Source organism: Perca flavescens, chromosome 4, assembly GCF_004354835.1.
Source record: "Perca flavescens isolate YP-PL-M2 chromosome 4, PFLA_1.0, whole genome shotgun sequence".
In the NCBI taxonomy this organism is placed as follows: Eukaryota; Metazoa; Chordata; class Actinopteri; order Perciformes; family Percidae; genus Perca; species Perca flavescens.
In genome coordinates, this window is record NC_041334.1 from 24,908,039 (window position 1) to 25,190,479 (window position 282,441).

At 39.8% G+C, this 282,441-nt stretch overlaps 23 protein-coding genes and 1 pseudogene across 44 annotated transcripts in view; 12 read left to right on the plus strand and 12 right to left on the minus strand.

Moving 5' to 3' along the window:
- The window catches only part of dstyk (dual serine/threonine and tyrosine protein kinase), a 22,874-nt gene extending 16,518 nt beyond the window's left edge, over window positions 1-6,356 (minus strand). The window contains exons 1-2 of the mRNA XM_028575264.1: window positions 5,036-6,356; window positions 2,874-3,283 (exon numbers count right to left, since the gene is read on the minus strand). Of these exons, the coding sequence (XP_028431065.1) occupies window positions 2,874-3,283; window positions 5,036-5,270 (645 nt within the window). The 5' untranslated portion in view covers window positions 5,271-6,356. The remainder of the gene's footprint in view (window positions 1-2,873; window positions 3,284-5,035) is intronic.
- Window positions 6,357-10,687: 4,331 nt separating this feature from the next.
- Window positions 10,688-21,157, plus strand: nuak2 (NUAK family, SNF1-like kinase, 2). Its single transcript, XM_028575280.1, has 6 exons — window positions 10,688-11,211; window positions 15,203-15,323; window positions 15,862-16,013; window positions 17,159-17,224; window positions 17,612-17,864; window positions 18,001-21,157. Exons 1-6 carry the CDS (start codon window positions 10,975-10,977, stop codon window positions 19,047-19,049), a joined length of 1,878 nt encoding a protein of 625 aa, XP_028431081.1. The 5' UTR covers window positions 10,688-10,974; the 3' UTR covers window positions 19,050-21,157.
- A 60-nt stretch (window positions 21,158-21,217) lies between these two features.
- ccnd3 (cyclin D3) lies at window positions 21,218-25,977 on the minus strand. The gene is made up of 5 exons (XM_028575298.1): window positions 25,344-25,977; window positions 25,057-25,272; window positions 23,106-23,268; window positions 22,154-22,296; window positions 21,218-21,910 (listed from the first exon to the last, which is right to left on the minus strand). Exons 1-5 carry the CDS (start codon window positions 25,560-25,562, stop codon window positions 21,713-21,715), a joined length of 939 nt encoding a protein of 312 aa, XP_028431099.1. The 5' UTR covers window positions 25,563-25,977; the 3' UTR covers window positions 21,218-21,712.
- A 389-nt stretch (window positions 25,978-26,366) lies between these two features.
- Window positions 26,367-31,592, minus strand: bysl (bystin-like). The gene is made up of 7 exons (XM_028575283.1): window positions 31,005-31,592; window positions 30,371-30,527; window positions 30,104-30,242; window positions 29,863-29,996; window positions 29,617-29,777; window positions 27,151-27,253; window positions 26,367-26,970 (listed from the first exon to the last, which is right to left on the minus strand). Exons 1-7 carry the CDS (start codon window positions 31,273-31,275, stop codon window positions 26,616-26,618), a joined length of 1,320 nt encoding a protein of 439 aa, XP_028431084.1. The 5' UTR covers window positions 31,276-31,592; the 3' UTR covers window positions 26,367-26,615.
- Window positions 30,980-35,008, plus strand: med20 (mediator complex subunit 20). 2 transcript variants are annotated; one of them, XM_028575306.1, is made up of 4 exons: window positions 30,980-31,680; window positions 31,986-32,131; window positions 33,857-34,110; window positions 34,196-35,008. In XM_028575306.1, the coding sequence occupies exons 1-4, from the start codon at window positions 31,601-31,603 to the stop codon at window positions 34,415-34,417; spliced, it is 702 nt and encodes a 233-aa protein (XP_028431107.1). In that variant the 5' UTR covers window positions 30,980-31,600; the 3' UTR covers window positions 34,418-35,008. The 2 variants fall into 2 exon arrangements, with proteins under 2 accessions (XP_028431107.1, XP_028431108.1); XM_028575307.1 differs by lacking the exon at window positions 30,980-31,680 and adding an exon at window positions 31,684-31,720.
- A 377-nt stretch (window positions 35,009-35,385) lies between these two features.
- On the plus strand, window positions 35,386-43,375 carry usp49 (ubiquitin specific peptidase 49). The gene is made up of 7 exons (XM_028575276.1): window positions 35,386-35,801; window positions 37,695-37,808; window positions 37,936-39,407; window positions 39,885-40,092; window positions 41,113-41,221; window positions 41,414-41,619; window positions 41,706-43,375. The coding sequence occupies exons 3-7, from the start codon at window positions 38,001-38,003 to the stop codon at window positions 41,807-41,809; spliced, it is 2,034 nt and encodes a 677-aa protein (XP_028431077.1). The 5' UTR covers window positions 35,386-35,801; window positions 37,695-37,808; window positions 37,936-38,000; the 3' UTR covers window positions 41,810-43,375.
- Window positions 43,376-45,716: 2,341 nt separating this feature from the next.
- tmcc2 (transmembrane and coiled-coil domain family 2) lies at window positions 45,717-48,806 on the minus strand. The gene is made up of 5 exons (XM_028575061.1): window positions 48,798-48,806; window positions 48,049-48,465; window positions 47,103-47,725; window positions 46,337-46,472; window positions 45,717-46,016 (listed from the first exon to the last, which is right to left on the minus strand). Exons 1-5 carry the CDS (start codon window positions 48,804-48,806, stop codon window positions 45,717-45,719), a joined length of 1,485 nt encoding a protein of 494 aa, XP_028430862.1.
- A 4,476-nt stretch (window positions 48,807-53,282) lies between these two features.
- On the minus strand, window positions 53,283-63,109 carry cdkn1a (cyclin dependent kinase inhibitor 1A). Of its 3 annotated transcripts, XM_028576323.1 has the most exons (4): window positions 62,857-63,109; window positions 57,038-57,087; window positions 54,257-54,716; window positions 53,283-54,161 (listed from the first exon to the last, which is right to left on the minus strand). In XM_028576323.1, exons 2-4 carry the CDS (start codon window positions 57,077-57,079, stop codon window positions 54,106-54,108), a joined length of 558 nt encoding a protein of 185 aa, XP_028432124.1. In that variant the 5' UTR covers window positions 57,080-57,087; window positions 62,857-63,109; the 3' UTR covers window positions 53,283-54,105. The 3 variants fall into 3 exon arrangements, with proteins under 3 accessions (XP_028432124.1, XP_028432126.1, XP_028432125.1); XM_028576325.1 differs by lacking the exon at window positions 57,038-57,087; XM_028576324.1 differs by lacking the exons at window positions 57,038-57,087; window positions 62,857-63,109 and adding an exon at window positions 55,106-55,374.
- Window positions 63,110-64,323: 1,214 nt separating this feature from the next.
- Window positions 64,324-69,740, minus strand: srsf3b (serine and arginine rich splicing factor 3b). The gene is made up of 6 exons (XM_028576836.1): window positions 69,390-69,740; window positions 67,897-68,107; window positions 67,654-67,794; window positions 65,867-65,905; window positions 65,505-65,591; window positions 64,324-64,969 (listed from the first exon to the last, which is right to left on the minus strand). The coding sequence occupies exons 2-6, from the start codon at window positions 68,097-68,099 to the stop codon at window positions 64,942-64,944; spliced, it is 498 nt and encodes a 165-aa protein (XP_028432637.1). The 5' UTR covers window positions 68,100-68,107; window positions 69,390-69,740; the 3' UTR covers window positions 64,324-64,941.
- A 5,360-nt stretch (window positions 69,741-75,100) lies between these two features.
- On the plus strand, window positions 75,101-88,936 carry LOC114554126 (S-adenosylhomocysteine hydrolase-like protein 1). Of its 3 annotated transcripts, XM_028575758.1 has the most exons (17): window positions 75,101-75,583; window positions 78,432-78,543; window positions 79,073-79,216; window positions 79,647-79,747; window positions 80,952-81,054; window positions 81,986-82,080; window positions 82,974-83,080; window positions 83,173-83,289; window positions 84,327-84,390; window positions 84,754-84,842; window positions 85,694-85,764; window positions 86,073-86,167; window positions 86,324-86,422; window positions 87,919-87,987; window positions 88,159-88,237; window positions 88,440-88,560; window positions 88,680-88,936. In XM_028575758.1, exons 1-17 carry the CDS (start codon window positions 75,404-75,406, stop codon window positions 88,684-88,686), a joined length of 1,653 nt encoding a protein of 550 aa, XP_028431559.1. In that variant the 5' UTR covers window positions 75,101-75,403; the 3' UTR covers window positions 88,687-88,936. The 3 variants fall into 3 exon arrangements, 2 of the variants coding, with proteins under 2 accessions (XP_028431559.1, XP_028431560.1); XR_003692391.1 differs by lacking the exons at window positions 88,440-88,560; window positions 88,680-88,936 and adding an exon at window positions 87,516-87,621; XM_028575759.1 differs by lacking the exons at window positions 87,919-87,987; window positions 88,159-88,237; window positions 88,440-88,560; window positions 88,680-88,936 and adding an exon at window positions 87,516-87,770.
- Window positions 88,937-93,720: 4,784 nt separating this feature from the next.
- strip1 (striatin interacting protein 1) lies at window positions 93,721-103,039 on the plus strand. Its single transcript, XM_028575477.1, has 20 exons — window positions 93,721-93,898; window positions 95,028-95,097; window positions 95,225-95,299; window positions 95,433-95,567; window positions 95,713-95,833; window positions 96,098-96,273; window positions 96,370-96,497; window positions 96,582-96,764; window positions 97,049-97,269; window positions 97,361-97,426; window positions 97,534-97,597; window positions 97,715-97,786; window positions 98,235-98,309; window positions 99,185-99,282; window positions 99,695-99,821; window positions 100,035-100,135; window positions 100,222-100,288; window positions 100,385-100,489; window positions 100,598-100,802; window positions 102,561-103,039. Exons 1-20 carry the CDS (start codon window positions 93,791-93,793, stop codon window positions 102,806-102,808), a joined length of 2,445 nt encoding a protein of 814 aa, XP_028431278.1. The 5' UTR covers window positions 93,721-93,790; the 3' UTR covers window positions 102,809-103,039.
- Window positions 103,040-104,913: 1,874 nt separating this feature from the next.
- On the plus strand, window positions 104,914-112,700 carry LOC114553979 (tripartite motif-containing protein 16-like protein). Of its 2 annotated transcripts, XM_028575478.1 has the most exons (6): window positions 104,914-105,583; window positions 107,339-107,428; window positions 107,546-107,779; window positions 107,870-108,038; window positions 109,860-109,928; window positions 111,925-112,700. In XM_028575478.1, exons 1-6 carry the CDS (start codon window positions 105,098-105,100, stop codon window positions 112,470-112,472), a joined length of 1,596 nt encoding a protein of 531 aa, XP_028431279.1. In that variant the 5' UTR covers window positions 104,914-105,097; the 3' UTR covers window positions 112,473-112,700. The 2 variants fall into 2 exon arrangements, with proteins under 2 accessions (XP_028431279.1, XP_028431281.1); XM_028575480.1 differs by lacking the exon at window positions 107,339-107,428.
- A 4,242-nt stretch (window positions 112,701-116,942) lies between these two features.
- Window positions 116,943-132,293, minus strand: LOC114554285 (sodium-dependent neutral amino acid transporter SLC6A17). 4 transcript variants are annotated; one of them, XM_028576021.1, is made up of 12 exons: window positions 132,241-132,293; window positions 127,313-127,773; window positions 125,215-125,372; window positions 124,157-124,283; window positions 122,401-122,582; window positions 122,201-122,311; window positions 121,876-122,117; window positions 120,608-120,800; window positions 120,297-120,489; window positions 119,894-120,053; window positions 119,579-119,741; window positions 116,943-118,842 (listed from the first exon to the last, which is right to left on the minus strand). In XM_028576021.1, exons 2-12 carry the CDS (start codon window positions 127,593-127,595, stop codon window positions 118,435-118,437), a joined length of 2,220 nt encoding a protein of 739 aa, XP_028431822.1. In that variant the 5' UTR covers window positions 127,596-127,773; window positions 132,241-132,293; the 3' UTR covers window positions 116,943-118,434. The 4 variants fall into 4 exon arrangements, with proteins under 4 accessions (XP_028431822.1, XP_028431824.1, XP_028431821.1 ...); XM_028576023.1 differs by lacking the exon at window positions 132,241-132,293 and adding an exon at window positions 131,978-132,162 and having other exon boundaries at window positions 127,313-127,603; XM_028576020.1 differs by lacking the exon at window positions 132,241-132,293 and adding an exon at window positions 131,978-132,162.
- Window positions 132,294-140,567: 8,274 nt separating this feature from the next.
- Window positions 140,568-145,250, plus strand: LOC114554602 (RNA-binding protein 15 pseudogene; annotated as a pseudogene).
- Window positions 145,251-147,183: 1,933 nt separating this feature from the next.
- On the plus strand, window positions 147,184-154,643 carry LOC114554504 (pepsin A). Its single transcript, XM_028576394.1, has 9 exons — window positions 147,184-149,992; window positions 150,758-150,908; window positions 150,993-151,110; window positions 151,541-151,659; window positions 152,272-152,468; window positions 152,593-152,709; window positions 152,877-153,021; window positions 153,107-153,205; window positions 154,381-154,643. Exons 1-9 carry the CDS (start codon window positions 149,937-149,939, stop codon window positions 154,504-154,506), a joined length of 1,128 nt encoding a protein of 375 aa, XP_028432195.1. The 5' UTR covers window positions 147,184-149,936; the 3' UTR covers window positions 154,507-154,643.
- Window positions 154,644-155,164: 521 nt separating this feature from the next.
- On the minus strand, window positions 155,165-161,205 carry LOC114554974 (amphoterin-induced protein 1-like). Of its 2 annotated transcripts, XM_028577088.1 has the most exons (3): window positions 160,998-161,205; window positions 159,031-160,630; window positions 155,165-155,386 (listed from the first exon to the last, which is right to left on the minus strand). In XM_028577088.1, the coding sequence occupies exon 2, from the start codon at window positions 160,562-160,564 to the stop codon at window positions 159,035-159,037; it is 1,530 nt and encodes a 509-aa protein (XP_028432889.1). In that variant the 5' UTR covers window positions 160,565-160,630; window positions 160,998-161,205; the 3' UTR covers window positions 155,165-155,386; window positions 159,031-159,034. The 2 variants fall into 2 exon arrangements, with proteins under 2 accessions (XP_028432889.1, XP_028432888.1); XM_028577087.1 differs by lacking the exon at window positions 155,165-155,386 and having other exon boundaries at window positions 157,016-160,630.
- A 12,062-nt stretch (window positions 161,206-173,267) lies between these two features.
- Window positions 173,268-174,656, plus strand: LOC114553722 (G-protein coupled receptor 61). Its single transcript, XM_028575062.1, has one exon. It carries the CDS (start codon window positions 173,268-173,270, stop codon window positions 174,654-174,656), a length of 1,389 nt encoding a protein of 462 aa, XP_028430863.1.
- A 6,697-nt stretch (window positions 174,657-181,353) lies between these two features.
- Window positions 181,354-217,834, plus strand: LOC114554049 (AMP deaminase 2). 8 transcript variants are annotated; one of them, XR_003692383.1, is made up of 20 exons: window positions 181,355-181,475; window positions 182,018-182,072; window positions 206,299-206,429; window positions 206,929-207,059; window positions 207,839-207,907; window positions 208,963-209,074; window positions 209,311-209,497; window positions 210,019-210,157; window positions 210,233-210,322; window positions 210,425-210,554; window positions 210,704-210,898; window positions 211,039-211,170; window positions 211,276-211,439; window positions 211,766-211,892; window positions 212,004-212,167; window positions 212,300-212,420; window positions 212,788-212,961; window positions 213,061-213,171; window positions 213,461-213,755; window positions 217,733-217,834. XR_003692383.1 is itself a non-coding variant. In XM_028575615.1 (20 exons), the coding sequence occupies exons 4-20, from the start codon at window positions 206,400-206,402 to the stop codon at window positions 213,674-213,676; spliced, it is 2,292 nt and encodes a 763-aa protein (XP_028431416.1). In that variant the 5' UTR covers window positions 181,355-181,475; window positions 182,018-182,072; window positions 187,885-187,991; window positions 206,299-206,399; the 3' UTR covers window positions 213,677-217,338. The 8 variants fall into 8 exon arrangements, 7 of the variants coding, with proteins under 7 accessions (XP_028431414.1, XP_028431416.1, XP_028431412.1 ...); XM_028575615.1 differs by lacking the exon at window positions 217,733-217,834 and adding an exon at window positions 187,885-187,991 and having other exon boundaries at window positions 213,461-217,338; XM_028575616.1 differs by lacking the exon at window positions 217,733-217,834 and adding an exon at window positions 187,885-187,991 and having other exon boundaries at window positions 181,358-181,456; window positions 213,461-217,338.
- On the minus strand, window positions 217,593-224,098 carry eps8l3a (EPS8 signaling adaptor L3a). The gene is made up of 16 exons (XM_028575063.1): window positions 224,025-224,098; window positions 223,837-223,910; window positions 223,678-223,742; window positions 223,431-223,589; window positions 222,671-222,820; window positions 222,435-222,499; window positions 222,229-222,353; window positions 220,854-220,927; window positions 220,062-220,207; window positions 219,447-219,591; window positions 219,315-219,361; window positions 219,135-219,231; window positions 218,888-218,995; window positions 218,600-218,685; window positions 217,772-217,904; window positions 217,593-217,676 (listed from the first exon to the last, which is right to left on the minus strand). The coding sequence occupies exons 1-16, from the start codon at window positions 224,096-224,098 to the stop codon at window positions 217,665-217,667; spliced, it is 1,560 nt and encodes a 519-aa protein (XP_028430864.1). The 3' UTR covers window positions 217,593-217,664.
- Window positions 224,099-226,813: 2,715 nt separating this feature from the next.
- On the minus strand, window positions 226,814-231,993 carry irf6 (interferon regulatory factor 6). 3 transcript variants are annotated; one of them, XM_028575379.1, is made up of 9 exons: window positions 231,936-231,993; window positions 231,712-231,821; window positions 231,220-231,398; window positions 230,505-230,700; window positions 230,312-230,410; window positions 229,922-230,188; window positions 228,870-229,262; window positions 228,604-228,722; window positions 226,814-227,911 (listed from the first exon to the last, which is right to left on the minus strand). In XM_028575379.1, the coding sequence occupies exons 3-9, from the start codon at window positions 231,391-231,393 to the stop codon at window positions 227,681-227,683; spliced, it is 1,479 nt and encodes a 492-aa protein (XP_028431180.1). In that variant the 5' UTR covers window positions 231,394-231,398; window positions 231,712-231,821; window positions 231,936-231,993; the 3' UTR covers window positions 226,814-227,680. The 3 variants fall into 3 exon arrangements, with proteins under 3 accessions (XP_028431180.1, XP_028431179.1, XP_028431178.1); XM_028575378.1 differs by having other exon boundaries at window positions 231,908-231,992; XM_028575377.1 differs by having other exon boundaries at window positions 231,712-231,989.
- Window positions 231,994-237,197: 5,204 nt separating this feature from the next.
- guca1ab.2 (guanylate cyclase activator 1Ab.2) lies at window positions 237,198-238,946 on the minus strand. The gene is made up of 4 exons (XM_028575065.1): window positions 238,749-238,946; window positions 237,954-238,103; window positions 237,591-237,681; window positions 237,198-237,328 (listed from the first exon to the last, which is right to left on the minus strand). The coding sequence occupies exons 1-4, from the start codon at window positions 238,944-238,946 to the stop codon at window positions 237,198-237,200; spliced, it is 570 nt and encodes a 189-aa protein (XP_028430866.1).
- A 14,313-nt stretch (window positions 238,947-253,259) lies between these two features.
- On the minus strand, window positions 253,260-256,456 carry wdr77 (WD repeat domain 77). The gene is made up of 10 exons (XM_028576036.1): window positions 255,999-256,456; window positions 255,431-255,616; window positions 255,196-255,337; window positions 255,015-255,064; window positions 254,785-254,855; window positions 254,470-254,527; window positions 254,190-254,261; window positions 253,997-254,105; window positions 253,848-253,916; window positions 253,260-253,760 (listed from the first exon to the last, which is right to left on the minus strand). The coding sequence occupies exons 1-10, from the start codon at window positions 256,105-256,107 to the stop codon at window positions 253,613-253,615; spliced, it is 1,014 nt and encodes a 337-aa protein (XP_028431837.1). The 5' UTR covers window positions 256,108-256,456; the 3' UTR covers window positions 253,260-253,612.
- Window positions 256,457-258,492: 2,036 nt separating this feature from the next.
- On the plus strand, window positions 258,493-273,724 carry LOC114554666 (protein polybromo-1). Of its 2 annotated transcripts, none has more exons than XM_028576637.1 (30): window positions 258,493-258,595; window positions 260,680-260,829; window positions 261,254-261,351; window positions 261,479-261,626; window positions 261,720-261,869; window positions 262,139-262,255; window positions 262,342-262,410; window positions 262,502-262,600; window positions 262,685-262,770; window positions 262,844-262,929; window positions 263,044-263,260; window positions 263,993-264,134; window positions 264,227-264,321; window positions 264,416-264,695; window positions 264,812-264,917; window positions 265,037-265,676; window positions 265,810-266,021; window positions 266,121-266,306; window positions 266,439-266,596; window positions 266,705-266,956; window positions 267,047-267,192; window positions 267,352-267,509; window positions 267,641-267,824; window positions 268,353-268,554; window positions 268,666-268,867; window positions 268,959-269,111; window positions 269,796-269,957; window positions 270,353-270,399; window positions 272,740-272,953; window positions 273,313-273,724. In XM_028576637.1, the coding sequence occupies exons 2-30, from the start codon at window positions 260,689-260,691 to the stop codon at window positions 273,474-273,476; spliced, it is 4,914 nt and encodes a 1,637-aa protein (XP_028432438.1). In that variant the 5' UTR covers window positions 258,493-258,595; window positions 260,680-260,688; the 3' UTR covers window positions 273,477-273,724. The 2 variants fall into 2 exon arrangements, with proteins under 2 accessions (XP_028432438.1, XP_028432439.1); XM_028576638.1 differs by having other exon boundaries at window positions 260,680-260,730.
- Window positions 273,725-274,027: 303 nt separating this feature from the next.
- cse1l (CSE1 chromosome segregation 1-like (yeast)) overlaps window positions 274,028-282,441 on the plus strand; it is a 13,056-nt gene continuing 4,642 nt past the window's right edge. Inside the window, exons 1-18 of one of the 2 annotated variants that reach the window (XM_028576640.1) lie at window positions 274,028-274,191; window positions 274,977-275,069; window positions 275,222-275,364; window positions 275,588-275,689; window positions 275,789-275,934; window positions 276,029-276,119; window positions 276,244-276,351; window positions 277,420-277,512; window positions 277,623-277,790; window positions 277,876-278,005; window positions 278,156-278,221; window positions 278,458-278,660; window positions 278,793-278,877; window positions 279,042-279,103; window positions 279,195-279,331; window positions 281,448-281,551; window positions 281,670-281,767; window positions 281,877-282,027. In XM_028576640.1, the coding sequence (XP_028432441.1) occupies window positions 274,985-275,069; window positions 275,222-275,364; window positions 275,588-275,689; window positions 275,789-275,934; window positions 276,029-276,119; window positions 276,244-276,351; window positions 277,420-277,512; window positions 277,623-277,790; window positions 277,876-278,005; window positions 278,156-278,221; window positions 278,458-278,660; window positions 278,793-278,877; window positions 279,042-279,103; window positions 279,195-279,331; window positions 281,448-281,551; window positions 281,670-281,767; window positions 281,877-282,027 (1,972 nt within the window). In that variant the 5' untranslated portion in view covers window positions 274,028-274,191; window positions 274,977-274,984. The remainder of the gene's footprint in view (window positions 274,192-274,976; window positions 275,070-275,221; window positions 275,365-275,587; window positions 275,690-275,788; window positions 275,935-276,028; window positions 276,120-276,243; window positions 276,352-277,419; window positions 277,513-277,622; window positions 277,791-277,875; window positions 278,006-278,155; window positions 278,222-278,457; window positions 278,661-278,792; window positions 278,878-279,041; window positions 279,104-279,194; window positions 279,332-281,447; window positions 281,552-281,669; window positions 281,768-281,876; window positions 282,028-282,441) is intronic. The other variant, XM_028576639.1, reaches the window with a different exon arrangement.

Genomic DNA, 282,441 nt, shown 5'->3' on the forward strand with positions numbered 1-282,441 from the left:
GTGGGCTATTCTTGAAGTTACCATTTCGTTTTTGTTTTTCATATGTCCTTAAGAAGTGTCAGTGTGAGTTAGCATCAATGCTTACATCTGAGCCAGTTCTACAAAGCAACATAACATGGTCAAGACAAATGGCCATGTAAGAAATTATAATGTTCTTCTTTTTGCATATTTTAAGGGTGACTGCTAATGTGCTAATATCACAGGCCTTTGTTAGCAAGCAGACTTGCTTATGTGAATTCACGGAACAATGAACATAAAAGAATTTTAGAAACGTGGCGATAGCACCCTTTTGCCCTCTGGGTGTTTAAGTTACAGTAAGTGGGAAAGCATGGGTTAACTCTGGGATGAAGAGATAATAGAGGATAATTAGCAAGTTGGCCTCTAAAGCAGGTTGCTGTGATTATGGCAGGACTGTGTGAATACCACAGTGAGCAGAGAGATTCTGTGCCTGCGTTTACTCCAACTTAAAACATGTTAATCTCTTATTCATTCAGCAGAAACCTGAAGAGGAGAGGCACACAGCTTTAGTTTGGGACAAACCTACGTATGTTCACAACTATCAAAATAATATTGCAAATATTAATTTAAATTGTAGATTATTTAATTGAATTTGAGCATGGAAATGCAATAGGTCATTCTGTCTCTCATCTGTGATAAAGTTTGTATTATTAGCCTCTGAGGGTCCTCTCAAGAGTGACAAACTTTTTGACTCAAATAAGGTACGGCAGATCCCACGCCTGAGCCTCTCAGTCACATGTGAAAACAGGGGGGGTGAAATAAATGGTTTTACTTCCAGCACACTATTTTATTTCCATCTGTTACGCTTTTCTGTTTTTAAGATAAGACTGGTGGCTCTTGTATAGCCATATTTTACCAACACATTACTTATAAACAGATAATGGAGAGAGTCATGGAAACTCCATACCATGGGTTTTACCAAACAAAACAAGAAATAAAATCAGAAATGCAACTCATTAAAATATAACAGTCAAACAGAAAATCTAATAAAAAGGTTCTCACAAATTAAGTTATTACACAACACTAATGAGACACACTTATTTTGTCTCAAACACATTTTTAAGATGCAATCAATGTTTGTGTGCTTCAATATTAGTACAAATTGATTTTCTTAGCAGAAATGTTTGATGTGAATAGATCTTTTCTATTAGCACAGCTCAAACTAAACCCTAACTAAAATAATTACTTTTATTACTAATAAAAAACAACTACGTTTTTTGTAACGACATGAACAAACAGTCTCCCATAATTCAGTTGTAACCGTGGCAACTTCAGTACAGCAAAGGGTTTGGGATTTTTAACATAACCTAGTCATGTGAATTGCACCAGACCTGTTGCATTACGTAAGGGCTGGTGGGCTGTCCTGAGCAAGAGCTAGGCCTAGTTTCTGGGGCTTTATGATGCTTCCTAAGGGGCCTTGGTCTAAAGGATTAGAGACCAATTTCCACGTGTCACACATGATAAGGAACGACTACAATCCTTACACCATGCTAAATCAATTCACTCTCAAGATATTGAGATTTTCAGGTCACACTGACTGTTCAGATCTTTCCTTTTTCCATGTAACCTCACAGTAACCTGTGAATCTGTTTTTAAGAAGTGCTCAATTCCTTAACTGGAGAAGAGCAACTAGAAAAGAATGTATTTCTGAACAGTAGCACAAATCAGGTAAAGTAATATACTGAACAACACGGGAAATGATCCGCTCTGCTCAGCAATGTGTGAGCTAAACCATGTGTGAATACAAAGGCTAGTTCAAGCCAGAACAAGGATGGAAAAAAAATCAATCCATCTTTCTTTTTGAAAAAAGTCTACAGGAGGAAATGCCACCACACAAAAAAAACAGTTATGACTAGGCCATATGATCGAAATCAATGACATAGCTAAAGGACTGTTTTTCATATCAATGTCCACTACACCACAAGTTGAAAATCAAATTTTTTTTTCTTTTTCCCACATAAAACTGCAAAGATTATATAAACCTAGCAGTAATTTAAGTGCACTGTGAGTACAATGACTTTTCTCAATTAGTGTCCATTAAACTGTTCCAAAACTAATTTAAAAAAGCTGTCGTATGACGAAAGAATACTATATTAGAATTGCACGTTATATCTAGTCTGGCTATCACCAGACCAAGCTCAATCTTTTAAGATTGAACATTAGTCTGGGGAGTCTGCTCTGTATTTCATCCGGGTGACGTACTTTGCAGAGCAGCGACAGCGGCATCAATGGGTTGCTGCGCTTCAGTGGCCGTCACGTTGAATGTAAACAAAAAGTTTGCTTGCCGTTACTTCTCTATCGTCATCGTGTTAAACCCGCCAATAGCGCGCCAGGTGGATAAGCCAGTTTGTGATTGGTCCACGCAGATTTGTAACGGAAGCAGGATAGAAAAACTGGTTTTTACAGGTTTCCAGCCAGAGGTGCAGGGCGAAATCAAATCGCCAGCAGATCGGGCTGGGTTTACCCAGTCTACATTAGATCATCACAATATGAATTTTCTAAAGGATGACTTAATTATTCTGTCAGTTATTCTGTTCTTGTTTAGAGATGTTCACAGACATGTTCAAAGAAAATGGAGGACCACGCAGAGAGCTTTCTGCCAAAAACCACCTATTTTTATCCAAGCATACATGTCTGTGACAGTTCTGTCATCCAGGTCATAGTTATACAAGGGCAACTGGACTTACTGTATGTATCTGGAAACTGAGTTAAAGTGTCGGTTCATGAAAAGCAAACTAAGTAATGCAAGTAAGGACTACCATGTAAATGGTTTCTTATCAAACTCCTTATTTAGGCTATGAGTGGACACTGTACTGAGAGAGTAGATCCAGCAGGTTTCTGTGATTTAAAGCTACCTGTAGCAGTTGGTGATACAGCGTGATCTCCAGCTCTGCTAGCCTGTGAGCCGGGTCCTCACATTCCTCATGGATCTCCAGGTCTTCCCGAGGCACCGTGTCCCAGCGGCCACAGTTAGCTGCCAGCTGATGCACCAGCTCATACTGGCCAGGCAGCGCCAAGCTAAGCCGTGTCTGTCTCCCATGGGTGAAACACAGCTTCCTCCTCTTGCAGACAGTGCCCTGGACTCCTTCACAAGCCTCTCCTGCCTCAGGGCCCAGTGGCAGCAGCCTTTCCCCCAGAAGGCAGTTGAGTAGGTGGTAGCGGGCAGCACAGTCCTGGCCCAGTACCAGGATGTATGGGGAAGCGCCCACAGTGCTGCGCAGGAACTCTTCCTCATGACTGGGGAAAGAGATGCAGCTGAGCTGGGCTGGGGGAACAGAAAAAAACAAAAGGAGGAATAGGATTTTGAGAAGTGGACCTTATCAGTAGTAACCTAAAGCAACCCTGTCGACTCCTGGAATTAGTGAGCTTTTTAGGAACTCTTGTTCAATTTTGTAAGCAGAGCTACAGTACTCAATGACACATTATCCATTGTATGAGATCGTTATTTCCGGAAAATACAAAAAGATCCCTGTTCAAAGATAGAGATTTAAAATCTTTTAAATCTGATATTATTCCTTAGGCTACCATGTCCTGATTCAGCCCTAAAATGTAGAGCACACACAGAAGAACCAATTCAGAGGGTTGAGGGTATCAGACATAATCCTTAGCAATGCTGAGTCACAGTCTAAAACAGTTGTATAACAAAAGGGAGGATAGAGCAGCAATGGCCTACTTTATATTCATATACAAGTGTATTCCTGAATTTAACCTCTGGGGATCAATAAAGCATTATCTTATCCAACTTTCTAACATACATGTGGTTTTACTGTAACTCTAATCTAGCCTTCCCCTTCTAGTAGTCATCCCTTGCCCTAACATGATGCATTAAAACCTTTTGTTTCAGACAGACCTGTGCTGAGCACTTGACCGCATGACCCCTGCAGTGGAAAGACTAAACAGGCATACAGTGCAGACCTACGCTTAACCTCCACCAAAATATCAGATCAAGGACTATTGAATGATCCTTCTGTATCATGTAAAGCACATTTTTTATCGGATGAATAAGTGTAAACAAGACATTTGCAAGATGAATCTAGTTTAGCAGGTGAAGACGTGTTTAGCTATGCCCATGAAAGGCAGCATTATGGTCCCATTTTTTTCTGTTGATTATGACTAATCTTCAGCTTAACATTCATTCAACATTGAGGAAAATTATTTGACCCTCTCTGTGTAAAGGACACCAGCTCTGATCGAGTAAGCTACTCCTGCAGATGTGGCACATTACATTTGGTATGTGATCATTTTTAAGTTGGACAAATACAAAATATGTCCATGACCTAAAAGTAAACCTAACCAGTCTCACTCTCAAACACACACACACACACACAGGGCTGTCCCTACCATAATAACGCTTTATTAACCACCTAAGCTGAATGAATGTAAAATCAATTAAATTACATCAATACCAACTAAATTACTTTTCTCAGATCTAATGATTGTAGTTGGTCCCAGTGGACTTCTTTAGTAAGTGTTGTCTTTAAGCTTTTTGATTGTTATTTATTTATTATCGGCACTAGCTTTTCCAATGATTTAGACGCAGATTTGGAAATAATATTGGTCCAAAGCGATGGGAAATTGCACTTTTTTTTTTATTGAAAAACGTAACTGTTTCCTTGAGGGAGGACCCCAACGCCCCACCACCACCAAATATGTGCACCAAATTTTTCCACAAACCTAGGGAAAACACTGTAATGCAAAATAGAAGAATGGGCGTCTAATATCCCAGGCTCTCAGCAAGCTAGTGAGTGCCGAAATCTCAGCATATTTGGCGCACTTAGTCTATTCATGCTTTTCAGAGGGGGCTTAATCTCTTTAGTTTTCCCTAACACCTAATTAATGCATTTCAGTCTACTTGTTGGTGGAGAAATTACTTGGGAGCAGAAACTTGTTAGTTCTTTCTTTGTGATACAGGATACAGAAGTATAACATAGGATGCTTTAAACATGGTTAAATGCTGTGACATGTAGGGGCGCCACATGGATGTTCAGATGGTGCTGCTTCATGTGTTCCAACCTACCTGCCTCAAAAGAAGCTGATTCCGAGCTCATGGTCGATGCACAAGCATTGCTGTAATTTTGCCTAATTTCCCGGAAGAACGCATTAGTCTCTTTCAGGTTCTTCTTCAGTTGTATGGTGTGTTTGTTGTAGCTGTTAAATGTCCTTGTCAGTTCCCGAGCTAAAGGAGTTGTTTTCTGCTGCTGCTGTTGTTGTTGTTGTTGTTGTTGTTGTTGTTGTTGTGCCTTTCCCTCCATGGTCAACAGTTTGAGCGGCCGTGTTCTCCTTGTTGTGATTTACAAGGTTAAGCAGGTGTCAAACCCTCAAATTGGACGTGTTAGTTGAGCTTCTCCTTTTGTCGTTCCGTGCTAGTTAGTAGTCATGTTTGTCCACCCACTTGCTATGCTTTGTAAATATCGTTAATGGATGCACTTGTGGTCCGTTTTAACATATCAATAACATTAGTGTATTAGTGCTGGACAGACAACAGTCCCTGCAGTGTTTGTGTCAGTGAATAAAGGCTAGGCATTTGGATTGTTTTGTTATGATGTTGAAGCTGACTAACACTGCTAGCTAGCTTAACGTCGTGCCTCGCGTACAAGATAACTTTAAGGTTGTTGGTTCGAGGACTGATTCTAACGGTTAGCTAACGTTAACCGAGTAACCGCTATTTCGGCATCTTTCTAGTGAACACCGACTGAGCAGCGTCTTAAAAACAAAGGATACCAACACGAGTCACGACAATGATGTGTTGCCGATTAATGTGTTAGCTATATAATGCGTGTTTTGCGACCTAGCCGTGGTCCAGATAACGTTAGCGCTGCTAGCCAGAAGGCATATCATGCCCGTCCTCGTCTTGGCCTGGCACAACAGACATAGCCTTTAACTCCACGTAAGTAGTCCAGGGCACAGCTTCACAGCCATACAGCTCCGTGTTAAAAAGAGGGGGCCCAACTTTAAGAGTTGCCTCTTATTGACAACCTAAGCACGGCAAAAACGTTGGCGTTTTCTGGTTGAGGCTACGTGGGAAAAGATCTTCCTAAACTGGCTCTGTACCAGAGAAGCCAACGGACATCTTCCACCCTGTAGAGCGACGGCGACACAACCAAACGAACTGTTTCCTCTTTCGGTGATGATGAAGGTGAAGAGGAGAGTCAGTGGTGGTGCAGGGCGAGGTGTGTCACCGTCCGAAACAACTCGCATAGCTGAGCCCAAGAAATCAAATCAATGCAAAACAGAAAGTCGACACAACCAAACTTTGGGAGAGGAAAGGGCGGGATTCGGGATGACGCACTGCAGTCTGGGAAATGTAGGAGTTTTGGTATACGGCTAACTGTCTAGTTGAGAACTACATCCATGGTTTGTGGTTAATACTGTGTATGTGCTTTAAGAGCAATGTCACTGGTTGCAATCATGAATGTATTAAGGGTTGCAATGGCAAAATAAATGCCCAAACTATACAAGGAGCTAATATGGAAACCCAGTTCCGCCAGGAAAAGGCAACACATATGTTAGGATGACCATGGTAGGGGCAACATTAAGAGATAGCCTATATAACATTTATGAGACAGTAATATATTAATATAAATCAAAATGCTATAATAATAATTAAGTAAAAAATTTAACTTAGTATGTCATTTTTATATTTTCCGACAACTGTGGTTTATTGTTATATATAAAGAAATAGTTGCTTGCTTTCTAGTTTGTTTGATTCGTTCTTTGGAATAACCTGATAAGTTGCCTGTAGAAGATACAAACTATTGCTGCTCTGTCTGATTTTTGTTTGTATTTGTAAAATAAAATAAAAATAAAAAAACAGATATGCATTATATGAACGGAACGTAATATGTAGTGTGTGTAGAACGGTCTGGTTATGTTACAGTATAAATAATAAGCAGTTATGTAATATGTACAGTTTAAAAGAGACAATATATAGCCTACAGTTGAACATTGTCAGAATTAAATACAATCAAAATACAAAGTTAAATATAGAGGGAATGCATACAGCAGGCAATGAGCCAGCAGCATCAGATTTTTAGTATATTTCATTTAGTATATATCTGATTTAGAAAGTTAAAGAGGCACTCCACCGATTTTACAGATGAAGATCAGTTTACATGTCACAAAGAGAGTAGGCTACTCAGGTTGTGAAAACCCTAGTAATGTCTTCTGTAGCTCTGAAGGGTCGAACAAAAGACACTGTGTGGCCTAATAGGGATTAAAAGTGAGTATATGCCCCTTTAAGATTTGGACTTAGTATCCCTTAACTCTAATTTACTATCTCAGTAATTGGCCTCCATTACCGCTCGCAGTAAATCTTAGGGTACTGCTTACACTCTTTACACTGTTTAGTGGCTATATTAGCCCATATGCTCCCCTCCCTCCCTCCTTCCCCCAGCCTGGACTGAGGTCTAACTTAATACTTGAACAATGGCTGTAGCTTCAAACATCTAACTTTGACTGTTGATTGGTGTCTATCCTACTGTCTACTTTATTCCCTTATAATGCCCATATTTAATGCTGCCTTTCTTTTCAGTTATATATACGTGCGCATGTATATATAACTGCTGTGGCTAATTGTGGCCCCGTGCAGTGTAAGAACTCTAGTGCTCTGTTTTCCCACAGACTATACAGTCAGTTGTTAATTTTGCACATTTTATGTATACACATTGAATGTACAATTTTTTTTTATTAGATTTTTATTAGTATGTAGTAAACTTGGCAAAGAGCCACTTGCAATTTAAGGCTTAAACCAACTGGTTCAAACCAGTCAACCCACAGTATTATAATTGGTGACTGCATGCTGCTCTCTAGTGGTCAACATCTGTCATGACACTACTAATCCAACCTCTTGAGCTTTTCTATAATTTATTTCTCTCAGTTCACCTGCTTATTTAGGTCAAGTTAACCAAATGGTTGAATAACCAAACACATGTTCTAGCTCCAGGAAGTCAGCTAGGATTTAAAATGCATTTTCTCTGCAACCATTATGTAATAATCTAATCATTTTTTTTCCACAAACTTTATCAGTGGATTATAAAACATGTGGATAATACTGTGTTTTTTAACAGGGTGTTAGTCCTCTGTGTAAACTACATTAAAATTAGGCTATATAATAGTTTTTTCACATGATGATACCAATGATCTCTTCGAAGGACTGGGAGAGTCATTGCATGCAACTGTAACTGTGCTCTTAATCATTTAAAAGTAGATATTTAAGTTGGAAAAGGAAGCACTGGCTCATTAATCAGTGTTTGTTGGATTAAAAAAAGTGATTAAATAAATTTAAATTGGAATAAAATTAATTACAAAATGATAAACAAGTTAATATACTAGATTGCAGCAGTATTGTCTCTTATTCAGTTTACTGTTATAATTAGTACTAGTGCAATGTAAAAATACTCCGTTACAAGTAAAAGCATCGAAAATGTAATTTAAGTAAAAGTACCTAAGCAAAATGTACACTACTGGTCAAAAGTTTTAGAACACCCCAATTTTTCCAGGTTTTTATTGAAATTCATGTGGTTCAATGTCTTATTGTACTCTGAAATGAAAGAATAGAACAAATGAACAATTTAAGTTAAAAAATAAATCACGGAATCAATTTATAAACCAAAATGTATTCTAAACTCATCAAAGTAGCCCCCTTTGGCAGATATAACAGCTGGCATTCTTTCTACAATGGAAATCAAATACTCTTCAGAAAATTCTTCCCAACTCTGTTGCAGAAGTTCCCATGAATGTGTGGCACTTGTAGGTTGCTTTGTTTTCACTTTTCTGTCCAGTTCATCCCAAACCAGCTCAATGGGGTTTAAGTCTGGTGACTGTGCTGGCCACTCCATGTTTTTAAGCTTACCATCTTGTTATTTTTTCCTAAGGTAGTTCTGGCATAGCTTGGACTTATGTTTTGGGTCATTATCTTTCTGTAGGATGAACCCCTGACCAACTAGGCGTATACCAGAGGGTACTGCATGGCGCTGCAAAATGCTGTGGTAGCCGTTTTGGTTCAGGCTGCCTTTCACTCTGTACAAATCACCGACCCTGGATCCAGCAAAACAGCCCCAGACCATCACGCTTCCTCCTCCATGTCTGACAGTTGATGTCACACACTGAGGAACCATCCTTTCTCCTACTCAACGGCGTACAAAAATCCTGCCTGATGAACCAAAGATTTCAAATTTTGATTCATCAGTCCATAACACCTTCTTCCAGTATTCAGTTGTTCATTGGCAGTGTTTCTTGGCCCAGGCAAGCCTCTTTTTCTTATTCTAATGTCTTAGCAATGGCTTTCTTGCTGCAACTGGACCTATCAAACCTGCAGCTCGAAGTCTTCTCTTTACAGTTGAAACTGAGACTGCTTATTACGACCACTATTAAGCTGTGCTTGAAGCTGTTGTCCTGTGAGCCGCCTATCACGCAAGCTGTTGACTCTCAGAAACTTGTCTTCTGATTCTGTTGTGGCTTTGGGTCTGCCAATTTCTCTGTAGGAAAGACCAACATTCTTAAGTGTTATGATGGTCTGTCTTTCCTCCATTGTTAATTGCCTTTTCCTTGCCATTTTTATGGCAACACACTACTTTCTGCAGTACAATACTGTTCAAATAATGGTCACGAGGGTACGGTACCACAGTGTGTTTCAACAATACTTGTATACAAACAGAGGGGGTTGTAAGTAATCCAGACAAGTTGGAACACCTCTGGGAATTGGTAGCACCAACTTTCAAAGCTTGATCAACCTCCATTGCTGCAGAACAGCTTTACGTTGTTAACCCATTTCTTGTTCCCTGAAAAAGGCCTTTTTGTAAAATACTGAAATGTACATTATTTACATATATTATTATTTACAATATTTTAACCTCAGGCAGTTCACCACTTACCTTTGTACAATTTCAAGCTATTCATTGGACTTGAACTGCTAACATTTCAATAAAAAACAAAAAAAATTGGGGTGTTCTAAAACTTTTGACCAGTAGTGTAGTTAAAGTTAAAAAATAAAAGTAGGCCTACTCACAAAGCACATTAATTGCCCCTGTGGGTGTTATACTATTATATTACTAATGAATCAATGTGTAAACAGCATATTACTGTTGTAGTTGGTCAAGGTGAAGCAATTTTAATTATTTCATATTGGCCACTGTTGTTGGGTAGTTAAATGTTTATTAATGTATTATTTACTAACTTATTTTAATTCATAGCATCATATTTTATAAACTCATCATACGTTTTGTAAGTAAAATCTTAACCTGTACGGCATAGCAGCCTTACTAAAGCTGTCAAATTAATGTAGTGGATTAAAAGATACAATATCTCCTTCTGAATCGTAGTGGAGTACTAGAAGTAGAAAGTTTAATGAAATAGAAGTACAAGTACCTCAAATCTCGAAGTACAGAAGGCTACATGAGTGTACTATAAATTACCACTGGTTATATATATATATATATATATATATATATATATATATATATATATATATATATATATATATATATATATATATATATATATATACACACACACACACACACACACTTTTATATAATAAAAAACACACACACTGCAAGGCTGTAGGCTATATAATATTTTGCCCCACTTGATTTAATTTCTTACCGGCACCGCCTGGTGTAACTAATCAAACGTCCCCCTGTGTACCTGAAACGCCCCTCGACTATTTGACGTGTCCGGCTCCTGGCGGAGCTCCGCTCGTGTTGCAGAAGCACGCTGTTATTAGTAGGTCTCTGCGCTACAGAGGAGACAGACACTTTTTTGTGTCTGCAACATTTAGTTCTAGTAATCTGCTGCACAGTCGGAGGTGGAGAAGTTCATTACACGTTTATCTGAATTGTACCTGAGCGTCTTTGGGAGCAACTATTGCTCCGACAACGACAGAGCTCCGCACAGAGGAATGCAAGTTAACAACGATAACTTACCTTCCTCCGAAAAAGACAACTGTGTTGTGTCAGGATGGAGGGCTTACATTTTGCCCGTCTTTCGTCAAACCGAAGGCCGTCTGTGGGGTCATTTTCACCCGGTGAAAATGCTCCTGTTGGAAAAGCTCTGTCCCAGGTGACCGTGAAAAGACAAGCCGTGAAGAGACACCACCACAAACACAACCTGAAGCACAGGTACGAGTTTCTGGAGACCCTCGGGAAAGGAACATATGGCAAAGTAAAGAAAGCCAAGGAAAGATCCGGTAGACTGGTAAGGACTGATATTTCTTCTTTTATCACTATATCTTACTATGTTAGCCAGTTGTAATGCCTCTATCAACGATGCCCACATCTGCAGACAGTATTAGGCCTGTGTTTGCTCTACTATCCCATCGGCCACTTGTTGTTTCGAGATAGAGAGCTATTTTTAAAAGACGTAGCGTTACTGTCTGCACACAGGTAGTCAACATGGATTTTATCTCCATCTCAATCAGTGGTGTAGTCTACGTGATACGCAGGTATACGCATACCCACTAAGAAAGCTCCAGGATTTCCATATACCCACTTAAAAATGACCAATGACACGTGACGCAACAACATACTTTCCATTATATGTTTGATATATTTTGAATTGTCATCTGTGTTCTTCTTCACATAGGCTAAATAAAAGGTATTTCCACCGTAAATTGGGGCATTAAAGTGTATAGAATACAGGAAATGAAGTCGTTGATGCTCAAAACACCCATACCCCCTACTATGATATGCCCCCCCTCCCAAAATGCAGATTCTGGCTAATATTTAAATATAGTAAAGTATACCCACTACAATACATTAGACTACACCATGGCTACATTTACTATTCAGCATTGGCTTTAAGTTTCTCCCTGTAAAGAATTGGCAAGCCTGAGTTGTAAACTAATAAATGTGTTCTTGTGTCTGCTGCTGGTCTTTGTTAGTTGACAAACCATCTTCTATTTGCCTCAGGCTTCATTGTGTTTGTTTTAGGGGGTTGCTCTTAGTTTTCTCTGTGTATTCTGAACACTGCATCCAGTCTGTGCATTTAAAGATCTCTGCATAAGCTGTTTTAATGTATTGTGAATTGCAAACCATACATAACAATCTTAGCATTTATTCTGACACTCTGTTTGCTAACAGGGTTGGAAAGTACAGTGTTTTAGTCCTCTCTGTGAACTAAATTAATAGGGTATGGCACTCTATAATTATTACTCTTTTCACATCATGATACCAGTTACCACATAGCTGCGCTGTTTCTGATGTAAACCTAATATCTTAAGTTATTTGTGGTGTATTAAAGTAGTTCATTTAACAACAAAAGCAGTACTTCTGTTTGAGGTCACCCAACGAAGACTAAAGCCAAAATTGATTCCTGTAAATCTGTCACAACACAAGATGTTTTTGACACAGTCGCCTCCTATTGGCATTAAGAGAATAAAGGAAAGGCGTTTTGTTGGAAAGACTGAGTGACTTTCTCAGCAGGAAATTTCAAACAGGAAAGTTAGGTAACTTTCTTTCTGTGATAAAGAAAGAGGGGAGGGGGGGGGAACCGCAACTAGCCTTCCAGGTGGATTCCAGTTCCCTGTGACCTAATTTCCTAAGGGGAAATAGGAGGTATTTACAACAGACTGGACCGAGATAAACCTTTTAAAAGAGACAGACATAGGAGTTGGCAAACAAATGTCTTTTGTTGAAAGATATTATTCTCTATTGTGTATCCCAGTAAGAATCTTTAGAGTTTTACGCGTTTTTTATTTTATTAAAACGTCCACAAATAGATGGTATATCCCTTTGAATGATAGTGGTATCAGTATAATGCAATACAATTTAACTGCACCACAAAAACTACAGCCTATAAAATGGCCATAAAGTTGGATCAAAACCTTTCTAAAGCAGTTTCAACAAAATGAAACTAAGTAACCTTCATGGAGGTTTACTGCATGGCTCTTGTATTAGACTGCATTCGGTCTAACTAGGTGTACCTAATAAACTGGCAACTGATTGTATGTTTGTGTAACTTTTTCCAAACTGTTATACACTTTGATAATTTGCGTTCTGCTAGATAATTTATTTTTGTTTCCATAACCTAATGTATCCTACATTTAATCAGGCAATGCAAAATATAGGCACATTATCACAAACAAAAAGCACACTTAGAATGAAAATACATTTGTTTTGGAATCTGATACCTGCAGATATAGTGACACATCAACAATCAAAAACAGAAAAACAGATACCTGACCTAGAGTGAGCTTTTTTTTGCCGGTAAGTCTGACTCAGCAGCCAAGTCACGGTATTCAGAAATGCTCTTTGTTAAAAGGTCATAGTTGTTATTAGTGAAATCGATTAGAAGTCAAGGAAGTAAGAGTCAGGAATCCCCCTTCTGTACCTGCACTAAACAAGTAGTGATACCTTATCTCAATACCTTAGTATTTACAACACAATGGACAAAGATATGTAATTTGACACGGGGAGTGACACAACACAAAGCATGGCTTCATCTTGCATGTGATGTGGCACTACATCGGTTCCCATTATCTCCATGCGTATGTTTGATTACATAACCCATTTAGGTGGGTGGTTTCAGCACACATCGATTGTAAGGTTGACCTCACACTCGGTGCATTACATGTATGTATCCTCAATTAAACACTTTGATTCAGCTATTGAGAAATCCATTGTTAAATCCATTATTACTAAGTTTGTGGGGTAAGACCTTAAGTTCTTATCAAAACATACATAAAACATAAATGCCAATTCATGGACAAAATGTGTACGTTTCAAAGTTGGCTAGTAGTATTCATGAAGTTTAGAAGGAGTGGGAAACATCCAATTGAGGTCATTTAGGTTAACGTTATTGACATGTTGTTTTTTTTTTATGCAATGTGTCAGGTCAGATGCCAGTTTTGCTCATCACTCCAAACGGGTCACAAATATTATAAGCTAACGTTAGATTCGTCAGTTGGCTCAGTTACGCAACAGTTACACCTGAAACTGTTTTGAAGTGCAAAAGTATGGTTTTGTTGGTAGAGGAATTCAGGGTTAAATATCAAATATTTTAACCTCAGTGACCATTGCGTTGAACAAACTGACAGTAACAAAAACCGCACACACACAGGGGTGTGAACTCATCATGGGTGCGAGTTCAGCCCGTCTGAAAGCTATGCAAACAAATGCATAAAACCAGTTTCCCAGAATAGAGAAAAAGGTCTTTGTGTTGTGAATACAGTGCTGACCCGGAGGAGCAGCGAGGTCAGACAGTGACTCATGATGGGAGACAGTTGTGTTTTGAAAGATATGACAAGTCGCTGCTTTACTCACTTCCCCTGCGTCTGTAACCTTGATGGTTAGAAAGGAGAGGAAACGAGGACACCCCACCACAGTGCCCCTCTGGTGCCTCATGACACCCTTCAACATTGGGGTGGACTGATGACGCACTCGGAGCACAGAGGAATCTCAGGCATCTGAGTTTCAAATAGACAAACATAAAGACAGACTTTTCAAAAGCTCGCATGTGATATGTCCCCAACAGATCCTATTCAGATTTAAATTCCCTTATTCTTTGAGTCTCAGGGACAATAGATTTCTTTACTTGACCCGGCGTTCCCTCTGCCTCGTTAGAAACAACATAGCAGAGTTTTTGCTGCCCGTTGTTCCTCTCCGAAAAGGACAAGCTTCAGATGGAAGGCAATTCTTAATAAATAACTTATTTGTTAAGGTCTTTTTTTTTTTTTTTTTTTTTTTTGTTCTGCTAAATAGATGGGCCTAATTTATTGCATTAATTTACTGACCTGTATTGCAATAGTAGTGCATCTGCTGACCATTGAATGAATGTTTTCTTTGAGCAAGATTATGTAACTCTTGAAACTATAAAATACACATTATTCTTCTTAAAAAATTAAAAGTTGGATTAATTAGCAATAAAACACACCTTTTGTACATTTCAATACCTTTTTTAAGGGGTTTGCTGCTGCAGCCTTACTTGGTCTGGTATGACTAGTAGCCTATGTTGGCTAATGTGGTCCTTTTACACAGTTTTAATATGAACCATTTTCATGTAGCCACAGTCTGCTGTTCATTAAATGTTACACTACTGCTTTTAAAGTAACTATTTGACTCTCCTAACATCTGTAAAACTGTATTTTTATTGATTTGTCTCTGGAATCAATCTCACTTGGATCTTACTTTTCTAATAATTATGCAAAGTGAAATTTCTCAAAGTCAAATATTATTTTTCTTTTTTTAAGGTTGCCATAAAGTCGATCAGAAAGGAAAAGATCAAGGACGAGCAAGACCTGGTTCATATTCGCAGGGAAATTGAGATCATGTCCTCACTCTGCCAACCGCACATCATCACCATATATGAAGGTACAGTTTTAAAAAATGTTGTGCTCTTTTTCATGTGTTTGGGTTTAGTTTCATCGTTCACCTTTCAGAGCAGGTGACTGAAATCTCCCACATGCAGTGTGAAACGTGAAACCTGGAAAAAGGCATCCCTCAATCACTCTCTGTTTAAGATTTAGAGTTTGGTCACGCAAGCCTTTTGTGCTGAAGACTGATTCTATGTTACATAATCGGCGATAACCCGTGTCTTCCAGTTTCCCTCACGCCTGATGAGATGGCCATCGTTCAGTGTTTGTCCACCTCAGTGCGTATTTGTTTGCAATACAGTCATCATGGGGCCCCGTTTTATCCTAATCAGTGAACTAGGGGTTGTACATGAAGATCTGTAATCTGTTTTAAATGCAGGCACGTCCTTATTTAAAACATGATACATATGTGTTCGTACTGTAAAAGGCTCGGCACAGTCCTGATAATCTAATTTCAGTTCCATTTGGGTGATGAGTTGGATATGAAACCTTTTAATAGCCTAAAATGAGTTTTTATGCATTTTTTATCTTTTCAGTATTTGAAAACAAAGACAAAATTGTGATTGTGATGGAGTACGCCAGCCGAGGAGACCTGTACGACTACATCTGTGACAAGAGGAACATCTCTGAACAGGAGGCCAGGCACTTCTTCAGACAAATTGTATCCGCTGTACACTACTGCCATCAGGTAAGGCAGCCTGTCTCAATCCAATGCTTTCATACAGAACATGTAAAGTTGTTTATAAACAAACAGTTTTTTTTTTTATAATCATGGGAAGCTTATCAATATGTGTGCATTCATAAGTCTAGAAGAATAACTAAAGCTGTAGCTATGGTAGAGTATCGCAGCCCTCATCAAGCATGGCAGAGCTCCAATCAGACTAGCTGCTCCGCCTGTTTTTTTTTGTCCAGGGCACCAGCACCCCCAAAGTTACATAATGGGCATTACTCACTGTGAGCCTGCCGATCTGAACAGGGAGGCTGTGAGAACGATGCAGAAAAGCTAGCATCAGGGCCAGCCGTCCCAACACACACAAGCCTGGTCTCACACTGGTAATGAGGGTGTGATGGTGAAACAGAAGGGCTCTATACACACACACACACACACACACACACACACACACACACACACACACACACACACACACACACACACAATCAGTTGTTGCTGTGTAATCACAAACATTTGCAGCACACTATATTTTAGTGTAGCTGTTCAGCACTTTGCAGAGCTTTTATACGTGTTTGCTGGGCAGTATTTACAGAGTGAATGTCATATTCTGTGTTAACCATCTGTCTTATTCCACTTTTATTGAGTGCTGATGTCTGGTTAAATATTTAATTTTCCACATTGGAAGCAGTCAGGAAAAGGCCATCTAAACATTTTTTTTTTTTTTTTTTTATCTGTTATGTGAAGTACAGTGAGGAATTCTAAAGTACTGCACGCAATAGTTTCTTCATGACTGCATCTTAACAATAACTGATAGCTACATAACCCAACCTACAAACAATGCATCCATTGGTACAAGCAGGGTCCATACGTAAGAAGTAGTTGACCTGCATGTTTGAAAGCAAAACACATTCGAACTGTGCTTGAGCCAAAGGCATGCCCCCCTACAGAGTGCAGGACAATGAGGCATAGCTGACGTACCAGAAACAAATCTTCACTCTGAAAAGAATGTGTTCTGACCCAGTAAAGACTAATCCTTTTTTATATAATATAGACAACCTCCAGTGACGTGCCTGGGTGGAGAGACATTATAGTTGTTAAAAAAAAAAAATAATGTTATGCAAAAAAAAAAAAAACTGATTCTATTTTTTTCTCTCTCTTAGAATGGAATAGTGCACCGGGACCTGAAACTGGAAAATATTTTACTAGATGGCAACGGCAATGTTAAGGTATGCATATGGAACATGTGCGCACACACACACACACACACACATATTCACACACACACACACACACACACATATTCACACACACACATATTCACACACAGGGCTCATGGGCATAAAAATCTGCAGTTTTAGGGTATTTGATTTTTGTAAGGGTTCGGATTATAAATAACAGGAGATGGTGGTAATATGAAAAAACTGTCATCACTTCTTGCACAAGTTCTTGTGAAGGAAGAGATTCACTATGCAATCTTTAAAATCATGCGTTACGAATAATCAATGACTTTTAGTGATGCGTATGGAAGAGGTTCTTCTCTACAGTAATCTGATGATGATGATATAACGGATATGAGTGTTGCTCAGCTTCATGGTTACTTCTTGTTCTTGCAGATTGCAGACTTTGGGCTGTCAAACCTCTACCATGGTGATGAGTATCTTCAAACCTTTTGCGGCAGCCCTCTGTATGCTTCCCCAGAGATTGTCAATGGACGGCCATACCGTGGGCCAGAGGTTGACACTTGGTCTCTTGGTGTGCTGTTGTACACTATGGTTCATGGCACCATGCCATTTGATGGGAACAACCACAAGGCATTGGTCCAACAGATAAGCACTGGAAACTATCGTAAACCCAAAAAACCCTCTGGTGAGACTTTCAGCTTAACTTTTTGTTGAAACATTACTTTGGTGTATATACTTTTTGCACTTTAGTTTATAACGTTATGGATTTTTGTAGTGTAACACAAAAATAAACTTCTTTTTTCTTTATTTCTTACTCTCAGATGCATGTGGGCTTATCCGTTGGATGCTGATGGTAAATCCTGAGCGCAGAGCCACAATAGAGGAGATTGCAGGACACTGGTGGCTAAACTGGGGCTACAAGCAGCCATTACTGGCTGAGACAAAGAGCAGTCCAATAGAGCAGACCACTTCACTAGTCTCTCCATCAACACCACACCCTGCTGGGCTGGCTAGCGTGGCTAGTTGGCTGCGCCGTACATCCAGACCGTTACTGGAGAACGGCTCCAAGGTGCGCTGCCTGCTCCGCTCGCAGGGCAGTGGAGGGGATGTGGTCCGGCAGCGCTCACTGCGACGGTCACAAAAGGAAAACAATGTCTCCCAGACCGTTCATGAAGTAAGCACAGACAGTCGCCCCTCTAAGGGTATTTTAAAGAGACGCAACAGTGTGAAACAGAAGGCAATGACTGAAACCCCTGCTGTAGGTTCAGTGGAGCCCCAGAACGTTTTGGGTTTGTCCGCCGCACCAGCTAATGTTCCCACAGCTGCACTGCTGCCTCGCAAAGGTATCCTAAAGAAGCCCGCAGAGCAAGAGTCAGGGTACTACTCCTCTCCTGACAACAGTGACTCTGGCTGGGCACCACAAACTAAAGAGTGCCCTTCAGCACCAACCCATAGGAAAGGCATCTTGAAGCGCAACGGAAAGTTCTCCACCGGTGGCCTGCAGGAGTTTGGCTCTCTGGACCAGCTGGCGGCTTCTTTACCCCACGGCGGCGCAAGGTCGAGACCGAATGGGGCCATCAGCGAGGACAGCATTCTGTCTTCGGAGTCCTTTGACCAGCTGGATCTGCCAGACTGCGTAGGTCATCCAACACATATGAATAAACCAGCCAAAGGTATCATGAGAGGATGTGTGTCTGCTGACAACCTGCTGGACATTAAAGAAGACGGGATCCTTCAGAACGGGTCGCTGAGACCCTGGAACTGCTACGAGTCTGGAGTGGCCGACAGTGCCTTTTCTATCACCGACTGTGATAATGTAACAGAGGCTTACAAACAGGCCATGGTTATACGAGGCTCTGCAGCAAGCTGAAGCCCGGTAATTGGTAAAGGACACTGACTAAAGACTTGTTTATCATTCAGATTGTTTAACTGACCGCAAACTACTGAATAATACATGGTAGCCAAAGTGCATGAAGTAAAATTACCAGCACACTGTAGTGATAACCATTTTGGCTAACTTTATGAATTGCACAGTACCAAAAAGGCAGGAGGCTTCTTGTTAAACATCAGATTGTACTTTTAGATGGTGATTAGTCAATGTGTTTTATAAATAGCTTGTAATTTTGAATTTGAGTAAAACAGTATTTTACAAAAAAATTAAGCTGCAGTTAATAGTTAAATGTCATTTCAAAGATCCTCAGGAGAAGAGAGCTGCGGTTGGTCAATCGGAAGCTGTAATTTTCAACATGAGGGCTTACTATCAAAGTGTAGTTAATGCAGAAAGTCCAACCAAAACACTGGTCTTCAATGTCAAAAATTAAGTTTGTTGAACATTTTGCTCAATGATAATAAACTAAGAAACTGACATTTACAGTGACAATAGGACTGCTGCTCGATGATTATTTAAGCCACAAAGTCAGTGTCTTTTAGTGTCGACAGGACATTTTGAGGAATTGTTCGATTTAGCTCTGTTGGATTCTAGCTGTCTGATTTAGATGATCATCTCTGAATCTTATGTGTATCTAAGAGAACAGTAATAACACACAGGTTCAATGTTAGGATGGGTATAGGGTATACTATAGATTTTACTGTGCTTGAGGATATGGGGGGAATGACATTTCATGGATACCAAAGAGCAAATTTGCTAATGTCATTGGACTTTTTAGTTTCTTTATTTAAAGCACCAGCAAAAAGTGCCAAGAGGATGTCGGTTTGTAACAGGGACTTCTGATCTGAGAGCTTTCTTTTTTTTTTTTATTGTTGTGTCTTGCTCTTGAAATGACTCTAATTTTGGATAATGACTTGAAAAATAATCATGACATGACTAACCAGTAGAACCTGGTGCACAGGTGGCCATTCACTCTGTGTGAAGGTGGCAGTTTGACGGGAAAGGTGTGGCTCATTCAGTCACACCTTTGTTTTTTTCAAGGTCACAAATTTAGGAAAACGGTAATGTGTGTTTAAAAAGTGAAACCTTAAGCCCTAGCTAACTACTATATGCTGTGTAAAATGGGTAACCTTGCAACTGAAGTTTCAAGATCAGTCATGGAGCTCAGGTGTACTGAATTTAGCATTTTAATTTAAAATATCTGAACACCTGGGGTGGTACAGTATTTAGAACTAGAAGTTCATCCGTTTAACTGTAAAAAAAAAAAAGAAGAGTTTTATCCTGGTGACTCAAATGGTAAAACTAACTTGAATACCAGGTTTAAAAGTAAAATCATGAATTATGCATGCTGATGATGAAAATGTATTAGGCTTGACAGGATATCTGGTTCCTACTTCTGCTTTATTAAATACCTCCTGGTAGTCCACCGGTAGAGGAATGTCCACCGTTGCATTTGTTTCTGTAGGAAATGTCATGCTGCACACTGGAGTTACTTAATTGGATTGCCATGCTGGCATTAAATTATTGGAACATCAAGCCAGCGCCTGGAACGGCACTTTATCAGATCATCGCAACCTGATTGACCATACAATTTATCAGCTATCGTTGAAGTATTGAGCTCTGGTAATACAAATTGCACAAGGCAGTACCCAGAGGCTGCAAAACCATGCTATTGTTCAGAAACTGGAATTGTAAAAACTGTTTTGTCAGTTATTTATGGTTAATCTTTCTCAACACTACTAGGCTCATCTGGAATTTAAAGCCTTACAATAGTCAACCAGGCATTGCCTAATTTCAACTGGAAGTTCTTGTTATTCATTTCTAATCTGTCACAGGCAACTGATCACTTGTTATTGCTGTGTGACAGAGGAAGACAAGCCTAAGATGGCGCGTTTCATTTTTTGTACATTTAAGTGCATTTCATCACATCATGGTCATGTTTTTCTCTCCCCTTTTCCAAGATGTTGCAGGCTCTGCTTATATATTCAACAAAAACCATGTTTGCCAAAGTTACTGGGCTTATGTATATGACTGTGTGATCTGCCATGCTGTTATGACCGGGATGAGAAAATAAATTTAAAAAAACAGAACTCAAGTGCTGGTTAATGTCGTTAGTGACCTACATACAAATGTTTTGTATTTGTCTTTTATGTCATTACAGTATTTATTTATAGCCACAAAGGAATTCATTACTCTTTTGAAACCATGCAGAAACATCTATTTAAACTTCTAGAAACTGTCCAGATAAAAACCTTATATTAAAATATCAATGGATCCAGGTAAGTGCTAATATATACTAATACATATGAATAGAGGATATTACATTTAAAATGTGCAAACATTGCTATTAGGATTCAGTGCAATTCAACTGTCAATATCACAACGTTAATGTATCATGAATCTGAAATATTCCATCTTTCAAAGCTGCTTTGGCAATTGCAAAATATTTTAAAACAAGCAGCAACAGGTTGGACAAACAAATCTTAAACAGTGACAGCTCTTCACGTCACAGGGGAATCTCCAAAACAATCAACTTGCAAAGAACAATTAAGATTAAGGAGAAATGGCCTTAAGACACATTTCGCCTGGTATTTAGGCTTCTTGTTGTGCTTCATGGCAGTGAATTTACAATTCATTCTAGCCATTCATGTCAGGGAGGAGTGCTTTAGCTTTATTTCCTGGGGTGATGCCACTGGTGTCAATACAACATCCTGAAAGTCAGCAGGGGTGTAGCTGATCTCTGAGCTGTGAGGTCCTGATCTGCAAACACTAGCCTGGAAACAAGAGGGCAGGCTGAGCTCCAACACACTCCCTAGCTGGTCATAGCAGAGAATGACTGTGCTCTGTTCAGGGTTAAATTAAAAGAAAAACAACCATAAGTTCATCAGTGGGTCATGGGCAGACTTTTTCTATTGGATCTTGACCAATGCTACATGTGCATGGTTGTACATCTAACAGTGTGTTTGTACTTTTTCTCAAGATGGCTGTACTTTCTAAAATGATCACAAACATACCAGTCAATGTTGTCAATAGGGCAAAGTCAAAAGAGAAATTATCTAAAAATGGTAGTTAAACATTACCCTTACCAGATCAATGACCAAAAGGTTGGCCAAAAACGTCATCACTGAATCAGAGGAGACAGCAGCGTCCACTAACTTCAGCCTCTGCGTGGCAATGCTCACGCAGGCACATGCAACAGTGGAGGGCAAGAACACTGAAAACCTGCAGTCTGACGATAAGAAAGAAAGATTACTTACTCTAAAACATTAATTTCCTAATTAAGATGGACACTTGGAGAAGTAGTTTGCTTAAAGTTCTTGTAGACTATTGCAACAGTGAGAAAGTCAGTAAAGGCTAGATGTAAAAGGCTAGATGGAGACAATTAAACGGATGCCACCATTATAGACACACCCTGATAGACAAAAGCAAGTACTCAAAAGCAGACATTTCCCAAAACCATATCATCTGATACAATATCCTAATTGCTACAGGCAGGAGAGACACGCTGAGACAAAAAGACAGACATTCAATCCACACTCAGACGCCTTTTTGAATGGGATACAATGTCGGAAGCCAGGAATTGTCTTAATTTTATTGGCTGTAATGTCATAGTCTGACTAAAACAACACTGACTGACTGTAACCCTATGCCCTTTGGCCTCAGGCAGCACCACAGAGATTCGTGGGAAATCAGCCAGCTGAATAGTCTGACGCAGGTCTTTCACAGCAGACAATACAGGATTACACAAACTCAGCTCTCTGTTTCCAAAATGAACTGCTGACACGTCGTAATCAAAGTTATGGCTGCTTTGTGTCCATTGTTCACCACATGTAAAGTCAATTAATTCCACTGTTACATTTACCACATAATTAAATTAAATCACAAGGAATATAAAGCAGCTGATTTTAATTGCACTGGAGTGATACAATTGCTTTGCAAGTCTTTTTACATACTTTTATCAACTGCTGATGCATATTTTCTGCTGTATTTTATTTGGGGAAACATTTTGTGTGTTGTTAATTCAGTTATGTAACTTACCAGTGGCTGCCACAGCAATGTAAGAGTGAACATGCCTGCGCATGTTAGGAAGGTGGTGGGGCCGAACAAAGGGGAGAGCATGAAGAACTGGCTCCAGGAAGTCAGAGGGTACCACAGACGCCAGACACCAGTCTAACCTGGACACCACTGCCACCTCCCACTGCTGCAACACACAAACACACACATTCCTCTAACCAATCCACCATCAAAATGCCACTGGATGAAAACTTTTAATTATGAACCCTTAAAAGGTCCCATGGCATGAAAATTTCACTTTATGAGGTTTTTTTAACATTAATATGAGTTCCCCCAGCCTGCCTAAAGAGACATCGTGGCTTTCAAACGAGCAAAGTGGCAGTTGGTCAAGGCCACACCCCCACCCTCCACCTTGCGTTAAAAAATAACGTTAACTCAAACTAAACACCGGGGAAAGCAGGCTACAGCTGATGTAACAGCCGTTATATATTTTAACGGTTATTTTCAGGTTTTATTTTGAGGGTCTGTTAAAGTTATTACATGCTGTCTCAACTAGCGGTTAGCCAAATTAGCTAAACTAACGTAGCTTCCTTTATTCAGTGGTGCGCGGGGGTTTATGGGATGAGTAGTTCCTTCGCTCTGAAATGCGGGACTGTTGAGCTCTATAGAGCTCAACAGTCCCGCCCCTCCTCTGAGAGACCTTGGGTTCCGGAAGTAAATTTCCCGTTCATTTCTCCCATTGACATCTGGAAAAAATCTGTATATAAAGAGTTTTAGACCATGCCTTAGGCTAACCAGATGGTACATGGTACACATATGCATACAACGTACCATTTTGAGTGAAAAAACGAACAGAAAATCCCAAAAAAAGTCAAAGGTACAAGACTGTGTACATATCGTAATTTCAGAGGGAAGGAACTACTCATCCCATAAACCACTGCGCACCACTGAATAAAGGAAGCTACGTTAGTTTAGCTAACAGCTAATTGGGCTAACCGCTAGTTGAGACAGCATGTAATAACTTTAAAAGATCCTCCATATAAAACCTGAAAATAACCGTTAAAATGTATAACGGCTGTTACATCAGCTGTAGCCTGGTTTCCCCAGTGTTTAGTTTGAGTTAACGCTATTTTAGACTGAATCAAGCTGTCAGCTAGCGGTTAGCCCAATTAGCTGTTAGCTAAACTGATGTTAGCTTCCTGGCGGAGGCTAACGGCAGAAGCATGGGACAGATCGTGATTCGTGTCGTAAATCCTCGTGATGATTCATGCAGGCAGCTCCCCCTCCCCACCAGCATGAGTTACACCAATCAGAGGCATCACTGTGGGATTGTTCAGGATTGTGGGTAATGAAGTACTTATCCAAGACATTGCGAATAAAAGACGTTTATCTCATAACAAGGTTGGCGCTCCATGATTTTTGGCGGCTATATGAACATATAGAATCGCTTAATCACATCAGCATGCTGGTTTTAAGTCTACCATCGACGGTTACCATTTTATGGGTTATACTTTATAGCTACAGACACAGAAATGAAACATCCTAAGGAAAGCTCATTGTGGGACTGGCTCTAGTGGCTGTAATTCTGCACCAAGACTGAATTTCGGGAAAGAGACTTCAGATACAGTATTAGGGGACCACTAAGGTCTATATAAAAGCATCCAAAGAGCACCATGTCATGGGACCTTTAAAATGAAGCTATGTCTACCATCTGAGGCAACTGTCCTTCCTGGACAGTGAAATTAATTGTACATTTGTGTATGATCCAATGTTTTTGGGATACCAGGTGACTGGTAGGTTTGAACATTTATTAAAGCCCCATATTATTGCTCAATGGTGGTTAAATTAGTTGCGAGTGGGAGATGTACAGCACCAATCTATACAGATCGTCTTTAACTCCACTTCCTGAATATCTGCACTTCTAACAATCCCAAATACAATGTAGGCCTATAGTTTCTATAAAAAATAAAGTTACCAGAATGTCTGAGACTGAAATTGAGTTGTCTGTGTAGATGCAAAGCTTGCTGGCAGTCAGATGGACGGTCTCTCTCATTTTGGAGGCCAGGAACATGCAAACACAACCTAAAAGCTGCAGGTTGAACTTTTCAATGGCGAAATGGCTCAGGTAGCAGTCCAGGTAATGCGCTGCCAGTGGAAACACCTCCTCCTCACATTTCTGCTCCTCACACACCTGCAAAAGAGTCATATGTTATATTTTAAGTCAGCTAACGGTATTTATATACGTTTGACTGATTTGAATACCTGAAACATCCATACAGCCAGTATTCTCCGCATGTGTGGCTCGATGTCTGTCTGGACTATGCCAAAGTAAGGAGACACCCGGCAGGTCTTCTCCAGGGCCGTCAGGTTGTGTAGTGTTCGGAGGTCGCTGGTCACGGGATGGTCGCTGCCCGCCCGGAGAACCACACCGTGCCCCGTTTCACCGGCATTTATATCTCCGGATGCACTAAAGCCGTCCATCCTCACAAAGATCCATTCGACGAAGTTATAGAGAGTAGTATTCAGTATGGCTTCGACTAATCATTAAGATATCAATATACCATATTTATAACGTTATGCAGTTAAGCTAGCTAGCTAGTTCGCGGTTAACCGTGATTTTAGTTAGCTAATGTTGGCTAGCTATGCTAGTTACCTCTTCTGTAACGTTCACAAACCGCCACCTTGTTTTAAGGCGTCCTTATAAACTGCTCACCTGGGCGTCAGATTAGCATTTTACAGAAAATTGCATCAATTCCATCCTGGTCTATCAGAAAAATCTCAAATTGTCAAAACTGTGAAACTAATGGTGTAGGATCCGCAGCTATGTAGCTAGCTAGCCTCAGGTCATTGAAGCCTGAATCAGTCAATGTAACATTAGCCTAAAAATGTATTTTCAGATTGTCAACTAGCTTGGACAATGAAAATTGCCATTCTCTTGCAATTTTGGTAAAGTTTTTTTTTTTTTTATATATATATATATATATATATATATATATTTTAACGTAACAGTAATTTATTAGCTTTTATTACCATACTTTTTAAGGGTAAATTTCACATTAAACGTTACAATTATGTAATAGTTTAGTTTCTTTTTTAGAAATCGACTATTTGCTAAATATTTTTGCCATTATTGTTTAATAGTACAAATGTTATTACTAATTTAAAAATGTTTGTGTGTTCAATGAATGAATGAATGATTCTGTAATGAGTCTGTATGTTTGCGGATACAATTTAACACAGAAACTCAACACAAAAAAATTAAATAATTTACAGGTCAGAGACGGCTAAATATGTCTCAACAGTATCCAATTTTATTTCCTGTTTGAAGATACTAAGGCAGGTAAAGCAAATATCAGATTCCTGATATGAAATAACAACATCTACATCACTACTGATGTGCATTTTTAAATGTGCAAACTCATCCACTCAGGGACCAGAATTGTGGCTCCGACGACACTGTAATGAGACATCCATTTTTAATCTGTCCTTAATGAAGTTAGATTTAACACAATTTTCTTCATGCTGAAGAAATCCTCAGTCCATTTCAACTGTAACAGGGAGCCCAATTTCAAGATCCCTGGACTCTGAGTTTTGCAGTTCTCTGCGAATCTCTGCAGAGATCTGAGGGTGTGTTTGTATCTTGAGCAGCTCCAGCAGTGCTGTCTTCTGTTCGGAGGCCAGGTCAGCCTTGTAGCGCTGAGCCATGGTGAGTAAACTCTGATGCCACAGCACAGGAAGCACACGTTTTTCACTGCGGAAGGACAGGAAGTGGGCCACCAAGGCATCTAGGACACGGAAAGGCAGGGCGTATTTCTTGTCAAGCAAGAGCCGCAGAAAAATGCTGTTAGCACCATTGTACTCCATCTCTGCCAACTTCAGCATTGCAGCGCTGAAAGACAAGAACGATTTTGAGTGTTATACAACCTTCCATGTTATGCAACCATGACCTCACTTATCTTGCCAACATCACACAATAAAAAGTATTCAAGGACACCTTGCTGAATCCTACATCTAACGATAAAATGCTGACATGTGTCTGCAGGTGTGTGTCAGTGAAGGGAAACATTACCTAGAATGGAGCACAGGGATTGAGCACTTTGTGAGTATGCTTCCGATGATGATGGCTTCCCTCAGAGTACACGTACCAGATTCACACAGAGGAATCAGTATACCTGTGTGACAAAAGAGGCACAAGATATTGAAAGATTACTCCAGCACTTCCATAAGGTGGGAAACCTGCAAGAGACAGATGCAGACGAGGCTGCGATAAACCTGACTGTGCTAGCTGTCAGTTTAGGCTAACGTTACCTAATGTTACATGCGCTAGGGCTGGGCGATATGGAGAAAATCAAATATCACGATGTTTTTGACCAAATACCTCGATATCGATACCGCAGCAATATTGTAGTGTCGACTATTGGTGCTTTCACAACATATGTACACAATGAGATTTTTGATAAATAATCATCAGTAATGTGGATATAATAACTCAGTGGGTAAAGGCAAATAATAGAACAGTTACAACAGTCTGGTAAGTTCAGAAAATGACATCACTTTACTGTAATGCAGCCTTTAAAACCAGGAAAAGACAATACTTATGCCATATCACGATATTACGATATCCAAAATCTAAGACGATATCTAGTCTCATATCGCGATACTGATATAATATCGATATATTGCCCAGCTCTACCCTGCGCTACGTTCCATAGCAAACGCTTTGGTATGTGCAGGCAGCCAGCAGAGGGCCTATGTAATTGTGAACAACGCGTCAGTCCAAATGCCTTTATCCATTAAATATGGGTTTAATCACCTTATTGACAGGCTTTGACCCATGTGAAGGCATCCATGTTTGTTTCATTTTCAGGTACTTCTGTAATTCTATGCACCAAGTAAGATATATTGCAGCTTTCACATATATACTATGACAGACTGCTCCTTTAATATAAACCTTTACAGGTACTTTAATTCACATATCAACAGCTGTTTGGCTTTCAATAAGCTATTCTGATTCAAAAGCACAGAGTCAAGACTGTGTCACTAGTGGTCATTAGTTCTCTAATTTACACTGTGTGGTATACAGTTTAGTGTATTTTTTAGCAACACTGCCACTTAGTGGTAGTGTCTCATACTGGTGGTTTTGTAAATGTAGGTCACGTGATGTTTGGGGGTAAATAGTCACATTAAACTGGGACAGTTTGTGAACACACAGGACCGACAGGATTAAAGAAGAAGAAGAAAAAAAAAAAAAAAAAGACATCAACAATCATTGACCAAACAAATTCTAGACATATGAAGGATGATTTGACCCAATTAATATTTAAGTGCGTTAATTACAAAGCTTCCAGAACTAATGGTGTTATTTACCCCCGTGGACACAAACTAATCCTCCAACAGTGTCCTCAGAATAACATTTCTAAATTTAGTGCAGAAATTAGAAATGGGACACCAGAAAGCTTTTCTTCTTTGCAACAAGCTGTCAAATCCTCTCTTTCACTCACTTTACCCTCTTTTCATTTTCAAGGGTCACAAATGACCAGAGCTTAGTGCAGCATTCACTAGGCATTTCATGAAACAGTAACTAGTAATGATGGCTACGGTTTATGCAAAACATATCAGGAACTAATTTACTTTAACACTATTTTGATTTTACTCTCAGCTTGCCCGATACTATATCATTATGTATCTAACAGCCACATTTTGACTTTTGGTAATAGATAGAAGAGTGGCACTAATGAATTCAGTCTTTAACAATTTAATACAAATGTTAAATAGAGTAAATTGTGAATTGTCAACACACTTTGTAGCTTTCAGGCACCTTCACATCGCTGTTGATCAACAAAATCTATCTGGTAATAATCAAAATTTGCACCCCGACTGGGAGATGCTAAAAATAGGTTACATAACAGAGAATCAGGTCAGAGAATTGCCTTAGCATAACACTGGCATATCCTGTAAACCTTATTGTAAACTAAGATACTTTTCAGTCAGCAGTGATGTTAAAGTGATGGTTAACTTACCGTTTAACAGACGAGGAAATAATATCAATTAGGGCTGCAACTAACGATTTTAGTCACTATCGATTAATCTGTTGATTACTTTCTTGATTCATCGATTGGTCTATAAAACATCAGGAAATTAAAAAAATGTCCATTACAATATCTTAGAGCCCATGGTGGCCGTCAAGTGTTACCCAGTTCAAAACCTAAAAGATATTCAGTTTATTATAATGTAGGACAAGTAAAAATAAATGATCATGTTTAAGAACCTGGAGCCAAAACATTTGGGGCTTGACAAATAGAAATAGTTGTCGATAATTTTGGCATTTCTGCTTTATTTTTTAAATGAGGGAGAAAGACACAACAGGCCAGGTAGAAAGAGGGGATGACATGCATGCCCTGTGCCGGACTCAAACCTGGGCCGCCGCAGAAATGTACAGTTAATGGTACATACTTTACCTGGTGAGCTACCAGGGTGCCCCTTGTCTTCTCACTCTTAAAAAAAGAAAAAAGAAATATCCATAAAATGGTCTCACCTTTAAACCATGCTCCCGGTTTGAACAAGGCCTTCTTCAGAGCACTGTAGAGATGAAAGTTAAGTCGCTTGTACTCTGCAATATCATCCCGTACTCGGGGCAGCAGCACCAAGTTGTAAAACCTCTGGGCCATTCGCTCTTTCAGATTGGACGAGAAGATTCTATAACAAAAGCATGAAAAATAAAAATCATTGTACCATGTTAAAATATCTGCGGTACATACAGTACATAACTCTGGGGACTCACCTTGTTGCTTGGTACATGGCAGCTGCTGTCCAGGTCTCAGGCTCAGTCAAATAAAGAATCTGCTCCCAGTTTGAAAGTGCTGGGACTATTTTAAAAGCCTTTGGCAATTTACCGCTGCGATATTTTGACAGAACCTGAAGCAAAAGAACAGAAATGACATATCATTTAACTGCTTACGAGGAGATCTTCACATTTACAATCGGGACACCTGCCTCGCTTTAATAGAACTGACGTAACTCACCTTATTGACACCTTTGTACACTTCGGTTACCCTCGGGTCAAGTTGGGGCATTGGACGCCCTGACACCTCTGACATCACTGTCCCTACCTCAGTCTGCTTCTCTGTAATCTTCTCCATGATAATATCAGCTAAGGTCCGTCTACAAAGAACACAAAGAGAAAACACAGCTAAGCATTTGAAGTAGAAATTTAGCTCATGGTGTGTGCAATTTAAATGAAATCTCTACAGCTTGTTTCAAGATAAAGCCAGCATTATGTTGCATCTTGCCTCATCGGAGGGTTTTTATTCATGAACATTTCCATGGCCTTCTCGTCGTCAGGGTCCACAACGACTTCCGTGTCACACACAACATCGCCATCATCAGCACCAGCTTGTCCCAGCGCTGGCCACTCCTCGTCGGAGTCTGCATCCTGAGTGTCAGGCCCTAAGATGTGATTACAAGACAAATATGGTTAATAAGATCTCGTACTGTACTGTTTAGGATGTGCACTTCATATTTAAGTGATGTTCCTTGATTAAGTCAATCATCTGAAGGAGCTTTACACTATCAAAAATATTCAACATGTACACTACAAATGATTTGTGTGATGTGTCAAGGTTTTTCCTTTGATCAAATATTACTGATTTATACATTTCCTTCACATAATATTTATGTAATGTTAAAATATAATTAATGCTGAACATTTTAACAACATATAACTCACAAGAGTGTAAACTTTCCAATTAACTAAATTCTTAAGAAGTGGGCCTTATATGGACACTTATACTATACTAGTCTAGTCCGGTCACACCAGACTCCATTCAAATACCCGTCAATTGAATGCATTTCATGTAAAACATTAAGAGATTTTCAACAATGCGGATGCAGTTCATCCTGAAGAGGACAGAGCTCCAACGTTACCGAGAACAGTGACTGGAGTTTTCTTCTTTTCTGGTGCCAGTCCATATTCGGTCTGAAGCTCCTCTTGCTGAATTCGTGCCTGGTGTAAGATCTTCCGCGACAGACGCTCGTCTACGTACTTGTCTTCGTTTTCTGCCCGACTGTCTCTGCTCTTCACCCGGCCTCGGGCTCGCACCGTGTCCGCCTGCATGATCTGGTCAGCCAGCGCCACCGCTGCTCCGCTCGTCTCTCCTCCTCCTCCTCCGCCTTTGGATCGCTTCACTTTCGGCATCGCTGTAGTTTGACAGAAGTTGTTACGATATTGGCGCGTCTGTTGTTGGCGTGTGCTACCTAAAGTCTAGAATTAACAAGTACTGTAAACAGTCACTTGTTCAACACGTGCGGATGTCCATTACATGGGGGAAGTGACGTCATTTACGTCACGTAGCATCGAAACGTCTTTAACTAACCCTTAACCTAGCAAGAATGCGGTCATCTTAGCTGTTTTTGTTGGCACCACTGTTTATTGTCGACGTTATATGACTATCCAGCCGAATGAATTGTCAGGAATGCTTCTTGGCTGTAAAATCTTAAATACTCTTATTTAACTTTACCGGATGGATAACTTTTCACCCGGAAGTATTCAACCGAAAGCCGAGAAAACATTTGGAGGCAAAACATCAATGGGGGTCACTTGGTGAGATGATTACATTATGGTTTTAGCTATATGAAAAATGGTAACGATGTTTGAAATACTATGTCCTTAATTCACACATATATATTAGCTACATCTTTAGTTTCTCGCCTCAGCTGTCGCACATACCTTTTGTCACTTGGCAGCGCTGCATCGCTCACTCTCATTCACACCGAGGGAGCAGTTCTTGTTTAGTTCTTACATGAACATGACAACTAAAAGACAGGTGTTACTTGACTACTCAGTCCTCCCTTACAGATTACGCTGGTGTTTTATAACGTGATGTGGTGCTTGTTTTCCCCCTGCAGTGTGTGCCAGGTGCCTGTGTCAGAGGGGAAGAGTGTGCAGCAGACAGTGGATACCATGCACAAGAAACTGGAGCAGCTGGGTGCTGTGAAGCAGGGCAGCTTCTGGGTAGACTGCGAGACATACCATCCAACAGGAAATGTCAGCGGTAATATTTAATTCTATACTTTTTCTTTGAGTATCAGATTTAACCTAATTGATCTGCTAGATTGTCTAAGAACATTAGAAGACAGTAAATCTTGATATGACTGCAGCATTACCCTCACTCTCATTGTACTTAGGAGCGATAGGGGATATTCCTGCGGTTTAGTATAGCACTTCTATGAAGTCCAAGCAGCTGAAGCCAAGAGATCCTGACTTTTAGTCCATAATATTGCTAAAAAAACAAACAGAAGCCAGATCCACTTCAACATATGCCATAGGACATATTGGACTCCTCAGAAGAGATACGTCTCTAAAGCCATTCCTACTCCCTATTGCACGTTCTGTCAACCTGAACAAACTGGAACTTTCCTGCACATGGTCTGGGAGTGTGAACAGGTGCATGAGTTCTGGAATAAAACAACATCAATAATATCTGATGTGATAGGATGTTGACTTCCTACTGACCAGATTGTTTTGTTACTTAATGATGACTCTAAATTACACCTGCTTGAGAGACAGAAGAAAGTTTGGCTAGCTGGATCAACCGTGACCAAGAAAATGAAAGCTCAGCGCTGGCTTCCCCCCCCCACACTCACTTTGTATAAAACAGTGGTTGGCGTATTTTCTGGACATAGTTATGCTGGAGCTCTCTACAGCAAGGATCAACAAAGCCAAGTCATCGACTATAGACCTATGGAAAAATGCAGCAGCGCAAGTAACCGTCCTAATGACCTCCACAAGAATTAGAGGAGAGTGACTAGGCAAGGTGTGATTTTTGTTTTCTGGTATTTTGTTTTGTTTTCCTCGAGACCGTGGGGGGTGGGTGAGGGTTTTGGTTCCTGTTCGATTTGTATTTGTTTGTTCTGTATGTTGTGTGTTCAAAATATAAAAATAATAAAACGCTGATCATAAAAAAAAAAACAGAAGCCTGTGGCCGGGTTGCCTCAGTGGGTAGAGCAGGAGCACATATATTTATCCAGGGTTCAACTCCGACCTGTGACGATTTCCTGCACGTCTTCTCCCTCTCTCACCTATCCTGTCCATTAAAGGCGGAAAAGCCCCAAAAAATAATCGTTAGCAAAAGAAAACAACAGAATCCTACATTCCCCACAATGCCACTCAATAGCGACATTCTTTTGACCCTCCCTGTCTGATAAAGCCTCACATCTTTCAAAGTCCTTTCTTTAATGCCATCAATTTGTAACGCAGGGTTTCCGTTACAAAAATGTACGTCTGAAGCCCAAGGTGGGTTGGTTATTTTCTCTTTAAAAAGGCCCGCCAGAGCTGCACAGAGGATGTTATGGTTAAAATAGATGGAGTGCTAATATCTATACCAAAATGAAACAATTATCCCTTAAATAAAAAGACCCTGCATTCAAGAATAATATTTACAGCATATATGTGTAAGAAATAGTGAAAGAATATTTCACTTTCTTATAGTACTAGTATATAGTATTATTGTTACACGTTTTAAACTGTAACATTAAATCATATAATAGTTTGTTGTATTTTTGCATGGACAGCCTTATCTTGTAAGTAACTGCTCTAAGGTAATCCGATACATGTAATGGCATAGAAATAACATATTACAAAATGTACAAATTGCATTGTGATAAAGTAAAGGTATCTCACAAAGTGAAAACATTTACTGTAGTGCCAATACGTCTACATACTGAATAAACTTCTTTACTTGACACCTCTGACAGCCAGTCTCTTCCGTCTGTTACAGGTCAGCCCTCCAAGCTCTTATACGTGATGCACAATTCTGAAACTCCCCTGAGCTGCATTGCTCTGTTTGAAGGCGGGCCGTGCCTGGTAGCTGACACAAACTTTGACGTTCTCATGGTGAAACTAAAAAGTCACTTCCAGAATGCCAAGGCGCACAAGGTGGAGTGCCGTGGTTCTAGATACCGCTACTGTGACTTCTTAATAAAAGTTGGTACTGTGACAATGAGCTCCAGTGCCAGAGGGATATCAGTAGAGGTATGTAGTTAAATACATATTATTTTAAGTGGAAACATGACAGTTTCCCAATGTGACTTCATTAACTCTCTGTGCGTTTCCTCAGGTGGAGTACTGCCCTTGTGTGGTTCCAGGGGACTGCTGGAATCTCACAAAGGAATTCATGCAGTCCTTTCTTGGCCCCAGCGTCCCCGAACTGCCGTCTGTCTTTGCTGCCAAGCCTGAAGGACTCTTTGCACCATCAGACTGCGTTGACACGATGACTCAATACTTGGAGTTGTTCAACAAACTTCGTAAAATGCAAATGCCAGGAAGTAACGTGCGTTGAGTTGTCAACGGCAATGGAGAGACATTTTCTTTGTTTGTATTGATGTTGCTTTAATTCTGGTCCAGTGGATCAACATGTTATCCAGGACTTTGTCAGAGCCTGGGGTTTTATATTTCCATTTCTGAAGCCTCAACATTGCATTACACCTGTTTGATGAAAGCATCTTTTATTAAAGATACTTACTGAAAGGCTAGAGTAGCTAGGACCTGTGTTTCTGACTAATTACTTCTAATTTTCTATTGCTGGGGTTGTAACTTTCTCTAGAGACTTTTTTTCTTTTTTTGCTGAAAGTAAAATGACACATAATTGATTGTTTTTCTATTGGTTTATCTTATTAGATTTCCTGTAATGGGCTATTACTTTTCTATTTGGTTATCTTATTAGATTTCTTGCAATGGGTGATGGCTATATGCTTATGTTTAGTAAGTTAATAATGTTTTAAACAGGAAAAACCTTATTGAAGTATGAACAAGGACATCTGCATATGTTCAGAGAACTGCAGATCTCAGTTCAATGATGTATATTCAATAGACATTTTTTTGTGGTAGAGATTTTGACTTGGAGATATAAAATACAGGTAACATGAATTAAGTCACTGTTCAGTTTAAACTGCTTAGTAATAATACTATTAAATTGTGATCAGCATGCACAACACATAGGTGATACTAATAACCTACCATGACATTTCAAAGTGTCATATGTGAAAAAGAATGAATAAGCTGTCAATCATGTCAAGTCTGTGCACAACCACATAGTCCTGAGAATTTGTCTAATTGGGCAAAAATAAAAAGTACCTGTGGGGCAGATTCGTGGATGTTCAGGGTATTTAAAATGCTGCTTTGATTTTAATACATTAATAATAAGACTAACTTTTACATAAAGTATGTTTACAATGTATTGCTACTTCAACCCGTTTAACACTGTTAACTTGCATCACAATCATTTGCAGGGTGAAGTCAAAATTTTTAATCAGGTCCCTTCCTAATGCCTCAACACCAGATTCCGCTAATACTAACGTTAACAGCTACACATCCTCTAATGCATTTAAAAAAAAAAAATCAGATTAGCACAAACCAGCTGACCCATGGCAAACACAGGGCTTTCGTGTAACATTGGGCTCAGTGGCAGTTGTCCTCTTTGCCTGGTGTGCGGTCTAGCCTCGGTTATTGTTCCATGTGGCCTCGGTGGGTGGACGGACGGACGGACGGTCCATCCTGCTGCTTGTTGTTCAGCCATTCCGCCAATGAGAGCCCGGCTGCCGCTCGGTCCCAGTCCAATGAGAGCAGCGGGGTCCGGGATCAGATCGAGAGTTGGGTTGTTCAATCTGTGAGGAGCAGGACAACAACCACCTCTGAGTGTACCGGATGGATGGATGTTGGTGATGGTAATGTTACCCAGCTTTTCCGTTATCAGATGTAAAATGTAGTAACGAACACAGATGAGGCCCAGTGTTAATGTGCACTCCATTAACCGGCGTTCTGTGATAAAAGTCACCGGGGAGTTCTTTAACGGTTAACGGCGCAGTTCGTTAGCGAGCTAAGCCGCACAGTGTTAATACTTAGTTAACGTTAGCGACCAACAACAACCGTGAGGTTAACTTCGATTGTCCTCAGCAAACGCGCTAGCCGTTCGGCTAACGGTAGCTACTATGGCAAGCTAATTACATAAATGTTAGCTACTCGGTGCCAAGCGAATCATCTGTTTTTAACAAAGTACATAATTAGATAGATAGCAAAAGGCTAGACAACGCTAACCCTGTGCAGAGCTGCAGTAGCTAGCGGTTAGCGGTGTTGCTAACTTATGGCTGGCTGAGCTGCCTCAGACCCACAAAGTTGTTGGATGTTCCTGGAGAGTGGCTCTCTGACTGCTCTTTGTTCTGGTTGAACATGGTGATGGTGGGGTAGCTTAGCATGGCGTTAAGAGCCAGCCAGGCTCAGCCAGACGTTAGGCTTTAAAACACGGACAGATTACGTTACAGTTGGGGTGTTGTAACATTTGTGAATATCAGCGTCACATGCGTTAATAGGCACTTCCAATAGCACAGCACAACATAGCACGATTTGGGTACTCAACCAACTAGAAACCAGTTGCACCGACTTGCAAGTAAATCTTAAGTCTTTTGGTTACAGTTGGAGTTATAAAAGTAGGGGAATGATTTACACAAAATGAAAAGCAAGGAGAATGGTGAAGCACAGCGCTGAGGTAACGTTACAGAAATACATGGATTAACACTATTTAAATGGACAGACAGCCATTCTCCTTCATGTCAGTATTTCTACCTGTAAATCTGGCCGTTTAGGAGCTTTAAATATTGTCTCTATGTAAATGAGACCCATATATTGTGTTTTTAATAAACATCAGACTTAACATTAATCATTACCAGCACATGTACAACAAATAACAATACATATACTGTATTTTTTTTTATTTCAACTCCAATGATCTGACTAATAACCCTAGTTAATTCCAGGTCACGTTTATTTGTATAGCTCAATATTACATATCATGTCTCAATGGGTGTTACAGGCCCACAATATTAATGGTGTAACACTCAGCACAAGCTCTCTGTGAAGTCAAGGAAAAAACTTAAGCACTTAAGAGAAGAAAGGTATTTTATAAAACTGTCTGTTCCAAGTCCCGCATTCATCAAGTGGTTTTTACACATAGTGTTTATCCTGTTTTGCATGTCACTGCAAAATCTGTTTTGTGTAGGAGTTTTTCAGTAGTAATCACTTCTCAGTGTCTGGTATCGTTTTTAATAAATTGTTCAGATTATGAAATGTTTGTAAATAGATTTTCAAACCGTGTTGGAGAAGATTCTATTTGAAAACCACATTTTAATAGATGTTGTAAATTTAAACCATTCTATATACGCACTACTGCAAATTACAGTTGTGCTCATAAGTTTTATACCCATGCTAATTGTTGACTAAAAAGAAGAATAAAAAAACATCTTTTGGAAATTGAACTTAATGCCTTAATTTAAAAAATACAGGGGCCACAAGTATACACACCCCTATGTTAAATTCGCATAGAGGCAGGCAGATTTTTATTTTTAAAGGCCAGTTATTTCATGGATCCAGGATACTATGCATCCCGATAAAGTTCCCTTGGCCTTTGGAATTAAAATACCCCCCATCATCGCATACCCTTCACCGTACCTAGAGATTGGCATGGGGTACTTTCCATAAGATCATCTCTCAATGCAAATCAAACCAACTATTAGGCCAACTATGCAACTATGCACTACTAATTTGATTTCATCCCGGTTTCTCAGAATGCTCCTGTTGGTGACCATGGACATGGGTGATTGAGCTGAACGTTGCTGTTGAGTTCTCTGCAGATGTTGTGATGTATTGTCCCAAACCTGATCAAGCAAACTACTTTTACAGTAAGTAATCCTTTTCATTTTCTCATTAATGTGAATGATTCAGACTGGATATGTCCTTTTACTGGATTGTATGGCCAGATGACCTTAATCTCACTTTATTTATTTTTTCTGTAAATCTTACCTCCAGAATGAGGTGCTGCTTGGTTACAGGACGTGTGTCCTATCACTGAGGCCACATGTGCATCGTGAGAGATGGATCGTTGTAAGCACGTGGGACGCCTGCGTCTGGGTCACGACCATTCCATCCTCAATCCACAAAAATGGCACTGTGTGGACTGCAGCACCACCGATTCAGTGTGGGCCTGCCTCAAGTGCTCCCACGTGGCCTGTGGACGTTTCATAGAGGAGCACTCACTCAAACACTTTCAGGAGTCACACCACCCACTGGCTATGGAGGTGCGTGAGCTGGATGTGTTCTGTTTTGCCTGTGGAGACTATGTACTCAATGATAACGCAGAGGGAGACCTCAAACTCCTCAGAGGGGCACTCTCTACTGTTCGCACCCCAGGTAGACGCTCACTACGCTCCTCGACTGGGGGAGAGTGCACCCCCTGGGTTGGGGACTGTGGGCCACAGCCCCCCATGCAGCTGGCCTCGCGTCACAGGAGGAAAGCACTTCTGGGGAAGATGCTTCAAATGTGGATCTGTAAACATCAAGAGCTGCAGAATCGGCGTAAAGAGAAACTTGAGGAAGCCAGAAGACAAAAAAAAGAGGTGAAAAGGAGACTCATGGAAGAGCTTGGCAATGTCCCGCCCAGAAAGAGTGCTAGGCTTCTTACTCAGGCGCCACGTTCAACCATCACACTCATTCCTCGCAAATTTCGCGACCCTCCAGAACGCCTACCTCCTCCCCCCAAGAAGCCTTCCCTTCTCCCCTTGTCCCGTAAGGCTCCTCCGAATGGCAGAGCTGCTAAACTGAGGAGGTACTACTCCACACACACGGTAACCCGCCGGAGACTTGCTCCAGGTGTCACTGGTCTGCGCAATTTGGGGAACACATGCTACATGAACTCAATATTGCAAGTGCTAAGCCACCTGCAGAAATTCAGGGAGTGTTTTCTCACTTTGGACCTTTGTGAGACTGAGGAGCTGCTGGCCAAGACCAATCACTCCCAGGGGATGAAGGGTGTGACAGGAAGTGTCGTCAGCAGTAGTACCACAGCACTGTCGGGAGGCCCTCTTGAACCCATAGGCAAGGCAGGCAGTTGGAATTTGCCCGTGGGCAAAAAAGAAAGTGCCCTGCCTTCCCCACAGGCTTCGGAGTTGGTCCAGCCCAAGGAGTCTCGCTGCTCCACCCGCCAGCAGATGTCTCTGTGCCATGAGTTGCATACACTTTTCAGGGTCATGTGGTCAGGCCGGTGGTCTTTAGTGTCTCCATTCGCCATGCTGCACTCTGTGTGGAACCTCATCCCAGCTTTCCGTGGGTACGACCAGCAGGACGCCCAGGAGTTCTTGTGTGAGCTGCTGGACAAGGTGCAGCAGGAGCTGGACACAGAGGGGTCCAAACGCAGGATAGTTATCCCCATCACAAAGAGGAAACTATCCAAGCAAGTGCTCAAGGTTCTCAACACCATCTTTCATGGGCAGCTACTCAGCCAGGTGAGACATCAGATATGTGTCCACTTTACAGTATGAGTACCTTGTCCCAAACCTGCCTTCAAACTCATAAAAGAAACGCTGAAAGAGTGAGGCCAAGTCATTTGAAAAGGAATGCACGACCACTCGTCCTTATAAATGAGATATGATTGTTAAAAAAATGTCATTTCTTTTTTTCATTTTGAATATCACTCAAAAAAAGACTTTCAGGGTCCTTCATATAAAACTACGGCAGTTTGAATATCAAGCAGTGTGTTCAACTGACATATATGGGCTAATAACACTGATACATAAACAGATTTTTAAGACATTCTTAGATTCTACTATTTTGTGATGCTTTTTAAAAACTCATTGCATTTTATTTTTATTTTTTTTAGAGGTCCACTTAATTTCTAAAATGTAAGACTTAATCACAACTACTTACCACTGGAGTCTTCACCTGTTTTTGTTCTCTTCTTGCTGTATGTTTTTCTTTTTTAGGTGACGTGTCTGTCCTGTAAGCACAAGTCTAACACAGTTGAGCCGTTCTGGGATTTGTCTTTGGAGTTTCCAGAGCGATACCACAGCATAGACAAAGGCTCAGGCTCTACAGCTTACCAGCGCAGCTGCACCCTCACTGAGATGCTGTCCAAGTTTACGGAAATGGAGGCTCTTGAAGGCAGCATCTATGCCTGCAACCACTGCAACAGTTAGTACAATGCAAACAATTTTTTTTATTTCTTATCTGTAAAGATTTTTTTCCATCTACCGCGCTGGAGTTGGACACATCTGAATTTATCAGGATGCCTGCCTACTACTTAACATAATCTAATGCAATGGTTCCCAAACTGGGGGACGTGCCCCCTAGGGGGTGCCTAGAGTTATAATACGGTGACACTAAATTTAAATATTGCATGGCTCTGCTGCACTGCTAGCAAAGCATGGACAAATTTCCTAGGACTGCCGGGTAAGGGTAAAGCAGACGAATCTACACCACAACTACTAAAACAAAGACAAGAAAATAAGTAGTGGTGACCAAATTCGATCTAAGGAGCCTGATTCAACTCATCGCAGTGTGGTCTAGTTGACTCTGCCTTTGCGGAGAAACGGCTGATTGCAGCGCATTGTGTGTTCTGTCTGTCCATCTGTCTCTGCTCCATTTCAATACAAAGGGATGGCTTGAAAATATTTTTATCTTTTTAAAAAAAAATAATAAAAAATAATAAAAATAAATTGCTTTGTTAATGCAGTGTTTCACATACCGGTACCTGTACAAATAACATTGCATCACAAAAGGAAATTGGACTTTGAATGCAGAGGACATTAGTGCTGAGATAAATGTAGTTTTAATGACAGGAGTTACAACTTTAAAAACTGACTTGAATAAGTAAATGTACAAAATAGTTTTGAGTTCAGAGTTAAAAATAATTCAGTTTTGACTGAGATGCAGCGCCTCCAGCAGTGGGCCAACACACACTCTGAGTGACCGAGCAGAGAGCGAGGACACTGACTTGTCGGAGGAGTGTTAGCTCGCTGTTGACAGCCTTGGAGGAGGCAGTGACTTGAAAACAAGGCCGGCAGCCTTTAGGAAAGCTGCACAAATGTTTGTCTGTTCGCAAAGCCTGATATGGGAAGTGTGTCACCTCTGCGCTAAAATAAAGCGCAATGATATGCGTTTTGAATTGATTTGCAGAGTAACTTACCATCTCGTTGTTTCATGGTTTGTCAGAAAGAAGACGGAAATCATCCCACAAACCCTTAGTTCTGTCAGAGGCACGTAAGCAGCTTCTGATCTACCGTTTACCTCAGGTTCTACGGCTGCACCTCAAACGCTTCAGGCAAGTTTCTCTACAGGCTATTTTTCACATAATGTTTACTGTTAAATCACTTTTAAAACGGTTTGAAAAACCCAGTTTTATTTTTTATTTTTTTTTGTAGCTAAAATGAGAGCGCTAAAGTACAGGAGCAATGTATGTTTATCACGGTGCTTGTGAGTCCTTGTGAGCTAACCGGTTGCTGTTGTATGGCAGATGGTCAGGGCGGAACCATAGGGAGAAAATCGGCGTCCATGTGGCCTTTGACCAGGTTCTGAACATCAAACCATACTGCTGCACAGGCTCAGGTCACTCTGTCCACAGAGGAGGCTACACCTACGATCTGTCTGCTGTTGTTATGCATCATGGTAAAGGCTTTGGCTCAGGGCACTACACCGCATACTGCTACAATACAGAAGGAGGTGAGGAAGAGACCGGACTTGATTCAGACCAACCTACAAAGTCCTGTTGCTCTGCTGTTAACCTGTTTTTGTCTTTGTATCCTCAGGTTTCTGGGTCCACTGTAATGACTCTGAGATGAAGGTTTGCAGTGTGGAGGAAGTGTGCAACACTCAGGCCTATATTCTCTTCTATACCCAGAGGTCTGCCTAGGTACCTCTCGCTGTGATGTCGATCTGTACGTGGCAACTAAAGGCTGCATTTATGAAAACGTTCTGATATTTTCCCCAGATGTCATTAAACAATCATTTTGAAATGATTTACCAAAAAAAAAAAAAAAAAGATAGCAAGGGGCCAGTAGGACAGCCACAATCATAAGTCAAAGTGAAAATTTTAGGAGCATAATCCTGATGAGAAAGATTATGATAATTGTATACATGCTGTAGTAGTAGTATGTAATAGAAGGAAAAATAATTGGAATTTAAATGTTCTAATAGGCGGCTTTGGATTGCGTTGGATTTTAAATGAAAATAATAAATCAAAAACCTTTTCATAAATGAGGCCACCGGTTTCTCGGCCTGTGGGACCAGCATACCGGTTAACGGCCCGAAGACTGTGGGAGCAGGTCCGACTCTGTCCTGCTGAACACCAAGTTGTGTGTCCGTGTTTTTAAAAAAAGAAAATACAATCAGGCTCGTGTCTGAGTCTGGAACCAACCAGGTGCTCTCCTGTAACAGCATTTCACATTCAAAGGCAACATGGATTCTGGATTTTAGAGCATTTTAATCACAATAGTGTTGTTAATGTGCCTTTTATATATAACTGTACATTTAATAGCCAATGCACTAAATGTTATAAGAGGTACTACTTTCAACATTATTGTGTCGTTCCACTTGAATTAAATGAATCTGGTGAATAAAGTCCAGAGTCTTTGTCGCCGTCTGTTCAGCTTTTTTTAATTATCGTGAAATGTCAGTTCTGAAAACTTTTAATACTCATCCCTGTGTCGTTTGTACTTCATGTCCTCTCCTCAATTGTACTGCTGTGACTGGATACTGTGTCTCAGGCTTGAGGCCTTTACCCTTTGCTCTCAGTGAACAGGACTAGTTTATGTTTTAGTTTTTATTTTGTAGTCATTCTATGTTTCACTTTCATAAAAAGAAGCAAAAAGTTTGAGTTTCAGACACTTGATTGATGATGAGTGGTGGAAAGCTGCACTTTTGAGGAGGGGCTAATATTGTTGGTCCTATCTTTGTGATTGTTCATCTTTTTGCTCCTGTATCTTGTTTAAATGGCAGCTCCCCCCTGTTGCGTAACGGTGAGACTAGTCTGAGCCCGGGTCGGCAGGAGATGGAAAAAAACGAGTTAAAGGGCAGACTGCGATACAGAAGAATGTGTTGGGGTACCCATTTTGAGTTGAGCACCTGAAAGCAATATATTGTACATCTTGCATCTTGACAGGACATTAAGATAAAATCAGGAATTCTTCTGCTTGTTATACAATGTTTTTTTTCTACTCTGCTGTTTCTATCAAGGTCTTTAGAATTTGCTAGGTAATCAAGAAAAAAACGTGTTTGATACGAGTCAAACGAACTCTATGTAAAAGTCGGAACAATCTAATGACGATGAATGTCTTACTTTTTAGCGGTCAGGTGTGGCCATGCCACTGGCTCTGATCCCTTTGAGTTCTGTCTTGTACTGTAAGAATACCTGTCATAAATGTAATGGTCACATGGGTTTTGCCTGATGGTAATTATTAAAAAGACAAAACAAATGTGAAACGTTTCTTGGGTCGTCGCAGTGCCTGCAACATCTACTGTATGTTAACAGCATTATAGGAGGGTACTTAACAAAGCGATACAGGAAAGTAGAACTGAAATAATCCACAGAAGGATCTGATACACATTAGATATATTAGACACGCATCCGATCTGAAATCTCCTATACATTCTGTTTCTCTAATGCTTTAAAGCTTAAAGATTTGTAACCTAGAATAAATGTTATCTTGTCCAGACAAAGATGCATCTGATGGACAGGTCCCCTATCCTATTTATTTCACTACGTTTTTTTTGTTTTGTTTTTTTATCCATCAAAAAATTTTTTGTTTTTCAGTAACAAAACTAACGTAAAACACAATGTTTTGTTTGTAATCTTTTATTTATTCTGTTGGTGAACTATGAGACTGCTTTTGTCTTTAAAGCTGGACTATCACTTTTGAGAGAAGACCTAACACTTTGTTCCTCTTACAAATTAAACATTTCATAGCTTTCATTAGCTATAAAATGCACCATTGCTCATTTGAATCCACACAGGGGATTCGCTGCTAACAGCCTCACTTGGTCTGCCGTGATCAGCAGGTTATGGTGGCTAATGTTAGATCATTTTAGCAAAAGTAAATATCCTTAGCCTCTGCTGACTTAATGACTTCTCTGCTACTGTTCCAATAGCTAAGCATTTTAGCTAAATGCTAATTAGAAGTTTAGCATTTAGCTTACCTACATAAATAATTACTTGTTTCTATTTCAGTGAGCTCTTCCTGAACTGCCGATCACACTAAAGTCAGCCGTCTCATGCTGATGTAATTACTAACATAACGTAGTCCTTATTGTATTCATTAGCAGTTATTTGTTTTATTAAGTGAATATGCTAAGTATTTCAACTTTTAAACTTATTTCAGTCCCACTGTCTAATATCTCCTTTATTAAGGGGTTTATATGTTGAGACATTAATAAAAAGAATGTTGGGTTGCCATGTTGTGAAAAATCCCTCTGGCTGGTGTTTATCCTTTCTATTAGGTAATAATACAGTTACAGATGTTGCTAATCCTTTAATAAATGCTTAATAAGTTTATTAAATGTTTTTTTGGTTATCCCTTTTTCAAAATGTAAGTTGCCATACTGCATAATCAGTCAAAGGGATTTTTCACAAACTTTTATTAAAGGCTCAAAACGGATTTATATAGCTTTAGAAAATATTTTATCAACTATTAATAGAACCCTTAGTTACAAAAGATGCCTAATTAGAAAGTGGTACCATTATATCTATATCTTAAGTGATGGAAGAGTTCTAAGAACATTTCAGTCAAAAAGTTCTGTCTCTGCAAAAGGATGATAAGAATATAGTCAAGGTCAGCCTAATATATGAAAATCATGTATTTCTTACGTTGTTTATTAAAACAGCAATAACTATTTTTTGCAAACTGGATATAAACTTTAATACAATTTGACATGCCAGTTAATTTGACACTGTGGATTAGTAGCAGTCCTATAATAGTGGTTATGAAATAGCATTTAAGAACAGAACAGATTTTACATAGTTGAAATATTAAGGTGAATTTGTTGCAGATATCAGTGTAAAAAACCCCAGTTGATTTGACTTCAAGAAAAAGACAAAAAGAGAGAAATGCGTCTAAAAGCCCCACCAGAACAGGATGTGAAACAAACCAGGAGTGACACTGAGTTGAGATACAACATATCTACACTGTATTTCTGACAACAAAACGGCAGTTATAGAAGATTAATGTGGTCATTAATGAAATGTTAACTCATGCCAGCTAGATGCATCTTAGTGCACATATAAACACATGCATGAGCACATAACATTCATGAAAAAAAACCTTTTTCCTCTCAAATATACTATAGCTTCAACATGAAGGTTACGGCAAACATGATCAGCATTTTAAAGTCATTATTAAGTTTCTCTAGTCTTTGTAGTTCATGTATCATAAATCATTAGAAAAAAGACGATCCAAAGATTTCTTGGAAGAAACTCAGTTTTTGGTGACAGCAATGCAATCGATGATTGGTCATCAACACCAACAGATTTGATGAGATGATGTCTTTTCTCGCTTGGCAGGCAGACACTTTCTGTTCTTTTTCACTGTAAACACCCCCCAACACTCTCTGCAGGCCAGATCTGGTCACACTCCTTCGTCTTAAAAGTGCCATGTTTTGTCCTCAGATGCTCCACCTTCACACTCAAAGTGGCCCTGATTTCATTTCAGCCTCTGAATCCTTCAGTGGTGGTGACTGAGTTTGTGATTCTCTGCTCTGGCCCCCACTGGACTCTCTCTCTCTCTCTCTCTCTCTCTCTCTCTCTCTCTCTCTCTCTCTCAGGGAGCTCAGCTGGGCAGCAGCCACGGCTCCACAAAGTCCCACTGCTTCCACAGGACGAACAGCAGCAAGGTCAGCAGGACGGTGGCGGCCACCCGGGCTCGGGTCTTCATCAGCGGGGTGATGAAGTTGGCCATGGTGGAGACAAAGACCAGCAGCACGGCCATGAGCGCCAGGATGATGTTGATGAGTTTGCCCAGCAGAGCTCGAGCATTGGCGTTCTCCACTCCCTCCAACTGGACCACCTGCTGCTGTTGCTGCTGCAGCTCCAGCTTGGTGATGCGGGTCAGGCACGACTCCACCGCCTCCTGTATGTACACACAGAGTAACCACAGAGTTTTTTTGGTATGAAAGGCCCTGAAAACGTATTTCTCAATCAGCTTTTTTACTATGAAATACATACACAAGAGGTCTTTATTTTTTTCCCTTGGGGGCTCAGTTGAAACAGTGTGATGTCTTGTACAGTTGACATTGCACCAACCAGGATTTAGCGAAATTTGAATCAAAATCTAGTGACAGTTGGTCACTGAGCTTTTCAGTGTTTTACTCTTAATTAAGAACAACTGAGAATATTTGATATGATAGAAAAAAACGGAAGATTTGAAGCCAAGTTTCAAGAGGTGAAGACCTGAATGTCTCGTGCTCTCTCGTAGGACTGGTAGGCGACTTTTTCCTCCATGCTGGCGAGCTCCTGTTTAAGGTTAGTCATCTCATTCTGGTGCAGCTCTGTTAAGTCATTCAGCTGTTCCTCAAGTCGCTCATACCTGAAGTACAAAACACACACAAGAATCTTCAAAATAATACAAAAGATTGTGATTGTCCTGCTGTAGTAAATACCAGCTAGTGCATCAAATGTGTATTAATCCACAAATGAAAATAGCCCCCCAACAAATTCACTATTTACTCCTGTTTGAGTAACGTTTGCTAAAAATGACTATCCAGATGTGACAGGAAATGATTGTCTTTTTTTTTTTTTTTTTTTTTTAAATGAAAGAATATATTTGTGACTTTTTTTTTAAAGATGTATATCTTTAGTAGAAACAAATGGGCTTAGAGGGTATAGGTGGTGATGGCGCAGTGGATATGACACATGCCTTTGGTGTGGGAGGTCTGGGTTCAATTCCTACTGTGATACATCAACCAATGTGTCTCTGAGCAAGACACTAAACCCATAGTTGCTCCAGAGGCATGCAGCCTCTGACATATAATGGATAAAAAGCCTCAGTTAAATGTAATGTAATGTAACAGGGTACCGAAGTGCTGTTGGTTTTGGTCTTTTCATGGGACTCGTTGACAATAACAACAATACAGAATATTGCCAGCCTTATCCTTCCAGTGAACTACATTGTAAAGACTGTAGTGAAAACACCAGCGTTCCTTAGTGTGACTTGTACCTGTATCTTTCTTCTTGCAGGCACTGAGTCATGTAGGAGTAGTCACTCTGCAGCTGGCCCTTCATGTCCTCGATGGCATCCTCCATGTGCGCCTGACTGGCTTTGATCTCCTGCAGGCCCTCAAGTAGAGAGTCCCAAGAGCTGTGCATGTGATGGTGGTGGTGGTGGTGCCCGTCCAGTCTGGGGCTCCCCATGGTTGGTCCTAACAGTCCTCCTCCTCCTCCTCCCCCTGCCCCACCAGAATTACTGCCCACTCCGGAGCCCGACGTGGCGCTGGAGCACTCGTCGTCGCTGCCGTATTTTGGGCTGGAGACCAGAGTGGCACTTCCACTCAGTGCACGAGGTGTCGGGGTGTCCTCAGAGTGGCCCCCGACTCCGTCCTCGAGTGAGTCCTTTAGGTGAGCAATGTTATCGGCGCTGCCAAACTTGTTCCTGATAAGACTGGCAAACTCTCTCGGCTTGGAGACCACGGCTGTGTGAGTGAAGGCGGATACTCCACCTTTGACCCCTTCAACTACTCCACCTCCAAAACCACTTATCCCAGCACGAACATTGGCCCCAACATCCTTTAATCCCTGCTGCATGTCCCGCAGGACATCTTTGGGCTGCCGGGCCGGTCCATTCTGTAGAGAGGGAAGAGAAATGAGGAAGCAGAGAAGTGGAGGATCTCAAAGGTAGGAGAGATTAGGTTAAGGGAGAGAACTGCAGGAAGATAGATGAGGAAAGCAGGCCCTGTAGAGAATTAGGTGAGACACAGGATGATGCATTGGTTTAGGAGATGAGAATCATCAGTCTATATTTGGACACAACTGTCCTCACAAAGATAGTTCAACACTTGTTTGAGTCAGCCACGAGATACAGTAATTATACAAAACAGCCACAGTACAAAAAACAGCTGCACATCAACATGTTCATGCACTAACTGCACACACGCTTCCTCACCCACCTGTTCTATCTCCTTAAGCTTCTTGTGATAGTGCTCTAGTTTCTTGTGCAAATGTGCGATGGTCTGTGCTGACTTCTGGTTCTTCTTCTCAAACACCTGCTTGATCCTGGATGCCTGCTGTTTGTCTGCGTTGTGGGCCAACTTCAGGTACTCTGCAACGTTGTCGTCTCGGGCCTCCTGTTCCACACGAATCTGCTCGGTGACCTTCAGGATCTTCTGCTGCAGATGCTCCAAGGCAGCACGTGTCCGCTGTGGCTCGACGACCCCAAAACCCTCTGCACCCCCGCAGGCCATGACCCCCGATGCTGATGCTGCTGCTGCTGCTGCCGCCGCTCCGTCCGCACTGATGTTACTGTCAGAGCCTCCATGGCTGGTGGTGGAGGGTAGGCCTAGAGTTGTCACTTCGCTCTTGTCCAGCTGAGGGGACGAGAGGGCAGGGGGGAGGTAATCAGGGGTGGAGAGAGTACTACAACTACTACAGATGAAGTACGATTGACATGACTTTCCTCAAGTCCAGGGAACATAACATGTACTGAAATCTACTCAAGTCAAAGTACAAAAGGAAGATTGTATCCATTGTTGCATCCTGATTTTAATTATTTGTCCTTTCTTTTTGAAAAAGTTTTCCCGCGCGGGGAAAAAAAAGTCAAAATTAAACTTAAATGGAAAAGTATCCATCTGATGGTGCCATAACAGACAAACTGTTGTGCGTTCCCTATTAGGTTTTGACTTTCCAAAAATAGTCATACGGCTTTCATTTACGGCTCTGTAATTTCTCAATAATATCCTTGAAGTGTCCTTGAACTAATCATAATCCAGAGTCTTTTAGTCAAGCACTGAACCTTAAACTACAGATCAACATACATTTTAACATATATGAGGGTAAAAGTTTCAGTAAATTAACAAATATTCACTTGGGCTCAATAAGAGCTTCCAATGTTTCTTCCAATTAGATGCATTTGGAGTATTACCAAATGCTTATAAACTCAGCTGACAAACTGCCATTGTCTTTCTTGTTCAGTGAAAAAAGTAAAGAAATAATAATTTTAAGAAAACTGACAAATAAAATTCAGCTAACTTTGTCCCTATTTTATTTATAATTATCACCAAATTACAAAGCTTGTTGGAGGAAACGTCTTGGAAATAATTAGGGAATTACAGACTTTTAAAATAAATATCTCCTAATCACTTTGGCTTCTGAAACGAGAGTCAGTCAGTTATGTCCATAATTGATTTAGTGGAGGCATCAGAGAGTACACAGAAAGGCCATGATGCATTAATTAGATGAAACATAATTAGTCTGTTTCCTGCTCTGCACAGCCTCAGAAACTCAGCTTCGCCACAAACAAGTTACAGTCAAACACCTTTCGTTTAAAAATGCATCAGGTCTGTATGAGGCAATAGGAAGGTAAAAGCATGCTGCATGGTGTAGGCTATTTAAAATCATGATGGTGACAGACAGATAATAGATGATGAAATGTAGGCTATGGGATGGTCTATATTTAAATGTTCTATAGGTCAATATATGTAAATCTAAATATGTCCTGGATCATTCTGATTGATCTCAATGATCTAGGAGGGAATGCCCTGTTATAGCCTGTATCTTAGCGGAATTGTTGATGAATCTCTTCCTGACGTCAAAACAGTGTAGCCTAATCAGACCCTGCAAACATGAGCTCAGTAGGCTAGAAACATCTCATATCGCTAAACTCATTTCTCCAGACGAGTTTGTATTCTATTTGCGTGACACTGGGATATGAGCACACGCTGCTCGTGCTATTATAAATCGGAGCGAAGCGAGGCAATTTTTCTTTTTTATTAGATTTTTTTTTTTTATAGACAAAGTAGGTTACAGTCACATTGTAGGCTAATGGAGAGAAGGAAAAAAAACAGATGACTGCAATCCCTGGTGGTTAATCATTTCCTGATCTTGTCACAGAGAGTGAGATGCTTATGCGGCAACTATAAGCAATGGCTCAGGCGAGGAAGGGGGGGGGGGGGTGGGGGTGCAGTGTCCGGCGTCACATAGGCTATGGGTTAAAACAATACAAGAAAAAAAATAAACAACAACACGGACCCGAGCAGATGCCTAAACCTAACGGGGATGAATCCGGCGATGGGTCAAAAAGGCTCCCGGTGGGTCGGGAGAGAAGGCTGCGATGAGGATGGAGATGGCAGATGTCTATGGCACAATCAAAAGAACTAGAGCATGGGGCATGCCCATGCCTTCTCCACTCGGCAGGAGGACACACTGTGACATGACAGACGGCTGATGGATGTCAACGAGCGTGGATGCGGGACACATGAGGATGAGACACAAGTAGCACAGCAATAAATTAAATTAGAAACGTTACCATACTGCTTTAATCCAATTTTTGCAGTGCCATTGCAAGTCTGTGTTCGAGGCCCATCCTCCTCCCACCTCCTCCTCCTCCCCCTGTGCTCACCGAGGAGGAGCCCCCCTCCTCAAAATATCTTAACCCCCAGCCGCTGTATGGCTGACTACAACACCTCACTGGATCCTAACGCTCCATTGTTAATGCCATCGATAACTGCAGCCTCCCACTACCTCCCTCTCTCTCTCTCTAATGCTCTGGTCTCTCTCCCTCTCTCTCTCTCTCTCTCTCTCTCTCTCCCTCTCTCTCTTTCTCTCTCTCTCCCTCTCTCTCTCTCTCTCTCTCTCTCTCTCTCTCTCTCTCTCTCTCTCTCTCTCCTTTGTGTCATAAGCTCCCTCCGCCTCCCTCTGGCTCTCTTACCTCTCGCCGTCTCTCTCTTTTAGTCTAAATGCAAATGCTTGCTGTCCTGCCCTATAAAGGATGTTGTAACTAAGGGACAGATGATGGAGGGAAATGGGCGGGGGGGATGGGAGAGCTTAGCGCAGGCGTGCAGGTGCCTCTGTGCCGCTGCGCTGAGGCAGGGAGGGGAAGGGAAAGGGAGGAGGGAGCACAGCAGAGCCTGCTCCGGGCCCTTCATCCCCTATAAACCCTTAATACAAACACTTGTGTGCGCTGATGTGGGGCTGCAGTGATGCAGTGCCAAAGTACACATTGTCTGCCTGAGCGGTGACTCACTCTCTTAATTTACCTCCTTCACAAAGGAGGGAAAAGTGTGTTACAACAACAGAAGCCTGTTTGAGCTACTCGAGGCTGCTTCAAGTTCTACTCACCCAACTTCAAGCCTCACTCTGTGCTCGCCCGTGTGTCTGTGGAGGGATACCCACCATACAATCAAAGGTAAACAAGATGTCATCACCATCTTAGAAACAAAACTGAAATAGGCCTACATTTTAAAGAGGAAAAAAACGTCATCCATAGACAAGGTGTGGCATCAAATCCAGACACACTCAAGTGCAGTGGTTTAGATGTTTTACTTGTGGCAATACCACAGTGTAAACATAGTAGTAAACGTTATGGATTCAAATGTAAGAAAATATATATATATATATATATATATATATATATATATATATATATATATATATATATATATATATATATATATATAATCATGAACATGTAAAGTATCAAAAGTAAAAGTGCTTGGGCCCTATTAATACGGATGCATACATGTGAATGTATGTTGCATTTTACTGATGCTGATGGTTGAGCTAATTTTGAGTGCATTCCATTTAACGGGTGGTGATGGCGCAGTGGATATGACACATGCCTTTGGTATAGGAGCTTGGAGTTCAATTCCCACTGTGGTACATCAACCAATGTGTCTATGAGCAAGAAATGTAACCCCTAGTTGCTCCAGAGGTGTGTGACCTCTGACATATATAGCAATTGTAAGTCACTTTGAATAAAAACATTAGCTAAATGACATGTAATGTTTAATCTATAATACTGTCATATTTTATAAAATGATCATACATTTTGTATGTTCATCAGCAGAGTAACTTGTACCTGCAGCTGTCAAAGAAATGTAGTGAAATTAAACGTGCAACCATTTAAGTTAAGTTCAAGTACTTCATACACGGGCTATGCAACCCCCCAGAAAGGGACTGTGATCACAACAATCATAAATAATATGTTTGAATGTGTTGGATGTGAAACGTACGTGTGTGTGTGTGTGTGTGCACATGACGAGGGACATAAAAGCACAACATTCACAAGAAAGTTTCATCTGAACAATTGTATTATAATTCTCATAATTAAACAAAAACTAAATCAACACAAGGCATAATATCTCACAATAAATAAAGATAGATATTTCATTTGTAGTTTTTAACACAAAACAATATGTAGGACCTGTGCACAAGCATCTACAAACAGAAGTGCATTCATTGTGTGGGGTAATGCTGTTCTTTGCTTAGCTCTGTATTTGCAGCGGCGAACATGTTTAAGCTGTCAGTTGGTAAGGATTAGCATTACAGTGACCTTGTTTGACACCCATTCTGATTAACCCTACCAGAAGATTTGCGGACATGGACCGAAATAAGTATCAAGAAGTATCGTTTGTTTTGAGGCAGATCACAACACATTGTCAGTCAAAATTGCACTATGCTTCCAAATAGAAAAGAATAAAGCATGTTAGCTTTAGCTTAGTAAATTAATTTGCTTCTGAGAGGACGTTCTTCTGAATGTCCTTTACGAAGTTTCAAATACCGGAACAAATACTGTAAAGGCACTTGATCCTGGGTGCTTTGGACACACCATCAGATGTATGTGCAACACTGCAATGTTTTTATATATATATATATATATATATATATATATATATAAATAATTGTGCTACATAACCATACTGTATATAAACTCTATGTATGTGTGTGTGTGTGTATATATATATATATATACACACACATACATACAGACAGAATACCAGCTGAGATCGGTTGCATTGTTTTTTTAACCAGGGCAGCAGTTTTCCGATTACATTATGTGCTTACATAATTGCAAAAGGGTTCTTGACTGTTGTAGAAAGGAGTGGCTGATCTTTAATGCATTATCTACATTGCCTATTATCAGCAAACATTCATCCAATGGTCCAAAGGCACATTCTGTTTACTAATCTGATATCATTTTAAAAGGCTAACGGAGAAAACATTGGAGAACTCTTTTGCAATTATGTAAGCACATAAATGTAATCTGAAAACTGTTGCCCTTGTTAAAAAAACAATGCAGCTGGTATTCTGTCTGTAATGGAGTGGAATGGAAATTTCTAAGTGACCCCAAACTTTTGACTGGTATATATATATATATATATATATATATATATATATATATATACCAGTCAACATGTATATATGTTTATGTAAACCCTAATATAAATGTTTTTAAGTGTTCCTAAGACATGGTGCTACGCTCCTAACCTGCAATGTCAGAGTCCAGACAGGGCACTTGTGGAGATCTGCTTTGATAAATCTATCGACATACAGCAGATGGAAAAAAAATGAAAGAGGACATGATGGCACGTTAAAAATCTAAAGCAAAGCAACTGCATGTACAGGATATCAAACATCTTTCAAGCATTTTTTCAACACACAAAATAACTGCTAGCCCCCATGATTCACTTAAAGAAAAAACATTGTAAAAAAAAAAAAAAGAGTGGATTTGAACAGAGAAACCAAAGGGCTTAAGATTATTCTGCAATTTGTCACAATGATTAGAACCAACATGACATCTGTTTCAAGTCTCTGCAGTAATGTGTCCATCATCATATCTCCATACTGCTAAAAGTACAGAGGTGACATACATTTTCAGACCTGTGGAATGTACAGTAGGAAATGTCACTCAACTCTTTGGCATCTCCATGATCCAAATCAGTATAAATCCACTGATTCGAGAGATTACCGTTAATCTTCTCTGCTCAAATGTCCCCTTCTTATCACTGGGTAAACACCAACCCCCCCTTGAGTGAATACAGTACCCTAATTTACCTTACAGTAATATATAATAATGATGTATAGCTGAGGTCTCTTCTGTTGTCAGATAATTCACTGGGTCCAGTACCTCCTGGCGAGTGGCTGTGCAGACTGTAGATTTCCCGAGTGTAGCACTGTTTGTGTGGTTCTCTTGGGATATTGGCAACTTTTGCAGGATACTGCACCGCAAATCACTCGCCGGATTTGAGTGGCATCCAAACTACTCTTCTTTTAGCCTGATAGAAATCTGTTGGGATAAAGAACAGGAAATTCAGCTCATGCAAAGTAAACATGAAATCACAACTCTACTCACATTCACATTTAAAATATCTAAATATGTACCTGTAATGTTTGTCTGCTTCCTCTTCAGCCCTGTGTTCTCTCTTCTCTCTGGTGTTTTCTCCATGTTGAGTGCACATCTCTCTGGCGAACATGGGATGTTCTCCTTGTCACTCTGTGGTGGCTCCACCCTTCCTTGTCCCTTGGGCTTAACTGCTGCCTCTGCTGTCCTCTGACCTTCTGTACGTCCCGGACCAAGCATACAGGATCTGTAGAGCAGCGGCACCTTGTTGGCTGGGATGGCATGCCACTGGAAATCGCTTCTCTCCAGAGGCTTGTCTGAGATGAAGTCGAAGCCCCATCGCTGGCAAGCTTCCTCCAGGTCTTCCTGCAGGGCAGCCTGGTACTCCACCTGCAGCTGCTCTCTGTCGACTGGGCCAAACAGGTTTCGTCGAGCAGGGCCTTTCCCGATCCGATGCCCGATCCGATGCCCGATCCGCTTGCGAGTATCCATCGTTCCACACTGCAGGAAACAGAGAAAAGACCACTGGTTAGATGGAAAAGCCCCGCTGCTGGACATCACCAACAAACGCTTTAGACAGTGGTGATGAGCTGTATGATTATCACTCAAAACTTTTCTCTTCATTATCAATGAACCTGCTAATATGCCAAACCAATTTATTGATTAATCAATTCATGGCTGCAGCTCTAATTCTCAGACAGACACTTGACTGTAAAGTATACATTTTCAGAGATAAAAGATGCATTGGTTTCACCCAAGTGAATAAAAAGCTTAATTTAGAAACCAATCTAATTCTAAAATTTGGAGAGAAAAAATAATTCCAATCCATGCTAGAAATCCACCCTGGGTGACTGCTTCAATTTAAAAAAAAAAGTGGAAATCGGCCTTACCATGGCTCTAACCAGTTAAAGTATCCTCAATGTGAACTACAGTGCATCTCAGACTGCCGTGTTACTGGGCAGCTCTTTATAGGATCATGAGCAGCCAGTGACTCATTGAGCCCTCCTGTGTGAATCACTGGTACATGCCTGGACATAATCTCAGACAGACATGTAAAGGCAAGTCCTCAGCAGCTCTAGACTGTGATCACTGCAGACACACAGAGTCACCGCTAGGAGGCAACGTCAGACCTTCTACAGACAGTCAGCTCAACAAGTTGCAAACCTCAATGAGCAGCTAAGCATTGATGAGGATAATAGAAGAGGTTAGATTAAAGAATCGTATTATTAATTCAGTGATTTCCACATCTGTATATTTACACAACACTCATATACAAACTATTCCAAGAATGTGGGTTAAATGGCCACTTTCCTGGAAGAGCTCCAGGAAGGAATCAGATGTGTCTGAGGAGAATGATAAGTGATAATGGTCATCCGGGAAGGGCTGGCTCACCCTAATTATCCAGCTAAAGCACTTGTGGGGAGGAGTCATTGTAATTAGAATAATATTAATTTGGGAGCCACTCCGCTCATTAAATGGATTACATTTTATCTAATAGTACAGAAACTGCACCGGTTTCATACGGACGATTGGTTGAGATGTAAGAACCACACAGACACTGTTAACCAACCACATTAACAGTCAGACACACTAACTTCAGTTTGACTTGGAAAAATGATCCCTGCCAATTTGTTTAATAAAAATATATAAATATGAGTAGAAGTCTGGTAGAACATGTCCTGTCCTGTCATCTGACTTGGCTGTAGCTACACAGCACAGCACAGCAGACTACTCTGATGTTTGGAATGTGGCATTTTTCCCATGAACTTGATATTGATGATATTGAAATTCATATTTTTCAAATGTCAGAAGTTAGTTTGATAAAAAAAAAAAAGCTATTGATTTAAGATCACATCTTTTATCTGTTTCTGATCATAACATGTCATGACCATAGACTAAAAAAAAAAAAAAAAAAGACAGACACACCGTAAATGGCACATTAATATTATTCGTATGGGGTTGTTACTATTTATTAAATGAATAAATAAATGAAAGGAGTGTTTTCTTGCAAAGGTTTAGTTAAAATGTGAGTCAAAATTGTAATGACGTAAGTATGAATTATATATTGCTTGGGCAAGTTGGGCACAGTCGAGGAAAAAAGAAAGTTTCTAGTTTCCTTGGGCACATTATTATACAGCACAGTGGAAGCAGTGCTGATCATCCGGGTCATTTTATACGCGGTTTTCGCGCCACTGAGCAACTCTCCTAGAAATGAACGGGGGCCCCGCCCTCGCTCCGCCTATCCATCTATCCCGTTCTTATTACAGCCGACACCCATGAACTCGACGCTCCAAAAACAGTAGTCCACAGACGTCACTGCCGTTACGTCCATTATTTTTACGGTCTGTGACAGACAGAGACCAGAGACCCAGCCCAGTTACTACACTGCTCCACGTGAGGCTGGAGCTCGTGCATTCCAGTCAAACTGGGCTGTCACTGCAGCCTGAGTCACCGAGCGATCTCTCTCACCAACCATACATATTAAAATCACTCTGATAAAATGCCTGTATGGGTTTAGAAGATTGTTGGTCACGTTTTGAGTGATAAACTGACCCCTGAAAACGTATGTCAACATAAAACAATAGAACTTGAGTTCTATGAGTAGCGGGAAGCTGTTGCAAACATATAATTTGTAAGACTGAACATATGAAAAAAAGACAATATAGGCTACTGTAAATAAATAGACTATATAGCTATATAGGCTATATATTACAGACATATAACCAAGACGTTTCTAGAGTTGCTTGCAAACGAACAAATCACCAGCAATGCTATAAAAAAAACCAAAAACAAACATTTAAGTTCACAGTAATTTTACTTACATTATCAGTCGACGGCAGTCTAGTCCAGCTTAAATCCTTCATATTCAACCCTGTTGAATAAATCTAGTCTGTTTATTTGCCTCCTTGTTTTTTTTATTTTTATCTTTTTACAACAGCAGCTCTGGTGTAAAAAAAAAAAATGCCCGAGGCTTATGTTCTCCAACACACCCTCTCAAATAAATGATATACAACTTAAGCGACCAAATAGTTACGTTAGCCTAACGTTACTCCTTGATAAGTTCTCCAAGTATTCTCACAGACACTGGACCTGGGCTAAACTTTTACGAACTCCGGTGGGTGGGGACCGTGGGTCTACTATAAGGAGGACTTCTTTTCCCATGCAGGGGCGGGGACTGCTGGCACACACGTGGAATTTTTCCCGGTGAAACACATGAGCACACGTGAGAGTTTGGCTGCTCCGTAGTAGGCTAATATATGCATGCTGTCGGGAGGAAATTCCAGCACAGGGTGACCCAGCCTTCTTATATATGGACCCAGCACGGCCCCTTTCTCTCTGTTCCTCAGTGCGCATCGGCACAGGCAATTTTCAGTTTCAGATCACACAAATAAGTGGTGGAAAACCATAAACCAAGACAGCAGTGATTGGAGAAGTATTCACATCTGTTACTTGATTTAAAGTAGAAATATCACAATTAACAAATAGGCCTACCATTAGTAGGCCTATTTGTTAATGTTACATAAATACAAACTGAGGGACTTTTTATGCTGCTTTCTTCTTGACTATGGTTAAATGGCAAACTTTACTAACTACACTACATTTGTTAGCTTTATACTTTATATATATATATATATATATATATATATATATATATATATATATATATATATATATATATATATATATATCAACTAATAAATTATTTATTATTATAGGTTAATCAATATATTACAATACATGCTTGTTGCAAGTCTGTGCTTTCACATTGGTTACATATTGTCCTCTGTCCTCTTGTTGAAGCCAGGCTTGTTTATCTGGCATCAGGTCAGCCAAGAGACTCCTCACGCTTCCCAACAGCATCAGCCTAGTTCCCAGCATGTCAACAACAAGAGCTCTAACTGTAGGATGCGGAGTATAAAGGCCCAACTGATCACAGTGAGTCCTTTGTTAAGTAGGAGACTGACAGGACACAAAACAAACAAACTCAGACTTAAAGCCAGAGTCCAGCTATATTCAGGGGTGATTTAGTTATTTTTTTATTATGACTTTTACTATTTTAAAAGCAATTGGACCATCAGCCTTGAACAGCTCCTTTTCATGTTTGTTTCATCTGTGTATGTCCATTTCCTGTATGTTTTTACTTAATGTTCTTTTTATGTTCTTTACTTTACTAATAAAGTATAGGAAACTAATAATAGTAAATACTTTATTAATAAAGTTGTATTAAATTGAATTGATGTGGACTGAAATTAATAAAGTTTACTAGACAAACTAAATGGAAAGATACAATGAGACGAGTGCATAGCCTACTGTTTGTTGCTGAGCAGCAGCGGTGTGATTTGTACAGCTGAGTGGACACTTCATTATCTCTCAGCTCAAAGGCAGCTGCACGGTGCAGAGGGTCTGCGAGCCCATCAAATTATCTTTACTCATTATCTTCTTTGTTTTATTCAGGCCTTTGTTCTGCACTGTGAAAAGTTTGATGCAATAAATGGCGCCATATAAAGCACATACTATTCATGGCCGCTTACCTCAATTATTGAGTTTCACAAGGTTTTCAACCTTATCACCTGCCACTATGATTACGGTATATAACGTATATGTAACCTTAACACTTGACTTTTTACACTCAAGTTACCTGATGTTTTTGTGAACAAAAGCCTTTACACTATCCTTTATCGTAAAGGCTTTTGTTCACAAAAGCTTGTTTTTTTATGAAAATTTAGGCAAAAAAAAAGGCAGCAAAAAAAAAGGCAGCAAGAAAAATGGCGAGTAATATTAGCTGAGTTGTAGTCATTGACATATGTAGTCTATATCGACAACGTTTTACTTCCGGGATTGTTCAGGTGCCGCCAGAAATTCCGCTGGATGTCCCTCTTTTTAGACCGGATGTCCGTCACCCTCCGCTTTCTTTGTGTTGGCATTTTATGAGGACTATGGTTAACTGCTCCTCAGATCTCTGCAGGGTAAATCCAGACAGCTAGCTAGACTATCTGTCCAATCAGAGTTTTCTCTTGCGCGACATAAACAACTTTTGAATGAACACAAAACAAGTTTCTTCAAGAGGCTATTTTGCAGAGGCACTGTCATTGTGTCCGGGGCTTAGTGCTGCCCAAGACGATAGTGATTGGTTTAAAGAAATGCCAATAAACCAGAGCACGTTTTTCTCCCATGCCAGAAGTGTGGACCAGAGCCGTATGTTAGAGAGAGTGTGGCCAACTAGGGAATCAAATGTTCTGAGGTATCCTGTTATGCGATTGGTTCCGAGGTGGTCACGTGTTTCGTGCTTCATGTTGGATACCAACATTCATCTGATTATCATTGACATAGTGCAGGGAATAGTGGAAAAATGTAATAAATTATTTTAAAAATGAAATAAATCACTGAAAAAATGCCCCACTGTTGCGCGTTTGGCTGCAATGAAAGACAGGGAAGCAGCAAAAGATTTCACAAGTCCCCCCGTGAACCAAAAAGGCGAAAAGTATGGGAGCTGAAGGTGAAAAGCGCCACCTGAAGGCTAAGTAACTACTCATTATTGTGTGAGTTAAATGTCAATTTCTCTCTTCAATATGATAACAAATTACATAGGACAAATATAGTAATACCATCGTTAATGTGTACCATACCAAAGTTCTAACACTGCTTTAGAAATGAATGAAGTTTGAAGTTAGCCTTATGCTAGGGTTAGCTTTTTCGCTAGCACTCCATGTACCTAAATGCTTGTGATCTAGCCATAGTCATATGGCTTTTGGTCTCGACCGAGTCCAGGTGTCTTTATTATGTTTATAATAATACTGGCGGGAAAGTGAAACACAGCTTGGACGGGGATGTTGTTCGGCTTTTCACAAGTTTAGACAGCTAGCTAACGCTATGCCGACGTTTGCTAACGTTAGCGCAACAGTGTTAATCTAGCCTGCTAGGTAAATATAGACCTTTTTCATGACAGACATGTTGACATGTCATAGTAGAAAAAGCACAGGTGTGTTCAAACCCATTACTGATGGCTGCATTCCACTTAGGAGAGGTCCTGGTATTAAACCATTACTGATGGCTGCATTCCACTTAGGAGAGGCCCTGGTATTGTGCGTGCTGACTCACTGAGATATCTTACTAGGACACTTGATGGAATTGAGCCATCATTAAGGTTATCAATCTCAGCTGTGCTTTTCCTACTACGACAAGTCAACATGTCTGCTGTGAAAAAGGTCCATTATGACTGCCTTCGGAGTTTCCTATATCTGCGTCCACATTGTCAACATAAGACCTGCGTTAGTGCTCCTTTTGTACCATAATTTTATTGAATGAAATATAAAGCCTTAAGCTCCTACGAGATGGGTGGGTTTTTGTTATGTTACACACAAAGCTAACTGGCTATAGTTAGCCTGTACGTATGCTAGCGGACATTAGAAAGGTAAACACTACTCAGAGACTTATTAGGAGACGTGGTCACTCACTACAATGGGCATTTTTTTATAGGCCCATTTACGATATAGAAGGTAAATATACAATGAAATATTTCCATAAGGGCCTTTTACATATTGACCAATGTTGATAATAACATGTATATGCCTGTTTATGGTGAAAATAAGCAATTTATTTCAAGATAGCATATTCGTCCCATATAGGGTTAGACTGTAGAGTCATCTGACAATGGTATCCAATATGGCACCCATGTTTTGAGTTGGCCAAACTCTCTCTAATATACGGCTCTGGTGTGGACTAGCCAGACCCTCTTCCACAGGCTGTGGAGGTAGGTCTGGCAATGTGAGACTAGCTGTAGCTGGCTTGCTTTATCTTGTGTTGTTGCACCTGCTTGATGTTTGTCTGTGTTATAAAGTTGTGGACTCGCTAGTTTTTGATAAGTAATTATAACAAATTCGGTGGCACCACAATGGAACCTTAATTTGGAAAAAAATATGTACGGTAGTGAATGGGGAATGTCCAAGGGGGTAAGCTTCGCTTCAGAACGCGAACCTCCGATGGCGCCATTTTGTTGCTACGAAGCGATCACCTCTTGTTAGCATTACACTGACCGCCATTTTTTTTTTACGTCACTTGACTGCGAATAACTTTACATCTGAAGCGTTTAAAGACTCTATTTGTCCATTGTTTATTTATAAAGAAACACGACAATGTATAAAAGGCTCCATTACCTTGTACCTCATGTTAGAGCTCCGTAGCAGACGTTTTTGTAAAAATAAGCTAACGATTGTGTCATAACCAAGTGACTTACTGTCGCACAGTAGAGGAATTACCGTACAGTACAGGAGAAGCTCGCAGGCAGTTTCGACTTACATTAGCTGTTTAGGTTTAATTACTAATGTTAACTAGCATGTTAGTTAGCAATAATTAGCCTGTGCTTATGTTATCTCCTTACATATACCTACACTCTCCATCTCTGTAACATTGGAAATGATTGAGATTTCTCTTGTCACAGCTACCAGAAGACTTACAACTTTCAGACACGTTGCTCACGTCACATTTACGTTGTCTCTGTCAGTTGGAGGCTGCGCAGTAAAGCAAGTGATCACCGGAAAAGTGCTTCTAATAGCCTTCACTGGTCTCCGTCCAGAGCAACGGGGTCTATTGGTCCATTGTATATATGTCAATGGGAATGTCCATGTACAGCTGTCCATATTCAGGCTACAATAGAGAGCCGAAGTCCCGCCCCTTCCGGTGGACATCATGGGACCTTAAGTCAGAAAAAATATGAACGGTAGTGAACGGGGAGAGGCAAATCATTTTTTGATCCCGTTTGAATTGAGCCATGGATTACAAATATGATGTTCGTCAATTTAAAAGATGATTTTTCAACCATAGAAAGTCTCAGTTACCCGTAGGTTTGTCGTAGTACCACTTAGTTTTGTGTGAAACAGCTCAGTGGACTAGCGATACATCTCCCGTTTCACACAATCTACGTCACCTAGCTAGCTTGATGCTTGGTTCGCTAGCTAGCTAGCTTAGCTCCGTTCCACAACACATGTAACGTTATCTTAACTGCTGTGTTTTATCCAGTCAAGTGTTTTCGGCAGAGAAGCAAAAGAACAAGCAAGGGCTGAACAGGGAGCATTGGTGTGACCGAAAAAACGTTATGGGCAGTGGGAGAGAAGCTGCAATGTTTGTGGGAATCAGAAAAGGCCCCACAGTTTGAAATTCATATATAGCCAACACCTTTTTGACCACAATGAACAATGAAAACGTATAAAGTCTCACCACCAGACAGCCCACATTACAAGATTTAGACACACGTACTTAGAGCTGTCCACTTGTGATCAGATCACTCAGGACTGATGTTAAAATCAAGTCAATCAGGCCCTGGACTTTGTACTAGGGAGCTGGCAGGGTAAAGACTGATGTCCGAACCAACTGATTTGGACATTTATATTCGCACATACAGCTCCACTGGGTAATGTCTAGGTAAATTTCAGTTTTGCAGCGCATGTGTGAAAGATGCTTCTGAGTGTTATTCTCAGTGGTGCAGTGTCTCAAGAGAAAACCCATCTACAGACATCTACAGTAGTTGGAGAAAATAAAAAAATAAAACCTGTCATATTACTACACTTACATCAACAACTGCTATGAATATCTGCTATGACACAAGACAGAAATGATCTCAAGAGAGCTCAAAAGCTATCAGTACCTCCTTGATCGTGAGAAGGACCTGGAAGGTTTGTGGTTCCTGTCCCGGGATAGGGACCTCTCCCTCCTCCTGTCTGTTTTTCAGACCAGTACTGTGCAATGTAGGCGACAGACTTTGCTATCAGTATTACATTATTAGTTTTACTTTCAGCATTCAACCATTCTGAGTGTATTCCATGAATAGATCTGTTTATTCCATGAAGGTGGATTCCCGCGGGTTCAGTTCATTCCTATGGTTCATTCACTGTGAGGCCCGTCTCCGTGGATACCGTGAGTCATCGATGATGTCATCAGGGTTTAAGTTCAACCACGTGGAAAAGCGCGCGTAGAAGAGGAACTTGTTGCCTGGCTGAACCATGGGCTGAACAGGGAACATTGCTGTGACCGAAAAAAAGTTATGGGCAATGGGAGAGAAGCTGCAATGTTTGTGGGAATCAGAAAAGGCCCCACAGTTTGAAATTCATATATAGCCAACACCTTTTTGACCACAATGAACAATGAAAACGTATAAAGTCTCACCACCAGACAGCCCGCATTACAATGTCAAACTCTTTATGGTGTAATAATAATAATGTAATATGTCTCTCTCGACTCAATCTCACTACTGAAAAAAGTTCAGGACTTCACTCCTCAGTAACTGCAGGCTATACAGCACACATACACCACATATACAGTGACTTTTTCAGCAGCACAGTCCACTGACTTGCACCCTGTATTTTTTTTTATGTATCTCAAATGAGTCAAAACTCATAAGACATCTATATTACATTTTCGCTTGTTACTTTTGATGTCGAGTTGTATGATATGGAGCCTCCAATAGGATAGATCTACAATCTATCTGAAATGCCACATTAACATCTCCATCTGCTACTTTACTGTGGAAAGACTTTCAACATCCACATTTCATTTAGGTAAAAAGTTTATAAAATAGGTCTTCAATTTAGTTTTAACTATCTGAAATGTGATTAGGCTATATGTCTCAACCTTTGTATTCTAGTATATCTTAACTATTTTAGCATATCTATATGCTTAAGATATTTTATAGAAAATGCAATTACAGATAATGAAATTTGGAGTCAAATCAAAATTCACTACTACTTCATTTGTATTGGATTATGAAAATGTCACTTTATAATAAGAGGATATCAATGGTGAAATGCCTAATTGTTAATTACACCAGTATACAAAGCAAAATCTCAACTGCAGCGAGTGATGTCGACACAGATCATTGACAAGAAAGAACTATACTGAAGAAAGCAGTTGTAAAACTTTAAACAATAGAAGTTAGCATATAAATAAGAAAGCAGTGCAGCTCAAACCAAATACGTTGCAGCCTACACCAATGGGCAACACAAGAATCAACTAACCCCACTTATTAAAGTGACTGATGCTGTAGGAGTGCCCTCTTGTGGATGGAAAAGAATACAATATATTGAGGAAAGGCAAGAAGGAAATAAATAAATATAAATTCAGGTCTTTTGTAATCAACTGGTATCTTTAATTCAGAAACCATTTCACATTGTATCAAACAAAAGAAAAATAATGGAAAACTTCAAAGCCAAAAATCTGTTTTGTTCATTACACATTTTTTCTTAAATCAATGCCATAGTTTTGCATTTTGAAAAATGTGGGGGTGGGTTCACTACAAACAACCATTAACAGATGGAAACCTTCAGTGTGAAGTAAGAAAGTAGCACGCTGTAAATAGGTTGGCTTTACAGACAATCAGAAGGAGGGACTCTCTTATGATCATCCCAATCCTTACAAAAAAAATGGTGGCGTTGAAAAAGAGAAACTACTCACTATGTCAAACTACACATTACATTCATTGACAAAAAACAAAACTAACTGGTGAACTGGAATGCTGGGTGGCACGACTGTTTCAGGCCGACCAAGTGAGGCATCACACCTGTACACACCCACTCAATGTATGTGAAAATTACCATTACAAGGGGGACACTAAAATGCTTGATTGTTTAAAAAAAAACTCAAGAATGGCCACATGGCCACGTTGATTTCCATTTGAAACGGACAAGCCTGTACAACCGTTTATCTTCAGCTCCCTTTACACTTGACAGACGTGCTTCTACTTTCTGTCGTTCGACCTGGAGCGGCTGGAAGAAAAAAGAAAGAAAGAAAGTTAATGCTAGCAAGATTTACTGATCAAACTGTTAGCAATCGCAGGAACACAAACAAAGATCACAAGTGGTCACTCAAGACGCATTTGAAGACATTTTACAGCCAGATTTAGACACACGTACTTAGAGCTGTCCACTTGTGATCAGATCACTCAGGACTGATGTTAAAATCAAGTCAATCAGGCCCTGGACTTTGTACTAGGGAGCTGGCAGGGTAAAGACTGATGTCCGAACCAACTGATTTGGACATTTACATTCGCACATACAGCTCCACTGGGTAATGTCTAGGTAAATTTCAGTTTTGCAGCGCATGTGTGAAAGATGCTTCTGAGTGTTATTCTCAGTGGTGCAGTGTCTCAAGAGAAAACCCATCTACAGACATCTACAGTAGTTGGAGAAAATAAAAAAATAAAACCTGTCATATTACTACACTTACATCAACAACTGCTATGAATATCTGCTATGACACAAGACAGAAATGATCTCAAGAGAGCTCAAAAGCTATCAGTACCTCCTTGATCGTGAGAAGGACCTGGAAGGTTTGTGGTTCCTGTCCCGGGATAGGGACCTCTCCCTCCTCCTGTCTCTGGAGAAAGACCTGCAAAAGCCAAACCATCCCATTATGTCAACATTACTCACATTTTCTACATACTAATCTTGTTCGCCGGTTATGTTAAGTGCATGACTAGTATGGTTGGGTTCCATTCTGGATCCGGTTTGCAGTTGCATATCAAATCAATGCGTTGAGTTCATCTTTATAGTTATGAAACGCAAACTCTCAAATCTAAATTACATTCAAGTTTTGATGATTCATATAACATTCAGGCTTTTGGATTGAACTCTGAATACAAGACATCCTGAAAGCTGACGTACCTGCTTCGACTGCGGCTGAAGCTCCTCCTGCGTGGGGATCTGCACAGGGAAAATACAAGCGTTAACAAACACAGACGGACGCATCAATCCCGTTGAGGTCCACACTACTCCTAGCCTTTTCTTACATGGGCCTCCTTCAACACAGCCCTTTGCCTATCTCAGTAACTTAAAATGGAAATAAAAGACTTGGGTGTTTTTCCAGGAACACAATGCTCTCAATCAAAAAAGTATAACTCGCTGACAATGGACCACATGCATAAAGATGGCAGGTGCTTAAAAAATGATCTCTCCTATCCCACAGTGCATTGTGCTTCCTTAAATTAAGTCACCTGTGTGAATTATATTCCCGTTTAATTTGGAGAAGGTTGTGCTCCTTCCTGGTCCACTGTACTTAAAGGAGAACATTAGGAATTGAAAGCTACAACAAGCTGTAACAAAAACAAACTGGTCACTGGGAATAAGTCTGGAGAAGAAACCAGGCTAAGATCTGCTAAAACCAACCATACAGCACAAAAAAAACAAAAAAACAAAAACAAAAAAAAAACTTTTTATATTGATTGGGGGGTTGAGGAGACTTTTGATTTGTGTCACTTCATAATTCTGCTCAGAGCCCCAAGACATACCAGATGTTTGTCTCTAATCGAAATCTCTGGAAATATGAAGTTCCAGACTTATGATTCAAATAATTAAAAAAAGAACAACCTTTTCAACCTTGTCTTTTAAAAACTGTAATCAGCAGTGTACTGAATGAAGCAGGAAAACTTACTAGTATTTTTGGTTTTCAACAAGCTAGATATGACGAAAGGGAGGCAGACTGCCGGCTGGGTAGGTAGAATTGGCTGAATGGGACTGGCCAGATGCTGCAAGGTGATTAGGTGGCAGGCAGATGGGGGCTGGCTGTGGCTTTTTTCCTGCTTTAATTGGTTAGCCGAAGGCTGCTGTTGGTAGGTTGTAGACATTTGGGAACGTAATACGCTGATTGGTCGGGAATGTGAGGTGGGCCGCTGCCGTTTGGATTAAGGTTGAAGGAGGAGGAGGTTGAGAACGGCATGCTGAGGAACCAATGGGTTGGTGCAACTTGACGACCGGCCATGCCTGGGTCATATGACAGCACCAGCCAAGCTGATTGGTGCACGATGGTCAGCAGTCACATGATGCTGAAAGAGGACTAGTTGATTGACTCAGAGGATGGTGAGAGGAGGCATGGTGACGTCTCTGCAACGGGTTTCATTCTTATTAATATAAATGAAAAATAAAAAGCATCCTCAAACAAAAGGAAAAAAATGCATCACATTTGGCACTTTTATCCCCCCCCCAAAATTTTAAACATATTATACTTTTAGACATAGGAATTGCCTAATCCTATTTCACAGACCTATTTTTCCATTTTAAAGCAGTAAAAATGCAATAACTTTTTGAGAGTGCACAAAATATTGTACACTTCAAATTAGTACCTAAAGCAGAACTAGAAGTTTTGAAGGCCAGATTTTTTTGGGAATATAACGACTTTAATACATAACCTAGTATGATATCAAATTCCCATGCCATATTTCATTATTTGGTTATGAATGTCTGTTCGGCTCCCTACATAAAACGACCAACAATATCAATGAAGATGAAACTATCACAAATGTATAATCAGCAGAAAAGCTTACAAACGTAAGCAATTACCAGGATTTATACTGTGGGTAAGAAAGTGGAATCAGTAATTCACAGAGCCCGATTTAAGTATAAGATAGACCATATACAGTGTCTGCCTGTCACTGTCAAATAACAACATATGTTACCTTCGTCTGGGTGGTGGGCTACGCCGCCTGTAGTCGTCTCGGTCTCGAGGACGCCTACTCCACGGAGGGGGAGCGCCACGGGTGCGGCTGCGCTTCTCACCATTGGACAGCTCTACTCGCACCCGGCAACCACACAATGTTCTATAAAACAACCAGCCATTAACCACTGAGCTGTTTCAAGATGAATCCTGTTTTTCCAATGTTGGCCATTGCATCTCAAAATTAGTTCAATTCGCTGCCTACCTTCCGTCAAGCTCACGCACTGCATCAGTTGCATCTCTGGGATCTTCAAATTCTACAAAGGCGAAGCCTGGAGGGTTCCTGGCCACCCACACACTGCGGAGAGGACCATAGTAGCCAAATGACCTCTCTAACTCTGTCTTGTTTCCATTGTTGCCCAAATTTCCAACATAGACCTTGCAGTCAAGAGGACAGTCACGATGCATGACTGGATCTGAAAAATAATCAAAAGATAAGAAATTGGTTAGAAATGCAGCAGACACATTGCTTCTCCTTTCAACGGACCCATGCTAAAAGTAAGGTAACGTTACTGTCTCTTTACATCTTTATAACATTAGTTCACAATCTGGGGTGAGACAAAGACAACTAACGTTATCCTCCTGCTTCACACAGGACACATAAGGACCTGGTGTTTCTGCAGCAGATATAGCTAAATAATAATAATTAAATAATGTATACTTTATTAATCCTGCAAGGGGAAATTACAATGTTTTCACTCTGTTATTACACACAGGCCTGAATTACACACACACACATGCTTAGTACCTATACATGCACTAATGGAGAGATTTCAGAGTGAGGGAGCTGCCCATGGCAAGGCACCCCGAGTAGTTGGGGTTTCGGTGCCTTGCTCAAGAGCACCTTGGCAGTGCCCAGGAGGTGAACTGGCACCTCATCAGCTACCAGTCCACCACCATACTTTGGTCCGTATGGTGGTGGACTAGTATCTCACACCACAATTTTGTTATCTTATTGGAAAAATGTAGACCAGTAGGATTAAACCGGATTAAATTTAACCGAAGGTGTGATGTGAAATTAAAGTTAATGCTCCAATTTCCGTAGTTTACATGCGCTAGGCTGATTTGCTTTGTGCAACAAATCTTGAGAATAACGCCTACTATTGCATGTAGAAAATGTGTTTAACGTTTTCTGTTGACGTTACTGACTTAACGTGACATGAAAAACACTATTTATTCAAGAACCACACCTACAATATAGTCTTAAACATTTAGCAAACGAAAAGAAGCCTGGCCTAAGGTCCAACGTTGTGATAACTTTAGCTTAACGTTAACTAATGCTAACCTTTCAATAAGTTGAAGTAGCTAGCTAATTCGATTAACTGGACCTTACACGGTTACCAAGCTACGTTCCGCCTTTAAAAAACGGTGTTTCACATTTGACATTAGCTAGATGATGTTCGACGCTCTGAAGCTAGCTAGCTAATGCTACATGATGGCTATATGAAGATAGCTAAAATGGCTGTCGCCTTTCTGAGGCCTAGCCATTGACATATATATATATATATATATATATAAGGGCCTAGCCCTAGCGTGAGTGCTAAGGAGCAGCAATCAGCTAACAACCACATAGCTCGTGCAAACAATAACATTAGAAACAAATGATGCGGCAGTTCGATTAATCACCCCAAACATGTTATTCTTAAACAGTTTCAGTACGGCACAATTAAGCATTTCGTTCAAATTGTAGCTAGCTACCGTTTTCGTTGCAATTCACAGCTCCGACTCTCCGCGCTTCTCCGCTGACTTGTTCCTCTCGGTGGTCGATGGAAAATGGCGTACGTTTGTCAGTAGGGCGACCTGCTCCAGGGAGGGCGGGGTAAATTGTGTGACCTCCCTTCTCACTCACGTAACCTTAACAGTCTCCTAACGCAAATACTTCATATTATTTGATTCACGATGCATTTCTAAAACAATTTAGGCATGAACCTTCTTTTCGCACAGACCATAGCTTATAGGGTTGTGGAGCGCCCCAAAGAAACCCTTTAGCTAGCTAGCTAGATAATGTAATTTCTGAAGAAATTGCGGTGTGAATGCTGTATGTTAAAAGGCTGACGACGCTACACTCGATTGCTGGCTTGAATTGTTTAAGAAGAAGGTGAAGTAGTGAGGATAGGCTAGTTGAAAAAGTGGGAATGGGTTTAATTAGTATGAATGGCATTAAAACATTGAATTAACACCCACAATGTTTGAAAGATGTGGGATAATGATATCATATTTGTAGTTCATTTTAAAATTATGATAAACAGGATTGCTGGCTTCAATTTGGATAGAGAAGCAGCTGAAGGAGTATGAATGAGTCTGAAAAAATGTGTCAGATTAGGGAATCTCAATCAGCTGTGTTGAATATTCATAATCATAATGACCATAAGAATAGGAGAGAAAGAGAAGAGGGGAGGAGGAGAGGAGGAGAGGAGGAGGAGAAGAGGAGAGGAGTTATTTGTCAGTTAACATGATTTAATGATGGACTAATTGACTGTCTGACTCCTAACTGACTTCAGGCCTCAACCCCAACAGGTCATCATGTCAGGGATCAGATTAAATGGTACCCGGCTCACATCACCAACTGCAGTTAAAGGTTGCCATAATGACAACTGTCTCAGAGTTCTTCTCAATGAGACGAGGGTCTGGTGCATCTTTGATAGTCCTGCTTCTAGCTCAAAAACCCTAACTCCCATCGCTTAATGTTTAATACTGTGAGACATATGACACCCTGCTGAACATCCTGTGCAAGAATGGTGTGTAGGGTAAAAAATGTGAGGACAGTTGTAGCTGTCCGAAAAGAGCCTGTTTCTGATCTCCTCCTGGTATTTCTGGTATGATTTAATACTAGTCTATATCCTTCGCGTTTCACTTCTGGGGTTTTGCTCCGCCGGATGCATGTATTTTCCGCTTTCTTTGTGTTGGAATTTTAAATTTGGGGGATTTATGAGGACTATAATTGTTGACTGCTCCTCAGATCTCTGCATGGTAAATTGAGACAGCTAGCTAGACTGTCTGTCCAATTTGAGTTTTCTCTCACATGACAATTTTGCAGCGGCTCTGTGCAGAGTTTAGCACCGCCCATGCTGATTCTGATTTTAAAGAAATGCCATTAAACCAGATCACATTTTCCTCCCGTTTTCCTCCTCCTTCAGCGCATTTTGGAGGAGGGTCTGGCAAAGCAAGACTAATACTACCCTGAATGTATGAAAGATGTGAAACATTTTAAAGTTTGAATTGAGTTTCTCGGTGAATGTATGAATGAGTAAATAGCAGTTGAACATGTATGAACCATAGACTGTATGAAAATGTATGCATTCTGAATCAAGCTGAAGGTTTTGATGTTTGAATGAAGTTTATATGTTGAAAAATGTGGAAGGAGTTGAAGTTTGAAAAAAGGGGTACAGAAAAATAAGAATAAAATATGTAGAAGAACATAGGTTGTGATAAAATGTTTGCAATGTAACGTTACCTAGAACCAGCACCCTTGGTTCTAGGTTCTAAAGGGCACTGCCTAGAACGAATGATATAAGTAGGCTAAAATGAATACATGATAAAATAACACAACTAAAAATAAACAAAAACTAAACTGTAAAAGCAAAATACTCTACTTTAATATCCAGCTTTCACATTAACGTTAAGTGCAAGTAGGCTATAGGCTAATTGTCTTAACTAGTGCAGAAAATGTGCCTGTTTGGAACGGGCTGATTGCTTGGCCTGTGGTATTGCTGCTTGTAGAAGTCATCATTGACAGCTAACGTTGAAGTAGGGGATTTGATTCGCGGGGGTATTTTGGCGACGGTAATGTTATTAGTTAGCAGTAGACTTAATTAACCCGGGGTGAGTCTGATGAAAAGTGCTGTGTCTGTCCGGTTCAGCTCTGAGATTTTCTTGCATTGCACAGCGCTGTGAAGTAATAATCTCCGAGATTACTTTATATTCTGCCTCGGTTTAGAAGTGGTGAATGTAGGCTAGAGCTCACAACAACTTAATGCTATATAGTGTCTGGCTTTTGTTTGATATTTAGTGTTGGCAAATGGCTTTTTGTTGAGTTTCCTCTTAGCGAAAAAAATAGACACCGCCAACTTTATTCCACACTTATTATTCCACTTATTCCTTATTCCACTTATTCCTTTCAGCTAAAAGAATGAATAGTCTCTTGCTAGTGATATAGGCCTACATTTATGTAGGCTATATTAAACTCAGCTAAGGGTAATTATAAGATTGATTATGCGTGTTTTTCCACTTTTCTGTTACTCACAACCCCAAACAGTTGCCATGAGTGGCAGGGGCGTAGCACAGCATTCTGGGCCCTGTATGTAGGCATTCTCTATAGGGGCCCTGTCCCCATCCACAGCTATTCATTCTAGCATCTTTTTGAGTACAGTTCACCTTTCCACCCACAGTCCAACACCACAGAAGAGTAGTGGAAGAAGTAGCCTACTCTAGCAATACCACAGTGTAGAAATGTACAAAAAAGTAAAAGTAGGCTACCCTACTAATTGTGCAGAATGGCCCATTTTAGAATAATGTATATTATATTATTATATTATAATTGTTAATTATTTATTTGTACATCACCTTAATTTTGCAACTGTTAAAGGTGGGGCTAATTTTGATTTGATTTCTACAACTTTTACCTTGATCATCTTTATTGTCCTTGTTTTTAGCTGATGTCTATTTATGTGTATTTACATTGAGAGCAACAAAAAGGCAGAGTCAAATTCCTTTAATGTGTACCATAGGGATGTGCACACTCTTACTTTGCCATTAAAGCTGATTCTGTTAATATGATTCTGTTATGTGTATTCTTTGCTCTTGCTGTAAGTATATCCCTGAAATCTGACTATGCATGTGTAGAATAAAGTTATGTAATGTTACAGCTAAATCCTGGTTTTGCATGCCACTGCTGTATCTGCTTTGGATATAAACAAAACAGGCACACCAATTCATTGTTTGCTAATGCAAATTTACCTGTCCTCACCTCACTCCATGAGTAAGGGCTTCTTGTTCTGAGTAAATTGAGTGCATCCCAGAGGCATTATTACGGAACCCACGTCACTTCTAGGCAAGTCCTGCCCTACGAAGCAGATCGATTGGTGACCTCGAGTGGTTAAGGTTAGGATAGCCGATTGGTCAGGGGCTAGGACCTGAACAAATGCGTGTGTGTGTGAATGCTATTGAAGGGTGGTTCTTGCCTAGAAGTTGCGTGGGTTCCATAATAACGCATCCCAGAGTTGAGTGGTTTTGCCAATTGAGTAGGATAAAGGATGAGCTGTGTAATTTCTACTCATCCTATCATACCCTGAATTTCATTTGCAAGCTTATCTTGGTCAGCCTAACTAACTCCAACTCTCTTTCACTTTTGGGTTTGCTACAGATTGCTGCACCATGCAACATTCGTGCAACACATTTTTACTTCATGCACCTCAGAAACAACTGATGTTGCTCAATAAACATGTCTGCATTGTTTTCAGTTTGGTTTGAGGTATTTACTTCAATTCATCCATGGGGATGTGGAGTTTTCCTTGGCATGCATTATGCTCCTTTCAGTCAGGTATTATACAATGGCGCACCATGCTGTTTGTTCCTTCCAAGGTGTGCATAGCTTTTGAGGCTCAGTAAGGACCAGTGTGTATGAAAAAATGAATCTACTTCCACAGTTACAGAGTGATAGTAGTTTTGATTTTCCAATCTCAAGTGAGCATGCGTAGTGAACTATAGTAGTAAATGACAATTCCTATGAAATTAATGCTGCATTTAGAACAACTGAGAACTGTCTGTTCCTGTGTCCCAGCCATGGTCCCAGCCCACAACGTGATATCATGACTTTGTGTAAACATACACAGCACTTTCCTAAAGCCAAGTGGCATGTTATCTGTATGAATTTTGAGCTATCTGCGTGTATGTCTACGCTGTATACAGCGGACGGCAGTCTGCAACGTGACAGCGTAAACATACACGCCACTTTCTAAAGCCACGTGACGTGTTATCACGAGGCTACGTGTTATTGCGAGGCTATGGTTGGGTTTAGGAAACGTCCCACGCAGATTGGGTTTAGGAAAAGAAAAAACGGTTGGGATTAGGAAAAGGGTTTCTCAATATTTTTTTGTGTACTGTCATGTGCTTTTCATTTCGTTTTCTTTCTTCTTTGGCCTTTTGCAGTTGGACTACTGTTCTACAAGTGCTTAATGCTGTAAACAGACATTTAATATTGTATTACTCTTCTACTTACACCAAAGATATTCACTGTACAAGTGATATACTTTTTTTTTCATTTTTAAAATGTGTTTACTGTATAAATAAACATGTTTACTGTAACATGCCCTGGACACTGTGTTCTTGAATTTTTGAGGTAATGTCTAATGAATGCTCTGTAGGCCTAGTGTATAGTTATTGACTGTCTGTGTGTCTGATCTGAAAGCATTGTTTGATTTTGCCAGCAGAGTCAGGTGTTTTGTGAATATAGTTTGAGAATTTGGTTTTGTGTTTACAGTTTTGAGAAAATGGGTGAGGGTTTCAAGAAATGTGTCTTAGCAAGAGAAAAACAGTATTACCACGAGTTTCCAGACACGTCTGCTGATTGGGTATCACCTGTGACCATGCAGGGGCGTAGCACACAATTCTGGGCCCTGTAGAAAGGCATTTTCTATGGGCCCCTCCCCGCATCCACAGCTATTCATTGCAGCATCTTTCTGGGTTCTCAGTCCCCTTTTCCCCCCCAGTCCGGTGCCCCTGCCTGTGACACAGCCATTAAACGAGAGACACACCCATCAAACTACAGAAAACATATCTCAAAGCAGTTGCACACCATTTCACACTGTTCCGAGGAAACATGTCGTTCAACCAGGAACCCGTAGCGAAACGGTGCACACTGTTTTGAGATTGAACGTGGTGACCCAGGTTAGCCATTATTAGCAATAGTTGGTGACAAAAGTCGGAAATCCCGACTTCAGGGGGGCAAGTTTCCGACTTAGAACCTTAATATTAACAGTCTATGCTTAGAACCATTGATTGTAAATATTAATTCATTAACGTCCAAGTACAAATGGAACGTAGGCTACTCAGTAGATATATAATGACATGATCAGCTAACATGATCTTTTTATTCAGTCTAGTAGGTAGACTGACTGCCAAAACAGCATATTATGCAAGTGAGATTGTATGTAGAATTTCCTGATTAGATTGCAAGTGGATAAAGCAATTAAAAGAAAGTTTCATATGTATGGCTGCTTTTAGAACAGTTCACATTAATCGAGATACGGTGCTAGAGTGAAAATGTGCATGTTAAATTTAGCCGAAACAGAAACATTATATTCAATAAATTACATAAAATGTCTTTCTTGTCCCACTCCCACTGAACGCAGCTGTATATACATATATAACGCCCCCCTCAGTCTGTTGGCTACATGAGAACGGTTACCGCCCTCATCACAGCAAAGTTACTCAGCCAGGTGACAGCTGAGCCAGCAGGAACTCGCTACGCCTGCACTCTACGCAACATAACGTACAACACAAGGACATCAGTCAGCACCAAATCATTGCGAAGGACACACATTCATTTTCTGTTTTTATATGTACGTAATTTGAAAGCCTCTCTTACGCTCGTTGTTGCACAGTAGTTAGCTAGCAGCGCGATATCATCAACGTTAGCTTCTCTGACGCTACTACCAGAGAGGACTCTACGGTTGTATTTGTGACCGGTCACGTTTTAGACAGACATTGTCAACATGTCGGATCCGGCCGGGGAGGTGAAGCTGGAAGTCAAACAGGCGAGCAAAGAGGTGAAAGAGAGCGAAAACGTAGCGGAAAAATATTCAGCCATGACCGTAAGCAAGAATAGCGAAATGAACATGGGAGAGCTGTCATCCGCCTTCAGCGCTGTGCCCACTCACAAACCAGTTAAAAAGGTAAGACCGTTCAGCCATTCCCCTTTATACAGTTTGGCAAAAATGTATACAGTTTTGTCAAAATATTGTAGCTAGTGTAGCTACCTCATTTGTCTGGTAATCATTTGGGTGCACGGGGTCAGTTGTACCTTAAGAAATTGGGTTCACACACAACAGGTCATACTGCCTGCCTGCCAACTGAATAAATGTAGTTGGGTAAATAAAAGGAATATCCTATATCTTAACCCTCCACTTGCAAGGTTAATGCATTTTACATTACATGTTTAACACAAGAAATGTTACATTAAAGCAAAAAATACACCAATTGTGATTCACACATGGATTGTCTCTCAATCTGTGTTGCAGAATAAATCCTATACCTACACAAGAAAGTGGTGCACTGCAGAAACAGGCAGATTAATATTTTATGTAATTTACATGTGGTACATCATTAGACATTATGGGATGTTAAAAGTTGGATTTTCTTACCCCAGATTGTGAAGTAGTAAGAAGAGATAGTTTTGGCAGATTGTTTGTGCTTAAAGGTATTCTAAAGTAAAAGGAGATCACCACTGAAAAGTCACCTCTGTCATATTACCACTGTCAACATGTATACTATAAATTTGTTTTAATCCTCATAATGGTGCTTCTTAAACAAAAGGACCAGATAAAGTCATCTTCTTGGTCTTCGCAGTTTTCTTACGTTTCACTTAAATTGCTTGACTTCCTTACCACGGCCAACTCAAGGAAACAACGGAATGATTTGCTCATTGTAACACTCACAAAAGAAGAATGTTAACTGCCACTTTCATGGAACAAAGAAAAGGTGCACCGTGAATTCCTGGGTGCTTTAGCGTGGAAAGTATTTGCACACCTTATTTAAATTGGAGTGGACAAATGAATACCAGTTATGGACAAAATGCAGACTATAATGTATGTTTTTACATTGAGCTAAGGCATAACTCTGTCAAATGCAAAAACTCAACGCTGAAGATTGACTAGTCTGCCTGGCAGCCTCATTATAGAATAGTTTCATATCCTCATTCTCTTTCTGGGAGGAACCTAATGTTTCAGCAATTGGCTTGCACATCTAAAATGGAACAGTTGAGATTAGTTAAACTGTTGGAATGTAATCAGTCGTGCTCACTTGGTAGATAGGGTATGGAAACATTAACATGAGGTCAAGTAATAACAGGTATGACCCAGTGTCGAATAATAAAAAAAATCAAGTCATGGTAATACAGTTAATGTAATTCACATGTTATTTTATATGAACCCTTTGTTAATGTTCTGTAGTTAATATTTAGGTATTGATGGTTAAGTTAAGTTGCAAGCTTACAGATGATTATGCAAGGAAATAAGATTGAAGATTAGTCACCTTCAACTCTTTCAGCCAGGTGACATAAAACATACATAAACATAAAATACACATCAACTTAAACATTGGATACATTGAGCATAATGTAAATACATAAAACATAATATTTTTTTTTTTAATAAACATAAAATATGTTAAATGCTTAAACCAGCTCACATAAAAGAATGTACATCAAGTGACAGCATAACATTAAATGTATAGTACATCCAGCCAATTCAACCCAATCATCAGTAGTTATAACAACATCACCACCATCCCTTGGCATTAGTTCTGGAGCCTAGAAGAAGCACTTTGTAATGCAGTGAATACAGACAATCTTTAATGTGGCTCTTAAATAATTAGATCTGAGAGAGCCACAATCAATCAGTCAGTATCAGTAAGGCTTTGGGACCCTGTAACCAACACCATCCTGTCCGGGGGGAAATATTTAGTGTCTTGTCGCCTTGTTGCCATGTTATTTTCACTGGTATGTGGAGGCTTTTCAGTACCAGGCCTAAACCTAGAAACTAGAGGCCGACCGTATCAGGATGAAAACCTGATTCTCATTCAATGATAAGAGTGAGGCTGGGACACACTGTACTCTCTATTAACGGTATTTTCCCTATGCTCTGATTCTTTGTAACTCAGACTTTTTTTTTTTTTTTTTTTTTGCTGAGACCAAAAAAAAAAAAAAAAAGTTAACAATTTCACCTCGCATGGCTCGCTTCTCCATACCTGGACTCAATAATGTTACCGAGTGGATGTTTTTCTCACTATCTGATGTTGCTTCGATGCATGCAAAATCCCTGTCAACAAAAAAAAAAAAATCTGGTTAGAGCTGTGGAAAAAAGTTAGCTGACCAGACATAAAGCTAGAAACACACAACAAAAACACCAATTTCACACACACACACACACACACACACACACACACGAACACACACACGAACACACACTCTGCTTTGCCTGAGCATGGATTAACTCCTCGTATGGATGCAGAAAAATAAAGAATAACCAGCAGATGAGACTGCAACAAGCTGGATATAAATAGGGTAGTAGGCCAGTCTAATAATTGTTGTAATTAATTGACAGTTACAATTCAGATGCGCACGCCAATCACTTTCAAACCACAACATTCACAATGATTACACAAGCATGAGTCAGATGTGGCCATCATCTTGTTGGTGCAATGACTGTTGGTCTGCAGCCAGACATCTATTTTTGGCAGTACAACAAAATAAGCTCACTAGTTTTTGAGTAGGATTATCCTATTGCCATGAATTATTTTTTATTTATTTTTTTTAGGGAAGAACTTCATTTTACTTAATTCCACTCCATACACAAAGGCTATAAACAAGACCTAAAGCAAGGCAACAAACAGAAACAGTTCAACTCTCATTTCTATTGGTTTTAAGACTAGATTTGTATCCATTTGAAAAAGCTTCAGTTCAAACATCTATGAAAGCATACAGTGTGTAACATGACTTTTATTTATTTATTTTTTGTATATCAGCAAATCCAGTTTGTGGAGGACAAGCAGGAGTTCAGCAGGTTCCCCACCAAGGCAGGGCGTCGCTCCCTGTCCCGCTCCATCTCTCAGTCATCCACAGACAGCTACAGCTCCGGTAAGAAAGAGAGGCAGCCAGATACACGTGTGCACCAATGTTCAATTTGTCTGCAGTATATTATTTTGCAGAGTTTATGAATGTCATTCAGTGTTATTATATTCAAGTATTGTCAAATAAAACGGAGGCTAGCTCGCCCCTCCCTCCTCATCCCGTCCCCTTCCGTGCCAACCCCCAAATCCTTCTTATCAGTTATTGGCTGGAACACGGTTTGTTATGTTTCGTGGTGCAGGTTGGCGCAGTTTGTTTTTGTTGGCGTTTGTGGAGCCTGGGCTGTCTACAGAGACTTTTTTTTTTTTTTTTTTTACAGTGTTTTCAGTGGACAGGCAGCTAGCAAATAGTGAGGAGATGTTTGCTGTATGTGACAAAAAATGTTGTAGCCTGAAAAACGCTTAGAGCAACTTTTTAACTGAACTTTAGCATGGTAAAGGGATATGGTGAATATGGAGCTCTAAATTCATGGAACGATTTTTACTCCTTCTGTGGCTTTAATTTAGCGAGTTCTTTAAAAGGCTTCTTTCCTTTACAGCTGCGTCCTATACGGATAGCTCTGACGACGAGTCCTCACCGCGGGACAAAACTCAGGTCAACTCCAAAGGCAGCAGCGACTTCTGTGTGAAGAACATCAAACAGGCTGAATTTGGCCGACGTGAGATTGAGATCGCAGAACAAGGTAAGTCACCGCAGGGACAAAGTCACTTCACCATTTTTATTCTTAAATGTTGTTTTTATTCTTGAATGTTGTCTAATTTATCTAAAAGACATCTGTCATGATATGGTATGTTAAACCAATCATTATTCAGATTTTAGAAATGTCATTTGTGATGTTGTCTATTGATTAGTAGTTAGTGTCCCGATTTTCTGATCTGACTGATTTCAATTGATCTATTTAAAGACATAAAACCTGACTACTAATTACACCACATCACCACACATTTAGGAAAATGAACAATTTAAGATTACGTTATACAGTAATAAACTCCCTTTTCTATAAAGACTGTTTTATCCAGCTATATTTTCTATGGATAGAGAGTGGGAATTTAAGTTTTGGGAGATCATCTGCTGTTCCCACTTATCCTTCTTTTATGTTCTCTCGTTTTCAGATATGTCAGCGCTGATCTCACTCAGGAAAAGAGCACAGAGTGAGAAACCGTTGGCAGGTGCCAAAATTGTGGGCTGCACTCACATCACTGCCCAGACTGCGGTAAGATTTCTCTCTGACTTTGAGCTTCAATGCCCAAGCAAAGGCTGTGTGTGTGTGTGTGTGTGTGATGCCTCTTAATCCGGATAGCGTTCTGTGTCAATTTTATTCGCAGTTTCTGCACTACTTAACTGTCTAGAAATCACATGCCAACTCTTGTATTACCTGAGTCTTGAATGAGTTTTCTGTATTTTAATAAAGTACACAATTGGCTGGGTTTCATGGACGACTCATCAGCTATCAACAACCAGCTGACCCACTGAGCCAAATAAAGTATGCAGCGAGGTCGCAGACATATTAATATTATTGCACAAAAGCAGAATTTATAAATTCAGGATAACTGATAAAGCGAGGCTTGATCTTGTCTAATCTGTGCAGCCTGGCTTGGTGTGTTTCACGAAGGCCAAGCCAGGCTGAGGAGGAGCGACTAGGTCGAGCCAGGATAGTAATTCAGATAGATGCACGTTCACGGCTTTCTTAAACAGACCGCAAGGTCGATCACAGATTTACTGATGCTAAAATGGAGAATACGCATTGTGAAAATGAACAGTTGTAGTCATTGCCTTTAAAAGTGAGCGGAAGACATCCAAATGTTACTCAGGAAATTGACCATTAAGATCAATTACAACCACTAATATACAATGCTAGAATAGGCCTGTGATGCGTAAATATCTCTCTCACTCTGTCTCTCCCTCTCTCTTGTATGGGCTAAAATATAAATTCCCTAAGTAACATTAACTTCCGCTGCTCGCTTTTCAAGCAAAGTGTACAATAGTTAGTTTGTGGAAATAATTAGCCTAACTTCTTGAATGGTTTAATTTGAGAGCAGTTGTTCGAAAATGTATATTTTTAGATGATTCAGTCGGTCTGCTTCTGCCACTACTATGAGGATAATTAAGTAATAAACCCAATGCACACTGGTCAGGAGCAGGCTAGCCGCACAGAATAAATCTCCATGCTAATTTAGGTGCCTCTGCTTTTGTGCAACCAAGTCAAGCCTAAATTCTTCCAGGATAACTGGAATATCCCGGCTTAATCCCTTATCCTGGTTTTGTGCAACAGCCCCCTGGTTCATTGTAACCTTCATTGTTATGAAGTAATACACAAAATAAACTAATAAAAGGATTTATTTGCCATCTGTTGTGTTTGTGACCAGTATAGTAGTAATAGTTTGTCTCATTTGACCATTTTCTTCCTCTGTTTTTAGGTCCTGATCGAGACTCTGGTGGCTCTTGGCGCTCAGTGCCGCTGGACTGCATGCAACATTTACTCTACACAGAATGAAGTGGCTGCTGCTCTGTCAGAGACTGGTAAGCAGTAGAGAAGGTGAAGAACATTTTGTTTTGGAGCTCAAACACCCCGACTCACTTTTACCCGTAATCAGTGTTGGTGATAAAGTTGCCAACACAGAGGTGTGAAAATCATACATGTTTAAATTGCACTCGATTACAAACAATAAGGTGTTTTCTTATGAGCACAGGTGTGCTTTGCCACCTTTTATAACCAAGGATACTGTTTGGAATTGTTTAATTAACTCTTGAAATATCAGCCCTGCAGAGATAATGGGAACACTTAAGATTTGCCATTTGGTAAAGCCCTTTATCTGCAGTTGCTATGTGATGGTTTAAGTAGTTTAAGTGTGTGTGTGTGTGTGTGTGTGTGTGTGTGTGTGTGTGTGTGTGTGTGTGTGTGTGTGTGTGTGTGTGTGTGTGTGTGTGTGTGTGTGTGTGTGTGTGTGTGTGTGTGTGTGGGGGGGGGGGGTTACAGCAGATTTACGAGGCACTCAGTGGAGATCATGCAGGATCATGGGGGTTGAGTATGTGTTCATTGAGTTATTGCTGTACATTGCTACCGCATGCTGAGCTGTTTTATGTGGGGAAAAAAACCCTACATTTTCATTCAGCCATAGGGCAATTAGAAAGCGTAAAGGTCTGCCTCTGTTGAACAGTTCTTCAGCTTGCTCTTACACCCAATAATGATATTCACATTGTCTCTTGGGAGCTATAAGAAATGACATGTTAACCAATATGTAATGCAGAATTATTAGGTGCTGATCATTTTGAACCAAATTGTTCTGGTTTTCTAAATAATTCACCCTCACAGAGTCAATACTGTAACTTTGCCCTCATTCACTGCCATATGTGCAGCTTGAGAAAATGTTTCTTTGATGGCAGCTTATAGCCACACACAGGATCGTTGATGTAAGATTCTTCAAGATGTGCCCCATCTGTTATGTTTCAGGTGTGGCTGTGTTTGCCTGGAAAGGGGAGTCTGAGGATGACTTCTGGTGGTGCATTGACCACTGTGTCAACAGTGAGGGTTGGCAGCCTAACATGGTACAAGGAAAAGCTTGTTTTCTACCTTTTGTGAACGGGATAGTTTATGTAGCAATAGACTGTTATGTGAATGATCTATACAAACAAATGCCTCAAATGGCCATTAAAACCCAAGGGGGTAAGCGAGCATCTGCAAAGCGTACTTCCTATGGAGCCATATTGATGCTAACAAGCCATCACCTGCCGTTAGCATTCCATTGACTGCCATTCATTTTGGCGTCACTTTGACAGCGAATAACTTTACATCTGAAGCATTTAAAGACTCTATTTGTCCATTGTTTATTTCTAAAGAAACACGACAATGTATTAAAGGCTCCATTACCTTGTTTCTCACGTCATGGCCCCGTAGCAGACGTTTTTGTAAAAATAGGCTAACGATTGTGTCATAACCAAGTGACTTACTGTCGCATAGTAGACAAATTACCGTATAGTCCGGAAAAGCTTGCAGGCAGTTTCGACTCACATTAGCTGTTTAAGTTTAATTACTAATGGTAACTAGCATTTTAGTTAGCAATAATTAGCCTGTGCCCATTTTATCTCCTAACATATACCTACGCTCTCCGTCTCTGCAAGATTTGGAATGATTGAGATTTCTCTCGGCACAGCTACCAGAAGACCTACAACTTTCAGACAGGTTGCTCACGTCACATTTACGTCGTCAAGCTCAGTTGGAGGCTGGGCAGTAATGCTCAGCCATCCCCGGAAAACTGCTTCTAATAGACTTCACTGGTTTCCGTGGAAGTCTAGCAACATTGCTTTGTCCATTAATTTTACTGAATATGTTAAAACTGCCACAGGAGTAGCTATTATTTTCACATTATTTCAATTAATAGCTATTTATGTGTAAATATTTGCCTCGCAATTCATTTATTCAGCTTTTTCTTATCCGTTAGATCCTTGATGATGGAGGAGACTTGACACACTGGATGTACAAGAAATACCCCAATGTATTCAAGAAGATCAGGGGCATTGTAGAGGAGAGTGTTACTGGGGTTCACAGGTGATTTAGTGCTTAATAGATAGGTTTCCTTTAAAATATTTCGTGACACACCCACAGCAACACACAACTACCTTACTCTTGCCTCTCTCTAGGTTGTATCAGCTGTCTAAAGCTGGGAAGCTGTGTGTACCGGCTATGAATGTAAATGACTCTGTGACGAAGCAGAAGTTCGACAACCTGTACTGCTGCAGAGAGTCAATCCTAGATGGGTGAGTAAGCTTGACTTTGAGGTATTTGGTTGTTGCAAGACTGAACAATGAGTCGAACTGTTGTTGAAACACTAGTACAGTTTGTTCATTGGATAGCTTGATTTTGAGTTGGAAAGAAATACATCACAACGAAGGCCCTTGTTTGTATAGTGAAAACAATCTGGAGTTTAATACACTCAAAAATCGATCAAATGAGGGTTCAAATCAAACAATGCCTGCCTACTCCCTCCGACTGGGAAACATCGGCTCAGCTGTGAACTCACCAACACATAAAGTGATAAATGAGAAAAGCTCATCAGTTTGCATCAATTACTTTATGTCATTACAGTAAATTCTTTCAGCATGCAAAACAAAGAGGTTTTGCAATCCACAGTCTAGTTCAGCTGTTCAAAGAAAACGGCACATTACTTTTCCTTCACTCGTGAGTGTGTCGTCAGCTGCCACATCAGACCTTTCATTACTGTAACACTGGAGTGACGTAAAGGTTTGGAAACATTGCTGCCATCACCCGGTCCATAGAGAACAAATTTGCACATCACCTTAATAGCTTTTTTTGATAAGCTGTTGCCCTTGTAATGCTCTTCTGATGACTCTGCTCAACACTGGGCAAAACAGCCTGAGAACAAAACTAATGCCTTGATTACCCTCCTGTTAATTATCACCACGGCAGCATATAAATAGTCTAGCACTCTTCAACAATGTCTCTGTGTCGGTTCACCGCTTTTCTGGTTCCTTCTGATTAATAATCTACAAGGTACACTGATGTCTTGGAGCAGGTGTTTCATTTCCAGTTGTGACACTGAATATCGGCATCATCAGACCTTTAGATTTATTGCACTGGGATGGAAACCAATGATCTGTTTTGTAAAGAGCTTTTATTCAAAAAAACTTCATATTATCCAGAACTGTAGAAAGTTAAACTGTCACACAACTTTTAACTGTATATCAGTATAAAGATTTTGGAGTCGTGCAAATACAGATTGGCAGTTTCTCAATTCCACATAAAAGTGCTAATTGTATGCCTCAAACCTCTCTAGCTTGAAGAGAACCACAGATGTCATGTTTGGAGGCAAACAGATGGTCGTATGTGGGTACGGTGAGGTGAGATACTTCCGTTAACATTAACATACCACATACTAATCTTTATCATGTAGCGGTGAAAACATTCATGATGATACATTGTAATACTAAAACCTCAGATAGCGCAGGCCATGGACTCATCACACAACAGCTCATCACATTTCATTGGACAGTGTTTACGTGTCTGACAGAGTCGAGATGATGTTAGAGAATCAAAGTCTGCAAGACTAGGAGATTAGTTAAATATCTAGAGCCTGGTTTTGTACTAAGATGGCTTGTGTTTAAATACTGATACATGCAAGTGTAATTTCTTTATTAAGGTCATGGTAATAATTGGCATATGTAACTCTGCTGGTCACACTGTATAACCTCTTGTCTTTGCAGGTTGGAAAAGGTTGTTGTGCTGCTCTGAAAGCTCTGGGAGCCGTCGTCTCTATCACAGAGATTGATCCCATCTGTGCCCTGCAGGCCTGGTGAGGAAAACAAGTGGAATGATTATGCAAACTGAATGTGTTGAATGTCAAAAATATATGTATAGAGCAGACAGCGGTATGGATAACATAACATAGCATAGCGAGCCAACCCCTTGCCGTTCCCACAGCCTGCCAGAAAGCCCTAGCCGACTTTTTGTCTTCTGGAGGCTGTAGCAGGCTCAGATTTGGAGCTAGTGTGAAGATATTGGTATCATATGAAACAAGACGATCTCTAAAGAATCCAGTGGTACCAACCATGCTGGCTATGTCAGGAAGGTGGCAAAATAATGCTCCAAAGTTAGGCTTAGGGGTCTTAATATGGTATTTTTGACAATTTGTAACAATTCTTAAGTGGTCGAAAATGGGTAAATTGTGCTACAAATCTTTTTAACAAATAGTATCGAACCAAAAACTGCTGCAACCACTTATGAGACATAAGTAAGCATGAGAATGGCCATCATAAACTCATGTCATAATGTACTAAAGTCCTATACACTAGACACAATTTATTTTAAATATTTAATTAATTAGTCAAGTAATTTTTATTTGCAGGGTCCCAACTTTCAAATGCTGTATACCACTTCTATGTGGAATCTACTGTCGACCTGCTATCAGCCCGTAAACATCCCCTATCCACCACCCCTACCCCTCTAGAAAAAGGGGACGGAATGATGATGTTTTGTTATTTATTTAACAAACATATTGTGAGATGACTAATGTTTAGCTTTAATTAAACACTACTTTGACCTAACAGGGACTCCAGCCCTTCAGCTGAATTGAATTGTTTTTCAGTAAATAATAGATAGTTTCCTCACTGAGGCTGAATGCTGAAGCTCTTCTTTCTTTATCAGCATGGATGGATTCAGGGTGGTTAAGCTGAATGAGGTCATTCGCCAGGTTGATGTCATCATTACATGCACTGGTAACTCCTTCATTTTTATAGCCTTTCAATCTATACCTGTCTGATGACATAATAAATGCCTTTTGTTTCATGGTTCTTTTGCACTGTTCGTGTGCTAATTTTGTCCTGTGGGGCAGACGATGTACTCTGATTAAAGGTGAATGTGTGCCACCTACTGTAACAGAGGTAGAGTTACTCTCGTAATTCTTCCCATTCTTTCCCGCTCATGTGTACGGGGAAAACTGGCATTACCCGGTTATTCCATAATAACTGGGTAATACCCCAATTACTGCTTTGAAAGTAAACACACTTATTGTGTTTTTCTGTAGGGAACAAGAATGTGGTGACCAGAGACCAGCTGGACCGAATGAAAAATGGCTCTATTGTCTGCAACATGGGCCACTCCAATACTGAGATTGATGTGGTAAACTAGTGCTTATGATAAAAGTTTAAATCTATCCTACAGTCTGGGTTAAATGTATATTTGCATAAATCTAAGTGTCCTAAGAGGTGGGTCAGTCACATCGTGTTGAACTATCATAAAGAACTTAAGGGTGACTGATATTCTCATCCCTTGCAGGCAAGTCTTCGGACCCCTGAGCTGACCTGGGAGAGAGTGCGCTCTCAGGTGGATCACGTCATTTGGCCTGATGGCAAGAGAGTCATTCTTTTGGCTGAGGTAATTGGCTATACCTGGACGTCTTGCAACCATATGTGATAAATACAGACACACATCCAAACATAAATGTGATTTCATGTTTTAAACTTCCTCATTAATCTGTGTTAGTCTCATTTGTGGAGAACATACTGTATATTATTTTACTTGATGTGATGGCAATTCTAAGCAACTGAAACACAAAAACAACAATGAATATAGCACATAATATATAATGTATTATGATATAGACAGAGACACTATTTATACAACATACAGTGACTCCCAATTTGTAGAAAAAGTTCCAAGGACCCATCCATATTAACCACTACAGACCTATTGAAGTCTTTTGCAGTGACTGATCAGTCTCAATTTCTGGCTTGTCAAGAACACAGCAACATGTTGATTTGGAATTGAAAAGCTGTTGAAATTAGCTTTGGTTTTTTATCTATTGAAATCAAAGGTAGGATTGGCAATTCCCCCAGTATTTTTTTCTCTCTTCACTTCTGCCTACTTACGCTCGTTTGAAGAAAAATACAACAGACAGTGTAGTTTACCAGCTGGTAGCAGCTAAAGACATGTGTAACGTTATCTTACCGGTAGTCTTGCGTTGCCATCTATCTCCCTAGCGCTGTGGAGTAAGGTCTGGCTACATAACACATACATTCTGGGATAGGAGAAAAAAACGCTCTGGGTTATTAGCATTTCTTAAAACCAATCACAATCGTCATGAGCGGCGCTAAGATCTGGACGCAGCAACAATGGCTCTGCAAAATGGTCTCTGGAAAAGGACCTTGTTTTGGTGGAACATTTGCACCCCACAAAAAAAATGCCACATATGTTATTAAATTAAGTTAACTGTTCACACAATACAGTAACATGGGCTATTTAAATTAGCTGGATACATGGTTAAACCTCATTTGCTTTTACCAGTGTATTGTGTGTACTTTGTCCACAGCAATCCCTAGCAATCTTGCCATTTTCAGCGTGTAGCCTGCTAGCTCGAAGATTTGTTGTTTCCTGAAGCGAACAGAATTTGAGAACGGCAACACAGAGAGCGGAGGGGGGGCATCAGATGTCAGGCAATTATCCAGGAAATGTAATTCTGTTGATCCAGACTAGTTTACCGGTAGCCTGCAGCATGACCTTTCCAGACACCATGGCCACTGCCGGAGTTGGAGAAGCCATCGGTGTGGCAATATTTTGCCTTCCCTGTGAGCGAGGTATGTAACAAACAACAATGGTAAAGCATGTTGGCTCCCAGGGGACTCCATTGTGCATTCAAGTTCACCTTGTTAAACTAATGGTGCATTCAATTGCACCTTGTAAACTGAGAAACTCCAACTATTGTTGGAAAGTACCCTTCCTTAAATCGAATGTCAAAAAAAAATCGTGGATTTGGAGAATGGTGACACCCCTAGTTGATATGGAAGGTTTCATGATGTTGGCGCGGCAATATTCTTAAACCTAATTGTTTTGTAAAAACTATGTTCTTGATCACATGGTGTTTTCTTCCACAGGGACGTCTCCTTAACCTCAGCTGCTCTACTGTCCCTACCTTTGTCTTGTCCATCACAGCCACCACTCAGGTAACATGTTGATAATACCAGACAGCCTGCAATAAGCTATAAATCAGCTGAAGACACACCTTAGTTATTGCTGCCGTCCACTCAAAAGTTAATGGTTACATTTATTGCTCTTCATTCAATTCACAATTGCATCCATTTTCAACAGTATTATTAATCCATGTTTGTGTTCAGGCACTGGCCCTTATAGAGTTGTACAACGCTCCTGAGGGACGATACAAGCAGGATGTTTACTTGCTTCCCAAGAAGATGGGTGAGAATATATAGATACATAACTCTGACCTGCAGTATCGAAGTGTTTAAAGCTTACAAGTAACATTACTTGTGGCTGGGCTGTAGCCCTGGAGTGAATTAATCTATGTCAATCTGCTTTGAATTTCAATTGTGAGAGTACATGTGAGTCTTGTTCATGTGTATGTATCTCTTTCTTACCGAACCATTTTCGTGTATTTCAGATGAATATGTTGCGAGTCTGCATCTGACCACTTTTGATGCCCACCTGACAGAGCTTTCTGATGAGCAGGCAAAATACCTGGGCCTGAATAAGAATGGCCCTTTTAAACCCAACTACTACAGGTACAATTCTGTAATATGTTGTAACTATGAAACTAAAATCTATAAAATAAGTATAGCAATCGCTGTTGAAATTTTGCTATTAAGCATTTCCTAACTAAACCTGTTCTTGGTATCCACAGGTATTAGCCTGCCGGGGAACCACACCTCAGCACACCTAAACGTGAACGCTACCAAACATCACCTATTCCTAAGACAAAAGAAAGACTGATGTACTGTATATATTATGGCTATATTGTATTTTATACTCTTCAGAGCAGGGGTGTCAAACTCAATTTCGCTAAGGGCCACACTGTAAAACGAGAATCGCATCAAGGGCCAGACATGTATAGTTTATTGACATGCTTTTATTTCATCAAAAAAGTAAAATATCTTTGACTCAATTGTTGCATGGCTCATATAGTCTTCTCACGCACAGTTTGGTCCACATAAAGCCCTGAAAAAGTGAGCAAAAAAGTTCCAAAGCCATCCTAGAATTGAGCAAATTAAGAAAAAACAATGATTACATTTTCGAAGTAGGCTACCACACAGCTGACTCACAACAAGCTCTTTCACAGCCGGAATATACAAACTCTGGTTCCGTGGGAATTTCTGACTATCAAAGTCGGTAAATTTGCCAAATTCTGCTTTGAGTGTTGCGTAATTGCAAGTTGAAAAACAGTTTCCCATGTTTTTAGTTTGGCGCACAACTAGAATGGGCCAAAATATATTGTGAACCTAGATTGATATGCGGACCGGATCAGAATTAGCGAGGGGCCCGATTTGGCCCGCGGGCCTTGAGTTTGACACGTGTGCTTCAGAAGATACACAGCTTATATTTAGTTCACTGACCACAGCTAGTTTAGCTTTACTTGCTGCTTTCTACAGAACTGCACATGGCACCCAGCTGGCTATGAAACGTCAGCGTGACCACAGCACCTATATCTGCTGTTCTGTGAGATTATTTTCTGGTTCATCTGTTTCCATACCTGCTGGCTCATAGGTTATTTCAGAGTTCTGATAGAAAAATTTAATATTTCAAAATATTGTGCCAAATGTCTGTGATGGGATAGGGTTACAGTTGTTGTGAAATGTTAATGGTTAGTTGTGAAATCAGTTAAACCTGCACTAAGCAAAACATTTTATATAAAAACTAGGGCTGTCAATCGATTAAAAAAAATTAACTAATTAGTTGCACAATTTGCTGTAATTAATCGCGATTAATCGCTTTTTTAAATTGAGACTGAAGCTTATAATAATGGATATTTAAATGCTAAATCATTTAACTTTGCAAATATGAAGAAAAAAACCAAACAAGGAAAGGTTCTGCTAAGTTCAGAATGTTTAATATCTTTCAGAACAACAGCAGCAACAATTTGGCTTATTTAGTCCTGCTGAAGGCTGCTGGAAACGGCTAGAAACTGTCTGACTTGAGAGCAGATTTTTGTCACCGTCCCCGGCTGCTGTCGCCTGCTCTCGTCTACTTTACAGGCGAGGCGCAGTTCACCTCCAACGAGCCGAGAGTTCAGTCGGCGGCAGGGCAGTCGGGACTCACCCGGAAATGGCGAGCAGGATGAGGTGACTAGTCTCTCAAAATCTGACGAAAATCTTCTAAACTGACCTTTGTTGAGCTGAAATGAAGACGGATTCAGCAACTGCACGGCCTATTTCTCGCTTAAAATGTTTTCAGAAACACGTTTCAGTGAACTATTTTAGTACAATATGAGATCGTATTCTGAACGGCCGCCATGACAGTCTGGCTCTCAATATCCGGAGAAAACAAACCCATGTGACGCGTTCGTCCAATCAGCTGCCGGTTTTCATTACTTGGACAACAATACAGAGTAGCGCCGCCTGCTGTTATGGAGACGTATTACGTTTCTCAGCCGCCACATGAAGTAAACAAACACAGCTGCGTTAATTTCGTTAATTTTTTTTAACGAATTAAATATTAAAAAATTAACGCAAAAATTAACGCGTTAATTTTGACAGTCCTAATAAAAACGTATTCAATTCCTTCAGTTAATGCTTGAAATTCCAAACTCATAAAACTAAAGCTCACTGAACTATTTAGCTGCTGTTAGCTCCTTGTTGTGGCTCTCTCATCAACTCCTGTATGAAACAGTTGGAAGCCATTTCCAGAAAAAAATGCTTAGACAAGCCTAGCCTTACATAAAACGTCAGAGAGCTGATGTAAACTCCTGGCTGGTGAAGAAAGTCAAGTTCCAAATATTTCTCTCTGGAGTATTTGAACTAAATCGGCTTAAATTTACGAGGTGGCCAGAAATTTGATTCCCATTTAGGTGTTACTGTGTGTCTGCTGGATGTTTAAGTAGGCAATTATTTTTATGACAAATGAGCCATAACAACGTGATAATCTGATTGTAAATCAGGCTGTTGCTACATTCCATTTACCTCGGAAGTCGGAGCTGGGAATGACGTCTCACCCAAGTTGACCGCGTTCCAGTAACAAGTCGGAAAACCATTATGTTTAATGGGGTGGGGTGACTCAAACCAGGTTAGCCATTGTTAGCAATACCAGTTGATAACACAGTATGTGGTATTTGGGTTGTACAAACATGGTAGCAATATGTCCACAGATAGAAGATGGACAGTACTCTGTGAATGACATATATTGTATATTCCTACAGCTTTCACTGCTGATGATGCACAGAGCAGCCATGTTGAATTGTGATGTCGGGGTTGTCGGGGTTGTTGAGGTTCTCTCGACTTTCCGAGTCTGAAATCTGACTTCAGGGAGCGTTCCAGTTGAAATTTTCGACTGGGAACTTGGAAATTCCGACTTCCCAGTACAACTGGAACGCACCACCAAGTTTTTTTTATTTGTTTTTGCCCACCAGTGGTCAAAAAACACTTAATGCAGCTTTAAAGTTTTCTCTCTGTTTCGATGTGGCAGCGCTTGCTTACTTCATACATTCCATCCACAACATACAAAAGAAATGTCCTGTTCTCTGTAGTGTTAACCACATTACTGCTAACCCTCAGCAAAGTACTTTTGACTATAGCAAACGTAGGATGAGAGCTTGGCATTTATTATCTTGAAAAAAAAAAAAAAGCCAATTAATGAGTTGTTGGTGTCTGATAAGAATAGTATCTGCACCTCAGGGCATTCGAATATCTGAAATTATTTGTAAATGTATTTTTACCAGATCAGCACTGTTTGACCTTAGTGTCCACGTCTAGTCTCACTGTCCTTCTCATGAAATTATTACTTACAGTAGAACTGTAAAATAGATTTAGAGATTTTGATACTCAATGTTCAGAGTTAATTTACTATTGCAGCTATGTATGTTCTGTGTAAAGCTAACACAAGTCACAGACTACATGTTGTACAGTTTTCCATAAAGTATGTTTATGCTGTAAACGCAACAGCAAGCCTCTGATCAGCCAATCTCATTATGGTATTTGCTAATGTGCAACATTGAGTTTACTGTTTGATTTGTCACAGGACTTTGATCTTGTGTTAACTAGAGCATGTCTTTTTCAACAGAAAAGTAAACTTAAATCCACAAATGCTCTGGGCTCAGGCATGGATAAGCTTTGTTGTCAACACATTTGCCTCGACACGTGTTTTAACTTCTTTATTATTGCCATTATTATAGCTATTCTAATAACACAATGTTGTGTTTTGTTTCGCTTTTCATTGCTCAAAAGGTTTTAGCACAGTTTTGTGAGGCTAAATGCACAACTTATTATGCCACCTTTACTTACTTACTCTATATTCTTGTGTAATACAAACTATATAATGTGCAGTTAGTAGTTGTATCTTGCTGAATTTAAGGCTTATCAACACATTTTAACATGCTGTATATCATGCTGGTGGTCTATGGGCTGATCTTACTCCAAACATTTGACAGTGTTACTGTCCCTGCAGAGGTTTCAGCACCTTTTTACCTTGTTAAAGTGTTGCTCCACATGTATTTACTCAGTATCCTGTTGCATCACCCTAAACAAAACATCACACTTAATCTGCAGAGCCACAGGTAATTCCTGTATTTCATTTTCACAGTAATTTCAATTTATATTTTTTAGATTTGTGTCACTTACTCCTGCTGTTTAATTGTATAGTAGTCTACAGGATGCTACTATGAAGTGCTTTCATATTTGCACTGCACCGATTCAGTGAGGGCATCATTGTCAGCAAAAAGTGCGCTGTAACCATGGTTACTGGTCAATGGACAGTGCCTTGTGACTCACTTAGTTATTTATATTCACATGTACAACTGTGTTTCTCCCATTATGGTTTTTGAAACATGGTTATTCTGCAATATCCAGTGATAGCTATGCAGTAAAACACACTCAGTTTTCTTCTGTATTTTATTTCTGCAATGGTGGAGAGTTGTAAAATCAGTGCTTTTTACATTACTCAAAAAATATGCATTACTGTGTGATGACATAACATGATGAATAACTAACTAATTAGTGGGTAACGTTTTACATTCTGTTGTACTTTTTGCATGGATTTTAATGTATATGTTTCATCCCAGTTTAATTTCTTGTAACAATCAGACATTTAAATTACTTACAGTGGTCCTTTTTATAATAGCACTTTTGAATTTCTTTTGTTTTAAGAGATAAGTCATTTTACCCTTATTTTAACTCTAATATAGAGACAAATGAATGTGTTATTACTGGAGCAAACAGTTTTACTTATGTCAAATTGAAATAAATAAGAATACCACTGTGATTTGACAGTTGTACACTGTTGCTGGTTTTATGTTTTTGATGTGGAGACAAAGTTCTGTAAATGATTAGCTATAAAGTAGGCCTATTTTCTACACTATCTGTAGTTTAGTTTGAAGAACATGATTTCAGCAGTATACCACCCTGTTACATTTCTGTGCACAGTTCCCCTAATAAACTGCTGTTTAAATTTGAAAATGGTTCTGATACATCGTTTCACAGACACATTACACATGTCATAGGGATAGATAAGTATTTTACTATCTATTATCTTTATTATCCACTATCTATTATTTTTATTATCTACCAACCGGGCAATGAGGGCAACTGCTCCAGGGCCTCAGACCTCCAGGGGCCCCAAAAACCTCAATTCACATTGAATTGAATTGAATACCAAATAAAATAGAGGGCATATATCACGTTTCCATCCTTTTTAAAGCAGTAGTTACATTGTGATGAAGTATGACAGAATACCGACAGTATACGATGCAGTATACAGTCCAACTCTCGTAGATCAACTGGTCTCGCGAGAGGACACTGCGCCCAAAAAATGGAAGTCGGTGGGAACAGTGGGATTCCTGTAAACAATAAACAGAGAGCTATGTTGCCTAACAAAAGCAGGGTTGAATTTACCCGAAACCCAAGAAAAGATTCAGAGGTACGTAAACAGAAGTTTGTTATTACTTTTCAGCCGACCAGTCATACATTGACGAGGCCTTTTCTGCTGCTGCTGTACGTTAACACATAACGTTAGCTAGCTCTGTCGGGCTAGCTTAACTATTATTTCTGACATTACTCGGCGACGTTAACTAACAGCAGCAGCTGAGGTTCTTAAAAAGGGTTAAAGTGATACCTATATTTCTTTCTTTCCTATAGCTGTGCTGATGTAATGTAATTACTTGTTGAAAAGCAGTGTAGCTTAGCAGGGGCTAGCTAGCTGATATTAGCTAGTCACAGGCCAGGCTGAACTGTCTGGCGACCTGTTGAAACGGAATCTCACAGGCCTTCTCCTTTGTAATGTATTGGTCTGGTGTGTTTATGTAATTTTATTATATAGTTATATGTACACCAGGGAGCCCCTATACACCTATAACGAAAGCAAAGTGAGCCAGACCTCTCTAGCATGATTGTGGGAGGTTTCTGCTAAATTCATATGAAAGAACATCACTTCCAGAATTCATGTTTCCATGCTTTGCTCTCTTGTAATCTTTTGAATAATCAGACAATAACACACAAACAGAAGACTTAGAAGGATTACAGCTAAAACCACTGTAAATTTAATTTGGAGGAATTTCTCTATTTGCCACAAACTGATGCTTGATCAACAGTCTGTTCTTGTAAATGACAGACTTTCTTACAGTGTTGAAAGCTTGGAAGAAGTAGCTCATTTACTAAGTTAAAGTAGAAATACTACAATGTAAAATACACTCCATTACAAGTAAAAGTTTTGCATGATACTTACGTAGAAGTACATATTTTTTATCAGCAAAACTAATAGCAATAGTAAAAGTAGTCATAATGCCTTCGACTGGCGCCTTTCGTTGTGTTTTATTATTATCCATATAATAGTATGGATTATTATTATTATTATTATTATTATTATTATTATTATTATTATTCATACTTTATGGTGCAGCTGGTCCTGGTGGATTTGATTTAAATACTTTATATTCTGTTGGAAAGTCAACTTAATGCAATTTGTAGTCAGTTGGACAGTTACTGAGTTAGTCTAAAGTAATTATTTCTTTAATCACAAGGGCATAAAGTGTGTCATGTGTTGTTCACAGGGACTGTCGGAGTCTCCAGACCTTGAGTTTGAATATGCTGATACGGACAAGTGGGCTGCAGAGCTGTCAGGTTTGTGTGTGCTCCTCATGGACATTGAGATTTCCTGACTCCTTTTTGCTCCCCTGATTTTTGATTCTTGCAACATATAGTGTGTTCAGATTATCTATATATATTTTCAGTTTTATGTATGTTTCAGAGCTCTACAGTTATACTGAAGGACCAGAGTTTGCTGTCAATAGGAAGTGCTTTGAGGTGGAATTCAGAACACATGGTATGTAGTTAAACTTACATACACTCAGTCAAATCCTAATTAATTCATCGTAAACAACTAATTACTTCTAAGATGAAGTGGGTATATATATATGTGTATTTAGTTTATTATCTCCACCTCGTTTGTGTCTTAGTTTGTGATAGGAAGTGGACGGAGCTTGATGCAGCTCAGCACAGAGCTCATGCCATGCGCCTGTTGGATGGTCTGGAGGTGATAGCCCGAGAGAAGAGGCTGAAGGCTGCCAGAGCCATTCTTTACATGGCTCAGGGTCAGTCCACATTACTTAAAACTGGTTTAGCATGAATTAATTATGTAGAAAGGGAAATCTTGCCATGATGGCAATTGATCAAGGAGACTAGTTTTGGTTTTCTCACAGTATATATTTCACAGTGGGTCATTTTCTATCTCTCTAGGAACCTTTGCAGAGTGTAGCTCTGAGGCTGAGGTGCAGTACTGGATGAGATACAACATCTTTCTGCTGCTGGATGTGGGGACCTTCTCTGCTCTGGTGGAGCTGCTCAACATGGAAATTGAGTATGTTCTCCATCAGTTTTCTAGCCATGCAGAAGCCATCCTAAATGGCTTATTCCTGTTTTTTTTCTACAAGATGTTAGTCTGGAAAACATTCAAAAGTGATAAAGCTTGTCGATGAGAAAAATCAGCTTTAGTGTTACCAGACCACAGTGAGCAAAACAAAAATTGTGGGTTTGCTTTTCAAGAACTACAAATTAATACATTTTTGTTGTACAATGATCAGTCTGGAGAGGAGTATAAGACATTTTATATTCTCCCTTTCAGCAACAGTGCTGCCTGTAGTAGTGCTGTCAGGAAACCAGCCATCTCCCTTGCTGACAGCACAGATCTCAGAGTGCTGCTCAACATAATGTACCTGATGGTGGAAACGATACAACAGGATGACCCAGCCGACAAGCCTGAATGGAAAATCATCAGAGAAACCTTCAGAGCAGAACTGGGTAAGTTTCATCAGTATCAAAAGCTGCAGTCATGTCAAAAATATTATAAGCAAAACTTTCCAGCTGAACTATTTCCACTCCACCTCTCCAACTCAGGATCTCCTCTGTTCAACAATGAGCCAATGTCCGTCATGCTCTTCGGTATGGTTACCAAGTTCTGTAGTGGTCATGCCCCTCACTTCCCAATGAAGAAGGTGTTGTTGCTGTTGTGGAAGAGCATACTGGTGAGTCACATTAACTGCTCCCACACGCCAAAAAAGTAACATCTGAAGTTAAGAGACATATTAAAATCCTCTCTTCTGTTTCAGTTCACACTCGGAGGGTTTGAGCAGCTCCAAAGCATAAAGGTTCATAAGCGTGTGGAGCTGGGTCTGGCCCCTCTCCCAGAGGACAGCATTCGAGTCATTCGCAGTATGAGGGCCGCTTCTCCTCCTGCGTCTGCATCCGACCTCATAGAGCAGCAGCAGAAACGGGCGCGCCGCGAACACAAGGTAGCCATTACTGCTGCTCTCAAACCAAACATATCGTAGGTAGCAACACGACCCAAAAATAGCTTCTTCGATCAGTATTTTGTATTAATATAATAACCTGTACACCATGCACATCTTACCTGCTGTTACTGGTTATGCCTTCATGCTGCCAGTCCAAGCCATTAAGTGCCTATGTTTGTGCACAAATTGAGCATCTCACTTTTACAGTGTGGTATTATATTTTCTGCCTGTTGCCCCACTCACAATATGTCCACTTCTTCACTGTCTACTTGTTTCTCACACAGGCGTTAATCAAACAGGACAACCTTGACGCATTCAACGAAAAGGATCCTTACAAGGCTGACGACTCTCGTGAGGATGAGGACGACAACGATGACAATGACAACTCTATAGAGGCAGAAACGTTCCCTCTAGAGAGGGACGAGGTGATGCCTCCGCCTATTCCTCACCCTCCATCAGATAGGGTGTCCTTACCCAAAGGACTGCCGTGGGCTCCTAAAGTCAGGTATGTATTGATTCCTTCCTCGTGTACACAATCTAGAAAGAAACACGTGATCAGATGTTTTGTGTTGACATTATTGTTTTTGCTCCAACAGGGAAAAGGACATTGAAAATTTCCTGGAATCAAGTAGAAGTAAATTTATTGGTTACACACTTGGAAAGTAAGTTTTCTCCTCGCTTAATTTAAATGAAAAGTAACGCAAGACTAATATTTTTTACTCTTAACTGTATTGTGTGTGCTGAGGTTATTCTTTTGCATGTCTTGCAGTGATACAAATACAGTTGTTGGCTTGCCTAGGCCAATTCATGAGAGCATAAAGACCTTAAAGCAGGTATTGCATTGCTACTCGCTATATTTCATTGGCACTTAGTATTGAGTGAATACTAAAAATTCCAAATAGCAATAGTGCTGCCAGAGTTTTAAATTTCAAGTTTTCATCTTTTTTTAGCACAAGTACGTCTCCATTGCTGAGATACAGATTGCAAAGGAGGAGGAGTTTCAGAAAACCCCTCTGTCTGGGGTAAGTTACGTTAATAATTCACATATATAACCTATTTACCTGGACAGAATTATTATTATTATTATTATTACATCTGAAGTTGATGTCTTCCCTATCAATATCTTAATTTATTCCTCCAGGTGCAGAGGGTCAACCAGTATATAACAAATTAATATAAAATGTTATACGTTCGACATCATGCTCTTACAAGTAGTGTTTTGAACTAGAAAGTGCAGTCTACTCTTGCTCTCCAAAATCTTGGCAGTATGAAGTTTCTAGCATCCTTTCCTATGTTTTATGAATAAGCCATACAATGCACTGAATTCACATATTAGAGGATGAGGCGAAGTCTTTACTCTTTCTTCTGGTTAAGAATAGCAGATGTTTTAAGACCAAACTGTCTTGAGGTGCTATGGTGATGATATTTTGTGTTTTTTATGTCTCTTGTTTTCTCCCTCCTCCTCATCAGGGTGAAGAGGAGGTGGAGATGTCCTCCATTGAGCTGCTCTATCAGGGAATTCTGCCCAGTTTGCCTCAATACATGGTTAGTGCTGTTTGGTGTCAGGTATACATTGTGGTAGAAAATCAAATATCACAATATTTTTGACCAAATACCTCGATTTCGATACCGACACGATATTGTAGTGTTGAATATTGGTGCTTTCACAAAATTTTTACACAAGGATATTTTTGATAAATAATCATCACTATTGTGGATATAATGACTAAGTGGGGAAAGGCAAATAATAGAAAAGTCACAACAGTCTGCATTACACTTTACTGTAATGCAGCCTTTAAAACCAGAAATACTTGTGGCATATTACGATATTCAAAATCTAAGACGATATCTAGTCTCATATTACGGTATCAATAAAATATCAATATGTTGCCCAGCTCTACATTGTGGTACTGTGGATATGACTCATCATACAATTCGTTTGACACAGCATTTATTATTTACACTTTCAGATGGTTTACATGGATTAATGTTTCCTAATAGTTTTGCATTGTGGCATATACTGTAATAATCCTGCACAGAAAAGACTGGGCTATAGCATATTTCAGTGTGTTTCAGTTCCTTGTATTTAGGCAAATTAAGAGACAGAAAATAGATTGAACAATGCTCTCTGAAATAAAGCAATAGGACAGTATGTTCATATTACACACTGAAAGTATTTTTTTGTGCGATAGGAAGTTAAATTTCCATAGAAGCAGCACAAATGTTAGAACTCTAATGCAGAATGTGGTAGTTTTAAGGCAATAAGACAATTTGAGCATTAGATTTATATCCCCTGCAATATCATCACTTTATATGTGTTAATAGTCACTGTTTTTTATAGCACAAATATCGACCGAAGCAGCCATTAGCTTCCATGTCAGATTGTAACTGACTCCATGGTGTCTCTCTCTGAATGTCAGATTGCTCTGCTGAAGATCCTGCTCGCAGCAGCGCCGACTTCCAAAGCCAAGACAGACTCCATCAACATCCTGGCAGACGTACTGCCGGAGGAGATGCCGTAAGTGATGCAGTGCCTCTAAAAGGGTTTTAACAGCGTTACACATTATGTTCTAAACAAGGACATTATCCTAACTTTTCTTTCCTAACACTTTTACAATTATATTTATTTCTGAAGTGGAAATTACTGCTGTCTGCTTTTGAAGAAACAGCAGCAGGAGTGACTCTTATCAGAACATTTTCACAGTAAGGGCATGTAACAACATCAAGGAATAATTCAGCATTGTACAGCCAAGGGTCTGGTTAGCATGCTTGGAAATATTTTGAATTCAATCGGAACATAAAAGAATTGAAAGGTTGTCTGACCTGAATAAACCACACACATCAAAGTAAACGACTTTGTAGATTTTTTCTCACAGAGGATCACAGGGATACTTAAATAGGTGATTGATGTATTATTTCTGACTCTGCAGGACCACAGTGTTGCAAAGCATGAAACTTGGTGTTGATGTCAATCGACACAAAGAGATCATCGTGAAGGCTATCTCTGCCATCCTGCTGCTTCTACTAAAACACTTTAAACTCAACCACATCTACCAGGTACGACACACACACACACACACACACACACACACACACACACACACACACACACACACACACACACACACACACACACACACACACACACACACACACACACACACACACACACACACACACACACACACAAACACACACACACAAAAACAACTCTTGATCTCATTCAAAAATATCCTTCACCGAACCTGTCTTTGTGTGCTTATCTCATAGTTTGAGTACATGGCTCAACACCTGGTGTTTGCCAACTGCATCCCCCTCATTCTGAAGTTCTTTAACCAGAACATCATGTCTTACATCACCGCTAAAAACAGGTACTTTCAGAGACCTCTTTGAATAACTAAAATCACGACTTTCATTTGCCTTTATTTCACTGCTCTCAATTTTCTTTCCCCAATAGCATTTCAGTACTTGACTTTCCTCACTGTGTGGTGCATGAGCTCCCGGAGTTAACTGCAGAGAGTTTGGTGAGTTTTCAGTTGTTTTATAGTTGTCGCAATCTGATCAAGAATTTCTTTTTTTTTTTTTTTTTTTTTTTATGTGGACATTTTTGTCGTTCACAGGAAGCAGGAGACAACAATCAGTTTTGCTGGAGGAATCTGTTCTCTTGTATTAACCTGCTGAGGATCCTCAACAAACTAACCAAGTGGAAGCACTCCAGAACAATGGTGAGCACAATACTCATCAAATAGCATCTATCATGACAGATCGTGTCATGTTTCCACGCATGAAAAATATAATGTTAAAGCTCTCAACGCTAATTTTTTCCCTCCCAGATGCTAGTGGTGTTTAAGTCCGCTCCCATCCTGAAGAGGGCGCTGAAGGTCAAGCAGGCCATGATGCAGCTGTACGTCCTCAAGCTGCTTAAAGTGCAGACCAAATACCTGGGACGTCAGTGGAGGAAGAGCAACATGAAGACCATGTCTGCCATCTACCAAAAGGTCCGACATCGGCTCAACGACGACTGGGCCTACGGGAACGGTGAGTGGAAACACAAAGAAATAGTCAGTATGTATTCATTCAATGGTATTGAAAATTAGTGAGCAACTATTCTGATAATAAAGTAATTGTTTAGTTTTTTTTAAACAAAGATGGCAAAGAGTCACAGGTTAAAGCCTGTTAAATGGGAACATTTGCCTTTGGACTGTTAATCAAATAAAACAAGCTGTTAAAAGATAGATAGATGGATAGATAGATAGGGAGATATATATATATATATATATATATATATATATAACAGCTTGTTTTGTTTGATTAACAGTCCAAAGCCCATAGAAAACCGGCAAATGTTCCCATTTAAGAGGCTTTAACCTGTGACTCTTTGCCATCTTTGTTTAAAAAAAAAAACTATATATATATATATATATTTCTTTATATATATATATATAAAATATATGTATTATTTATATATATATATATATATATATATATATATATATATATATATATATATTTGGGTTTCCGGATAGCTCAGTTGGTAGAGTGGGCGCCCATATATAGAGATTTACAACTCGACGCAGTGGGCCTAGGTTCGATTCCGACCTGCGGCCCTTTGCTGCATGTCATTCCCTCTCTCTCTCCCCTTTCATTTCTTCAGCTGTCCTGTCAATAAAGGCCCAAAAATGTCCCCAAGGGAAATTTGTAGTCGACTATCACTCATCTGATTTAGTCGACTGATCGATTAGTTGATTTAACAACAATTCTGTCGGGGGATCCACATGACACAAGCCTTCCGTGACCGCGCTTCACCCCCACCCCTCCTCCATACCGTTGCTATGTAGTCAAGGAGGACACGGAGGATTTTAAAAAACATGATGAACTCTTTAGAAGAGGTAATTATCTTTACTTGAGTTTCTGCGCGAGTAAGTAGCCGGGAGACACCAATTTCTAAACAGCCGTGCTGAAAAATACATTGAGAGTTTTGTGGAGCCGATAGTCTTAATTAGCTTTGTATCAACTCATTTGGCAATGGCTTGAATGGACGTTCATCATTATAAAAAAGTTACGCACTAAAGCTTTAATCATAGATCTGTGACAAAAAAACTTTTGTTGTTGCAAAAGCACCACTTTAAATATTCTGTAAACCAGATATGTGCTCATAAGTTAGTAAGGAAATAAGTGATTCAGCATGACTAAAAAAAAAATGTGTTTAGTTGACTAAAGGCCCAGACACACTGACCAGACGGCCGACCCTCGGCAGAAAAGGCAGGTGGGCTGATCAGTCTCCCCGAGTTGGTCAAAAAAGTGCCTCGGAAGCGACGAGACCTAATAAGTCTTCATAGCAGCAGTTGGCGATAATCTGTATTGTCGGCCAAAAATGAAAACTGGTAGCTGATTGGACGAACGCGTCACGTGGGTGTGGTTTCTCCGGAAATTCAAAGACAGACTGTCATGGCAGCTTGTTCAGAATACGATCTCATATTGTACTAAAATAGTTCACCGAAACGACTGTCCGACGGCCGATTATCGGCTTGGTGTGTCTCGGCTTTAAGAGGGGACCGCCCTATATATTTTAGCTTGGGTTTAGGAAATTATTACGGAATATTTCACTATTTTCTAACATTTTAAAGAACAAACAATTGAGAAGATATAAACATCAAATGAATCGGTAATGAAAATATTGGTTAGTTGCAGCCCAAATTAAGGTCCGTATTGTTGGGACACCCAGTGAGTTGTGTTTCCACTCGGAGCAGACCAAAGTGTCCTAAACATGAGCTGCTCTTTGTTCTCCTGGAGCAGATCTGGACGCTCGTCCCTGGGACTTCCAGGCCGAGGAGTGTGCTCTGCGGGCCAACATCGAGCGCTTCAATAGTCGCCGCTACGACAAGAGCCACAGCAACCCGGACTTCCTGCCTGTGGACAACTGTCTGCAAAGTGTCCTGGGACAGCGGGTGGACCTGCCCGAGGACTTCCAAATGAATTACGACCTTTGGCTGGAGCGGGAGGTCTTCTCCAAACCCATTTCCTGGGAAGAACTGCTACAGTGAGAATCTAAACGACTTTCATCAACAACAAAAGTTGCAATCAGGACCAACAGACCAGCAGTATGTTATATGTTCTGTCCAGACTGAAGCTGGAGGATGGATTTAGCTCTCTAAAGTTGCCCAGGTGTAGATTTTCAATCATCGTGTTACAGTTACGTTTACGTGACGAACTATTGAGACTTCCCCACACTAATGCCACTCAGTTTTTTTTTTAATGAAACAGCTGACGAATGATTCAGTGCTAAATCTTGCTCCACATGTGGACCTAAACTCAACCCCTACCTTTACATATACAGGTATTTGCTCCGTGTGCCTCTTACCTGCTAAAGACGTCCTGTAAGTTTTACCTTGAAGCACTACATGACAGTTTGTTCTTTTTAAAGAGATTTATTTGGAATACATTGTATGTATTTACTGTTAAGAATAACGGAGGTGTTGAGGCAGCACATTTGGGATGTTAATAAATATAAGATTCCCTAGTGTATCTTCAGAGAGATGAAAAGGAATGAGGTTGAGGCTTTTTAGTCATAATTACTGTGTGTACAAATAAAAACAGGTTTTACTTTTTAATAGTAATCACCTGAAGGGGGACAAACTTCTGTTCACTTGACTTACTCTTGTTGTTGTTCTGCTGCATTTGCAAATGATTTAAATTGCATTTGCATTCTGAGTTTCTCCCCTAAGTGCTGCCTACACACCTTTACTCTGGGACCATGGAGGCAACCATTCAGACCTTCACTGACCACCAGGCTGGCTGACTGGACATGACAATACAGCCTTGATCTTATTTTTTAACCTAGAGTAACACATTAGTATCTTAATTAGTTGTTTTGTGTGCGGAAGAACTGGTTGCACATGTTCACATGATTTCATTGCGTGAAAGAAAAGAAAAACATTTGATTTTTAAATCGGTGCTTTCTTTCTTCAATCATCAGACAGTTCATTTCCAGTTACAGAACCAGTTTCCTGTCTTTTTTTTTTTTACATTTTGTTTTGTTTTTATTATAAAGGTTAAGGAAATAAGAATACATGTAAATTGTGAAACTTATTTATCATGGCTTTGTCTTTGTTTTACATGGACTTAAATACTGTAATAAAATTATACTGTCATTCATGTGGCTTTGCTTTTTCAAAAGATTATTCTTTTGACATTTTTGCCATTTTTTTGATAGCGGTAGTGGAGATACAGACAGGAAATCTGGAGGATTTCCAGTCTGTTAAAATGAGTCTCTTGGCTTTTATCGACGTCAAACATTGCTGTATGAGCGTAGGTAGATGTAGCATAGTGTAGATTCTGAACTGTCTGCCAGTGTGTGACCGAACCAAAATGTTTGTGATAGAGCACTCTCCGCAACTTAGCAGCTGTCATATTAGGGTGAAATATTTTATATAATCTGGACTTGGAATAGTGTAACTGATGAACGACTTTGAACTGACTCAGCTGGTGTTTTCTATATAGCCTACAGGTTGTTTTTTTTCAAACCAAATTTAATGGTCGCAGCAGTTTTTAATGTTTTAACACATGCAGTCCTATAAGAACTGCAGATGCAAAATAGGCAGTTAAAAAAAATTTTTTTATTATTATGGTAGAGAGAGAGAGGGGAAGGACCTGCAGCAAAGCACCCTCAAAGAACATGTTAACAAGATCCCACAGAGCATTTAATGCTAACTTCAAGTACTTCTCAGTTTTGATGCTGTCAATGTATATTGGTTGGTACTCAGCTCTACCTGAGAGATGATGTGAAAAGTATAAGAGTATCTGGGGGGACCTCTAGCTCACCCAGTAAGAGCGTGCGCCCCATGTAGGCCCGGGTTCGAATCCGACCTGCGGCGCTTTGCTGCGTGTCATCCCCTTTCTTTCTCTCCCCCTTTCCTGTCTATCCACGGTCACTGTCGATTAAAGGGAAAAGCCCCAAAAATTATCTTTAAAAAAAAGGTATAAGTATAAGAGATACTCTTACACCAAAAATATAAGAGTATCAGTAGCCTACAGAATGTAATGTATAAAAGCGTATCAACTTTTTACTCAAAACAAAACTTAGGCTACTTAAAAAATGCACCATCACGGCAGGGATAAAGGACTGTCTGCCTCACATTACATTTCAAAAGCACTACAACACCACCATTGTTGCTCTTCCTTTGTCCTTCCCTTCTAGTTCTACAAACAATTCAAACGTTAGTCACACCCATCTCCACTCTGACATCAGGAAACCATACAAACAGTTCAAGGCTGCATCACTTGAGGAAGAAGTGAAACCTAACTTGTGACCGCGCGCCTTTCTCCACTCAGACATGGCAGAGCCTCGCATCCCTGGGAGGATGAACCGCCTCTGCTGTCCAATATGCGACGAGGTTCTCCGGAACCCCACGACTATTACCTGCGGACACAAGTTCTGCATGCAGTGCATCCAGGACCACTTTGCTTGTGACGAGAGGGCGAACCGTCTCTGCAGCTGTCCTGAATGTGGTCAAAAGTTTCCCTCCAGACCACAGCTGATCAGGAACGCACCTCTAGTTGACTCGGTGAGGGTCTGGGACACAGCGAACACTGCCAGTGAGAAGAGGAAGCATTTAGAAGCGTCAAAGGAGGCCCCGAAGAGAGCCCGAAGCTGTTCTGAAACACGAACATCATCAGGAAGCACTTTGTGTGTGAGGCACAGCAGCCCTCTGGATATTTACTGCTGCACGGACGAGCAGATCATATGTGCAGTGTGTGCTCAAGCTGAGCACAGTGGACACACCATAGGGTCGGTGAGGGAGGAAAGGAGGAGGAAACAGGTAACGTTTTAGTAAAACAAACAGAAGCACAGGCAATAGTCTTTCTGACTCTTTTTTTAAAAAGTTAGGAATCCAGCAGGGAGACTTAACCATCTGTTAAAAAAAAAAAAAAAACAGTTTTTTTAGTTAGTTGTAGGTGCTTTTGGAATGGTTTTGTGATCCGATTTCTCACTGTGTGACCAGACAGTGTGGACGCCCATTGGGGGCTTTATTAACATGATAATGTAAACTTGAAAATGCAATTCCACAATAGCATTATAATTTTCCACACATTATTTGAGTAAGAACTACACTTTAAATGCAATATTCAAATTAGCATTTTCATTTTCACATACTTGTATGGGTGTTCTATGACCATATTCAAATAAAAATGGAAAAGCTGTATTTTTCCAAAGTTGTAGGCTACCCTGCTGTACAGTGGATAATGCAAAAATGAAAACAGCATTTCACTTGTCGTTTTCAAAGACTTAATCTGCTGTACAGTGGAAAATGTTCAAATATAATAAGCAAAACAGCACCCCCAGTCTATTGCATTTACATTTACATGTCAAAATCAAAATGCAGTCAGTTCAGTATAAATGCTGCGTACATACCATACCACCTCGAAAAATAACAGGCACCGCCCCCCTGGTTACGTTGTTTTCCGACTGGCAGCGTTCACATGGTCGGCATGCAAAATTACCATAGACGAAAATTACGAATGCGTGTTCTTCTTCTTCTGTTATATTGGCGTTTGGCATAACAACTTTTGCATGACTGCCACCAACGGTTGGCCGTAGCCTAGATCGTCAGGTGTGTGAAAACAGGGAGGCCACAATATCAGAAGATTTTCTGCTGTTTTCTTATGCAAGCATCCAAACAGCACATCGCCAGGTGTTTGTTTGTTGTTATCTGCAGGACAACGAACGGATAATGTGTTGTTTTTTTTTATACATAGGCCTATTTATGAATAATTTTAAACATATTATGTCTGTGTATGTTTATTGGCAGAGGAATTTGTCCACAATAAACAGTTTATTATCATTGAAATATGTTCAGTGAACCAAAGTCGCCTCCATCAAACGTCAGTTGTCAACAACGAGTCACCAACTGGGGAACTCGGTTATCAAAATCCAGCCCGAGTTTCCCACCTCTGATTCCCACAGGACGTTACGTGAATCGTGACGTTTTCCGATGTCTATGAACGCACGGAAACCTCATTGACATATATATGGGAAAGGTAGCCCAGGTCGGTAGGTGAAGGAGGAAGTGACGTCCAAACTGAAGACCCGCCTTGATGAGAGTACTGATAGATTGCATTTAAATGTTAATAGTCTCCTATGGGCTTCCTTGAAACAGGGAGCTGCCATGTATACTGTCTGATCTATGTCACTGCAGTTCATCCTGTGCCACACCATCTAGAAAAAAACAATTGCATCAGCTGTAATTATACATTTCCTAATGAATTTGGTTGAAAAAAATTAATTTATATCTGATTTAGTGTCGCTTCAGTTCAACCACTTACACCCAATACACTCTGGAAGATGGTGGTAATCAGTTACCTCTGAATACACCTTCACGGCCAGTTTGCAGAAAAACCTGAATGAATCAAATGTTTAATATGGTGGAGAAAAGGTCCCCAAACTGACCAGGTTACACAACATTGTGCACTTAAAAACAATGCCATACTGACAAAGCTTTATCATACTGACAAGGCCAAAACCATTTTCACAAACTAAACAAATAATGCGTATTTCTATCCAACACACACTGAAGGAGGAGCTGAAGAACATACAAACAAAATCCAAGCAGATTCTCCAGAAACAAGAAAAGAAATGGGATAACATGGGGAAGATTCAGATTCAGGTGAGGAGAACACATGTCTTTATACTGCATTGACTCATGTGTCCCTGAGTGCAAATGTAGACGTCTGACATAAGGACACAGGACCCAACTGATCCCACACACTTGTGTATAAAACAGGAGGAGGCAAGAGAAACACAGGACTACTGTGGGAGCGTCTTGGCCGGCGTCATTGACTCCCTCCAGAGACATTACATGTCAGTGAGGGAGCTGATCAGAGGTCACGAGGAGGAGGCAGCAGCTCAGGTTGAGAGCTCCCTACAGACCCTGCAGGTGAAGATGGAGGAAATGAGGAAGAGGGATGCTGAGCTGAATCGTCTGACACAGACTGACAGCGATGTCCATTTCTTGCAGGTGATCCTATCACTATAAAACTTCACTTGGATGTGGTGATGGATGATGTCTTCATTTTTTTGTCTCTTTCCCAATCCTGTCTCTTCACAGAAATGCCCCTCCCTGCAGCACCTCCGTGAAAAAGAACCTCGCCATCTTGTCCACGAGGTCTCAGAGGATCCACTCCTCCCCTTTAAGTGTATAAAGAGAGCTGTCGACCAGCTTGGGAAGCAACTGGAGGAATTTTGCGACAAAGAATTTGCCTCAATCTCTCAAACCGGTATGTATCTTTGTTGACATGTAGAAATATTTTGACATCAATCATATTTTTCTTTAAAAAAAACATGTTTTATGGTATTTTGGCTCTATTCTATGCAGCAAAGATGGGAAGCCAGTACCTCACAGTCCCATGGTTTGTACTTAAAACTGCTAGACATAGAAATATATTTTATTTTAACTTCAGAGCAAGTCTTTCAATCTCCTCTGTGGATTAGCCTAAAACAATTGACCACCATATGAAACACTGCCTGTTGAAGAATTATTGGAGAGCAGATGGAAGGAGAACGGTTTTGGAGACTTTGATGACTTAAGCATTTAATGAAGTATTAGGAATAAGATATACAATTCAACCACAGTGACAGTGTAGTCTTGTGTAATGACCCCCCCCAAACTCTCTCTAGTATTCCGTATTTCCGAAGAAACCTTTATCTCATGTTGGGCTGCAAGTGTTAGCTAGTGGTGAAGCTTTGTACCAAAAAAGAGCTTCCTTTACCCTTCAACGCATGCGAAGATATGACTGGCGCTGTAATCCAATCACAATCATTTTTGGCGGCGCTAAGCTCCAGTTGCAGCGACAGTGTATCTGCAAAATTGGTCTCGGGAAAGAACTTGTTTTGGTGTAACATTTGCACTCCGCAAAAGAAAACGCCACATAAAATAATAAATTAACTCAACTGTTCACACAATACAGTAACACGGCCTATTTAAATTAGCTGGATACATGGTTAAACATGATTTGCTCTTATCAGTGTATTGCCATGTGTATTTTGTCCATAACAAATCCCTGCCAATTGGTCCCAAAAATGTCCCAGTTAGATAGTAAATGCTGTGAACATATTCATTGTAAATCTTTACAATCATTCCCCCAAAGAACCAAGCAGGCCTGCCTTCTTGCACGATCCAAATTTTCTTCAATACCTGCCATTTTCAGCGAATAGCTTGCTAGCTCCCTAGTTTCCCGAAACCAACAGAGTTTTGCAAGGCGAGGGACATCTGGTGGAAGATCCGGCGGCGACGGATGTCCCGGCGATTGTCCGGTACATGAATTGTTGTTAATCCAGACTAGTGGGGAAGTGATGCCATATTGGACTTGTTGTGCCTTAACCCGTGACCAGTCAGTGACCTAAATGTGACCTAGGTCTCAACTTGTCTCAACTGGAAATTCTACCACACTTGGTAAATTCAGTAAAATGGTTGAATATAGAAAATCTTCCAGAGAGTTAAACCTTTAAATACCCAAACTGAAGTGCAACAACTTGTGTGCAAAAATACTCTTGTATTACTAAAAGGGCTCACTGTGTTTGATCCTGATTGGCTGATTAGCTTCAGGTGTGCAGCACCATGTACCAAGACTCCCAACCACAATTGTATAAAACAGCACAATTTATTACACAAAAACAATTCTCTATACCATACATTACAAAATTAATAAATTACATGTATTCCAAAGGTTTTAAGTAGTATTATTGTGGAAATGATAATGTCAACTTCAGCTTGAGTATACAGTATGTGTCTTTGGTTACCCATAACATTAATAGTATGTGTGCTAACTTACAGAGTTATTTTACTCATAAGATCTGGGATATCTGAGTTATTGCACAGTCTTTGTGTATATTAAGCGCTTCTCAACACCTGGTGCCGATCAGCCAATCAGTGATGGAGGGTAGTTTGACTACGGTATATAACTTAAGGCAAATATTTTGACGTATCGTAGTAGTTAAAAGGGTGGTTTTTAATAACATGAATAAAGGCTTTTCCTGCTATGACAAGGCTAAAGTTTTACAGTAGTGACATTTAATGATTCTCTAAAATGATCTCATAGGTCTCTCTGGAGTTAACACTCTGACTGAACAGAACGTGGAGCCTAAAACCAGAGCAGAGTTCCTGGAGTGTAAGTTTGTCTTCTTATGTACTTGACTAACAGCTCACTAACTTGTAACCCCTTATAAAAAAAAGCAGTATGTGGGGCACCTGGGTAGCACACCTGGTTGAGCGTGCGCCCCATGTACAAAGGCTTAGTCCTTACTGCAGTGGCTGCAGGTTTGATTCAAACCTGCAGCTATGCATGCCATTCTTCCTTTCTCTCCCCTTTCCTGTCTTAAGCTGTCCTGTCAATAAAGGCCTAAAAATGCCCCCCAAAAATCAAAAAATAAATAAATAAAAGCAGTATGTAGTTTCAGAGGTCTTTGTGTTGTTAGCTGTTCTACCAATGAGTGAGTTTTCTCTTAACTTATCTTTTTTTTTTGAGGGGAAATTATCCAATATTTCACAAAAAAAGCAAAGATTCCAGAAAACTCCCAAAATGCATACACATTGCATGTTGCATAACTTTGCAGAAATTTTGTATTACTTCATCTCCCATCAATCATCTCACGGCCCCCTCAGATTTACCCTTTAGAGGGGCCTAACCCATATGTTGGGAACTAGTAGACTAAACTGCCTAACAGTATATAAAGTAGTTTTAAACAAGTTCCACTTTGAGCAGCTACACTAGGAAAATTTATTTTACTTACACATTGCTGCATCAGTATTGTAGAAATATTTCTATAATCTAGATGTGTTATTCTCAGTATTAAAGTTGTATTCCCTGTATAATGTATAGAGGGGACACATAGTTAGCACAAGCTTTGATTACCTTATAGTTCAGGAATGTTAGGAACTGTTTTTCTGTACCAGACAGAGAGGAGATAGATAGATAGATAGATAGATAGATAGATAGATAGATAGATTTTTATATTGATCCCAAAAATGGGAAATTACAGTGTTACAGCAGCAAAATATCAGACACGCAGCACACATACAGAATATACATGAAATAATAGGATACAATATATATGAAATAATATTAGGATAGAATACAAGAACAAATATTTATTTAAATTATATACAAGTTGGGAATAAAAATGTACAACTACTTAACTAGTAACTTAACGTAAAGATGAAGATAAACCTATTGTGCAAGTTGCACTTAGTGCAGTTGTGATTGTGATGTCTCTGAGTCTTATCTAACGCTCAGTGATGAAGTGTTAAAAAGTTTTATTGCCTGTAGTAGGAATTCTTTTTTGTAGCGGTCCGTGCGACATCAAAGCTGTCGGAGCCTCTTAGAGAAGGTACTCCTCTGTTGGACCAGTGTGGGGTGGAACGGCAGGGGGTGGCGTGTGTGTGTGTGTGTGTGTGTGTGTGAGCTGGAGGGGGACGCCTTTGTAATTTATTGTTTTAAACAGGAACAGTGCACAAAAAAAACATTCCGCCCATAGTCCCTTGGCAGGTAGATGGTGAAATAAAATACAGACAAAGTATTTACAGTATACAATACAGATACATAAAGTCATAAAAATCTACAGACATTATTGTCCCCCTATCCCACCCCATAAACACACAGTAATTTAGCACATCAATTCACTGGTGGGAGCAAGTCTGCTTTGTTAACAACCAAAGCATTGCCAAGCGTGAGAATGAGTGCAAGTTAATTTTGATCCCTGACTTCTGGTGTCATTAGTCTGATTAACCTACGCGCGGGAATTAGAGTGTATAGATAATTGGAGTCAGATCTTCCTCTGTCCTTCGGGCCAGTATTTTTTAATTGTATTCTCTTCAGTATCAACAATCTTATAATGTCATATAGACCTATTATAAATACATCAGTCGCAGGGGACATTTTCTGCGAAACAAGTACTTTTTAAGTACATTTAGCAGATAATACCTCTTTACTTTTACTTAAGTAGGCTAAACGCTTACTTGCAATGGACTATTTCTACATTGTAGTATTGATACTTTTACTGAAGTAAAGGAATACTTCCTCCACCACTGCATATAGATGGGGCCTACCACAACTGTGTTTTCAAAGTGCGAATTCTACCTTCACATGTTTTCCTTCATCATCTCAGATGCATGTGGCCTCAGCCTGGACCCCACCACAGCTCATGAGGACCTGGTTATTCATGAGGGAAACAAAGAGGTGAGAATGAGCCCTCTCCAATGTAAGAGCCAAGCTATTCGTCACCCGGAGAGGTTCATCCACCGACGGCAGGTGCTGTGCAGAGAGGGGCTGCAGGCAGAGCGCTGCTACTATGAGATAGAGGTGGAAGGAGAAAAGGCTGAGATCGCCCTCACCTACAAAGGAATAGACAGGAAATCTCGCACTGCACTGTCAGCTTTTGGGGGCAATGCAAAATCCTGGAGTCTTGATCGCTCCACAAACTACTCTGTGAGCCACAGAGCTGACAGCATTCAACTGACAACATACCCCAGTCAGCGCAGGCTTGGCGTTTATCTGAAGTTTAAGGAGGGAACTCTGTCATTCTACGAGGTGTCAGACAGTATGACGTTTCTTTACAAGGTTGAAGCTAAATTCACAGAGCCTCTGTATCCAGGCTTCTGGCTTGGAGAGAAATGTTGCATCAGGATCTGTGATTTGAAACAGGACAGACTGTAAAACTACCTGTGAGGTTCATAGACCGGGCCATGACTGAATCTCCTCATTTGTAGTCTTTTGATTGTTTTGTTGTCTTCTATATGTGGGGTTGCTCAATATAAAGTAGCCCCAAAATAAAATGCATTACACAGTAGAGCCCTCTGGAGCCACATCTCAATAGATTTTTTGGTTATATGAATGAAATGTCAAAATGATATATTTGTTCCTTTCTCAAAGGAACATAAATATGCAGAAAGAGGACGCATTTAACAGCATAACCATCCTCATACAAAATCTCATTTTACTTTTTGTTATTGTGAAATAACTTTGAATTTAAACTACTATATATATATATATTTAATCAGTTTAAGGGGGGCCTCCTTGGATTACCTCAAGGACCTCTGCAGATGCCTGGACCACATTTTGGGAACCACTGTTTTAAAGTTTCTAACCAGAACCAGCTTGTTCTCGTAAAATCAAAATCAAACTCAACTGAACAGATTAATTAATTAAATTATTGTGTGGCCGGGTTGGCTCAGTGGTAGAGCAGGCACACATATACTGAGAGGTTTATGCCTCAGGTCCAGGATTCCAATCCGACCTGTGACGATTTCCTGCATGTCTTCCCTCTCTCTCTTTCACCTAGCTGTCCTGTCAAAAATGAAAAAGGTGGAAAAGCCCAAAAAAAAAATAAACAAAATAAAAGAATTGTTTTTTAACCTGGTATTATTTTCATGTCATAGTCTGCCTGCTGTTTTTATGTTACTGTAATACTTCAGTTTATGTAAAACCTCATTACACAGAAGCTACACATGCAGGTGTTTTTATTCTGAAACCAAGCAGTAGCTACAGAGAATGCAGGAAAACCATCACAGGTTGACTCAAACCCTGGACCTTCTCCATCAAGGATCAAACCTCCTCTGCATGTGTGCACCCGCTCTACCAACTGAGCTAAACAGCCACAACCTGTGTTTATTTTAATCATAGAACATATATTAGGCAGCTTGCATAACCATATGTGCGTTCATTTTAATGATATAAAATATGGAGCAGAGAGAATCAGAAAGGTTTGGACACAAAGGAAGGTAAGAAGTCATCTTGACCTCTGCAGTGTAGGAGTCTCTAGCTTGTTAGTGAAAAAACTTTAGAGTGAGTCTCTGTATAATAAAGTACCTGGCCCTCCCGTACTGATAACAAGCTTGCATATATGAGGTAAAAGTTGGCATATGTTTTAGTTATATATTGTTGTTTCCTTGTGTAATAGCACCTCCACCTGAGCAAAACTAATATCACACAATCTCAAATTTCAATTCATAACCAATCAGAAGAATCTCAGTGACTTCCATGTTTTGATTATTGACCAATGAGGGATATCCCCATGGGACACCTCAGACATGTTGTACTTTTTGATAACTACAGTAAACCTACATCACATTGAATTGTGCTTTGAGCTAACTGCTAATGACAGCATGCTAACTTGCTTAATCTTAGTTTAACTCACTAGTTCAATAACATTACTGTCTATGTCATGATCACATTTCAAATGTAAACTTATAAATTTACTTTTTTACCATGACAGAGTTGACTCAATTTCGAGAAAGGTAGAGAAAAAAAAAAAATCCAGAAATCCGACAGCTGCTTGTCCACTCTTTATTATTCATATTTTTGGTGATGTTCACTTTTTTTACAATAATTGTCAGTATGATACAATCATAATATGACTGAGGAAAGAGAAAGAGGAAGAGAAAGACGCAGTAAAGGGACATTTATAATTGGTCTCCTGTACAGTGTTTGAAACATGTGCTCAGTAAGGCCCTGCACATAGGTAATAAGAAGGAATCTACACACCCTTATATAGTACACACACACACACACACACACACACACACACACACACACACGATCCAGCACTTGTTAGGCAGAGACGTAGCAGTTCCTAATCATTGCTATTAACTGACACTAATGTGTCAAGCTTTATTATTTATTTAATTATTCTCCAGTTTAATAAGTTTATTATTATATTGCTTTTACACTATGAGGACAACAAAAACAAATGCTTACTTTTTTTGTAGTCCTAGTGAAAAAAAAGTGCATTTATCACATTCATTATTACTTTATGTTGCATTTCCTGCTAAAACAGTTACTTTTTAAGACATTGATATACTTAAAGACATAGGTAAAAATCTATCTTCAGATTAGTTTGTTTACACAAGAATACTTTACAGACTTGAACAACAGAGAGATCTCTACATGACAAACTCTCAGCAGCAACTAAGTGACTGGCTCACACAGACTAAAACGGGATAAAACAAGTTTAGAGCCACACTAGTGGTCCTGCAAGACAGCGATGCTCTTTACATACAAATCGATGAATGGATGAAAAATAAACCGACAAATCTACCACCAGAGGGGGAAAATCATTCAGAATTTGTAAGTTGTGTGATTGCATACAAAGTTAATGAAAGACGTAAGCGTGTTGTGTGCTCATGTCTTTGTGCACTAGTTTAACAAGACACAGGTCTGCAGGTTAATAACAGAAAAACTGGGGTTCCATTAAGACTTAGTCAAGGTCTGAGCTGGAACAAAAACACAGAACACAATGGCTGTTCTGTCAAATAAACGCAAAGTGCAAAAACACTCAACATTCAAATTTGTAATTGGTGAATATGAGCTTCATGTTCAGTCTGAATGTGTTTCCTCCAGTTTTGTGCTCAACTTTTTAGTCTAAGCTCCAGCTCATCATATATTGATATATTAACTCCTACATTGACCGATATTGCACTATTCCTTTCTTCTCTTTTGTATATTTTTTGTACAGTTGTAAATTCTATTGTATTGTTATACTGTACACAATTTTATATTCTTACCGTCAACTCTGTTTTTATTCTTAATATGTTAAGTGTTGTACTTTGAGAGCAAACATTACCAGAGTCAAATTCCTTAAAATAAAGCTGTTTCAGATTCTGATCAGTCTCAGCTGTAGTTAAGCTCAGCTGTGCTTTAGCCAGGTTTATGTCATATCATTTAGACTGTAATAACGAGCGACAGGATTGGGAAATAAACTTCATGTCATCCCCCGAATTTTAATTCCAAGTCTGAGATGTTGGGAATAGTGACAATATCTCCCCCCTTGGGTTAGGGTTAAGTATTAACAAAAACAGAAAAACAAAAAACAAAATAAAGTTATCATCAAACAGAATGGCTGCAAGCCACGCTGGCAGTTACATCTAAATCTTAATTAAAATCCAAAAGTAACAGGACTTAAAGGACCAGTGTGTAGGATTTAGTACCATCTACTGTAGCGGTGATGTGTCAGATTGCAACCAACTGAATACCCCTCTCCTCACCCCTCCCTTTGCAAGTGTATAGTAGAACCTATGGTGGGCTTCAGTTAATGAAAAGTGAAAGATCCTTTTTAGAACCAGTTTTTGGTTTGTTTGTACTGTAGAAACACGGCGGTGCAACATGGCAGGCTCCGTGGAAGAGGACCCGCTCCCTATGTAAATATGAAGGGCTCATTTTAAGCTAATAAAAACACAAAGATTCTTAGTTTCAGGTGATTATACATTAATGAAAACACTATTATTAATACTAGATTCCATTTCTGCCAATAGATCCCCCTAAATCCCACACACTGCTCCTTTAAAAAGAGCTATACAGTTATGCAGTTTGTTTGTGTCTGATTTAACTTGTTAATGAACCGCTCCAAAAACGTAACACTGCAAAATTAGCTAATTTAGGCTGTTTAAATGACTACAAGGCAATCAAAGGGGTAACCAACCCTCCCAAGTCAGTCAGAATAATGGGAGGTGTTCCTCTTCATCACATTCTGCCCAAAGTGTGTGAATGCAGAATTTTAGCTGAAGGTTTGTAAGCATCTTAACATGCATGCTAGCAACTATTGGATAGCATGGTGATATTCCATACAACATTTCAAATTTGAGAGATATCCTGTCAGGCAGACCACTAAAGCTAAAGTGGGTACAGGTGAGTGGGCACAGCCAGAAGAATACACAGCTCATCATAGACACAACAGAGAACTAGCTGCCACCCATAAAAGACTACTCTGCACATCACACATCACCTTTACCTCCAAGCAGCATTTTCACATTCCACAACAAGAATTAGCTACACAAACTACAAAATATATACCTCTTTAAATATACAATTTGAATAAGCATCACACAAGATGAAAATATACTGGTCATTTTTTAAAGATAACGCTTTGTTGTTCATCACACCTACATACACTGCAAATATACAGGAATATAAATATAGTCCATTTAATTGTTAACACCATGGCTTAGAATATTGTGATAAAAAAATAAATAAAGGTATCCCCTTCCATGTAACAGGAACTTGAATGTGCTTGAACTTTTTGCACAACTATTCACTACAAAAATGAATCAGGTTCAGGTAATATATGTCCATCTTACTAATGTTACCCGTTCAGACTGGTTTAACATGGAGTCAAAGATCTTCATCACAAAGGATCCGTAATGAGGTTTATTATTCCACAAATATACAGAAACAGTGTGCATGTGTGCAATTGAGCATATGTGCGAGATTAATATTCCATTACTTGGATATCTGTTCCATAAATTCCTCAATCTTTGCTGGATTTCATATTCATTATGTTTTTGGTCCATATTGAACATAGTTTGTGCTGCAATAGAAATGTATATTGCTTACTCATTGTGTGGGACATATTCAACAGCAGCAAGTATTTCAATTGCACGTGTGCATAAAGCTTCAAAACTATACGTCAACAATTAAGGTTATTAATTTAACTGTGCACAATAATTGTGTAAAATCTCTTTGTGCTTTTGTAGCATTATAGGAAGAACATTAAAAATGCATTAAGCGAGGAATAGGCATGTGTTTCAACTTCACATCAACAAGCTGTACTTTCTGTCACTGAAGAATTTGAATGTTTTATGTTTCAGTCTCATGAGCTTAAAACAAGCTCTTTGTAGTTCACTTTCAACACAACTCAGCATATCCTTTCTTAATACTTAAACATAAATACATACATTTCAAGTGCTTTGTTGTCTACAATTTACTCAGGAGGGGAAACTAAAACGAGTGATTTTCACATGTTATAATGTGTGTGTAACAGATGATGAGAATGTGGCTTTAGAACATAAATAATATCCTATATCTATGTTATTATACTGCATACCACTGTTTACAGATACACAATACTGGCTACATGAAAAACACAGCAGGGAATGGAACATAGATGGATGTCTTTAGAGCAGCCTTAAGCATAGTTTACAATACACAGAGCTCTGTGAAAACAGATCTACACAATGAGAAGTGTTTTCTAGCTAAAACATAAAAAACAGAGGTGCTTGTGTAGATGTACTGTATATGTACTTACTGAAACCACTGCATAAGAAAAACTTAGACTGTATGGCACGCAGTACCACTACGGAGGACAGGCTTAAAACCTTAAAATAATAAACTCACATTCGTCTTGGCTCTCTGTGCCAGTGAAAACCAGTTCAACCAGCAGGACCACACCGACTCCACTACATTCACTTCAATTCAGATCCCCTGCTCTGTGCAGATGGGGATGTGCATTAACATTAAACTGTGTGTGTGGGAGGGGGGGGGTTATGTCTGCTGAGGATCCTTATACTAAGTCAAAGAAAAGAGACTCACAGAACTTCATCTTAAGCACATAAATCCTGTGATGTTATATACAGAATAGATATAGACTTACAGTGTGTCACTGTCAGTCTCACCCTGATTTCAGTGTTAAGAGTGAATTTTGTCTTTTTTTCCCATCCTGCTGCAGGTGGTTCCTTGGTATTATTTTGGAAAGCGTGTGTTCAGATAAATTGGGCGGCTACATACAGTTTTTGGTGTTAGTCGGGCAGTGGTGGGGATTCTCGACGCTGCAGTGACCCTCGGTGGAGACTTTATGGCTGGAAGGTAAACTGTGCTACTGGGTGTCAGAGGTGTGTTTGGACAGCAGTCAAGAGTCAGAGTCTGGCGTGGCGGGCGTGGTCGGTGTAGTCGGTGTGGTGGGGCTGATGGCAGCGTTCTGGTAGCTCGTACCATAGCAGCTGTTTGGAGACAGGGAGTTGGCATCCAGGGTCTTGGTCCCTCCTGGAGTCAGGTAGGCCTTATGTGCTGGTGCTGATGAAGGCGCCTCGCCAGGCTTGGCGCCGAGGATGAACCTGGCCTCGTCCTGCTCCTCCAGGTTGGACATGTCCTTCATCATGGTTTTACGGTAGGAGACAGACAGCTTGTTGGAGCCGTCTGACATCAGGTTTAAGCGACGGGCGATAAAGACAACAGGGAGAGGAAGCATGGCCACGATAATGAGAGCGAAGCACATGGCCAGTGCCCATGGGGGATAGCTCTGGAAGCGTTCCTGAGCCTGCAGACACGAACAGAGGGTTTAGTGATTATGTACAATCCAAAGAAAAATGTTTTCTCTAAATGAAGAGGAGCATAAGAGTTAAACATATTTGCCTTTATTTACAAATTGTAATAGAGATAAGCATGTTGTTTTGTTGTGTAATTGAAAATGCTTTTTGCCATGCTAGCTGCATGGCTCTAGGGTAGGGTGACCCGATGTCCCCGTTTTCAGGGCACAGTCCCTGTTTTTGGTGGCTTGTCCCCAGAAATGTCCTTGTTTCTAAGTATGTGTTAAAAAAAATAAACAGACTGCAAAGGGAAATCATATTTTCCGTGGCAAGAAAGACTGGGCAAGAGCCTACCTGTTGATGTTTCAATCGGTTTGTGCTTGTCTTTTTCACAACAGTTACCTAGTAACAGTAACTGGAAATGTCCCAGGTTGTGATTTCAGAAATCTGGTCACCTTACTCTAGGGGTGACAATGTCAATCTGGTGGACGGTCAGCCCACCACTTTGGTTTAGGCTGAAATATCTTAACAACTATTGGATGGATTGCCGTGTCATTTATAACACATACACGCACGCACGCACGCACGCACGCACGCACGCACGCACGCACGCACACACACACACACACACACACACACACACACACACACACACACACACACACACACACACACACACACACACACACACACACACACACACACACACACACACACACACACACACACACACACAGAGTGACTGACCAGCTCTTCAACCCAGGCATTGTATCCTGGTGGGCTGATGGCCATCTCTATCACAGTGGCTGAGATGAGCACAATGAGACACAGAGGGGAGACGTACTTCCACAAGTAGAAATAGATTATACATGGTCGGAAACCCAACATGTCCTCCAGATCCTGCATGAACCTGATGGAGGAAAGAACAACAAAAACAGTAATGATCATATCTCTTTGTACAGTTTTACGCTTATTTAAATTTCCTTTGCTCCAGTTTTATTTCTATATTTCAAATTTGAGCGTGATGAATTGCAGACATGCACATAAATCCTACAGTTGTACCTTTTTGTGCCGTAAATCCAAGCGACGGACAGATTCTCCAGGATGACCACTACTGTGAGAGGCAGTCCGGCAGAGTAATCATCAAACATGGTGACAAAGTAATTCCCTGAGCGTTGAACGAACAACAGGCCACAGAAGAAGGCCACAATGCAGCAACACACTGAAACAAACCCAGAGAACAAAAAAAAGAGTGCTCCTTGAGAGGAAAATATTAGATTTTAGTCTAATAGATGAGAATATGGAAAATAAAGGGTTTTATAGGCAGTAAGCTGTTTTATTTATGTGTGTTTTGCATTCCGTACACTCTGAGCAATAATACAAAGCCTAATACGGTGATGAGTAAGGGGTTTCAACTACTATATACTATATATTAGCATAAAGTGTCCTGTCAGTGGGGGGTTACCTGTGAAAAGCTCCTTCTGGACCTTGTATGCGTCGAGGACAGGTGTGGTGATGCCGGTCATAGTGCCGATCATGCTGCCCAGACCGAGGTTGATGAGCATGAAGAAGAACATGACAGACCAGAACGGAGACCCTGGGAAATGGGTCATGGCTTCTGTGAAGGCGATGAAGGCCAGGCCAGTGCCCTGGACAGACTGCAGAGAGACGGTAAGAGGACTGAAATCAAGTAACAGACTGACTGAGGTGTGAAAAGAGTCGAATACAGAACGTGCTATGGATTTGGCTTTATCTGGACTGTTGCTAAAGACTCACCTTGTTAAGCTCGTCCTCCAGGAGACAAGGCTCCAGACCCAGCTGGGCGAAGCCGCCCTCTTTAACCGCCTTGATGACCCCGTACATTTCAGCGTAGTCTGATGTGGTGAGATGGGAGAAGTTTACATGTGGAGGGATGAGATCGTGGCTCAGGACGTCAGAGTTGAGGTATCCCAGGATCTTCTCTGCATTCCTACAGAGATAAAAGAATCACAATCAACTTTATTGGTCAAGTATGTTGACATATCGTAGGAATTTAAGTCTGGTTCTGAGTCCCTCTCAACAGTGCAGAGAACACATTTACAGGATGATACAGATACAGACATACACCTAAACAAATATATTAAGCAAACTTAAACATGTATATATTATATACAGGCAAGAGCTGGATGCCATTATATCTATTTAAAGTTTAGATTGTTATGTACTGTATACAGGTAGTGGAATAAATACTGTATGAATAATAAGTTACGCTACTTACAAAGGTGTTTTTTTAAAGATACATTTTTGGGCTTTTCTGCCTTTATTTGACAGGACAGCTAGATGAGAAAGGGGAAAGAGGGGGAAAGAGGGGGAAGACATGCAGAAAATCGTCACAGGTCGGATTCGAACCCTGGACCTCTGCATCGAGGTATAGACCTCCAAGTATATGTGCGCCTACGCTGCCCACTGACCAACCCGGCCACACAAAGGTGGTTTTATGTGCATATATTGAGAGTGTATGTACAGTAGCCTACAGTATATGTAGTCTGTTTTTACTTGAGTATGACTATTTTAAAGACAATTTCATACATTTTCATTAACCTAATTTCTGTACTCTCATGATGTTTTTTTATTTTCTGTATGTAGTGAACATTTTTGGTTTATCTACGCAACAATTGTTAACAAACAAATGGCTGAGACGGTCAAGCGATTTTTAATTTTTTTTGTCTTAAAAATTGTTTGCATACAGAATGGTGCTGAAAGGGATACTTTGCCGATTTATAATCCAGCTCGGTGTCATCTTTGTGTGGGCAGTGTTTTTCGATGAACAGTGTTTGGCTACCCTCCGTGGCACCAGTGCACGAAGAAGTGGAGCAGTGGAGGTCTGCCGAGATCCACCCGATGTTTCATGCCGTCTTTCACGTCATCTGGATGAGCAGGGAGCTACGTGGACTAGCACCACAGAAGGAAGCTAAACACACTGCCCACACTGCCATGACACAGAGCTGGATTTAAATCAGCAACATATATTTTTAAGTAAATAGTGTCTGCAGGTATGAACTTACTCTACGACACACTTTTCATTCATGATGTTGGCCTTGAAGCCCAGCACGGCAAACACCACCAGCGTGGCCAGAATGGAAGTGAGAAAGTTGATGAGAGAGACGAGCACGGCATCAAAATGGCAGTTATTATCGATCTTATTGTAACTAGAGAAGGCTATGACTCCTCCAAACCCCAGACCCAGGGCAAAGAAGACCTGGGTGGCTGCCTCCCTCCACACTTGGGGCTCCAGCATCTTCTCCAACTGTGAGATGGAGAGAGAAAGTCAGACTTTTGCGCATTTTCCAACATAACTGATAAAAAATACTGGGAGGAAGAAAGTCTCACCTTGGGAGTGAACATGTGAGCAATGCCATCCACTGATCCCTTCAGCATTAAACCTCTGACCAGGAAACAGAACAGCACCACATATGGAAAAAGGGAGCTGAAGTACATCACCTGTGAAAGTGGAAAAGGGAAAACATACATTCAGGAAAGAGAAACCGGTGGTCTTCTTTATATTTTTCTTTCATCAAGCAATCTACTACCTTCCCAGAGGACGCAATCCCTCTGATGACGGCGAGGCAGACGATGATCCAGGCCACCAGCAGAGACAGGGTCATTTTTATGTTAAGGCCGCCGCTCTCTGCGATGGTGCTGGTGATGTTCAGTGTCTGACGGTACCAGAAGTAGGTCGTGGCTGAGCTTTTGTCACACTCCGGCTCCACAACTGTATTGTGTAGACAGAAGGAGATGGAGCTTTAGTTTAGGTGATAATGAAAGAGAAATGGGTGTGAAGATGCAGTAGGGAGGTTTGGATGTCGCAGAGAGTGCAGAAGGAGAAAAATAATGAGTGTTTGTACAGGGTCAATATCTCAATTCTCGGCTGGTTTACACCTCTCACACGTAAAGGGAGCTAAACAAGGTCATCTGTGTGCTTAGTATGCAAAGCATGAACCTCCAATTCACAACAACTGATTTTTTATTTTTTTACAGTTCACACAGTATTCTCATGTATATATATATATATATATATATATATATATATAGGCTACTCTGTGTGAGTTTAGAGTCAGCAGTGTTGGGATTCTCCACATAATATTACAGGATGGTGCAGATTCATGCGGATTCACAAACAGACACATAAACACATACAGGTGTGGGGAAAGCTCTTTATAGATGTATGACAATCTAAATCTGATGAAATCAAGATGGCCTCTGCTAAATTAAGGTTCCATCATGATGCTTTGTCTGTCCCACAGGATACAGAACGTATGAGAAGCACACAGACAGCAAAATGTTTTACACTCGGCTGCTGTTCTTCAGTCTGAATCTCTGCTCCCCATCTTCCTGTCAGCAGCCTCAGCCTTAGTGAGTCATACGTCATGCTGAGTGTTTCTTGGCTGCCTCTAATCAAATGAACTCCATAGTGTTTTAATCTGGATTATGCCCGTGAAGTTGTGACAGAAAATTGTAAGGAAGTTAACGCAATCTGTCTGATCTGATGCTTACTAGGTGTGTCAACATGCTGAGGCTGCAAATGTAATCCTAAAGCTTGTAACATGTCTGCATTTAGCTTGTGCTAAAATGTGCGCCAACTCTAGCCACTTTCAAATCTAAATTACAGTAAAAACTCTCATGTTTTTCTTTACCTTTGATTGATTGATTCCTCTGCTGCACTTGTATTTCCTTTACTAAATCTGTGGCAACTTGTTTCTGACATTATCTTTCTTGTCTATGATTTCTAGCTATGCGAGCAGCATGGCTCTATGGATGGAAATGTCATTTGGTCTGAATATATAACGAAATATCTCAACAAGCATTGGATGAATTGCCATTCAATTTTGAATTTTGATGAATCCTACTGACTATGGTGACCCCCTGACTTTTCGTTTTGTGCCATAAGGTTGACATTTTGTTTTTTTAGTAAAATATTTCTTACAAAACTAATGATTAATTCCCATCAACTGCAGCTGCACTTTGTGTTTAGTGCTAATTAGCATATGTTAGCATTGTCTTTGTGAGCATGTTAGCATTCTGAGATTGGCATTTAGCTCAAAGCATTGCTGTGTCTAAGTACAGCCTCAGAGCCACTAGCAGGGCTGTAGAATGTTTTGCTATTTGTTATTTTTAATTTCATTTTAATCAATGTCAAACTCTATTTTTCTCTTTATTGTGTTTTTTAATGTTGTTCAAACACATTCATTTGCTTTATGCAAACCACCTTACAGTACATCACCTCTGTGTTTAATATGTGGTACACATATACCTTCCCTTGTCTGTTTAGTATTTAATGTCACTCACTGGCAAGTGTCCCATTCCTTCTGATTGGACACTCGCTCCATGGAAGAGGATACTGGAAGGACTGGAAGAAATAGAAGATGCTCCAGCCGATGATCACATTATAGTAGAGACCCACAAAGCCACACACCTGGATGGATGGATGGATAGATAGATAGATAGATTGTTACCAATACATTACAGTAACAGAAATGATCAATATAAGCTGTCACATTTCATACCTCCACTAAATTGTATAATAAGATCTGTACAGCGTGAGAAAAACATGCAAATGAGGCAGCATGCTTTGTGCATGTCCCATGTTGCTGTCAGTCTTCTGAGCAGTCTTGCCAGCCAGGACATTCACAAGCTAAATAAGGCTGAGGAAAGCATAAATAATTAAAGCGCTCTCTATTCAACACTGATCTTCTACGAGATATTTATAGCTACTTCTGCGCCAGTCGTGCAACTCTAAAGAAAGGCTACCTTTCCCTTTCAAGCATGTCAATACCTCCTATAAACCGACGAGAGCCTGAGGCAGTGTGAAGGCTGTTGTGGTGAGTCCAGATGTTCCTGTAACTTTATCCTGCTTATTGCCATAGCAGTTTCATGGTTGTTACATGCTATAAACATGCAAGGCACACAAAACAACATACTTCATTTGAATTAGTTGGGGATCAAATTATTATTTGTCTCTTAGATAGATAGATAGATAGATAGATAGATAGATAGAGATAGATAGATAGATAGATAGATAGATAGATGGTTTGCTCATCAAGACAAAAGGCATAGTATGATCATGTTTTTTAATCCTTATACTTGTGCCCATACAGTATAGCAGATGTTCTTCTGTTTTAACTACAGGCTTTGGCAGCTGTTCCCCTTTTACAACCTCCCTGATTCTAATCAGAGGAACCACACCGTTTCTCTCTACTTCGCTGCTGTCAAACTGCTTTTCCGAGGCGACATAAAGCCTTTACAGTGCACTAAAGAAATTGTTGTCAAGTCTATGTTTTAGGCTTACAGCTATAGAGCTGATAGATGATGCTGAAAATAAAAATATGTGCTTCCCCCCCACTTACCATCAGGCTGGACATTCCTATCCCACCCAGACTGGGACAGACGTAGTTCCAGACCCCGATGCTCCCACGTCGGATCTTCTGACCCACAGCCAGCTCCAAGAAGAAGAGTGGGATGCCGATGAGGAGGAGGAGGATGAAGTAGGGAACCAAATAGGCACCTGAAAAACAGGGAACAGGGCTTAAACTGCACATTCTATGAAGCATTTCAAGGCAAGTGTGTCAATTTGTACAGTTACAAAAATGGAGACATATATCTCAGACAGATTAATAGATGTAGAAAAACAACAGTGTCTTTAATTTTATCTTTTGTCATTGAATTTGTCTGACAATTGGCACAAGTATTTTCCTAAAGAATAATAAAGGAAACTAATTCACTAATAAAAGAGACTAAGAAGAGTGGACTATTTACAATTTAATCTTTGACTTGAAATAAAGTCAAATTGACATTACCATATTGCTGCAGATGTTCAGCTTTTGCTGACAAGAGAACTTTCCTTGTTTATTTTTTTTATTTATTTAGTAAATCAGATGTTTTGAGGCTGTGGTGCGGCTTGTATTAGACTGCATCCAGTTTTTAATATTGTCTACCTCATTTACATGCAGAGGACCGAAAGTTTCTAATACTTTTGGTCCTCTGCATGTAAATGACCACAGAAATGAATCAGCACCTTTTTGAAAGAGTGGTATGTTGTATTATAAGGACTGGGCCACATTACACAGGCTTTAAAAAAAAAAAGTGCAAATATACTGGTTTGTTCCTTTAACAATGTGAGTATAAACATAAAAGCAGAAACATTTGTACAGAAGTTCAACAACTTTGCAACAGTTTAACTTGCAAAATGTGATTCAGTGAGATGTATGTACCTAACCCAACACCCAGCTCCTCTCAAACTTAAGGTCCTTGACTTTACTGATGAATATTCTTTGAATTTCATTTTCATTTTGATGGAAGTCTAAATTTGGCACTTTGCAGCTTAATCCATAGAGACATAATCAGGATGCAACTTTGCTTTGTAAAGGGTGAGTCATTATCTGAGACTTATAGTAGGGAAACACATACTACTAATAATACATCAAAAGAAGGAATTACATACAGTGGCACACACATTTGATAGTGGGTGGAGTAATGCGGCAGAAAGAGAAGAGAGGGGGCTCAAAAGAGTGTAAAAGTAAAAATAAAATGTAGTGAGGAGTTGGAGCCTTTGCCAGGATTTCCAAATCCATCCTATCACCAGCATAAAAATGTGTCAACGAAGGGGAAAACGATAGAGGATGTCATGAAAGACATGACGAGGAAAGAAATAACATAACTGAGAGAAGCCCACACAGCAATATTTCCACAGAAACTACACAGACTTTTCTGTAATTGGCTGCCAGACAGACACTTACGGAGTGAAAAATGGCCGTTCGTCAGGTCACATAATTGTCTGGGATGCTACTGTATCTATAAGCAATAAATCCTGCCTATACTGTATATGCAGTTATTCAGACAAAGGCAGTAATGCAGCAAACACAACAACATAAAAGACTTGGATCAATGTGAGCAGTAACATGTCTATCAATCCATGATGACACAGTGTTTTCCTACCTAAACTCAGGTTTCCACAGTGTACGCCTCCGATTACAAGCACAAGAATAAATCCTCATCACTATTACATTTTTTACCAGAGTATCAGTGGGGCCTGATCTGCCCTGTCGACAGTAGTAATCAATTGTGCAGCTATATTTAGACCTGGCTTTTTCCAGCACAATACAGCTGCTCTATTGGCATTTCTGTCCTGAAAGGAAGAGCCACTGTTGCTGCGTCCGGAGCTTAGCGCCGCCCAAGACGTATGTGTGGTGTAGCCAGACCTTACTCTACAGCGCTGTGGAGATAGGTCTGGCAATGCAAGACTATATTGTCACTATCAGAAAGAGTCATGGTAACATCCTTCCACTGTCGGCTTTTAAGCCAAAATAAAGTTACTGAGTTTAAAAACCTTTTAAAAAAATGAAAAGGAACTGTAGTAAATGTCTACTTTGACAATAAATGTGATCATTCACTTGGTTGACTGTGCCTTGTGCAACACTGCAGGTTGGACTAATGCAAGTGACTCACCTCCTCCATTTTTCTGGCACAGGTAAGGGAAGCGCCACACGTTCCCCAGGCCTACAGAGAAGCCCACCTGGGCCAATATGTACTGCAGTTTGCTGTTCCAGGCGGGGCGTCCATCGTCTTCGGGCACCTCTATCTGCGGGACCTTTTTCCCGGTGGCCCCTATGACGTTCAGGGAGCTGCTCTTGTAGTCCAGCGGCTCCTCGTGTGCGAGCAGGTCAGCCACCGACTCTGTGACGTGCTCATTGCTCTGCTCACGCTGCGTCACCTTGCTGTTCTTAGGCATCAGGGAGGCTGAGGGTGGGGAAGGGGGTGGGGGTGGAGAGAGAAAGAGAGAGCGAGACAGAGTCTGATGGGAACAGAATGAGGTGATACAGGCGGAAAGTGGAGAAGAGGTGGGATGGATGTAGCTATAGGAGAGATGCTGAGGAGTGACAGCTAGATTTCAGGTCTGGGCCTCAGTCCTGCAGTAGAAAAAAACAGAAAGGTCAAATAGAAAATTGTGTTTCAAGGACATCATCAAAAATTTAAACGTAATAATTTTCTATTATTGGACAAAAATCCCATAAATAGTCTCCATTTTAAATAAATGAATGTCAGGTTTGTGCCCTTGTCAAGGCTTATTTAATGTACAGTAATTCTAAGCTTCCTTTTCCTGGCTGTGATCCTTAAATAACACTTCACACAGTTGCTGACACAATTATTCCTCCATTTAGCGCGTGGTTAGGCTTGTAATTAGACACATGGATTGTAAGACATAGTTATGACTCTCCAGAGTCATGAAGGATGTCAACATAAAGACAGGAGACCATTCATCACACCTGTGTGTTAACTTAACCCGATTATTTTAACAAAAACTCAGCAGGGAATTAAACAGACCACAGATCTTTGTCGCTCATGCAATGTTTTTGAATCCAAAAAAATTCTCAATCCTGCAAATTGTTCTGCAAAGCTTAACTTTAGTGAAGCTTTTTCCCTCTGTAAATCCCCTAATCCTCTGAAGCCTTGCTGCAACATCCCGCCTCACCCCTCTTTCAGAGAGTGGTTGGTTCGACCTAAACGTAATGGAGGAAGTGAACATGATGCTTTGGATGAAGTGCCGTCATGTGTTCTCTTGATCCACATCACAAGCCCCCTGTGCAGGCTCATTACTTATTGAGTGGGTCGTTTCTCTACTATAAAAATCTGCCGTCCACTGACATGCAAAACTGCAAAGCTTGAGTTATTTGAACACTGTTTCACATGCAGAGGAAAAGATAGATAAAACAAACAACAGACTATGAATAGAGACTATCTCACAATTTTTTATTTTCTGTGTTGGGAGTGGCTGATCAAATCACCAAAGTCCTGTCAAAGCAGAAAGAAAATGTATGACAAAGGGAGCCAGTAGAGAACTGGGGCTGAATGAAGATGCTGCAGATGCTGAGTGTGATGCAACAGCAATGATACGCACGAGTCTTCATCGTCACAATCACTGCTTACATCAGCCTAAACAAACGTAACTGTAACTACCAGCAAACTCCACGCAGTCTCATAGCTCCTGTCAGTGAAACATGCCAGAAACCTGCTTTCCTTGTTTCTGTATTTTTCATCCCACAGCAGATTTCCTCCTCTGTGCATGTCAAGATGAGCCTGTGATGCAATAATCCACGGCCATTTCACAAGTGTTCATAATCCTGCGTGCATTAACTGTAAAGCCCCCAGTGCTGCCTTTCTGTCTTGTCATTCAATCCCATCCTACAGTATACAAGACACGTAATATCAATCAGCGGCTGCATCATCCAGCCAACGCTGAGAAATGAAAACACCCAATGAATAATCCTGCTGGAAAAAAAAAACACTGATGCTAAGAGTCTTTGGGTGTGCTTGCAATGTTTTCTCTCTCCTGTGTCGATCATGGTTTTGTCTTTCGAAAATCTACATTTTCAGTACTGAGATAAAAACTGAAAAATTGTATTAGGCCTACCTATGATTATATAACCTGCACGAATATCTGCCTGATTTTTGTTGCCTATTCAGAGATTCTGCGTAACTTTCTTCATAACAAGGTAAAGCATGCACATATTCAGGGTATTTCTTTAACACCACATACTGTACACCACTTCTACTAAGCGACTTGGACTTACATCGACACCAGATGGTGCAATATAGAGTCATTTTCTGTATAACAATGATGTTGTTTTATTTAGGAAATAATGTCTGCCTTAATGTACAGGACAGCGGTTTGTCATGCAGCTGTCTTGTGACTCCATGTTCTTAGACATGATACTGGATACTAGCCTCGTGAGACCGTCCTGATCTCGCAAGCTCCAGTTTTCCACTCGCAGATCAGTCTGGCATCTTGGGATAGAGAAAATTTGGAGCCGTTAGCCAAACGACCGGGCCAATCAGCGTTGGTTTTGAGGTGGGTTAGGTGGTGATTGACAGATGGTTTATCCAATCAGCTAACCAGTATTTTCAGACAGCGGTCCGGGAACCTGAAATGGTGCCTTTTATTCCTAAATTCTCGTTACACAAACGCCAAATCTCCTTTACCGACATGTTGCTTGCTTGCTGAGCTAACGAGCTATGCTTTGCCTGCAGCAGCACGGGCGGGCTTGTGGTTGTATTTTCATACGCTTCGTGGATCTGATTGGTTGATTTGGCCCCGTCTATCACCAACATAGGTGATAGACAGATGGTTCATCCAATCAGCTAACCAGTATTTCCGCCCCTTCCCAAAAGTTCTCCAACGGAAAGTTCCCAGATGGACATGCCGAGCAAATGCGAAGCAATCCATCTGGCGGAGTCAGGTTAACTGGATGTACCAAACTGGAGTGAAACTAACATTTATTTTCATTGTTGATTAATCTGCAGATTATATATTTGATTCATATATAAAACGTCAGAAAAAAAAATAAAGCAATATCTGTCACAAATAAGCCTAAAGCCAAAGTTGATGTCTTCACATTGTTTTGTCCAACCAACAGGTCAAAACCCAAAGATATCCTGTCACATATATGACAAAGAAAAGCAGCAATGGAATACGGAATAATATGGAGCCATGGGACATGGGGGATCTTTTTTCTTCTGGTGCGCACAAGAAAGTTTTTTGTGCGCACCAGAAGAAAAAAAATCACGAGAAACCAATCTGAGTACTGGTCAGAATGGCATGCGAGGAGGAGGTAGTCATCTTCCTGAAAACGCAACAAATGTCCCTGATAGTGTCATCAACAAACTTAAAGATGATAAGCTAACTGTTAACCGATTTCAAGCTGTGAATGGGAAATAACTTTAGCCACGTAATGTTAGCAGTACCTCGTTAACATCATTTTGCTAGCCCTTGATTGGTTTCCTGTGAGCACGAGATACTTGAGATCCTGCTCACAAGAAAGTTTCTCCTGCGTGCCAATAAATAAATAAAATTCCCCATGTCCCTTTAGGGCCTGTGTAACTTGATTATTGCCACCCAAGCTTGTTTTTGTAAATAAATCCCTGTTAAAGGTGCAGTAGGTAAGACTTATAAAACTAACTTTCTGTCATATTTGCTGAAACTGACCCTATGTTCGAGTAGAACTACATCAAGCATGTAATTAAAAAAAAAAATAATCTGGCTCCACTGGCACCACCTACAGCCTGTAGTGCGATTTGCTAAAAATCCACCGCTGCCTGTTCAGATGCTCCAATCAGGGCGTGTCTAACTGCGTGTCAATCACTGCTCATGCACACACATTCATTCTTCCTTGTGGGGGGAGGGGCTTAGGAGAACGTTTTGGGCTTTAGCAGAAAGGTGGGGGGGAGGGACTGAGAAGTTGTTGATGTTCACATTTTTTGGCTAAATCCTGGATCTTCCCAATCCTACCTACAGCACCTTTAAGAAATCATACTGGTAACTTCCCACCAAGTAACTGACTGACCACTAACTGTGAACACACTACTGTTTTCACTGTCAGACAAGTTCTATTTAAATAGATAGTAATGAGATTTCCTCTACTTCCTCTAAAACAATATAAATAATGGAATGTAAACCGCAGATTCTGCAGTTATCAGCTTCAGTAGCCTAATCAGTCCTGTTTAAATGTCAAACACTTGTTTGCCTTGATTTACCAGCCTCTTTTACAAGTCTGACCCACAGTTAGTGGTAAACTAAATCTCTGAAGCCTTTAACAACCAACTTATTTAATACTTTAGCCGGCCCATTAGATCTCAGAACGCTAAGAAACAAATGACCGGGACCAGTGTAAATCTAAAGACATTGATTTGAACAGAGCGACTGCAGGTCGCGTAAACCTCGTGGATGCCCTCACTAAGCAACAACACAGATCACTCATTGTTAACACCAGGTGACCCATCTGGTGCTGATGCCGATAGCCCAGTGTTTTCATCTCTGATCTTCCTACCCATCACGAGTGAGGCGACGACTTTGTAAACATGCACAATCAAGGTCAAAGACGATTATTCTCTGACCTCTGCTCTGTGTAAACTAGAGCATATTTCAGTGACGATGCAAATTGCACACGGACTTCACACGAAGCTGCGTTGTAGCCATAAAACAAAGCGATTAAAACTATTTTCCAGCTGTCTGTGAACTTTCTTTTTTTGTTTTGTTTTTAAAGCCAGGTGATAAACACCTAAGAAGAAGAAAGCTGCACAGTGAGGGGATGTTAGGAAAAAAAAAAGCTTTCTCACCGTGAGTCTCTAGTAGAGATCAACAATATCCAGGGTTTATGATGAACGCAGGAAATGTGTAGAGATGCATGAATACATCCGCCGGGCAGCAGCTGTGTGTCGGTATGGTACTGACTGACGCTCGCAGGACTACTGGAGGACGGAGGATCACATGCTGCTGCTCTGGCTACAATTTAACATGCAGGGTGGAGAGTCCCGGGCGCACCGTGACGCACAAAGTGCTGCTCATGATCAACAATGACAAATGATCACCTGCCACTCACTTTTTGTTTGAGACTTCCGCACATATCGTAGCATCTGTGCACGAGAAGGTGGGATGCTGAGAGGAAAAAACGGGATTTGTCAAGGTTATCCACTCCTACCTGAGGAAGTGATGGTGTGACGCAGCTTTCGTCATTTCAATTGATAAAACATTTAAGCCATTTAACACTGGCCTGTCAGGATGGAGGACCCCCCCACGCACACATAAAAACACACACGCTTTTCTAAAGGTAACAAAAATAGTGTTGAGGTTTTGTTGGCAACGCCCCAAAAACAGCTAAAACAGTGAGGCTTTTGGTTTGACAATCAACAATGAATAAGCATTAATATATGAACAATAAAAGAAGGACATTTTGCACTTGAAGAAGAGCAATTGTGTTATTACCTTCTACCAGTAATTCAATTCAATTCAAAGCACTTTATTTGTCCCCAAGGGACAATTTTAAAAGGGCACATTACAGTAGCTTATCTCAGCATTCCAAGGAACAATGGACAAAATCAACAACATAAGCAGCACGCATACTGTACATCAACCCACAAACATAATCCACAGCCACACTGCACAACCCACACACTACATACTACATACCACATGTCATCATTCATCAATGTAAGACTACACTTAGTAAATATTATAAAATAATATAGTAAAATAATATAATAATGCTCGTGATGATTTATTGCATGACAATAATGACTATGTATGTCCTATGACATGTAGGATTATAATAATGTTGCAGAAATAATGTTGTACATGTAGTGGGCCAAGGTGGAGCTAATTTTAGCCACTTTATTTGGATAGTTCAATCTATGATTGCATCAAACTTCATAAACTTATCATACAGTATGTGTTGAATGTAAAAGCGCCTTCATCTAAAAAATGACACTACAGCTGTCAAATAAATGTAGTGGAGTAGAAGTGCAAAGTAGAACATGAAAATACTCAAGTAAAGTACAAGTACTTTGAAATTGTACTGAAGTACATTCATTGAGTTAATGGACATATTTACTCTTTAACCATTGCCTTCTACTTACTGTTAACACAAGAATTACATCAACATAAAAGTCTGTTTTTCCTTTTGGACATAAATCCATTATCTGAGATAATATAATTTAAATTTAATTCTCTTCACATATGACTTCACTCTAATAATCTCTGACTAACAGCTATATCTCCCTGATCAAACTTTGGACTTGCACTGGGTGGTCATTTCTCTATTAAACATTGGACATGCAACACGACTGCAGCAGACACAGTCACCCAGGGGACCATAAATCATGCACCACCCGCCAGAATATTCTTTAACACCACCGAGATATATTATCGAGTGGCTATTTTTTATCCTGTCCTGACCGTATGGATTTATTTCATCCTCCGTTCCCACACGTCTGCCTCCTTGGTCGTCTTAATCAGATACCCTCACTTGCCTCTTGATTTTTCTATTCATCTGCATCATTATCAAACACATGTATCATTATGCAGTTTGGTCTAAGTGATGATACAGAACATAGGGGAGTAAACATGGAATAAGTGGCTTTAAATGTTGTGAGGACAAAATTCTGTTTAACAAGCATTAATACAGTTTGAACTGTCCCTTAAATTAGACATGACCTCTACAGTACATTTGACTCACAGCTTGTGTCTACTCTCTTTATTAGTGAAGCCTTGCAGTAGGATGCTGTTGTAGCATCCTAGACAAGCTCAGGTTCTGATCTGTGTTTAGTATTTCTACTGCTGATGTTTGCTGGTGACGCTTTTGATGCACCTTCTTCGAGCTGACTGCTGGGAGCAGTTGCCACAGCAACCTCAGGATCACATAACAGATCATCTCTGCACTCTCTTTTCTGCATTCCTCCCTCCATAATTGCTTAATACTATACAATTGGAGAACAACAAAATGCATTTAAAATATCCACAAACATGTGTGACCTAAACTTACAATATAGTCTCTGAGGTTTCTGTGGGATCTTATATGTGACAGATGGAGATTAATATTTATTGAATCCAAATACTTAAAGTAGTGTAAGTCTACAGTGGATTAAAGATGTTTTCTTGCCCCGTTTTTTCTTTCACAACTTTTTTGATACCTTGTCTCATGGGGGAAAATGTCTCACAAGAAATCTCTGACATTGAAATGGAAAACATGTCTGAGACATATTTAGACTGAAACAAGTCTAACAGGATAATAAAGTCTGATGAAGCCAGTTTAAGAACAAGGAATAAAGTCATGTAGCATAACAATGAGGCGACTGTAAAGTCACACTGTCTTCTTCCACAAAAAGGTGTTCTTGATCAAGGCAGTACAGCCTCAAGTGCTGCAGGGCATCTGCTAAGTGGGCAGCGGTGTGTCACTCAGTGATACACTCATAATTTTTCGGGTTTTTATTAAGCCTGCATCAGCAGCTTGGCAGGCCTATGGGACTGTTGGCACCGCAGTGCTGCTGCCCTCTCTGGTTAGCAAATGACCGAAACAGTCCCATCTGGGTTGGAGGAGCTGCAGCTTTGCTCTGTACCATGTGTTCTTTTACTCATACCTGCATTTATTGTACATACTTTTAAACCTTTTTTTTTTTTTACCTTCACTCCTACTGTGAAAATCTGCAGTTTGTGGTTTGGTAAAAACCCCAGACATCAGTTCTTATTTCTTGTTCATTCAGCACCAGATGTTAGCAGCCGTGCTAGTAGCTCTGTGAGGCTGCACTTAGGCACAGTGGTGCGTTGACCTAATGTTAAAGCTAATGTCAGACAATGACGATGCTAACATGCCGATGTTGAACAGATCTGTTTGTGCATTTCTGCCAACCAAAAGACAACCAATCCATCACCTGTCTCATCTGAACCAGTATTGAATCCTGGATGAATTTCCTGTCGTGTGTGAAAAATGAGAGCCACCTACTGTTTCTCATCACTACACTCTATCACTGCTCCCAAGTGGTTTTTAAATGCATTCATCTGTTATGTTTCTTATTGTATCTCCATTTAATGACAAGACTCCTCATATAGTACACAACAGTTTTGATTACAACCTGTGTTGCCGTATGGCGGAGCACTGCCGTCCGTCTCTCAGAGCCCAACATGACCCACTTTCTCCACTGTCTGAACACCTGCACAACACCAGCATGTCCCTGTGCACTGATGCACAACAGTGTGAGGATGCATTGACAGATAAAGCTGAAAGCTAAGACTGTTGAGTGTTTTTTTGACAATAAATAAGCATTAATTAAAGAGCCTTATCTTAGGGAAAGATAAACATGAAAATGTTTGTTTTGTTTTACACATTATTGCACAGGTTTTGCATGATGCTGATGAAGTGGTGTTGTGAGAGAACAAGCATTAATGAATTATAAGTGCATTGATAACAGAGAGCAATGGCATGCATGTGGGCTGACAAATGTAGACATTGATCGCTTCAACTCATCCATTCACAGCCGTGTTTACATTCACTTGCTTTCAGCAGGATCTGCAGTGCAGGTATAATGTTTACCATGTTTGCTATCTTAGTTTAGTGTGTTAACATGATAACATTTGATCATTAGCACTAAACAAAAAGTACAGCTGAGGCTGATGTAAACATCATTAGTTTAGCAGGATCACTAAAGTTATTACAATTCATCTCAACAATTCATCTTCATCATTTGTTGCGATGTTTCAACCAAAACCACAAATGTCAACTTCATGGTGGTGATCATCAAAGTCAGCAGGATTCATCCTCTAGGAACCATGAATGTCTGTACAACATTTATCTAGTAGCTGTTGATATATTTCAGTTGGGATTTAAGTGGGGGCCCTAACGAAAGACTGACATTTTCATCCATAAAGTGACACTGCTAGCATGACAAATAAAGCATAAATCTGAACTGAACACCAAAAAAGCTTGAGTGACAGTGGGCCTATTTCTCTTTGGCAAGCTTGGTGTTAATATTGGTGTTATTATTTTCTCTTTGATTATTTTTTCTTAGTTTATTTTTATAATCCTTTGCTCTCTGTCACAGTCCCTGCGCAGTGTCTTTCCTTTTGTTATAATGAATTTATCTCTGAAATCTTTACTTCAAATATCCGTAATGGTTTTTGTTGAATCTCATGGTCCTTGGTGTCTGACGTCAGCACCCTAAAAACATTTACACTCCTCTCTGCTGTTCACCTTCAGTCGCCTCTAACTTCACATTGTCCCCCCCTCTTCCCCACCCCCTCCTCCCCGCTTTGCTTTCTTTTGTGCTCCCTCTCACCCACTTCCACTCACGTGCACTCATGTATTCTGCATCTGCACCACCACATCCGCCCAGTACTTTTCCTTCGCTCCAGTCTCATTTATATTCCTCCCTCCCCATCTCTTTCCTATCCCCCCGCCTCCCTCCCCATCCCTTTCCTCCCCTTGTGTTTCGCGCTGTCTGGGTCACTCTCAGCTCCTAAAAAAAGATTCACTCCGCACTGGGCTCTGTGGTATCGCTTATCTAGTCCATTATTCTGAGTACAAGCACTTGAACAAACATTACATCTGCACTGCAGATCCTGCTGAAAGCAAGTGAATGTAAACACGGCTGTGAATGGATGAGTTGAAGCGATCAATGTCTACATTTGTCAGCCCACATGCATGCCATTGCTCTCTGTTATCAATGCACTTATAATTCATTAATGCTTGTTCTCTCACAACACCACTTCATCAGCATCATGCAAAACCTGTGCAATAATGTGTAAAACAAAACAAACATTTTCATGTTTATCTTTCCCTAAGATAAGGCTCTTTAATTAATGCTTATTTATTGTCAAAAAAACACTCAACAGTCTTAGCTTTCAGCTTTATCTGTCAATGCATCCTCACACTGTTGTGCATCAGTGCACAGGGACATGCTGGTGTTGTGCAGGTGTTCAGACAGTGGAGAAAGTGGGTCATGTTGGGCTCTGAGAGACGGACGGCAGTGCTCCGCCATACGGCAACACAGGTTGTAATCAAAACTGTTGTGTACTATATGAGGAGTCTTGTCATTAAATGGAGATACAATAAGAAACATAACAGATGAATGCATTTAAAAACCACTTGGGAGCAGTGATAGAGTGTAGTGATGAGAAACAGTAGGTGGCTCTCATTTTTCACACACGACAGGAAATTCATCCAGGATTCAATACTGGTTCAGATGAGACAGGTGATGGATTGGTTGTCTTTTGGTTGGCAGAAATGCACAAACAGATCTGTTACTAAGCATCTGTCTCACATGAAAAGCCAGGGGTGCAGTGGGCCAAGCCATGCTATTCACCTTAATGCGAAGCACAAAAATAAAAACTCATTAAAAGCTGTTTTTTCCCCTGACTAATCCATTGCAGATTTTCTCTTTGACAGCTCATTAACAAAAACCCTTGCATGGCATTCTGTTTTTGATGGTTATTATCGGATGAAACGCCTATCTATTGCAGTATATTAAGATAACTCTTTCTTCAAATATGTTACTAAAAGTGTGCAATTATAATTCCCTTCCATAAATTTGGCACCATTTTATATGTAAGCACAATTTTGTTGACACACTTCAATGATGGAAGAATGCTTTGGTTGAGGACACACAACTGACCTGGATATTGGGAAGAGATGCAAAGCAGGAACAACAACCCCTGCCCCCCCTCCCCCCCAATACTATCTTTTAAATACTGGGTGGCAGATTGCCTCGCTGGGCCTGCACGGGGACATGTGACAGTCTATAGAAGAACTTCACCAGATGGTCTCTCAAAGAGGGGCCAGTCCAGCTCACAGGGTTGAGGGCACAGCTTATGTCCCCATTTTTTTTGGACAACATAATCCTTTTAAAATACAGCAAAGGCCACTGTTTTGTTAAGTTAGTTTTGTTAGTGCAACAAGATTGATGCAACAAATAACTCAGACTCAGTGATGTAATCAAGATGTAATTATTTGTCTGTTATACGTTTTGATTTGTAAAGGTGAACTTTGTTGTAAATTTATATATATTTTCTGTGATAGCCTGGGTAGAGAAAACAGCATTCGTTCAAGAAGAATTTTCTTTTTTTAAGAATCTCAACAAGCTCAGATGAAGAAAAAAAGACAATTGCAATGCATGGATGTGCGTATATGTTTGCATGTGTCACTAACTAATCTGAATTGTTAGCTTTTCTGTCCATAAAGCAACACACTCTAATAATTGGACGACCACCTCTCCCCCTGCTGTCATGCAGGCTGTAATCCTACGCGTGGGAGTGCCCTACATACATGCCTCAGCATTTTATTACAGTGTATTATCAATAATAATAAAAGTGCCCACACATCCAAAAATACCCTATTGACTACACAGATTGGTGTAGTTTGGATGATGGCTTAGGCTGCAATACAGCCTGGGTTGGTGTGGTGTAATTACTGAAAGAAAAACAAGAGCAAAAAGGTTCATTGACATGGAAGCAAACTCAAGGCTCTTAACTAATTTCATTCAAAGTGATCTGAGGGGCAGGTCATTGTGTTCAACTGATGCTGTGAGGGAATGTAACAAAATGTAGGACTATATATAGATATTATCAAAGGAAATTAAATAGACTAGGTGCTTAGGTAAGTAAAGCTTTTAGGATTTGTGTACAGGTACAATATGTACTGCATGTAGTAATGCATATATTTGATGTGTGTGTGTGTGTATTTTGTTTTGTTCTGTATTTTTTAGTTTGATTATAACAGAATTTCAGTATTTCTGTTTATAATACAAATTATTCAATCCAATATAAACACACACACACACACACACACACACACACACACACACACACACACACACACACACACACACACACACACACACACACACACACACACAAATATAAACAGCACAATCAAATTTAACAAAGTTGCAATGTAAAAGTGTGAAGGATTCCAATGTGTGTTAAGGAAATGTTATTAGACTTTCTTTTTTTTATAACAAAATAACTAAAGTTAAACTAGGTTTAAATATTTTTTGTTGGGTTTGAACATCATAGAATCAGGATGTTTTATATTAAGTTCTATTGCAGTTCTTCATGTTTTATTCAGAGTAGTGATGGGCCAATACTCAATACAAGTCTTCCCAGAAGATAGACACAGAGACACTCTGGCTGAGGGTTCTAAGTAAATAGTTTCACTCCACTACCTGGCAGCCATGACTTCCAGTCAACAATCAGGATACAATTTTTTTTTTGTCTAGACAGGTAGTGCTCTACCTTCCTGTTTAAGTGATAAACTGCAGCTGATGCGGTTAATTGTAAGGAGGACCTTCTCTGCCCCCTACTGGTGTAAATTTGGTAAAAACGTGTTTGTTCAGAATCCAGCAGGCTGATAGGAGTACAGCTGGTAAAGACACACAAACGTATACATAAATGGATCCTAAAGTTTGAACTCACATTGCAACTCAAATTAAAATAATTGAGTTCTGCCTGAAATAATTAGTGGGACTGATAATACAGAAATGTACACGCTGGGACATTAAATAGCACCACCTGCCCCACTAATTGATTTCTTTTGCATCTTTGAAACCCCTTAACACAAGTATTGAAAATATATATTAACAATTACAATGCCTTAAATATGTTTTTAATTGGAAAAAAGTGTCAAAGCCTACACTAAGTATTTTAACTGCAGTAGTTATAGCAACTAAAGCCATACAGTATTAACACTGTCACTTGCATGGATATTACAGTGCGGTGGTTAGTTTACCTACTGCCGATAAAGTAGGCTACTATTACTGAAAAAACTGAGGGTTGTATAGGCCTACTGTACGCTGTCATGCACTAGATGTAAAGACCTAAAAAGTTCCATTGCAGGCACACTATAAACTTCTATTATAAACAGCTGGTCCCTGACCAGGCCCTGGCCTGCTACACCTCCTGCACAAATGCAATAGGCTTGTTACATCTTTGCTCTACACATAACAGTCTGCCCCTCCTCCAAAGGAAGTGTTGTTTTCCTGCCATTTATTACTCACTACACAAGTGTCCTTACTTCAAGGTCGCCATGAAGCCTGTACAATACTTTTCCAGAACAATTTATGTTATTCCAACTTTTTTATGCTGTCTGTACCTAAATGTAGGCCAATTAACTCATACTGTATTTTAATTAATATTAATTCACGAAGATTAGACTAATCTAATCTACTAAAATGTGTCTAATCTAGCCTGCCACTATCATTATCTTTTTGTTATTTCTAACTCAACTTCTGCCTTGACTGTACTCTAACCCCACAGCAGACACATCCGTAGTCGAACCAAAGAGGTTACAATAATATTAATCGAATAATATTATAAAACCTATTTGGCCGCACCCTTGTTCATAATAGGCGAGCGTACTTCCTTTTTACACAAGTGACACCCCGCTCAGCCAATCACCTTGTTCCACAGGCGTGTAGGCGGTACTTCCTGTACAGGACTGCAAGTAGTAGTCCAACATGGCGCTTATGTTGCTTGCTTGAGTGTGTAGTCGAAACCGCGTATAAGTTAAGAGAGTTAAAGTCTATTTCAGTGGCAGAGAGCAGACTGAAAGAGATTAGTGTAGGCTGCGGATATCAGAATTTGGAAATGAAAGGGAAAGAGCGGTCACCGGTGAAGAAACGCTCCCGCGCGCCAGATGAAAGCAGAGACCGAGGAGGAAGCCACCCGGGCAGCAAGAAGCTCGGAGCCCTGTCGTCTGCTGCCGGTAACAACGGCAACGGCTCTGCTCATAGCGGCGCTTCATCCAGGAGAAGTGTACACAGTGAGAAAAGAGACATGAGGGATTTAGACGGACATAATTCATCCAGTCGGACCGGCAGCGGCTACGACTACGGGATTGTTCCGGGGAGCAAGCCGTACAGCGGCGCTGACGTCGACGCGGAAACATCCAGGTCCGGTTCACGCAGCGACCTGCGGCCTCCGTCAACGCCAGAAAATGAGTACAAGACTCTCAAAATAAGTGAACTGGGCAACCAGCTGAACGACGAGGAGATAGAAGACGGACTGTTTCACGAGTTTAAGAGATTTGGTGACGTGAGTGTCAAAATTAGCCGAGAAAACGACGACAGGGTGGCGTATGTGAACTTTAGGAGGCCTGAAGACGCCCGTTCGGCCAAACACGCCCGCGGCAAGCTGGTGCTGTACGACCGGCCTCTGAAAATAGAGACAGTTTACTCGAACAGACGCAGAAGCCGCTCCCCTGTTTCAAAAGACAATTTCTCCCCAGGACACAGGCATCTCCACTCTCAGAGACCTCGGTCTCCCACTGGTATGGGGTACAGAGGCTACCGGTTACAGCAGCTGGCTCTGGGCCGTCTCCCCCCTCCTCCTCCTCCTCCTCCTCCAACAACAACACCTCACATAAGAGATCTGGAAAGAGACAGAGAGACAAGAGATTTTTCTGTGTATGATGCCAGGAATAGACCCCCGTTCGTCCCTGACTGTGCTGTTTTCCGTGATGAGGACCTAATGACCCCTGAGGATGACCAGAGGGCAAACCGGACTTTGTTTCTGGGCAACCTGGACGTCAGTGTGACAGAGAGCGACCTGAGGAGGGCGTTTGACAGGTTTGGGGTGATAACCGAGGTGGACATAAAGCGGGCAGTGAGAGGCCAGAACAACAACTATGGATTCATCAAGTTTGAGAATCTTGACATGGCTCACCGTGCCAAAGTAGCGATGTCAGGGAAAGTGTTGGGCCACAACACAGTGAAAATTGGCTACGGTAAACCCACACCCTCGACCAGGCTGTGGGTGGGGGGCCTTGGACCCTGGGTTCCACTTGCTGCACTAGCCAAGGAGTTTGACCGCTTTGGCACCATCAGGACTATAGACTACAGGAAAGGTGAGGTGTGGGCTTACATCCAGTATGAAAGTTTGGATGCTGCTCAGGCTGCATGTACTCATATGAGAGGCTTCCCTCTCGGTGGCCCTGACCGAAGACTCCGGGTGGACTTTGCGGAGACGGAGTACCGCTACCAGCAGCAGCAGCAGTATGTGCAGCTCCCTCTCCCCCTGCCACACTATGACTTTGTTCCTGAGCCCTTCGCCCATTGCCTTACTGACTCCGTGAGAGTGAGGGAGAGGTCTCCTCCACTTCTTTCTCGCTTCAGAGACCGGGATCTGTACTCCAGTGCTGAGTGGCCTGGCATGGGTGTCCATGACAGGATGCGGGGAGCAGGCTTTGATCCCATAGATCGTCTGGACAGGCGTTCCCATGACACCTGGTCAATAGAGCGTGAGCGTGAGCTACAAGGCCGAGATCTAAGCCGCAAAAGGAGACATTTGGATGATGGCGGCCGGCTGGATCATTCACCTGACAACGTCGACTTTGGTCTGCGTCGTCACGGCGGCTCATTAGAGCGCAGCCCTGGAGATGGGGGACGCTGCAGTGATCCTGAACGCCTGCCTCGCTCTGGCAGAACCTCCCCCATTAGAGAGCGCCAGAACACCGGCTTTGGAGACAAGAGAAGAAAAACACTTAGCCCGGCTGCGCCAGACTCTGAGAAGGACCGCAAACGCAAAACCAGTGACCCATCTAAGAGCCCGGCGAGGAAGGAGGATCGCCTAGAACCTCTTTCCTCCTCCTTCAAGCCTGGCCAGCAGTCTAAGCCGGCAGCTGGAGGGCAGAAGCTGAGTCAGGTCTGGCAGGGCGTCCTCCTGCTGAAGAACAGCAGCTTTCCCACATCGCTGCACCTGCTGGAAGGGGACGTGGCCGTGGCTACCAGTCTGCTGTTGCAGGTCTCCGCGGGGGGTCAAGTGTCCCAGCTGAAGATCAGCCAGCGCCTGCGCCTGGAGCAGCCCAAGCTGGATGAAGTTTCTCGTCGCATCAAGGCCGCCGGCTCCAGCGGATACGCCATCCTCCTGGCCGTGCCCGGGAAATCTGAAGACGGAGGGATCCAGGACGCCAGCAGCTCTGCCGAGAGACCGCTGAAGAACCTGGTGTCCTACCTGAAGCAGAAGGAGGCGGCCGGCATCATCAGCCTCTCTGTCGGGGGCAGCCGCGACAAGGACCACGGAGGAGTCCTTCACGCTTTCCCCCCATGTGAGTTCTCACAGCAGTTTGTGGATGCTTCTGCCAAAGCCTTTGCCAAATCAGACGATGACTACATGGTGATGGTTATTATCAGAGGAGCGTCATAAAAAAAGAAAAGAAAAATCGAAATGTTTCTTTTCACACTCATGAACTGTTAAACTGTGTGTTGCTAAAACAGGGAGAAGAAGTAATGATAGCAAAACAGAATAACAAATGATTGTGGTCTGATTTTAAGTTTATAGAAATGAAAGTCACGTTGAATTGAATACATGTTGAGAAATGGATTGATTAATAATAATACAGGCGACACGCTGCTTTCTGCTATTTAGTTGTCAGATAAATGTAAATTACTTAAAGGGTACTCTGCTTAAAGTAGCCTAATTCAGAGCAAGCTACAGTTCTGTGAATCAATACTATATGTTGCCTTATCTCGTTTATAAAGAACGGAATTCCTTTATATCATTTCATACAATGACTGCATATAACAAAAAGAGTTTAAGATCCAAAACAGAGTATTTTGCTTTCATTTAATCTGTACTAAGCATATATTTAACTGGCCAGTGTCAACACATTTTGTAGTGCTATGTTTGTACAGCCAGCCTTTGAAAGAAACTCATGTACATATGATTTAGGAAATATATCTATTTGCTCTAAAGCTTTACCCATTGCTCATTAATAGGCATATTCCAGATGTGCATCTGTATTACTTTTTGCTGACCAAGTAAACATTTTGATTCAAAGTTTCTTTATAACAGATTTTCTATTTTTGTCAGTTTTGGCCAGTCCTGCTTAAAGCTAAAGAATATTGTGGAAATAATTTGTGTTAAAGGGCACTTAAGGTCATATAGGGTTATAGTTCAATAGATTACATAAATAGCAAGGCTCCTTTCAGAGCCACCTCTGGAGGTTTATGTGACATTACAAGGTGAAATGAATACAGTTTTTCCTGTTGTGTTTTTCACTGAGCGCTGGTAGATACATGTAGGGATGGACACAAGCAGCAATCATCTGTACATTATAATACAGTTCAATACAATAGCTGTGCAAAGAACACTGCCTTTATAAAGCTAATTATGTTTGTTGAAATTATGTTAGAAAAGCGCCTTTTAAGCTCCCTGTTTCTCATCTCAAAGTGTTGTATTGAACTGCGTTAAGTTATAGGCTAATATTTAGGGTTGGAACTAATGCTTATTTTCATGATTAATTATGTGGTCTATAAAACATCAGAAATGGTGTTTTTTTTTTAATGTCTTTAAAAAGCTTTGTATGATCCTACCAACAGTCCAAAACCAAACAATATAATAATATATAATTGATTGATCAACCAATTATCAAAACTGTTGCAGATTAATTATCTATCAATTGTTTTATACAATACCAGTGTAGTTTGGACACACTTTCCTAAGTGAATGGGCAAAGTGTGTCCAAACTTTGGACAGGTACTGTGGTTTCAGCTCTAAATATTATTACCATGGAGTGTCTCAACAACACTGAAAGCTGTTCAAAGGAATTATAAGTCTGTTGTTTTGAGTGGCATTATATTATACAGAGCTGCTTTTGTGCCCACCCCTTTTTTATATTGTACTTTTACTGGCATCATATCAAACAGTAATTGGTTGATTTAAATTAGTCACTTTTCTTATGTTATAATCCACTAATTAGAAAAGATGATGTGATCTATAAATTAAGAGCTCTATGTATGCCATGGACAATGACATTAGAAAATATTGCTATACTATCAGTGGACTTCTGAATGAATGAAAGAGGAGAGAAGGCTGATCTCCAGTGGCCTTACACGCCTTCCTCTGAAGGGACTGTTAATGATTGTTTTTCATGCTTTGGTTTGAGTACTGTGTTTCAAATGGGGGAAAAAAAAAAAAAAAAAAAAAAGATTTGTGCTGTGTACTCAGGATATCTGGAGAGAGAAATGGAATACACCAGTACTCATGGGCCTAAGAAGTATACCTAACTGTCAAAGTGCAACATGCACTTGATAGATTTTGTCTCAATAAATTTACTCTTTCGTGGGAAACGCAAGTGCTTCGGAAGACAGCTTTTGTGACCTTTTCTGTACTTGGAATTGTCTATCAAACTCTAAAGGCTTTATCACTTTGACAGCAGGAGCCTTCCCAACAGACAGGAGAGGAAGTGTGAGAATCAATGGGAGCTCAGCCTCTCGGTTCTGTGTTTTCATTTGGTTGATCATCATTTGTTGAATGACCTTTGTGAAGAGTTTCATTCAAATTGAAATTTGGCCATACTAGAATACTTTTTTATTTTTTTCTTCATTCCGTCTGCGAAGGCAAATCTAGAGTCACAGTGTCTCTTCAGATATGTGGCTTATTCCTCCGTTGCCTCTGGCCTGTTTATCTGGAGGTGTGGCTGAGAAACCATCTGGTTTGTCACTCGCCAAGTTTTGCCAAAATCCCCGGGGTCGCTTACGTCTGACAGCCTCTCAGCGGAAGCACGGCAGGCCCCCGGTCTTCCTCTCATCTGGCTCCAGCAGCACCGAGTATTGTTTCAGCGTCTGCAGCAAGCTCAAGAAAGGAGCAGAGTTCATTTGGGTAGTTGCTTATTGTTCTTGCATTGGAGTTTTGAAGAAGATCTCTGTGCTAGGGCCAGACTTCGAACGTGTCTCATCCTGTGTCGGGGAAGAGGTTGAGACAGTGACACAGCATCTGCTTTATTTGCCTTTTAAAATGGAAAGGAAACTCAACAGAAGAGAAAAGATTGCCAAAGTCCTGTGCAGGGAATCATAATCTTTAGTTGATATGTTGATCTGATTTACACACTTCTTTTTTTTAAACTGCATATGAAAGCAAAGTGAAGAGTATCCTGCTATCATTGAGTCAGGATGTATCGTCAAGACTGTGCTGTTCCTGCTCATCGCAGCTTCATCTCCAAACTAAAGGGACCTGAGCAGCTTCATGTGTCCACACGACTGGGCCGCGACTGGGATTCAAGGTTTCCTGGAGCTGTAAAAAGGTTTGAGTCTCTCCCCCCACCTCTGGCTGGACCTTCTCCTGTCTCACAGGTAAAGTATCAAGATGGCCCAAACTGCTGACTTGGGTACGTATTAAAATGTGTAGCACTACCACGAACACAAACACACTAGGCCCTGTTTAAAAGCTGGTTGGAGGGTGAAGAGATCATCAAAATGACTTAAAATGTGAAGTCCCAATGCCCACAATGCACAGCTTTCGTTAAGACAGTCGGACAATTTATCGAAGAAACATTTTTGATGTCTTGTGGTTTATTAAGAAAATAAGTCAGTCAGTGCTGGTGAGGGTCTACTTAGAGCAGATTCAGCATTCTTTGGTATATTTTGTCATGGTTTTGACATGACAAAATATTTGTGAAATTACAAATACGTTTTACAGTGTCGGTCACAAATACACCAGCAATTTGTGCAGCAACTACTTTAAATCTCAACAACAAAGGCAGCTGCACAAGTGAGTCTGAGTAATCGGAGCAAAAGTACATTTTGTTAGGCAATCGTAGGTTTTGTGTAGTAGTTGCTGTCCGATAAATGTAAAATGTAGTTACCGTTCGCCAGTGGTCATAGTTGAGTGTAAATAAGTAGCAACAAAAGAAAACTAAACACAAAAGGCCAAATAGTCTGCTTGAATTACTGAAACATTAGCTACTGCAAAATAATGTTAAGAAGACAATATAGAGCTACAAAGACTAATCGCTAAATTGATTAGTTGTCAACTCTTGAATTAATCACCAACTATTTTGATAATCGATTAGTCGGTTTGAGTAATTTTTTAAGACAAAAGTAAAAATTCTTTGATTCCAGCTTCTAAAATGTGAATAATTTCTAGTTTCTTCTCTCCTCTGTGACAGTAAACTGAATGTCTTTGAGTTGTGGACAAAACAAGACATTTGAGGACATCATCTTGGGCTTTTGGGAAACACTGATCCACATTTTCTGACATTTTATAGACCAAACAACTAATCGAATAATCGAGAAAATATTCAACAGATTAATCATTAGTTGCAGCCCTACAATAATATGACTTTATATGCCAAACATGGTAACACTGCATTAGCAAACCAGAAGAAATAGAAGATGGTTAAGGGAATATTTCTCAAATTATTATGGGCTTCATCAGTCTGTTTTTACATCATCCAACTTTCTTCAACTTTTTAGTTTGAGTAAGCTATCTCAATGTATGGCAGTTCATTATTAAGAAATAATATTTAATCTTTCGGGGCATAAAAGGTTTGGACGACTTAAAATCACTCCTCAGTAGGAGCACACGATGAGAACAAACGGAGTCATCACTGGTTCTGATGGTGTTAAACAGGCAGTGGAATAACCTCCTCTGGGACAATGAAAGTGGTATAATGCATCATACAGTGGGCTGTTTACTGTATATGAGGGTTACACAGTAAATGTGCATTACCCTTGGCTGAAGCTAAAAACTAGAAGCTGGAGTGCTAACACTTGAGTCGAGGTGAGATAAAATCAGGGCACTAAAGGTTTAGTTAATGACTGGCTGACTGAACCATAAAAGTTATTGAGATCTTACTTAATCGAATACCTGTTAGCTCTTCGATGGGTTTGCAACACAGTCGGCGCCTACTTCACTGTTCTTAGTTCAGACTTTCTTGTTCCTTTAACGTGTTTGAGAAAATAACGCTGCCTGTGACAAAAACTGTCAATAAACTAAACGAGTTTAAAACAGCACCGATAAACCTCCTATGCTGTATTTACTGTGTATGTATTATTAGTGTGAGTCGTTGAGTCAAAATTAGGTACACTTTATAAAAGAAATGTCTTGGTCCTGTTTAAACGGTCTTTCAGAAAGTTTGTGTGTGTGTGAGATATACACCCTAAATGTAGGGCTAACCCGAAGATGATTATATAATTGTGAATACAATATGGTATAACTTTTTTTCCTTTTTAATGTTTGTATTACTCTTTTTATTTTATTTAAATATTTTAAATAAAAAATGTTGAGTATTTCAGGTTGTCACCTCAGTATGGAGGCAGGAAAGGAAGAAAGCCCTTCTGTGTCATCTTTAAAAGACTCCTATTTACCTGCAGTGTGACTGAATGAGCTCTACTGTACACAGCTTCAGTGAACTCTGACGTTATGAGTGCACACTGAAAAGCTGTTGCACATTCAAGGAATTCATCAGATGAGAAACTGCCTCGGTGAGTACAGTTTAAATTTGTTTTAAACTATGCACCTTTTAGTATTTTATATTAATAATGTAAGTTGCATTTGATCTGTGCTTGAATAAAAGCAGCTATTCTGTAAACACTTTCTGACGTTTTGTCTTTTTCTTTTCCACGAGTGGTCTGTTCTGGTCTTTAGACCCTCAGTCCTCTAGAGGGCAGAGTTGGATGGTGTGATATTAAACTGCCATAGCACACAGAAGACATGCCTAGTGGGAAAAATGCTACAGTATCGGTGTTTTTGTTTTGTTTTTTTAAGTAAGTAATGCGATAAGCTTGTCCAGTTGATTTATGGTTGACGGGTGAGGAATTTTATGAGATATTAAACTTCTTTCTCACTAATATCAACATTTGGTCTACGGGCATTTACTCTTTATCTTTTAAAAGCCATTAATACTTTTTAAAAAAACACCCCTCACTGTGACTGTACACTATTACTCGGTACAGCGGGACCTTTAAAGTTGCTGTATTAAGTAATACTTTACATTTCCTTTCTGTAAGGACACACAGTAGATGAGAAAAGTCAACAGAAACGCATTCAGACTGCCGTCTGGGAAAGGTCAAACCTCACCGGTCCTTCACCACTTATAAAACGTACATACGTGTGAGTGTGGGAGAAGATGCTGCAATGAAAACTGCAGATTTCTTTTAGTTGACCATATCAAATGAAAGGAGCACTTTTCAATTCCTAATTGTCTGCTAAAGTAAATTTGATGTTGTACGTGGCAACTTCAAAGCCTGACAAAGGGAAACCTTTTTTTTGTTCAATCAGTTATATCTGCACTGTATTAAAAATCTGCTCCATTTCCCCACCACCTAAAACTAAAACACAGAACTAAACAACCCCTTATTCATTTAAAATGGATTGATCTTTTTTTAACACCAGATGATTAAAAATCACATATTTTAATAAAGCTGTAGGTTTGTTTTCATCAGTGATGTGTAGAACAGGCCTGTAAATATACAATAGACATTTTCATCTATTACATTTTACACTATGTATCTAAACATATCTAAACTTTATATAGACAAAAAATGGCATATACAGTACACATTTATTGGGATCCTTAGTTACCTGTTGTTTATGTGAAATGTCTTTTTGTGGTTTGAGGCTTAAGGCATTCTTTTCATTATTCAGTACATTTGGATACATTATTAACAAACCGTCAATGGAAAAGGTGAAACTCATTATTTAGCAATTTCTATTCAACAACATATTAACACTGTTTATTTGGGTGTGTTGCCTTTGATGCTGATATCTGGTCCAAGTTTACTTTGATTAAAGACCTGAGTAAACTCACATATGCTTAACACGTAGATGATTACCATTAGATTAAAGCACATTAGGAAAAACCTACTCTGCCTATTGTTTCTTTTATCTGAATTCACTCATTCGACTCTGTAAAGTGGTTTCTTATCAGTTGAGCTCCTCTAAGTGTTACTGTAAAAAGGAGTTGAGACTAGTTTTGACCTCTGTATAAAAACACCACCTGCACTTCTGTGAGCTCTTTATTGGGTTTTAGAAATAATGAAGTCCGCCTTTGTGTTTCTGGCCTTCTTGGCTGTATCGCAGGGAATTTTCAGGTAAGATATACAACAAACATGCACCTATGGTAAAATAAAAATATGCTGGTTAACGTATTGTTTTGTTTTTGAGTGTGTGGTCGCTGAGAGTGTTGTTGACAGTGTTAATAGCTGTAACATTTCAAAGAGTTAGTGATGAAATTCAGAGAAATTTAGAATAGAATAGAGTGATGATGCTCGTGAAGATTTATGTAAAACAATGTTTGAAAATATATTTAAAATAATGAAATCCTGGAAAGTTTTGCCAGGAATTTAAGACGAGGGAAAATTACATGGCAGAAATGTTTCAGAAATAATTATTCAGATTTTGCTTTCACTTCTATGAATGGCCTACGAAGGTTTTAGAGTTTCAGATTTTCTTTATCAGAGAATGGAAACACCATTTACACAAATAGACATGTTGTGTAATACTCTAAACCGTAGAAAATCCACCCTAAAAATGTTGAACTAGTGACAGTATTAGTAGCACCCACACCTGGTACCACTGCCGTCAGTGTGTGAATGACAGGCAAATTGTAAAAAGCTTTGGATAAAAGTGTTATTTATGTAAATCCAGCCATTTATGGTCAGCCCCCCCACCCCCCGGGACGAGCCCTTTACCTTTTGTAGCTCAGAAGAAAACTTTAGTTTATTTTCCCGTTCTACTTCCCTAGATCACTCCCAGACTGAAACTCCTTATTAGGATAAGTTATGAGGTCTGACATATTTAAAAAAAAAAAATGTTTGTGAGTATGCTTCCAGATAACTATCAAACTGCCTGCTCAGGATTCCCCTAATGAGAGGGAAGTCAGCCAGGCAGCAGCTGGAGGAGAGAGGCCTGTTTGACGACTACAGGAGGAAGTTTCCATACAAGCCAGCAGCAAAGTTTCTCCCCAGGAATGAGCAGAGTGTGGTGCCCATGACCTTTGACCCAGATGTAAGTAGCATGTAACCTCTGTATATCTGCCCTGTGCAATCATGAAATACATAAACTGAGTAACTAATTTTATTTTGGTCAAAGACAACATACTATGGCGAGATTGGCATTGGGACTCCACCTCAGTTCTTTAAAGTTCTCTTTGACACCGGCTCCTCTGACCTGTGGGTTCCCTCCATCAGCTGCACCAGCTCTGCTTGTGGTGAGTATGATGATAAAGGTACATAGTCAGAATAAGTTAACATAGTGATGATTCTGTATTACAGGCCACCTATTGATTTATTGTTTTAGTCATTTTTCAACCAAAAATGCTAAACATTTGCTGGTTCTTCTCTCAAATGTGAGGATTTGAGTTTTTTTGTGTGATATAGGATAGTAAACGGAATATCTTCTGGTTTTGAAATATTTGTCGGTTAAAGCAAGTCATTTTAAATATGTCACCTCGGGCTCTGGGAAATTATGAGCATTTTTACTACTTTTGGGAGAATTCTGTAGACAAAACAATTAATCAGTAATCAAAAGAATTGTTATTTGCAGCCCTAATTCTTACTATATTGCTGAATTGATATGTGAATATTCTTGCAGATGCCTTTAAACAGAAAAAAAGTAATTAAATGTCTCTCTCTCACTAGACAAACATGTGAAGTTCAACAGCTCAGCATCCTCCACTTTTCAGGCCGGCACAAAGACTTTCTCCGTCTCATATGGCAGTGGATATGCAGCAGGGAATACTGGATATGATCTCATAAAGGTGAGGATTAAACATTCACTTTTCTGCTGGCCATTTTTTTTAACCTTTATTTATCCAGTCAAGTCGATTGAGAACATATTCTCATTTGCAACGACGACCTGTCACATTCACACAGTTACACATTCATACCTGGAAGCTGCCTAGTACAACCACAGTCTGATCTGCTGGCCACTGAGCAGCTCCACCTTGCTCAAGGGCACCTCAGTGGTGGTAATGAGGGAGGGACAAACGCTGCTCTTTCGCTTTACCCCAGTTACCCAGATTTTATCCTGTCGGTCTGGGGATTGAACCGACGACCTCCCGATCACAAACTCACGTCTTTAACCTTTAGGCCACCGCTGCCAGCAGTGGAATATCTTTACTAAAATTTCGGAATTTAGGACCAACTGGAAATTAAATACAGAACTTTACATAGTTCTATAAAGTAGTTAAAACTAGCTCCAAATTGACTGATACTTCTGTATTGATTTATAACCAAAACATATAATTTGCAGATCAAGTACTTTCAGTTTTGATACTTTAGTACATTTTGGTTACCGTTTTTACATTAATATATCGGTGTTTTACTACTTAAGTAAAGGATCATGAAAACTGATGTTACATTTTCATCAGATAAGCAATCTCTACGTGGAGCACCAGATATTCGGCCTCACTGTAACAGAGGAAGCTTTCCTGGGCTTTGTACCCTGGGATGGAATTCTTGGTCTGGCCTTCCCTGGCTTGTCAAACGAAGGAGGCACACCTATATTTAACAACATGTGGAACCAGGGCAAAATCCCACAGAACATGTTCTCCATGTACCTGAGCCGGTGAGGTCTTATTTGAGTCACGAACAGAAACATGATGCCGAAAATCTTTCTCATGTGCAAGATGGTGTTTTTTATCAATTGTGCAGTGCTCTCATCTTCTTACAAACAATATCTGTGCCTCCAGTTCTATAGAGGGCAGTATGTTAATTCTGGGAGGAACTGATTCCTCATATTACACTGGAAGCATCCAGTGGATCCCCCTGTATCAGGCCACTAACTTTTGGAGCATCCAAATACAAAGGTAGTTTGCCTTTTCATGTTTAAATGTCAATGTTTTAAATGTTTTTTTGTTGTTGTTTTTTTAAACACAATATAGCCACTTCACAATTGACATTATTTGGAGGTCTTCTTCTTGCCTCTGATGTATGTAACAGATGCATTTTTATCGATACTTCCTTTATGTTGCAGCATCACCATCAATGGGAACACTGTTGCGTGCTCAGGGAGTTGTGCAGCATCAGTTGACTCTGGTACTTCTTTCATCATCGGCCCTAGCAAAGATATTAACAACATCAATGGTTGGTTGGGAGCCTTCTCAGATCAGTATGGTGATGTAAGTGTTTTGAATGTTTTGTATAATATTAAATATGTTTAGTGACCTGTTCTGGGTTTAACATTTTTGTTTGTCTGTCTCTCAGGCTGCTGTGAGCTGCAGTAACACAGATCTCTTGCCAGACATTGTGTTCAACATAAACGGCTACAGCTTCGCTCTCCCTCCATCAGTCTATGTCATCAAGGTTTGTGTTTTAAGCACAAAGTGATGTGTGGTACCACTTTCTAAGGCATACTTAAAGAGTTAATAGTTAGTGGCTTCATCAATGTTTATAAATCATTTATTAAGCCATGAATAATTTAAGCCATTATTAGAGCAATGTTTGCTTTATAGAGTATTAATAATTCATTAATATGGACAACTTTTAGATTGCCAGGTTTTGAGAAATTCTTTTTAGCAATGTATATCCTCCACCAGTATAACTTGCCTTGTCTTTTTAGATCTTTATTTAATCAGGACAAACACTGCAGGGCATCTGCAATACAAATCTGTCTATTACCAAGCCGTTTATATACTCAACTCAAGACTTGATGGGTATTGATTAGGTGATAAATCCATAACCCTTTATTATTGGCATGAACGATAAATGGGTTATGGTATGAATGTTCTGCAGCTCGTTTCCAGACGTACATGGTTGAGGAAATGGTCTTAGACAAAGCCTGTTTACCTATTTTTTTCTTTTCATTTTTCTGAATGATTTATAGCTATATGAATAAAAATCAGAATCAAATGTAAGTATGTTGACACTAAGTTGACTCCAGTTCTCAGTAGATCTCAATATGTGTAAAAAGAAGTGTAGAGAACAAATTTACAGGATGAATAAGACCCAAGCATACAGCTAGCATACACCGAGATTTCAAGCTAAACAAATACAGGCAAACTTAAACATGTGGTATAGCTATTACAGGCATGAGCTGTTCCAGAAACTACATATATAAAGGTGAGATTGGTATGTCTACTAAACATTCAGTTGCCATTTTACTGCATTAGTTAATAGTTGTAGCTAAAAGGTTATAATCATAGAAATAAAATGGATTTTATTTCTATGGTTATAATGTTCAGTTTTCTATTCTGTTATACTGCCAGGTGTTTTTATTATTTTGTCCACACCATTTGGATAAATGAGGGTAATTCTTAATAACTGTATAATACAATACAGTTCAATAGCACAACAAAGTACATCCTTCAAAATGCATTAGTTGCAACATGGAAACCCTTTATGGACGCAATATTAGAAAGTGGTACCAGATTTTCATCAATAAAAAAAACTTTAAAAAGTAGCCTTTGCAGATTTATTTATATGTTCCAGTATTTATATAACCTAAGGTGATTAAGCTGATCTCTGTCCTCTCTCCTCAGTCTGCCTCTGGGTGCAGAACAGGGTTTGCATCTGGCACCTGGATCCTGGGTGAGGTCTTCATGCAGCAGTTCTACACCGCCTTCGACATCAACAACAACAGGGTGGGCTTTGCTCAGGCTGTGTAAATGCATGTGAAAAGCTGGGCCAGTTTAAAAACGATATTAGCCATTTGCCTAAGGCTCTAGTCTGAAAGTCTGCGATATTTAGAAACTCATTTACTTTATTTTGTATCAACACGATACCTGTGAAAGCATTCATATCTGTGAAGGAAACTAATAAAATAATACCTTTCAGACCTTAAAGTCAGCGTTTCTTTGATTTACAGGAGGAATTCAGGGATTCAAATGCCTGTAGAGTATTTCTATAATATTCTGCATGTTTTTCTCCAATATGGATCTGTGCTTTGCCACTGGATGGCAGAGAACTCCATGTGCTGCACATTCAGTCACTTCACCATTCATGTGATTCTCCTGGGAGGGGCCTGAGGAGTGGATGAGTCATCTTACTTAGAATTCAGTCTCTAAAACACAGATCCGCCAGTCATTCATTGTCAACAAGCGCCGGCTTACATTAATGCCATCTGTGATGTTAAGTGATCTGAGATTTTCTTTAGGCTGCTGCATTTGTTCTAATTATAACCTGTGATTTACAGGGATGAGTCATTCAGCTCTTTTCCATTTCAACACGTGCATGCACACAGAGATCATTGACCCACTCATACCTCCTATGAGCTCTTTTATTGAAGCTTTTTTTTCTTCATTTAACATTTTAATAATGAAATACTTTTAAACTCTAAATTCAGTGTAAATGCTGCATTGCTGCAGTGCATTTTCCACATGGTTCAATCTAGTTACACACACCTGGCTACTGTTGCATGTACTATGGGTAAACATGGTAACATGATGACAGCAGAAACCGGAAGCACGGACATCCCTGCAGACCTCTTCAATCATTCATCCTGCAGAGGGGCTGCAGGACAGCTGGTTAGGTTTCACACTGCAGCGTATGTCAGAAAGATGGACCAGCTTCTTTACAAAGCAGTAACTCTGAATAATGATTCTGCACACATTTTCTGCACTGACACATGAATAACTGTGATGTAGAATCTTCCACACAATGATGATTATTGCTACAACTACACAAACGTAAAGATATGAGTCTTTTAACTGAACTGTGAGAACTAAATTTGACATCAAACATCAGGAGGCCAATATAATACTGATTACCGAGAACTGACTGTTCTGTCCTGGCAGAGGAGTATGAATACAGACCAGAGTGCTCGCTCTGCTCAGGGAGATCCTGTGGTCAACAAGCCAAATAAGGGTGAGAAGCCAGCGGCACTGAATGTTGCCAGAAGTAAGTAAGTTTGAGATACAGGTGCAATAAAATAAGACTCCCTGCGTGTTCGGTTTCCACTCCAGCGAGCTGTGTGGTCTCCAGTTTCACCCTTAAGTGAACAAGGCTGTGTCATTAGTGTGATACACAAACTGATATTAGCCTAAACAGATGTCAAAATCAGGTCATCATCATATCTGTTCTGTCACATCTGGAGCACTACGCAGTTTAAGGAATGGATTGACATTTTGGGAAATAGCTTAGTCACTTTCTTGCAGACAGACGAGAAGATTGATATCACTAAGAGTTGTGAAATTTATAAGTGTATTTCTAAAATGTTGAACTATTCCTTTTATCTTTCTTTTCTTTTCTTTTCTTTAAAGTTCTGTGCATTCACCTTACAGGAATATAACGGACATCATTCACTCTTTGTTATCATATTTTTGTAGTTTATGAAATACAGGAACAATACAATAATAGACAAGATACAGAAAATAATATGTCCTTATACAGGATTGCATATATTATATACAAGTTTGTGGCTTAACACAGAAGGTAACCTCAACATACTAATGACAATATAACTGTGCTGACTGTGAACAATGAACATGTAGATTATTCATTCTTAGCATGTAACTTAGTCTTTGGTTATAATGAGTCACTTTTAGATGGAAAAAGACATATGTACAACATTAGCATACAGTAGATCCCCTGTTGAGAGATACACATCAATGAAGTTTCTCATGATGTAGCTTATAATACTATTAGACCAGGCTCACGATGTCATGACTATTTTAGTGCTATAATTCCCACAGACACATTTATTAAAGGTGTTGAGTCACCTAAATTATCTTGAAAAGGCACCATGAGAAGTCACCGCATAAAAACAATGGTTCCTTCAAAATAAAAGTACATTTACTGTACATGCTACATCTATCATCTGGGAATGGTTTGTTTTGCTGTTAAATTGCTTCACACTTTTATTATTATTTCATTAGTAATATTAATAATTATGTTTATATTTTTATTAGTAGCGTTAATTTAAAGATTCTTTTTTGGGGGCTTTTCACTTTATTATAGAGTGACAGTGGATAGACAGGAAAGGGGGAGAAAGATGGGGGATGACATGCAGCAAGGGGCAGCAGGTCGGATTTGAACCCGCACCGCTGCAGGACTCAGCCAACATGGGGCGGATGCTTTTACTTGGTGAGCTAGAGGCCGCCCCAGTAGTGTTACTTTAAACTGTGTTCTGTGACCACCATTTATCAATAACGGAGCCAAAGTGACTTTAAGTTTGTGAAAACATTATTTGTACCGGTCTCTATTTTCTGTTATTTCCTGATTTATATCCTTGTGGGCATATACCATTTTGTTCTGACACCATTCAAGTTATGATGTGAGCCTCTAAAATCAACAATTGAAAGGTATTTCAGAAACGTAACTGAAATTAAGACGTGTTTGAAATCTGCTACTTCTTGCTATTTCATCCGCGTCAGGCAGCCTGTGTTGTTTGCACAACTAGCTGCTATTTCTGACTGTGTTTATGAGACTGCTGGCTGGCTGGTTGGCTGGCTGGCATTTACTGATTTGTTGAGGGTTGGGCACTAATGCCCAGAAGCATTCATTCTATTTGGTACTCGCTCTCAGTTGTTTCCCTTGGGCAATGCTTCCCAGCTGCTATTACTGTAACTGTAACATATTGTTTTCACTGCATTGTAACAATAAAGTAGGGTTATTTTTGTAATTTGAACGCACTGTCATGTATCCAGTCTAAACTAGAACTGACATTATAGTATTTTTTTTTTAAATGATAAACCCTTTCTAAACAGTTTAAAGAAGAATTGAGCCTGAAATCTGCAGCAGCTACAGTACACAGACAGTGGACAGCGCTTAACTGTGATATTTTTCCAGACCCTTCAGGTTATGTTAATGTACTAATGAAGTCTCTTTAAAAAGGGGCATTACTGCATATTAGACCTAAAATGGTTAGAATAAGCACACAATCAGGAAATTCAAATCTTTGTCTAACAATTACTGGAACTCTGGTGTTTCTTTGTTTCATATTTTTTGCCGTGTCAACTGGAACGTACCGTGCAATTACATTTACTGTGTCAAAAAAGCTGGCTAATCTTAAATCGATATTTCATGTACATTTGTCTGTTAACAGTCAATAGTTGTATTTATATTGATGTAAACAACTAGATATCAGCCAGTAATACCCACAGTGTGTATTTGGTCATCGTTATATTAATAACTGCCACAACACTGGATGTATAGTCTGGTTTATCTGTTTGTCTGTTTTTTCTTGCTATGGAGAAACATTTCAAACTAAATTTGATAGAAATTATGATTTCTGAATAAAGTGAATTACAGTAAAAAATACAATGTTTCAGAAAAGGCTGGGCTAATGATTCTGTAATTATGCGGAATCTCAAATTACTTAAAAAAGACTTGCATACAAAGTAATATTTTTTTTTAAAAACACTTCAACAAAAACTCAAGGACTGCAAACACAAATATTATTAATTGAGCATTAATTCACACTCAAATCTAAAATAATATAAATAGATAAAATTGCATAAGAGTAATCCTTACAGTATTGTGTGCTGTGAAGGCTGACAAAACCAAACAGGAATGTAAAACATAGCATAAATATTAAACATCTTGCAGAGTTAATACTTTTCAAGCTCTGCATAAAAAATAGCTTCTCTTTCAAGCAGCAACCTTTGTCCAACATCTTTAAAACTTATAATCTTTGTAGTGCTGTGATCCCCAGTGCATAAAAAAGCTGGATAACCTTTATTTAAATTACAGCCTCAGGTTATTCAGAAGCAAGCTGTTTTCATGCTGCTGTTAGTGCTAAGAGTTAATAGGACTTTTTTGAAGTTTAAATATTTTAAAGTCTTGTATTTTTACTTGCATATCAATTTCTTGCAGGGCCAGCCAATGATTTGCAGTAAAATGAAAAACTATTTGAAAACAATAGAAGCATTAATTGCATTTTTCAAAAGGTAATTTAGGTTAAGTAATAGAAATAACAATTGCAATCGTGTGTGACAACTGAGATAAATGCATACGTCAAAATATTTTAGGTCACAAATAATTTTAACCACATTTCTCTGCGTTATCAGAATGTTTTGGGGTGTTTTAAATTGTTTTTATCAAGACATTGCTCTAATATAATATTATTATCATATATTAACAGTATATGCTACTGTAACAGTGCCAACAGCTCTAAGAGCCAACTAAAGCTTTTGATTCTTGCACTCTTGCTCTGTGGAGCAGCCACATGGTTCGAGCCGTCACTGTCTTACCCTTTTACACCACCATGGGGGTATCGGAGCACACAGAGCTGACAGACTCTGCGTCAGACCTCCTTCTCTCCCTGCTGTCCCCCTGCCACTCCTCGTCTTCCTCGCCTATTGGGTTCAACCTCCCGTTCTGCTCCAGCTGGTCCTTGGGTTGCAGGAAGGCCACATGTCTGTAGGCGAAGCCCCCGCCTTCCATTCTTTCTTGCCCCGTCTCCTCGTGTGTATGAGTGATACTAACAGTTGAAGAGTGGAGGCTGTCTCTGGGATCGCTTTTATTCAGGCCCTGACCTGGACAACAGGCGCAGCGGCAGGGTGTGAGATAGAGGTAGATGAGAACCATAACTAAACTGACCAGACATGCTACGAGGGTGGTATAGGCCGTTTTTAGGTTCTCCAGTCCACCACTCTTGGTGGAATTAATCACCATTACAGATACATGTAGCGTCTCATTAAATGAGTCACTGGTGGCATAGCAGGTGTACACCCCTGAGTCCTCTGCCTTCAGGGGTCCAATCTGGAGGCTGCCATCTGGACGCATCAAAGCAGTCTTGTGTGCTGGAGACAGTGGGATGTTTCCAGGCAGCGCCCAGCTCTTCTTCATGTCCTTCTCCCTGGTGTCACAGTCCAGGAGCAGGAACTGCTCCAGATAGCTTTCTTTGTCCATCATTTTGACCTCACTGCAGTTCAAATAGACCTTGTCCAGGTCCAGTATGACCATTTTCTCTTTCTGTTGGCCTGGTAACACACATGTGTGGCTGCCCTTGAAGTCCGTGGCTGAGCTGAGCCCCTTGAGGTACCACCGTGCCACCATGTCATGCACCTCACAGCTGCAGGTCAGAGGGTTGTTGTGGAAGTACAGGCCATTCTTGATCCAGGCGGGCAGAGCCTGAAGCTCATAGAGGGGCAGGGCTTTGATTCGGTTGGAGGACACATCCAGGAGTCTAAGAGTTTCCAGCCGGCTCCGCTCCTTCACCAGCTCCAAAGGGAAACGTGAGATCTGGTTCTGGCTCAGGTAGAGCCTCTGCAGGTTGACGAGGCCAGAGAAGGCAGTGCGATCTATCTGAGAGATGCGGTTGCTGTAAAGCAGCAGCACCTCCAGGTGCTCCAGCGGCTCAAAAATGAACTCGTCCAGCTGGCGGATGCCATTGGAGGAAAGGTCCAAGTAACGTAGCTTTGTCACATACACAAACGCCTCGGACGAGAGGAAGGTGAGGCCGTTGTGGCTCAGCAGCAGACTGTGTAGTCTGCTGAGTGTTTTGGTGGTCCACTCAGCACGTAGCTTGGTAATGGTGTTGAAGCTGAGGTCCAGAACAGCTGTATATTGTGGAAGAGTGGTGGGAACGTTGGTTAGATTCATTTTGGTACAGCTGACGATGTTGCTGGCGCACACACAAGTCTTGCAGTCCAGAGGGCTTCCTATTAACTGTGCACTGACTCTCACTGTTGACAACAATAAAGCCAGAGGTAGAACTGTGATGAAGCTCCTTCCTCTGAACACTTCGGTGGCACCATGGGAAATCCAGAGTGACCCCCCCATCCTGTCAGGATTATAAACTACAGCAGTCTGGATGTGTTCTAGTCTTCACAGTGGAGAGTCATGGAGCTGTGTGGACAATGAGATCAATAAATCATCACCGTTTTACTTTGAATCAAAATGAAAGCTGTTATGCCATTAATGCTCACATCATCTCATGCTCTAATGCACCCAGGGGTGCATTGCAGCAGCCAGGTCACTAGATAGTCAAAAGGTTATGGGTGGTCAGCAAAACATGTCGTCATAACGCAAATTAATGAATTAGCGAGATACATCTCGGCATCATATTAATTAAAAAGACCTATTATAAAGATCCTAAAATATTATCAACGTAACCTACTGTTTCACCCGCCTCCTCCGACCATCATTAAATCTCATCTAGGTCAGAGACATTTGTCCCAGCAGGTTGTAGTGTCCCGCCCGCTAGTGACTTTACCTTTTTGTCGGTTTCTTAAGATCCGAAGAGAAAAGGGGAGAGTCGTCAACAGTCCGGTCTTGGAGATGATCCGCTACAGGACAGTCTCATCCTCTTCATCACAGCAGCAGCAGCGATCACCGGGACCCACAGAATGACCGGAAAAGCCTGTCTGCGGTCCGTACTGATGAGGAAATGCAACCATCTGATAGTTGATCTGAGGGGCGCAAACAGCGGAGCAGGGTGTGTGTCCCATTTTCTCTCTCTCTCTCTCTCTCTCTCTCTCTCTCTCTGTCTCTCTCTCTCTCTCTCTCTCTCTCTCTCTCTCTCTCTCTCTCTCTCCCCCAATAGTGGTATTACACTTACATGCATTACTATTAAGCTGACAGCCATAACATTATTTTTATTAAACATGTTGAACGTTAATTGTCATGCAGTATGCGGAACATCTGGGAATGAACTGTCTTTGAGGTGAGCTTCAGATTGTTGACTGCTGGTTATTGTCCCTTTTGACTTTTCTTTCCCCAGTGCTCATCACATTATTATATTGATGCATTTGTCCTAAAACAAAGAGGGGTCCTCAGGGACGCATTAACTACCAATGGCTGATTCAGTGTGATGATGTCTTTGAAGTCCTTCCCTCTGGTTCATCTTATTATGCTGGTGAAGGACAGGGCAAACACCCATTGTGTGTGTGAACTGCAGCTGCAGCAGTCTTTAGCACAGGACGTGATGTGCATGCAGCAGTGTGCGAGGGACCAATATCAGCATGTGGTTAACATAAACAGCTCATATCCTGGGAACTGGATAAACACTTTTAATACAGTCATCAATAAGATTTAAACATGACGCATTGCTTGTACCATTTAGTTATCATGTCATTCACACTCTTTCCTGGTTATCTCCTAGAGTTGACCAGCCTGTTTTGTTAGAGTTCAGCCCTTGCTTTTTATCTTCCTCCTACTTTCTGTGCAATGTGTACAGTTTTCTATACCTGGCCCCACATTTGCAATGTGATAATTTGATTATATGCACGATTCTAGGAAAATGCAACATATAGGCACAAAACCAAAACACTGAATGTCTTTTTGGCGGAAACAACTTGTGAACACCACATTTAGGCTAAATCTCATCAGCTTTTAAGTTGATATGGGGGACAGTTGTGATATTTACACATCCATCAGTTATTGAGCAACATTATCATTCATTTAGAGTTGTGTTTGTGTCCACTCTATTCATTTTCTTAAAGCTCTGTTTTTGGTCTCCACCAACTTCTGAGGAAAATATCTGGCTTGTTTTCTGCTAAATGCTCCACCAGCTAGTCATTAACTGTCTGTCTGCTTTTTGGTGCTGAGCAGGTAGTCTACAGTGTGTTTTTTTTTTTTTTGGGGGGGTTTGTCCGAAAACAGCTGCGGCTGAAAACAAGGCTATGAGAGTGAACCAAAACACTAAAGTTGCATGCAGATAAACAGCTAATCAACGAGTGTTATGGGCTTGACCCGTTGTTTTGGGTTTTGTTTTATTGTGGTGGTCTGTTTTTGGTATTTGCTGTTTTTGTTATAGGGTGGGCATTTTGGTGTTTTGTCTTATTTTGGTTTTGTATTTGGCTTAGTTTCCTGTTTTAATTTCACGGTCTTGTTTCTGTTTTGTTTTACTTCCTGTGTTTTCCCGCCCTTGTGAATACCCTAATGTGTTTCACCTGTTTCCCAGCCCTTGTGTCACCTGTCTTGTGTTAGCTCATTACCCTCTGTATTTAGTCTTGGTGTTCCCCTTGTCCAGTGTCAGATTGTTGTGCGTGTCTTGTTGCCAGTTTATTTTCCTGTGTGTTTGGCTTAGCGTTCCTGTATTCCCATTTGTGACTTTGACTTCTATTGGGATTTTCCTTTTTGCCTGCCTTTTCCAGGTCTCCTTTTGTTTGTAGGTTTTCTTGGTTTGGAATTAAAATAATTTTTACCATCTCTGCTTTTGGGTCTGCCATTCTCCGGAACCTAACGATGAGATTAAACTCACTATAGTGGAGGTGTGTCCCCTTTCAAGTTGTCACATTGTCATTTAATTTATTGTTATGATAACAATATCAAATATAACTGCTTTCAAATTGGATTTTGACACAATAACCCTAGAACAGCTAATTAAACAGGATCAACAGTAGGTCTACATTAAGGCCTTATCAAGGCAGTTTATAGTGTGTTTTTTCTCAAACTAATTTTCAATTAAATTAGCACAAGTCAGGTGACAAAGTAAACCCTCTGAGGTCCCATGCAGAACAGTTGCCAGCTTTGCTTCTGACCGTGTTAGTTATTGACACCAGCCTTGGGATATAGTTGTAAATTTAGACATTATCCAGTGAACCACATTTAATGCAACTATACAGGCTTCACTCATTGTATTGTTGATAAGTCACATGCAATAAGGAAGACTTAAATACTAACAAAACACATGTATTGTTAAAGCTGCTGTAGGTAGGATTGGGAAGATCCAGGACTTTTTCAGATCCAGAAATTTGAACATCAACAACTTCTCTGTCCCTTCCCCTTTTCCGCTAAAGCCCAAACCGGTCTCCTAAGCCCCTCCCCCCACAAGGAAGAATGAATGTGTGTGCATGAGCAGTGATTGATACACAGTTAGACACCCCCAACTCCCCTGGCCCTGATTGGTGCATCTGAACAGGGAGCTGTGGATTTTTGCAAATTGCACTACAGGCTTTAGGTGGTGCCAGAGGAGCCTGATTTTTTTTTAATTACCTGCTTCATGTAGTTCTACTGGAACATAAGGTCAGTAAATATGACAGAAAGTTATTTTTATAAGTCTTACCTACTGCACCTTTAAAGGCAGTTTATTTGGTTCACGTTGATGGTTAGTGTCACGGGTCAAGAATTGCAGGTTAGGATCCAAATGCAGAAGATGAGATGAGAAGGTAGCAAGGTGACAGTGACTTAATGAGTTAAATAAACTTACAGTCCAAGCAGGCAATACATCCAAAACAGGGAAAAAACATGAACATTGGGAAACAGAGCACAAGAAACAGGCAGAACTTTTTGATACAAAATACAAACTAACACTAGCCTGCCTCCACCCTCCTACATACTTCCGCTCAATTTTAATTTTCCTTCAGTACTACGTCTGGGTTTGAGGTATATTCTTGGGTTTTCTCCGGTCAAATCTTTACCGGTCCAATCAGCGAACAGAGGGAGTGGCTGAGAATGCTGACGTTGAGGTTGTGCGCTAGTTTGAGTTGTAGTTCCGTAATGGCAGCAGAGAAAGATGCGAGTGAAGCCATTCGGTCCGTTGTGGCAACACTGCCGAATATCCAGAAGTTAAAGCCTGAGCAAGAACAATCTTTGCTGAGTTTTATTGGTGGCCATGATGTTGTAGCCCTCCTCCCCACGGGGTTCGGGACAATTGGCTAAGGCGAACGCTAGCGATGCTAAGCCAACGTCACGACCAAATGTTAGCGATTGGTTATGGTAGATCCAGAGTGGCTCTGGGCAGATCAAATAGTTTTAAACTTCATCAGAGTACCCACCTTCAAGGAAGTTAACACTTGTCAATGGAAAGCGGCCAGACTCTCTGTACAAATGAAATGTACGAGAGTCTGGTAGGACCAGGCTAAACTAACACCAGACAAAGACAGCACTCAAACTAAATACACAAGGAGCTTTAACAAGACAGGGAAGGAAAACAGAGATTGGGTATCAAGACAATGAGGACTGGCAACACAAAGGCAGGCTGACGAGGCTAGATACAACACAGGTGTACAAGGGAAGACATGTTTGGCAGGGCTACAGGGACACAGCGCAAGCACAGAAAACTCAAACACAATGAATGAAACATGAAATCCCAACACACAAAATCCTCAAGAGACTAAGAGCAAATGAAACAAAAGAAACACTGCCACAAGGTCCTAATAACAGAACATTAACAACAAAAAGTCCGAAGGCCTCTGGCCGCAGAGCAGGACCATGAGAGTTGCATCCCACATCAGGCTGGCAGGCAGACAGGAAAATAAGCATGCAGGATATAAACAATAGAACAAATGGGCAGGGAAGGCTATGTCATTACGGTAACACACACACACACACACACACGCCAGGACTATGATTCGTCTAAAGCTGAAGAAGGTGAAAAGGCCGTCAATGCAGATGTCAGCATGACAGATGACCATCCAGCTCATGTAAAGCTGTACATTGAATACCTTGTTATCAATCTTCTGAACACAAGGTCACTTCACAGAGACACCCTCTCATAAAACGTAATGTAAAGGCAAAATGGTCTGGTTGCTATGGGTGCCAAGGGTAGGAGGTGAAGGTGGAAAATGCAAACAATGACAGCACCATATCCAGTATAATATGATTACCATGTAATGGGCGAATAGAGTGAACACAGAAAGGACATTATGACGTCAGCATGTAGCAAAGGGTCAACATGCAGCCCTTGTTTGCATTGTCCTGCAAGTCTTCAATTAAAAGGTTTAAACTGTGACAAGAAATCCACGATTTCAATGGTGAATCGAGTCACTGTGAGGTCTAACTAAGGCTTCAGGACAATGTTACATCGCCCAGATAGTTTACACCCCAGTTACTTTAAATAAAAGCTAAATGATCTAGTTCCGTTGCAAGAAGTCCTCTACAGATAGAAATACCATATAATAATTAAACCTGGGAAGGGTTACTTTAATACTTTGTTAAAAAATTTAGTCAGTAACCTAATCCAAGTATAACAATATTAAAGTATAGAACTTATAGTATAGATTACTTTCTTCTAAGCATTTAAATAAATCTCTCTGACCATAGTGTCAATCTGACAGACGAATATGACTTCATTCATTGACATTTTTAAAAACCCATTTTGGAGCTTTCTTCTGATTGAAGATGAAAAACCTTTCCACCACTGATAAATGTAGCCTTCCTCCTTCCTTCTGACGCGTCCTTTTTTTATTCCACAATGGAAAATGAGCAATGCTTTCAATGATGTGATGAATATGTCAAAACTTGGATAATGATAAAAGCTTGATCAATGTTTGCACACATAAACTCTTACAAATAAGAAATAGATGAAAATCCTTTTGAATGTCCCCCTGGAGGATGTTGTATGGATCAGCTCAGCCAGAGTGTAACCTGAGGAATAGTATCATCATCATCATTAATCGTTTTTGTTTTTTAGTATTCAGTATGGATCCATGCTCACATCCTTTCCCAAATTATAGTTTGCATGACATTGTGGACTTATAGGTGGATTTATAAGAGATGGAGAGGACACCTTTTTATTTTTAACTTCTTTATCCTAAATACTGCTGCAGTCTCTGTTTCCATTAATTTAATGCATGCTATATGCTGCCCTGCTTTCAGGGTCAGAATTAAACTGTTCTTGATGGAGCTGCTGAGCATTAAGACCAAGTGTGACGCATGCTATATTGTGTTGTAAATTGAAAAAAACATTAAGCTCTCACTCGACTCTACAGAACCACATGTCGCCACTTTACAAGCATGAAAAGCATGTATCTCCAAAATGCCCATTTCTCATGAAATACTAACCGTATTGCTTTTTAGAGTGTTTTTAGTTATTAGTCTGACCTCACAAAAGAGCATAGCATAATCAGTTATTTGAAAACCTAAAAATCACCAAATATGAAGATAGAAGGCTTTCACTAGACTACAAAATCATATTATGATTACTTGAGATTCAGCGAGATATAGAGCTGTGTTGCTGAGACTGAGCTGTGCTGGAGCAATGCATCCGCGACCTCCACTGTATAATAATGTGACATGGATAGCAGTAATTACCCATCATTACCAGAGTGTTTTTAGTGTTAGGACACAGTGATACACATGCAAGACACACACACATGAAAACAACCACATTATGCTACTTCTATTGTACAAATGTACAGCATTGCTGCTATAATGCAGGGAATGTTGTTCTTTGTTTAAAATTTTCTAAAATCCCAACAGATAGTCAACAAATCCCATGAAAATATCAAGACCAACAGTAAATTGATTCAACAAACATTATCTGTTTAGTCAAAACCTAATATAGATCTTATTCTTCCGTGCCATAGACTTGATTGTTGTCCAAAAGCTATTAAAAACATGTCAATGAGTCACAATGTTGCACTGGCTGACATGTTCCTTCATTATTATGAACATGGGTGTAATTAATCTTTAGTCAATTCCACATACACCGTACACACTGCTGCTACAAATAATCACAAGCTCATGTAATATGTGAAAATAGTCTCTTGACAAACACACACGCATGCATGCATGCAGTACAGTATGTTCACTCGGGAAGTATCCGATAGCAGGGTTGACTTCGGCAGCGGCCTGGTGGATGGGCGTTCCCCTCTCTGGAGATTTAAAATTCTCTTGTGATTTATAAATGAGGTACAGCTCTGGGGCAGTGGCAGCCTGTAATGGCAATATCCAACACAGCCCACAGCGCTCCATCAGCAAAATGAGATCGGCGTTTTTTTCTCAAAAAGAGCCGCTTGCTGCTCACAGCTGGAAAAACAATGGATGTAATTGTTTTGTACGACCTGATACTGGACATGTTCCTGTTACTGACAGGTCATTGGGATGATCAGAAATAACATATTTTGGTCATGATATAAGCTGATGTGACATGATGCTTTTGTACATATGCATGTGTGGATACAAAGTGGCATTACATAATAATAATACTTATATATATATATATATATATATATATATTATAATATATATTTTTAAATAATCCTTTAGTAATTATTGAGGTTAAGGATGAACACAGCAGTTTCTGTGGGACTTCAGTGTTGAATTACAGGCAAGCAAAAGGTTCATAAGTTTGTTAAATTATATTAAATTAGTCATGTCTTGGTCATTCTCCTTTTAATGTAACTCACAGACTAATTCTAATTGACTGCAGAATAACGTGTTTGTGTTTTGTTAACAAAATGGAAATAAAGGTAAAACTATTTCTTGTTTCTGGACTTTATATAGTGCGTACTGGTAGGTTTATATTTACTCATACACAGAATTGAAATAACAAAGATATTAGAGCTCACAGAGCATGCATATTTTATCATCATACTCTTTCTTAATACTCTTTTCTGAAAGTCATTGCAAATGCAGGCTTATTTTCCTCACTGAAGGATCCATAGTGATTCTATTAATGTGTCCGATGTATCACGCAAACTGAAATTCATTCAAAGCCAGAGAGAATAGATAAACAAATCACGTGCAGTCGTGTGTGCCTGTGTAATGTTCCTGTCCTGTGTATCTATATTTCCTGTTTATTTACAAGAATGGACGTGAGTACTGTGTGTGTGGATGAGAATCACAGTTGTGTATCAAATCACAGTTAGGTTTGGGTATATGCATGTTCAATTAAGCTTTGCAGTGTGGATAACTGCGTTTGGCTATACAACTATGAAATACCAAAACAGTTCTTCAAGCTATTAAAGTGGGTGAAGCACGCAGCTACTGTACCACATGCACAATATAGTGGATACACTGCCACCATCTGGCGTAGGTCTGATGTTCAGGGGCCTGTTCAAGAGGCAGATTTGCTGAGTTATCTGAATGACTTTGCTGAGTAAAATATCTGTTATACAGATAACTCAGTAAACCTGCTTCTTGGAACAGACCTTATGCCAGCAATGATTGACAGACTACAGTAAAAGAAGAATGTCCAATGAGATTTCTTTAAAATTAAACATATATATTTGTTAGGCTATAAATCTTCCCCTGTCCTTCACTGACACTCAGTTTCACTGCTAACGATGGCAGTCTCATTGCGACAAAGGCATTTTGTTGGAACATATTATGAAGCAGAGAGTCACTGTTACCATGAGATATGACATCTGCTTTTATTTCAAAAGTTTAACAACACTTACTACAAATATCTTGCTCTCCAGAAACTCTGTATCAGATCATAAATTCTGACTGTGAAATAGCAAAATGCACATTGTCAATAACTTGGACTCACTTTATTTATGATGATGGTCTGAGGACTGAAATATTGAAAGCCCATCATCATGTACAGTATATAATTCACAATGCCAAATACACGCATCTCAGGAATTATAAATCTCCAGACTGGTGAATCTTCACTGGAAGCATAACAAGAATAACCCAACAAGATATTTTTCTGCCTGGGATACACACAGTCACGGTATAAACCTTCCCACCCCAATTGACTCCAAGGCACCATTTATCACTTTACCTTTAATCTCCAGAATCACTCCAACCTGTGTTGTGTAGTTTACAAGATATCTCAAAATATGATGTGACTAATGCTTTTTGGCATGGTATGTTAGACATTTGTAAAGAATCTGTCCTTCACTCTGAACAAACCTTTTTGTGCTTTTGCTTTGATGTTATTAAACACAGAGCTGGTTAATGTTTGCCCATGCCTCAGTGCACCCATGCTAAGTGCACATTTGAATTTGAGTTGATTGTTTGTGTAGGTTGCGGTAATTATGTTTTGGTAAATGTAATGGCATGGATTTATTTCTAAGTGCAGCTGATATTTGTGCATCCATATCTATGGGTAGTTATTATTGGCGGTTGGGGCTCTCTGGGGTTAGTGCAGCGTCCTTTGCTATTTCTGAGTGCGAATGTGGAATCTATTTTCAAGGTTGCCATGGAAACCATTGTATTTTTGGTGGCAGTGATTGGTGCTGCCTGCCGAGCAAGACTATTTTTGTCATGAATCAACACCTGATACACGCACGCACGCACGCACGCACGCACGCACGCACGCACGCACGCACACACTGTTGCCAGACGTCTTACATCTTCACCATGACAACAGTAGTAATCGCTGCCCATTAAATTGGTCCACCCAGTTGCATCGTGTTTCCTTATGTTCTGCTGTCCAGGCATGGTTGAAGTATTGACAGGAAGAGACAGATGACGTTAGCTTGTAATCAGTCAACATGAAATTCTAAAAAGAGTTGGTTCATAATGGTAAAGAGTGGCATAGTGATATGTAGGGCTGCAACTGACATCACAATGTTGTATTGTAATGTTTTCATTATCGATTAATCTGATGATTACTTTCTTGATTAAATATCAAGTAATCAGTAATGGTGAAAAATGCCTGGAAGGTTTATATATATTATATATATATATATATATATATATATATATATATATATATAAGACCTGCGTTCTCACAGTGACTTAACCAATGCCATTATTATGAGACTATTAGTAAACTATATCAATCAATCAATCAATCAATCAATCAATACATGAGAGGTGCTGCAAATTAAAACATGCTTCTTAATGGTGAAAGAGGTGCAAGACGTGATTTCCATGAAATGCAAATGTTACAACCTTACAAATGCAAATGAAAAAACAAATAGCTGCTCCATGCTTGCTCCTTCAGAAGAGTAGCCTTTACCCATAATAGCCCAGATTTCATTGTCCTTCACTGACAGCAGTGCAATGAGATGGACTGTATATGAAAAAGATCACCGTGGCAACAAGAGCCTCAGATAGAGAAGATGGGGAGGTGGAGACTGAGGCCTGGCCTAATCAATGCCTCCCTGTTTCAGCAAATCTTGCACTGGAGGGCAATTAAATCCATGAAATTACAACCCGAATCATTACTGACAAAAATAATGAACCAGGAGAGGGTCAAAAAATAAGGGATTAGACATGAGGGTGAGGTATCATGCTTTGTGCACATTCCTATTTATGAGTTAAGAGGTAACTTGGAAGACATCTCTCAAGCATTTACCCTCAAGGTAAAACAAAACTAAAAGTTACTGGCCATGCTAGCAGCCCTACTAGGCTGTAATGCTCGTTAAACACCAGAAAATATTTTTTTGGGATAGATGAAAAATTGAGAACTTTGCTATTTTTTAGATCCTTGATACTTGGGGGTAAAAAAACTCCTCTGTAGAGTGACAGGCTTAGCGTTGTATTATGTGGCTCAGATTTGAGGTGTAGGTCTACTTACATGCAGCAGCTGTGTTTTGGGCTGAGATGTCAAATTAGCAAGCTAACATGCCTGACTGTTACAGCCCTGTTAGGGTCTCATCAACATGCTTACCTGCTGACGTCAACATATGATTAGTGTTTTTTCATAACAATCACTTTATGCTTATTCTGTGTGATGATGTGAAGATTTAGTTGGTAACATGTGTAGGCCTACAGTTAGTCTCACATTGAGGTTTTGGACTAACTATTTTCTTTTCTCATACCACACTAAAAATCTGCTTACAAGTCTAACAACTACAGCGACAACAATTCCCTACCATCATAATATTCTGTACCTAATCTCGGATGGTAATATTTTTGACAATGCGGTGAGGACACTAGGACCCTGTGGAGACGGCAGCTCTGGTCCTGTTTCTCACTGCCTCCTGCTCCATCTCTGCAGTCAGTGTGTGTGAGTGGAGGGGGAAAGCAAAGAGTGAGCTGGTGTCTTTGCGTGCATTTACATGAGCATCGTTTCAGAAAAACCTCTGCTGCCACAGCTCAAGTCATCCAGGGAGGAGGAGGAGGCACGAGGCAGACCAAGAGATGGGAAGAGAAACAGGCTTGTATTGTGGGAAGTACCTCAACAGCATTTACAAGGTGCAGGGATTGATGTCCACTGAGTACCTCAGCTGTGGGAGCTACACCAGGTTTTCATCCTCAGAGACCAAAAGCAGCAGACAGCTGCATCAGGAAAAACTCTGATTCTGGTACATGATGCTCTCTCTGTGTTTCTTCCCCTCACGCTCCCTGATTAACACCACATTTTCTCGCTTGCTCTCACCCTCTTCTTCTAATCTGCTGATTACTGCTGAGTGCAACGATACATCTAATTTAATTGTGCTGTGATATATAAAAGGTAGGTCTTGCTTTATACAGTGGGTGTAATGCATTAATGATTAATATATAAATGAGTAGGTGGTAAGACATGACTAAACCAGGCAGGAGGGTTAAACTGAATTGGGAGTACCCCTATGTGTGATTTAGAGACGCTGCTCACAGAGGGCAATCATTCATAGGTAATGAGGGAGGTTAGAGCTCAATTTTTTCCTTATGTTGTCACTGCAGACAGGAGGCAGAACATCCTGTGCTTTTGTTACATGTGTGGCAGAGAGCATTCAAGCAACTGGATTTCCTTGATCTGACACATACTTATAGCAGCAGCCACCCATGTCTGTTGTCTGCAATTGCTGGGCATAGTCAATATGCAGGCAGCCTCTGCAACCTATGAATAGCCTCAAGTTTTCCATTTGAACCATTAAATTCACTTATACTAAGTGGCCAGGGCTTCTTTAGTGGCATACATGCTATTGTAGGATACATGTAAACAAGCAAAAGAATCTTGGACCTACAAGGCCTTCCAGTAATCTGTGATTGTGGTTGTTGTTTTTTATCCGTACACAATCAGTTTAGATCCTGGGTATACATTTTTAACAAGAGCTCACACAGCATGTGTAGATGTGACGGAAAAGGACTGACACCTATTTATTAATAGGATCGGTTTTGGGGAATTAGCATGCATTCGTACATTGACAGGATGTGTGCTTCAAAAGTATTCATCACCTGCAGCTTCTCAGCAAAGGAGCAGATCTTTGACCTTTATATTAATGAAAGTGTAAAGAAGGTGGTCCAAAATCCTATTAATATAATCATACACATGTTTTTGGGCTTCATGATTTGGTTGCAGAATTATGAACTATAATCTGTTCAAGTGGCTCAACTATTTTGCATGATTTATGATTGTTCAAATCATTTCACTCCTTCAGTTTTCTCAGCATGTTGCTAAAAAGGTGCCAAGTGTCCCTGCCTCGAATAATGCACACTTAATTGAGTTAATTGGTTTGAGGGCTGGCTTTGGATTACCTTATCAGTAAAATTGCCTTAACGGAGATTTGAGAAGCTATGGAGGATTTATATCAAGCTTGAGCCGAGTGTATTAATCTTAACGGTAGCTGGGGCAAAAGTGAAACTCAGCACGAGCAACAGATTGAAAGGATTAGATCTTATAACCCAGAAGTGCAAATAAGGGGGTCACTCATTAGGGATACGCATGCAAAATCAGGAAAACACATATTTTCATCTGTCTCTCTTGTTTTTAGGGTGGGTTGTGACTGACGGCAGACATGAAGACTTTCTAAACGGACAGGAATTATAAAATCTGAACCTCCTGCCGATCACAGAATCATCCTCCGGACTACAAGGCAGCTTTTGACCTCATTTTCAAGCCGCTGTTTTCTGGCCGTACTTCCTGGCTTTGAAGGATGGGTGATGGGCCTGTGACTGCTCCTGCCTGCCTGCTTCATCCCAACCTTCAATGGAGCCGATGTGGAACTCCTCCCACCCACCTCCACAGCTCATGTCCAACATGTCTGCCTCCTATCTGCCTGAGGGCTGGGCTCTGTCCCAGTCGCTAGCCCTACTGGCCATGCTGCTCATGGATCTGCTGGCTGTGGTGGGTAATGTGGCTGTCATGACGGTCATTGCTAAGGCCCCACAGCTCCACAAGTTTGCCTTTGTCTTCCACCTGTGCGTGGTGGACCTGCTGGCAGCCCTGGTGCTGATGCCCCTTGGCATGCTCTCAAGCCAAGCCTTCTTTGGGGAGGCCCTCTGCCGGAGCTACCTCTTTCTCAGTGTGTGCCTGGTGAGTGCTGCCATCCTCTCTATCTCCGTCATCAATGTGGAGCGTTATTACTACATCATACACCCAATGCGCTATGAAGTAAAGATGACTGTTGGCCTAGTCGCTTCAGTGCTGGTTGGGATATGGGTCAAAGCCCTGGCCATGTCTGCTCTGCCACTGTTCGCTTGGTTCCTGCAAGGTGGAAGAACTCCTCTTCTGGAGAGTAGTGGGGTGGGGGGAGGAGGGGCAGTCCCATCTCCACCTGCTCAGGGTCACCGGCGCTGCTCACTACATTGGACAGGGGGAGGGTCAAACCGCTTGGCCTTCATGGCCCTGTTTACTCTGGTGTATTTCCTGTGTCCAGTATTGGTCATTCTTGTTGTGTACTGCAATATGTTCAAAGTGGCTCGGGTTGCAGCCATGCACCATGGGCCTCTGCCTACCTGGATGGACACGCCTCGCCGCCAGCGGTCGGAATCACTCAGCAGCCGCTCCACGATGGTTACCAGCTCTGGGACAGGGACTGGGACAGGCAGAGACACTCCACAGCGCCCCTTTGGGGGAGGAAAGGCTGCAGCAGTGTTGGCAGCAGTAGGTGGGCAATTCCTTTGTTGCTGGCTGCCATACTTTACTTTCCACCTCTATTCGGCACTGGCTGCCAGCCCTCCAGCCACACTCGCCTCTCTGGAGGAGGTGGTCACCTGGATTGGCTACTTCTGCTTCACGTCCAATCCCTTCTTTTATGGCTGTCTCAACAGACAGATCCGGGATGAGTTGGGCAAGCATCTGCCTTGTCTGTTTCGTCGAGCAGGGGTTGAGATGGAGGACAGACTGCCCAGCCGTGAAGGATCCATTGAGGAGAATTTCCTTCAGTTTCTTCAGGGCACCGGCTGCAACTTAGATCCTCAAAATTCTCACAGCACCTCCAGCCCTAAAGGGGAGGCTTGCTGCCCCTTGGCTCAGTCCCAACCACCGGAACCAGCACAGCCCATACCGATAGATTTCCGAATCCCTGGACAAATTGCAGAGGAGACTTCAGAGTTTATTGAGACTGAACAGGCTAAAAACAACCATATTTATACAGACAATTAAGTTCTACGTTTGAAAATAAGACTAATTTTGATCATTCAGATATAAACTGTTTCAGGAGTTATTTCAGTGAAAAGACGTTCTCTATTTCTATTGAAATCTGTCCAACAGGTAGCTCAGTTCATGATCTCCATGACTTAAAAATCTTTGAATCATTGCACTTTGCCTCATTAGATTTCATCCTTAAACAGTAGTTATTTAAGATGCCTTTCTGTTGTTTATAAACAGGGATATTACTGCTAGATTTTAAAAATGGCCTTCCACACAACCGGTCACTTCTGTACAGTAAATTACTTTAATGATTACCATTAGTGTAACTTGTTAAGCTTTTTTTAAAGATAAAAAAATATTTATACATATATTATACATTAATTATATGTTTGATTATGTTAAGGTAACTAAATAGTCTTCAGAGTTAAATGTTTTTCAGAATATCCCTTTTGATCTCAAAACACTTGCTGAAATACACTGGCTCCTCATGGAGATGAAACGGTTCCACACACCAAGTGATACTGTATTTTTACCGTAACTGCCAAATCAATCATTTTTGAGACTCTGGAAAAGTTGATTATGTTTGAATAAGTAATGTCGAAGAAGACAGCAATAAAATACACACAATTATGAGTATTTAGGGGATCCATTGAGGGAAAAGCACTACTGTCACTTTTGATTGATGGCTGTGCTTTCATCAATGACAATGCCACTCCTAACCCTTATGCCAATCTGATTATAATCAATTAGGAGGCATACATATTGTGGCCTAACTCTCATGGAATTGCTACAAGTTGTTTACAAATACCCACCTAAAATTTTTTTCTCCTTTCTTTGGTGCTTGTCCAAAGACAACTTTTTTTTGATTTCCAAAAAAGCAGATCTGTGGCAACTCAGTTTAGGATGCAGGTTGACTTTATAACTCATCCTAAGGGTCACCCAGCTTTCTGCCATGTGATGTATTTATCAGTGTATTTGGATATAGATCTTAAAAATCAGTATTCTCTTGATCCACTGCATTACGTTCAAATATGATTATATTTCTTTCATTTGTTAAATGTGCTAAATGTTATGTTATGTTTAGTAAAACTGTAGGTTTAGGGTTGTGTTTAGCTCAGCATGCCCAATTTTATTTTGATTAGTGAGTGTATTTGTTATGAATTCCATTACAAGGAGGCTGATACTTTTTTACGTGTATGTAACTGCCTCGTTTGTTTTTCAGTTGTGGAGATTTTTATCCGGATGGAGAATACATTTAGATTTAGTTTGACCCTGTTCATCAGGGTTTTTACAGTACCTCACATGCAGGAAATAAACATTATTTTACAGTCCTGCGCAGTTCCACGTCAAGTATGACACTTGGACAATATTCTAATGTTGCAAGGAGACTATAGCAGATGTGATTTTCTCGTTTATTAGAAATGATTGTTCAGACTCTGCCAAATTTTTGATGATGAGATGAAGTGGTATTTTATAATAAAAAACAAAAAACTATTAGGGATATATATGATAAACTATATGTGTAAATGTTTGATTGAAAGGACTTTCTTACATAGTGTGGATACAGGGTTTTTAAGATATTCTTTGGGCCCTATTTTAACGATCTGAAACGCAAGTATGAAACGCAAAACGCAAGTAGCTTTGTGGGCGGATCTTGACGCAAATCTAAAATGGGTTGGTCTGAAGTACCTAGCTAGGTGTGGGTAACGTGAAAATAACCAATCAGAGCGTCATCTCACATTCCCTTTAAGGGCAGGTGCACTTGTTCCATGGCGGATTGCTATTATGACGGCGGATTTGCCTGGCGCACGACAGCGGGAGAGCTGTCCGGGATGCGGCAAAGTAATAAATGCCCGTCTTGTCCGGGTGGCGATATTGCTGCGGCCTCTCGGGCGCAACATAACGTCTCCTTAAGTCCTCTAATATTTCCTCATTTATGTCATCAACACATCCATGATTCATGGAAATGTGTAAAACACAACAAGCCACAAAGAATGCTGCAAATTTTTGAGGACTGTACTGTAAAGTGCCTCCTGACCTATCCAAACACCTGAAGCGCATTTTCAGTAATATTTATATTATGGTTTGCAAAAATGGGAACTGCTGCGTCCGTGTAGATGAGGGAAGCAAGGTGTATGCGCATTGTGCGCACGCTACATTATGGCCAAGCATGCGCCCCTAAAATAGCATCTGAATAACGCGCCACTGACTTTAGACCAGGTTTTTCCTGGTCAGTGGCGGAATTGTTTTCTGAAATTGCAAAATAGCACCAGGGAACGTTTGCGCCTGAACACGCCTCCTCTTTTCGCTGAACTGCCCCCGGGAGCGCAAATTCGTTCCCTAATTTACCGACGTGCGTCTGTGGAGGGAAAAGTCCGCTGTGCGTCGGGTGCAAAATAGGAATGATACATGCGTCGGTGTACAAAGTCAATTGCGCTGGGTGCAAGATAGGGCCCTTTGAGTGATGATGCCGATCCAAAATCGTTGAGCTTATCCTCTTTTCATCACATCTTAATATCCCAAACTGTGAATGACGTTGAACGTTTGTGTTAGGATTATCACATGTTCAGAGATTGTTTTTATGCCGTGATAAAAAAATAAAAGGATGAATTCCACTGTACTGCAATGATATGAATGTGTTTTAGAAAAAATACACGCCTAAATCTTGAGTGAGAGATACTGTTGTAATAAAGAGTTTCTATGTTTGTAAAACATTTTGGATGCATTCTCAGAATTTTACCAATGATGTGGGGCTGCTGAGTGATGCCAAATACATATTTTATTTTACTCAACATCTCAGTGTGTGTGGCTTAATCTCTCTGCTTTGCTTTGATATTTCATTGAAAAGAGGGAAGACACAGTTCAAACACTTTGACCTTAAGGTAACATTTAAACTTCAAAAGGCCAAAGCCATTGGTATAACCTTCATAAGAAATATGATAGATAGATAGATAGATAGATAGATAAATAGATAGATGGATGGATGGATGGATGGATAGATAGACAGACAGATAGCTAGATAGATAGATGGATGGATGGATGGATGGATGGAAGGATAGATAGACAGACAGATAGATAGATAGATAGATAGATAGATAGATATCATCACCTTCCTAAAATAATGGCCTAAGTAATTTTTTCAAGTTTTTCAGAAAACACAAAAACTGAACCAAATACTGACTATATATTTATTAATAATTTCACTCAAAACTTTTATGACAATAGATGACTATTGACACACTAATAACAATGTCTGTCAATCATGCAACATAAAAGGAATAAATTACTGTTTTCAACATGCCTTTATGACTTAGGCTATTTTAAACCTTCAACTCTGTCAACAATCAGTGTGTTTACATGCACAGAAACCTCGTCACTTATCAATTGGTAACGAGCCCTGAATCATGGAAATAACTTCAGTGATAGAGTGGTAGATTTTTGTTCTTCTTGAAACGGCTGCCATTTTGAAAAGCTTGTAAAATTCCCTAAGTCATATGCTCTTTTGACTTAGACTAAATAAAACGGCCTAAATTACACTCTTGACATAGGCCATTATACTAAAGGTGTAGAATCACATGACCTGTTCAACTGAGGATGTACCAGAGGTGACCAGCACCATGAGGAGATGATTTAGGCAAGAAAATAATTTTTGTCAAAAAATGACATAGGCCATTATTTTAGGAAGGTGACGATATATAGATTGACAGATAGATAGATATATAGATTGACAGATAGATAGATATATAGATTGACAGATAGATTGACAGATAAATAAATGCATCCTGCCACTGTTTAATGCTGTGTTTCTGTTGGAAGATGCTGGTGCGCGACAGGCCTCACACCTCAACGATGGACCTCAGTCAAACCACCCCCAGCTTCGCCAGGCTCTGCCATCCCCATGGCAATTATTACCTAGTGACATTTCTCAGTGCTGTAGTGGGCGGGAGGAGCGTGCTCTACCGGGACTCCAACAAGATACCCTTATCTGTGACTTCTTAAAATACATTTTCTAGACTAAACCAGAGCTGACATTTTTTTTGTTTGTTTTTCAGAATCTTTGGATTTCTTGGTGTGAATATCTTATACTGTAAACTGAAATAACTCTCTGCTCTCCATTCTCCTGTTATAATGTAGAATTTCTTGGTAATGTTGATTGCTTTATACCTTACAAAATATATATAGTTTTTACATTTCAACTTTTATCAGAATCAGAATGATCTTTATTGTCATTATACCAGGTACAATGTTATTTTTGTGACTTCTCTCATTGTAGACAAAATACAGAAAAATAAAGGAATGAAAAATTCTGAAAAATTAGTAAAATATGTTAAGATGTACCAGACAGCAGTAATAGCAGCGTAATGGAAAGTGACGATTGTGCAAATGGATAAATACTTTAAAAACAGATAAATACTTTGTAAATAAGAGGCGTTAAATCAGACTGACAAATTTACAGATGTCATAAATGTTAATAAATAGATGCTGCTTTTGATGTGAATAAAGTCTCTGTTAATAAATAGTAAATAGTGTTGTGCATTTACATTAGCCTTTTGTTTTTGCGAGAGTAAGAGCAAATTGATTCCTGTGCTTAAAAAAAAGTAAAAAGGTTTTTGTAAAGTGCTGTAGCTGTAGCACCAGTTGTTTACTATAAAATCAATCTAACCTGATAGTTTGGGATTAAACTATTATTGAAAATACAATTATCATGTTTGTGTAAAGATTAAAGCGAACTGCAAATATGAAAAAAATAATAATAATACAAAAACAGCACAAGCTGCAAACAACATTTTTAATAATTTCAGGTTAGATTAGAAGGTAGAGGACAGGTATAACTGTATGTGGTGGCTAGATAATGCAAAGAAAAGGGATGCAAAGAAAAGGGTGCTAAGCATTAGGCAATATGTACTGACTGAGTGCTGGAACAGGACAAAGGGGATTTAGCCACAGAAAGAAAATCATGAACCATGGCCCGGAAAGTGTGGTGATGCACAAGAGCCCTAAGAGGAAGCGAAAGAGGGAAGTGAGATGGGAATATCTATACAGTATATGCATGTACTGCATCTGTTTATTAAGCTTAAAGCTGCAGTAATGATTTTCTTTGCCACTTGGGGAGAGTGGAACTACATGAAAATCTAAACACTGCCATCATCATTTTACAATGTTTTTATGATAACTATCTCAGCAAACAGTTGTCAATAGGCATATGCACAAAACATTGAAAACATTAGAAGGCTAATTCTTTTGGAGATGTGTCACAGTGCTCTGTGCCATGTGAAGAGCACATCTGGTAATATGTAATGCTGTTATTCAGTCATATTAGCAACAGTAGCCAAGGCAAGATTTGGTTTGAGATAATCATATTTGGGAAATTTAGAATGGTCCTCAATGTATTCTTCTGCCATTGTAAAGCTGCTCACTCAAAATTGTATTAAAGTTGTAATCTAGTTATTACCCTTGTCCTCTAAGGGTAATACTGTCACTGAACAAACCCAAAACGCTGACTCCAGATGTTGCCGCTGGTAATCACAAAGAATTAACAGCAAGTGGACAAAAGCGTCGCAGCCGGAATCTGTTGCAGAAACAAACCTGGATGAGGACATAGTCGGGGAGAAAGAAAAACAATATGATTTCTTTGTTTCCATGAACTTTCCAGGCACATTGTCAGCATTTCACAAAAGAGAGATACTGTTGGTAAAAGAGGAAAGGGCGAGTGTACGGTACCAGTGAATATATCAACATATTGTAACAGGATTTATTAAATTATTATACATCTATCTGTTGCTTTTAATAAGGGTCAATGGTTTTCATGTGGAAAGTTAGACTGCAGTCTTGAAAGTTCTGAGTCAGCCAATTCTGTTTGTATTTTTACTTTACTGGCAGTCTTCCAGTTTGCTTTTGCAAATAGTCTGTGTGAGTGTTGCTTCAATGGAATACACAAACAATAGTCTATAGGGCCTTTTACAGCTAATCTACTTCTTAAAAACTGGTGTATTGTGTTGAATTAACTAGTGGGATCTGGTCAGTGGTAACTTTTAGATACTTTTACTTTACCTGAGTAATTCCATTTTTTGATACTTTCTTCCTCTACTTGACTACTTTCAGAGGGAAATCAATTTGACTCAACTACTTTTATTTGACACTACATTTATTACAGAGTAAGATTTTAAAAACCTTTATTAAGCATATTGAAAATGATTTATTGTTGTGCAGTAAATTAAACTAGCCAAGAGTATACAATAAAAAAGCTAAAATGAGCTCCACCTTGACCAACTACATTAAAATTATGCTTACAAGTTAATGAATCAGTATAATGAACCCAATAATATATTATATGACAATACTATAATATTGACAGAGCCATTCTGTCTTCATAATAGGTACTTTTACTTTTGATAGTGGTTAAACTTCTAGGCGCACTTGACACACATTTTGATGGGTATTTTTTATATTGTGGTAATGCTACTTAACTAGGTCTGGTGACTGTCAGGGTGTCCCATAACTACAGTTAAATTCCCCCCATTTTAAGAATGGATTGTGTTATTTAAAGTGACAATACTTATTTTGATTTGGCTGCCTTCTATATACAGCAATACTAATTTTAAAAAAGGTTTTCACATAGAAAAAACCTTTGGGAAGACGTGTCATGTGTGTGTATGTGTGTGTGTGTGTGTGCGTTTAGGTTTAAGGCGACCTTTGATCTCTGGAGACCTTTGACCCACGACACAATTGAAAGCGGGCGGCTCCTTTAAAACGTCGTCCTTTTGAGGGAACTACATTTACATCAAAACAAAAATCCACCTACTCGAGCAAAGGTGAGAGTGCCTGCTAACTGTGAGTTAATTTACGGTACTATCTTAAATTGTAATATGTTATTCTGTTAATTCAGTTGTAACGCTAACTGCTATCCACTGACGAGAAGTAACGTTAACCGACGAAACAGTTAACACACGTCAGTATCTGTATCAGACGTTAAACGAGAGTTAAACTAGATAACTATTGGGTTCGTGTTGAACTGTTAACGTCAGTGAGCACGTTTCAAAATTAACTTTTTCGTCCACCAGCAAAATGGCTAGTCAATGTTCACATTATACCAGCCACTCTAGATTAAAGTTATTTTTTTGGCTGGTAAGTGAAGCAACTCTACCAGCCACTTGCGTATTTTACCAGCATTTGGCTGGTGGATGGTAATTTTGAACCCTGCCAGTGAGGTAACGTTAGGTAGCGAAAAGCACATTTTAACCTTATCTATGATCTATGTGAAGCTTGTGAAGCATCAGCAGGGTCTTCACAGGTCCCAGTGTAACCGATAGCTAATCAGCTAGCTAGCTAATTTCGTTTATCTATAGTCGCTGTGCTCTGTGTGTTTTCTGCAGGGCAGTTCCTGTATTTTGCTACGGTCTACTAACAGCTGGTCCTCAATGTCAGATGGTAAGTCAGCAACTGAGCGGGTATAAGTTAGCAGCAGGTTTGATATTCGCAGGATATTCGTTTTTGACCTACCCCCATTCAGTGTCTTAAATAAAATTCCACTACTTTACTAGTGTAGTATGTTGAGGACAGTTTAGGACACTATCAAAAAAAAGATCACAATGGTATTTCTTGTCGCTACCGATTTACGAGTAAAAACAGCACTTCAATCTACGTTCTGGCTGTGAGTTAGGGACCTTCTACAAATTACATTGCTCAGGTTGACATAGACTAGGCCTACTGGGATTTTTCAGGAAAGAAATCACCAAAATTCTATTAAAAGACATTTTCTCATTCTGATTGCTGTAGTAGTTGCCAATGGTAGCCCTTTACTTACTACAGGTCATATTTTTCTCATATGTCACATGATAGTGAAACAGTATGAAATTAAAAGTTTGAAATATTTACCAAAAATCAACCAAAAGACATTTTCTCATTCTGATTGCTGTTGTAGTTGCCAATAGTGGGCTGCTAGTTACTACAGGTCATATTTTTGTCATATGTCACATTATAGTGAAACAGGAAGGAATTAAAAGTTTAAAATATTCACCAAAAATCAACAAAAATACATTTTCTCATTCTGATAGCTGTAGTAGTTGCCAATGGTGGACTGCTAGTTACTACAGGTCATATTTTTGTCATATGTCACATTATAGTGAAACAGGAAGGAATTAAAAGTTTAAAATATTCACCAAAAATCAACAAAAATACATTTTCTCATTCTGATAGCTGTAGTAGTTGCCAATGGTGGACTGCTAGTTACTACAGGTCATATTTTTGTCATATGTCACATTATAGTGAAACAGGAAGGAATTAAAAGTTTAAAATATTCACCAAAAATCAACAAAAATACATTTTCTCATTCTGATTGCTGTAGTAGCTGCCAATAGTGGGCTGCTAGTTACTACATGTCATATTTTTGTCATATGTCACATTATAGTGAAACAGGATGGAATTAAAAGTTTACAATATTCAGCAAAAATATTTTTGAGAGAAAATTGAGTCCTGATATATAAGTTGTTGTTTCAGGAAACCATAGCCTGTAGTAAGTAGCAGTGAGAGTTTGGTAAGGACTACGGCAATCTGAATGAGAACAAAATATTTCATTGAATTTTGGTGAATATTTTTTAGAGAAAATTGAGTCCTGCTTCCATATAACTTGTTGTTTTAGGAAACCATGGTCTGTATTAGGTAGCAGGAAGTGACTCGGAAATATGAGGGCAATCAGAATGAGTATAACTAATTCGGGCACCGACTGCGGCGAAGGCCCTTTTTAAAACTGAAGGAATTATTATTTTTCCTTCGTCCGGCTAATTAATCGCCTTTTTGAGGGGCTTAACATACTCAAAAACTCACCTAAATTGGCAGTCGCATCAATTCTGGTGAAAATGTACGTATTCTAAGGGTTTCTGGGATACGCGCACAAAAATGGCTCGCTAGCGCCCCCCTGATGTGACATATGACAAAAATATGACCTGTAGTAACTAGCAGCCCACTCTTGGCAGCTACTACAGCAATCAGAATGAGAAAATGTATTTTTGTTGAGTTTTGGTGAATATTTTAAACGTTTAATTCCATCCTGTTTCACTATAATGTGACATATGACAAAAATGTGATGTGTAGTAACTAGCAGTCGACCATTGGCAGCTACTACAGCAATCAGAATGAGAAAATGTACTTTTGTTGATTTTTGGTGAATATTTTAAACTCTTAATTCCTTCCCGTTTCACTATAATGTGACATATGACAAAAATATGACCTGTAGTAACTAGCAGCCCACTATTGGCCACAACTACAGCAATCAGTTTTGGTGAATATTTTAAACTTTTAATTTCATACTGTTTCACTATAATGGGACATATGACAAAAATATGACCTGTAGTAACTAGAAATCCACCATTGGCAACTACTACATCAATCAGAATGAGAAAATGTCTTTTGGTTGATATTTGGTGATAATTTTAATCTTTTAATTCCATCCTGTTTCACTATAATGTGACATATGACAAAAATATGACCTGTAGTAACTAGCAGTCCACCATTGGCAACTACTACAGCAATCAGAATGAGAAAATTTACTTTTGTTGATTTTTGGTGAATATTTTAAACTTTTAATTCCATCCCGTTTCACTATAATGTGACTTATGACAAAAATATGACGTGTAGTAACTAGCAGCCCACTATTGGCAACTACTACAGCAATCAGAATGAGAAAATGTCTTTTTATAGATTTTTGGTGATTTCTTTCCTGAAAGAATCCCAGTAGTCTATGTCACCAGCCTGAGTAATGTAATTTGTAGACGGTCCCTAACTCAGCCAACAGCCGGAACATAGATTGAACTGCTGTTTTCGCTTATAAATCGGTAGCGACAACAAATACCATTGTGATTTATTTTTTTTTGATACAGTGTCCTAAGCTGTCCTCAACATACTACACTAGTAATGTAGTGGAATTTTATTGAAGACACTGAATGGGGGTAGGTCAAAAACGAATATCCTGCGAATATCAAACCTGCTGCTAACTTATACCCGCTCAGTGACACAGTGCAAACATCTGTCAATGCCTACTTAATTATGGTTAAGATTACATAAAACACAACTCTGTGTTATTTTTAAATAAGGACGTTTAACCTAAAAGGTGTAAAGGCAACTGTTAACCTGCAACAGCTTAAAACTGCTTACATATGCTTCACGTCAGTAAGTCAGAGATCTTTCTTGGGCACTCCGTTGTCTTTAGTCGCCTTGCAACAACCAAAGTGGCTTGTATATCTTCTGAGACAGGCTTTATAAGTATGGATGAGTACTAAAATACTGAAGTCATCTTCAGTTATATAGCCCAAAATCACAAATTTACCACAAAGGACTTTACAATTTGTACAACATATGACATCCTCTATCCTTTTAGACCCTTCCATCAATTGCATAAGAACAAACGGATATGACTTGGTAGAAATATTACATATAGTTAAAGTACTAATCTTTTAAGTAAATATGTTATATAAATATGTTGAAAAGTACATAAGTAACATGCAAAAGTAGTGCTTTTGGAGAATACCATGGGTTACATTTATGGTCACTCTGATATGATCGAGGTGGCAACCTAATGGTAACCATCCCATGACTACACCCTACTATTGTATCCAATTCAGTGATGTTTATCAAAGAGGTGACTGGTTTTTGTTTGTAACACAACTTTCACAACAACAAAGATTACAGACAGGGCAAACTGAACTGGAATAGCAATAGGCAAAGCACTGCAGTTCAAAACTGTTGAGTACAGAACAAGGCCTAACCAAAACTCGTGAAATAGTGAGTTATACAAAAAAAAGCTTAAAAATAAACAAGCAAACATAAAATAAAAAAGTGCTCAGTTAAGTTATTGGAATAGTTACTATAAGTCCTGGTGATTAGCAGAAGCATTGATATTAATATGAATATGCCATTGCTCTGTTTTGTAAAATACTTAAACAATCCAGGGTTTCCTTTTCTCATGCATAGGTTTGTCAACATCAACCTTTTTAAAGACCCAATATGTAATATATTTAATGTAATAAATCCAAAAATGACCACAATGAGTCATCAGATATTAAGGAAACATGCTAAGTTGAAATTGAAAATTTCTGTTTGTGTTTTGGCCTGTGTGTTGTTATCTACTGCCCAGTTTGACAGCCAGGCTGGGTTGCCAGATATACCTGTAAAAACGTAAACCCAGCGCGCTACAGCTGTAACGTCCGTACAGCCATGAAAGCAGCAAACAAACGATACCAACGGAGAGTCTACGGTCTACCCGACCTTAAAAAAAAAAACTGCATGTTTCTAACAAAAGTTGCGTGACCAGAGACGTAACAAACCCCGGGTAAATATTGGAGATGTATTTGAAAGATGGAGACAGCTTAGAGCCCAAAAGGACGCAGAGTTGGCTAATTTCCTCCTGAACAGGTAAGCATTAGCTTCAGGCTAATTTATCACGGCTACAAGGAATGGGCATTTTATGTAATTTCAACATTCGTGTAGTTGCGTTGAATTATATAGCTAGGGTACCCAAGTTGGTTACTCGCAAAAACAATTGAGACACAGTCAATAAAGTGATCCCGACTGGTCTTGGCTAATGTCACCATGCTAACCCTGCCAGAGATGGCAAAAGTACTCAATTCCCGTACTCAAGTAGAAGTACAGATACTTGTGTTAAAAAAATATATTCTGGTAAAAGTAGAAGTACTGATTTAACTTCTTTACTCAAGTAAAAGTAACAAAGTACAGGCTTGGAAATTTACTTAAAGTATAAAAGTAAAAGTAGCCTTGCGAATGACAACCATTTTTATGCAAAGCTAACTGGACCACACAAATGTTACTAGAGTGCAAGCTGAGAAACTTCAGTGGACTCTTTATATGCCATTGCCAACATTTTAAATGGATGTCTGCCAATAGGCCTAAAACATGACATATATGATTATTGTGACAGAGACCGGGACTCCAGGTTAATAAGATTCTGACGGAGTAGCAAGATATAAATTCAGTTGTGATTCTGTAAGAATTCACAGATCCACTTTCTCTTTTTTAATCTTCCCCTTAACATTTAAAGGAATCTACATGTATGTGTGTGTGCTCAAATATGGCTTCTGGAAAAAAAAATAAAGGATAAGATATGAATTACTAAACGGACATTAATTAAGAAGTTCCCCATACTTTTACAACTAACAACCACTAGATGCCGCGAATGAATGGCGCCGAATCTGTCGAGCCGTCTTGTAGTGGTGCGTCAAGTGCAACGTATATTCATATACATCCAATTAGATTGAATTCGGTATTGATGACGCAAAAAATAATAACGGTAACTCCACTGAAATTATTTGAAATTAAAGTAACAAGCAGTGGTAAATAGAAAGTACCGATATTTGTGTTAAAAATGTATGCAGTAAAAGTAAAAAGTCAGCACAAAAATAATTGGTAAAGTAAAAATATCTGAAAAATCTACTTGAGTACAGTAACAAAGTATTTGTACTTTGTTACTTCCCATCTCTGAACCCTGCTAACTGCTAACGTTACCAGAAGACCAGTCAAGCGGGCCACGGCTGTTTACAACGTGTAGCCTGTTCAGTGGCCGTAGCCGACAACGGTGAGTTATTTTAAGCCAAAAGGGGCTGTAAATCGGGAAGAGGGAACCGTGAGTTTACAGTGTGTTTAGCGATTGTTGCCGTAATTCTAAGCCAATGAAGTGTGTTCAGTCGGGTGGAGAGGACGGCAAGGTAGTGTTATTTTTAGCGGTTCCTACCGTAATTCTAAGTCGAGGAAGTGTGTCTGTCCGTTGGGTACAGAGCTCCGCGTGAACACTGGCTTTTATGACTGTCAATATAGCCAGCATCTAACGTTGGCTACTCCGCTGTGCTGTGACGTAATGTCTGGCTATGTGAGACCAGCGTTGTTGTGGATGCTGCGGTCTCAGCCTGGCAACCCGCCGTTAATTTCGAGTCTGGGGAAGAGGGGACGGGGGAGGCGACTCTCTCCAGTATTTTGAATTTGTACTGCAGTAACTATTTTAAACACTAGCTGTCAGAATTACATATTGCACCTTTTTAACTGAAAAGTTTTAAATGTGGAAACATTTCCAATGAAAGGCTGTACACAGAGAGAATACTGTTTTTTTTTTTTTTTTTTTTTTTGGTGTATTGCCTCTGCAGACAAAATGCTGAATTCCATGAGCTTTGCTCTGAAGGAGTGGGGGGAAAAAAAATCCTCAAGCAGCCAGTGATTTGCACAGTGGTCTCATTTTTAGCAAAAGGGTGTGCAGACAGACAGCTTAACCAAACCGAAGGGGCGAAGAGAAAACCAAAGCAGGAATAACCAGAGCCATCAGCCTAACATAATTGACAGCTGTTCCAGGTAAGGCTTTGAGAATGTTAGACATTTGGTTTTTAGCAACATGTGTGACATATTCTTGGGGGTAGTTAAGGTTTATGTTTCAGACAAAAGTAGGCCCTTGTTTTTTTTTCCCCTTGCTGCTGCTGCTGTACCAGATGGTGAGCGTCGGCTCTCTCAAAAACTGGGTCAAAAACAGAAAAAAGCTGGAGACATCCAGAAACAAGATTTTTAAGCAAAGATAAACCTTGACTTCTTCCACTTTTATCAGTTACCCACCAGAATGTATCTTTGAAAGATGTTTTTGCCAAGCTCTTTTGATAGAAAGGTTACATTTTAGTTATTTGATTGTTTGTTTTCAATAGTCAGGGCATAGTTTGAACTGGTTTGTGATATTTGTTTTTAGACTTATTCCACACTGATTTTAACAAAAAATAACTTATAGATTGTGTTTCACTTTTAGAGATCAGTTTGATAGGTTTTGGGGGTTTGGTCTCAGGCACAGTTGTATTGTGAAATATCTGATCCACATTTCATCAGTTTATTGTTGTTTCATGTTTTTAATTTATTCTAAATAAAAATTAAGCATTTTATTCAGAGTTGATCAAGTTCAGTCTGGACTGTAATACCTGAGGCCAGTTTACTTGCAAAAATGTTGAACATAACCCTCTAGTTGCAACGTCAATTTAGTTGTATTCTGAAGTGTTTAAGTGTAATTAGAGGACAGTTGTCTGGGAAACGGCAACAGTACAGTATATTCTAAGCTGTCTCTATACCAAGTGCAATTCCTGAAAACTGCTCTATTCTGAGTTGAAAAAGGAGGTTACGCTTCAACAATGGAAATTCTTGGAGTGCTAAACCCAAAATCCAATAGGCATGTTTCAAAAAGTGAAGAAAAGGTAGCACATCACAGGACAAAATACTGACATTGCACTTTTTTAATTAGGCTCACATCACAATAAATCAAGGCTGACGCATTTCGGCACAAAGTCTTCTTCAGAGCGTTCCCAATAATCCCGTACCATTCAATGTTATACATACAATGGCAGAGTCGCTACAGCTGGGAGTTGGGGCCTCATTATTCAACAACCATCAAATCATCCTGTCCCTTTGTTCTAAAAATACAGGGAAAGCACAGGTGATTCAAACACCATCACATAGAATCCAAAAAAGTTCTACAGCACACAATTTCTGGCCATTGAGACTATACGTTGGTTGACATTAAAAATACATATTATTTTAAGAAAGACTCAGCCTAGGAACTGCTCTATACTGTTGTATGCAGCAGGTAAAAATGATCATACTTACTAAATTATCATTATTCTGCATTCAAATAATGGCAAAGCCACTTAATCCTGTTATTGTTTATGCAAGTAAAATGTTTGCGGTCTAGTGTCTGTAAAGTTTGATAAACTGAAGCTGCTTGAAGAGCAATTGTGTACTAAACTGCATAAACTACATAACATTTTCATACCACTAGATGGGGATCTTGACTCTTTTTTATTTTTTTTTTTTGGAACTCTCTTTGCTCTGACTACTCTGTCAAGTAGTCTGGCTTACCAGATGCACATCTGGTGCGTCGGTCCCTCCCATTCCCCTATTAGTCCCTGCATTTTGTGAGAAAGGGGTGAATCTCCCACAAATTGCCACAGAAAATAATCAAGCATAAAGTGTCAATAAAGCAAAGCAAACAAAACAATGAACAGTTTTATTTGTTTTACTCTCTTAGGTTGGCTGGCTTGTGGAAGCTTGTGTGGTAACTACACTTTAAATAAAAGTGTACAATAATAATGTTTCCAAACTACAGGAACCAAGTGAGAGAAAGTTGTGTGCATACCTTTTACAGTCTATGGTGCATACGGTACTTGTCGCAGGTTGCATTACTACATGTAGCCTTGCTGGGCACTGGTTGTTGTCACTATTTTTAATACATCATGTCATCATTTGGCTGTCTGATTCCCCTCAGAATTTTCCAGCAGTTAAGATTGAAAGTTAATTAGTGAGCTTACACACTAAGCTGTGCTTATCCACTTAGACCAATCTGTATTCTTTGACTTTTTTCACTTACGTCACTTTACGTTTCAACTGGATGTGGTTTTAATACACCTTCTCACGATATCCAGTGTATCTAATTGCTATTTTTAGATGAGTGGACAAACTTTTGAGTCCTTCACTCACCTTGTTACTCAACTGGCAGGGTTTTTGTCGATCTCCGTGCTTGCTGGCTGTCATGCTAGCTACAAACTTTGATCAGCAATGCCCTCCTCTTTCCCGGTCTTCCCTGTCTTTCCCTGCATCAGCTTCAAGAAGCTCATTCCCTGGTTGCTAAGGCAACCAAGAAGGATGGCCCCCAGCAGGAGCCGGGGAAGCCTTGGGCTGCCTTTCAGCTTGTCTCTTTGCGGCACGCCTGCTGACCTGCTGCTGGCTAGAAGGAGGAGCCAACCATGAGACAGAGCTCCAGCGTTGGTGCTAGTGCTCCTCTCTCCCTCTGCTGGCCACTGCACAGCTCTGACTCACTCAGCTCCAGTAATAACAGGAGCACAGGCGGCAAGATGTCATCCTCTTCCTCCACCTCCTCCTCCAACAATGATGGACAAGGGAAGCCTAAACCTAAATCCCCCTTTCGCAAGAGGGGGAGCCTGCAAAGCACCACCAGCCCTGGTGAGTGTGGGTCTGAGGGGTCCCATCGAATGAGTGAACTCTCAGCTCTTACATGAATGTGGAGTCAGAAAATTACACCGGTGCTTGTGCAGTGGCTTTTAAGAATGCATGTGGCTCAGCAGTAGCAATAAGGAAGGAAAGGGAGTTAGCAGAGGTGGAAACTGTACTCAGTGCTTAGTTTTGTTTTGTTTTTGTTGTTGTTGTTGTTGTTGTTGTTGTTGTTGTTGTTGTTGTTGTTGTTGCATTGGTATAATTTGTTTTAAGCTTTGACTGATTTTGATATTTAGCATTCAGCATGCATACTGCTTTGGGTGGAACTGTGATGCAATACTATTTTAGCCAAACTAGGGCTGCAACTGCGTTAATCTATTGGATCATTTATTTTTTATTAATCAGTCAAAATATGGACAAAAGCACATTGCATGTTCTCAGAGCTGCAAGCCCTGGTATTGGTGATGCATGGTTCAAGAAATGCTAGGCATTTTGATTTGATAAATAATCTGAAATTGTCTATCAATTACAATCTGTTACATTCAAGCCATTGCAAATGAGTTGATACAAAGCTAATTAAGCCTAGCAGCTCCACAAAACTCTCTCTGTATTTCTCAGTATGCCTATGTTTACAAAATGGTGTAGTCCGGCGACATTCGTGTGTAGCGGCTCGATTGATGCATTTTACGTCACCACCATGAGAGCAACCTCAGCCTTGGAGACAAAGAGGAAATAAAAATAACAAGATAATTAACTCTTCTGAAGAGTTCATCTGTTTTTTGTTTTTTTAATCCTCCCAAGTCCTCAGATTTGACGGGATAAATGTAACTAGCAACTGCGTGTACGATCACCGAAGGCTTGTGTCATGTGGATGCACCGAACAGTGTTGTTGTCATTACTTAGAATTCCTCATGGGGGAGACAGAAACTACACACTATTAGGGGTGGGAATCAGCAGAGGCCTCGCGATACGATATCATCCCGATACTTATGTCACGATACGATATTATTGCGATTTTAAACATATTGCAATATTCTGCGATATATTGCAATGTATTACCTTTTTTCCAACTTCAGATTTTTTCCAATTTCAAATGATGTACTCAAAGGCCAATTTTGTCAACCTCTGTTTTATCTAAAAAGATACATTTCTCTGTTTGTTCATCTCTCTTCAATTTTATTGCTGCAAAATGTGATTGTCAAGCAGACAAACTGACCAACACATATGTCATAAAAGATCGATACTTGGCGTTTGTGTATCGATACAGTATTGCCAAGAAAAATATCGCGATACTATGCTGTATCGATTTTTTTTCCCCCCACCCCTACACACTATAGCTTTAAATTGTTATATAGTTATATAATAGTTTTGTCAATCGACTCATCAGTCAGCAAATCTTGTCCGCTCTAAACTAGACAATGGTTTTGACTGCTCTATAATTGACACTCTAAACCTAAAACATATTAAAATATAGATACGAGTCTGCTTTTACTGATTCAACTGTAATATTGTGCATGCCGATGAAAGAACTCACTATTGCGCTATTGTAACCGCCTTTGAGTGTTTCCCATAGATAGCTGTCATGTAGGTTGCCCGCCCAAATAGATATGCACCCAATATTATATTGATTATTTCTTCCCCAGTGTTGACCAACTAACTGAACCGTGTAAAACACTGTAACAAAGTTGTTATTTCTAAACATTTATTACTTTTTTGAATGTTGAATGTTTTTAAAAGTTGGCAGTTTATGAAGGTTGAAGGATTGGATTTGGATAATTCCTGCACTGTAAAGGGATGCTCAGCCCTTAATGGGCCCCTTTGCCCTCCCTTTGTAGCTACAACAGGTTATCATGGGTCTACTGGCTTCTCCTTTTTTCTCATTAGCTTGGGTTAGACAGAGCAGTGGGATCGTTTTGTGTTGCAACTGCACCTCTCTCATCATCACAACAAAATATTACAAAATGTAGGAAATTAAGTTTCCTAATTCCTTTTTTATTTGGGCGTCCTTTATTCTATGGTATTCTATCAATAATATATTGGTTATTGACTTTTGAATAGGACTTTTTCACCACAGGCTTGTATCCCTAGTACATTGTGGTATATTAATTAACCGTAGTGTCGATTCACAAGGTATGCGTAGGAGTTTCATAAACTTTTTAATGTGATGGGATACAGGCCACATGATCGTAGCTCAGTGATTACCTTTGAAGTTGATGCTAACTGGTCTCTTTGGGGAGAAACTAAAAGGTTAGACCAGCATGTATCTATGAGGCAATTAAATGTTAATATTGATTTTAATTTGAAGCTACTTCCTCAGTGTGCCATAGCACAGAACAAATGTTGAGTGTTTGGAGGGATGCCGCAGCCGATCTAAAGCAGTAACTCATGTTGACAGAGACACACACACATGCACACGCACACACACACACACACACACACACACACACACACACACACACACTCTGTACTGTATTTGCTGAGGAAGCCTGCCTTTGCTGCAGTAATAAATAACTTAGAGGTCTCTCCATCCATGCAGTCATTTAAGTCCTCTCAATTAGCCGCTTGGCTGAGCCTTCTGCACTCCCAGTCTGTCATAAGAGCCACATGTAGGCCACCCATTATAGCACTTCCATCTGACCACACCAGTCTGTTAGCATTCACGATGCCAAATTACTGCTGCAGAAAAAGCTGCTCTAGCTGCAGCTTGAGCAGTAGGTGTTCAATCTATGTCATAAACTGAAGCCTTGAGTGTTTCCTATGTTACTTCTTATAGCAACCTTAGAAATGGCACCACTATACGGCATCTTTCCTTTTAAGAATCTTGGCGGTTAAGTTTAGTTTTTTTAAATACATTCTTTATCTAAATACATTGATTACTCTGTATTCTCAGTGCAGGAATCTGTCTCTGGCTGCAGGCTGCTCTCTCCCACTGGAACTGCATCACATGAAGCAGAATATGTAATGTCCATATTTGCAGCCAAAGCTATATGACGTGATGTATAGAGGCTATTAAAGTATCAGGCAGAGAGGTGGAGGGAATGCCTCTCTCCAGCATGAGTCACTTCTGCGCTTTCTGCTGTCATCTGATCTCATTCAGAGGCTCTTACCTTGATCTTTACTAACTTACTGGCCTATAACTTGACACTAAACTGTACCTTCTATCTGTAGGCTGTCTGGTTGTCTACCTTGTCAGATTATGTTTAAATATATTTTCTTTGTGGTTGTGTTGTCAACTCAACCACATTTGCAAAGTAGTTCTCCCTGCGCTTTTATCCAAAGAGACTTACAAATTGTCAGAGATTGCATGCCTCTGGAGCAATTAGGGGTTAAGTGTCTTGCTCACATTGGTTGATGTATCTCAGTGGGAATCGAACCCTGGTCTCCCACACCAAAGCCATGTGTCCTATCAACTGCGCCATCACCACCCTGTGCTCTGTATGGTGCTTGATAATGTAAACAGAATGTAGAGGGTCTCTGGCATGTACATTTGGATACAAATTCTATTTGAAGACCGCTCCACGATAGCCTTAATGCGTGCTACTTGCTATACATCTACTCCATGCTGCAGATACTGGTTACTATGCTCCCTCCACCACCCCAGCCTCCCCTGTTCTGATTGATCATTCATCAGAAATACTGTTCCCCTCATGGCATGTCTCTGCATTCATGTGTATACTGTATCTCATGACTTGCCTAGTCATGTGGGCTCTGTTCCGTTACCCCTAGGGAGCTTTCCATACTAAATCATTATTACACTGCCTTGTTGAATACAAGGTTTTGATTGGTCAATCACGCCATTCTACAGTTTTATTTCTGTTTAACAAACTGTTGCTTAGTATAACAGACAGTTGCCATGGACGGAGTTCTGATCATAGACTCTGGAGGACCATTTTTTAATCAAAAAAATAATTTTTAAATCAATATTTGTGCGCCTATGGAGCTCATACTGCTGATCAGCGGATCACAAAGGGTGAGAGAGGTTAGAGGAAATGGGGATCGCTAACAGTGCTAATGGCAACAGTCCTGCATCACCCTGTCAGGGTTCTAATTTACATATGTGGCAACAACGTGTAGATTGTTGCCCTGTGGACCTTAACCTGCACAATCGGCCTGCGCGCCTCACTCCATCCCCAACCCCTCTGGCCCCACAGTAGACAGAAACTTTTACACTACCCTGCACAGGGCCCCATAATAAGTTTGTGGGTGTTAAGGCATATTGTGTTCCCTACTCCTGCTAAAAAGGTGTCAGATGTGTTTCCTCACTAAGTGTCACTGCACAATTTAATATTATTTATATTATTAAACTTTAAAATTTACATCCGTGAGGGAACCAGTGAAGAGACATTTGGGACTAAGATCAACTAAAAGGTATGGCAATTAATGACTTGTATCAAAAGTTAATACATTATGTGAAAATCCAGTTAGGCATGTATTTTTTTGACTTTGGTCAAATGGGTAAAATGTGTGAACATTTTCTGTGGACTGCTTTTAAGAGTACATTACAAGTACAGTTCTGCATTTTTTTCATTTCACCACTAGAGGGAGTCTCTGGCACAAAAATGCTTTGTAAAGTCAGTCCCTCAGTTTTAAACCAGTGGCTGGTTGTCTGGGTCTCAGGCCTTTGGCTGCTCTGCGGTGAGAGATGAGTGAGGACCAGTTTGTTCTGTGTTTGGGTGGAACATTCCAGGGCTTTCTTCTGCTATAAATAACCAATTTGCTTCCCATGTAACAGAGGAAGTGTGTCAGTTCTAGAAAAGGGATTTTGGAGGACCAGGAACCCAGGCCTCAAAAGCTGTAACCCCAACAGATGGGCTTATTGTTGCTTGGGGCGAGTAGATAACCAGCAGAGCCACAATATCTGTCTTTTAGTGTCACCCCAACACAAACACACACACAACTCAACATCATGCCAGTGGACACACCATGTCTCACTGGGGTGATTTGCAGGCTGACAGACGATGCTTATATACACAAGGTTATGATGGGTTGTATTTCATTGCTGAGGTACAGTTAAGCATGCTGCTTTGGTCTGTCTCTGCCCTCAGCATAGCTTCTAATGAAGATCCGTTTTCATTTAATCCACCTCATTGATCACAGATGATCCAGTGTCAGCTGATGTTTGGTCCCTGACTGGCATTTTATTGTCCTATGACCTCAAAGAGTCATCGCTCGCCCACCACTCCCCTGCTCACTTAATGATTGAACCCGCTAATGCATTGTGAAAAGATGCAAACACCCACACAGTTTCTCAACACACTGATCACAGTTCACTGATCATCAGTGAACTCAAAGAGTAAATCACTCATTCTAGGAGAGTTGGGTGAGATGTGGGCTATGAGTCAATAGATTATATAAATTGTCACTTGTCAGCTTCTCAAAAATGTATATCAATGTAAATGTAATATCTTAAGGTCTTAAACTCAGGTCAGACAAAACAAGACATTTTAAGATGTCACCTTGGGCTCTGAGAAAACGATTAATTAATTAATACAGACTCTGGAGACTATCTAGCAGCTATAGAATTCTGTTTTCACAGTTTTACAAAACAAGACAGTAAATCAAAGCAAGAATGGTGAGTGTGATAGTCTACATCAGGGGTGTCAAACTCAACTTTACTAAGGGCCACACTGGAAAATGAGAATCACATCAAGGGCCAGACATGTATAGTTTGAACTTGATTTTATTTAATCTAAACAGTCAAATATCTTTGACTGTAATATTGCGTGTCTCATATAGCTTTCTCACTTACAGTTTGGTCGACATAAAGCCCTAAAAAAGTCATAGAATTTAGCAAATCAAGCAAAACAATTACATTTTTTACAACAACCTGTTTCACAGGCCTGAATATACAAATTTCTGAGTCTCAATATCAGAAATCTGCCAAATTGAGTTGACAAGTTCTTAGAAACAGGTCGTGTGTAATCGGAAGCCTCCTCACTTCACTATCTCTGTGAAGCAACACTCTTTTTATTGGCTTCGGCTTTGATCCCTGACACACCTTTGGTCTCAGGAATGGGACATTAACCTCTCAATGTCCGAGCAGTACTAAGTACAGTGTGCTACATGTTGACAGTGTCAAGTGACACAGTGCTTCTCTCTTCTATATTCAGATATGGTGAGAGCTGCACTGAGAGGTGGCAAGAGGTTTGGTGACCGGACAGGGCTCTGGATAATCGCAGAATTAAAGCGTGGTGTGAATGTACGTGTCTGTTTCTTTTGAAGTGTGTGACTGTCCGTGTGTATATGCGGTGTATGTGTACATGTTTGCGTGTGTATACGTAAGTATACAGTCAGTGTTTTTGTGTATTTGCGCGTGATGGGCTGCAGGGAGGATTTATTGTTTTGAGAAGTTTTCTGATGGACTTGGGAAGAGAGACGCACAGCATCAGTCTGAATGCTGAAAAGCCATGAGTATTTTGTGGAATATTTGTCCCGTTTTATTCACATGGGAATTTCTTTGCAGGGTTAGTATTGGGTTCGCTTGATAAGGGTCTTAACAACAATGCTAGCTCTTATGTCCCTCTTGGGGGTAGGGGAAAGGAATCGGAAAAACATGCCAAATCTCAAGCTGCTTTCGAGAAATGTCATTTAAAGAAAGAAAGTGGACATGTACGTATATTGTCTGGATTTTTGCAGCAAATGTCTCAGCTTGATCTGATTTTATTGTTGTAAGCAAGTAATGACATCAATGGCAAAATGCTTACTCATCATCATCATTAACCCTAAACAAGGGATGCCATTTAAATTTTTAAGCTCAGAACAGAAAGTCAAAGAAAAACAATTGCCTCAAGCTAGTACAAGTTCAGACCTTCACGGGGAAAAATTCTTAATGATTTTGAATTCACTAAACAGGGAATTTCAAAAGAAGCGTAGCAGATTTCTTGTACATTGTGAAATACAGCAGACAGGCCTTCCCTTGTGCTGCACAGGAGTCATGTGAGAGAGGAAGGAAATGTCCTCCTGGCATCATGTGGTTGATGCAGGGAAGCAACATGGCATGCTGCATGTAAATGAGCTCACTTGCATGTACACACAATCATATACTCATACTCATGTGCTCAGTCATACGAACATCAATCTCACAAACGCAAGTAATCATACTTCAGACATTGAATTTAAACATCTGACGATCACATAAAAATGATTTACATCATAAAAAAATTTAGTTAAGTCTTTATTTTGCTGCATGGGAAATTTGGCATGTTGCATTGATGCATCAACACTGACTCATCAACAGCAAGCAGAAAAGAAAACGACCAGCACTGGGCAGTTGATAACAACACACAGATCAAAACATAAACATAAATTCCGTCACGGAACGGAAATTTCAAAAGGAGAAAATACTGGCATTAGCAGTGTTGTCAGAAAAGATAGTATTTCAACTTAGCGTGTTTCCTTACTATCTGATGACGCATTGGGGTCATTTTGGGATTTATTACAGTAAATATATTACATTTTGGACTTTTAAGTCACAGCAATAAGCCAATTAAAACAAATTAAAATTAATAAATAAAAACAAGCCAAAGACTATATTACAATGCTAAATTGTTGGTAACTACAGGAGGCAAATTAATTAAGTGATTATATGACCCATACTAAGGAATGTTGTTGTTGCACATGCATTCATGTGCAACAAAACATGCCTTCAATGGACCTGTAATAATTGTTTTATATAAATACTGGTATTCATAACATGATTTAAAGGTTTGCAGTCATGAGGTGATGGAAGTGGTGCATCATGAATAAGAAGTGGGAGGTAGAGAAGAAGTGGGAGTGGCCAGAGATGCAGGGCCTCCTCCATTTTACAGCACAATAGAGGCTGAAGTGGTTCACTCCGATCCCGCCCCTTTTCTGCCACGTGATATGTTCTAAATCAGTATTTAAATCCGGGATCTTGGAGGCTGTGCTGTTCATGCACTGAAAACCGGTGTAACCCAGGAAGCAGCTGAGAGACAGAGGCAGAGAGAGGAAAAAAACTTGCTTCACCAGCACACTGGAGGTGGCGACAGTTACAACAGAAGTAAAGAAAAGAGAAAAGGGGGAGGATTGTGTGATCCTGCTGTTAGAGTAGCTTGTGTTTAGGAAAGAGCGTATCCTATCTCTCTCTTCTCTCTCTTTGCTGTCATTCTCTCCTCCTCTGTGCCAGCGGGGGGAGGGTGCATCGGCCGTCCCAGGCCTAGTTACATGTCCCAGCATCCCAAGAGCTCAGACAAGGCCACTGCAACCGTAACGGAGACTGTGAGAACAGGACAAGACAGGGAGATAGAGGTACTGTAACCTTTGCTGCTTAATGATAAACATTAGCATATACTGTAGAGCCTGTGAATGTGAATACTGTGTTACTAGAAGTTACAGCAGTTCTGTGTGAGGCATGGTACTTATCACTCTTGAAATACTGCACAAGCAAGCTCATAGTGACAGATGAGGTGTCAGTAAACACAGTTGCTGTGTACTGGAATAAGCTGATGTAGAAACCGTGGGAGGAAATACAGAATTGAGGGGAGGATTTTCTTTTAAGTGAAAGAGGAAAAATACGCATGCATCTGTTAGCTTGGTCTGTTGCTATTATGCAGATATTTGGAAAGCTTGATGTGTGCCATAGTTTATTGCCGAGTCTGGCTCTTGCAGAGAGTGAACATTTGGGACATCTAGTCCCTGCTGCTGTTTGCTACAGTCCTGTATGATGCGGTAATAATGCCCAGTGGATTGATCACTAGGGTCCTTGTGAGTCTGCCGACTTGAACAAAACATACAGCATAAGGTACACGGTCTACAAGAAAGGCGGTTGCAGCAGACCTACAGTTGCTGACAAGGTGCCACTGAAGCTGGAAAAAATGAATATCTTATTTAGAACTTCAGTTTTAAAAGCATCTATTTTGTGTGTTTTGTGTATGTGATGGCAATGACAAGTGACTTATCAGTCTCCTCTTAAAGGCTTTTTATCTTATAGAAAGCTGCGGAGTAGCAGGTAAAGGCAGGGTTGGTTACTATTTACAATATATACTTTTTTTTTTAAATTATTATTATTTATTTTATTTTTATTTTTGGTCTTTTTCGCCTTTATTTTTGACAGCTAGGTGAGAAAGGGGGGAGAGAGAAGGTGAAGACATGCAGGAAATCGTCACAGGTCGGATTGGAACCCTGGACCTCTGCGTCCAGGCATAAACCTCTCTGTATATGTGCGCCTGCTCTACACACTGAACCGACCCGGCCACGACAATATATACTTTTTTATATATTTTTTTGAAATGGTCTTTACACCCTGACAGCAATAAATAACGTATGGGCTCCGAACAAGGAGTGGAAAAGATCCGTCATCTGTGGCTGCTATAATCCTGTGAAAACACCTACCAATCACCGTCTGCTTTGAAAGAACCAATGAAATGCCTCCTTGGCCCGGGTACTCTATCCCTCCCGTGTACGAGCCTGAGCTCGATGCGCGTCATTGCCGGTATGATAATATTGGGTGTTTGCTTATCGTGCAGCTCTGTGGGTCGGAGCCTTGAGGGCAGTGGGAGGGGTTAGACAGAGCCCTAAGCAGATGCTTTTTAACATTACCAACCCTGCCTTTAAGTTAAATTTCTCCTTCCATTGTACCGACAATTATCTGCATGCATTGAAATGTATTTTTTTGTCTTATGTTGTTCTTTAAAAGAAAATTATGCCCCAACTGTTTACACAGTGAATTAGCAGGCAGTAGTTTTTAGCTGTCAAATTTGATCAGCGATGTTTGTTCCCTTGCACTGATCCCTATTACTGATAATATATTTTCGAGACGAAGACCTGAAGGGGTTTATCATCTCTGGTTGCTAAGGAACATCTGAAGTGTGTGTCATCGCTCTTCCTCCCAGGAAATAAAGTAAAATCTCTTTCTAAACATTAAAGCCACAATTGCAAAACACCAAAACGTAAACTAAAACACATTACTTTGGGACACTGGCATATTTTTATGCAGTTTCTTTCATTCTATGATGCCCATCATGCATTGCTGCAATGTGACATCCCTGACTTTTAGTGCTGTACACATAGATTGTGTATAATAATAATAATGGACAAACCGGCTGTGCCTGAAAAGTGAAGCCAGTCAGATGTGCCTTAAACCTGCATTCTGTCTAATTTCCAGCAGGGGGCGACTCCCTCTGTTGCAAAAAGAACTTTGTTTCTATAGAATTCCATGGAGAATAATCCACATGATTTATTACCTCGATAAAAATTTTCAAGAGTTTATGGCCCCAATCGCTACTTTCAAGCCTTCTCAAATACAGCATGATGTTTATTTTGTAAATTATGGTCCCATTTATTTTAAAATTGACAATAAAGCAGGTGATGCTACACGCCGACCTGTCAATCAGGACCAAGGCTTAGCAATGCTAACCAGAGCCCTGTGGACATTAGAGTAGACCTGAACTTGTTTTTTTTATTGTTGTCCATGTTATCATCTTAAACTTTGACCCTCTCACTGTGTTTTCACTTTATCAAAGTTGATTGGAACATTTGGTTGTCTTGTTCAGCCAACCAACCTAGCTAGTTAGCACTAGCGTTAGCTTGTAACTTCAATCGGTAAAAGTTTACCGATTGTCTGTACTGCCATACATGCAGATGAATGGCGGCAGTACCCGGAGATCCGCGTTTACCCGCTAGAATTTGGGAGGCGGCAATAATCAGTCAGGGGGGGGCCCAGGGGATTTTAATCAAATACAATACACATTACATTAAATACATGGGCTCTTAAATTTTGGATAGTCATCATGGAAACAGTGTCATGTGACAAGGGCTGGGAAGATTTTTTTCACAGAACTGTATAAAAATAAAGTGCAATAAATTTACAATAGACTTGCCTCAAACTTCAACAAAGAAGACTTTGCTGTACACAGTTTTCACATAATAGGAAACAGAACAGAAATAAAGTGCAATACACAATTTAATTCTAACAGCAAGAAGTGCTCTCTCTTCAATATGTTTCTTCAACTTTCTATTGTCAAAGCTAATCTTGTAGAGAAAACTGTAATCAATAAGTATTAAAATTAGGTTTTGAAGTTGAGCTTTTGATACACATATGAAGTAAAAGTGGAACCCAATTTGAACTGTTGAAAATTTTTTTTGACCATCTTGGCTCTGGGCCAGCCTGGACCACTGGAGGCAGAGCTCTCGCGCCTACATTTTACTGTTGGACAGAGGGTCATGTGGGCACTTGGCTGCCTCTTGCTGCAGGAAAAACCACATATTTGCTATTAATCCACAGCATTTAATTAAAGGGCCTGTTACTGGTATGGATGCAGTCAAATTTCAATTTCAAGAGACTGACATGTGCACCAGTTGTGCAAAAAATCAAGTAAAAACAAACAAAATAAGACATTGCGGCCAGTTGCTGCTATTAGACAGACAGTGCTAGACACGCCACTGAATTCATAGAGGTAAACAAGAAAAGAGAGGAAAACTGTAATTTAAGCATGAAGCCAATAGAGGACCAACCCCCTAACATGTTTATCTGAGTATCTTTTTTTTTTTAGGTTTTTTTGGGGGCATTTTTAGGCCTTTATTGACAGGACAGCTGAATAAATGAAAAGGGAGAGAGAGGGGGAATGACATGCAGCAAAGGGCCGCAGGTCAGAGTGGAATCCGGGCCTGCTGTGTCGAGGAGTAAACCCGTTCTACCAACTGAGCTCTCCGGGCGCCCGTTGTCTTGCATTCTGAACTAAATCGAGCAAATTGTCCAACATGTAATTGGCTCTAGTGACATGTCGGGGCAAAGAATAGAGCAAGGAGTGCCACAACATGTTCGCTTTCCCTTTGGTATTTGTATCCAGCACAGTGTGCCTAACGAGTTGAAATCTAGCCAGATGTATTCACCGAAAGGGCAGGAACCTTGGGTCTTGTTATTTTGCTCAAGACTGCCTCTTTGACATTTCAGAATAATGTAGTTGTCTAACAACAGGGTCAGATTCCAGCGCAATGTGACACAGTTTATAATTTGGTGATTTAATCAGTATGCATAAACATGCAGTATATAATTACTTATACTCCTTCTCTTTAATTGATATGCTCATCAATTACAGAGGATAGAATAAATGTAGAACAATGTGGGGCTTATGGAACTTAAAGTTTGTTGCATACAAAGTAATTTTATTGTCAAACTACACTTAACTTCATATACCAAATAGACGTTGTAAAATTGATATAGATTAATCTGGTTATGGAATATTTTCAAGAACATTACTGTACAATGTTTTGTTTGACTACTTTACTATATGACACTGCCTGACTAGTCTGCTGCTACTTTTGGCCTGAGGGACTGGAAGGACTATATTGATCCTTTTATAAAGCAGAGGCAGCTCCACATATTTCTAGATGACTGTCTTTCTGGTAGGGTTCAAAAGAACAGACTCCAGTCCCAGAGATGTGAGAGAAAGCTGAGATGGAGAGCTTTATCAATAGTACTCACTGATCTAAAAAAATGTACTCCCAATGGCTACTTAAAGATAGAAGGATTGAAGCATTGAATTCTAACATAGATAAGACACCCTCACACAGTAAACGGTGTGTTTTGAAGTGAGGCTAGAGCCTGGGTTTCTTGGCCAGCCTGTGTGCCAAAACACATTTGCATGCAACTCTGCACAGTGGTTTCAAACAAACAAAGCAAAAGTGTGTATGTCAAGGCTTTACAGAAATACTGCCAATAAAGGGAAATGAGTGTGTTTTGTCCCATGTTGATCCACACTCTCTTTTTCAAATGAGTCACACATATTATCAACACAGGCATCTACACAGTCTACATCTAAAGTGTTTTTTATAGTTGGACTCCATCATGGCCCAGAGATCAAAGACATTTATCTTTTATTGACTGTGTTAAATTAAGTTTTAGACACACTAACACTTTGAAGACAAAATAACAGGACCTCATTTACATGTCTAGTTGCTATTTGGACTTTTTAAATTGGCCATTAACTGAATGAATCATACAGACCTTTATGGTTTATTAGTCTTTCTTGAAATTTCCCATCATAAACTTGCTAGTGCCTCTGTTGTTTTGATCCCCCAGTGTGGTTGTGTTTACTTGTAAAGATGTGTGTAGAGGGTTTGAGCTCCCTACGTCCAGGCAAGTCAGTTTTATTTATATAGTCCAATATCACAAATAACATCCAATCACGATCATTTGCCTCAAGTGGCTTTACAATTTGTACAACATACAACACGCTCGATCCTTAGACCCTAGACCTTTACTACCATGATGTCACTGGTATAAATAGAGTTGGGGTGCTGGATTAAGAGCCATCTGTGGTGGACAGGCCAAGGGATTACATGGATACTATACTGGGAATGACGGTTTGTGTGCCTGTATACTTGAAGTCATCTGTTTGTCATGTGAAAATGGGCATGCCTTAATATGCATTCCACACGTGTGCACTCTGCATATAATCTGATAAATTGGCCAGGGTTATATTCGTTTATCGCAGAAATATTTGCATAGGTGTATATATGTTGGCCATGTTGGAAATGTCAGTACCTATATGACAAATATATGTTAAAGGTAATTTAGAAAGTGCTGCCAAAGTTTGTTTTGCAGCAATAAAATGTTCTGCTCAGTAAATATTGTGTTCGCATTTATTTAAAAATCCAAACCGTTTGTCTACGTCAAAAATCCATGGGCTATGCTGTACATATGTATGTTCAAACACTCTTGTATGTCCTTAAGCAATGAGCATATGATTGTCAGCAGATCGTGGCAAGGCTGAAACTCACCTCTTTGTGCAACGTTGAAATGTTTTACATTGTCATGCCACTGTTAGTATACTGGGGAGAGTTACCGTCCATTCCAAACTCCACAGCCTTGGAGGCAGACAGTAGATTGCAAAGACTAATTGTTACAGGCCAGACACAGTACCACCAATGGCAACCAATTACAGAGGAGAGTGAACACACCATTCCCAAAGTCATAGACTTATTATGAGTGAGTGAATTACTGTGTTTGCACATAATTATGGTACTCTTTAAAGTATGGTTCTCTTTAAGTGAAAGCCATGGCTGTCTTTAGAATCTACACAGGAATCAGTGATTTTGCTGTTCCTCTGTGTCCCTCAGTCTTTGGAGACAAAGGTTTTTAGTCTTTTGGTAGTTTTACCCTCTTGACTTTGGTTTAGTCTGGAGTGGAGCAGGCGTCATCTGTTTTCAGCAGGTCTAGAGTGGGAAAGGCCCCTCTGTCATTCTCAGGTGTGTGTATGAGTGTGTCAGTGTGTGCAAGTGGGTTAAGGTAGTTCTTTTTCAAGTGAGTGTGCATGCCCGTGTGGGATTAAAGTGACACAGTATATATTGGTACAGCTCTCTTTTCTTAAACCGGCTTCTGTTCTTGAACATAATACAAGGATTTTCATGCTGTCACTGTCAGGAGCTTCATAGGTAAACATGGTTATGCCCTATTTGCATTTGTTTAACTTCTGGCTGACTGTTTGAAACTGTTGTCTTTGTGTTTGTTTTCGTGTGTGTGTATGTATGTATGTATGTGTGTGTGTGTGTGTGTGTATATGTGTATATGTGTATATATGTATGTATGTATATATATATGTATATGTATATATATATATATATATATATATATATATATATATATATATATATATATATATATATATATATATATATATATATATGAAAAGTTGGTTAATTTAGCTGAAGGAAGGAAACAAAGGAAGTTCTTGGCCAAAGATTTCTGAATCTTGAAAACCACTTGATAACCTGTCTGTGGTTGTGTCCTGTGAGATCAGTTAATGTGTACCAGCAACTTCTGTAATAACTGGTGGAAGTTGACTGATTTTTCTAGTTTTAGCAGTTGTTTGGATTAGCTGTTTGTCCAAAGTCTGTGTCAATTATTTTCTGTCAGAGCTGTTTCAGTATTAAACATTTAGCCTACATCGTAAACTACTCATTGCCTACATCGTAAACTACAGGCCTTATCATTCCAACAATCAATCTTAAGCACACACAACACAGTATTTTGTTAGACTGTACTAACCTGGTAAAATTCATATGGCTCTTTTCCCTAGATATGTTTCGTAGTGGAAATATTGCATTAGTCAACTGGAGGTACTCTTACTTTAGAAACATAGCTTAGTAAAAGTTGCTGTGTTCCTTTACAGAAAAGGGACAACATTGTTACATGTGATCTTTCAGAGTTCAAGATGGATTCTTTAAATTCATTGTGTGGCTCCAGATGCACAAAACTAAACCATGTAACTATCTCTGGTCAAAGGAAACCTACTCAAATTATACACTATTCAGTAGACACTGTAAAAGTGTTTGTACTTTGTTGAAATTTTACATAGCTAAGAAAATATGAATAGATGAAAGAAAAATGTACTTGGATAACTACTCAAGTTACTTTTATTTATATTTATCAATTTATTTTACAAATGACAGCAGTGTTACATTACTTATTTTTCTAAATAAATGTAAAAAGTAGTTTGAATGACTGAGGCAGACCCCTTCCTTTTGATCCAGACATTTTAAATGTTTAACTGTTCTGCTTTCTGGCTTTTCAGCCTTTTGCCTGTTTATGGTTGTTTTATGATCAAATGATGGCACACGTGTAGACCTTACTGTGCTTGTGTTCAAAAGGCTCAGTTTTTGCACTTTGTTTCACTGTGTTTCTATCACCTACTGTAACTCTGTCTCTGTCTGCCTACAGACCTGTGTAGCGCATCTGGTCCCAAGCCCCTCAAGCCCCAGAGATCTCTTCCAGGGACGCCTGTTTCTCTCTCCCACTACACAATCGACCTGCGAACATCCATGGAAGAAAAGTACAAAGAGATTGCTGAGGTAAGAATTCAAAGCCACACCAATTACATTAGTTCTTTTAGGTACAGCTTATCTAAATATTCAGATATTTTAATCAGCTGTTACTGGCATTTGTTAGAATATGGAATTTGCCAGTTATTTGAATATAGGATGGAAAGTTTGAAAATCTTTTAAAACTTAATAGTGAACCAATTATCAACTGTATATTGTCTCACTGGCTTCTGCCTGGAGAATACTTTCAGCTTTAGCTTTTGATGATTTACTGAATGAACCCACAAGTAATATTAAACTGCCTGCCTGTAAAATCAAGAATATTGCCATAAAATTTGAAACTATGCCACATGTTCATCAAAACTTTCTTATTTTGAGTTTAATATCATCCTTGGCCTTTCATGGCTTTATTTGAAGGTAAATGAAGCAGGTGATTTTGTGTGAGCCCCATAGTCCATAGGTGCATGGAAGTTGAACATGTTTTCCTGTTTTATGACATCATAAATGGTATAACTTATGTTTGCACAAGGAGCTGTTCACACGCAGCATGGCAGAGAGCGAGATGCGAAGCGCTCCTTATGAGTTCCCAGAGGACAGCCCCATCGAACAGCTGGAAGAGCGGCGGCACCGTCTAGAGAGGCAAATCAGCCAGGACATTAAGTGAGCAAATTCAAACACACACCACACACACACACACACACACACACACACACACACACACACACACACACACACACACACACACACACACACACACACACACAAAGCCAGTTAAATAAACTATTAACACTATCTCAGACAGACAGAGCTCTCCCCTCCCCCACATTTTACACACACTCTTGCTTTTACTCCTGTGTGTCATGCTTATCAGCTTCCACTATGCCAGTTTGTGGGCTAACTAACCCCCAGCAATCAGCTGACTGGGCTAGCCAGCACCGTGTTCAATCTTTTATAAGGAGGTGGTTCCTGTCTTGGTTGCCAGGGTTCACCCTATCTGCACCACTAAGCCGATCGTTTGCGTGGTTATCTGACACACCACCCTGCAAGCCCCTGTTTAACAATTAGGGTGTACCACTTTTAACGGATGGTTTTTTTCTGTTTGTGCAAATCTCATCGATCATTTATTACCTACTATGCTGTATGTGTGTGTGTGTGTGTGTGTGTGTGTGTGTGTGTGTGTGTGTGTGTGTGTGTGTGTGTGTGTGTGTGTGTGTGTGTGTGTGTGTGTGTGTGTGTGTGTGTGTGTGTGTGTGTGTGTGTGTGTGTGTGTGTGTGTGTGTGTGTGTGTGTGTGTGTTTTGAGTGTGTGTTGATGTGTGTGCTGGTGCATATGTCTGGTCTCTCTCCCTTTTGTGTGCTTAATTTCTTCTCACTACCTCTGGTGCCCCTCTGCCCTCTGCCTTGCCCAAACTATTCTGCACCACTGCATATCACCCCAAGGCTTGAGCCAGAGATCTTGCTCCGCGCCAAACAAGACTTCATGAAAATCGACAGTGCTGCAGACCTAGAGTGAGTGAGATCTGCTACAGTTTGTACTGTATGTTTTGTTTAGTGATTTTTCTCTTTGGTTGTTTGTTTATCTATTTTTTACTTGTATTCTTTGAATGACATGGCAACTACGTACCTGAATGTTTAATTATTCATCATTACTATATACTTATTAATGTCTAGTCTAAAAGTATTTAGGAACTCTGGACTTTATCTTCAGAACCACTGACAGATTATCAACATAATGAGATGGACCACATCTTCCCCCTGCTGGTAACTTGATAGATGTACAAATGGGTACCTTGTTCTTCTACTCTCAAAAAAGACATAACTCTTTAGTTAAAAAGTCTAAAGTCTATATTTGCATTTTCTGTTGATTTTGATTTGACTTCCTCTGTTTTTTTGGTAATGAAATCTCCTGTGAACCCCTAGCAATCCTTACAGTCCTGGTTATTCGGCAGCTATTATGTAGGTTATAATATAAACTATTGAAGTTGATAATATAGATACAGTACATTGAAAGGTAATCATACATATCGTGCCGCAAGAAGTTTGTCTCACCAAGACCCCAAGAACTGAACCACTGATATCTTGTGGACAGACTTGAAGAATGATGTTCAATCTTCTGCCTCCAATCTTCAGTGCCTGAAATAATCTGCTGGACAGAACAACCTTAATGTGTGCAAAGCTGACAATCAATCAGTCACAGCTTATAATATTTCTACAAAATACTGAATACGGGTCTGAATGTCTATTTAAATGAGAAAATTGGATGTTTTTGTTTAGAAGAAAACAAAAAATCCCCTTGTTGGTTATGGAGTGTTGCATGTTGATTAAAGTAAAAGGGATCTGAATACTTTTCAAACCAGTTGTTTCAAACAATTAACTGAAATAATGGCGGCTGCTGCCATTACAACTTTATAAAACCAATAGTATCTGGATTGCCTTCTCCTTCATTTACGTTTCTGCTCTTGCTTCTATCCACGTTTTCCATCTCTGTGTGTCTTTATCTGTTCTGCCTCTGTCTAGCTTTCTCTTGTTTTAAACTCTCCTTTTCTCTGTCTGTATCAATTAAGGTTATTGAACGAGACGAGTGTGGACTCTGTTGATGATGGCTTTAGGGAGAGGAAAATGCCAATGGAGAAAGAGTACCAGCGGGTCTCAATATCTGGGGAGGAAAAGTGCGGGGTGAGGAGCTTTTTTTTTCATATGATTTTTATGTTTTCATCAGCAATTAAACTTAAACTCCAGTAAGGTAAATTCCCATTTGGTAACACTTTACAATAAGGTACACAAAAAATAGGTAGTTACTGTTTTTGAAAGGATAGTTAGTTACCCTTTTTAAGAAGGGTAGTTTTTGTGTACCTTTTTTATTGTAAAGTGTTACCTCCCATTTTTATTACTGTGTATTGATATCTTGCCAGGTGCCCTTCACTGACCTGGTAGATGCTGCAAAGTGTGTGGTGAAGGCATTATTCATCCGGGAGAAGTACATAAAGCGATCCCTGCAGTCCTTTTGTAAGACCACAGCTAACACCCTGCAGGACCTTGGGATGAAGCCTCTGGATCTGGCAGACTATGACGATATAGCAGAGACCCCCGTAGATGCTGGTATATCAAGCACACACCAAACATATTATTTTACAGTTGATAAGACTCCACAGAGATTACTTGTATCCATAGACTATAAAAATGAGCTTGTATCTCTCAAGGAGGCAGTAATGGCTGAGCTATACACTTTGAAACTGTAGACAAGATGAGGTGACAGAGAGCATTTTCTGGGAATACTGTCAACAGAGAGGCTATAGGCATCATGAATACCTGGCCCTGTTCTGCAGGGGAAGCTTATTTTTTTCCAGAATATCAGGAAAGATGGCATCAACTGGCGAAAAAAAAAGAAATTCCAAAAAGTTTTTTCAGCTGCTTTTCAGCTTGCCAAATTCTAATCTAGATCTAATTATTAAATTAAAACACAATAGTCACCTCACCTGGGACCACTATGTAATAAAAAAAACCTCCTACAGCGTGTCCGTCTTATCTGAGCAGTTACCACATCATGACTTATCATTTTAAGAGTTTCTTTGGAACATAGATGATATAACCTATTTAATATCAATTTCCTTATTCCCCAGATGCCCCCGTCCATCCACCTGTCTCAAAGACACACCCCTATGACAAGGACCCCAAGAATATGCCGGCCGACACAGGATATGGTTGCAAGATGGTTGATGGAGTAGTCCATGTCTACACTAAGATAACCAACATGGACAAGTATGTGTTCGTACCTGTATGATGACGTGTTAATAAAAAAAATGTTTGTATAACTTATATACTGTTCTTTTTTAGAAGCACGGAACTGGACCTGCCCTATCCTGACCTGACGGAGTATATTGGAGACATGAATGTTATGATGGCCCTCATTATCAATGGCCCAGTGTGAGTGTTTCTTTGATACCATCATTCTACAAATGTCAGTGTTTTGTCAGTGTTTAATGTTAAATGAAATGTGTTTGTGTTTCCTCTGTATGGTGTTTACAGGAAGTCTTTCTGCTACCGCCGTCTGCAGTACCTGAGCTCTAAATTCCAGATGCACATCTTACTGAATGAGATGAAGGAGCTGGCAGCTCAGAAGAAAGTACCACACAGAGACTTCTACAACATACGAAAGGCAAGAGCCAAAAAAATGGCAGTCAAAGTCAATCTATCACCACTATTGTGGTAACATCCGTTGACTGGTATTACTTGCCAACATTCTCACAAGTACGAAAATGCCATACACACCTGCCTCTCACATATTCTGCTCTGTCCTAACCCCAGGTGGACACACACATACATGCATCGTCCTGCATGAACCAGAAGCACCTTCTGCGATTCATAAAGAGAGCCATGAAGAAATACCCAGAGGAGATCGTTCACATTGAGCGTGGCGTTGGTCAGACCCTCAAACAGGTTTTTGAGAGTATGAACCTGACAGCCTTTGACCTGAGTGTTGACACTCTCGACATGCATGCGGTGAGAAACGGGAGCAGCGGTTAACAGTATCTAACTAAAGTTGTGCTAAATATTTGTAGAGATTGTGTACACATACATATTGTGTAACCCATTTGGGATAGATGCAAATTAGGTTTGACTGGTTTCCCTTCACTTATCAGGACCGCAACACGTTCCATCGATTTGACAAGTTCAATGCCAAATACAACCCCATTGGAGAATCCATCCTCAGGGAGATCTTCATCAAGACCGACAACCACATTGAAGGAAAATACTTTGCACACATAGTCAAGGTGTGAAATAATTCATATGTAAAGTATTTATATTCCTCATCCAAGCAATGTATCAAACACGTACACAAACTGATGCATTGATACCTCCTGTCACTATTTGTCCAGGAGGTGATGTTTGACTTGGAGGAGAGTAAGTACCAGAACTCTGAGCTACGCCTGTCCATCTACGGTCGCTGCCGGGACGAATGGGATAAGCTGGCTCAGTGGGCCCTCAGACATCGAGTGTACTCTGATAATGTGCGCTGGCTTATCCAGGTGCCCCGTCTTTTGTAAGTACTACCTCCAACTTGCTTAAGCTGTACTATTGTGACTGGTGGTCAATTACTTGGCTGTAATGACAGCACAAATTAAAAGAAATTAATTTGTCTGATTTACGTCCCTGTATGAGAATATATGCATATCCTAAGATAAGCTATCTTTCCGTTCTGGTTCCAGCTTACTCAAGGAACTTTTCTCCTTAACTAGTATCGACATTAATTATATCTTCTAGCCTCTACAACGAAGCCTGTATTTGAAATAAATGATTGCTGTTTTTACAAAAACAAACATCTACATGATAACAACAAATGTCACTGTTCAATTACTACCTCTCCAGTGACGTGTACCAAACAAAGAAGCAGCTGGCTAATTTCCAGGAGATGTTGGAGAATATCTTCATGCCTCTGTTTGAAGTCACGATCAACCCGCGCAGTCATCCTGAACTGCATCTCTTCCTGGAGCACGTGGGTGTCGTTTCACAAGAAATAAAAAATGTTCCTGATGATTCGTCCTCGAAGAGACTAAGTGTTTGTTACTTTGTTGTTTTTTTCTGTCTGTTGCACGTGTGTCCACAGGTGGTTGGCTTCGACAGTGTGGACGATGAGTCTAAACCTGAGCACCACATTTTTAATCTTGACAGTCCGCTGCCAGCCAACTGGACAGGAGAAGACAACCCACCCTACTCCTACTACCTCTACTACACCTATGCCAACATGACTGTGCTCAACCACCTGCGACGGTATGGGCTAGCTGGATAACATTCATAACACACAAGAATCCTTTGTTAGACCTCACATCTATTCATTTAAATGCAAAATCATGCACATGGTGTTTTTAATGTTGTTTTTGTAAATACATTTGACTGACACAGACGGAGAGGCTTTCACACGTTTGTGCTGCGACCTCACTGTGGGGAGGCGGGGCCGATGCACCACCTGGTGTCAGGTTACATGTTGTCAGAAAACATCTCCCACGGGCTGCTGCTCAGAAAGGTCAGGACAGCTCATACTGGTTGTCTCTCAAAGACTGGTATGGAAATGTTTTCCATGTTGAAATAGCATTGTTCAAATGCTGGCTGTGTTCTAAAAGTAATTTGGAAAGCTTGCTAAAGATTTCATAATTGTTGAATTTCCCCTTTTTGCAGACCTGACGGTGTCAGAGAGCTTGATTTAAAGTCCATGGCAATTTTGTAGCAACAATTGGAATGGATTGGACTGCATTATAGTTTAGGAAGCATTAAGAGCGATACAAACTATTGGCTCATGCTTGGCCTTCACGGATGGAATTACATATAGGCTCAATTAAGATTATAAGATTGAATTTGTCTGTCATGCTCTCTCTCTATTTGATATCCATCAGGCCCCAGTGCTGCAGTATCTTTACTACCTGGCTCAAATTGGCATCGCCATGTCACCACTGAGTAACAACAGCCTGTTCCTTAGTTACCATCGCAACCCACTGCCGGAGTACCTGTCCAGAGGCCTTATTGTCTCTCTGTCCACTGATGATCCTCTTCAGTTCCACTTCACCAAGGTCAGTATAAAGGTGTCTGAATCCACACATGACCTACATTTATGGCACTTATTTCGAAAAGTGATGAGATTTAAAAAAAATCTGTTTGTCTGGGTCCAGGAGCCGCTGATGGAGGAGTACAGCATCGCTGCTCAGGTGTGGAAACTAAGTTCCTGTGACATGTGTGAGCTGGCCAGAAACAGTGTCCTCATGAGTGGGTTTTCACACAAGGTAAACTAGTTAATACCTCTTCTCATTTGACATACATTCAGTCGCCACTTTATTATAGCAGAACAGCAGTATTAGATTGTACAGTTGTACCTAATCAAGTGGCCACTGATTGTAGTTTATCTTTAGTATGTGACGCAGCCTCCATTATTCTCCATAGGCCCATAAGTAGTAGGGGGACATTTTGATTCTAAAATGTATGACTTAAAGAGTTATCAGTCACATATTGTGTTTCCTTCTGTGTTTTACACATATCTGAGCTTCCCACTCATGTAGCTTCTCTTAATTCCAGGCCAAAAGCTACTGGTTGGGCCCCAGTTATTTTAAGGAAGGTCCTGAGAGCAACGACATTCGTCGTACCAACGTCCCTGATATCCGTGTGGCGTACCGCAGCGAGACACTCGCCGAGGAGCTTCAGCTCATCATTCATGCTGTGCGCACTGAAGAGCTCGACACTATCAGTGAGGAAGAGTCCCTGTCCATGGGCCCTCTCCCGGGACAACGCTGAAGTCACAATAACCAGGACTTGTCCTGTAAACCCCCCCCAACCCTGTGGTCCACCCAGCATGACACTGAAGAGACGTGGTGTGAGGGTAACCGTGTTGCGTCCTACATAAAGTAAAAACGACTAACCATCACTATAGCCGCGCACACCGCTACACAGCTACTAAAAAGCCATGGATACAGTGCTGCCAGAGCACTTCAGCATCAACGTTCCTTGTGTTCAACTCATTTTTTAGGTTGCGAGAAAAGATTTTAACCCCATATTGTTAACTTTCCAAATTCATAGTCAGTGTTTTCTTCAGCTCGTTTTTTTATAACCTCTGTTTCTGTTGTTCTATGTGGTGGCATGTACAGCCTCCGTCTGACCACCGCCAGTGTTCATGGTGAAGGAAAAGCAGAGAAACACTCGTCAGAGACGCTTTAGGGCAATGTTTATTAGTCCATGCTTTTGACTCTTCATCCTGTCCTGCCAAAGCCATCAGACGATCCCTGTGATTTATTCCGTTAGTTTGCGATATGTTTAAATTCACCAGACACATTACATAGCATGTAGTATCTCTCTAGTATCTGTGTACTACAGAAACATTGACAACCAGCACATTTAAACTTTCTCTACAGCACACGTTGCTTCTCTTGCACTATACCGTCATGCTGCTTAACTGAACCTTAGTCATCTTTATTATACAAACTTATAGTGAAGGATTACAGATGTAGCTTCATGTTAGAAGCTACTTCAGGTCGGCTTAAAGCTTGGAGTTATACAGTAACTGAATCAGAGAGAAGAGAGCGTAGCTTCTGTCTGAATGCTGTTGCGCCGGAGATCACCCATGAATGGTGCTTGGTGTGGTTTCAGATCATTTCTTTGCCAAACTGCACACAAAGAATCGTTCTTCTGTGATTTTAATGAGCTCAGAAAGGGACATAAAAGAGAGAAATTCCACAGCTCTTGAGTGTGGAGAGAAGCAGACTTCTTGGTGGTTGACTGCAAACATTCCACAAAGCTAACCCTCGTCTTTAGCTGCAAATCAAATCCAATAAATGTCCAAAGTCGTCTTGGCTTGAACCACAGCACAAATAAGTGTGGATGGATTTAGCATTGTCAGAGGAGAACGTCCTTACCACTACCACACTGTTCACTCATTCCTTCCCTATTGACAAGGCAGAAAGTTGTGGAGTTTTCTTCCCCTTTTGCATGCAGTGCACTGTACATAATGCACCAAGCCAAGACTTCACAGTGCCTTTTCATTTTTAGCTTTGGGCAAAAAATGCCCAGTCTTTGCCTTCATCACCTGAATTGCATATTCTTTCCTCAGTCATGTACATTAGGCCTCTATGCTGTTGTAATATCCACACCGATGGAACTGAAACCACCTAGCTGCATGCTCGGTGTAAAATAGCTTTTCGTCTTGGCCTTCAATTGACGAGGAAATTTGATTTCTAGTCCTCTGCTTATAAGTGCTTTTTTTGCATGCGTGCATGAGTAAAGGACGGCAGGAGAGAATGAGTTGTTTACAGCAAGCTGTAATGTAAAGCATCTTAACTAATTCAGGGCTGCCAACCAGCTTTTGAGTCAGAAATCTGTTTGCAGTTAACAGATTTAAATTTAGCATTGTTCACCATGTAGAAACAAGCAAACCATGCTGGGACATGGTTGAGACTGTTGCATGGTTCTTGTAGCACTTTGTGTTTTTTTTTTTTAACTCTCCTCAAATCTGCTCAAAGCTGGGATCACATCACATTTGTATTGTACACTCATCATGTTATCACACCACTCTCCCTGCCGCTGGACACGGTCCAACTTCCCATCCAACTGTGAGCATTCTTCTTAAAGCTAGATGCTACTGTGGAGTAATGTTTGAATCAGAAAATGTCTGCCTTTATTTGATTAATCAACCATAATGTATCAGTATATAATACATGTTTTGCTTTATAGATGATCTGGATGAAAGGTGATAACCTGTATTTGTTCAGCAAGAACAGTCTCTTCTAGGGATGAGAAGTGAAGTGTTATAGGGCTGCATCGGAGTTGTGTGCTGAACATGGTGTTTGTTGGATTATATTTATAAAGTGTATTTTTTTAAAGGGGATATAGAGATAAGAAATTTTATATTCACAATGTATTGAAGGTTTAAAACTTAGTTTTGTTGCTGTAGGTCATTGTGAATTAGCATTATGTCCTCAAAATAGAATGTTATTGTTGTAAGCCTATTTAATTTGTTAATCAGACACCATATTTGAGTGTGTGTCCTGCCTATTTAATATTATAGTAGATGTTCTTTCTCACACTTTATGTTATAGCACACCTATTTCACCCCTAGATATGCTGCTGCTTTTGGCTACAACACACACACACACACACACACACACACACACACACACACACACACGAAAAACCACCCTTATTTCTTTTTTGTCCTATCAATAGAGTTGACTTTTTCTGTTTTTGTTGTTGTTGCAAATACTCGTTTCAACCATTGATCTTGACTGACTTGTCCAATAGCATCATAGACTGAAGCACATATTATAATTATGTCCAAGTATTGCAGCCTCATTTTGTTATTGGTCTTTCCTAGTTTTAATGTTTAACAACCATCGTGTTGACTACTTTGCAACATTTTGTAAAGTGCTTGATGACAGCGTACCCTGCTGTGGTGCATTGTCGCTGAAAGACAATTAGAATCTGGACTGACCTGAACCTTTTCCATCCATTCTGTTTACTGTACGTATGTCCCCTTCATGGTTTCATGTTGTCTCTTTACAGTCACCACAGAGCCACTTGTCTGTGCACTCACATAGTGCATCATACCTCACAAATACTAATCCATGATAGTTGGGATGTTGCTGCTCTGTGTTGTCCTCAACAATAGCAAACCACAACTAATGGTTTGATTTGATTTTTATTTATCTCAAATAATCAACGGTATGTTGAAAAAAAGAGAAAAAAAAAAAACATGGTTATCTTCACTATTAATGAATCCATTGATCTTTTTCTGGATTAATCGATCAATGGTTTGATCTATAAAATTGTGAAAAATGCCCATTATAATTGATTATATTCATATATAATTGATGTATTCAAATTGTTTGTTTTAGTCCATAACCTAAAACTATTTGCCTCACTATCATTAACACCAAAGAAAAAGCTACACATGTAAGTTCACATTTTAGAAGCTTAAACCAGTACATTGGTCATTTTTACTTTATCGATCATCACAGTTGTTGCGGATTTATTTTTTTGACAATTAACTAATCAATTAATCCCAGGAAATAATGGCACATGAGTAGTGATCCACAAGAGATATAACAGCTGAGACCATTTAAATATACTGGATTGGATGTCCCCACTGTGATATTGGGATGCCAACACAAAAACACACCTGTTATTCAAAAATATATGCTACGATTTATAGTTCACATTGATTTCACTGTGCATTAATTACAGGTATTCTGATGCTCACGCTCAAGATATGTTTGTGTTCAGCTAATATTTTATCTTTTTTTTTTTTTACACAACCTCGTCACTTTTTGACATGGGATTGTAATTTTTTTCCTCATTTTATGTCCATTGATATGTAGCCATATTATTGCCTGAAATGGATTGCCAGTGTTTAACAAATGCTTCTGATGCTGTCTGAACAATGAAATAAAGCATGTTTATTCACTCAATACTTTTAACTTTTATTTACAGGTTACATAGTGACCACATAGATTAGGCTTTTGCTCACCCCATTTTGTGTTACATAATTAAGACCCAACACTTTGTTAAATGTCAACTGATTTGATAACATTTTTGAATGATACCAGACAACTCTACTAATACACATTTCAAAATGACATTTTATTTGATACAGGGTTTCAGAGGATACATAGCTTAACAAGCTATGAACTAATCTCACTTATTATTCCTTTTATATTATCTAATGGCTTATAGTATTTGGTCCACGATGATTTCGTATTCTCGCTCCTCTTTGATGTTCTCTTGTTGGTCTCATTTAAATGCCGACCTACAGTGTTGAAACAACAGTCAGAGAGGTGTCTGTGTTTACACCACCATTCATAGGTGGAGAGAATTGAAGCTGCACCGTGGTGAGTCACTTACAGCCATGGCAGACTTGACCGCTTGTAACTGGGAGAAGACTCGTCCCCCTTCCTCTGGACACATTGTCTTCAGTTCGTCTCTGGTCATCCCCAGCAGCATAGAGCCACTCAGCACGCCCAGGCAGCGTACAGTGCTGTGAGAGATAAGTGATGTTGATCTGTCGTTACTCAATTCTAACAGAACAAGTGTCCCCTAACCAAACTGTAATGTGTGTCGGTTGAGTACACGTGTTTCAAGTTACCACGGAAGTTTATTTGAAAAAAATATTTGGTATCGCACTACAAAACTGTAATCAACTGAAAAACTAAAAAGCAGATGAGTCCTGACTTTTAGTTCCTAATAAAGGTAAAGCTCTAAAACACTAGATCCTACATATCCCATATTGCAACTCAACTCAAAGTCTTCCATTGTGGCCATTTTAAAGGGCAAATATGCCACAACACTTGGAGTTATTCAGATTTTCACACGAAAAAAATAAATAATGAAAGAGCTTTTTCAAATTTGCCAGAAAGTATTACATTTGCTACAATCTGGTTTTGTCCTCTGAATGCCTTTTCATCCAAAGCAGTGAGGAGAAACAAAACATATTGTTGTTGAAACAGCTGATTGATCATTTTAATTTGTAAATTGAGCTGTGAATTCTCATCAGCATTTAATGATGCATGTTCTGTACATAAATCGTTTAACTATTCACAATCTAGAATATGCTTGCGGGAAAAGACAACATGTCAGATTTGAGTAGGTTTTATCAAGTTAAATCAATTAATCAAATCTAGCTATATTGTCTATGTGAATTAAATACTAAATGTAATGACTGTAGGTACTTACATCTTACTCAAGCCCTTGTCTGTGAGCCAGGCTTTCACTTCTGCAGGCTTGGACTTCTTAGTGAGGACAGGAGAACCTCCAGTCTCCTGAGAAAATGTAACAATAAAGCACCGTGATTTCACATTTTGTAATCATTCTGGTCTTATTTGTACACCCATTTACTCAGGTAAATATCAGCCAAAAGGTCAAAATCACTAAGAAGTGATGCATAATTGCACATCAGTCAATTGTTGAGGCTTCCAATAATACGGAGTTTAAGGTGACCTGTGGTGTGTTAGTGGTACCCACTTCGATAGGTTGCTCGTCGACACGAGCCTCCAGAACATTGTTGGGTACGAAGCCCTCCTCCCCTCTGCTGTTCCTCACTTTCCACCACTGCTTCGACATGTCCAGCAGCTGTGGATGGACAAAGCAAAGACTAGCCAGGGCCTTGGAGAATTGTGGGCATGTGAGTTTCTCTTTGTTCAACTTTTCTGTAACCAATGCCACTCAAATAGAACATAAAGAGTAGTTGGTTCAGGTCACTCATACTCACCTCAACTAGTTCTCCTTTTCTAACAGTGAGCTCTCTGTGGTTTCTTGAGATGAAGTCATTCGTAACCTGTATGTGACGCAGTTTTGACTCACCTGAGCTGAAAAACACAAGGGGCATCAAAAATGTAAATCTGTGAACATTCACGTGACATTAAATTCTATTTTATGCTCTTGTGCCTACCGTGTTTTTTTGGGGGGGTGAGGTGGTGGTGTCCACTTGGCTGAAGCCTACACAGAAAAAGTACATGGTCTTGTTATGACTACCTGTCTACCTGTGCTGGTGTCATACTGAATGTTGGATGAGAAGGTTTACCTGGCTGGGTGCAGGTTGTTGAGGTGCCTGTCTTCTTATAGGCTCTCTGGGTTCAGGTGCTGCAGTCACCTCAGGGGGCTGCCAGCCATCAAGGAACTCCAGAGTGTATGTTGGGATGTCCTCGTCATCTTCTGGCCATTTGGTACTAGTAATATTATCAAAATCATAACTGATTATTATCCTGACACTTATCGGACAGACACACAGCAGTCTGACATATTTTACTGAACCAAACTGAAACGCGTAGTCCGCTGGTTGAGGAAGTAAAAGTAAAAGTCTGAAAATATTCTTTAGGTAAATGTGCATATAAACTATCAGCGAAATAATAATAAAGTGAAATTAGTCATTCTACCGATAATTGGCATGAACATGTTATAGCACATTATATGCAGTTAGGTAGTTTAGTCCAGTGGTTGTCCTCCAAAGAGTCAGCATAAAATGGAAATACTAAATTAAAGTGCAAGTACTTTAAACTGTACTTAAGTACATTACTTGATTAACTGCACTAGCATTTTTCCTCACTGCAGAATTGGAGTGAGATGATGCTTAGATTTTGGTCTCATGCAGATTAAAAAAAAAACAGTTTAGTAGGTCCAACACTTTCCAGTGTCTCACCTGGGGATGTTCCAGGCGTCTCCCAGAGACTGCCAGAGCTGGTCCTGTTCTGCGGAGGCCTCTTCACTCAGGAGGCGGATACACTGAGGTGTCAGCAGCGGCGCCACAATGGTCGGTGGCAGATCCTCAGGGCAGTGAGACACCACCTGGTGAGGAAAAGCATAACACACTCTGTTGTGCAGTAGTGCTGTAATTAGGCCGGCTGCAGTGTCTGCACACTGGATTATGGCTCCCACAAAGAGTTGATGAGACAATTAAATTAACATATAACATATTAACATAACATATTAATTGGATAAAATTATCCAACACATATTCATGAATGGCTCATTTTACAAACTTAGATATCATATAAAATGCATTAAATATGAAGAGACAAACAAGCTTTAAAAATTAAAAATGTATAAATTAAGTGACACTTATTCAACCCAAAGGGTGTAGCTAATACACGTTACAAGGCTGAGCTATAACAAAACATGGTACATGGTATGGTATACATTCTTTTAAAGAAGAAGACAAAAGACCAGTGATTATAAATTCTAAAAATCATATATGATATGTGTTCAAGTTACTCAATATTATAACTATTAAAGATTATTCAAATTTAAGTTGCACTTACGAATGCTAATGAGGAGAATAAGGACTGAACAAATGCAGGAGCGCTGGGATTATTTATCATTCCATTGAGCTCTGCCTGTCAGAGGAAAGAAATTTCTGTTACACATACTGTACACTACAAACAGGAAGAACACCAACCAGGATGATGATATGTAAATGTAATTAAGGACATACCACAAGGTTGAAACCACATTTGATTTTATGAAGACACACTTCAAACTCTGCTGCAGGGGGCATACCGTCCATGACTAAATATCAACATAAACACATGATGAGGACTCACATCTGATGATTTCTTTTATGAAATCACATTTTTATACAGAATATTCCAGTATAAACTATGTACTGTAATTTAGATACAGTCTATGTATATCTGCCTTCATTTTCTGCATGAAATTACCTTTTCCTTTTTTCTTTTTCTTCTTTTTCTTCATATTTTTAGCTGCTACTGCAGCTACTTTTCCCATGAAGATTTCTATGTCAGTTACAATATGATTTAAGATATCCTGTAAAGAAAGAAAGAAAGAAGGAAATATGTTAGTTACACATTCAGCAATAATGTTACTAAACATGTTGAAAATAGGCTAAAAACTAAATATGTCGCAGGTTATAATATAATCATCACCAATAAATGGTTAATATTTAATTAAATTTAACTTAAGTTATTCTACTGTTAACAAACAATGAAATGATAAGTAATAATGTTTATTAATTGTTAATAATGCTATAATTGATTTTATTTTAACAGTTTATTGTTGCACACATCAATACATTGTATGTATTTGATGAAGTATGTTTTTTAATGATAAACCTTCAAGAAATTGTAAAATACCAATAAACATTATTTGGATGGCTATTATAAATTTGCAACTGATGATTATAATACATTGTTAATGGTTAATACATACTTTGTTAAGCATCTATAAACATATAGATAGCTATTACCAGTGCACACATAATCACATTATTATCTCTAGATCATCTCATAGATCACCAAAAAAGATTTAATGAGGCCAAATTAGTGTTTGATGCTTTATAAATCACTTATTAATCATTAGCTAATCTTTTATAAGTATTAGTTACAAATTTATATTTACACTAATGATAAAATAAAAATAAATGTTATACATTATTAATTAGTAAACATCATGAATCATAATTTTATTGTAAAATAACTATTAACTAATGCATTAATTGACCATTTATCAATGATGGTTATTGTAAAGGGGGTGACTGTTCAATGTATCAAATATACACTCACTATGTTCCTGTCCAGGTCTGTGTATGGGCGTGGATGAGACACAGGTTCTTCTTCGGTGGTGGAGGGCTGCGGTGATGGTATCTCCTCTCTGGGAGGTGGGGCCTCCTCCTCCTCCTCCTCCTTGTCCTCCTCCTCCTCATCCTCCTCATCCTCCTCCTCGTCCTTGTCCTCCTCCTCCTCAACTAGTTCCTCCTCTATGTGCACAAAGGAGACAGAAGGTTTGTATCAATTTTGACTCTATTATTAATAATCCATGTAGCAGTTGTACATCTCCTGTCACAGACTCACCATAGTCAGGAGCCATCCATTGGGGCACTGGGTCAACTGCAGGCTCCGGCTCTTTAGGTTCAGAAGATTCTGCAGCATCACAAAGGTTTTTCATTCCCCGATGACCTGCTATTAGTCCTGCATTGCTGCTTCAAAAAGGGTGAGAGGCGGTTTTAGGAATGAAATCTAATTTCAGGTATTTGTTTTCACTGACTTTAGGTTCTTACCTGATGCTTAAATCATTACTCCTGCGGGACATTGCTCCTGAGAGATCCCTTTGAACATAGTCAGCCTGTGAACAACAAAAAACATTGAATCACTGTTATGACTATAACTTCTGTTCCCTGAAGGAGAAGAACAAGGTGAGACACATATAGTATGGGGCGTGATATACCAAACTATATGTTTTCAACTGAGTGAAACGACTGAAAGGAAACAGCCATTTCCATTGGTTTGTCCTCACCCTGACATCCTCACACTGAAACATGAAGACAGTGGGGGTGTGTTTTTCCCCGGACTGGACCGACACTGTGAGCAGGGACTTAAACACTCCAGTGTCCAGCACAGCCTTTAGCTCCAGGATGTCACTGAAAGCCATGGACTCCAGCTCCTCCTGAGAACACAGAGTTTTTATACACATAAACCATATTATAGACCTTTGCACATACGTTTAAATTAAAGGAAAAGTATCTTCAAGTTCAAGTTTATTATCATCTGTGTGGGAACCACAGAAAAATATATACAATATTACAATTCAAATCTTGTACCATGGCACTCTCAATTTAGAAATATTATAACCAACAGAGGAAAGTTAAAATATAAAACACAGTATGCGATTAAAAATACAATTAATACAGTAAAAAGGTCTATTACTGTTCAGGATCAACAACATACTACCAAAAGATATTCCCTTATTTGATAATAATAATAATACTTTATTAAACCCATCTAGAACTGTGTCGGATAACCCAATCCACATTTCTAACCTTTCTAAAAGAAGATTGCGATTGACTGTATCAAACATAGTGCTTTCATGATTGTGGCGATCAACTGAGTTGAAATGTGGTGACTGTGACAGCTGTAACATATGATTCACATCTATTTCCATGCTTATCTAATCATTCAGTGAGCCTTTATACCCTGCGCGGGGTCATTGTCATCTTGGAAGAGAAAGATTTCTATTTCAATTTGTCACCTGTCTGTAGGTCTCACATGCTTCTTACCTTGGTTTCCATGTCTGTGAGCAGCAGGTTGGCACCGCGCACCTCCAGCAACATGTTCTGACCCCACACACGACCCATCCCGTCCAGCAGCTTAAGCCGCTCCACGCAGTCCGCTACGCTTCTCAACTCCTTCCCATTCAGGTCACAGGTGAACAAGTGCTGCAGCAGAGGCACATTAACACACACGATTAAACATTGCATGATTCAGAAAGGGTCACATTTGTGTGGATAATGTTATGTATGATACCTCCACTCTGTACTGAAATTTGTCCATCATCTTGTTTATTGATACGGCATACTCCATCCTTTGCACTGTTGATCAGGAACCAGAGCTCTGTATTATTCAAGAAATTGAACCAAACAGGTGTAACCACTGATTATGTCGAGTAGAGCAGTGTTAACTTACAGTAAATTGACTTTGCACTGGGCTTCGACTGACTTGACACCTGTGACGACACCTCATCCATGGTGGAGTAACCACTGTCCCAACAAATACAAGCAATTTACAACATTGATCAACTGCTGATGAAAAAATGAATAAATGAAACAATCAATCAATTGATCAATCAACTACATAAAATGTTAAATCCATACTTTGACTGGATCGATCCTGTGTAGCTGCTGGTGTCGTTGCCAAAGGGACTGTTTCTCCTGAACATCTTCAACATCGAACCTAACACACCTGCCGTACAATGTATGATATGCATTACACACACACACACACACCATAAATGTGTAATAGCAATGGTAAAGCTGTGTCAGCAACCTGCATCTGAAATAAATCTCTAAAAAAATTATTTTAAGACGTTTGCCGTGCCGTCAGTGTTCATTCAAAGCTGACTGAAGCTTAACATCTCATGTTTTGTTGAGTCTAAATTGAGAAAAATGTTGTTATAGTCACATAGCAACACAGCACTGTGATCAACAATGACATCTTTATGGTGCCGTTGGAATATTCAAGGAGTCGCGTATTTTAAAGAGAGATTTGCTGACTATCTTGTAACACAAAAGTAGATGAGAACAGTCCAAAGGTAAATTATCTGGTTGAATACAATAAAATAAGCACAACATATTTCAAACACCAAAACAGTATGAATGGATAGGTTAATTTTACAGGAAGTCAGAAAAGTCTTCTATCTGTTCTATTTAGATCTGCTCTTTTTTCACTACAGATCATTCTAACAAAGACCTATCCAGTTTATTGTGGAGATTCATAGTCAAAAGCTCTTACCTTTGATGTCTGGTAGATGAATATCGTTGTATTATTTACCCTTTAGGATAAATACAACTCATATTTTAATCCTGTACTCAGTCAACGGCATACACCCAAGACTTCCTCATAAAGGAGAAGGACAAAGTCTACTGTCAGTAGCAAAACAAACTGTGGGATACACTGAGTCGAGTCAGTTGAGGGTGTGAGATCTTTGGTGTGCCATCCTGTCTGAGCAAAGGTTACCAGATAAGAAGGAAAACACCCTGGAAGGGCTTAAAGGTCTTCAGGACTATAAACACATTTGTGTGACCTATCAGCATTTTGTCATTTTTTTCCATTTTACAATGCAATGTTGTGGAATTGCTAATATTAAGAAAAGATAATCCTTTATCAGTCCACTTGGCAGACTGGCTCCACAATAAAACCACAAGCCCTTGGTTGTTATGTGACACTGCCAAACATTAATCAAAACACATTCCTAAGTTATGTAATGAACACAGGGTAAACACCATGATCATATTTAGCCAAAAAGGATCTTATAACGTGTAAAAATTATACAAACTACGGAACTAACATGGGTAACCTATTCATCGTCCTATTTAAATGTGATTCGATTTTGGTGTTTAATTTGAGTCACTGGGTCACATTACATGGAAGCTATTAAACAAACTTTCATTATTTTCTAATAATATATTCATGCAAAAAACATTAAATACACATTAGTAATTTAAAGTGTGCCACATGAGACCAATACAGTATAATTTTGTAATCATAAAAATCACATATATTTATTATTTTGTCTTCTATACTCCAGCTGGACTGCACAAATTGTCTTGTTTGTTTTAAAAATAAATAAAAATTTGATCACAAAACAAACGTACGCATAATTCATCCCAAAAATGTGGTCTGATCTTCATCAAAGTCTCTATAATAGACAAATAAACCAATAACACTCAAATAATTGTTTTTCTGAATGGGCATATTCATTAAATAATATTATTTTTAAACCCCTTCACAAATAAACTATAAAAAAAGCTACTAAAAGTCAGAGTTTCCCATCGATAAGTTGAAATTGTAGATAGTGATTAGTTGTGCCTTGTTCTGTACAAAACACATGAAAGATACTGACTACTGACACTCATCTCTTCACAAGATGATGTGAACCATCCCTCATTCACATGTGCATTCAGAGTACTTCAGATTAAGCAATATTGCAAATCTAAATATCTCAAAGTGACAGAGATCGTGATTGATGTCTAATCAATAATGATGTCAATAAGAAAAAGATTTGAGGGCTACAATGGTGCTTTAGGAAGAGCACCATGGGGAAAGCATGGTTCTCCCTTAAAATAAATTGATGCCATTGTACATCTCAAATTGGTACCCTAAATGTTCATTATTGTATTTAGCTGCAGAAATAACTTACACTTTGGCAAACTAATAGTCTAAACATCATCCTTGACGTGAAGCATGAAGTAGTAATCACCATGATCTGTAGTCATTTTGCTGCCCTGGATATGAACAACCATTACTATTACAATGCACTTACACATTTGAAAATATGTTTTAAGTTTAAGGGTAGCTGTCAGTCATCTGATGCTTGCACTGCTGTAAAATAAGGTTTAATTAGTTACTAAAACCAAGGATTCACTTTCTTTTTCTAACCTAACTTTAAATGTTAATTGTATAAATACACCAAAACATGCAAATGTTTTTGTAATACTATTTCAGGCAGATGTACCTTGTCCACTATTGTAACTTTGAAGAATATCAGACCACATTTTATGACTAAATTATGCAAAAATACATAAATCCTAAGGGTTCACTTACTATTTCTTGGCACTGTATTTAAACAATAATACATTGACGATCCCTAAATCAGCCCCCAGCTGTTTACCAGGAGGGTGGGAGGGGCAATACATACATATGTACTCATCCCAGACCTGCTGCTGTTAAACTAAACCACTGGAGGTCAGCAACGAGCACATTCAGGAGTGTGCAGAGCTGCAGTTAACTCACAAATCTGTCAACCTGCAGCTTAACTTGCAATCATCTGGAGCAGAAAAATAAACAATGTTTTTTCAACAATGCATTGTACAAAGCCAAAATATTTTACATTTTCTGCCAAGAAACAAGTTTACTATATTTGTCATCAGTAATTAAACTCTAGTTATTTTGACATTGTTTTATTGATAAAATAAACATACAATCACAGGATGAATTCAGCTATACGTGAAACATTATTCAGCAGCCCAAAGTGCAGTGGTATCTATAATAAAACAAATCAGTATAGCTGAATGTTGTTTAGTTAAATGGCTGCCTGGATATAATAAATGGCTTAAAATCAAAGCTATGAATACAAAAATATCTGCCAATATAGATGTAAAAATAAAACTAAAGACAAAACTGCAGGCCAGGTAACCAGAAAACTTGATACTTCTGTCAAATGGAAAGACTTTTTGTCAAACATTTGTTACAAACAATTGAAACCTCCAATTACATGTGCTGGCAGAATAAATGGATCTCAAAACAGCAGAGTACAGATGGACTGTTTAGTCATAAATGAATGGAAGAAAACCATCCATACTTAAATTGTTATTTGCCTAGAGTTTATCCAACATCAAAACATTTGATATGGAGGTCAAAATGTAAAAAGGTATTCTGCCGCCGTTTCTTGAATCCAGCAAAGTTTGATAATCACTGACCCGTTTTGGATAAATAAAGCACAGGAGGATTTCTGTAACTCATTAACTACGTTAAACGTTCCCTTTCAGCAAGCAGGACTTTGGCTCATGCCGCCACCACATCCGTCTATGGTTACAGTTAACGCAGAGTGATCAAGGCTTGAAAGCACTACTTCTATATAGAGAATCAGTATTGTCAGCACATTGCTAGAGAAAAGAATAAGAATCCTACAGTATGGTGTGCACACTTCTAAATATGATTCGACATAAGTACTTCTTTGCTAACAGTAGGTAACTCAATAGCAGTGTAAAAACATACAGTGACATGTGTTCAGTTCACAGTGCGGGCTGCTTCACTGTCCCTGCAGAGCCTGGACGATGTTCAGGCCTGAGCTGGGAGGCAACGCCCAGCCGTCCTGGCCCTGGTGGGTCTGCAGCAGGCAGTACAGCTGCTTTAGGTGGGTCACTATGTTGTCTTTGATATCTGGGATTGAGATCTGCAGGCGAACACTGCCGCTGTCGAAAGATCGCGTGTTGTCTCCAGAAAACATCTCGCTTATCATACGGGCCACCACTGGAACAATCTGCAGGACAGAGGACCAGTATGAGTCACACAATCGGAGAATCCTAAAAGTACAGCCTTTCGACAGTCCTGCAGTTCACATGCAACAAGGATGAATAGTGGCTCCTCAGTATGAGAGGAGAAATATGAGAGTTGTGTAAAAAAGGTGTAGAGCTGCAGCTTAAGTTAAATTAGCAGCTTTTATTTCCTTTAAATAATATGTTTAAGCATCACAAGGTATGTTTAAATAGAAGAGATTTCCTACTTGTGCCTTTTATAAAAAGATAATTGTCATGCAAAAGAATTTTAAACAGTGAAATATTGTGCAGATTAATATTCCTACTGGGTGGGGGTGGGTCGATAAAATCAATAAGAATTGAGGGAAGTATACTATATAAAAAATAGAGAAATTTTGACGAACCTGTTTTTGATGACATTTTGAAATCTATCTTCATTGATTTATTTTTTTTATTTTTATTTTTTTGTTTCGCCTTGTTTGATGTATTTCCCGGAACCAGATTATGGTGACCCACAGAAATTAACAAAAATAAATTCTAAAAAAAGTAAACTATTCTTTCCAACTGCTGTAAACAGAGATAAAGTTGGTTCATGTACAGATCTGAAGGGAAGAGTCAGACCGCTGATTACTGGCCTGTATCGTCCCGTGATGAGAACAAAGATTAATTTATTCTTGTTACAAACAACATTTCTCACCTGAACCATGATAAGTTTCCTCTCTTTGGGCCTCCCATCAGGCCACTCCTCTCCAAAACACAGGTTGATTTCAAAGTGCGGAGGGGTTGAGGTCTGGCTGCGCTGGTGGGTTATCACTCCTGCACACCATACAAACAGATTTATTAGTATTAGAATTCCTATTTGTTAAGCATTTAAGAGCTGCAAATACCATAAATTAAATAAAACTGACATATAACTTAAGTTGTTTAACCAATTATCCCAATAAAAGTGAGAAACCTACTTACCACTGAGAAAAGACTCCAAGCAAAAGAGTTTGACCTTCCTCTGGCGCTCTATAAGATTTGGAGCATTTGGATTTGGAGCACATGGACCGGACCAGTACACCTTGCACTGGCAGAGACGCACTGCATAGATATCGTGACCACTGACCTCCAGGATTAGGCCTCTGTCCATCACGTCCAGCAGGCGGTTAGTGAAAACCCTTTGCTTGTCGTTGGTAATGTGCTCTGTGGTCGGAAAGCGCAGCTGTTCCAGGTTCACCGGCCCAAACAGCTCCTCCTGGTTGACCATGGGGCCGAGGTCTCCGTAGAACAGCCTGCAGCCCTGCGGGTTACTGACGTTGGCGGTGGGACACATCTCCTTCCCTCTGTACAGGAACTGTACCTCCAGGTCCGTCACTGGGTCAGAGACAAATGTAGGCACATGTTAAAACCATTTTTGATGAAGTTATGATCAATTTAAAGATGGACAAATCACCCAAAAAACAAGAACTTCTCCCCCTGTACCTGAAGTTCCCTCAAGATTTGGAAATATTAAGTGTAGGTCAACACTCATTAAAATCTTCCTGTCAAGAAATGAATTGATCCTTCTAACAAATTTCTCTGTCATAGACCTCCACCGTTGTCCAAAAACCATTACAAACACATCAATGAGCCACTCTGTTTCACTGGCTGACATATTCCTTTTTTACGATGAACACGGCCACTGTAGTTTATTCGTCAATCCCACATACACCGTCCTGCTGCTCTAACTACTCACCAAATCACATCTAAAAATAGTCCTCAACAAAAGGGACTATTTACTAATTTCTTGGGTATCATTTAATAAAAACTACAATACCCAGCTCTATTAGGACTGGGTTGCACTATAGTAGCTATCCCCAAAGCTACAGCAGGTGTCCCCACACCTCATCAGCCTGTTCCCCTAATCTATCTGAATCGACTGACTGCAGCCTGGAAAACAGGGAAAAAAATGAGTTGGTGCTTTTCGGTGAACTGTCTCCTTAATGAGGTGTTGCGATCGTTGGATTTCACCAACAGAAGATGCGTCTACTTACTCGGTAGGGAACTGATCCACATTTCTGGAGAGGCAAACATGGCGTCGGGTAGAGGAGGGGGCTGCATTGAGTGATCAGGCAGAGGAGCAGAAGGCATGTCACTCGGGGGTGTGGGGTGCATCTCCACATCCACAGGCTCCTCTTTAGGCCAGATTTTAACAGGCTCCTCTTTGGGCCAGACCCCATTAGAAGGGGGACAACTGGAAGGCTGCATGGAGGACTCTGGGCTCATGGGAGACCACATAATGAGAGGAGAGGGACTGGTGCCTAAATGAGGAAATAGGAGAATCAATTCGCTGTTAACAGCAATAAAACTGAATTGCTTTGCTTTTGGATGTACTATCAGGAAATAAAGAATACATGCGTAATGTATGAGGAGAAGTCATCTACCATTGGATGGGTATGGAGGGAGAGACTCTGGTGTATCTGGAATATCTTCCTCTCCACCATCTTCATCATGCGGAGTCCATGAACCAGCGTCTGAGGAGCCTGTGGGTTAAGTATTACGAAATTAAGTGAAATGGAGGAAACATTTTAATAAATTATGAAGAAAGTCTGTCATATTCAACCAGCTCTTATTTACCTTGGTTGCTGAGGGGCTGTGGGATTTCGCAGACATCATATATCTTCAAAGGATTCATGGGGACCTCTTTGGTGCCATCATAGACCAGGTTAAATTCTCGACTTTTGTTCAGGGCACATCGAAGCTGAGCTTTCCACTTTGCAGGATCAGGTTCATCAACTCCCTCTTGGAACTTCCCGGTCTCCACAGCCCATGCCTGCAGGAACATTTAAACAGAGCGGAGGTATCAATATCGCAAACCTGTTTTGTCTTTTCTTTTCAAGGTGTCCTAACATCACATCACTGTCTTATACCTTTTATTGCAGCAACACAAATACAGACCCAATGTCAGTACCTACTTTTTCTAAATGCCCTATATACCCACATGGCTTTCCTAATGCTGGAAGCCAGGGAGAGCAGAGAGGCCTTATGTAACTGGGTTGCAAAACCAGATGTAGCTCCAGCAATATCATCAACCGGTCTGAACCAGTATAAACCTTACTTAAATATGGAATGCAAACATATGGACTAAACAATGTGAGCACCCCCCCCCCCCCCCACACACACACACACACACACACACACACACACATTTCCTGCATGTGCAGCTCTGCCAAAACAAGTTCTGACTATCTGCCTTCGGGTAAACAAACCCTTTACAAACCAATGACATACATTCCTCAACGGCTTTACTTTTTTGTTACCATTACATCAAGTGTAGGTTAACAGTGTTAACCTTAAATATGGTGTCCTCGTCTTCGTGCTGGGGTGTGTGTCGTGTAGCGTGTTTCCATGGGATCTTGAAGCGCATGGCCTCACGGTCAATCCACACCAGACCCGGGTATCGGCCGCTGTCCACCTGAGCGACCAGCCAGGGCTTCAGACGGACCCGTCGAGGGGTGACCGACATCCTGACTGACAAGACAGCACAAACCGGTCAGTCCACTATACAGGCCTATGGTTACTCTCATTTCCCCAACAGCCAGAGCGCTTTGATATGCATTTCTCAGTGGCAAACAACAATGCCGTGTTCACAGAAATCCTGCACGTCCCGTTGACCTGTACATTATTTACTTTTTTTTGTCACATTAGGCTACTGCAGCTGATTGAAGGTTGGATATTGTTTGATAGGACACCGTATCTTTCAATGTGACAAAAATAGGTTACAGTATAGTCAACTAAACAAAGCGACCGAACACGATACTAAAGAACGACACACATAGTATACCTGTGGCGAACCAGGAAGTCGGAGAGGTCTGCCCTCGACTGCCTGCTAACCAGCAGCTGGAGATGAAGACGTGTTTTCTCTGCCAATGGCCAAACTCCTACAGATTCCCTCTAAGAAAAAGAAAGAAAAGTTCACCGCGAATCACTTGGACGAAGAAATTGAGAATAACAACAGTTTATCTCGAGGTGTTGTTCACCGCGGCTTGGTCCTTCGTCTCTCCTCACCGAAACTCAGGTACAGGCGTGACGTCACGCCGAACACACCTTTTCTGAGCAGCTGAGGGGATGGCTCTTCATGGAGCACGTGGACAAGACCCTTTATTTTTTTCCCTCCCATCTGAGCATTTCACTCACTGTAAGCCAACCTCAACCTACTGACACAGAGATATCAAAAATAATTAGTCACATACAATGATCCCAATCTCATAAATAGACAAATAGCTTAAATGCTTTTGCAAAACGAAATCTGAAACACAAGACAGTTATTCAATTCAATTTTATTTATAGTATCAAATCATAACAAGAGTTATCTCGAGACACTTTAGTAGGTCGAGACCACACTCTATAAATAACTCACAGTTATGGCAATATTCATATGTTATTAATTCCGACAGGATTTACCACATTTAAATGCTACATGGTTGTTTTAGGCTAACGCACACAGTCATTTTGGGAGAACTATTTTTTCTCCAGGGAATTAGATTACGTTAGATTTACTGAATCATCCCAATCACCCAACCCTCTTTGTATTATTTTCTTCCACTGATGTTTATACAATTGATAACTATTTTTTCTAACCTATTTAGGCTATATGTTTCTACAATTTGATTTGCCTAACCTATTTAGGCTATATGTTTCTACAATTTGATTTGCTTTGAAGAGTGTGAAGAAAACAAATACTGTTTGTCTTAGGGGTGTAATATAAGTGGTCTAGCCATAGGCTATTCATAAATTGGCCTACATTCTAGACTACAATATTTAGGCATATGACTCATCCGGCAACCGGCAGGTAAAGTGGGAGTTTCCATAGAAAAGAACAGCACATTCACTATGAAGTGGCACAAGCCAAGTGGACGGTTGATGATGATCCTGTCACTAGGCTAATTGTAGCCAAACAGCCCGACAATAACAAGCCACTCCCTGAAACTACTCATAACTTTGGGAGCGTGTGTCTAACATCCAGCTGTGCAAATTTGCCTTTGGGTTTCCTGGTTTCGGTATAGTAGGCTAGGCTATCCATAATGAGCCTGTTGCCATGTGTGTGTGATGCAATTTTTTTGCATTCTGGGATGATGGTTGTCTGAGCCTATAGTGGTTGGGTGTGTTGGGTTGTTTTGGGTCCAAGTAAGGCGTAGTAGTAGCTTAGCATCACAAAGAATGAAGGACCCAGGGTCAAAATCCGCCTAAGGGGTCCCAACAGAAATGTAACATAAAGGGGTCACCAGATGATTATTTAAAGGGATAAAAAAATACGCCTGTTAATCCTGTTAATGTTAATTACATTAATGCTGGATATGCTTTTTCCCAAATATAAACTATCCAGCTAACAAACTTATGGAGTCATAGTCTAATGTGGAACTTTAATTCAGGAAAACCTCAGACTACAGTCTGTCTAATGCTGGGGAATCTACAACTGAAGAACAACAGTAATTGTCAGAGTTATTAAAAAAATGCAAAAGTTGTTAGCTTTTTCTAGCTAGTCGTAATTTAGTTTTCAGTGGTCAATTTGAAGGACAACTTAAGGGAAATAATTGCAAATGCACAACCCTGAAATAATCATTCAAATGGTAAAGGATTCAGACCAGCGGCTGATTAAAGAACAAGGGGAAAATTATATTGATTAAGGTACTTTTATTATATATATTATAACTTGTTTATTCTAAAATACACCACAGTACATATAATTCATTAAAATTGTCAAACAGCTTTGCTATGAAGGCTTTATAAAAATACCTCTCTGTATTGGCTCAGAAGAAGCAAAACCTCAGGTTGGTTTATGTACAGTATATAAAACACTACAAGTAAGGAAGTTAATGGATCTCTGAATTTTACTGGTAGTAGGTTATACCTACAGTAAATATGTATATAATAATATCATTAATATTAATTAATTAATATCAAACAGCATGCAATGGCTAAAATTCAATGTAATGATGGCACATAATGGACATTGGACAGAAATCATACTGTGGGTCATTTCAGCTGGAGTCCAACAGATGATGCAGCTGCACACATATTTATAAAGTACAAAGTATGTGTCCTTTCATTGAATGCAACTTTAAAGCAAAATGTCTAATCTAATATTTGAAGTAGATGGAAAGTCTTTGCTGGCTCATTAATATGTGAGGAAAAACAGAACAACTGTGCTATACTTTGACAATGACCCAGAGATTAGTCCACAGCCATTTTTCAGAATAAACTTTTATTAGAAACTCTATATGGATAGAGATTCATTCCCATTTAATGAGCATACACCTGCTCCTATTTCACATGTATGTAAACAGAGGTTGGTAGGTCAGTTAGGTAAGTAGCGTTGGTGGGATAAGCCCCGTCTCTAAGAGACTTAATCTAATAAAGACAATGAAGGAAAAACAAATGCACTGCAGTGTTTCCTTTAGGATTTTTTTAGCAGTGGGGGCAGGTCCGAACCCACCCCCCCACAAAATACAAACCTTCTCCGACATGCACTCTAACAATGCAGCCCTGATACCGCGGGGGGCAAAAATGTTGGAGGAAACACTGTTGCACTGTTTTTAAAAGATTGAGATGAACCAGTTTCTTTGCTCATATAGTTCTGCTCATACAAGTTGCCATAGAATATTAATAGACGTGACATAGATGTAATTGGTGGAATTAAAGTACATACAGACACACAAACAAATAAACAAACATGTTTTTGTCAAGGGCATTGGAATTAGGGGGGTAGAAAGTAGGAAAGGCCCCCCCTCTTTTTGTTACCTGCATGTTTTGTATATATGTGTACATGCTGGGATAGTAGTATTATTCTAAGGAATGTGATTATATTTGGTTTTGTTCTGTTGTTTCATAAACAAGACTACAGCCATGCTAGCGGCTCTGTGAGACTGTACTTGGTGCTCATATCAGTATGCTAACATGCTGATGTTAAGCAAGTATACGTTTTTCCATTTTTACGTGTTACTTTAGCATAATAGCATGCTAACATTTGCTAATTGGCACTAAACAGGAAGTACAGTTGAAGCTAATGGATTCCCATCCATATGTGATGAAAGGAAAGATGGTGGTTCTAGATGAAAAGTCAGGATATAAAAACTTCTTATAAATCCTCCTGTGTGGACCATGAATTTGTGGACCAAATTTTGTAGCAAACCATCCAACAGCTGTCACCATTTTTCAATAAAGACCTAAAAGGTCAACCTCATTGTGGTGCTGGAGGAAAACTACAATGTGGGTGGGATCTCTGTGCCTTGTATCTCATTCAGGCCCGAGTGGTCTGAGCAGGTTGTTTCAGGACAGTACTTGGGATTTCTTTTGGTTCGTCACTAAGCCAGCATACGTCAAGCTTTAACATGAAGGCTTATGGGCACCTTAATTATCTGAAGCAGCTCCTCACGGTCGATGCAGCCACTCCTATCTATATCATACAGTTTAAAGTACCAGCGGAGCTTCTGCTTCACTCCTCCCTTTATCACCAGGCTCAGAGCGGCTACATAGTCTATGAAGTCAATGAAGCCATCCTAAGGGACACGATGAACATTGTCATTAGCAGAGCATTATGGCATTGTATACTCCTACCACATTAAAGGCTGTGCAAAAAAATGGCAGATGGAGTGAAGGCCTGTTGCCCACCCATTTTATAATTTGTTTAGATTTAATACTTTGCTTTACCTCCCAAAAATATCAAATAATACAGCCATAACTACTGAATAAACACACTTTTATCGGAATCTCCTTATGGATAGAGATTCATTTCCATTTAGTGAGCTGCTCCTATTTCACATGTATGTAAACAGAGGTTGGTAGGTCAGTTAGGTAAGCAGCGTTGGTGGCATAAGCCCCCTCTCTAAGAGACTTAGTTCGTCTTAATTAGATTTCTATTAGCAGAAATGATATAATGAAAACACAGACAGACACTGATGGAAAAACACATGCACTGTTTCTTTGCTCATACAGTTCTGTTCATACAAGTTACCATAGCGTATTAATAGACAAAGATGCAATTGGTGGAATTAAAGTACATACAAACATACAAACAAATAAACATGTTTTAAAATACATTTTTAAAATACATGTTTTGTCAAGGGCGCTGGAAGTAGGGGGGTAGAAAGTGCCCCCCCCCCTCTTTTGTTACCTGCATGTGTTGTAAATATGTGTACATACTGGGATTGTATTATTATACTAGGGAATTTGTGTACTTAACTTGATTATATTTGGGTTTGTTCTGTTGTTTCATAAACAAGACTCTACAGCCATGCTAGCGGCTCTGTGAGGCTGTACTTGGTGCTCACATCAGTATGTTAACATGCTTACTATGATAATACTAGCATGTTGATGTTAAGCAAGTATAATGTTTTCCATTTTCACGTGTTACTTTAGCGTGATAGCATGTTAACATTGGCTAATTAGTACTAAACAGGAAGTACAGCTGAGGCTGATGGGAATGTCATTAGTTTCGCAGGTATTTGGTTATAAATCGGAGTGCGACAAAAGGAGAGTTTGACCAGATGGTGGCGCTAGATGAAAAGTCAGGAGATCAAAGTTCTTACTCATTATCCTCTGTGAACCATGAATGTGTGGACCAAATTTTACAGCAAACCATCCAATAGTTGTTGAGATATTTCATTGAAGAACTAAAAAGTCAACCTCATGGTGGCGCTAGAGGAAAACTAAGAGGCTCACCAGGTAGGGTTCTGTCACTGGAGACCACAAATGTCTGTACAAACTTTTATAGAAATCCATCCTAAAGTTGTTGAGAAATTTCGGTCTGGACCAAAGTGGTGGGCCAACTTGCCAACAAAACAATCCAGCATCGCCATCCCCAGAGCCAGGCCACTAGCTCGGCAAAAAAAATTAATAATCCATGAACCATAAATCATAAAGAGTGACTGTTTGTATGTGGATGTTCACCTGCGTTATTTTCAGATGTTAATTTTTCCACTGAGTTGTGGTCTTTAATGTCAATGTGCTGTCATTGTCTCACAGGTGAAATGGAGGCCACAGACGTGGTATAAGGCAATTCCGAGGGCCTCGGAATGAGGTAGTTGTGGTCATCCCTCAGTCAACACTGAATGTGTTACTCCTTTGTTACTGCAGACATTGACATAAACCCAACCTCCCAGCGAGGGGGTCATCGACACATCAGAGGTACATATGGGTACATAAACAAAGATCATCTGGGTAAATCCAATCCATCCATTTGTCCTGATGATTTGTGGGTTATCCTGAACCCACATCTTCAGCTGTGGCACGGTAAATGTATATTTCAGGGTCCATAAAGTTGGAGAGATTTTAGTTGTTGGCCCTTATCTCTCCTTGAATTATTTCGACAATGTGTGTGATGTCCAAATTCTGTGTTAGTGTCATCAACAGCATTTCGTCATTCTGAATCCCCTCCATGAACTCTTCATAGGAAAGTTCACCTGGAAAACACACACACACACACACGCACACACACACACACACACACACACACACACACACACACACACACACACACACACACACACACACACACACACACACACACACTAAACTTAAATATTTAAATGCTGGTGGTAACATAGATTCATATTTAGTAAATAAGTTGCCAAGGTTAGGATATTTAGCTTTTTTTTCATCTACCCCCTTAACCCAGTGGGTGCCCCCCAGTACCTGACTGGAGGTTTCACCCTTGGGTCTTACCATCTCCATTGATGTCAATCTTGTCAAACACCATGTTGGCAAAGTCCTCTGCTGATATCTCGCAAGGAACTCCACTGATTGCACGGATGGACTAAACATAACACAAAGAGACGAGATCATGTTAAAAACTGACATGTATTGTTGCTTACATTTCTTCAACCAATAGATGTCAGCTAAGTTCCAGCTGTTTGCCTGTATGTGCACCTTGTATTACAGACAGAATGTGGGTGGGATCTCTGTGCCTTGTATCTCATTCAGGCCCGAGTGGTCTGAGCAGGTTGTTTCAGGACAGTACTTGGGATTTCCTTTGGTTCGTCACTAAGCCAGCATACGTTAAGCTTTAACATGAAGGCTTATGTGTACCTTAATTATCTGAAGCAGCTCCTCACGGTCGATGCAGCCACTCCTATCTATATCATACAGTTTAAAGTACCAGCGGAGCTTCTGCTTCACTCCTCCCTTTAGCACCAGGCTCAGAGCGGCTACATACTCTATGAAGTCAATGAAGCCATCCTACAAAAGAAAGGGAAACCATGAACATTGTCATTAGCAGAGCAATAAAGCTTTGTATACACCTGTGGCATTAAAGTCTGTGCAAAAAACTGGCACATTGTGGAGTGAAGGCCTGTTGCCCACCCATTTTATAATTTATTTAAATGTAATACTTTGCTTCACTCCCAAAAAATGATCTAATAATAATACAGCCATAACTACTGAATAAACACTTTTATTGAAAACTTTATTGGAAATTCATAATTTATTCATAGCGTTTTAATTGACATGACATAGATTTAGTTGCTGGAATTAAAGTACATACAAACAAATAAACACGTTTTTTATCTTAGTCGTTCTCTGATGAGGATGAAGAAGAATATAATTCTTATTTTTGGTAGTATTAGCAGATTATCAGTATAATTGATAGCCTATATTATGAGTATGACTTGGATTATTCCAAGTACTACCTGCAAATAGAAAATTATTAATGTAAACCTTCTACATCTTTTTGTGCAAAGTATAGAGTTTAAAAACATTTCACTGTCAATGCTATTCAGGAAAGATGAAAATAAACTGATTAGTACAAGTAGAGATTCACTTTTACTGATATAGTAACATTAACATGAATATGTTACCCTGCCAGAAGATTATAAATGAACTTACATTATTCATATCAAACGTTGTAAACATGGTCATAACGTAGGCATTTGAAGTGTCCGACAGATTCCTCAGGCCAAAGATCTGCTTAAATTCGTAAAAGGTGAGAAGTCCAGAAGGGCACTCGGTCATGAATTTTCTATACCACTGGTGACTCTCACAAGTTTGTAGTTCCTTCACAGTCGCACCAGGTATGTTCCCCATGTCTGTTTTTCAAAATAAAGATGTACAAAATCCTATAAAAACACTAACCAGAATGTACTGCATCTACCCAGCGTCCAGGCATGGCCAGTATGCAGACTAAAAAGAAGCAGCAGGATTCAGTGTGTGTGTGTGTGTGTGTGTGTGTGTGTGTGTGTGTGTGTGTGTGTGTGTGTGTGTGTGTGTGTGTGTGTATGTGTATGTGTATGTGTATGTGTATGTGTATGTGTATGTGTATGTGTGTGTGTAAGCCAATCATCTCTCTGTGTGTCTGAGTGAAAGGCTCAGAAGTTGTAATCTACTTTGCTTGCCAGCAAAGACTTAACTAATGAAAGAGACCTGTAGTGTAAAAAAAATCCTTGTGTAAGCATCAGCTACCCAAAAACAAAGATTTCATTTTATAAATGAAACATCAATAATTACTGCTCATGTAAGCATTATTGTGCTTAATGAACTCTGCGCCATACATGGCCTTATATTATTATAATGTGTTCACCTAACCAAAAACTCCTCAAATGACCAAATCTTTCTCCCTTAAATTAGTTTGTAAAAGAAATGTCTCTCCTTAGCACTTATGTTGGTTGTGAGTGGACAGCAGTAAGCCTACTAAGCAGAAAACGTTTTCTGTAACTGTGAATGCATTTTAATATGTTGCTGTTTTTACTTGCCAGGTCAGGGATGCTGGTATTGTTTTTACCTTGTGAGTATGTGTGTGTGTGTGTGTGTGTGTGTATTATCAGTGTGGTCCTGTAGAGACCTAGTGCAAGGTGGTGTGATCCCATTGCAAGATGGTCTCTAGTTTTATGCTTATTTTTGTTACCTGCACGTTTTGTATTTATGTGTACATGCTGGGATAGTATATACTAAGGAATTTTTTGTACTTGATTATATTTTGTTCTATTCTGTTTTTTCATAAACAAGATTCTACAGCCATGCTAGCGATGACAGATTTTGTTACAGCAAGTTAAAGGATCAGTTCACAGATAAATCAGATAAGCACGTAGGCTCACACAGACCTCACTGTGAACAGTTTTCATTGGAGCTACTCTACTGAAAAATAAAAATTAAGGAGGCTTCAGCTAACAGATATGTTATGCTGAAACACACTGCAGCTGTCATCTTAGCAACTGCACACATTCTTCCACACAATATATTTGGTGACAATATAATCTTCAGTTTCATTTCCAACTGATCTATATCTTATCACAATGGAATGCAAAGTATTTATGGTCTTCCTATTTCGGTCTTCATATCCTTTTACTTAAGTATCTGCAAATACATAATGTCAGCCTAGACTAGAATTACAAACAAAGGGGACAAAAGCAGGAATTGATATATATATATAGCACTGTCTGCCATCAGGACACTGCCATTTACAGCCATGTTTCATTAAATCATAACATTTTAACTGTGTAAAGTAGCTTTATTAGCAATTAAAGGACATAAAAAAAGAGTGCCGCCATTGTGCCTTCTTCACTGAATGAGCATATTGTGGCAATACATAACAGAATAAATGCCTGAATAATTAAATGAATGGCCCAAAGAACTTATGATGCACAGAACTGCTAAATCCCACACTGAAGTATAGATAAAGCATGCCGACACATTCTTCACATTTCAGTCAGCATCAGTTGGCCTTTGCGTTGGCATGATGAATTTTCACTGAGGACAGAGGAACTGGATGGACCGGTCTGGTTTGTCTCCACAACTGAAGTTTAGGTGTGACTGACAGACGTGCCAGAAAAACTGTGACTGTAGGAAAAAAAGTATGAGTGACTGGCTCTCTGGACAGCTTGAATATTTTAAAACCCACTATTATGTAATTAACAGCACAGGGCCAAAACTGCTCTTACTTAAATTTACTTCACTAATCACAGATTATTGCACTCATTAAATGGATATTTAAATGTGATTATTTGTCATGCTGTATTTTATATCAACATGATCAAGGAAATAGATCAATTGTCCTTATTGAATTATTTATGTGTTACCAGATTCATGGATCTGTACAAACCAGCGGTGTAAGAAGTTTTCAAATCTTTGACGTAAGTAAAAGTAGTGATACCGCAAAGTATAATTAATGACTGTTTCTTTAAGTGATACAATGTTCTTATTTAACCATTTGTACTGAGCGAGATAAACAGTGGATGCATGGTCGTCTTATCAAACGTCTGACAAAAACAAATTAACTCAAGGTCCACTTACTATTTGTTTTAGGATCTTTAAACAGAATCAGCGGTTCAGTTTTATATACATATAAAAGTGTATTGATCTCAAGGTATTTAGACCAAAGTAATGGGATTTTTGATTTCATCAGATCATCACATTTTCTTCCTGAATATTTCACATATAAGTTTTAGGTAGACTATTAAATATAATGTTTAATGTACTATATACCAATATATATGATACAGTACACAATATATATGTATACATAGCCTATATAAGTAATTAGTAACTGCAGCTCCAAAATACAAGATGTGAAGTAAAATCTATGATTTTTTCCCTCTGAAATGTAGTTGAGTTGAAGTATTAAGTACCAAAACATTGAATTAAATTAATTATAAAGTAAAAATACTCTAGGTTATACAAACATCATACTTGAGTAAATGTACTACGTTATTGTCCACCACTGGTATTATCTTTGTGTAACTGGTGAAGAAACAAAGATCTTCGTTTAGCTCAGGTGTACAGTTGGTGTAGGTTTGCTGTCAGGGGTCAGCACACTCTGAGCTTTAGAGGAATCTTCATAATCTTTAGCTTTTACCGTCATCTTTACAATTATCCTGCTTACATAGGCCACATGCTTCTAGCCTCGTGTGACTGTCCTGATCTCGCGAGCTCCAGTTTTCCACTCGCAGATATGCCGAGCAAATGCGAAGCAATCCATCTGGCGGAGTCAGGTTAACATGCTTCACCATCCATAGGTAAATAATGCCACAGAGTTAATACCTGAGTGATGCCACAGATTTATAATACAGATTAAAATGTGGATTCATAATAAAAACGTAATGTTTCAACCATGATTAATGAATAACTGATAACCGAGCAAACACCCAGAGGGATAAATAACATGGCACTAACTGATTTATTAAGGTTTCTGACAAACACTAAATTTCTGACCAAATGTTGTTCCACGGTCAAATTGGGGGATCATGCTTTTACTGTTTTCCCCCTCACTATCAAAGCTAGCTGCGCTGCATTTTAAAATACTTTATAGGCTGGTATTTATTTTTTATTTTATTTTTTTATAACAATTGCTCTTATGGATTTATGTTGTTCTTTTTATTTTGTTTCACAAATCCATGTGTGGCCATTTCCTGATTTTGTTGTTGCATTTCATGGTATTTTATGTGCACCTAGTGGGATGGAAGTACTCAGATCAGATCATTAAAGTAAAATAAAAGAAGCAATACCACACTATAAAAAAATACTTAAAGTCTCAAAAGTAAAAATATGCATTACATGTAAGCATTGGTAATGTTGTAGCTGGTTGAAGTGGGGTGAATTTTATTTTGCTTTATATACTTTTGTATAGTTAATTGATAATAATGCATCATATTTTAGAAAATTATTGGTTTTGTATTTACAATCTTGATCATCAAACTATAACTGTAACCATAATTTCTGGCTTTGAAAGGTGCTATAGCCATAAAGTGGCCTATCGTAAAGTTTACTTACTTATGGTCGGAATGATGGTTTCATTACTCAATTAGTCATGAGGGCAGAGAAGTCATTTTGTTTATTATCAACATCTCACTTCTTCTTGGAAGGCCAAGCACTGGCCCATTGGTGACCCCCCTACAAAATAAAAGCTCATTTGACTTTTTTATTAAGGTGCTGTAAAGGTAAACTGTGTTCTAAACATGTTTATGATGCGTATGTTTTTAACCGAATAGGCCTAATACGTCTAATGAAACACTCTCAGTCAGCCTTGCCAAGTAGCCTACATACACCACAGAGCAGCTCGTTCAGTGCGCAGGTGAGATTTGTTCTGGAATGTCTGTGAAAGGGAGAGCCGAGGCCTCACCTGTTGAGAGTGTATTAAAACAGGGAGGAACAGAGAAAGGGGAGTAGGCGGGGTTTGCTCCATTTTCTCTGTCTGTCCCGAAAAGTCTGCACTAAATCACCGGAGTCAGGTTTAGGTTAAGCTACTGCTGCGCGGCGCTGCACCTGTCGCGAAAGTAGCTCCTTTGCGCTTTACCTCTGATTTACCTATTTACTTAAAATGCGTCAATAATTGTGCCCGAACCGACCAGTCGTATCAATCAATAATCATGAAGAGGGGAACGTTGAATTTTCTGGGTCGAAAGAACCAGTCTCTTTTCGACACAAATATTAAAATCAAGGACATGGGTGAGTAGCCTACACTGCTTACAGGGTATATTATTATTATTATTATTATTATTATTATTATTATTATTATTATCTATAAGGGAGATTTACTTGAAACTTTTACTGAAGAACAACACGACCTTTGTACTTTGTGTTGACACTGACAGAAGTGTTAATGAGTCAGCTATAATCTCATATACACAACAAAATGATATCTAGTGGTGATTATGGTATAACCTGAAATTATTGTAAATAAAATATATTGCAGGAAATATGATGACAATACAGTAGGGCTGGATGACACAGATGAAATCAAAAATGCTTTTGTTTAAATACCTTAATATCAATACACATTTATTAGTACTATAAGGACATAGTAAGGCAAGGCAAGGCAGCTTTATTTGTATAGAACATTTCAGCAACAGGGCAATTCAAAGTGCTTTACATAAAACATTACAGAGCAGTTAGAAAACGATTAAAAAACAAATTAAAACATTAAAGAGCAGGTAAAAATGATAAAAAAACATATGTTAGTATAACAACATATAACAGCATATTAATGCTATTACAATTAAGCACCCCCATTTGCTGAGGAAGACCATGATATGCAGTTGAAAGCTCTAGAAAAATAGTAAGTGGACCTTAAGTTCAGTTTTTTTTAGCCAAACTATAAAAACTAAGTGAAATGATAACCATGTATTCATTATTATTATTATTATTATTATTATTATTATTATTATTATTATTATTATTATTATTATTATTATTTTAATTAAAGCAGCCTCTTAGACCAGGAAAAGATTAACCAAAAGGTTGACCACGATATTAACACTAGATAATATCTAGCCTACTCTCACATGTTGAGATCAGTTTACAGATAAACCGCCTATCTGCATGTGATTTAATTGGTGAGAGCAGCAGGAAAAGCAAGGGTAAATAATGCAAAACCGCGACATGAGAGAGAATATTTGACTATTTAAAATCAGGCAGGTGCACAATAGGGAAACACATCATTTGGTTAAACTGGTTTATCATCACAGGCAATTCTTTCTGCAGTCGTACTAAGTTGATCCCACAGTTGCATTTTTTGGTAACAAGTGCATGAACATCACAGGGCCAACATGATGGTTATACTATAAAGGAAAACCACTTTGCGTTCCTTGTTTATAATGTGCGGCCCTTTGGTCACTCTTCAATGAAAGGTGTTGCTATAGAAGGCTGACAGAACGTACAGACTAAATGCCTCTCAGTGACAGGTTTCTGTCACCAGTTACTTATTGAACACAAGATGACACTGGAATGAGCAACGAAGGAATGCACGACTTTTCTCCCGACCCCAGTGACCTCTGATAATATCAGTTAGTTTAAATTCGTTCAATTTAAGATAAAGACAGACCATTTTCTGACCGTTTCCACAAAAGAAAGAATTATATAAATATCTTTTTGCCACTTTGACTTGCAGGATCATCATGCTTTGCTGTTTGCAGTACAAACATAAATACTTAGATAATAACTTTAAAAGCATTAAAGTTTATGCTGACCTGCGATGCCTTCTCTTTTGAGAGAGAGAAATGTATACAAGTCAAATTAATTGAGCCTAAATTTATCATAAGAAATATTCAAATCCTGAAATTAATTTGGCTAGTGTCACAACAGATAAACTATTTCTATTTGGAAATACAGTATGATTAACATTATTGTGTCTTATGCTACAAGTTGTGTTTCTGTAACTGACTTCAGTTACCACCTTAACTATGCTTTTACTTCAACACAATGGTGAACTATAAACAAAGATTACAGTCATCTGTTTAGCTGCCTGTAACTACAGTATTTAGTTGTTAACAACAAAACTACCTTTAACAGCACATGGGATCACACAGTAGGTCATTAGGTTGAGTGACAACTACTAAGAGGCCACTTTTGGTGCATCCAGTATGTCATTACCTGCACAATAACCAGACTGTACTAATCTTCACCGGAGAGGAGAACAATAGACAGTTGGACAAAGTGCTGTTTCGGAAGGTGAAATGTTCTCATAAGGCTTTGACATTTTAGAAATTAACAGCTTTCTGGAAAAGTAATCATAAATACTGCATAATGTCAGCAATGGTGAATTTATTGTTCTTTTAAGTCGAAAGATATCTGCCCATGTTCATTTGTGTCTTACATCATCCGTATTGTTTGTTCTTTCTGGCCGAAGTATTCACAGAGCTTTGAGCAGAAATGTAATGGCTAAAAGCATGAACTGAAACTTGCTTTGCTCACAACGGACTGCCAGAGGATACAAATAGCATACAAATCTTTGGCTTTTTATTTCCTCAGACAAGGTGGAGCTGGTGCTGGGATCATCAGCGATCCCCGAGTCAGGAACTGCCAGCGTGCGGGCCAGACCCACTGTCAACCATCACACTGTGAGTATCTCAATAAAGCTTCATGGTGCATTATACTGTACATATTCACATTTATCACTCAATCGTTGACATTGCATAACATAACGTAAAATATGCGTTTGAGCAGACTCCACCCTGTCGTTTATCTGCAATTAAAGAATTACTTCATTGTTAGTCTCGCATTGCCAGACTTTCCTCCACAGCGCTGCGAAGGAGGGTCTGGCTAGTCCACACAACATTCAGGGATGGGAGAAAAACATGCTCTGGTTTATTGGCATTTCTTTAAACCGATCACAATTGTCATGGGTGGAACTAGGCGCCGGACAGAGCCACGGTGCCAAATTAGCCTCGGGAAGGAACTTGTTTTGGTGGAACATGTGTACGTTCAAAGGTTGTTTTAGTCGTTCAACAGAAAACTCAGATTGAACAGATAGTCTAGCTAGCTGTCTGGATTTACCCTGCAGAGATCTGAGGAGCAGTTAACCATAGTCCTCATAAATCCACCGGAGTTTAAAATTCCTACACAAAGAAAGCGGAAGGTAACATCCGGCGGAATTTCTGCCGGCACCGCAGCAATCCCGGAAGTGGAACGTCGTGGATATAGATTTCTTCATTGTGTACTCCATATCTGCAGAACTGCACAGATGCAAATTAACTGATAAAGGACAGTTTAGTGTTTGACTGCGTTTTAATTTGGGTCAGTTTAAACAAGCACCGGGCTGGGACATCTTACCAAGTGTTCGTCAATCATTTTTTATTTTGTCAGTTGAGCATTGGTGCCAGTCGAGTTTGGAGATGTTTGTGTCTGTTTGGTGAATGTCCCATTCCCTTGATAACTATACTATATTTTCATGTGGGAGTGGTAACACTGACATTTTTCTTGAAATCATATGGAGTATGGCTGTGAAAGATGGCGTATATCATTGATATGTGATGAACCATATTTGGTTCCATTGTATTAATAATGTATCACCAGTGGTGGAAAGTATCTAAGTACATTAAATGAAGTACTTTTACAATTGTGAGTTACCTGAGTAGTTTTAATTGATTCTACTTCACACTTCTACATTTCATTCGGACATATTGTACTTTTTACTCCACTACATGTATCTGACAGTTAAAATTACTATTACTTTTCAGATTTAGATTTTACATAAAAACATATGATCTAATACAATACATTGTAAAAGATTAAACCAGTGGTTCCTAACCTTTTAGAAAAAGAAAGTGTGTCTAGTTGGGTCCCTCATGTACAGTATAACACTTTTTTGTTTGTAGGCTAATTTTACTTAAGTAGAATTTAAGAAGACTTTTACTTGTGATGAAGTATCTTTACATTGTGGTATTGGTACTTTTTTTTTTTTAGATATCCCAATATACTGCTGTATTTTTCATTTTTAAGTGGTTTGGGAAGATTCGTAACTCATAGCACTACATTAGCAGTCCACATTACTGTCAGGCCTCCCATTATGTTGTCATGGTGCAAATATAAATAAAGAGCTCATCTCTGCTCTGGTTCACACAACTCAAGTGTTTGGGAGTGTTCTGTGAATGTGTCTGTGGCATGTGTTGGATGTGGCACACCCAGGACAGAGACTGCTGCAACAGATGAAAGTGAGTCATAGTGCAGGGAACAAACAGATGATCTCAAACTGGATCATACGCCATCTTTACTGACACACCCTTGGCCTATAGTGCAGTGTTGATACCTTTCCAAGAAGCTACAATAAGTGCCCTGCGATTATTAGCCAAGATTGTCATTTAAGGCGTGATATCAGGCAGAAGTCCAATTTATTTTATAAATTATTTATTTCAAGCATTTAAAGCGCTGAATAGCAGCATACCAGCAACATGTAGATCCTAATTCATTACCATTCAAATTCATACGATTTTGAAAGTGAAAGCGGTGCGAGCTTGTTGCATTATTACATTTGCAGATTACTCAAAGAGTCCACGGTAAATCTAAGTCACAATAATGTCAAAGGTACAGCAGAAAAGATATGTTTTGTGTTGCCCTTCCAAAGGGCATATACCCCGTTAACTCTCATGGGCTTGTATTGTGTCAACACAGTCTGTGTTTATTTTTGGTGGCGTTCGGGCCCTGAAGAGAACGGCCAATCTGCCTCACACACGCACATACAGTACAAACACACAGGTATCTAAGTGACAGCCAGGCCAACGTTAACAGTAGGACAATGAGATGAATAACAGGTGTATCCTCTGATTCATAGACTGCTCCTCATGAGTGAAGTATGGGGATGTGTGGTGTGCAAAAAATTATCCTTTAGAATCCTCCACCTCGTGTTTAGTCACACCAAACCTAAGAACAGCCTAAATGCACCATTTAGAAACAAATTCATACATTGTGTTACAGAATAGTGAGTTTTATTAAAACTGTCAGTTGTCAAATTTTAATGTTATTATATATACTGGTTTGCTTTTCGACAAATTTAACTTTAAACTATTTGCAAATAAGGCCATACAGTTGGTTCCTCATAACACCAAGATCTGAGAGACATTTAAATTATTTGTCAGCAACTTTTGTTCTATTGATGCCAATAATGTAACACCTATTGGACATGCTAATTTGTGTTCAGGGAACATTGAGCGCTGCTCTCAATAGTTGAGAACGGGTTAGTTCACTCCAGGAGTGAATACTTGCCAGTAAAAAAAAAAAGCTTCTCTAGAAGAGGAAGCAGAGTTTATGTCATGTTTTCTGCTGTTCTTTTACATTACATAACATTACGTTACATTTAGCTGACGCTTTTATCCAAAGCGACTTCCAATATGTGCATTCAACCATGAAGGTACAAACTCTTGAACCATGTTATGTTTCTTGTGCCTTAGGTGTTGAAATATCAACAGTTTGATGTTTTTTTCCTCAGTCCTCATCTGACAGTTTTCAAGGGTTTGCCGTACCGACACCCAAAGTCCCCCTCCTCCCCCCTGTCAAGGGTCCAAAGACCAACAATTCAGGTGAGCGTCTACCTACCTCAAATATGTATTTTAAGTTTAACGTGGAAAACGCTAGAATTTCCTTATTTACACTCTGAAGGACCAAGGTCATTTGCTGTGCCTCAACTCCGACTCGGTTGATGGATCACAGCAATCAGAATGTCTCCATAAAGGGTTGAAAATGCAGGGCAGGTAAATGTTTGCCCAGGCTGTTGCTCAATAACCCTCTAGAATGTATCCAAACCGCATATTTACAAAATGGGGGTGTTTACATTTATAAAAATAAGTAGATATCATTCATTTAATTTTAGCTGTGAGCAATTCTAAATCTGTCGTAAGATTACTAAATCACTTGTTTATCAGGCTTTAAACTCTAGAATTCATTTAAGCAAAAACATTGTTAATTCTTTATAATCTGTCTCCTTTTTTAAAGATATCTGCTTTTTTAGTGAATTGTTGATGATAGAATGGAAGCACCTGATTGTATCCAGAACCAATCCAGGACTTTTATTGTATATTTACCAATTTATTGACATACTTAATAATTCTTACATAATTCTGAATATCTACAGTGTGTAAATGCATGAAACATTTAAGTGTGTGCTCCTGCTCCACAGTGTTCAACTTAAACTTTTCTCTCTCTTCTTCTTTTTTATAGTTGGTGGAGATCGCTTGTCCAATGGATCTGTTATATCTGTGCCTGACCTCTTAGAGGGGGAAATATTTGTCCCTCCTCCTCCCTCTATGGCACCTCCACCCCCCCCAGGGACTTTTGTTCCTCCTCCACCAGGCTTCATGGGTGACCTGAACAGTCTAAATTTGGCAACCCTTCAGTCTCCTTCCATGTCTGCTCCAAAACCGACCTCACTGCCTCACTTCATGGAGGAGGAAGACTTAAACTTCATAAAACCACCACCAATGGCTCCGCCAAAGCCTCCATCTACTTGCACTATTGGCTCTGTATCATCAGTACCCAGTTCTAGTCCACCGCCTGCCAAAGTTCTTGAGCATCAAACCTTTTCCCCACCACAGCCCCCTCCTGAAAGGCAACAGAAGACTCCTAAAAAACCACCCACAAAACCCATTAGACTGTCCTCTATTTCCAACTTTGACTCCCCACCAGAGACTCCTGCCCCACCTCCCCCTGTGCAGACATCCACATTGTCCACTTTCAATCCCCAAAACACAGCAAAGCTTTACAGTGTTCCTAACACCTCCATTCTCAGAGGTTATGAGGAGCATGACTCAAGATCCAAGCAGATGTTACTCCTGGAAGATTCTGCCTCTGTTAACTCTGCCCCGGTGCTTGTCCCGGTGGATGGGAAAACCCTGAAAGTGGCTACTAAACCAGTTTTCAAAGATGTACAGGAGCTGAAGGAGAACTTACAAATTATCCAACCCTCTCAATCACTCTTGCCTGAGCCAAACAAGGAGGCTAAAACAGAAATAGTTTCAGCACAACCAGAAATAGACAAACCAGACTCCAGACAGCTCCAGACTCCACATCTACCGTCACCACAGCTTCAGAAACTTAACAGTTCTCAGGTGAATTCAGAGCCCATCAAGGACAAACTTGAAGGATCTCCAAGTCAAGGTCGCAAATTCAGTCCGATAATAGATCGTAAACTACGCAACCTGAAGAGTAGTGAAACCCACGGGGCACGAGATGGACCTGCAGCTTCCCCGCTGGCTCTTTTAATGGCAGCTAAAGAAAGAGATAAACATAGATTGAGTCACCCTCTGTCGCGGGAAAACAGTAGCAAGACAAAAGAGCAGCCTAGTGCAAGCATTCACCAGAGTGTCTCGAATCCCAATTCATTTATCGTCACCCCAAAGTCCAGCTCATCCTCTTCTCTAACATCTCTAGAGAGAGTACAGGAGAGTCTGAAGCCTGTCAGTCCTGTGGTAAATCAGCAAACAATTCAGACTCCAGTGAAATCCAGCAGTCCTGCCCTGGTCAACGATCAGATGCCATCCACCAGTTCAGCTCTCAGTAGGATAGCTGCAGGTACCACCAACCTGGCTGAGCAGAGACACAATGCAGTGCAAAGCCCCTCAAAGTCCCAACCCATACAGCATGAGGATTTAAGTATGCCATTACTCCCTCCGCCACCAGAGTTTGATGATTTTGACGAGATTATGGAGCCCCCTCCTTCCGTCCCTCCACCTGACCCTCCCATGAAAAAGGCACCAACACCAACTGAGGTCCCTCTCCCTCCATCTCATGTTCCACCTCCGCCTCCAAAACCCAAACCCCCAGCAGCTCCAAAACTCCCACCTCCTGACATCGATGTCAAGCCAAAGATGCAAGTCCAGACAAAAGCCAAGGCGGCCCCTGCTCAGCTTCCACCCAATCTTTCACCCAGTCAGGCCACACTCCTGAGCATCTTACAAAAAAAGATGTTGGAAATGGACAACAAAATGGCCCCAGCGAATGAGGCAGAGTCCAGTTCTGATGACTGGGGCGCCCCCTTGTCCGAGGATCACATTAAGGTCCCTGTTGTCCCCAAAGCCACACCACAGAGCAAGAATTACCCTGTGGTTAACAAACCAGCAACGCTGGACATGCAGGAGCTTGAGGATAAATTGGTCAGAAAATATCAGGAAGTAAAAGTTCCCACCAGGTAAGAGTGCTCAAATAGGACACTTTTTTGAGACAGTGTTTGTGTACAGTATCAACTTATAATCATGTACGTTCTTCTTTTCAGCAACGGAACACAGTCAAAACATCCGTATGGTATGACCTTTACGGTTCGGCCTGGAACTAAACAGCCTATTACTCTGGTCAGTAAAGGGGATCCTTAATGTGATGTTATATTGATATAGGTGTTCTTCTGTTTAGCACACATTTCATGTGATTGGATGATGTGATTTTGCATCAGATGGAATTTGTACAATGGGGGGGAAAAAACACTTTGAACAAATGTGGTTAGAAAATATGTTAAGAATGTCTCATATCAATAGTCTGCTCAGTTCTCAATGTACTCTGAATGTATTTATCTATCTTTGGAGAATACACTATCACTGTCACGTAGTGTTTTCTGTTTTGTATTTTAAGTGTCAGTCCAAGGACCATTTTTTTGGTTTCTTTTGGCTGCTGCTGTTTATTCAGTGTAAAAGTATATGTTGTCTTTTTAATCAAAGCTTTTTTATTCAGTCTCAATGCCACACGGGTGATACTTTAATATGCACATTCTAAAATGCTTCATGCTTAAGTTACTCAAAGCTTTAAAGTATATGCTGAGTGAAAATGAATCTACATTACACTACAAATTCCTGGATGAAGTTTTTGTAAGATGTATCTGTACTCTTGATTGTAAAATACAATAATAATGTAAAATGAAATTATTATTAATAATAATGAAAACATGTACATTATGTCCACTGGAACGAAGCCAACAGTTAATTCAGACAAGTGTGTTTATCTCAGTAGGATTGTTTTTCATATTTATTGATCTATTGTTTTTTTCATCTGTATAGTAGTTTTTTTTTTGTGTCCAAATATCTACACTCATACTGTACATATCAGTTTATATAAGATTACAAAAGAACTTAATATTGTAAGATGTAGTTTTATGTAATGACAAGGTTGTATAATCAAAATATTTAAAATGTTGGTTGTAAAGTCTTTAAGCACCAAATGTTGTCCAACAACTAACTGGAAAATAAATCCAAGCAGTAATTGCATGTTTAAATAAATGTCATTGAGTTTTTTGTGTACCGGATTTAATCTTTTGTTTTAGTATCAAGACGTCTTAGTCGAGAAAAGTCAAAAATACAGCTGACATGGTGCTTTTGGGAGTGCATATGAAAAAGAACTGGCATGACAGTTGCACAGTAGTTTATATAATAAATTGGGGGAAAGAGTAGGGAAGCACCAACATAAAGATTTTAATCACCAATATCTTAAATAACCTTTTCTCTTTCTGTCTTAGGCTAGTCAAGTTATGTTAAGATTCGTGAGAGTTGCAGATCCCATTGCCCCCTCCTAGTATTTGATCAATTCCTGGATGCCTATGGGATTATGATTGTTATTTGATCCCATAGACACTCAACAATTTAGCCAAGATCGCCTTATATTGCTGTTTGACATAACTTCAGACTGCACAAAATACATAAAAGGTCTGTCCTAAGGCATTTACTAGTTTTTGACTCTGGGAAAACAGTGAAATACCCCAAAACTACCATGTCTGAACTATGTCTTTAACCAAATCACAAACGTTAGGCTATTCTATGCGATCTTTTGATAACTAATGCAATATTTTTCACTTCCATTCACTGAACCTCCCCTGAAACTGTTTTGAGACCACCCAGGAGGGGCCTGCTTACCACCTTGAAAACCTCTATAGTATATGGTCTAGTATAATGGTATACATGAATACAATTTATAATTCCTCTTGCGCCCAGTACTTTCAAACTACAGTTTCTTTCTGTAGTCTTGCGGTTAGCAATTAGAAAAAAAAAATGTTTTTACAAGGCAATTTTTGCCCCTGATGTCTGAAATTTGGAGGCATTCACATTGATTATGTTTCATAGTGGCAAATGCCTTTATTATGGGCAAATTTGCCCTTTGCCCATAATTATGTCTGACACTGGTTGTTAGCACATAGTATATTCCAGGAAACACAAAAACATGTCAAAATGCTCCTAATGTTCAACATATGTTACATTTAATGTAAAATTATGCAATACAAATGGGTTGCCTCAAGTGTAATTACACATGGAAAGGCTATACAGTATGAAGGAAGTGGATAGAGGGAGACCATAATCGTAGAGTAAAGTAGAAATGCACCAAGGCCAGGACTGGGAGAGCAAAAGTCCAACTATTCCACACATATCTTGAGTACTAAATGACAATGAAACACTTTAATCCATATTTTCTGACTGACAGATGCAACTTTTTAGATACACATGAACCCCTCAAAAATAGGGGGGAAAGTAGTTTTCTTAAAACGTGTTCTATTCAAGGTGTGTGGGCATCTGTTGGGTCTAAGAGGAAGAGTTGGGAGCTTCGGCAGCCGGATTCACCGTGTGGTGAAGCACAAGGTGATCCCAGCCTACGGTTGTGAGAGTGTTGGAGCCATTGTGGAGCCAGCACACACCTTTGACAAAGTCCTGGTGTCGCCGATCTCTAAGTCTGCAGAAGTAGAATATATGATTAGTATTTTTGAAATGGCACAGGAGGTTAACTATGTGTTTTATAGTATGAAGTAAAATAACTCACATTTCTCGCAGTTCAGAGTTCATAACTGCTAGGGAACAATCATCACTTATGGAGGCTAGCAAGGAGGCACTGGGAGGGGAAAATGTTTTGTTAAAAGTTGGTAGAGGAGGAATAGAAGAGCTAATGATACTATGCTAAAATTGATGTACCTATGTGTAGAGAAGGCGAGCCCGTTAACTCTGCGGCTGTGGACGTTCTCAACCCGTGCCGGCTCTGTTCCCAGGAAATCCTTTAAGGTCACTCTGCCCAGCTCATCACCTGAGGCACAATAAGGTTGATCAGAAATGCAGGGACTGCTGATGTAATGTCTCCGTCAATCAATAATCTGCTGCTGGGCCTTACCAAAAGCAATGGTGCTTCTGTGGTGGGGGTGCCAGGCTACAGTGGTAGGCGAGCAGCAGGGGGACTCTACATCTGAGACAAACAAAAAGACGGCAATTGACATATGCAAAATAGAAAAAATGATTGGGTCTTGATGTAAGCTGGTAACCTGATGGTAGCTAGTTAGACAATTATCTGCCTGTGATACTAATTTCCACTGGAGTAAAATTAATTCCAATGCGGTCAACAACGTGGTAAAAATGTCTGAACCTGGTTGTTTAAGCTGGGACATGTTGCTCACCTATTCTTGAGGCTGGTTTGTTTGGCTTTCTCCTGTCCCACATCAGCACACGGCCATCCTGTAGGATAACAACATGTTTGAATAAAGACAAGTCTTACTGTTCTTTATTTGCTCTTTATTACAGATGGACTATGTGTTGATTACACAGCATTTTATTGTAGCTTTCTTGTGTTACAACACTAGATCAAAATCTGTTCATCCTCATTAAAATGGACATTTATGCAGTAATGTCCTCCAAAACCTAGTTCTAGCAATTATTGTATATTATTAGACGTGTTTTTAACGATGCATGCAAGCTGTTGATCAGTTTCTTACTTGACCACAGGAGATGAAGAGAGACTCGTCTGTAGGACTGCAGGCAACACAACTGACTGGCTGTGTGTGCACTGGAGGAAGAAAAAAAGTTAATGACATATTTTGTTATGGTTTTTAACCATCTTTACAAATGAGTGTTTTATTTTTTCATTACTGCATTAAAATTAAAGCAAACATTCATATTACTACAATATAGATATACTGAGAGCAGTTTTGCAATGTTCCCTTACCATTGTAGGTAGTGACAGCAGTCTCCTGACTGAGATCCCAGACTTTAACTCTGTAGGGAAGTAAGGGAAAATGCGATTGTTATGATAAAGGGGTGAAAAAAGTGACGTGAAGTTTAACACATAAACAATCGACATGCTTCTGTTCTGCAACTGTGTGTATCCATTTAAAATGGTGTCTTACCGACAGTCCATGCTGCCAGTGACAGCACCGTTTGCGCCAGTAACTGGGCTCACTGTGGTGACAATGTGGTCGTGCTCATGTTTGGTGAAGCGATTCACCAAGAGGCGTTCATCCTCTGCCAGTTCCCAGAGCTCCAGGGCACCTGCACAGGAACCAACCAAAGAAAATCCAGTTTAACATCCAAGTCTCAAGAACAGTACTTGATTCATAACTGCCATAGTAATTTACTTCTTACCTGAGTCTGATGCAACAACAACACCCTTTTCGGATAACCATTTCACATCTGTGACCCCAGTCTCAGTCTGCACACCGGCTTTGCAGAGTTCCTCATTGGGAGCCTGCTTAGGGTCACTGTAGATCCAAACAGATCCCTGCCAGCTCCTGCCACTGAGGCTGGAGGCACCGAGCAGCAGAGTACCATCTGTGAAGAGAGCCAATTGAGAGAAAGAAAAAAAATAAAATAAAAATAAAACACATTCAAAACCCCTATATTTTAATGCCGCCTCGACACAAAACTAAACTGAATTGTTAAGAGACACTCTTTGATTCGGCTTGCATCCATTTCACAGAGTAGCTCATATTTAAGCTGCTAAATGCAATTTGTTTGCGTAGTAACGTGCAACAAATGATCTAGCTAGGCTGCTGAGCATGTGCACAACTTTTATAAACAAAGTGTTGTTTTATTTAACATTTGCCGGATTGTATATACACCAAATAACCCGAGGTAAATAGTCTAACGTTAACCAACTAGCGGCACCACGTGTTTACTGTGTAACCTTCAGCTAGCTTGCCTTGTTACCTACCTGCTCTGTATTGCGCTGAGCTTAGATGCTTCTCCATGCACGCTGGAGCATTGGGGGGTATGTTCCATCGGTTTTCCTTCACCATGTTAGTATCAACTGCACTTTTCATTCAGATAACTCACTTTCACAATGGCTACAGCAGTAATTTTCCAAACAACGTTAGTTGATGTCGGCGTTAGCCAGCTAGCTGTTGCTGTTCGCTTGCAGAGAAACCACGGTTTTTGTCTTTGGCTTATTTGTGAAAGATAGCTAACACGTTAACTTACTTTAGCTAAAATGTAGCTAACTTTTTCGTTCTAAGAATGAATGAACGAGTGAGTGAACACTGAAGAGCAAAACATGCATGGGACCATAGACAGTACAGACACTTCCTGCTCGGGACTCTTCTTCTTCTTTTTGAGTTCACGGCGCAGATGGCGCATTACTGACATCTTCTGGAATTTCATTTCTTCTTTTTTGAGGATTTACGGCAGTTGGCATCCACAATGTTGCTTTACTGCCTTCAGGTTTTAGCATTTAATTAATGCATTTATTTATGATGAAGGACAACGCATTATATTGATCAACATACTGTAAATGTGCCAGCTAGCTAATTTACAACTGTAGAGCTTTGGCGAGATGTTGTATGGAGGACCTCAATTGACATGGGAATTGAAATAGAGCATTTTTTTAATTTAATATCTAATTGTAGCCTACATTAAAACCAAGTAATTAACAAATTGGTTTTCAAATCCATTATGAAATAGGCCTACAGGAGCTATAAAATAATTTTCAAATGAAACTTTAATAAAGGAAACAATTTCATAATTTAAAAATACGTGAATTATTCCTAAATAGTAAAAGAGCATTTAAAAATCAATTTCAAAATGCAGTTTTAAAAACAGGAATTAATAATTGAATTCACAAATAGATTAGATAGAGTATTAAGAATAGAGATGTTCTACTTAATCACAATAAACTGCAACTCTTGTGTTCACTCTTTTGTTGACCTACTCATAAATCACAGACATATGGAGTTGGTGACGATGGGTCAAAAGAAAAAGTTGCTTCATTTTAAGGGGTCACAAGCCAAAATGGTTGTAAACCAAAAATGTTTTTGCTGCAGCACTTGACACTAATGGTAATTATATATAGGTGAAGAAAAAGAAGAAGAAACACTAGTTTGCATGATAATAAGGATGAAAGCTGCAGTAAATTATCAATGACATTTGGCAAAACAGTAGATATAATTTGATTGAAGAAAAAACAAATAGTAGCCCCACATTAAAGGAGATAAATGACCTCCACAAAGTGTTCACAAAGAATTTTTTTCATTCTTTCAACACCCTTACAGAGTTTTCGTGATTGCCACTCCTAGTCTTGAACAGGTTATACCACATTTTTTAAATATGACCAAGTGTATCAATGAAAAAAAAAAGCCTGATAGTGTCACAATATCACAATAAACAGTCAAGAGAAGAATCAACTGAAATGACATCATGAAAATGTCTGAAGTCACATTGATAGTGAAAACTATTGACCAAATGAGTTGTATTCCAAGGAAAAGGAAATCATGTTCAGGGTAATTTAGTTTGTATAACAGAAAATAGTATAGTACTATGTTAAGAGGACAAGTTGTGTCATTGGGTAAGCCTAAAGTCATCCATTTCCCTCAGAGTTCTTGTAATGTGAAACTCACCATACAAGTTATTATAGGTAGCCTAGTTATTATTGACAGGAGAGTCAACGGCGTGGTTGTAAACCACGCATGCACAGACATATACACACCTTTAGTATTAGAGAACCTTCAGAGCACGTTCCCTGGCTGATAACAAAATAAGTTATAATTGTTCCCTGATCGTTCTCTGAAGGTTTTTAAAACATAACCTTCAGAGAACCCTGAAGGTTCTCTGTACGTCTTTTTTACCTTTAGAGAATGTTCAGGGAACATTCCTTGAAGGTTAGCTGTTTACTGGGCTAACTCCAACACTAATGGATTTTAAAATGATTCTTCAAGATGCAAAAACTGTCTCTTCACATCATTCATGGAAAAAGGGGTTCTCTTGATGGTGGTGAAGGTGACAAAATGAGCCATTGGGGATATATATGCTCAATTTGATTTAAAACAGGATTAATGTCTGTGTTAGTAACTATAGGCCTTGACGTAACGTTAAACTGATGGTGTCGTTTTATGTAGGTTACAGGACTGAAGTGGTTTTGTTCAGTCAAAAGGAAGAGATTTAATGGCGATGTGTAAAGTTGAATTTAACTAACAGGAACTCTGTTGAGCTCACTACTTTACACATTTTTCTTTTTTTTTTAATTGTGTAAAAGTGCCATGGCTTCTAAATACTAAAGTGGGCACCGTTATGCGACCAGCCTATCAAACATCCCACGTTAAAGCCGGTTAAAGCGAGAAAAAGGGGAAAGAATCATTTAAATTACGTAAAACGCACTAGGAATAAATCAGATACGCTTTTATTCTGAAGGTGAACAAACGGAAGTGACAATTAAATTGTTGCTACCTTCACACTTCTGTCTCCTGGTCTAAAATCGATAAGTGATTGGCTTTCTTGATTATTAAAGATTTTGTGATTCTAGTAACGTGCTCCAAGAAGGTAAGCACACAACTATGTCAAGTGGTAAAACTGAAATATTTTCCATCAGGTGTCGTAGTTTCACTTAACGGCAGCTTTGTAACGTTAGACGTTTTTACAGTGATGCCTTTGTCTCGGCTCTAACTAGTTAACGTTGAAGGCTAGCTAACCTTTAACTGTAGCTAACGTTAGCTGTTCTGTGGTAAGTACCTGACCACACTGAGTGACAGGTAGGTGGACAGCTGCGGCACTGTGTGCTAGCTTACTGCTGATGTGTGCACACTGGACTGCAGTCTGCACGCAGTTAGATGACATTAGGGAGAGCGGTTAACATTTTGAGCCAAACCTCCAGACATGCCAGCATCATTGGTGTCCGTTCGTAGAAATGTCATTTCAGGTGATAATAATGAGCTGGTGTGGTTGTCACCTTCTAACAACGTCTGACAATAAAGAGCATAAAACCTACTAGGAGACAAAAGGGCCTGTTGAAAAACACCCTTACCATTATTTCGGTTGCCATTTGATAGGAGAAATTATTTGGGGTGACATGAAAAGGAAATTACTTATCATGACATATGTGAGCATTCATAATAGTATATCTGTGACTTACAATTAAGACAAATATTAACTCTAACTAAAATATTCTTACATTTTTATTTTCATGTTTTCTACCATTTTGACAAATGTTGTCATGCTTCTTTAGAGGTAACGTGACCTTACTCCTCAATTTCCCCCATTTAAAAAAAACAAACAGTAAAAGTGAAGCTGTAGAACATAGTCAGAACAATCTAAGACAGTTGCGTTGACAGTATTTTAGGTGCTTCAGTTTCAGGGTCCTGGTACTGTGCATGCTGGTTCACTGTCACACACGTGAACAGAACGGTTGTGTTATTACTACCACAACAAACAAAATGTGTGCTGTGAAAAATTTGTCATTAACAATTACTCAGTTCTTCAGTATTGGTAGTCATAGCTTCCCATTCACAGCAGAAGTCTGTTGCATTTGATAGGAGAGAGGTTTGTCATAAAGGGGAAGAAGCCGTTTTTAAATTTGATGTTTAGTCTGTTAAAGATTAAAAAAGAAAGAAAACAACATCAGGATGACTAGGTTACATGCAGTATGACTATGTGAAGCCAAAGCAGAACTACCATGTATTTGTAGCATTAACGAAGACAACAACTGCATATGATTCACAATATTCCACATCACCTATTGTAAACCACTATTTATTGCCCATCTGTTCGAATGTCCCCCAGTTTCTAGCAAACATGGCAACAACTAAAGTGAGCAAACACACTGAGCAGGAGAGAGAAGTTTTGTCAGCTGTAGTTAGTTATAAAATTGGCTGTGTATGTTTTAAAATCAAATTTGGAAAAATGGTTTGTGAGGAAGCTAGATAAATGACACTTTTTTAAAAGGGAACTATTCTGTATTACGTGGCATGGATGCAAGGGCCCTTTGGGTTCAAAAGTGGTGGGGACATAAGGGCTCAGATGAAATTTTTTTTTGTATGTAATGGGGAGATTGCTTTGAGGTCAGAGTAGATAATTACGGCAAGTAGGGAAAAAATGCATTATGCTGGATCAAAAGGAAATACAATATAAAAAAAATAGGCCTACTCACAGCATAAAATGCACAACAATGTCGACTGCACAAGTAACAGTTATCCATACAAGAGTGCATTTTCAATTCCAGCATCCCCCCAGGACATTTCTAGCATTAAACACTTAATTTCCTGCATTCTGGTGAATTTCTATGCTAAAATAATGGTGGAATATTATATGTATGCAGCATAAATAAACCTTCTGCACATTCAAAACATACCTGTGATTTCTGTGTTCTATTTTTCAGAACATTTTCAGCAAATTTGCTTTTCAAAAGTGACCATTTCAAAAAGTGGTGGGCACAGGGGACATGTCCCCAGTGTACATGACACCTATGCATAGATGGCAAAGCTGTGTCCCTCATTGAGATTATTCTCTCAGTCTCTATAGTGTACACTGTTTAGATACTGTTGGACACTGAGTATGCAATGTTCATAGCTCCTAATGTAATATTGTCTCCATGTAGTGATACATGTTACTTTACTGGCTCTTTACCTCAGGGGTTTGCCATGGCTTTGAAAAGGAGAAGGGCGACATCCCCCTCAAGCAGTGTGAGTGGAGGAGATTTTGACGATAGCCAGACTTCATCGTTAGTGTCTTCAATTGGGAGAAAGAGGAGAAGGACCTCAAACATTCCAACTGTGGATCCTGTAAATTTACAAATTTAAATTTTTCTTTTAAAGGGGCTGTACTCAAAATACTGAAGGAAAAAAAGCGGGCTGGGATTGTCCCCACACGGCTCTCACAGACTGTTCTCAAATACGTGAAAGTCAACGTTTTTTAAACGGCCCCATGTATGTTAGTGCATGCTGGCAGACAGGCTATCAAAACAAAGAACATAGAAACTTGTATTACAACACACATAGAGGGAGTGTGACTTCCTTCTCTCCTCAGGACTCCATTATTCCACTACATCCTTACATATCAAATATTTGTTTGCTACTGTATTCATTTTCAGTATTTCGAGAACAGCCCATGTTAACGTATTGTCAGAATTATACTACCACACAGATTAACAAATTGACATGGGAAAGGATGCAGATATTTTTCGGTGTTTCATCCTTTGCCTTGCAGATTGCTGTGTGTCATGAACTGTACAACACAATCAGAGATTACAAGGATGATCAGGGCAGGATGTTGTGTGAGCTGTTCATCAGAGCCCCTAAACGAAGGTGAGGAAAGGGATGATATGTGCATATAATTACATCCTTTAATATCAGTCAAGTAATTCAACACAAACATTAAATAAGAAAAAATGTTAAAAAACCCCACAAACAAAACAAAACTCTTTTCTTACAGGAATCAACCAGACTATTATCATGTGGTGTCTCAGCCTATTGACATGATGAAGATCCAGCAGAAATTAAAGATGGAGGAGTATGATGATGTTGAACAACTCACTAGCGACTTTCAACTCTTATTCAACAATGCAAAAACATATTATAAGGTAACAATTGTGTACAAGTCTTTGCGCAGAAAATGAAATGATGATATGGACCTACATTTATAATATGTATTGCTTGTGTCCGTCCGTGTGTAGTCTGACAGTCCTGAGTACAGAGCAGCCTGTAAACTTTGGGACCTTTACCTGCGAACCAAGAATGAATTTGTTCAGCGAGGCGAATATGATGATGATGATGAAGATGGGTATGATGTACAAGACAACCCCGGAGGGTCTACTGAGGATGAGGTGACACACACACACACACACACACACACACACACACACACACACACACACACACACACACACATACACACACATACACTTTACTGAAAACATGGATTTATTATGACTCTTCATTCAGTACATGTACTGCTAACAATATAAATCTTTAGGTCAGAATCAAACATCATTTGGAGGATTTTGTATTAATTTGCATAGTAATTATTCTGTATATCATTGAGGGTGATGTAGTATATCCTTACCTAAACGGTGTGACAACTTGTGTATGACAGAGTGCACCTACCTGTTTGAAAGAAGTCCTTGAGCAGCTCCTTGATGCTGTGGTGTCTTACACTGAGCCCACTGGCCGACTGGTCAGCGAGCTGTTTCAAAAGCTTCCCTCCAAAATGGTACGAGCACCTTCCATGTGACTTAAGACATGATCATTAGAATGAGTGACTCGGCTTTGATGTGTAGTTTGCCTTTTTTCGTTTAGCAATACCCAGATTATTATGCCATCATTAAGGAACCAATAGATCTGAAAATTGTCGCTCAAAAGATTCAGGTACGCTATTCACTTTTCTCTGTTAGATATTGATGTAGTCATTCAACGCATTTTGTTGATAAAACTGTCCAATAAATGTATTTGCTTTTAGTTGAGCCACTACAGGAGTGTCAGTGCCATGGCTAAAGATGTAGATTTGCTGGTCAAGAATGCCAAAACTTATAATGAGCCTGGATCTCAAGTGTTTAAGGTGAGAGTGTAAATGAGATTATGATGCATGCTGGATGTTCGCAGAGTTTCACATGCATACCTATCACCTATGTATGTGTTCCAGGATGCAAACACCATCAAAAAGATATTTACACAAAAGAAGTCTGAGATGGAACATGGAGAACCAATCAAGTCCAGCATTCGTATCAGGTGAATATGAGACTAAATGAGGAATAAAGTCCATTTAAATTTTTAACTGACTTGTTCTGTCGGTCTCTGTCAGGAATAGAAGGTCAGCCCAGGGAGACCGCCTCTCAGCTATCACCATGGCTCTTCAGTATGAAAGTGATGAGGAAGGCATACTCTCTGGTACATCTTTACCTCATTATCTTACGTGCATCAGACATGCAGATGCTCTGTACAATGAATTGGTGTAATTGACGGGTGTGTTATTATTTATTCATCTCCTCCTGTGTTTCTCAGGTTCTGTCCACTATGATGAGGGGGAATCTGAAGCAGAGAGTATGACCTCTAACATGGACATGAATAATCCCATCTTCCAGCTGTATGAGGCTGTGCGAGGTGCCAGGAACAGCCAGGGCCAGCTGATCTCTGAGCCTTTCCTGCAACTGCCCTCCAGAAAGGACTACCCCGACTACTACCACCAGATCAGTCAACCCATCTGCCTCCATCAGATCAAGTATGACAGATCTAGCACTGAGGATCTTTTCATATGCTTGTGGCAACAAGGCCCAGACAAATGTACAACTTGAATTATAATCGGTCTCACCTATATTCAACACAGATTTGACATATGCATATTTTTTTTTTAACATTTTTTACATCAAAGTGGATTTTCTAAATACCTTACCTGGAAAGTCCATTGATAAAAGTAGCCTCTTAGAAAATAAAGTATCCAATATCGATTCGGGGGAGTGAATATCAATTAATTAAGAGTATGTAGTATGTAGTATTTATTGTCATATGTAATAATTTGTCATATGTAATTAATTTTGCATAGTTTGCATATGGAAATAGATTTGGTTATCAAGTGAAGAAAAAACAACTTTTTATTAGTGTCTCAATAGATGCTGTGAATTCAGTGTCAGAACACATCTACCAGAAAAATTCAATATGTCTTACATCAAGTAGTTTATTCAATAAAACGATTTATTGTAATATAATATAAAAATCTGTAATTTTATACAATCTTTCCAAGCAGAAATTTCTCAGAATTGAACTTGGATCAAACCCATTCTGCCTCTGCTGTCATATTTTTTTTAATTCATGTTTTCATCATTGGTTTTTCTTTTGTTTCACCAACATTCTCTCTTTTTATTTTCTACCCCTTACGGCATCACACACACTCACTGTACAGTACAGTATTTCTGTGCCCTCCTTTCCAAATGTGAGAGCCCGTAATTCCCCACAGGAACAAGATGAAGAACAATGAATATGAGAGTGTCGAGCATATCGACTCTGATCTGATGCGGATGTTTGAGAATGCCAAACGCTACAATGTTCCTCACTCCTCCATCTACAAGCGTGCACTCAAACTCCAACACATTCAGCAGGTCAGTCCCAATGCACACTTTTTGTCAGCTTTGTGGCATTTGTTAGTGGCATTATAGCCATTTGATGTATCTATTACCTGCTATCTGTGTAGATGAAGAGAAAGGAGCTTTTACAGAGAGATGATGATGATGGAGACAGTATGCTCTCCTCTGCTACTTCTGATACCAGCAGCACAAAAAGAAAAAGGTTGACACTTTTACATACGCAGATTTCTGTAGCTACTTGTTGTTTTTTTCTTCCGTGGAGGTAGAGTGTCAGTTGATCTGCATTTTGCTTCCAGTCACAAGAAGAATACAAAGAAAAACCGAATGAAAGCTCTGTTTGCTGCTGTGGCTGAGGCGCGAGAAGCTGGCACTGGTCGGAGACTGTGTGACCTCTTCATGGTCAAGCCCTCGAAGAAGGACTATCCCGACTACTACAAAGTCATCCTGGAACCAATGGACCTCAGGACCATTGAACACAACATCCGCTCAGACAAGTACATGACTGAAGATGCAATGGTGGAGGAAATGAAGCTGATGTTCCGCAATGCTCGACACTACAATGAAGAAGGCTCCCAGGTAAGATCTGTTTGGTATTTGTATGTAAATAATTGTAAGTCAAATGTAGCCTGAGAAAACAATCTTTATCCAGGTACCTGGAGCTCCTAATGATGCCCTTCTTTGTTGTGTTCAAGGTCTACAACGATGCTGACATCCTAGAGAAGATTATGAAAGACAGACGCAAGGATCTTGGGCCAGCAACGGATGAGGATGACATGATGTCCCCAAAGTTGAAAATAAGTACTTTGACAGCCAGATTTACTTCCACTTTTCCACTATTCTACTACATAATAAAAGCCAAGAAAGTGTTATGTTGTTATTATTAAAAAAACAGGTACACTTTATTTATTTGATTGCAGGAAAGAGCAGCATTACTCTGAAGAAGTCCAAGTACCTAACACCCTTACAGCAGAAGCTGAATGAGCTTTATGAGGCTGTCAAGAACTTCACAGATAAGCGGGGCCGCCGCCTTAGCACCATCTTCCTGCGGCTGCCGTCTCGCGCTGAGCTGCCTGATTACTACATAGCCATCAAGAAACCTGTGGACATGGAGAAGATCAAGAGCCACATGTTGGCTAATAAGTACCAGGATGTGGATGCACTGGTGGAGGACTTGGTGCTAATGTTCAACAATGCCTGTACTTACAACGAACCTGAGTCTCTGATTTACCGCGACGCCCTTATGCTGCACAGGGTGCTGTTAGAGACAAGGCGGGACCTGGAGGGAGGAGATGACGCCCATGTGCCTGATGTGCCCCGGCTTATCCAGGAACTTATCCGCAGCCTCTTTGTTTCCGTGCTCGGTCACCAAGATGACGAGGGCCGTTGCTACAGTGATTCACTTGCCGAGATTCCCGCCCTAGATCCTACAAATCCTGAGAAGCCACCACTCAACTTTGAGATTATCAGGACTAATGTAGACCGAGGGCGTTATAAGAGACTGGATGTGTTTCAAGACCACATGTTTGAAGTTCTGGAAAAGGCCAGACGGTTGAATAGGTGAGGTGCTGTTTGACCATCCTTGTACAAAATCAGATCCGTTGTCGATTTATCTTTTTATGCATCGATGTTGTAGGATTATTGTATTAAAAAAACAAAGCTAAAATTGTGTTACACCAAATGCATAATACAGGACAGATTCCGAGATCTTTGAAGATGCTGTGGAACTGCAGCAGTTCTTCATCCGGATCAGAGATGAGCTGTGTAAGAACGGCGAGATCTTGATGTCCCCTGCTCTCAGCTACACCTCCAAACATCTGCATAGTGATGTGGAAAAGGAGAAGAAGGAGAAGCTCCCCAAAGAGTTTGAGGAGGACAAAATCAAGAGGGAAGAGGAAAAAAGGGGTACTATATATTAAAGTTCACAGTACATGGAAGTTCTGTCATACGTTGTCTCAGCATATACTGTTACATTGCTTTACTGAGTCACTTGTGAATTCCCAGAAGCTGAGAAGAGAGAGGACTCTGTTGGAGGAGCATGGCAGTCTAGCCTGCAACGCACATACAGTCAGGATTGCAGCTTCAAAGACAGCATGTACCATGTGGGAGACTATGTGTATGTGGAGCCTGCAGAGCCAAACCTCCAGCCTCATATCATCTACATTGAACGCCTTTGGCAAGACGACACTGGTCAGTCTCATTATTGTATTTTTTGTCAGAAAAGCATTTTTTTGTTGTTGTTGTTAATGGTACAGTATCTTCAGTTAGTGTTCCAATTTACTAAGATCATTTTCAAGTTTTCTCCACCTCTGATAAACGCAGGTGAAAAGTGGCTGTATGGCTGCTGGTTCTACAGACCAAATGAAACATTTCATCTCGCCACAAGGAAGTTCTTGGAGAAGGAAGTTTTTAAAAGCGACTATTACAACAAAGCGCCTCTCAGCAAGATTCTAGGCAAATGTGTGGTCATGTTTGTAAAGGTAAATGCTGTCTTTTTTCCAATACAATTGTTAGGTCGAAGGTTTTGTTTTGGAGCATCGGCTGTGTATTGAGCGTTGACCAAATGTTTATGGTGTGTGGAATTCAAGGAGTACTTCAAACTTCACCCAGAAGGCTTCAGAGCCGAGGATGTCTATGTCTGTGAGTCGCGCTACTCTGCCAAGTCCAAGTCCTTCAAGAAGATCAAGATGTGGACCATGCCCTTGAGCTCTGTTCGGTTTGTTCCCAGAGAGGTTCCTCTCCCTGTTGTCCGTGTGGCATCCATGTTTGCCCCCAAACAAGAGGAGAAACCACCAGAGATGGTGGATGAAATCAAAATGACAGATGGTATTGTAGACAAGGTAAATACCAGTTTTTTTTTTTATTTATGTTTTTAAGTACACACTTACAATAACGCAGACTACATTCAGGAAAACAATTTGTGTCTGCAGGAGAGGGAGGATGTTCCAATAGATATGACCAATGGGGAGCCAGGGTGTCAATACTACGAGCAGCTCTACTACAACAACCTGTGGCTGAAAGTCGGAGACTGTGTTTACATTGGTTCACATGGACTAGTGCGCCACCGAGTGGGCAGGTAGAGTAAATACATTCCTTTTCTGACAATATTGCGGTAAAGTGGGAAAATTTGGAACACAGGGAGTTTGGCTCAGTGGCATAGTGGTGTATTTGTAAAAATACAAAGGTTCTCTGGTTTCCAATCTAATGCAGCTTTTTAAAAATATATATTGAACAGGATTGAGAAAATGTGGATGCGAGATGGAGCCGGCTACTTCTTTGGTCCAATCTTCATCCATCCAGAGGAAACGGAGCATGAGCCCACTAAGATGTTCTACAAGAAGGAAGTGTTCCTTAGCAACCTTGAGGAGACTTGCCCTATGACCTGCATCATAGGTACCCTCCTTGCTGTTGAACTGAATACCAACACTTTGTTTTTTCACAAATTCTGCAGTATATAAAGTTTCATGTATGTAATTGATTGAAAACATTTACACATTCACTGAGTCCATTTTCTTGTTTCAAAGGGAAGTGTGTGGTGTCGTGCTTTAAAGACTACCTGTCATGTCGGCCGACTGAAGTGCCTGAAGAGAACGTTTTGCTCTGTGAGAGCCGCTATATTGAGAGTGAGAAGCAGATGAAGAAGTTCAAGGGTCTCAAGCGCTTTTCACTCTCTGGCAAAGTGGTGGAGGACGAAATCTACTATTTTAGGTGGAAAACTTTTACATACTTTAAATTAACTGTTAATGGGGGTGCCCGGATAGCTCAGTTGGTAGAGCGGGCGCCCATATATAGAGGTTTACTCCTCTACGCAGCAGGCCCTTGCTGCATTTCCCCTTTCATGTCTTCAGCTGTCCTGTCAAAAAATAAATGCTAAAAATGTTACTGTTGGCAGCGGCAAAAGGAAAGAAAAAAAAATCTTTGTTAAATAACTACAAATTAGGGGCGGCCTCTAGCTCACCTAGTAAGAGCATTCGCCCCATGTTGGCTGAGTCCTGCAGCTCTTTGCTGCTTGTCATCCCCCATCTCTCTCCCGCTTTCATGTCTATACACTTTCAAATAAAGCCCCAAAAAATAATCTTAAAAAAACAAACAAAAATGCACTGATCCTAAATACAGAAACCTTTTATCCCCCCCGAGCAAGAACTTAGTATGGCAGCTAGTTCTTCCTAGATGAGGGATTTGTTTGGAAAAAGGGGATACATCTTTTTTTATTACATTCTTTTTTGTCTTGTATAGGAAGATCATAGTGCCTCAGAAAGAGCCATCCCCTCTGCTGGACAAGAAAATTGAGGAACTGGAGGCCAAGTTTGCTGATATGACAGATGAGGAGCTAGAGGATCTTGGGGATGATGATGGCGAGCTAGGGGACCAGTCTCGTTCCCGGATGCAATCTTCCATGTCTAGTGACATGGATATCATGCCTTACACTCCTCCGCAGGTCAGGGTGGAAGTACTTACTTACAAATGTAAATGTTTCTCTGCAAACTAACACACGATAATGTTGTTTGTAGCTTTTTTTGTGAATTCTTCTGGTCTGTTTTGTTGGAAGTCTACACCAAAATCCATAAAGGGCCTTTCAAAGAAGGAGGGCTCAAAGAGGAAGATCAACATGAGTGGCTACATCCTGTTCAGCAGTGAGATGCGAGCGGTCATCAAAGCCCAGCACCCAGACTTCTCCTTTGGGGAGCTGAGCCGCCTCGTCGGCACAGAGTGGCGGAACCTGGAGAGTTCCAGAAAAGCAGAATATGAAGGTAAGCGAAATTCTTGATCAAGAGTTTTGTTTTTCAAGAATTGTGAACCATATACAGTTAACACCCTATGCTTGTCTTTATTGTGTTGCAGAGCGAGCAGCTAAAGTGGCAGAGCAGCAGGAGCGTGACAGGGCCCACCATCAGACGTCCCCTAGAGCAGGTACCCCAGTAGGGGCACTGATGGGGGTGGTTCCTCCCCCAATCCCCATGGGGATGCTAAATCCCAGCATGACGCCTGTGTCAGGTAACCCCTCATAGATGCAGATGGATCCCCAGTGTACACTAAAAGGCTGAAATAAGAAGCTGAACTGCTAGATGTATTCACATGTTTAAGTTTCCTAATCACACCTATGTTAGCATGTTTGTGTTGTTGCCGTGTCCTGATTTAATTTTAAGTTGCTTCTAACATCATTTCATTAATTGATAAGCCCAAATCTTGATTGTTGTACAGTATTCTTCGCATCATGGTACTGTAGACTCCTCATATCTGTATTTGAATGCAGACCATGAAGTATAAACGTTGCTGTACCCTAATTTGAGGATTTGGGGACTTCAAATTAATTAGTGCTTGCCGGGTTCAAAATTAGCACCATCCACCAGCCAAATGCTGGTAAAATATGGAAGTGGCTGTTAGATTTGCTTCACTCATCAGCCAAAAAAACAATGGTAATATTCTATTCAGTGGCCGGTCACATTTGAACATCCACTAACCGTTTGGCTGGTGAACGAAGAAGTTCATTTTGAACCCTTTGTGCTTGACAGTAGTGCATGTGTGTGGCCTTTATTTCCATTCATATCCATAATAATGCTCCGGTGATTCAATTAAAGCATATATTGTAACATGTTTCTGCATGCTTGGTAGTGCAATAGTTGATGCATGTTTGACTGATACATGTTGCTGTCTTGTGTACTACTATTCCTTCCTAAGAAGGTATGATGGGTGCATATAGGCCGGCTATGATGCCCCTGCAGGGCCATGTTGAAGGCATGGTTAGTTTGACTGGCATGCCACCACATCACATGGGGGTGCCTGTCTTTCCCCAACATCTCCTGCCTGTTATGCCTGGGTTCCCTGGAATGCTGTACTTTGGTAAGAGTGCTGCTATAGCCACCCCACCTGCCACCCAGTTGCTTCCAGTCTACCAATCTGACTTGCTGGAGGGGCTACCTGTACCAATAGGCTGAGGTCCTCGAGTTGATGACTAGTCAGTTGAGAGCATATCGCCTCAGCTGGGGCCTGGTTGTTTGTCCTGCTCATTACCAGTAGACTTGTTGGTAATGTGTCATTGAGAGAAATTCAGTGTCTCTAACTAATAAACCTGATAGTTTAGTTCATATATTCATAATTGGCATTCCCAAGTGTTCTAATGTAGATCAAAATCATATCAGTAATGTAACTTTGAATGTAGCATTTGTAATATAAAACCGATATCAAGTGGCCTGCTGCACTTGTTGACAGTGTCTTGATGTTGAATATCCCCACAGGTGTCAGTGGCATGGGAGGTGGTCTTGGAAACATTCATGGATCCCAGGTAATCTATAAGGCTTTGTAAATTAAGATACATGTCGCTGCCCTGATACAGATCTATGCTTTCAGAGAAAGGTATGACACTCATGGATAACATCAAGAAATTCATTAGTCTAAGTTCACATAAAGCTATTCTAAAAGATTTTCAGAAATGAGAGTAAAAATCTAGTCTCTTTTTCTAGTTTTATCAAATGTGGAATAGTTGGCTTGGATGTCTACTGACGGATTGGGGGGAGAGCTTTTTTTGTGGGACCTTTTTTCCTCACTGAATAATAAAATTCAGTAATATTGTTCATAAAAACATTATAAAAAATTGTCAAAGGTATGCCTACTGTATCACAAAACATCGGAACACAATTCACACTATCATTTTATGCCCTGTGTAATATTCCTATCATATGTTTAGTAACTTACAATGAGCTTAAAATACTACACTACTTAAAGAAACACAGCTTGCAATTACAAAAATAATATCTAAAATATTCATATAGTAATTTATGATTTTGCTCGGTTGTAGTTACACCTCGTATATATCGCATACCCAATATTATTTTAGTGTTGATTCATCATATCATAATAGTAACATGTCACATTTGTAGAATCATCGTACCATAAGGCAGGAGTCTCCGTCTTGAGTAGGTCCGGATCTTGTCAAGTTGTTCGACCCTCTTGCGAAAGACGTCGCATGCAGCATGCTGCTGTACGGATGTAGACCAACCCATCTATCTATAAAAGAAAGGAATCTAATAAAGTAAACAAGCCAAGTTAACCCTCTGAGCTAATACGTGCAAACTACTGTAGCCGAGGGTAATAAAACAAAAACATGGAGGCTCCGTAATCTGAACCAGCTTGAACCAAGACAGCCAACGCAATTTTATTAACTCCCATGTTGACAAACAGCAGTGCATAATGCTAGCTTTATTACCCTTTACAGTAAAAGCCCAAATTAAATTGACTCAGACCACTTCGCTAATAGGAAACTAAATAAAATAGCTTACACAACTAGATATCAAACCAAAGCCAGAGACTATATCGTGTGACGTTGCTGTGAGCTGTAAATTCACCACTTCTAAGCAAAAGGCACAAGATAATGGCATCTCTGAGCCTGATTGTGCAAAGCCTCTCTTCCTCCGGGCAGCTCCCTCCGTCTCACCCAGACTCCCCCCTGGGTCCGGTTCCACAGCTGCCTGTATGACGGATGTATCATAATAAGAGCGGCCTGTACACCGTCGCTGAAATTTTCACTGAGCGGACGGGAGGACTTGGCGTAGTGGAATGAATTTCCCCCGGAGAGTAGCGTGAATGCCAGGAGCGCTCACTCTGACTGACAACTGACTGCTAGACTTGGGTCCCCGGCAAACAGCGCCTTGCTTTACTTTTCACCCTTTCTCTAACCAGAAAGAAGTAGGCCTACTCAAAATGTTTTTTTTCTGAAGTATAAGTATTAATACAGTGTACACGTCCTGCATTCAAATGTTTACTTAAAGTGGAAGTGAGGCAATATCAGCACAAGGTACTTAAATTATACTAAAGCTTTCAACTCTAATACAATGCTAGATAGTTGTTTGAATAATAATGCATCATATTTTAATTATTGTATTTTGTGAGTAAATCTGATTCTACAATGTAACCAGTAACATTTCTCGGGCAGGTAAATGTAGTAGTACAATGTTATCCTATGATGTAAAAGTACACAGCAAGTCAGTGTTATACAGTTTTTAAGTGCTTTGGGGGCCTTCTTTTAATTATTTCAGGGTACAATAAGTTTCATATCTAAACATCATAATAAATCTATAGCTGTTGGTGCCTTTTTACCTTGGGGTCAAGCAGCTGCCTACCTTGCCTATTGGTAAAGTCTGCTCTTGATGTTTTTTCCTGTGAACCAGAGTGTATTTCATCTGTGTTTCTGATCGTGAGGAGCCGCGACTTGGGTATGTGATGCAACTATGTCATGGCAGGTGTATTACTCAGGATGCAAGGAAGCGCAGTGTGAGTGTAAAGTTCATGAAATGAGCGGTTCTCGAGTAAGCCGCAAGCAGCAATACCACAGGCCAAGCAACCATCCTGTTCTGAACAGGCACGTTTTGAGCGGGCACTGCACTAGCACTAGCACTAGTATTTATTAAACACCCACATCAGGATCACCCCAACCAGCCAGGTTTTACTGGCCTTTATCGTTTACCATATACACACACACAAAACACACACACAACACACACACACACACACACACACCAGTTGAAGATTGGGGCTTTAATTATCTCAATTGTTGGTATTGTTGCTGTGTGAATTCCAATCTAAATCAGAAAAATAATATTAAGAGTTCTCATAATATTTTCATTAGATGGGTTTGATGGGCCCAGGACAGCAGGCTCCACCACCGTACCCAGGACAAAGCCAAATGGGACAACCTGCGCACCAGCAGCCCTCCACCCCGATGTTTGTGTCCCCGCCAGCCAAGTCTCAGCGGCTGCTCCACTCTGAGGCATACCTCAGATACATTGAGGGCCTTACTGCAGAATCCTCTACCATTGGCAAGTGGGACCAAGCTCTCTCAGGTTAATCCTGTTTTTGTTTGTTTTTTATTGCAAGTGATTTAAGTCTTCATAAAATGACCATCACACTGGCTAACATAGCTTGGTAGATCTGTTTTTCTGGGTTTTGCTTGTCCAACTTTTATCAGTGACCCTTGATTTGAGCATTAATCCATACAGTAGACTTTCAATTTCTTTTGGTATGCAATGATCCTCTTAGACACATGCACTGAAATATATGTTTTACACATTAATTAAACATTTTAAATAATATCATATATTAACATCATATTCATTTATCCTAAAAGGTTATTAACAAATGAATGTTGAATGGTGAATATCCCTAGACGCATAATTTCAATGTCTTATTTGTGTACTTTTAGTTCAAAAACAAGATGTGCGCCTCACAAAAGAGCAAGAGAGCAGACTACCATCCCACTGGCTGAAGAGTAAGGGGGCCCACAAGACAATGGCAGATGCACTTTGGCGACTCCGTGACCTGATGCTGCGAGACACCCTAAACATTCGTCAGACGCACAACCTGTAGCATGCTTGTATTCTGAGCCTCTGTTCTCTCTGTACCTGTAAGACAGGAAGAGCATCAAGCTCACTAAAATTGTTAACTTTGTGTTGTCATTTAAAAATGTGTTTGTAGTTATAAGAGTTACTTTCTGTGTTGAAGCTGTTTTTTGTTTTACATTTCAGATATACTGTTCTAAGTGCATTATTGTTAATGGCTGTCATTCTGTGATGAATGCCTTCATGCTTTCACTATTAAAATGTGACAAGCTCAAATTGGCTGTATTCATTTACTTAGTAGAACCTATTGTATGTTTGAGATGCATCACTTGAACTATAATACAATGGCTGTAAAGAATGATCACTTATGTAAGATTTAATTTAAGCATCTGCTAAAAGTGAAAGGAGAAAAGACATTTCAAGTTAACTATATAGCCTTCATATAGTGGAGATGATTAATAACCTTGAATTGAAATATTGAATGATTATTTAATGTAACGTTGCTGTACTTGAAAAAGACCATAATATACCGTATAAAATGATAAAGGGGCGTGTCTTACAACTTTCTTCTGTCATCTACGCGTGCGCAGTATACTGACCGCGCAGTTCCTTTTGCTCTGTACGTTTGAAAGCTGGCACGGCGAGCACGTCTGGTCTGTACACAGCTGTCAACGTTAGTGCCTCCCCTAGCCCATTCTGACTGAAATTTACTGTAACGGTAAGATGTCCCAGTGCTTTATTAGGTAATACGGGATTCTAACTTGGGTCTGTCCGACATCTTGCGAGTAAATGTTTATTGTTCGGAATTTAGCTAACTTTATGGTTAGCACAAAACACATTAGCAAGCTAGTGCTAATATTAGCATGCTGTCTTGGAGGGGACCGCTGCTGGATCAGTCTATTCACTGGAAATGGGATATTGCTTTCCATGCAGCTTTAGATGATGTACATTATGTTGTTAGTTCGGGACTGTGAATCAAGAAATAACTTCTGTTAAATATATCTTTATATAAGATAACGTTTATGCAATGTAGCGACCGTCCTATTAAATTTACAGAATACCATACAACCTTAAAATTGCTAGCTTAGCATTAGACTGATCTGGAGTCAGCGGGGCCAACGGAGCTAATGTCAGATTGAGGCTAAAGTAGCCAGCCTAGCTAGGTTAGCAGCGGGCGGAATGCATGTAACGTCAACTATGACTGAGACTAGCAGAAGAACTGTAAACTTGGTATCAAGAATTGCCTTTACTTGTTAGAGCATTAAAACTGACGTTTTAGTCACAACATGAATTATTTCAACAGTTAGGATACATTTAGCACACATTTACTTATTTTTAAGTAATATGACTTTAGAGGATCCAATACAAACGTTTTGATAGCCTATCGCTACAGTTTGTGTAGCTATATGGTTACTCAGCATTTAGATAAAGTCCATTCATGTTTAGTAAGGCTATAAGCCTCTTTAGCAACTTGCTGCCAGACACTGGTTCATCTCTTTCATTCACTCGCTCGTTTTCTTTTCTTTAGTTACAAGCATGGAACTGAATGATGCTAACCTACAAACCCTCACCGAGTTCCTCAGGAAAACGCTGGACCCAGACCCAACAGTCAGACGTCCAGGTAATACATGACATGGCATGAACTTGCATATCTTAATACAGTTTATAAAGGATATTGTTCTCGTTGACCTATTAATGCAAAGTATTTACTTGATTGTGTAATCTCTGCTTTGCAACACCGGTTTTCTATTTATCTTGTTTGTTTGTTTTAAGCTGAAAAGTTCCTTGAATCTGTGGAGGGAAACCAGAACTACCCCTTATTTCTACTCACTTTGCTGGAGAAGTGCCAAGACAACGTGATTCGTGTCTGTGCTGCTGTTACCTTCAAGAACTACATCAAAAGAAACTGGCGCATCGTGAGTCTCACTAAGTAAAATCAATCAGTGTTGACTCTTGTATCTTGTATGTAGATACAGTGTTTGAATTCACACTGCATGGCATGCATCAGATTGTGGCTGTATGGGACAAACTATATAAAGTAGCATTTAGTTCAAAATCTGAACAGAACCATTATCGTGTTGGTCTTGTTGACCTGTACACTGAGTTGATTATCTGACTTTGTGATATGTTTTCCCAAAGGTTGAAGATGAACCAAACAAAGTCTCTGATCCAGACCGAACAGCGATCAAAGCAAATATAATAAATTTGATGTTAAGCAGTCCGGAACAGATTCAAAAACAGGTACATCGTCACATGTTACAGTGCCTTTTAAGGGTCTAATTTGAAGATGTAAAGAAATATGCTCAACAAAGCTCCTGTTTATCCTCTGCATTTCTACAGTTGAGTGATGCCATCAGTATTATAGGAAGGGAAGATTTCCCTCAAAAATGGCCTGACCTGCTAACTGAGATGGTGACTCGCTTCAGAAGTGGAGACTTCCACATCATCAATGGAGTGCTTCGTACTGCACATTCCCTCTTCAAGAGGTAGAGCTCACTTCTTAATGGTTTAAACTGTTTTAATGATTAAATAAATAATATAATATTGTTTTTTCTGTCCACTCCCTTATTTTTTTTCAAGGTACCGCCATGAGTTCAAATCAAATGAGCTTTGGTCAGAGATCAAACTAGTACTGGACACATTTGCTCTACCTTTGACGGAGTTGTTCAAGGTTTGTAATGGCTTGCAGTTCAATTATCACAACACTTACAAGTTGTTATATAACATCTAAAAATATCAAAATGTTTGTAAATGAAGAAGTATTAACAGTGAATGTTCACTCTTCTTTGCTGTAGGCCACTATTGAGTTGTGTCAGACTCATGCTACAGACGTCAATGCCTTGAAGGTCCTCTTCTCTTCCCTCACACTAATCTCCAAGCTGTTCTACAGTCTTAACTTCCAGGTCAGTTCAATTTTCTTTGTACTTCAAGGCTTTGATGGTTTGGACAGCTGCATTGTCTCTTTTGTAGCTGAGGTGATCCTTCTCCACCCCACAAGCACTATATCGCAATCCAAAAATCTTTGTGTGCTGTTTTCCCCTTATATATTTTGATGGCATTTATTGCTGTGGACATCTTTTGAAGTTGCACCCAAGATCAAAGTTGATCATAAAAGATTAATGTGAAGTAGCTTTGGTTCTTCATGGTCAGGGACGTCTCATGTCTTTTTCCGTTTTTAAAGAGTTGATGTTGTATTGTTTGGCTCTTTTGTGCTGTGAAAAATCCCTATCAACAATTGCCATCTGGCACATTGGATGAAAAACATTTCTCAGTTACAGATGTTTCAGTATCAGTTGCTTTTGCAAGACTAAATTACAGCCCTTAAAGCTGTTGTGGAAGTTTCTTTTGCAGCAGGAGTAAAGTTTTGAAAGTTTAGTAAAGTGAAACAAATAAGACAATCGACGACTAAACCAAGTTAGGTTTTTGTATTGTACAACCCCCAGTTGCATCTCAACTGGCATGGGAAAACTAAATGTATCAGGGGAGAGAGTTTTAGGTTGACCTTGTAGCCCCTATCTGTTCAGACATACGGTGCTCACATTATGTTCCAGACTTTGTGATTCTCACTTAGTTAGAATAAGAATCTACATGTGGGAATGAGAAACTCCCTTTCAGGATTGTGAGAAAAACCAAATCACAAATAAAACATAAGAATATAAGGAATCATGCTTAAATGTAATTTTTGCCATTACAGAGCCAATCATCATTTAAATCCATAAGAGGTCCAAAGTTTCTCAAAAGCTGAAATTGTAGGCTAATGTTTGCTTTCATTTATTATTTTGAATTGGACATTAATGCAGTCAATAGTTAATCATTAATACATTTGTAATTAATGCAAGTCAATCATGCACAGTACTGTATGATGAATGTGCCCCATGTAGAGGTAAAGTCAGCTTGTGTTTAGTAATTCATTCACAGTTTTTACCATTATGTGAAACATTTGCCTTCAACTGTACTCTGTTATTACACAGGACCTTCCAGAGTTTTTTGAAGACAACATGGAAACCTGGATGACCAATTTCCACGGTCTACTGACTTTGGATAATAAACTTTTACAAACTGATGTGAGTTTTTTTTCTTCTTTTTTTCTCATGCAATACATTGTTTAACACTGCTATGCTGTAGAGTGGCTTTAATCATTTGTGTGTTTATGTCTCTCGTGACAACTCCATAGGATGAGGAGGAAGCCGGTCTCCTGGAGCTGCTGAAGTCTCAGATCTGTGACAATGCTGCTCTCTATGCTCAAAAGTACGACGAAGAATTCCAGCCGTATCTGCCACGCTTCGTCACTGCTATCTGGAACCTTTTAGTTTCTACTGGCCAGGAAGTCAAATATGACCTGGTGAGATGACCGATCCCTCACTTTTATACATTTTTTTTAAAGTTTACTTTCCCAGTACTAACAATAGACCTTGGCTTTGTTTCAGCTGGTAAGCAATGCTATCCAGTTCTTGGCATCGGTGTGTGAAAGGCCACACTACAAGCATCTATTTGAGGACCAGAATACACTTACTAGCATTTGTGAGAAGGTCATTGTGCCCAACATGGAGTTCAGAAGTAAGTAAATGCTTTTTTCTCAAATTTAGATTGCACTTGCAAATGTCATTAGTAGACAGCTGATTCAGGGCTCTGCTTGCTTGGACATAAGCATGCACTTGACTTATATACTGTGGGATACTGACCAGATGGCTTGTAATGCCCGATTAGGTGCAGATGAGGAGGCCTTTGAAGATAACTCTGAGGAATACATCCGGAGGGACCTTGAAGGATCTGGTAAAGATTTAAGATCATTGCTTCCTCCTCACATTTTGAGTTTGGAAAGTGTTTCTCCTGGCATATAAGATTAGTCAAACTCCATATTCATAGTTATTTAGTCAATTGGTTGGTTTGTTTGAACACTTAAATCTAAAGTTTCAATAGGTTTCCACATAAAAATTATGGACAGTTAACAAAACTATGCTAATGATAACCATGTCCCCATTTTTAACCGTTTTCCCATCCTCCGTCAGACATCGACACTCGTCGTAGAGCTGCATGTGACTTGGTGAGAGGCCTTTGTAAATTTTTTGAGGGCCCTGTCACGGCAATCTTCTCTGGCTATGTGAACTCAATGCTGGGAGAGTATGCCAAGAACCCTGGGGAGAACTGGAAACACAAAGATGCCGCCATCTATTTGGTCACATCACTGGCGTCTAAAGCACAGACACAGAAGGTATTGTTGACTGCTGACCTTCAGAGGCTTATTGAATATATACCTGCTAATGCAATGAACATTTATAATCTGTGTTTGACATAATGAGCATAATTTACTCAGTCCTTACGTTATTTTCTTTTCTTTCACCAGCATGGAATCACACAAGCCAACGAGTTGGTGAATCTGAATGAATTTTTTGTGAACCACATTCTCTCAGACCTAAAATCCCCTAATGGTAAGAATACTTTTAACACCTCTCAATATGATGTAGAGTTGTATTCTGTGTTACACCAGCTGGCTCACTTTAGGTTTGGTTCAGTGAGCTGGGGTGACATTTGAATGTCCACCTCTATTTGTGTATAGACATTAATTAACATCAAGCACTAATTGTCATTGTAGTTAATGAGTTCCCAGTGCTGAAGGCAGATGCCATCAAGTATGTCATGATCTTCAGAAGCCAGGTATGAACTTCTACTTTCTCCGCAACTTGTTAAATTTCAAAAGGCAAAATGAATGCATTACAGAGGGCTCTTCTCTGTCCTTATCCTTCAGCTTCCTAAGGAGCAGCTGCTGCAGGCAGTTCCTCTATTGATAAGTCACCTGCAGGCAGAGAGCACAGTGGAGCACACTTACGCCGCCCATGCTTTGGAGAGGCTGTTCACCATGAGAGGCTCCAGCAACACCACACTGTAAGTATCGAGTGATATAGTAAAAGATACTGATATTTAATTGACCAAAACGGTCCCTGAGTCTTGCTCATATGCATTTTTTTCCAAATACAAAAAAAAGTGAGCAGGGATTGTACAGTGTAGAATGGAATGTTAAAGCAAGTTGGGATTCATTCTTCTTCTTCTTTTTTTTTGATATTAAAATGTAACTCTCACATCTAGGGATGTCACGAGAACCGATACTTGCGATACCTTTCGGTTCTAAAATGACAAAACACAGATGATGCCCATTTTTTGTGAGCGCCGATGCCAGTGTTAGCAGCATCGGTGCTGCGCCTCTTCTGGAACTGATGGGGGCAGTATACGCTTCAGAGTGTTCCAGTCGATGCATTCAGAAGTAGGAGGTCACGAACAAGCCAAAGTCACGCCCTTCTACTTCCGGTCCATGGGACATAGCTTTCAAAAAAATATGAACGAGTCAACGGAGATAGATTCTACCCAACCTAAAAAAACAGCATGTTTCATTGCAAACTCACGGTCCTCTCTTCCTGATTTAAACCCCCCCCTCTCTTGGCTTCAAATAAGACTGTTGTCGGCTACGGCCGCTGAACAGGCTACACGTTGTAAACAGCCGTGGCCGCTTGCCTGGTCCTCCGGTAACGTTAGCTAGCAGTTAGCAGGGTTAGCATGGCGGTGTTAGCCAAGAGGACCAGTAGGGATCACTTTACTGACTGTGTCTCAATTGTTTTTGCGAGTAACCAACTTGGGTACTCTAGCTATATAATGCAATGTGAGTACATAAATGTTGAAATGACATTAAATGACCGTCCCTTGTAGCCGTGATAAATTAGCCTGAAGCTAATGCTTACCTGTTCAGGAGGAAATTGGCCAACTCTGCGTCCTTTTGGGCTCTAAGCTGTCTCCATCTTTCAAATACATCTCCAATATTTACCCGGGGTTTGTTACATCTCTGGTCACGCAACTGTTAGAAACACTGTTTTGTTTTGTACTTTTGTTGTTTTTGCACAGTACCTTTTGAAAATATGCCTGGGGACACTAGTTGTTGCACTATGACCATTAATTGCACTTTATTATGTTCTGTGCTCTATTGCACATGTTTTGTATGTCTTGTCATGACATTTTAATATTTTAATAAAGAAGTTCATGGTTCAAGTACATGGAATCTTAGACCGTGGTATTGAAATTGGTATCGAGAATCGTGTTATTTTACTGGTATTGGCACAAGGCTACTGAATTTTCGGTATCGTGATACCCCTACTCACATCCTAATCCAGTCCAGATTAGAACAAGGCAATGTCTCCATATTTACCAACATTTGTGACTGCTTTCACATTAGTTTACATGGATTTGGACTGTAGATTGAACAATATGAGCACTTTTTAAAACTGAAATAAATTAGTTAACGGTAATGGACATGCAGTGCAACAAAGACAATATTGTCTCTCAGTGGTTTCTGTGACATTAGAAGTACTTTCAAAGTAGTGTTTAAAATACACAGAGCTGCCTAAATGGCCGTAGCCCCGCCGAGTGGAAAGTCACACCGTGCCTCTGACCTCTTTTGGAAATCTCTCTGCAGTGTGATCTGCTGTGCCACATTGTAAATTCAGATGGATTGTGATTGGCTGTCAGTTTCTATCTTTCATCAAATCGCTCTGAAAGTGATCCCAACAATATCGTTTGCCTCTGTCGTTATAGTTGTGTTGTGGACTCCACCACCCTCTTGAGTTAGAATTATTTTTAAAACTTTATCTTTATTTTTATGCTTCTTGGTGTGGATGGCCCTTTTTTATACAGAAAAAAATAGACCGTAAAATTCTGTGATTGACCAATCTGAATCAAGTATTCAACAAGGCCTTGTAATTACTAGTATGAAGTAATCACCCTTAACTGATATTAGGAAGATTATCTATTTATTTACCTTTTTCTCCAGAGATCAATTGTATACTACCTTCACCCACAGCATTGCATTAATAGCAATCTCACAAAAAGTTTTATGGACAACTGTGATGAAACAACAACAAGGCGAATTGTAGAGAGTCTGCTCAGACTTTAACGTCTATCTCTATAGCTACTAACACATTATTTTAGCCAATCATCCCCTCTGCATGTTTTTCAGTATCACACCTGCAGAGATGGCGCCTTTTACTGAACAGCTGCTCAACAACTTGTTCAAGGCATTGGCTCTTCCTGGTTCTGCAGAAAATGAATACATCATGAAAGGTATACCTGGCTTTCCTTTGTCATCTAAAATTCTCTCCATTATGGTTTCCAAGTCGGTGTCAGACCAACTCCAAAGTTATTTTAAGTAGCCTCATAATGTCTTTCTTAATTTTTAAAGCCATTATGCGCAGCTTCTCACTGCTGCAGGAGGCCATTGTTCCTTACATTCCCACCCTGATTGGTCAGCTCACTCATAAGCTCCTCTTAGTCAGCAAGGTAACACACACTTTGTTACTATTCGTGTATATAGAAAGATTCACCAAGATGCTGGTTTGTTCAGGGGATACACGTGTCAACTATTTCAAAATCTGTCATCCATTTCCAGAATCCCAGCAAGCCTCACTTTAACCACTACTTGTTTGAGTCCCTGTGCCTGTCTGTCCGGATCACCTGCAAGTCCAACCCCACCACGGTCAGCAGCTTTGAGGAAGCACTCTTTCCCGTCTTCACTGAGATCCTTCAGAACGATGTCCAGGGTTTGTCATTTATCTATGGAATTGATTTATACTCTAGATGCACCGATTACAACTGTCTAGGCCATTTCTGTTTTTCTTTGAGTTAGGACAGCCGATACCGATTTTAGCCAATTCCGATTTAATTTTTTCTAACCACTTTAGGCCCACGCAAATATTTGTTTTCTATCTTTTTTTTAATAGAACATTTTGCACAGAACATAGAACATTTTTTGAACGGATAATGGATTATTACAAAATAGAACTATATAAATTACTCCTGGTGTGGGAAATTCACACACATCTAAAGTGCAATGTTGGAACCATTTCCTTCTTTTCACATCCAATATATATCCAACAAAAAAAATGTGATTTTGGTTTTTGGTGTCGTCCCTCCACGCCCTACTTTTTCCGTGCCGGTGTTGCATATTTGCAAAC

Excerpts from the sequence above, each read along its gene's own strand:
- LOC114554504 (XM_028576394.1), top strand. The coding sequence starts at position 149,937 with ATGAAGTCCGCCTTTGTGTTTCTGGCCTTCTTGGCTGTATCGCAGGGA. Across the intron at positions 153,022-153,106 it reads TCTCAGATCAGTATGGTGAT|GCTGCTGTGAGCTGCAGTAA; the intron begins GTAAGTGTTTTG and ends TCTGTCTCTCAG. Across the intron at positions 153,206-154,380 it reads CATCAGTCTATGTCATCAAG|TCTGCCTCTGGGTGCAGAAC; the intron begins GTTTGTGTTTTA and ends CTCTCTCCTCAG.
- usp49 (XM_028575276.1), top strand. The coding sequence starts at position 38,001 with ATGGATCGTTGTAAGCACGTGGGACGCCTGCGTCTGGGTCACGACCAT. Across the intron at positions 39,408-39,884 it reads ATGGGCAGCTACTCAGCCAG|GTGACGTGTCTGTCCTGTAA; the intron begins GTGAGACATCAG and ends TTTCTTTTTTAG. Across the intron at positions 40,093-41,112 it reads TGCCTGCAACCACTGCAACA|AAAGAAGACGGAAATCATCC; the intron begins GTTAGTACAATG and ends ATGGTTTGTCAG.
- tmcc2 (XM_028575061.1), bottom strand. Across the intron at positions 46,473-47,102 it reads CTGCAAGAAGAAAGATACAG|GTATGAGCGACTTGAGGAAC; the intron begins GTACAAGTCACA and ends TTTGTACTTCAG. Across the intron at positions 46,017-46,336 it reads AGAGAGCACGAGACATTCAG|GAGGCGGTGGAGTCGTGCCT; the intron begins GTCTTCACCTCT and ends GTGTACATACAG.
- bysl (XM_028575283.1), bottom strand. The coding sequence starts at position 31,275 with ATGCCGAAAGTGAAGCGATCCAAAGGCGGAGGAGGAGGAGGAGAGACG. Across the intron at positions 30,243-30,370 it reads AATAAAAACCCTCCGATGAG|ACGGACCTTAGCTGATATTA; the intron begins GCAAGATGCAAC and ends TGTTCTTTGTAG. Across the intron at positions 29,778-29,862 it reads GCCATGTACCAAGCAACAAG|AATCTTCTCGTCCAATCTGA; the intron begins GTGAGTCCCCAG and ends CTTTTGTTATAG.
- nuak2 (XM_028575280.1), top strand. The coding sequence starts at position 10,975 with ATGGAGGGCTTACATTTTGCCCGTCTTTCGTCAAACCGAAGGCCGTCT. Across the intron at positions 15,324-15,861 it reads CATCATCACCATATATGAAG|TATTTGAAAACAAAGACAAA; the intron begins GTACAGTTTTAA and ends TTATCTTTTCAG. Across the intron at positions 17,865-18,000 it reads TAAACCCAAAAAACCCTCTG|ATGCATGTGGGCTTATCCGT; the intron begins GTGAGACTTTCA and ends TCTTACTCTCAG.
- LOC114554285 (XM_028576021.1), bottom strand. The coding sequence starts at position 127,595 with ATGCCTAAGAACAGCAAGGTGACGCAGCGTGAGCAGAGCAATGAGCAC. Across the intron at positions 122,312-122,400 it reads GGATTGCGTCCTCTGGGAAG|GTGATGTACTTCAGCTCCCT; the intron begins GTAGTAGATTGC and ends CCACTTTCACAG. Across the intron at positions 119,742-119,893 it reads TGGATTTACGGCACAAAAAG|GTTCATGCAGGATCTGGAGG; the intron begins GTACAACTGTAG and ends TTCCTCCATCAG.
- LOC114554126 (XM_028575758.1), top strand. The coding sequence starts at position 75,404 with ATGTCGGATCCGGCCGGGGAGGTGAAGCTGGAAGTCAAACAGGCGAGC. Across the intron at positions 79,748-80,951 it reads ACATCACTGCCCAGACTGCG|GTCCTGATCGAGACTCTGGT; the intron begins GTAAGATTTCTC and ends CTCTGTTTTTAG. Across the intron at positions 84,843-85,693 it reads ATCTGTGCCCTGCAGGCCTG|CATGGATGGATTCAGGGTGG; the intron begins GTGAGGAAAACA and ends TTTCTTTATCAG.
- LOC114554049 (XM_028575611.1), top strand. Across the intron at positions 207,060-207,838 it reads CAAATCAGCCAGGACATTAA|GCTTGAGCCAGAGATCTTGC; the intron begins GTGAGCAAATTC and ends TATCACCCCAAG. Across the intron at positions 210,323-210,424 it reads CTCATTATCAATGGCCCAGT|GAAGTCTTTCTGCTACCGCC; the intron begins GTGAGTGTTTCT and ends TGGTGTTTACAG.
- guca1ab.2 (XM_028575065.1), bottom strand. The coding sequence starts at position 238,946 with ATGGGGAACATACCTGGTGCGACTGTGAAGGAACTACAAACTTGTGAG. Across the intron at positions 237,682-237,953 it reads AGCTGCTTCAGATAATTAAG|TCCATCCGTGCAATCAGTGG; the intron begins GTACACATAAGC and ends TGTTATGTTTAG. Across the intron at positions 237,329-237,590 it reads GATTGACATCAATGGAGATG|GTGAACTTTCCTATGAAGAG; the intron begins GTAAGACCCAAG and ends TGTGTTTTCCAG.
- LOC114554974 (XM_028577088.1), bottom strand. The coding sequence starts at position 160,564 with ATGGGGGGGTCACTCTGGATTTCCCATGGTGCCACCGAAGTGTTCAGA.
- srsf3b (XM_028576836.1), bottom strand. The coding sequence starts at position 68,099 with ATGCATCGTGACTGTCCTCTTGACTGCAAGGTCTATGTTGGAAATTTG. Across the intron at positions 67,795-67,896 it reads GTGCGTGAGCTTGACGGAAG|AACATTGTGTGGTTGCCGGG; the intron begins GTAGGCAGCGAA and ends GTTGTTTTATAG. Across the intron at positions 65,906-67,653 it reads AGCCCACCACCCAGACGAAG|ATCCCCACGCAGGAGGAGCT; the intron begins GTAACATATGTT and ends TTCCCTGTGCAG.
- LOC114553979 (XM_028575478.1), top strand. The coding sequence starts at position 105,098 with ATGGCAGAGCCTCGCATCCCTGGGAGGATGAACCGCCTCTGCTGTCCA. Across the intron at positions 107,429-107,545 it reads TGGGGAAGATTCAGATTCAG|GAGGAGGCAAGAGAAACACA; the intron begins GTGAGGAGAACA and ends TGTATAAAACAG. Across the intron at positions 108,039-109,859 it reads TGCCTCAATCTCTCAAACCG|GTCTCTCTGGAGTTAACACT; the intron begins GTATGTATCTTT and ends ATGATCTCATAG.
- cdkn1a (XM_028576323.1), bottom strand. The coding sequence starts at position 57,079 with ATGAAGGATTTAAGCTGGACTAGACTGCCGTCGACTGATAAT. Across the intron at positions 54,717-57,037 it reads GACTGCCGTCGACTGATAAT|TGTGGAACGATGGATACTCG; the intron begins GTAAGTAAAATT and ends TGTTTCCTGCAG. Across the intron at positions 54,162-54,256 it reads GAAGCAGACAAACATTACAG|ATTTCTATCAGGCTAAAAGA; the intron begins GTACATATTTAG and ends TTATCCCAACAG.
- strip1 (XM_028575477.1), top strand. The coding sequence starts at position 93,791 with ATGGAAGTCGGTGGGAACAGTGGGATTCCTGTAAACAATAAACAGAGA. Across the intron at positions 96,765-97,048 it reads GGGCGCGCCGCGAACACAAG|GCGTTAATCAAACAGGACAA; the intron begins GTAGCCATTACT and ends TTTCTCACACAG. Across the intron at positions 97,787-98,234 it reads AGAAAACCCCTCTGTCTGGG|GGTGAAGAGGAGGTGGAGAT; the intron begins GTAAGTTACGTT and ends CCTCCTCATCAG.
- wdr77 (XM_028576036.1), bottom strand. The coding sequence starts at position 256,107 with ATGAAAAGTGCAGTTGATACTAACATGGTGAAGGAAAACCGATGGAAC. Across the intron at positions 255,617-255,998 it reads CTCAGCGCAATACAGAGCAG|ATGGTACTCTGCTGCTCGGT; the intron begins GTAGGTAACAAG and ends CTCTCTTCACAG. Across the intron at positions 254,856-255,014 it reads TGCTGTCACTACCTACAATG|TGCACACACAGCCAGTCAGT; the intron begins GTAAGGGAACAT and ends TTCTTCCTCCAG.
- LOC114554666 (XM_028576637.1), top strand. The coding sequence starts at position 260,689 with ATGGCTTTGAAAAGGAGAAGGGCGACATCCCCCTCAAGCAGTGTGAGT. Across the intron at positions 260,830-261,253 it reads ACATTCCAACTGTGGATCCT|ATTGCTGTGTGTCATGAACT; the intron begins GTAAATTTACAA and ends TTTGCCTTGCAG. Across the intron at positions 270,400-272,739 it reads GAAACATTCATGGATCCCAG|ATGGGTTTGATGGGCCCAGG; the intron begins GTAATCTATAAG and ends TATTTTCATTAG.
- ccnd3 (XM_028575298.1), bottom strand. The coding sequence starts at position 25,562 with ATGGACGGCTTTAGTGCATCCGGAGATATAAATGCCGGTGAAACGGGG. Across the intron at positions 23,269-25,056 it reads TTTCAGTCTCAGACATTCTG|CAGTGGGAGGTGGCAGTGGT; the intron begins GTAACTTTATTT and ends TGTGTGTTGCAG. Across the intron at positions 21,911-22,153 it reads ACCTTTTGGTCATTGATCTG|AGCACAGTCATTCTCTGCTA; the intron begins GTAAGGGTAATG and ends AACCCTGAACAG.
- eps8l3a (XM_028575063.1), bottom strand. The coding sequence starts at position 224,098 with ATGTTGAAGATGTTCAGGAGAAACAGTCCCTTTGGCAACGACACCAGC. Across the intron at positions 222,500-222,670 it reads TTCAGTGTGAGGATGTCAGG|GCTGACTATGTTCAAAGGGA; the intron begins GTGAGGACAAAC and ends TGTTGTTCACAG. Across the intron at positions 218,996-219,134 it reads GAAAAGGAGAACTAGTTGAG|CTGCTGGACATGTCGAAGCA; the intron begins GTGAGTATGAGT and ends GTCCATCCACAG.
- irf6 (XM_028575379.1), bottom strand. The coding sequence starts at position 231,393 with ATGTCGGTCACCCCTCGACGGGTCCGTCTGAAGCCCTGGCTGGTCGCT. Across the intron at positions 229,263-229,921 it reads GTGGATCAGTTCCCTACCGA|TGACGGACCTGGAGGTACAG; the intron begins GTAAGTAGACGC and ends TCTCTGACCCAG. Across the intron at positions 227,912-228,603 it reads GGAAACTTATCATGGTTCAG|ATTGTTCCAGTGGTGGCCCG; the intron begins GTGAGAAATGTT and ends TCTGTCCTGCAG.
- LOC114553722 (XM_028575062.1), top strand. The coding sequence starts at position 173,268 with ATGTGGAACTCCTCCCACCCACCTCCACAGCTCATGTCCAACATGTCT.
- med20 (XM_028575306.1), top strand. The coding sequence starts at position 31,601 with ATGGATAACTTTTCACCCGGAAGTATTCAACCGAAAGCCGAGAAAACA. Across the intron at positions 31,681-31,985 it reads ACATCAATGGGGGTCACTTG|TGTGTGCCAGGTGCCTGTGT; the intron begins GTGAGATGATTA and ends TTCCCCCTGCAG. Across the intron at positions 34,111-34,195 it reads CCAGAGGGATATCAGTAGAG|GTGGAGTACTGCCCTTGTGT; the intron begins GTATGTAGTTAA and ends GCGTTTCCTCAG.